The 220535-nt window shown below is 38.2% G+C and overlaps 1 protein-coding gene across 1 annotated transcript; it reads right to left on the bottom strand.

Annotated features, from left to right (window-relative positions):
• Positions 1-83402: 83402 nt before the first annotated feature.
• On the bottom strand, positions 83403-204523 carry ROR2 (ROR family WNT receptor 2). Its single transcript, XM_088129986.1, has 9 exons — positions 204225-204523; positions 123435-123512; positions 112970-113257; positions 110999-111029; positions 98686-98813; positions 93395-93709; positions 90059-90304; positions 87156-87358; positions 83403-86784 (listed from the first exon to the last, which is right to left on the bottom strand). The coding sequence occupies exons 1-9, from the start codon at positions 204292-204294 to the stop codon at positions 85342-85344; spliced, it is 2802 nt and encodes a 933-aa protein (XP_087986112.1). The 5' UTR covers positions 204295-204523; the 3' UTR covers positions 83403-85341.
• Positions 204524-220535: the final 16012 nt, after the last annotated feature.

Raw genomic sequence — 220535 nt, 5'->3', positions numbered from 1 at the left:
TTCAACTCCCAGAATTCTGGCCTACTTAGAAAGCCTGACTGAAAAACAGCAAGATCATCACTGTTTAAAATACATACACACAAAGAGAAAGAGTTTTATATTTAGGGTACAGTGGTACCTCGGGTCACGAACGCTTCTGTTCACGACCAGTTCGGGTCACGAACAGCTCCGTTCACAAAATTTTGCTTCCGTTCGCGAACGCCGGATCAGGTGACGAACAGGATCCACGGCCATTTTCCCTGCCGTGACACGTGGTCGTGGCTTCCTGTAGGGAGGGGGACTCTCCCTCCAAGCAATAACCGCCTCCCCACCCGCCTTCCTGTCCTCCACGCCAGAAGTCGCGTCGAGCAAGGTTAGCGTTCTCTCTCTTCGTACTGTATTTTGTTTCATATTTTTGCGGTTTTTTAAAAAAAATACATATGGTTCGAACGGATTAACCGTATTTACATTGAACCTTATGGGAAAATTTGATTCGGGTCGCGACCAATTCAGGTTGCGACCAGAGTCGCGGAATGAATTAAGTTCGTGAACCAAGGTACCACTGTACTTCTCACATTTTTTTTATGGGAAAAAACAAAAGCCCCAATAACCAAAGACTGTTCAGGCTCTGCACTGAGAAGAAACCTGAACTCTTTAGCCAAGATTACCCTTTGCTGCAAGAAAAAAAGAAAAAGAGCTGCACAGATGAATGCCTCACGCAAAGCTGTACTGTATATATGTACTTGTCTTGCGGACTTCTGCTAGTCGTAAGAAAGAAGAAGGAGATTTGTGGCACCTTGACACAGTAGAATTCCTTTCCAGCATTGCATTTGGTCCTGGCTTTGACGATTTTAGCGTGCTTCACTCAGCACGTTTACAACACACTCTTCTACTGGTCCATTCAGAAGTTCCACTGAACTTTTAAGATCTACATAGAAAGGTTAAGGGTTAGAAATGTTGTGAAAGGAAAGGCCACACTATCCAAATTTAAAAACTGAAATAATAAAAACAAAACAAGTAACCACCGAATCCTAATTTGCAGCTTCTTAATTAGTAATTTTTCTTTAAAAATACCTCATATATTTGGGATGATAGAAAATTTCAATTTTCACTATTAAATTACATAAATCCAGAAAGCTAAGAATTAATGAATCAAAAGGTGAAAAACAAATTCAAATAATCAATGTCTGTATTAGAAATGATAAACATATTTATCCTCCCCCCCACACACACCCCGCATACAAACATGCATTCTTAGGCCCCTGTGCACCTCTCACTTGTTTTCTATTTTCTGTTATATTTTTAAGAATGCAAATGTCAACTGCCTTTCCTATTAAGAAACTGCTAGCCCTCAGTCTGTAGGGGAACATGGGGGAAGGTGGGGAAGAGTCATGAGATTTGGACACCCAGGTACAGCATATATCACCTTACACTTTAGAGCTTATCTACTATCATTAATAAAAACTGACATACCAAGAACTGTATGTCCTTGAATCTCTGCTAAGTTTCAAGCGTGAGTATTGATTTGGATAAAACCTGACAGATGAATAACAAGGTAATTTCCTTTTTCATAGGAGTAAGTGAGAAGCTGTAGGGAATTGTAAGTTCTATTTTTGCCTTCATTGTCTTCATTTCACTCCCTCTCTCTGCCCTCTGCCCTGAGACCCTGTCCCCACCTGCACTTGACAACAGCGAACTAGGCCCTGACAATGCTAGCCTTCCCCCTTGACTCCACAACATTGTCCTCATCTCATCTACAGCCCATGAGTAAAGCAACCTTCAGTCATCGCTAAGTGTAGCAGTTTTAAAGTGGTACTTCTCTCCTTAAGCCAACACTCCCATTGTAACTTTAAGTGTGCAAAATCTGTAAAGCTTTGTCACTAGTCAACCTCCACCATAGGCATTCCTCCTAGAGTTTGTTCTTTCCATTGTTTCTGAGTTCCCTTCATATATGTCACCTCCCCATAACAAATCCAGAAAACACCATTTGACTTGGACTTGAAATGTGGTAAGGATTGGCAATGGGACCAGAAAATGCTGGCATTGTTTTGTGCTCACTTAAGGATGGGTGGATGCTATTTTAACTCAACATTCAGGAAAGGCCCTTTCAAAGTGTTGCAGTGCTACAGCAGCATCCTTTGCACTACCATGAGTTCAGCTTAGTGTCTTTACCCCTACAATCATCTACTACTCTTCTATTTTTCTACCCTCTCCTTTTCCCCAGCTGCCACATTATGAGTGCTATCCATTCCTTTTTCTCCAGAGACATAACCACAAATTCCCAACCTATGTGCCATTATTAATCACTGTTTTCAAGGAGCAGGGGAAAAAGGAGCACCCATAACACCTTTTTTCTCCAACAGAGGACAGACCGGAGATGCTCCTACTTTTGATACCCTGTACAGTTGGGTTCTTATATTTATAACAGGTTGGCAAAATTACAGATCTGGATGATTTGGGGGCAGGTGAACTATTTCACAGAGAAGTCATTTTTTTTCTGCCAATGGCAGCACTGAAGTTTGTCCAAGTTCTGAATAGATTGCCTGACAACTCATGAAATATCTTATGAACCCTCATCTGCCCAAGAGTCTCTAAGTTCATTATTCCAGTGTATGATGATGGAAGGAAAGCAGAGTCACAACTGAGCTGATTCAAACACTGAGAAGCTGAAGAGGTACAGCTCTCTCACAATAACTGATATATGTAGACTCAAAGCACACATATAGGCCTCAATGTATTGCATGTGTACTGTTTCTACCAGCAAAAAAAAAAAAAGCTTGAAAATTAGCTTTTGCTATGAGGTGGTAAGTTTGGACACAGAGCACACTATTTATATAGGAGGGTTTGGAAGCAAGTTGCTTTTCACTTTAATCCTGAAGTTGTACACACCCATAAATGACTCTATTATTTCAAAGAGTTGCTATTTCAATCTGCTATCATGCCATTACAGCATATGCTTCAAATGGCCTATAATTCCAAACCCCCCAAACTTTTAAATATAAACAATTCCTTATTTTTCCAGTTGTGTTTATTAACTGAGAATAAGTTAATAAATCTAGATCTCTCCAAGGAAGAAGTGGATGTTCCCTTATCCCTCCTGAACTTTCCCCAATTTCCAGGTCTCCTTTTGCTCCTCCATCCCTCCGGCTGGAACTTTACAGCAAAATGCCAGACAATGCAGACATGATGAGCCCAGAACTGAAATTTATTGTTTACAAGGAAGCCCCCTTCATTCATCCCTCTATTTAAAAAACAAAGCAAAACCAGATGGAGTCTCCCAAAATCAAGGCCAATCCTGTACGTTGGTTCCTAACTAGGTATTGGTTTAGTAAAGCTATATCAAGAAGGGTGCATGATTCTGTTCCTTAAAGATTTCAGCTGCTACTGTCCTCTTTCCCGATCTCTAGTTTTTTTCCCTGCCACATGGTTTTCATGAAACAGCTATCTGCTTCTCAAAGAAAAGCAAATATCCCAGCACTCAGCTTGCTGTCTATAAAAACAGGTCATGTCTGACAAATCAATACTAGGTATGTTTCTTCTACCTGAAGAATTTGCATGACAAATGAGAGGCTGTAGAGTACTTTCCATCTCCCAACCTTTCTGTACCCATTTTGAAAGCATACTCAAGGTGATCTATGGGAGACAAGGACAAAAGTTTGAAAAGCTTTTTTCCAAAGGGGGACCCTTCCTCTGTGGCAGAGGGGAAGGAAAAATTGCTTGGGAGCAGAAGGGAAAAGCAATTCAGGAGATGGCAGTCCTTGCCAATTTCAAACGTTTCTAGCAACTTCACTGGAAACGTTGCCTGTGCTTACATCCAACAGCATGGGACATAGTCTCCCTTCTTTCATATTCTCCCTATTGCTAATATCCCAGGCATTTTATAAATGAACTATATGTCCTGAACAAAACATCAGGTGGTGGACATCACTTTACTCTGTATGTTTTACCCTTGGGTGTTTTTCTCCCCTCCCCATCTGCTGCTTTGAAATGGCATTTCCCCACTCAAGAAAACAACTGGAATCTATCAGAACTGCTCACAATGGCAAGTCCTCAGTTACAACATCATCTAATCAAGAAGGGGTCATCTTGTCCTGAGACTGGGACTGAACATTGATCTAAGAATCCCCAAAAGTCTCTTGATGTGGGAAAAGTTGTTGACAATTTGCTTTGTGTCACAACAGCAAGACCCACATTAGTAAACTATGTCAAACAATATTATTCCTGTAAATATTTAATGTACAGCAAAATATTCTTCGCTTTCAGAATTTGCTGTTCTAGAAACATCTCTGTGCCTCTATGATAACTCTTAGTTTCATCAGCTAATACCATCATAAAAATTTCCAGTGATATACCTTGTAAAACAGTTATGGTTGCATTAGCTAAAGAACTTAATCATATGTATCACCTGCATTAGCAGAACCCATGACTCATTGTGATAAAGCTATCGCTTAGGTTTTGAAACTTGTTTTTAGCTCATGTGATTTACCACATTTTTTTCACTGTTTTATTGTTCTTAGAAGGAAAAGTTGAAATCAAGAAAGTACTAGTTCTAAAAGGTTGATCTACAGTACTCAAATAACAGATCTTTCTTGTTCTGATAACCTAACCATTTGTCTTGAACAGGTCAGAAGTTTCTTGATACCCCGGTCACTGATTCAATACCATCATAGAATCATACAAAGTTAAAATTCTTAAGAAGTGGTGGGAAAGCTATGGTGACCCAGCTGCCCACAGCCTCTGAATCTTCTTTTACAGCCATACCCACAGTCCCATCCAACTATACCCCAAATTTTATCAGTGACAGTGCCAAATATTGGTGATCCAATTTCCCATTTTGAGGCAGATAGCACATAAAAACTGCGGTGTATGCTTTTAGCAGGCTTAACATAATTTTAGAAAAACTTTCCAAATCAAATGAAAATCCTAACCCAGCCTGTGAATATGATGCAGTCCTGTCCACTTTTCATCACAGCATGCTCTGTACTTCTTGAAACCCCCAAACCATTAAGTATGGTACTTGGTTACCTAAAGGGTGCTAAATCCTTTCCTAGTGGGCAATGGTTGTGTTGTTATTGCTCCATGGGGCTACTCCCCCTTCCATGCCTGCCTAGTAACTACTACTTGTACAGACTGCCCCAGAGAAAGAGGTCGGAAGCATGGCTCAGAAGTATCTGATTTTCACTGGCAGTAGGAAGTCTACTTTAGCAGTATTTTCAGATGAAGAACAAGATTAAAACACTTCAGATAAATCAGGAAGTGATAACCTGCCCCCAAGGCTGCAGTAAGTAGAACTTACACCAGCTACTACTGAAGTTCTAGCAACAAAATACCATGTGCCCAATGAGGAAGGATGTTGGAAATTATAATTCAGAATAATTTGGAGAGTTATGCAGGTTCCCCTTCCCTGAAATAAACAAACATGCTTTATTTATGTATTGGAGCAAATATATGACTTGCCCTACTTTATTGTTGTGCCAGATTAAGTGCTTTGTATTCACTGTTCCTTTTAATCTTTGGTTTTCTATAGGAATACTGAGCTCAGTGCAAAGTTCCTACATTTTATGGTTTAAAAGAAAGATTTGAAACTAGTACTGAACAAGACGACTGGTGAGTGCAGTAGATGTTTTGCTTCCATGCAACAGCAGACTGAAGGGACAAGATTAGAGCATTGCCAGCAAACTATTTCCTGTGACTACAATTTCCAGGGCTGCTGACTGAGGAGACTATACAAAGAAGAAAAGTAATGTAAATGCCACAAGACAGAAAAAACATTCTACCACATGTGGTGGACATGTAAAAATAACCCCAAAATATTGGAAAGACATACACAGCACCATTCAGAGAATCTTAGAAATCAAATTTGAAATGAAACCACAATTCTTTTTACTACAGAACCTATCAGTAGAAAGTATCACAATTTACTAAGATACATGCTCACGGCTGCGAGGTCAAACTTTGCACAACATTGGAAAAAAGATACAGTACCAGCGATATCTGATTGGGAACTTAAACTTAGAGAATATGCAGCAATGGGGAAACTAACAGTATATATACATATTAGAAGTTTAACTAAGCAAGAATGGCTTCCAGATTGATGCAGCAAGGCAAATACAAATATTTAGATTATGGTTTCTGAAGTTTATATTTATAAACACTGTAAACCAGTTGGAGTACAAAGAAGGGGGAAATCAGAAACCAAATATTTATCTATACTATTTTTAGTAGTTTTTTTCCTGTCTCTACTTAATTTATTTTCTTCTTTTTTCTTCTTTTTTTTTAATATTTACAGATAACAATACAGCAGAGATTTTGGCAGTAAGCTCGAAAATTTGTATTCTTTTTCAAACCCATAAAAATAATTCTTATATATCTATATCTATATAGATAGATAGATATAGGTATATATAATTTTTATTAAAGATTTTTAAAAAGGAAGATAAAAACTAATACAAACTAATATAAAGGAGGAAGGAGGAAGGAAAAAGAAAGAAATCAAAGAGAAAGCTAAAAGTGCAAGAAAGAAAAAAAGGTAAAAGAAAAATAGAAAAGAAAGAAAAAAGATACAAAGTAGCTTCCTATCTTCTTTACAACAGTTATAAGTACAATTATAAATTTATCTCTTACTGTATGGTTACAACATAACTCTCTTCTTTCTATAAGCTATCTTGTCTGTTCATCAAAACCATAAATCATAAGTTCACTTTTTCTGTTTTATGCAAAAAGTCCATAAGGGATTTCCAGTCAGCAATAAATGTAGATGCTGTCAAAGAGGTTAATTTAGCCATCTCAGCAAGTTCCGTCAACTTCACCAACAATTCCTCCATCATGGGTAGTGCTGAATCTTTCCATATTTGTACATACAGTAATCTCACTGCTGTTATCACGTACAAAACCAAAGTTCCATGACTTTTTTCCAACTGTGTCCATCAATCCCAGAAGATAAACTTCCAGTCTCAATTGTATATTAATCTTTAAAACCTTCTGAATCAGTGTACATATTTGAATCAGAATGTTTTAGCTTTTTTACACATTCACCAAACATGATAAAATGTCCCTTCTTGTTGTTCACATTTCCAACATAAATTTGAAGTGCCTTTATACATTCTAGACAATTTCTCTGGGGACATACTGTATACCAATGGTACATCATTTTATAAAAATTCTCTTTAAGATTACAACGTAGTGTAAATGTCAGTCCTTTCAACCACATATTTTCCCATTGTTCCATCTGTATATTATAACCAAAACTTTTAGCCCACTTTATCATACCTTCTTTCACTTCTTCTGTTTCAAATTTCAATAAAAGTTTATACCTTTTAGCAATTACATGTTCATCATTTGTACACAATTCTATTTCAAACTCAGTCTTACAATGTTCAAAACCATAAACTTTTTTGTCTATCTTAAATCTTTCTAATAACTGTAAATAAAAGAACCATTGACAGCTATATCCCTCTGCCACCAGTTCTTCTCTTGATTTTATTTTACATTCTCCTTGACAAAATTCTAGTATCACACAATAAGTTAGCCATTTGTGTTTGCCTATTTTTTTTTTTTAGTCCATTCAATCATGTCCAATTCTTGAAGACTGCCTGGACAAGTCCCTGCAGTTTTCTTGGCAAGGTTTTTCAGAAGTGGTTTGCCATTGCCTCCTTCCTAGGGCTGAGAGAAAGTGACTGGCCCAAGGTCACCCAGCTGGCTTTGTGCCCAAGGCAGGACTAGAACTCACAGTCTCCCAGTTTCTAGCCTGATGCCTTAACCACTACACCAAACTGGCTCTCATTTTGCCTATTATTTCTCATCTATAAAATGCTTCTTGTGCTGAGAGCCACAAAAGTGTTTTCAGGCACAACCTGGGCTTGTATCTATTCCATATTCTCAATATGGCATGTCTAACATAACGATTTTTAAAATCCACATTAACCTTGACTTTGCCATACCACAAATATCCCTGCCACCCAAATCTCAGGTTGTGTCCTTCTAACTCCAAAAACCTTCTGCTTCTCAGCAGCACCCACTCTTTCATCCAAACCAAACAGAAAGCTGCAAAATACATTTTCAAATAGGTAGACCCAACCCTCCCCTTTCCTTTGCACCTTGTAACACCTTATATTTTACTTGTGGTTTTTTCCCCTGCCACACAAATTTATATATATCCTTCTGCCACTGTTTAAATGGTGCATCAGTTGTCAAAACAGGTATTGTCTGAAACAAAAACATTATTTGAGGCAAAATATTCATTTTTGTCACAGAAATATTCCACAGCAATGACAGTTGCAGTTTCTCCCATCTTAACATGTCCTTCTTAATTTCATTCCAAGTCTTAACAATTATTTTGAAATAACATACAATTCATATTTGTCATAGTGATACCCAGATATTTTACCTTCTTCTCAATCTTAAAACCCATTTTATTCATCAATTCTGTTTGATCTTCTATTTTCATACTTTTTGTTAACATCTTCGACTTCTGTTTATTAATCTTAAAACCTGCTAATGCACCAAATTCTTTTAATTTGCCCATTAATGTTTCAATTCCCTTTAAAGGATCTTCTAAAACCCACACCCAATCATGTGTGAAAGCCGTTAACTTATATGTTTCTTTTTTAACCTTTACTCCCACAATCCCCTCACCTTGTCTTATATCTCTATTCAGTATTTCAAGAAGCAAAATAAACAAGACAGGAGACAGCGGGCATCCCTGTCTTGTTCCTTTTTGTATCTCACAGGGTTTGGTTAGATCTCCATTAACAATTATCTGTGCTTTCTGTGAAGTGTAAATTGATCTTACCCAGTTCATAAAGTTCTCTCCAAAATTCATATCTTCCAAAATCTTGAACAAGAAAGCCCAGTTCAAATTGTCAAAGGCCTTCTCTGCGTCTAAGTAAACCAATGTGACTTGGTTTGTACGTTGCCCCAAATATTCCAAAATGTCCAACTTACTTCTAACATTGTCCTTTAACGGTCCTTTAACCCACATTGATCCTCATGAATAAATTCTTGCAAAATTATTTTCAGTCAACCAGCTAGAATCATTGTGAATAACTTGTAGTCATTGTTCAATAAAGACATCGGCCTACAGTTTCTTGTTAAAGTCAAACCTTGTCCCTCTTTAGGGATTAGTGCTGTATTGGCCTCTTTCCAACTCTCTGGCATCTCTCCTCCCTGTAAGATATAGAGTTCATCGTGTTTTGTAAGGGTTGTAAAAGTTCATCCTCCAAATATTTATAATAAGAACCTGATAATCCGTCTGGTCCATGTACCTTTTCTGATTTAATCTTTTTTATACCTTCAGAAACTTCCCTTATTGTTATAGGTCCATTCATAAATCTGTCTCTGATCCTCTGTAATCCTCAGTAACCATAAAAATAATTAAATGCACTTTGTCTTGTATGGTCAATCTTTTATTAATGTTATGCTGCACATTAATTGTATAATTTTAGTCATTTTTTGTCCACACTGATATTATATCTTTTGAAATGATCTCTTTGTTTTAAATAAATAAATAAATAACCAAAGTTTTCCCCTAAGACAAAAATCTAGATCTTGGGGATGGTTCCTCACCCCAAGTTCTGCAAAGGTTAGTTGCTGAAGGCTGGAGATGGAACTGCAGTAGGCAAACATTCAGTTTCCCAGTATTTGGAATGAGCTTTTCACTACCTAGGTGTTTATTATGACTCTCTGAAACATTTGATAGTCCGTGGTATTCCAAAATACAATACAATACAAGCTCACTAGTCCTGGTGTAAATCTCATGCCAGATTATCATTCTCAATAGCCTTTGTAGGTTCAAGTAATGCAGTTTTTTTGAGTTTTATTGTCCTTTCAGGTATTTTCAAAATGACAAATTCCTGTCTTGATTCATACCTATGTACCAACTGTGTAAATTGAGACTAGCACACAAATAACTGGTGTAAACCTGGCTATTATTTTATATGGAAACTAGCAGGCTTCATGCAGTACCAGTGAGAGGTGCTGGGGCAGCACAGTTCCACCTGAAAATCCTTAAAATTCAGCCTGCTTCCCTCGGGCGTGGGCTTTGATCCACTCCTTTTCTCTCTCTTCCTCTCCATCTCTCTCTTAAGAGCACTGAATAAACACTGATGCAATGCCTGCCTTCTGGCACAGTGCTGTTGTTGTTGGCATTGACTCAAGCGTTTGATGCTGAAATGCTCCCAGCATCTTCAGTGCCAGCCCTCTATCTGTAACTATGAACTGATAGTGATATTTTGTAAAAGCTACATGGATGCTTTTATATTTTATTTTGTGTTAGGGCTCACATACTGCACGAAGATGGGATTTGCTTCACCATGGCGTATTGAATAAATCATGATTGGCTGGATTTGCAGTACATTAAGCCATTAATCATAGTTAACAAACCACTCTACAGAATTTGTGCAATAGGTTAAGTCGCACCCAAACAAATTGTATTATAATCCATGAAGCAGTGCTGTGTGTACGTTTGTGAAATAAAGCAGCAGCTTTTTCGGACTTTGGTCTTAACTTTAACCACTCTCCATATTAGGGGATTTCACCTTAATTTTTCATAATTTATTTATGTAGAAGTGATATCCCAACCTGTCATAGGCCAAAATGTTTTATCTCAGTTACTGCTATCTTTGGGAAAACTCTTGTTTTCTTCCATGGTAGAACCCAGGATGAAAAGTACTGCATTTGATGCAAGTTTCTGGGACTAGATTTTTAGGTTTTGTAGCAAGTGTAAGAATTAGTTGGACAATATTGCTTATCTTTTTTATTTTTAATGCAACTTACTCAGAAACAGAGATAGAAACAGAGATCAAATATGCCTCCCTGCAGTTCCTTCATACTTTAAATCAAAAACTGACTATACACTTTGCCAAGCTACAAGATTATCTCATAAGTTTTAAAGAGAAAGATCATATAAATTTGTCCCTATCTTTTAGGTGGTTCTACAGAGAACTCCCAGATTGTGCATGAAATTTAGTGACCAATCTAACAATTTTGGACAGAGACTGTGAGTTCCAGTCCCACCTTGGACACAAAGCCAGCTGGGTGACCTTGGGCCAGTCACTCTCTCTCAGCCCTAGGAAGGAGGCAGTGGCAAACCACTTCTGAAAAACCTTGCCTAAAAAACTACAGGGACTTGTCCAGGCAGTCACCAAGAGTTAACACTGATTCAAAGGCATACACACACACACACACACACAAGGTAGAGAATAGATGCACTAAGCATCCTGGGGATTTTGCTGAGTCACCAGACATACTTCAAAGGCTCTGAGAAAATTAGAACACATAAAGTATCCCCCTGGCCAGAAAAGTTCCCCAATTTTGGATTCCCTGAGTCCACATTTTTAAAAGTGAATGTGCTGCTGTCGCTGTTCTAAACATCACAATGGAAATATTTCTAGCCCAAGGACAGCATTTAGTTTTGAGTGGTGTGCTTGGGGCTACAGTTCAAAATGTAATGGTTGAGGTCAGGATAAAAAGTAAATTTTATTTCATTGACATTTGTTAACTTTAAATATGGTTGGTGCATATCATATACGTTATAATTTTCCCCTTCAGTCACATTAAACATTTTTTTAAAGAAAAAAAGTTTATAGGAGGATTCTGGAGGTTATACAAACACTTCTAGGGGCTCCAGAAGATCCTGAGGCCTCAGGTGATGTTCCTGACTCTAGAGTAATTAACCCCAAAGTGCTTCTTTAGCCTACTGGTGCCTTTAACTTCTCTTGCATAGAGGAGCCATTCCTGCACCTTCAATTATGCAGACCAAAGACTGCAAATGGTCAGCCTAATTTCACAAAGTCTTTAAACAAACAGTTCAGACTTCTGGTAGGAGCAAATGAGAAAGTGGCGGGGGGGAGGGATGGTCAACAATGGCTGGCATAATTGAATTCAGGGTAGGGCCCTACCCTCTGCTTTCTTAAGTCATCCAACCATGACATCAGGTTACACTTCCTATATATGACTTCTAGAAGAATTGACCCATAAGAGAAAAAGATTACCTATCCTTAATATAGACCTTGTTCAGTGGTGTAACCAATCTAGCCGCCAGGGAGGGAGGGAGGGAGGAAGATACAAGAGTTCTAGAGAAGAATTTTTATTGCTGGATAAGAACAAGCGTTTTCATATAAGAAGCTCCCCAGAAGTACATCTACACTTAAAAATGAAGATTTTTACTATGAAAAAGCAAAATGCCCATTATTATTGACAGGAAGAACTATAGGCACTTCAAATCCAAATGTGTCTGTTAAAATGTGTCTGTTTTTGCAGAATCACCCAGAATTTTCTGTGAATCCATAAAAGCTTTGCTGGCTTCATTTCTTAACTGCCTTTTGGCTAGCTCTGGACAGGAAAATAGGCCTTTCTTGAATGCTTCCCTTGTTCTTTGAATGGACCACAGCTTGCTTATTTATCTAATTCAATTTGTACACCATCAGTCCCAACGACTCTGAGTGGTTCACAAGAAACATGAGAACTAAAAAAACAATAAAAATAACACAGCAATAAAAGAAGAATCAAAGATGGCAAAACCAGGCAGCAACAAGCACACACCCACTCCTTGAAGGAGGCTACACCCATCCTAACCAAAGGCCTGGGAGAAGAGCCAGGTCTTCAAGGCCCTCTGAGACACCAGTAGGGTGGGAACCTCCACTCAATAAATCACATACCTGTACATCTCTTCATCCTTAAATAGCTCAGGAAACAGTAGAGCGGATTCAAATATCTCTTCTCACCTGCTGTTTTCTTAGATTCCACAAATGGGTAATGAAAAATCACATGATAAAGCAGCAAATTGTTTCTGGATTAGTTGCATTTCAGAATCCAGGTGGTAGAGGAGTTCTCCTTATAAATGTATTCACTAAAAAGAAATAATACTTATGGGAGAGAAAAGTTACAACCTACCTTTCTTCCTGGCATGGTAATTTTCTGGGTGTATCTGGGAAAAAATGATGGAGGGTACCTTTGTAAACATGCCTTAGACTCCTGTATGTTTTTAGCAGTCTTAATTATTAATACTGTTTTTGTATTAATAATTAATGTTTTTGTAAAATGACAAATAATACAGGTTCCATTATTATTTGTCATTTTAATAATGGAACCTGTAACACCATATATCCCACAGTTGGCTTATAGTACCAATAATAAAATATTAATACAATATTAAAAGTACTAATAGTAAACTGCAATCTGATATTTATTTCAATATCAAAATGCAATACAATATTTAAAATGCAACATAACTAGTCCAAGGGTTTTTTAAATTACAAGTTGTATAAAAAAAGTTTTTGTGAATTAAAAAAAATCTTTGACCTGGAACTAGAAAGAAATTAGTAGATGAGATTCTGAAGTGTATCTAGCAAGCAGACCATCTTTCATGACTTTACTGCATGTGAGTAGTTAACCACAAGTGGTAATTTATTATTCATGTTGTGATGTGGTGGTTAAGGAGTTGAACTGGCACTGGGGAAAACCAGGTTCGAATCCAGCCTTAGCCATGGTGACTCAGTAGCTGATTTTGGGGCAATCGCCCAGTCCCAGCCCATATTATTCCATTGAGATGTTGTGGAGAGAAAATGAAGGGAAATTGCCATAAGGCCATATGTAATCTTATCCCACCCTCCCCCAAAAAACATTTCTGATTTTTATGCAGATGCATCAGGTCTACAAACAAGTGGTCTGTGTCAATGGATTATCAGCTTTTCACTGATACACGTTCACAGCACGATTTGGAGAGGGGATGGAGCGTTCAGGGCCCATTGCCTGCTGAGATAGAAGTCACTCAAGTCCTCATTCAACACTCTAACCATTATACCACACTGGTTTTCCAATGTGGACAAAGGGCAATATTAAGTCTGCAGATTTGCCCTGATTCAATTTGAACTACTGTAGAGTTTCAAGATTTAAAGAGCACTCCGCTCAGTTCAAGTCTGTGATTCAAGAGCAAACTGATTCAATGTGAGCTACTCTGAGCTTCAGTTCAAAAACAAGATTTGCCCATTGGTTATAATGAGAAGATATCAAACCACCTGCAGTTGCTTTGCTTTTTTGAGGATAGAAGGGAAATTGCTGAAACAATAGCTGCTCCAGAGGACATTAAGCCTGCCAAGGAATTCAGTGGATACTTTCAAGTGTTTCACTGTAATAAAACTTGAAAGTGCATCACATCTGAGATAAAGTTAGCAGGGATGAAGGAAAGGACAGTACAGCAGCCTCCAAATTGTCTAGCAAAGAGCATCTGTTGTCTGAATCACTGCAGAGAGCATCCTATACCAACTTAAACATAAGGACTTTCAAAAACTGTTTTAAAAGTAAGCTCTTAATTTTACACTTGCTTTTCTGAGGTGCCAGGTTTGGCATGAACAACTCTGAAATTGCCCTTGTAGGGTGTTGTGCTTTACTCCTTCTGATAACAGGTTTTCTGGGTGTCAGAAAGGTTTGCTCAGCTGATTGGCAAGTCTGGCCTTTCCTGGGAAGAAACTGCATTACTGGCACTGGTGGGGTATCAGACTGGGCAAAGTACATTGGCAAAACCTGGTCTCTTCTGAGCAGGACTTAGAAGAGTCATCTACTTTCCCTGGTGGGTTGGTATCTCTTCGCTGCCTGTAATCCCTGGCTTTCTGTGGCATCAAGAATATTGTCATGGAAAACCTGGCTCTCCTGGAAAGGCTTCACCTTATCACTAGCAAGACTCAGTTGTTTCAGACAATACTCTATGTTAGTAAATTAGTTAGCCGAAACAACAGATACAAATAGGCAGAAAGAGATACAGTGCTTCAGAGATAGGTATGCCACAGAGAAAGATGTTGGCACACAAAACATGGCATTTGTAGAATATACAGGATATATTAGGGGCAGACCTGTAGATCTACCCTGACAATAATCCTTGATTGTTGAGAGACTTAAAACTGCCCTAGTTGTACAGAATTTAAAAGTAGTTTTTGACCCAAGATATATAGGTATAGTCTTGGGTCTATACACAGAGACCCAAGAGCCAAGCTGAACCTCCAATTGTGAAGGCAGGACTAGCTTAGAAGTGTAACATTCCATTAGCACAAGAGAGAGAAAAGTTGTGGCTTGAAAAATTGAAATAGTTGAAAGCTAAAAAAAAAAAAAAATGAATGAACCCCAAAGTACCTCAAAAGACAAGTAGAGGGTTAGATGAAGAAATCCATCTTGTTGGCCATCTAGTTACACCAGTCAGAAGCAACAGAAATTCATTGACTTTCTGGAGTTACAAAGCATTGCACAGCCACCCAGAGAGGTTAGCTAGCTCATTCAATTTGTGAATTAGTTGTTAAATGCAAAATCTCCTGCCCTCCTTTTTTTTCTCTCATTCTATCCTTGTGTCCTTCTTTGCTCACATTCTCCAGCCTTTTCAGTTATGAAATCATGTGTAGGGCTGAAGCTATCCTGCAGGGAAGAGTGCAGGCTTGGATGCTACTTGCCTGGATTTGTGCCACGACAGTACCATGTAAGGGAGGTCCAAGGACAGGAGCAGGGGGGACTTCAACCTGCTCCTGCACTTCCCATAATCCCTCTTTCAAGGGTTTGCACAGCCCTAACAGAAACAAGGACAGATCTTGTCATCACCTGATGACATTTAAATTAACCACAGTATCCTTCTGGACTGATGGGACATTTTATGGTGGTCAATGTGAGTGAACAGTTCCAATCAGTAGTTGTAGGGGAAAAGCAGTCAAAATCATGGTTGCTCCAGTGTTGGGTACCGTAAGGCTCAGTCACCTCTTTCACATTATTTGAAACTGCTGGGAGAGTTCAGCTGTCAATTTAGGTGGGATACCACCAATACACGGAAGTTACTCAACTGTATTGTCACCCTGGGCTGGAGATACTATGGATGACTTGAGGTGGTATTTGGAAGCTGTTGGAGACTGGATGGGGAAAAACATGCTCAGAATAAATTTTAGCAAAGATAGAGCTGCTGTTCACTCATAAACATCTATGCTTCCTTGAAACTTCAGTTGCAGTTATGGCTCTGGATGTTTCATGCTCCCACATTACTACCTGTAAAGGCCAACCTGGTTCAGCATCAGGTTACCTTTTATTTATTTATTTATTTATTTATTGGATTTGTTTATTTACTTACTTATTTACTTACTTACAGGTCTTATAGGCTTGTCCAATCAACTGATTCTGCGGAGTGTACAACTTCCCAGTTCTGTAATTTGGGTTTAAGCAAATATATAATAGTCAAAAAGAAAGCCAAAAACATACAGTATAAACAATTATGTGCATCAGGAATCAAACAGTCAAAACCAAAAACCCATTTAAAAAGTTCCTCATACAGAGGAATCGTTATAACAGCTCTGTCTCCAGGGCTTAGGGAGTGCCTTGTCCCTGCCTGACCAGTTAGGGGAACCAAAGATGGCCTCCTTAATGTCCTGTCCAATGAGAAATCAGAAAGCCATGAACTAAAAGGCACACTTTTTCGGGGGTGATGCCCACTTTGTGGAATATGCTGCCCTGGAGACGCTTAACCCCCTTAATCCTGGTTTATAGGAATTCACTCAAAGCCTTCCTTTTTAAATGGGACTTTGATTATTTTGATGCCTATCTGTGGAGAATGGGGCATCTATCTTAATCATTTTTATGTTGGTAAATATATATATATATATATATATATATATATATATATATATATATAAAGAGATTGTATCATGTTGCATTATATCGAAGGTATACATAAATTCTAGTAATTGATCAATCAACCAATCAATCAACACCCCTGCAGCCATCTGATTCTATTCGCTGAGGGGGCTTCTGTTTCAGTCTGCAAATCTGCTTCATTTGGATTATTTGACTGAAGTTTTGTTTAATGGAAGCATTTAAAATTTTAGGAGTTTGACACAAATGCTTTAAATAGATAAATAAAGCATATAGCCTAAAACAGGTTTTCCACTCATTGTAAGAACTAGGGATATATTCTTGGGGCCTATGGAAAGCAGGTTCTGTGCACGCCTGAGCTTAATGCCACCACAAATTGTATGTTCAAGGTACCCACATCCCACTCCAAACACCCACTAACAGTTTCTAAGTACTGGACTGTCACAAGATGCAGGCTACTCTACTCAGCACAAAATGCAGCTGAACTAGTCCAAACATTTCTAGGCATAAACTGCTAATGTCTTTTCTTTTCTTTTCTTTTCTTTTCTTTTCTTTTCTTTTCTTTTCTTTTCTTTTCTTTTTTCTTTATAAACTTTACGCCACAGCATTAACTGATCCCATATAAACTTTACGTTCTTTGCTTACAACAAACCACAGAAAAGGTCATTTCTCTTCCTGATTTAAAACTGCCAATATTGTTCTGGCAAAATCAGGAAGACTGACTCATATCTTCCTTATACTATACCTGATCTGACCTTAGAAGGTGTTGGTGTTCAGATCTGCCAACATCTTACATCAGCAAATTCTTCAGGATTCCCTTAAAGAGCAGTCTTTAATTAAAATGGTGTTGAGAAAGCTGCAGCTAAGCAATGGACTGTTTTCAGTTCAAATTGTCTTACTTCTTAAGACAGATGAGGCTAAATCTATCACAAATACAGTCTCCTCAAATCCATCACAGGTTAATTGAAAATGATGGAGTTCAGTTTTTAGAATCTGCCCAAGATGATTTGCCTCCAACAGCCTCTTTTACTGGGCCATTCTGGTGAAGTCTCCCTCTGTCTTGTATCAGAGAAAATCTGTGCAATATTGTAAGAATGGAAACAGGCCGCATGCAGCAGTTTGAACAGAAGGGTGCCAACGGTGCCGATGATTTCTGTGAGCATGAAGCATAGGCACTCAGGGCAGCAGAATGCCTAGATAAAGACTGGACTGAGATAGAGCTCGGTAAAATGATGGCGAAGGCGGACAGCACATTTGGACCTTTCTGCTCAGTAAAGTGAAGGAATACAAAAGAGAGGTTGGACCTGAAAAGCTGTTTTTGTTTGTTTTTAAACCTATTCATTTCTGTACCCAAAATGGGAGGCATCTCTGTCTTGATTAGAAGAGATGGTGCTACCATTACACAGGATGAGGCAGCCATCCAGGGCACACACCGGAAAGGGGGTAGTCAAGATGGCAGCCATGACTGCACAATTGAAGCCGTGTGTATGCAATGCATGTAAAAAAGGGGCAGGGCTTTGATCATGTACTTGCAGCCATCATCCTGACTCCCGCACAGACAACCCTGCAGCCACCTCAAGTGGCAGAAGCTGAGGGCAGATGAGGAAGGCCGAGAACATGGGCGCCTTGCCCTCAGATGCTGCCACAACCTCACTACTGAAGGATGAAAGATATAATTGCTGGGGTACTCAGCTTTATTACAGGGCATTTGCCTGAGGAGGCCAAATACCTTGGGCTGCTGTTAAAACAGCATCAATTTCTCCAAAGAAACAACACCCTTTTGCAACTCCCATCCCATCTCCAGGCTATTTCTTACCAGCCAGTTGCAATCGCTGGCCTCCTTCTTCAGTCTGCTTCAGTAGGACTAACTGTCTCTTTCAGTTGATACTACACCCAAGCAGATGGGATGTGACCCAGATTCCACGCCACCAGCAAACCACCTTCAGCTTAGCTCAGTACAAAGCATGCTTATAAGCTGAACCCATACATCTGGAACTGGTATGCATACAACTGAAGCCTGGCGATACATTCTGTGTGTCTGATATTATGAAACAAGGGAAAACCTTTTAGAATATGTATCCATTCATATGCTAATACACATACAAATATACCTCTTCAGACATACTGACACAATACCTGCATTCCATTTGTCTAGCCTAGATTCAAATATCGTCCAAGCTGTAGTGTGCTTTCATCATGGTTTGTTGAATAAAGCAAAATTCACTCACACTGCTAGATTCATGCATCGCCATAAGCCAAAACCAATTCAGTTATTGACCCATGGTTTGTTTTAACCATTAATTGTTGAATAAAGTTGAATAAAAACTGGGTTGATAGGTCATGCAATGCCATAAATCACATTTTAGTGAGGTACAATATGTAAACTCAGTCCCTCTCTCTCCCTCTTCTTTCTTCCATCCTTCATAAATGTCCTATATAGAAATAATTTGCTTAGTCTCCTACTGGCCACTTGGTCAAGTTAATCAATTGCTCCCTGGGAAAGGGGCCCAGAAGGTCCACACAGCTCCTCTGAGACTGTGTTTGGGAGGGATTCAAGAGCTCCTGAAGGAAGCTGACACTTGAGACAGCCCAAGGAAGTGTCCTATGCAGGGGTATCTGCAGGATATGATTAAAAAAGTCAAGATGGCAGCCATGATAGCATAGTCAAAGCCACACCTATTTTCTTATGTGTGTCACACATAAAAAATAGATGGGGTTGCAATCACACCATTGTGGCCACCACCTTCACTTTCTTTACCACACCCTATGGACACTTCAATTCTGAATATTTTAGCAAGGAAGTTTTAGAGATATGAAACATCCATCCACGTGGCCAGAATGCTGCTGTTTTTCCTCCCCACTCAGCTCCTTGTTTATTTTGCCTTTTCCAAGACCAAACTGTTCTTTATGGGTCAAGCTGTCTTCTTGGATGAACTGAACATATCACCGTGTACCTGGAAGGGCTTATACAGCATGAAGAGTAACATGTACTGCAAGCCAGAGATAAGAGTATGGCCTCCAAAGTGGGGGCGGGGGGGGGGAGAAGGAGCCAAGGACCCATCTGAAGATTGTCTTGATTCTGTTAATGCTCCTTGTTCACTCTTAAGCAAAAAGAAAAAGCAATTTGCACTGATCTCTTAGAGACAAAAGAAGTTGGCTTGCTGCTAGAGTCCCTAAGAAGATTTACTATTCTCAGTGAAAACATACTTTCAGGTACACACCCCCAGGATGGCAGTCTAAACCCCCGTCCTCTTTTGCAATGCTTACGTCTCTGACAAGGAAGGTTAAAAGAAGTGCTGAGAAGTCTGTACAGTATGCTCAAACTAGTCTAGACTGTTTTTTCCCTCTGTGCTGTTCTCAGTACACAGTGTACCAAAGTCTCTATGACAAACCATTTATCAGTAGTCAAATCTTTTCTGATTTTCCTCCCTTGTTTGCTGAATAGAAATTCTGCCAAAGCCCAATAATTAGAAGACACTGATTAGTTATTGTGGTTATAAAGGAGCCATTACCTGCTCACTCTCTAGATTCATTACCCAATAGGGACCAAAACAAACAAACAAACAAAAATTAAACAGTAAACCCAGCTGACATCCTTTAGGCTATAATTCTAAGCATACTTGCTTGGAAGTGATCTCTATAGAAATCAGTGCAGTGTCTCTTCACACTGCACACTTTTAGGTGTAAATATTTGCATAAAAAATAAAATAAAAAAATAAAATAAAATAAAATAAAATAAAATAAAATAAAATAAAATAAAATAAATAAAAGACTTGGGTTTGGGGGAGGAGTCTGATACCAGAGTGCCACCCTCCCATACAGGATGCATGCTCGTTTTTAACCACAACAGAATAATCTGAGTTGATATGATGGTGAAGGAGATAACCAAGTGTCTGGAATCATAAGTATCAAGTAACAAGCTGCAGAGCAGAATGAAAAAAAAATGACTACAGGTAGCTCTTGTTTAGCTACTGCTTCATTTAGTGACCATTCAGAGTTATAATGGAGGAAAAAGTAACTTTGTGACCAATTCTCACATTTATGACCTTTGCAGGTCAGTAAAGCAAAGGAAAGCTGAAGTAAGACCATAAGCACAATCACAGTTTCACTTAGCGACTGCTTTGCTGAATGACCAACTTGTTGATCCCAATTGTGGTCGCTAAATGAGGACTACCTGTAAGGCTATTCTATCACTTCTGCTGAAAGATCAGCTGCCTTTGATCCCCTCTCACAGCTTTCCCAACAACCTGGGGTAGCCCAGCAGAGGAAGTGAAGAAGAGTGTCACTTCTGCTGAGCCACCAATTGCTGAGGGAACTCCCCACAGCTAGCAACCAGCCAGCAGCCATTCCATCATGGTAAGGCACTGTGCTAAGGAAAGACTCCCTCAAGGCCCTGCTGATGGCATGGACATGCCCATGTAGTTTTTGGGAAACATAATTAAAAGGCTTGCCGCTGCCCCCTTCTAGGATGTTCTCTTGAACTTTCCATTCAACCCACAACTCTGAGATTTCCTGGTGCTTGCCTGTCTAAGTATTAACCAGGGCTGATCCTGCTTAGCTTTTTTCAAGGTCAGCCTAGGTCAGCTAAGTGGTGCCACTAGCTCTCATCATAAGCCCCAAAAGTTTAAGAAAGTAGCGTCCTTGGGGTTCTCTGAGCTTGGTTCTTTTCTTGCAAACGTTTCATTACCCGACTAGGTAGCATCTTCAGTGCTGGAATGGGATGGGGTTTGCTCTCTGTTTATATACTGTGGCATGCCCTGCCAGTGTTGGTGGGGGTGGGGGTTTTGTTTTGTTCCTCTAGTAGTTCCTTGATTAGCTTATGTTGACTGCTTGATTGTGTGCCTTGTGGTAACCTTTGCTTATCTGGGTGATGATTGCTGGTGATTGATTGCTGGTGATTGATTGCTGGTGAGGCCATCTTCTGGTCTTTTGTCTCTTTTGAATAGTATGAATAATATGTAGATGCTGTTTATCTCTATGTGTCTTTTAATTGCTGCCTTGTCTGAATACCAGGCTTCCAAGAATTCTCTTGCATATTTGGATTTGGCTTGGTCGCCTCACCAGCATTCAATCACCAGCAATCATCACCCAGATAAGCAAAGGTCACCACCAGGCACACAATCAAGCAGTAAACATATGCTAATCAATGAACTACCAGAAGAGCAAAACAGAACCCCCACCCCACCAGCACTGGCAAAGCAGGCCACAGCATATAAATAGAGAGCAAACCCCATCCCATTTTAGCACTGAAGATGCTACCTAGCCGGGTAATGAAACTTTTGCAAGAAAAGAACCAAGCTCAGAGAACCCCAAGGACTCCACAGTTCAACCCCGAGCTACACATATTCACCTCCAGTTTAAGAAAGTGCTTGGCTTTGCTTTTTCCCCTTTCTTCTTTAACCTCTGTATCATGCCTTTTAGATTATAAGTCTGAGGACAGGGACTGCCTGATATGTGATATTTTTGAGCTGCTTTGGGAGTCTGTTTTGGCTAAGAAGTGGGCTAAAAAATACAAAAAGAACAAAGTATGTTTCTGGAGAGAGCTTTGTCACACATGCTATACTTCTGAGAAACCAATATGTTACAGTGACAAATGGCATATTCTCATCCTGATTGCATTTTCTCTGAAGGAAGACTTCTTGCTTCCTGATTATTTGGAACTCTAGAAAATCACATTGGGAAACCACACCAATGTTGTAGGGATGTCTCCTGCAACCGCTACCTCTCAGGAGAGGTGGATGATGGCGATGGGCCTAAAGGGCCATAGAATGAGGGTGGGTGTCCTTGCTTTCCCACAGGTGTGTTTACTATACCTACAGAGATGCTGAACAGGGCTGTTGGCTGAGACACATTGGGTGTTGCTTTTCCCTGTCCTGAAGATAGCAAGAGAAAGAAGTAAGGGGGGAAACAGTTTGGCCTTTCCCAGTTAAAAAGTTCTCATACTCTACTGGGCCATACAGCAAACAGATTGAACACGATCACATTATAACATTTAGGAGCAGGTTCATTACTTTCCTTACTCAACAGTAAGAGCAATCCGAGGACATAAAGTGGATAAAAATAGCATCAAAAATGATGCAGCTACCGTGATGGTTTTATATAATATTTCTCTGTCTAGAGCAGATATTCTGGCTGGGATAAAAACTTCTGGCAAGTCTACTTCAGCTTCAGAAGAGATGCTGCTTATTACCCTGAAGCAAGAGTATTGAGAACACCCTGCAAGTCACATGGAGCTTAAGCTGATGCACCGCCAAGAATGAAGGGCAAACTGCCAAGTTACAGTGGTGTGTTTTTCCCGCATTTAAAAAAAAAGGAGTAGAAGAGATTCATTACGCCTCCAGTATGTTTAACACAAATATTTTACTTAAAAAAAAAAAAGACTGCAAATTTCCATTTTTTCAAAAAGGGAGTAAAAGAATGCTGTCCTCTCTGTCTCCGGATAACACTGTGTCACTCCCATGCCCCATCTAACCACAAGCAGCCCCCTCCCAAAGAAGGAAAAAGAAATGTGCAACAGGTCTGCCTGCCGTTGCTCTAAAGCAGTGTTTCTCAAACTTGGGGACTTTAAGATGTGTGGACTTCAACTCCCAGAATTCCCCAGCCAGTATGGCTGGCTGGAGAATTCTGGGAGTTGAAGTCCATACATCTTAAGGTTCCCAAACTTGAGAAACACTGCTCTAAAGGAATTCTTTGGTCATACAAATAGCAGAGATAATTCAGATAACTAGAAGGAGAAGGATTGGTTCTGGTGGAAGGGAAAGGAATAGAGCCCATTCAGCAGCCATTTATCAGACTTTGCAAGTGGGACATTGTTACTTTCTGAACATAATGGTTGTATTACTGAACATGTTTTCTTTCTTGAGATTGAATTTCTTTTCCTTTCCAGGAAAATGGATTGTAATTTGAAGTGCCCTGCCATGGCAGGAGATGAAGTGCCAAATCTTTTGTTTTTCAGTTGACTCAATGTTCATTACACAAGTTTCTCATTTCACTTGAAAGACCTAGACTGGGATGTATCATATGCTTCTATTTATCACTGGATCTTTGACCTTATACATCAGCCACGACTTTCATGTAATGAAATATAAAATATTGATTCTGCTGATAAGGTCTGTCCAATCCAGACCATTCTTCCACCCAGTCTGGAAGAGAAAAGAAATGAACTATAGACTTTCATACCAAATTATGACAAAAGGGGAGGAGGGGAATCATGATTTCACTTATGTAGCATACAATTCCAGTGGGCTCAAAAGGGATCTCAACTTCAGTTTATTCAGGCCTGGAGTATTGAATGTCCCCAGTAGATGATCAAATCCACAGTCATGAAATTAGAATTGATAGCACAAGCTCAGGGGAAAAGTCCTCTCTTCATCAAGACATGGGAGTTAAACAGTATGAAGGGAAAAGTATGAATAATCTCTTCCCCTAGGTTCCTAGGTTTATGATGGACCCAACTTCCATGCAGTCAAGTATAACCACCACTGCAGGAGACGCTAATTTCTATTGAAATTGGGCAAGGTGCTAGCAATAAACCTGGGCAGATGCTTTGATATGCTCAATTAATTTGCATGAGAGTTAGGTGCAGACTTACTAGACTCATTCCAATATACACATTTTACTCATAACTTCTACACAGAGTCTACATTATATTGTTTTTCAGTTTTCCTCAATCTGGAGCCTTCCAGGTGCATTGGGAAAATAATTCCCAGAATTCACAGAGAGTACGCTGTCTGGAATTTCTGTGAATTCTCATTACAACACATCTGGTGGATACCAGATTGAGAAAGGTTGCTGTATTGCATAAGCTTTACATAGCAAGTATTATTCCAAACCCATACCTAATGAAATGCTTTAACATTTTAATAAATGCAAAGAGATTGGGCTGATAGGCATGCTCCTAAACCTGGTTGCTCCAAATGCTCACTGCACAACTAGTGTTGCAACTTCTCTCATTCCCAGCTGTCATCCTACGTTTACTTCCACACTCATAGCTTTCTGTATTGTTATAACACCACTAAAAGAAAAGAACATAGTGTCACATCTTGAGGTTCTTCTAGAGGAATAAAATTTAGGATGTCAAGAATAGGACATAGCTAGATATAGGTAGATTAATGAAGTGTCTGTCAGCAGCTGGAGTCCCCTTTGGAACTTAGGTGGAAGAACAAGACTGACTCTCTTTTAGGGGACATATCCTGACATATGATTTGTTCTGGCCTACTGAAATTCAAATAACTCTTGCAGTGTTCTTTCCCTCCTTTGCTCAGTCTTTGACTGGCATTCCAAAAGACTATGATCCATTGCAGCTCCATTATTCAGTGATAATACTGTCCAAATATTTCAGTTCTCAGGCTCTTGCTCCTATCTACTACACTGTTTTAACTTGGCATGGTTCACATCATCATTCAAGAAGGATTTACCTTGGTCTGCAATGTGGAGGTCAAAAAGAGGCTGCAATAGCAATATGCTTTTAGTTTTGCTGTAGATGTTATGAGAATGTTAATAAAACCACCAATTGTATTACATCAGTGGTTCTTAAATCCTATGGAAATTTTCCCAAACAGAGCTAAGCTGTTTTCCTCAAACATCTTATCTGTTTCTGTCATTGCACAAATCCCCCAACTATTTCGAACACTTCAGGGCTTGCTGAAATGTTAAATGTTGCCTAATAATAGGCTGAAGGAGGATTTACTGAACAGCCCAATACCAGATCATCAGTATGGCTATTAGATAATAGCACAGAAAATCTGAATTTCACATTCATTTTTCCAACATTATATCTCTTGTCAAGGATAATAGCTGGCCTGTTTGTATGCCTCCTTCAGCATGTTAATATTTCCACAAGCACGGCCTAAAAGCTGGCTAACAAAAGGATCTCATTTATTACTCTTTGACGCAGAAATATTTTCTGAGGTCAATACACTCTTGCACTTTCTGGAAAAGCCACATGACAATACAAAAGGCAAATTTCTGAAATCTTAAGTCTGAAGTTTGGAGGCATACACTAGATAATCTCTGAAAATTGTTTCGCTTGGGGTAACCTTGCTCATTCATCAAATTACTGCCATATTGGGCATGGCTGGACATAAAACAGTCATTTACTAGAAGGTAAACAGCGGTGGATATACTAACCTCACTGGATACTCCCATCCCAGCTTCCCCCTGTTATTTTCTACTCACCCACCCTCTTTTTAAAAAATGGGGCAGGTAAAATCTCCTTAAGACAAGCTTAACTCTTGAGACTACCTGGACACATCCATGTAGATTTCTTGACAGCAATATGGAAGCGACTTAAAATTGCCTTCTTCCAGAATACGTTTTTCATTGCACTTTCCAGCTATGTAGGTGACAAAGCTACTGCTTTGCTTTATCATCTGTATTCCAGATTATAATTAATTTTTATTTTTAATTAAAAGAAATTACAGTAAAAGCCCAGGGAGCAGGGAAGTTGGACATCAAGGAAAGATTCTGTAAGCAGACTGTTATATACCAATACGGTTGTTGGGGATCCCTAATTTAAGTCTTGCTTTATTACCTTTTTCTTATCACTATAGAACCAAAACATTTCTTCTATTTGAAAGAGCTACTGGTAAGGTCAAGAATTTTTCTTAATAACTGAAGCTTTTACAAAAAGTGTTCCAAACGTCAGAGAGATAACGGAGTTACATCAAACGTTTGCAAAATTCCACAAGGAAGGACATATAAAGGAACAATTACTTCCGCTACTTCAACAATTATATTTTTATGAAAGTCACTGGAGATTTAGCTATGATCCCACAAACCAACCATTCCTGTTGGTAACATCCAACTTCAAAGTGAGACCAGAAAAAGAATGATTATCCTCTCTTACTCCATAAGATTATTGTTTGCACTTTGTGGTATTGTACAATGGAATGCAACTATTCAGTTGCAAACTGCATGAGTGGCTTGTATGTAAAACCTCCCTTATCAGAAGGAGACAGAAGCATTCTATTTTCAGCATGAATCCTCAACTACTTTGCCACAGACTATGAGAGACAGCATAGAAATAGAGTCCACTGGGATCTGTGCACACCCAACCCCAGATTCTTTTGCTTCCTTTCTCCTCTTCCTTCCCCAGAAAAAAATGCCTAGAAAAAATTGTCTAGAAAAAAATCAGCATACATGTCAGTTCAGAAGCCTCACATACTTTTGATTCACTATGTTGAAGAACAGCAAGAAGTATCATAATGCCAGACTGGAGGATCCTTTTACTGCATAGGTCATTGCTACATACCATTACACACTCACACAATTGCATTTGTCTGCAATGGGAATAATCAAGTGATTAACCAAAATTACTATTTCTGGGCAGGTAATGGATGGGTTTGACACCCTTTCCCCAGTCACAAGCACTTGGACTCTGTCCCCCAACTTACTTGCAATATGCATGGATGTATTTAGCTAGCTAGCTGCTGAGGGCTGCAAGCAGCGTGCCTGGTGATATACTGACATCAGTCAAAGGGTAGAGCCAAAAATATATGATTAGTGTGGCAAGATTATTATAGGCACAGAGATGGACAGATTCAACACTACCCACTATGGAGGAATGGTTGGTGAAATTGAGAGATTTGATTAGAAAAAAGACACTATCTACATTTATTGGTGACTGGAAACCTCTTATGGACTTCTTGTGTAAAAATGAAAAAAATGAACTTGTGATTTATGGTTTTAATGATTAGACAGGATAGATTATAGAAAGAAGAGTAATATGATGTAACTTTAGACAGAGAGGTTAAAATATAATTGTACTTATAACTGCTGTGAAGACTATTGGAAGCCACTGCTTTGTATCTTTTTTCTTTCCTATTTTTCTTTAACTTTTTCTCCTTGCACTTTTTGCTTTCTCTTTGCTTGCTTCCTTTTTCTCTTTTCTTCCTTTCTTTATATTAGTTTGTATTAGTTTTTATCTCCTTTTTAAAAAGTTTTAATAAACATTATAAACAAACAAACAAAGAGTAGGGCCAAAAACAATTGTCCAGTTGTTGCTGTCATTTGGGGAATTTTATTTATTTCACAACCTTAGTATTCCACCCCAATCATTGACTGTAGGAAGCTCACAGCAATCCAATATAAACACAAATCATAAAAACATAAAACTTCAAGATAAAACCATGGGAGAGAAACACAGTCTCCAAACACTAAATATAGCAGCTATCATAACCAACCACCTACACTCCAAAACTCTGGCAGGAGGGGCTGTTCTTTATCTTTTTCCCGAAAAATAACTGGGAGGTGAGGTTAGAAAGTGATTCACAGGGCTGGGACAGCCATCAAAAGGCCAGGTCTTGCATCTCCATCCCTCTGATATCCTAGGGGAGAGGATCAGAAGCATTTCATCCCTCCAGATCAGTGTTTTTCAAACTTGGCAACTTTAAGATGTGAGGACTTCAATTCCTAGAATTGCTGGCTGGGGAATTCTGGGAGTTGAAGTCCACACATCTTAAAGTTGCCAAGTTTGAAAAACACTATTCCAGATGGTTAGAGGGTTTATGTTAAAGTGCGGTATAAATATATTAAGCCTCAGGGACATTTAGTAGGCCTATTTTGAGCTTTGGGGGGCCAAAGCAATCATACCACTGCAAATGAACTGTTGTGATTTTGGGTTTTTACCATGCAATTTGAGGTCCATTAGGGGCTGTGAAAATGGAACCAGAGACCTGTGGGTTCTGGGTTGCCCGCCTCGAATTTGAACCACTATAGGAAATCGCTGCAAATATGGTTGAAAATGCAGGAGAGGACTTACTGAATGCACGTTGGTCAGATATTCTCTCTGCCCACAAACGTTTGTTCTGGAGAAATGAACATGGCAAAAAGTGCACATCAAGCCGCTTTACACAACAGTTCTAGTATGTATTGCAATGGTGGAGAACATATGTTCCTTTGGAAGTTGATGAATTGGAGCTTACAGAGCCTCTGCCAACAGAGAGAGAAACTATGAACTTTAAAAAGTAAGACTTTCTCAAAGGTCCTTCCTCTTGGCCATGTTTAATAGGATGGCCTCCGGTTCTTGAGTCAGCAGAAAAATATGCCAACCTAAACTATGTTGCCCTGATGGCCAAGCCCTATTCCGCCTCAGTGATGGAGATGGAATTCTCATGGCTGGCTGGGGAATTCTGGGAGTTGAAGTCCACACATCTTCAAGTTGCCAAGGCTGAGAAACACTGGTTTAAAGTGTTAGTGCAGAACAAATTAAGGAAAGTGATTAGTGGGTTTCTCTGTTTTGTTTCCTCCCCGACCAATGGTCACCTGCCAGTAGGAACCACTCATCTCTCTCCTTAACAGGTGATTTGGTGGGTTTGGGCAAGAGAGAGTGGATATTTGGGAAGTATGGATTAGCCACTTTTCAACTAGTGCAAGTGACAGATTGTCACGGAAGTAGTGCTGTGTGCCACTTGGGCTATTTTTGAATATGGACATAGTGCTCTGCTGAAACAGCACCAAACCTGTCCTGAATGACGAGTGTGGGAAGGCGAAGGAGAGATCATTAGGATCAACATGGGTCTCCTCTGTGCTTAACTTGTCTGGCTGGCTGTTTTTGACTGTAATTCAATAGTTATCTTTCATTCATTCATTCATTCATTCATTCATTCATTCATTCATTCATTCATTCATTCATCATATTTATATGGCTGCCCATCTCACAAACAAGTGGCTCTGGTTGACATACAACAAAGCTAAAAACAATATATACAAACAAGTATCATCATCATCATCATCATCATCATCATCTTTAAAATTATAAAAGGCACAAAACTAAAAAATAAAAAATATTAGGCAAAGAGAAGGTGTTAATTAAACTGGAGCCATCTGAAGACTCCCCTGGGGTCCCCAGGCCTGATGACACAACCAGGTCTTGAGGGAGTTCTGGAAAGTTAAAAGGGATGAAGCCAGCCTCACTTTGGGAGAGGAGGAAGAATGTTCCATAAAGCAGGCGCCACAGCAGAAAAGGCCCACCATCTAGGACCTGCCAAGCGAAGCTCCCTAGCTGACAGGACCCCCAGCACACCTGCTCTGCTGGATCTGGAGGGACAGACAGATGTAATTGGGGAGAGGTGGTCTCTCAAATAACCTGGTCCCATGCCATGTAGGGATTTAAAGGTCAAAACCAATACCTTGAATTGGATCTGGAAACAGACTGGTAGCCAATGCAGCTAGCGGAGCAGAGGTGTAATGCAGGTTCTTCTAGAGACACACATAACTGCCCGTGCTGCTGCATTCTGTACCAGCTGATGCTTCTGGATACTCTTCAAGGACAGCCCCATGTAGAGCACATTGTAGTAATCCAACCAGGAGGTGACTAGGGCATGAGTGTCCATGAGTAGAGCCCCTCGATCTAGGAATGGGCACAACTGATGCACAATAGGAAGTTGACCAAAGGCCCTATTAGCCATGACTGCCACCCGCTCCTTGAGCAGGAATCATGAGTCTAGGAGAACCCCCAAATTGTGCATAGAGTCTGTTTGGGGCAATGCAACCCCATCCAGCACCAAAGATGGTGTAGTCCTAGAACTGATGGGCCCCCAAACCCACAGCCACTCAGTCTTGCCAGAGTTCAGCTGAAGCCTGTTGTTCCCCATCCAGACCCTCACAGCCTCCAGGCACCAGGATAAGAAGTCCCCAGCATTGCTTAATTCACCAGGGGCAGAGATGTACAGTTGGGTATCATCAGCATACTGATGATACCTCACCCAGCAGCCTCACCCAGTAACAGTAATGCATAAGTGTAACTGAATGTGTACAGTAACTGAAAGTCTCTGATTATTCTGTGGTTTCCTGTGAGTGGCAGGGAGCAGTGAGTAACCAAGAAGTCCAGTCCTGACCTCATGGCCAGTACCATACAAGAGTAGCCCACAGAATACGTAAAATGACATCCAAGTATGCAAAATGGCACTGTCCCCCCTCCCCCCATTAAAAAATCCTGTAAACGTTTTAACTGTGCAAACTCCTTTTTTAACAGAAGTAAGAGAAAACCTGTAATGTACTCATCTGGGACAGAGCCAGCTGGCAACCAGCTGGCAAAACCCATCTTTCTTTCCCCAGTTTAAATTGTCCTCTAGTGCTAAACTTGTGTATATCAGAAGCCCATGTAATGCATTACCAGTCATTCCTGAAGCGCTGCTCAGGCATTACAAGGGCAGAAGCCCCTTGCTCCTGCAGGCCAAGCCAAAATGGCACAGAGGACATTGCCCAGCAACTGGTCAGGAGGGGCTGCAGCTGCTGCTGCCTAAAGTGACTAATAGGAGCTGGGAAGATCTCAGTCCATGACAATGTCATCTACTACATTGCTGAGGGCAGTATCATATATCACGTCCATGACAAAAACTGTACCAGGAGAAGAGGGGAAGCATTATTTTAAAAATGGAATAAGTAAAAATGAATTTGAGCTGCCTCTGCTGTGGACTGGGGATGATACAAAAGCAGTGCCATAAGGATATGTCCTTAAAGTTAGCAGGGCATCTTCATGCTGTAGTCAGAGGAACGTGAAGATGAAACGGTGCCCGGTCGCAGTATCTATATAGTGTCCTTGGTAGGTTGTTTGTCATTGCCTTCTTCCAAGATTTTTTTTCTTTTCAATCTCGCTCATTGCCTGGAACTTGCACATGGTCTCCATCCAAATGCTAACCAGGGCCAATCCTGCTTAGTTTTAAGTTCAGCCAAGCACAGCCAGATATTTCTACTTGTGGAGTCTTCTATGAACTTTAGTTCAGCAATATGTAGGCCACAGAATCCCATCCCTGGTGCATTTAATGCTTTGGAGAAGAATCACAAAGGCTGATGCCATTCTCCAACCTCTACATTTTTATCCAAACCTGAGAACAGAGCCTACCATGTCCCTAAATTAAATATAACAGTTTGCAAAGCATTATCATCTTATTTTGCACTTCATATCTAAGTAGAATGTGCAAAACAAAAGTACAGAAGTCTGAGAAACCCAGGTACTTTAGCTTTTGCTTCTTGGAAAGAAGGAATTCTGCACAGTATTTTTAATAAACTAAATTTCCCGAGAGAAAATAAACAGAGGCAGAAATATGCTTCGGCTTCTCTTTACAGGGAACACAAAGGAAATGAGGATTTCACCCTTTTGACCTGTTTCAGCAAAAATATGCCCACCCCAGGCAGCTATATTTTAATTTGCTCCTGGCCTGACCTTAGCAGAGCAGCACAATCATGAAAGCTGCACTGTTCGGTTTTCCATTCCTTCCCTGTTAGCTCTGATTTTGATTCAAAAGAGTCAGAGAATGCATTAAAGTTCTTCAAATACTGTACAAGATGAAGCTATTTTCAGTTTTTGATCTCCTTCCATCTTAGAGTGCTGTGAACACAACAGCCTAATTAACATTCCTGGCAGGGTTTCTCATGCTAAGCAAACACATATGTCATGCATAGCATTTCCAAAAGCAGTGTGATGGTTTTTGAATTCACTCACTACTTATGTAGTATCAGCCTACTCTTAAGATTCAAGGCAGAAGAAAAAAAGAAAAGAAGGAAAAGAAAAGAAGAGAAAAAAGAAAAGGATAGTATATACCCCATTACCTGCTGTAACATTGGGAGCTTCGTTATCAATATTTATTACTAATTACTACAGTGGTAGTTGTTTCCTCTTCAAAATAGATTTTTCAACCCATTATAAGGTATATATTACCAAGAAATAAAATAACTGGATTCTGGGAGCTTTTTCTGCATGGTTCAATAATGCATAAAATTATCAGGTCTTGAGGAGGTATTACAATGCTACAGTACTATAAATAACTACCCTACTTTGCACACACAGAAACTAGAGTACCTGAAATTGCAAAAAACGTTAATCTCATTTCTTCAACTGGATCCATTCCACCATTAGGCACAATGAGAGGTCTGGCCTAACTGACTGATTTTAGTACCATGCAAGAGGTGAATCCTTGACTTGATACTAACCGATAAGGAAGATGTAGTCAAGACAGTACCTTGGGGGAAGCTGACCATTATTTTTTTTTTTTAATCTGCGCTCAGTCGTTACCGACTCTGCAGTGACTGCTTTGGACAAGTCCTTTGCAGTTTTCAAGGCAAGGTGTTTCGGAAGTGGTTTGCCAGAGCCTCCTTCCTAGAGCAGAGCCCAGCTGGCGAGCGCAGGAGGCGGGGTTTCCGTTGCTTTGCACCCTTTTTGGGCGCGCCCAGTTTTTCACGCTTACCAGCAACTGCTCCCAACTCCTTTTTGCAAGGCGCCGCCAGCATTTTTCCTCCCACCGGAGTGAGAGTACTCATTTATCTACTCACATGAGTTTTCGAACTGTTGGGTTGACAGGAACTGGGGAGGAAACAGGAGCTCACCCTGTTAACGCGAAGGCTGGACTTGAACCGCTGAAGCGTCGACCATTTCTGGCCGGCAACTTTCAGCATCATTAAGCCGCTGCGCCACCGCGTCCCCTAAGCTGACCATATAATAATAGAATTCTTGATTTTAAAGAGGACTAAAACTGAGTGTAGCCAGATGCATATATGGTCTTCAAGAAATCTGATTTTAATAAACTCAGAGCAAAGAAAAGAAGGATTGCATGGAAGCAGTAGCTAATAGGAAAAGGGGGTGGATGTAAAAGTTCGTAAAAGGGAATGTAACAATTAGAAACAAATCCAGTGATAAAAAGCAGAATACAAAACAACAGAAGAAACCAATGTGGCTGCACAAAAAGGGGAATTAATATCTAAAAACAAAAATAACCAATTATTTTCAACAAGCTTATTAATAACTACAAGAGACTGCTTGTCACATTTACAGATTACACAAAATTGTGTGAGATAGCTAATTCCATTTCGATCAAATTCGAAATGATCTTAGCAAAGATCATGTAGGAAATGATAGCAAAATGGGCTAATGGTAACATAATTAAATGCCAGATTAACCTCTTTTGGAATAGACTGAGGGAGTGCCATAGACATAAGGTATCCTGACCACAGGAAAGTATTCAGCAAAGTCTCTAATGATATCCTCATTAATAAAATGGTACCATGTGCAGAGCCAGTTTGGTACAGTGGTTAAGGCATCAGGTTAGAAACCGGGAGACCATGAGTTTTACTCCCACCTTAGGCATGAAGCCAGCTGGGTGACCTTGGGCCAGTCTCTCTCTCTCAGCCCTAGGAAGGAGGCGATGGCAAACCACTTCTGAAAAACCTTGCCAAGAAAACTGCAGGGACTAGTCCAGGCAGTTGCCGGGAGTCAATGCTGACTCAAAAGCACAAAAATGAACAAAACCATGTACACTAGATGATACAGCTATTAGATGAATTTATAATTAGCTGAATGATTGTATCAGGTGAGAAATAGTGTGCCCAGTTCTGGGCACCATTGTCTAAAAAACATCAGCAATCTGGAATAACTTCAGAGAAAGCTTATCAAGATGTTCAAGGAACTGGAAGCCAAGTCCTATGAGGAACAGTTAAACAGTTAAAGAAACCGGATATATCTAGCCTCAGAAGAGAACATGCTTCTTTTCTGAGATAACCATCTGTCTGAAATGGGTTAGCAGATCCTGCACTGAGCAGGACTGAGTTGGACTAGACGACCTCTGAGATAGCTATCAATTCTATGATTCCATTAATACATACCACATACCCATACACCATTTATTCTGGTCAGACCATACTTAATTATATAAGTGTTATGTTACAGATATTATTGATGATGCCCCATAGATTAGCATTCCCCAGCAAATTGTTTTGTTACTATATTATTGCTTGACAAACATCAATCATATTCAAAGCAAAGTCTTTAGAAGAAACAATGTCTAGAAAGCTAAGCAAGCAAATAAAGAGAATAATAGCATGCTTCTAAAGAGAAACGTATTTGAAAAGACTTTGAAATGAATGATTTTTTTCACTGTGCTCCTTGGCTTTCACTACTAAAGCTGGCAGATAATTTCCATTTTCACCTGTCAGAGTAGTGTCATTCACATAACACCAGTTATTGATGTTCTTTCCTCCAAATTTAAAACCATGCTCATTTTCTTCCAATCCAGTGACCCTCAATATATATTCAGCATATAGGTTAAATAAGTAAAAAGAGAGTTTGCAGCCTTGTCTCACTCCTTTGCTAACTTGCTTTACCAAAGTAAAGCAATCCAAACTGTAGCTTCTTCTTCTGCATATAAATTTTACATGGGGACCATGAGATGTTCTGGGATTCCCATTTTTCTAAGGACATTCCACAACTTGAAATGGTCAGCACATCTGCTAGTACTAGTTCTTGTAAATGATGAATATCTTCTAAGGAATATTGAATGATGACATCTCTACTGTACAGAATTTCAATGTACTCTTTCCATCTTTGTTTGATCTTCTTGAATCAGTTATTATCTATCCATTGGTGTTCTTTGGCATATCAATTTGAGCTTGAAACTACCTTCTCGGTTCTTTTGGAATACTTTTTTGTTTTTCTTATCTGTTTCCATGTTCAGTATCTTCATAGATGTCATATAATACTGTATTGCTTCTTGTCTCTTCCAACAGCCCTTTGAAATTCTTTGTTAAGTTCCTACCTGAGATCTTTGTCTTTCTTGGCTTTGGCTTCTCTTCTCTTCATGAGAGTTTCCACAATCTATTCTGACATCCAGTTTGGTTTCTTGGTCTTTGACAGTCTCTTTTCACATTCAACTTTAACTATTTCTTTGATTTCATTCTGCAATTTCTCTGATTCTCTATCAATGAGGTTCAAAGGGATTCCTAATGTTCTCCTTGAAAATGGTGGGTATATGCTAAATATATGCTATATGGAAACTGGTTGGTTTTGTTCTTCTACTTTAGCTTGACTTGGAACTTGCACATGAGCAGTTTATGATTTGTTCCAGAGTCAGCTTGTTATAACTGAACTTCCACCTCCTTGTACCAATAATATAGTTACAGTGGTACCTCGGGATACGAACTTAATCCGTTCCGTGACTCTGGACGTATCCCGAATTTGGTCGCAACCCGAGGCAATTTCCCCATAAGGTTCAATGTAAAGTACAGTCCGTTCTGAAACATATGCATTTTATTTTTACACCACAAAAACATGAAAAACAGTGCAACTGGCACAGCATGAAGAGGGAAAATGCTCTGCATTTTCTTTGGAGCCATGCTAACATGCACACCAAAAACCTTTGCAAAACACCGCAAAACACACCACAAGCCTCACCGAACGTCTCCTTGCTACCGCGACCTCGCCCACAGGAAGCCGCGACCGCGTGGCAGCAGGGAAAATGGCCGCGGATCCGGTTCGTAAGTCGAGGCGAGTTCGTAACCCGAGGTATCACTGTAATTTAATTTTTGTGTTCTAATTTGATTTCTGTGTTAATTTGACATCTAATGATGTCTATGTATATAGGTGTGTTTGTGATTGTCTGAAGGACATATAAGCAATGAAGAAATCATTGGATTGGCAGAAACTAATAAACTGTTATCCTGCTTCATTCTGTTTCCTAGGCCATACAATACAACTAGCTTTTGCTCCTTACTATTTCCATTTTTTTAATTTCAGACTCCAACCAAGCAGCATATTTACCTTTAATATTCTGTAGATTTCAGATTGAACTTGACCGTAAAACTTGCCCACCTCCTTCTACATCAGTGGCTGGATAAACTTGGATAAGCATTGTATTAAACAGTTGCCAGTGAAGTCTAAATGTTATTATTTAGTCACTATATCCTATATCCTTCCTGACCATGAAAGCAATGGCAGTCCTTCTTTGTTTTTGATGTCCTGAGCAGTAATCAATATGAACCTTTGACCAAATGTGTTTGCAGTGCATTTCCATTTGCTGATATCTATGATGTCAGTGTGTAGTTGATTCATTTAAACTTTCACCATGTTGAGCTTTCCCATATTTATGCTTCTTACATTTCATGTTCTCACTGTAATTTTGTCCTTGCAGCTTTGGATTTTCTTTTCCTGCATGGCAATATCAGCAACTAGATGTACTGAAAGTTTAAATCTAGCCATGCCATAAACACTATTAATACTCTGAAAGAACCTCAGCTCTTCTTCACTAGCATGCGGAGTGCCATGCAACCCGAGGGGCCCATCATCCAGCATCATATTATCAATAATTTTATTTTGTCTCTCCATGTGATTCTTGGTAAAATACAGGAGTGGTTTGCCACTGCTTTCTCCCATGCAGTATAAAATGATGCCTTTGCTCTTGTTGCTAAAGTGATAATTTGCCTTCAGGATCTTCCTATATCACTGCTGCTCAATGTAGGTGCCTGCTTGCTTTAGCTGCACAGTTGGGATGACCTTCATGCCTTGGGTGAGCTTGCTGGGAGAACATACTTGGCATTCTTCACTCATCTCTTCCAAGAGACCTCCCCCACCCCAGATGAAGCAGACTAGCACGACTTGGTGGAGGCACGTCCCAATAATTTACCACTGTGTATAAAAAGTAACACTTTCTGAATTAGATAAACAGTTACAGTGATAGAGGTAACCATAACAATTCAACTTAGGGAAGGTCCACTGAAATCAATGGTACTTACTGTTGAACAGACATACTCATACGTAGGAGGGCACTTATTAGATTGTTTTTACAGCTACAAAAGGTGAGATTTACACATACATTTACTTTCACCACAAAATTTTATGTCACTTGCACAGAGATTATAGAGGCACCATTATATGAAACCCCACATTATGCAAATTCATCCCACCTCTCATTTAGCTCAATGTCACCTTTTGTAAGTAATTTCATTCTATGAACACCTGATTACTGAAATACTCTGGATATCTTCCAGTCCAAATGAAACACTGCCACACGCCCTCACAACTAACTAAATCTCTTGGCACAATTTAAATCTGGGCAGCCAAAACAAACTACATATAGAGCAAAATATTGCTGTCAGCTTTAAAGCATGGAAAATCAAAATCTTTCCACCAGCCTCTGTGCTTGCTTCTAAATAGTTTGGCAAATGAATTGGAAAGATGTATAACGAACCTCTCAAATAACAAGCATCAAACAGATTCCTACTTTAAAATCCATGTAAGAGGAAACATAAAACAGGGCACAGATGCAATCTGTATGTGTGTACTCTCTCTCTCTCTCTCTCTCTCTCTCTCTCACACACACACACACACACACACACACACATATTTGCATCTGTAAATGGGATAGGAGCTTCATTCCAGATCACCCAGGATAGTATATTAAAACACAAAAAGGAATAAAGTTTTAAATTATTTTCATAACTGGATTTGTGCTATGTATAGTAATCAAGATACGTGATCTTTTTAAAATGGGGACCATATTACCTCCCTCCCAGTTTTGGAGGGAAAATATAACAAAATAAGAATTAAAGAGGTTTGTGTTACAGAAGACAAATATGTGGCTAAACTAGAAATCTCGCACCTCTGAACAAACAGCATATGCTATTGGAAGGGGGGAAGAGAAACCACCTTTTTTCAGCCCGTTGCTGAATTCCACGAAGCATCTTACCCACTCACCAACTGATCTGAGTATTCCCATTCTCAATCAAGTTCTCCATTTATTGAAGAATTCACTGGAGAGGGGTAATTGTCTCCTTTGCAGTAGCAGCATAGAAAACAAATGAAATACAAGTTCCCTGGGTGGCTATGGCCATCTTCACAGTCCAGCTAGAACTGTTCTACTCATATTTGCCTATATTAACCAGCTCCACTTTTGTTCCTTTTACATATGTTTGGACATCAGCTCCCAGAATTCCCAACTGCACAACCTAGGACTTGCAGTTTGATGCACTTGGAGGCCTTCAGGATGTAGAAACAAGGGCTATATGGTAGATTTGAGCTGCTCAGTTGTTGTGCTGTCCTGTATGAAGCAAGCTCTTGAACTTCCTCTGACTCCTGCTGCTTCTTGATTTCAGGCAAATTGATGGATCATTTCATGTGATCAGTGTACCCCTCCATTCCTTTAACTGTTTTCATTCTTTTGCCATTGGTCACTTATGAATGAATGAAAAAAAAAAAAGCTTTTCAAGGCTGGCCCATCCAGATGTGAAATAGGTATTCTAACAAATAATATTCACAGAAATATATCAAAATTTAGAATTTTTTTAAAAAATAATTTAAATAGAAATAAAGTACATTTTCTCTTCTTCAGTTTGCTGTCTAAGAACTGCTCAGTAGGTATGAGCAAAATGTTCCATCCTCCATGTTGGAAAGCTCTAGAGAACTTCAGAGTTTTCTGCTTTTCTTCCAGGCCATGTCAATCTAACTAATCTGGGAATGGTCCATCAGTAAAATCTTTCAGAGCAGGAAGTATTAAGCAACCTCCAGATGCAGATCAGGATGAGCACAATGGTCTTAATCCCGGACAGAGGCATGTGAAGAGTCATGGAACACTTCTGCCCAACAAGGAACCAGCTGAGACTGTCTGGCTTAATAAAGCCAATGACTGTTGTTTGACCAAAGCATCACTAAGGATGGAAATGTAAACAGCATCAATGAAACTCCTGTAAATCTTCCTGTAAATTAATCCCAGGTTCAGCCTATATTTTTTAAAAAAGAGGGAAAAACAATATAAGAAGTATAAACAAGACTTACCTTATATTCCATTTCAGCTTTAACATTGAGAGAAAGGATTTCAAAAACCTTAAAAGGTCCAGTTAAAAGTAAAAAATGGAGCAATGGATCTTAGAGATGCTTCAAAGGGCATTCTGATGCTGATAAGAAAACTAATGTTTAATTTAAACATAATAGAAAGTGTGCAAAATGTCATGTTGTTCTTTTGAGTAAAGGTCCCTTTTCAGAGACCACATACAGATTGAAAAGGCAAAAATGAATTTGAAAAGTTCCAGAGGCACCCTTCAAAAAAGGCAGTGAGGGCAATGATGACGTCTGCAACAATCATTACATGCATCTTTAAAATGAAGAACCAGGGTGAGATTTTCACTAAGGATAAACTGCACCGTATGTTAATATGTTGTATGCAACTAAACCTTGTCATTTTATTTTATGCTATAGAAAGCATATGTGGCCTGATCCATAGGGGTGGGGGTGGGGGGGTGGGGAGGGAAAGAGAACCTAAGCTATACATCTAGCATTTTTACAACATTCCTCACTCTACATAAATAACTCAGTGAAGAATAAAAATAAAGAAAAATCTGTTGGCATGGATAGAAGGTTTTGGGTTCTGAGTTTTTTGTTTTTTCTTTTTCTTTTTAAAATCCTCATTCACCATTCAGAGAAGAGGATAATTGTGGGTGGAAGAATACCCCTGCCAATATGATGATCTTTATTCAGTTCATCTCAGGCCACTCTATGCCTACTGTAGGATAATGACAAACTCAGCTGAATTTTATGTATTTAATATGGTGTTTCGACTTAAGAATGCTACTAGGTTGGCTTTTATCATGTAATTGTGGGGCAGAATTTTGCAGTTGGGCCAGAAAACTGGCAAATCCTTCTATTTGCTCCCCCCCCCCCCATTTGATCTCAAAACTCACAGAGTATATAGCCAGTGATGATATAACATTAATATTTGGGGAAGACAGTAAACATAGAAGGAACAGTTTGTATGGACACAAGCCAGCCCCTATACACACCCAACCCTGTAGAAACATGCAAATTTAACTCTACTTAAAATATGGAGTAATGAAATCTAGGTTGTAAATGATACCAGCAACAAGAACATGAACTGGAGAACATGAAAAGTGACACAACGCTTTCTGTAAAAACCTACTAATGTTCCACACCTAGCACCAGCCTTTTCCATTCCATTTATGAAAGGTGAATGGACTGATAATTGAATCTCACTTCAACACTGGGATCAGGAACACATCCTTTTTAGTCTGTCTGCTAAGAGAGAGGTACCATTAGAAACTCTAGCCATCTGCCACCAAATACATCTGTGTCATTCTTCTGAATGTTAGGGCTGGTCCCAGACATCATGGGCTACCCAAGCCTTCTGTTTTCTTCAGTCCCAGGCTGCCATCCACAGGTAGATTTGAGTCCTACCCTGATAGGTCATCATATATACCTGAAAGGGAGGTTAACATGATGGTTAACAATGGACAAAGCCTATAGAACACATTATTTATTTGTTTGTTTTTTAATTGCCAGTCACAATTGAAAGACTCTCTGCAGAGTTACAGTGGTAACAATAAAATGTCCATAGTACAATTACAATTACATAACAATAAACAATAAGTAGCCCCCCCCCCCCGAATTAAACCACAGATAAAACCCAAAAGCAAAAAAAATAGAGATAGTGCTATCTGCAGCTCTTTAAAAAGTCTGCTTTTAACTATTTCCTGCAAGGCAGGAGCTGGTCAGATTTCAAGAGGACAGAGAATTCCCTGTCAGTGCTACCACAGAGAAACATTTGTAGGCCTCCATCCCCTGAAAATGGGAGATTGCTAATAGATTTTCCTGGGAGCTTTATAGTGGGTGGGTTGAAACTGAGTGGAGGAAGGGTCTTGGAGAGGCCTCAAAGCCAAGCCATTAGATCTTTAACGTTCCAGACCAATACTTTGAATTGCATATGGTAGCTAATAGGAAGTCAATGCTGGGCCCAGAGCACAAGTGTAATGTGCTCATGTTGGTGGGTACGCACTAGAAAGAGGGCCGCTGCTTAAGCTTCCATGTGGTCTTCAAGGGCAGTCCATGTAGAGTGCATTACAGTAGTCCAACCAAGTGGAGATGAGGGCATGAGTAACTGTTGCAAGACCTAGCACAACTCTTTTAAAAGCAATAATTAACTGTTACAAGAAAGATAATAATGGGATGAATGGATGAATGAAGTTTGAATCCAAGAAACACATATGTGGGGTGTTTGTGTGAAAAGCAAAGAAGCAACCAGACCAGGTTGGATACCAGCTACCATAGATTTAAAAATTGCCATGAAGCAGAACACAAGCAAGCAATCCATCAAGATCAGATGAGGTTCAGAATAACAGTCACCAAAGACAAGAACTGCCATTATAGCAGGACATTTAATGGTCAATAAAAAACTGAGGTGATGTGGGAAGGAATCTGTGATGGATACTGCTGGCAAAGGATTAATGGGAAAGCTGTGAAGAACCTCATTTTGAGAGACTTCACAATTTGTACTCATTATCACCAGACTTTGATATCCTGTGTTTCCCAATGCCCATTATGAATTTAACCAATTCATACTTAAGAAAACATGAGTATGTGAATGCATGTCCACAAGTGTATGTGATGCTTAAGCAAACTGCTTCCAGTAAAAGCTTTGTAAGTTAACAGAGAGTTCCAATGTGCTTTGTGTTCTCCTGAGCATTTCATGACGGCAAAAGATCCTGATCTTCTGTACCTCCATTGAAAGTATGTGAGAGTAGCCACTAATAAATCTGTCCCTGCCTGCCCAAGGCTATGCACTACTAAGCCCCAAGTGAGTTACATCATGGGAGAAATGGTACCTGCACACATGGTACCTGCACACAAAGAATGTGAAAGAGGAAAAGAATGAATGAACTATAAACAGAGGAATTTGTCACGCAACATCTCTATAGAATTTTTCCCACTGAGTTTATTGCAAGTTGCAGCCCAACTGGCTATTTCCCATTTTCATCACTACTAGCTTCCATGACCATACCTCGTACTGCCCCTAATGCAAAATCCAACAGTTAGAGTACTAACACAGAGTTCGCCAGTCTCAAAAGTGTCACACTAGTTACTGGTTCATTTGCCAGGTTATGAATCAGCCTCCTAAGTCTATCATGGCTCAAGACATGGTGGGAAACCAGCAGTACTGTAGTTTCCTATAATTCTGAATAAGAAACAATTAAACATGGTAGTGTAAGTCTTAAAATAGATTGACATTCTTTTAAAACTATCCTAATGTTCCTTTAAAAAGGGGGAAATGAGCTGAAAACCTAGCCCTCCTTACAAATTTTAAATCATTACGTCACTCAGGGACATCTGTGGGAAGAATCTGTAGGCATCTGGGGAGGAATCAATAAAGTCAAGATGGCAAAGTCAACCACATGATTGAAGCTCTGACCTCTTTTAAGTCCAGGCATCAGATACATAAAAATAGTGCTTCAATTACACAGTTGCAGCTGCCATCTTGACTTTTTTGACCAACCCTGCATATGCCCTTGTTACCACCTGCTGCGTTCTTCTCCCAAAAGAATATTAAATGTGCCTCCTGGACATCAAAATGTTGACTACCTCAGGACACCTCCTAATTACATCTGCTGAGTAAGTCTGTCCAGGATAAGACTTTTCCTGATGTGGCCCCTTGACTTTGGAATATATTCCCAGGGATATTTGCCTAGCACAGAGTTTTCTTTTTGGAGTCAGAGAGGGAATTCTTTTTCAAAAGTCTCCCAGGCTGTCAGTACATTTTTAACTTCAGTCCAATAGTTTAATCTGTTCTTTGCAAATATTTTATCACAGCTGCTGCTGTTACCCTTTTTATAGCAAGCATTTGTATTGCTGTTTTTCAGTTTTAATACTCTTGAAATCCTTTGAGGATACTTTATACAGATAAGATTTTTGTATAAATGAACACATGCAAGAATTCCCCACACACTCAATCCTTTGCTCTGAATTGGAATAGGGGTCTACTTCAGCTGGATCCAAGATACCACCAGAGGAAAAGTTCTGGATATGGCCCCGTGACTCGGAGCCCTCTAGGAAGGGGCAGAAACTGGGAAACATTCAGCTTCAGCTTGTTGGAGCAAGTCATTTATCTGGCTGTCTTGGATCCACCTCCCTACTTCTGAGTGACTCTAAGCTTTTCCAGTTCATATAAATATATGGAGCAATTGGCTCCCTATATGTCCCCCAGCTGTTTGGAGCTGCTCCTTGCCAGCCTCTGCCTTCAAATTTTAGATCAGCTGAAACTGCTGTTCTGAACACACCTCCTCAAGACCAAGCCCACTTCATTTCAATAACCACACCCAGAACTGCAGAGTAATATGTGTCTTGTTCAACTTTCCCTAGTTTGGGCAATCTCTAGACTGTTCCAGCTATTGCAGCCATTGCTGAAAATTCCAGCAGCTGAAGTCCACAGACTTGGAAGGCAACCAGATTGGGAAGGGTTACTCTAGCTGAACATAAAACCAGGTAGTGTGGCTTGACTTCAGTTCTCTGCTGCCTCCATCTATTTACCACTGGCATTAGGGTAGTGATGGGCTGTTTGTGATCCTAGATGTGATCCTCTCAATCTTGTTTATTTTGTTGATTCCTGCCATTCTCACACAGAAACTAGGACCTTACACAGCTGTGTAACACTCAGCACAGCACTTTATACATCTGCCCACAGATACCATCTGCCCATTTTCAAAATCCTTGGGGACTGGAAGCCTGTCATTTCTACTACAGGTATTATGGTAAAAGCTTCTTTTGGAAGGTTGGTACAGCTCTAGTGGAAATGCCCTAAAACTGGAGTATGAACACTAGAAGAAGTTCAACATCATTGAAAAACTTGAGAATATCCTACTCCCAAAGTGGAAAAAAAGTAGAAAATTGAAGCCCCATGATGACATTTTGCATCTTCCCATCTTAGCCCTAAAGCACCCTAGTTGCACATATAATGTTTGCATTCTGGAGGGAGCTTCCATCTCCAGGTTGTGCTGGTCATTTGTTCTAAATCAAATGAGAATGTGCTTTAGTGCTGAACTTCTAGGAACTGCTTCACACATAAACAACTTTCCTGCTTGGATCAAATGTTGTGCAGGAGAAAAATCACATACGAATACCGCAGAAGAAATGTTAGCCGTAACATTTTACATCTAGTCATTTTAGATGAAGGAAGGTGTTCTTTTCTTCCTTTGGCTTTGAAAGTTTAAAAAATGTGTTTGGAAAACATAATGCATCCCTGTGTTTAATGGCCTCCATGCTTTGATTTATTCTATAAAATTATTTCATGTTTGAAGACAATCCAGTTTCATCTTTTGCTGCCAATTTATGACGTGAGCACCTTCATGTAGCAAAAGCTTCATCTCAGGAGGTTATAAAGATGCTTTTGATATGCTGAATTACCTCTGTCCACTTCAGATTCCCCTATTTGGAATCAAAGAGTTTCTACTTTCTGCCTGCTGAAGATATTCAAATATGCAGCAGGAGATGAGGGGAAAAAAGCAGAATTTTAATAAGTGAGTTATTCAGTCAAACAATTTTGGCATACATACTGTTTTGGGAACAATATGTTTCAGGAGGGAGGGCTTAAAAAGCTAACAAATTAGTGGTAAATGTTCCCGTTAGGCTCAGATTTAGGATGTCAGCTTGTGAATTTTCTGCTCTGTTTTCAAGCTGTCTGTTGAATAATGTGCTGTGATGGATAGCTTCTTCCATTGAATAAGTCAGCTGGAAGACTGAGGCATATACAAATCTGAGATTTATTTATTTATTTGGTTGCTTATTCATTAATTTATTTAAAGAATTTATAAGGCTGCCCATTTCAACCTAGTGACTCTGGGTGGTGAATAATATATACAAACATAAAATAGAACAAACACCCCAAGCGTCCTCTGAAACTCATCTGGCTCCACCAGACACCTGGAGTGGACTGATAGAATAGGCCAGTGTTTCTCAGCCTTGGCAACTTCAAGATACGTGGACTTCAACTCCCAGAATTCCCCAGCCAGCATGGAATTCTGGGAGTTGAAGTCCACTGGAATAGGCCCTTCCTCCTTATAGCGGGAAGCAACTCCAAGGTCAACAGGGAGTGATCTGTCCATGCCAAGGGACTGATGTAACTTCCCCTAGATCCATCAATTATAGGTGACCATACAATATATTATATATCAAGTGTATCCATCCCATTAGAACCCCAAATCATTGTTGTGTGATTCTGAGCTACATACAAGAAGCATACACACCTCAGAATTTCCAGTTTTAGTTTAAATTTTTTTTTTTTAACATTTGAATAAAAGTGCATAAAGTTGGCCCACAGACACCACCTGCCCATTTTCAAAATCCTTGAGGACTAGAAGCCTGCCATTTCTATTCCAGGTATATGTCAAACTGAAAGTCTGTATTAAGAGTAATATAGTAATTAATTATTAATTCATTAATAACAATAATAATTAATTATGTATTAAGAAAGCCAGTTTGGTCTAGTGATTAAGGTGCCAGGGTAGGAACCAGGAGACTGTGAGTTCTAGTCCCACCTTAGGCATGAAAGCCAGTTGGGTGACTTTGGGCCAGTCACTCTCTCTCAGCCCAACTCACCTCACAGGGTTGTTGTTGTGGGGAAAAATGGAAGAGGAAGGAATATTGGGTATGTTTGCCACCTTGAGTTATTTATAAAAATAATAAAGGCAGGATAAAAAACCAAACCAAAAAAAAAGATGAACACAGTTCTCTGTAGGAATACCAAAAATCAGTAGCCTTACTTACATATAACTTCATAGTGTAAGAAAATAGAGCTTGTAACCCCTACATGAGAATTTTCCAAAACAGGTTTAAAAGTAACATATTCTGCTTGGATTGATGAGCAGCACATTTGACTGGGGGGGTGGGGGGGTGGGGGATGGTAATAGAGTGGGCACCATGACTTGAGAAAGGCTGTTTCTCAGAACAAATAATGAGTCACTATATTATAGAAAGAATTAGTCATCCTCCAACGAAGCTACAAGAAGAATCTTTTCATAAGCTTTAAAAGAAGGCATGTGGTATACTCAAGGCCAGCATAAGACATTTTCCTGCCTGAAGGAAAGAAAAATGCCCCCCACCCCCACCTATTCCACGCATCTGAAGGAAGCAAGGTAGCTCGCAGGACGCAGTGTGCAGGACGTATCCAGATCTGCCCTCAGGAACTTCACTGCTGGTGTCCACCTCCCAGGATCTTCTCTATAAAGCTGCCACACCATTCTGCCTGACAATCAAACTGGGCATGTGCAGTTTGTGCACAGGAATGCCATTCTGAAAGAGAGATTGCTCCAGTTAATATATTCTGCACACAACAGCATCAAGCCAACCAGAGAAGGACAGAGATACCAAGAGGCCATAAAGGGTAAATGGGCAATCTAAACATAGAGGGTCAGTGGATAATCAGGACCTGGAGCTTCCTGCATCTCCTTTAGGGCAGCTCAAAACTCACTTTGAAAAAGCATCTATACAAAGCGATGAAACTGGAGTCACTTGTTGTGTGCATGCCAGGGAATGAAAGAGAAATTGTTTTGCTTCTGACTCTGAATGGCTTTATATTTCCAGCCCCAGCTTCTTTGTAGAACATGAATAGCAGGAACTATGTACAGTTGTTAGGAAAAGTATTCCTAACAACTGTGGTATGGAAACTAGAACAGAAAAAGACATGTGCCTTTGAAGTAAAGGGGCAGGAGTTACATATGCCTCCAGAACAGAGATCAGTGGAAGATGTTAGGATCTTGGAGCAAGTGTATTAGTGCAGGATGGTGTGAATTACACAAGAACAACAGTGTACATATGAGAAATGAGTCCCTTTTTGTGTATTTCAGCCTTCACCAACCTGGCATCTCCTAAATGTATTGGATTTCTACTTCCATAATTTCTAGCCACCATCAACTTGGTATCAACTTGCCTGATTTCCAGTAAGTGACAATGACACTTGGCTTTTCCCCAGAAAACAACAGTGGTACTGTATCTGGTTTTGTTTTGTTTTGCCCTTCTGTATTTATGAGCACTGTGCAAAACTCCACAAAGTCATCAGGGTCAAGTTTGACTCAAAGGACACTTTACCTTTACGTAATTTCAGTCTGGGTGAAAGTTTGTAAGAATGAAAGCATGAGTTTGATCATGTTTAACCAGCTATAGAATAAACATTACATCCTGTACTGCAAGCTCAGTGATCAGAGTAAAGAAACAAGAAGCACATAAACAATGAGCACATTTGTTATTTAATGACAGTTACACAGCCATCAGATCCCATGAGGGATCATCCCTTGTATTGTCTTAGTCTTGTGAACGCCTCAGGAATTTTGGAGCAGAGCATTTATGCACAGACTTTATTTTCTACACCAGTGGTGAACAACAAACCCACTCCACAATCTAATATTAACCTAGATGACACAGGTGTGCATCTGGGCACACACATCCATGAGTTCATGTATGTTTGCTTTGAATTCACTCAGCTGGGGAACAAGTTGCAAGAGCCACAACCAACCATACTAGCCAGAACTCTGGATCTGTCTTCTTTTCTGCAGTTAACAATTATACATTTTCATACATTCACAGTGGTGTCAATGTAAATATTTATTACATTGGAAGGTTTTTAAGTGGGAGGAGGGGAATGACTAAAACATAGCCATAATGACACATTTTTAAAGGAGAGAACAGAAGGTCCAAAATAACTCAAGCCATAGAAGATATCAATTATGCCTAAAAAAGCCGCAGCAGATGGTTCATCTCAAAAAAGGAAGCAAGGTTGGATTTGGTTAGTGTTGGGATGGAAGACTTTCAGAAAATTCCAGGGCTGTAGGGAGACAATATGTCCAAGGTGTTGGATTAAAACCAGAGAAATCCCGGTTCAGGTCCATGCTTAGCCTTGGAATCTCACTGGGTGATTTGGGGGCACTCTCTCTCTCTCAGCTTAAGTTATTTCACAGTCTATTGTTGTGGGGAAAAATTGATAGAGGGGGTGCTATGTATGCTACCTTGAGCTCTTAGAGAAAAGGTGGGATATAAATCTAACCAATATAAAAATAGCCTGGAAAGTTTTTTTAAAAATCTCAGAAAAAGCCAGTGGCAAATCACTTCCATATTATTGCCAAGAAAGCAACATGGGCATATCTATGAAGCCACTGGAAGTTGAGTTCAGCTCAAATGAGACTTTATGCAGTTGTACCATTCTTCATCCCATAATATGTACAGAAAGGGCAAATTCCTGCCTACAAAAAATGAACTCTTTATCATTTGATATTCCATGCTGTTTCTGTTTCTTCAGCCATGGACCATTTCCTCCCTAGTGATTCATGGCATCTTCACAGCAACACCCACCCATTGTTGAAGTAAAATGAAGCCTGTCCTAACCCTCCTTGCATTTATTTACTTCATTTTAAAATTTTATATATGTCATGCAATGCACCTTTAGGCAGGGCACAGAATTAAGCATGATATGACTAATGATCATGGATGCACACCTCAGACTTAACAAATACCAGCATACCATAGACAACCTCAAGGAGCAACTGGAACAAACCATGAACCCAGAGCATACAAATATACTGACAACCACCATCAAGACCACATCCCTAAGACGAGTTGAGAAAAGAAAAACAAAACTTCAAACTAAACTTCTCAAACTAAACCCCAGAAACAAAGAGGTACCTGAACCAGAATGGGTAATCAACATGTCCAGCTGACCACTATCATCTGCAGAACACAATATCTTCCAGAAAGGCCTCAACTATAACATGGACAATGCTAATTGGCTAGAATTCTGTACAGCCTTAGAAGCAGCATTTAAAACTACAGAGACCCAAGAAAACATAAGGCAGACAATCATACCACAGATCTGAAGAATACAGTATCAGCACCAACTCAAAGCAGAGGACAGAGCAGCCCTCGAAAGCCTAAGGAAGGACCAAACCATCATCATCCTCCCAGCAGAAAAAGGCCAAACCACAGTTATTATGGATAAATCACAATACTTGCAAAAAGCCAAAAAGTTATTAGAGGACAAAGAGACCTACATCCCAGTTAACACCAACCCAATACAGAAACTAGACAACCTAATCAAGAGAACCCTTAATGACCTAACCAAGAAAGGCCAGATTAAAAAAGAAGAACAGTGGCAGATGAAAGGCAGGCAGATGAAAAGCAGTGGACCCATCATCCCACGTTTCTATGGATGACCAAAAATACACAAGCCTGACATACCTCTTCGACCAATTGTATCTTTACCAGGGACTCCAACATACAACATAGCAAAAGAACTGATAAAAAAGCTTGGAAATCTCACAGAGAAGAGCGATTATTCTATCAACTCCTCACTACAGTGCCTCCAAAAAATCAAAGATGTACACATAGTTGAAGATGAAATTATGGTCTCATTTGATGTCACAGCACTCTTTACATCCATAAACCCAGAACTAGCGAAAGAATCCATATCAGCAGTACTACACAACACACCTGACCTAACCAAATACACCCAGATTGAAAAACCCAGAATCATGGACCTCATCAACCTCTGCCTCACTACCTATTTTCAGTTTGATGGACAAATATACCAACAAATCAGAGGCACACCCATGGGATCACCACTCTCAGGACTCATAGCAGAGATTGTAATTGTAATGCAACGCCACACATACAACCTAAAGTATGGATCCAGTATGTAGATGACACCTTTGTTATAATAAAAAAGGAGCAATTAGAGAAGACACATGAAACTATCAACATCTTCAAAGGAATAAAATTCACCAGAGAGGAAGAAAACAACAACACGCTACCCTTCCTGGATATCCTCATTAGAAGAGGTAACAACAGCACATTAGAAACCCAAGTCTATCGGAAGACAACCCACACTAATCAAGTACTCCATTACCAAAGTAACAACCCAACCTCCCACAAGAGGAGCTGTGTAAGAACATTATTCAAGCGAGCACAAACGCATTGCAGCAACTCAGAACAGCAGAAAAAGGAAACAGACCACCTATACAACATCTTCCAACAAAATGGATATCCACGCAACTTCATCAAAAAGTGCCTGGCCACTCAACCTACTACAACACAACCAACACAAGCTATGAAAAGGATAACACTGCCATACATCAGAAATGTCTCAGAAACTACCAACAGACTATTACAATCACATGGCATCTCCGTAGTACACAAACCAACTAGAGCCCTCCAAAACATCTTAAGCAAACCAAAAGACCCAGTAGCCCAAGAAGAAAAAACAGGAGTCATCTACAACATACAGTGTAAGGACTGCAGCAACCACTATGTAGGACAGACAGGCAGAAGGCTAGCAGAGCACATCCATGAACACCAACTAGCAGCCAGAAGACACAATGAAAACTCCTTAATCTCACAACACATGGATAGACTTTAACCATAGTTTCAACTGGAAAACTGTCAGTGTCTTAGACCAAGTTAATCCAAAAATGTAAGGGAATTCCTGGAAGCTTGGTATTCAGACAAGGCAGCCATCAACAGGCATATAGAGATAAACAATATCTATACACTATTCAAAAGAGACAATACAAAGGAAAACAAATGACCAGAACATCTCCTCACCAGCAATCATCACCCAGATAAGCAGAGATTAACACCAAGATTATCACCAGACATACAATCAGCAGTAAACAATACCCTAATCAAGGAACTACAGTGTGTGTGTGTGTGTGTGTGTGTGTGTGGAATAAAACAAAGCAAAGCAAAACAAAACAAAACCCACACCTCCACCAACACTGGCTTTCTTTCAGCAAGGAGTGTATTCAGGTATTCCAGAAAATGGCATTACAATTGAAAAGATCCATTTCTTTGGATGGCAATTGAATATTCACAGGAAGTGATACAATCAGAACAGTTTCTTTTAATGATCATAGAGTCAGGCAAACGAAGATAGGACAAGACATTCTCTTAACTGAACAGTTCAAATCCCAGGTTCTTTAGGGTTTTATAAGTTAATACCAAAACCTTAAACCCGCCCAGCAAGAAATTGGAAGCTAGTGCAATTCTTCCAATAATTACATTACATGGCGATGGCTAAATTCACCATAAAGTAACATGGTTGCACAGTTTTGTTCATCAGCCTCTGGATCACACACAAAATTAGCTCACATGGAGCAGCCAAGTAGTGAAGCTGTGTGAAATTAGGGACTTAGATTTACTGCTCAGTCCTGGTCCAGAAAGCCTGACAGTAGTTCAGTAGTAAATGTTTTTAATGAAAAAGGTCCCAGATTTGATCTCCAGGTAAACCTAGAAAACTCCTTTTTGACAATTCAGAGAACTTCTGCTAGCAACCAATTTCATAGCCTGTTGCTATGCATTACTATTAGAACAGCAGTAAACTGAGGTACCAACTTTTTGTGAAATTCAATTAATATAGTATGATACTTCAATATTTCTATGACAATTTGTTACAAATAAAATCCCAGTAGATAGATAGGTCTTTTATATTACACCCATTGCTGTAAACTAGGTAGAACTAATTATTCCTTTTCTTGAAACAGTTTTGGGGAAACCTAATCACATTTTTTGAAGTATCGAATTGCATATTGAAGTCAAAAGCTTCTAAAGCTAACTTAAACCAGGAAGCCCACCAGTTCAAATTAAAGGAAGCTAAAAGATATGACTAGATCTGATCACAATCAGAACAAAACATTTATATCTACAGCCAAATGCATTAACTACCACCACTCCACCCCATGCCTGAAATGCACTAAGCTGGCATTCTACAGCCTCCATTTTCTTAAAATAACTTCATGGGCATCTCTCTCATAATCCAACTACTAAATAACTCACAGCTGCACTAGTTTAGCTTTTTTTAAAAAAATACAGTGAGTGAAAAGTCAATATTTGACAAGCAGAACAGACTTGTTCTAGCAGAAGGTTTCCATGACCTAGTGAGTTAAACTGAGTGAACAGGACACTGAATGCTGGCTCTGTGAAAGGCTGATTCATTCAAGGGAAAGCCTGCTTTATTGCAGAAGGCCAAAACTCCCTGGCCCATGCCCAACCTCTTGCCTTTAGATGACTGGCTGGCTTCCTGGGCTGTGCCAAAGCTCCAGGAGGCCTCCTTCCTGCAACAGATGGTGATGGAGACAGAAATGAAGAAAGGAAAGGCCACAATTGATATCAGCCATCAATAAGTTTCAATTGAATTCCATCCACCAGTTGCATAATGAGGTATTAATTTTGAACAGAAGCTCTTTCTTCTGTTGTCATAAAGTTGTCTTTTTTATGAAGTGCTTCAAAACTGAAAGATGTAGTAAAAATATTGGTGTTAGAAAGTAAAATAATAATAATAATTAGTAATAGTAGTAGTAGTAGTAGTAGTAGTAAAAAAAAACCTGGCAATGGCTATGAGCAGGAAAGTTGAAGAAAGAGACAGGAGCTAATTCTGGCTGCACAAGACCAAGCCCTAAGAACAAATGCATACAAAGCCAGAATTGAGAAGACAGCAACAGACAGCAAATGCCGCCTCTGCAAAGAAGCTGAAGAAACAGTGGACCACCTAGTTAGCTGCTGCAAGAAGATCACACAGACTGACTACAAACAACAGCTTGACAAAGTAGCAACAATGGTGCATTGGAATATCTGCAAAAAATACCATTTGCCTGCAAGCAAGAACTGGTGGGACCACAAAACAGAGAAAGTAATAGAAAATGAAGAAGCTAAAGTGCTCTGGGACTTTAGAATTCAAACAGACAAGCACCTGCCACACAACACCCCAGACTTAACGATTGTTGATAAGAAAGACAAAAAATCTGGATAGAGGACATTCTAATACCTGGAGACAGCAGAAGAGAAGAGAAAGAACTGGAGAAAAGCACAAAATATAAAGACCTGCAAATAGAAGTAGAATGACTATGGCAAAAGAAAGCAAAGATAGTACCAATAGTAATAGGCGCCTTGGGTGCAATCCCAAAACATCTGGAGCACCACTTGAAGACCATCAGCATTGACAAAATCAACATCAGTCAATTGCAAAAGGCAGCTTTACTTGGAAAGTTTACATTCTGCAATGATACCTTTACACCATCACACCACAACATCTGCCTATCCCAGGTCCTTGGGAAGGACTCAATAGGTGGATAAAAATGCCAAATCCAGTCTAAACATCTGGCTGACTATGCAACCAACCATAATAATAATAAAATAATTTTGTTGCACTGAAGGCCTCATGTTGAGTTAAAATTGTAACAAGGGAATAAATAATGCATTTATTAGGAGGGTGTGTGTTAATTCTCCGGGCTGAAAACTCTTTGATGCACATTTTGAGGCCAGTAGGAATAAAGGAGGGTTCTGTTTCACAAAACCTCATTAAGAAGTATGGAGGCCCTCACGTGTGTTCCATCTATAGCTATTAACAAAGTTTCACTTCTCTTGAAGAAGCAGATGCACAATCTGGGGGTTCCCCAGATTTGCGGTTCCTGCTAGAATAATAGGTGGAGGCTGAGGCCAGGAGAGTCCACCTGTTTGGATTTTCTGGACTAGAAGGTGCTGAAGTCAATGATGCATGCTTTTGTCATCTCCTGGTGAGACTGCTGAAAGTCATTGTACTTGGACCTGACCCAGAAACCACAGCTGGCAGAGAATGTGGTTTCCAATGGGCTGACTGGTGCTAACTGATTAGCAGAGTACACCCATACTGTAGGAACTGCATTGTTTGCTGGTAGACTTCTCAGCTCAGTTCAAATTACTGGTCATTACCTATAAAGACCTTAGTACCTCTAAGTGGAATCTTTCTGCCTAATACATACCTGCCAGGTGGGAGCACTATAGAGATCTACTCCTGGGAAATCAGAGCACAGAGGTCCAGAAGATAGCCATTTCAGTGGTAGTCCCTCCCACTGGAATAGCTTGTTGCAAGATACCCCCTAACCTGTTAAGAAGCTATAGAAACAATGCTCTTCCACCTCAGGGCATTTGGTATGGAGAACCCCAATTCGGTGGACAGTAGTGGTAAGATTTTAGATAACTGATTATTGTTACAGGTAGTCCTCACTTAATGACTGCAATTGGGACTGGCAACTCTGTTACTAAGTGACACAGTCATTAAGTGAAACATGTGATCACACCTGACTTACAACATCAGTTCCTCTGCGGTCATTAAGCGAATCATGTGAGGTCGTTAAGCACGATCTCACATGACCGCAACTTGCAACTTCCTGCCCACTTCCCCATTGACTTTGCTTTTCGGAAACTGGCTGTGAAGGTTGCAAATGGCAATCATGTGACTGTGGGATACTGACAGTGTCATAAACATGTGCCAGTTGCTAAACACCCAAAGTGCAATCACATGACCACGGGGTTGCTCTGACAGCCATAAGTTCAAGGACTGGTTGTAAATCTACTTTTTCAGCACTGTCATAAGTTCAAATGGTTGCTGAATAAGGCAGTCATTAACCGAGGACTACCTGTACTATACTTTTATAACTGTAAGTCACCTGGAGTCTTGTGAGTAAGTGACATACAAATGAGTGTATAAATAAGAATAGCTACATAAATAAAATGAACTGTTAGGGAACAATTTCTGGGGCACTGTCAGCTATGTCCAATTTACTCAGCCAAATGTCTAATCACCAAACAATAAATTGCAGGTGAGTTAACTTTTACTGCATGTGGCAAAAGGCCTACGCAGGAAGGCATACAGAGCATGCTAACTGCTAAGAATACTGTGCTAATAAGCACAGCATATGATATGACCAACATATGATATAACCAAGTACATATGCTAGTGGTTTGACTGTGTGCCACTGCCTTCCTCATCCTGATGCCTCTACATGATTGGAATTATTGTTCCCAGAATTTCAAGATAGTGGAACCAATGGCCAGGTTAGCTAGGAATTCTGGGAATTGTAGTCTCAATAGATCTAGAGGTCATCAGACTGAGGATGCTAATACTGTATAGCAAATTATGACTGAACTTCTTTAAAATTCTTCTTTAAAAGTGAATATTGAAAGCCAGTTTGGTGAAGTGATTGCCAGCCTAGAAACTGGGAGACCATGAGTTCTAGTCCTGCCTTAGTCACCAGTTGAGTGACTTTGGGCCAGTCACTCTCTCTCAGTCCTAGGAAGGAGGCAATGGCAAACCACTTCTGAAAACCTTGCCGAGAAAACTGCAGGGTCTGGTGCAGGCAGTTGCCAGTAGTCAAGGCTGGCTTGAAGGCACAGACCTGACAAAGGGTGAACTTTCTGTTTGTATTTGGTATTACAATGGCACCCATGATTTTTTTAAAAAAATCTTTATTTATACACACAATCTTAAATCCATTTTAATGGATAATTATTTTTAGTAATGCGAAGAGAGATCTCTTTGGAGAAGACCCTGATGCTGGGAAAGATTGAAGGCAAAAGGAGAAGAGGACGGCAGAGGATGAGATGGTTAGATAGCATCACTGAAGCAATGAACATGAAACTGAGCAAACTCAGGGAGGCAGTGAAGGACAGGAAGGCCTGGCGCAATATGGTTCATGGGGTCACGAAGAGTCGGACACGACTTAACGACTAAACAACAACAAATTTTTAGTAAGGGAGTACCTTGATATTAAATATACATGAACAAACTTTGTGCCCTGATTACACACAGAAAAATGTGGACTTGTAAAATATGAAGGATAGAAAGCTCTGCCCTTGCCCTATGTTATGTTATAGCTTGTGAGAAGCAGCAATTCAACAATGTCAGTCTATGACAAAAATAGTTACAGTTATGTCTGTTTTCACAGATGTTTTTCCTTAGTTTGCACAAGTCCCTTGGGAAAGAATAACTTCAAACTGAAACAAAGATTAAACATTTAGATAAGGGATTTCAGAAACTTTACTATGAGTTGTAAAATTGATAGCCTTTATTAAAAGCATTTAATTTTAAATGTTAAGACATTCAACATAAGGAAAACAATCAAAACTTGAAGTGAGTCATTGGAACAACAAAGTTGAGGCTTTCCTAAATGGCTTATGGCTGTATTAAATGCAGCTAAGATTGCCCAGTATGTAAACTGCTTCTTTCATGTTCAATATGGCTGATAAACAGTTTTTCATTAAACACCACCAGAGGGGGGAACCTTTTGTCATGGACATCAGACAGGAATTCTGCAGGAGAAAGAATCATTCTAAACTATTGAAACCCCAATATTTAGGAAACCCAAATCATGTGAATGACTGCATTTCCTGGGAGAAAGAAGAGGAGAAGGGGAGAAAAGTAAGTATGATTGTTAAGAACATATGGTGGGAAAGAATATTTTGAATGCATGCATCTGTGGCTGAGGATGACTCAGTGAATGAGAGTTGAAACTACTTGAGACAGAAGTATTCAGCTAGGCCAATTTGGTAGCTTGGTTTGCTTATGGACTCTCAGGTTGTCTGCCAACCATCAACCCTCTGAATACTGAGCACAGTCTCTTTGGGCTTTGAGTTGTACCTTTCTTGCATTGATGCAGATGTCAGAACCAACTGTCTGCAAATTATCTCTGGGGGCCAAAGGCTATGACTAAACAGGCTACAGTTAAGATCTTTGGAAGAAGTAAGGTACTGAGGCTTACTTCTGGTTGCCTTTTAATAGAGAATTTTTAAAAAGCTTTATACTGTATATGATTTTCTTCTGACAAATGAAGTTTTTATTTCCTTTGCTTCCCTCTAGTTTTAGGGGGATGAGGGGGACAGGAGTTATACTTTTGAATTTTAATGTTTCTTGTTTTTAACAGGGCCCATATCTCTCTGTAAGAACACTGATATTGCCATGAATAGCAGTATGGTTATTTATTATTATTATGATAAATAAAAGTATTACTATACATTGTTACTTACTGATTTATTAAGACTGATATTTCCAGGGAAACTTCTGGTGAGGACACGGCAGACTGACATCCCTGGCAGAGAGTGATGAGATTACGGCTGAAAATGGCAGCCGGATGCTGGATCCAGACCACCAAAATCTCTCCGGAGAAAGGAGAGATCTTGAGATTGCCCATACATACTCCGGACAGCTGTTTTTCGTGAGCTGCTTTTTTGTGAGGCAGGAATGGAGGTTTTTGTGGTCAATTTGCCTATGGATGGGAGTTGCAGGATTCCATCAAGCTCATAGCCATCAGTGTAGCCTATATGGACTCAAGGTTCAACTGAGCCTCATCTCTTAATCAGTTTGGATTTTATTTATTTATTTATTTATTTTTACTGCTTTTTACAGATTGAGAACATTTGGAATGGCAAGTTTTATTGGATTCACTGGGTGAGTTTTCTTCAATCCTTTAAGAAAGAGGTTTTAACTATGAGTTTAAAGATTTGCCAAAAAAATAAATAAATTCTGGAATATACAGCATAAGGATGATTAGAGTGTTAATTTGAGAAAGCTTTAAATGGATTAAAGGTCTAGATGGACTTGAATTAAGATTTTGAAATTAACTATAAAAATCCTTCCCATGGAAAACTGTCCATCTTTATACATTTGGAAAAAAAAACCCTGATGACTTTGAAGGTTGGACACTAGAAGGCACCAGAAGAAAATAAATGCATCAATAGATCCATTGAGAGAGATTTACAAATATTGGGCTCAGAAATTAATGTTACAGTTATCTGCTATTATAGATAGACTAGATGATGACACAGAAGAGGAATGTGTTTCATTGGAAAAGACATGATTGATTTAAATGTAGATTTTAAAATGACAGGTTATAAGAAGGAAATGGAAAAAGGTAAAATATTAGATATACAAAAAGATAAAATACTGGATACCCAAACAAAAATGGCTGAAAAAGACATACAAATACTTAACCAGAAGAGCAACATGGATAACCTTTTTATACAGGATTTACAAAAGGGACTTGTTAAAGTGGTCAACAATTTTGTGAGAGGAGACAAAGAGAACATGAAAAGAAAGCAGATGGTAAGACATTATCTGAAAGGACTAAAGATTGTTGGGAAAAAAGAGAAAGAATATAATGTTGGTTTATTTGATCGAGGTTAGATGGGTTGCTGTCTCTGGTAATTCTTAATGGATTTTTGTTGACTAGGATCAGAGGATGATGTTTTAAAGGTTTTATTTATCTATAAGAGATGAGACATGGAAAAGAGAGTTCACTTGTTGCATTCTGAGTTCATTGGATTAAGACTAAAATGGTATTAAAATAATGCTGTTATTTCTGGTAATTTTTACTGAATTTTTACTGACTAGGTTTGAAAGATGAGGTTTGGGGGCTTTCTTTAAAGATAGAAAACAAGATATAAATGTAAAAAGAAGGATTTTAAGTGGGTTTATTAGATTTAGTTGGTAATAGATATGTTGTTATTTTTGATAACCCTTAATGGACTTTTGCTGATTTGGATGGGGTCATGAGGTTTTAAAGATCTTTTTATAGAGAATGGGGTGGGATATGGGATGAAGAGACAATCTGTTGTATTTTAAGAGATGGTGATAAGTTGTTAAAGTTATTTATACTTGCTGAGATGGAGAGGGAGGTTATCTTCTTTTCTTTCTTTTCTTTCTTTTCTTTTTCTGCACTTTTTAACAAATATTTTTATCTTTTGAAGTTTGTGTTAGTTTTATCTGTATAATGTAATTTCTAATAAAATTATTATAAAAAAAGACTGATATTTCCATCACTTTGTAAAAGCCAGGACAGTTCCCATTCTGCTATAAATATATTTCCTATACTGGTGCGTGTGTGTGTGTGTGTGTGTGTGTGAGTGAGTGAGTGAGTGAAGAGCACACTGGGCAATGTCTCTCCCATGGCACCCCACACCCCTCCATCAGGCATTCAGATTAAAAGGGAAAACAGACAAAACTCTTGTCAATTTCACCACGGCTCCACTATATCCTCATTTAATAAGCCCTGCCAGGGAATGGCCCTGCTGGGCACAAGTAACCACGAGCCTGTAGCACCCGGAAGTAGCCCATTGTGCAAATAAATAATGTAGGAGCAGACAAAATGGTTCTGCCCCACCAAAGTAGTAAAAATAGCCCAAGCTATAGCCAACTCCCACCCCCCCCCCCTTACCTTGTTGACGGAAACAGCAGAGACCCTGTAAAAATTTGGGAGAGAAGCAGCAGTACAAAGTTGGCAGAACCCACTTCTCCTTCCCAATTTAAAATGACCTTCTATGCAGCATAATACTAATGTTTAGGATTTAAAAAAAACAAAAACACAGGTCTAGGGGTTTTTAAAAAGTGGACTAAACTTAGGTTTAAAAAAAAACAAGTCTTGCACTCTTCCAGAAGAGCACAAAAGCCATTTATAAAGAATCTTGCATAATGCCCACTGAGCCATTAGACGAGCAGATGCATCTGTGGGAGCCAGGAGGCTAACATTTCTAATAGCCCAAGCAAAAAGGGCCATGGAGGGCCAATAAGAACTGGGTAAATCCTAGCCCTGGTTGCATTATAAACATTTCTAATAGCCCAAGCAAAAAGGGCCATGGAGGGCCAATAGGAACTGGGTAAATCCTAGCCCTGGTTGCATTATAACCAACATAATCAGTGAGGTATCATGGATTAGTCACACAGCAAGATTCATGTGGGAGAAGAAGGAAAACACTACTTTAAACCCGGAGCAACTTACCATATTTAAGCTACCTCAGTGTGAGCTGGGGATGAGACAAAGGCAACATCATAACGACATGTCAGCACAGCGTCTTCATGCCACAGTTAGCCAGACATGAAGATGAGATAAGAGTGTAATTCTCCTTTGCAGAAGCTCCATTGAAAGGAACAAAATGTAACTTACTAACATATAAGTAGTGGCTAATTACTAAAAAGCAAAAGAAGCTCCCTGTTCATTCATTTCATTCCCTGAAAACACAAAGCATCCCCTCCATTTAGCTTTGAAATACAGAGATTAGATTATCTGTTGCGTTATTTTCCAAATTCACATGGGATCTCAGGTAGGGCTATTGCACAATTGCCCTCATTTCACATGCTAGCAAGGTTATGCTCAAAATTCTACAAGTTAGGCTTCAGCAGTACATGAACCAGATGTACAAGTTGGGTTTCAAAGAGGCAGAGGAACTAGAGATCAAATTGCCAACATTCACTGGATCATGGAGAAAGCATAAGAGTTCCAGAAAAACATCTGCTTCTGCTTCATTGACTATGCAAAAGCCTTTGATTATGTGGATCACAACAAACTGTGGCAAATTTTTAAAGAGATGGGGGTACCAGGCCTCCTTACCTGTCTCCTGAGAAATCTGCATGCAGGCCAAGAAGCAACAGTTAGAACCGGTCATGGAACAACCGATTAGTTCAAATTAGGGAAAGGAGCACGACAAGGCTGTATACTGTCACCCTGCTTATTTAACTTATATGCAGAGTACATCATGAGAAATGCCAGGCTGGAAGAATCACAAGCTGGAATTAAGATTGGAGGGAGAAATATCAACAACCTCAGATATGCAGATGATACCACCCTAATGGCAGAAAGTGAAGAAGAACTAAAGAGCCTCTTGATGAGGGTGAAAGAGGAGAGTGCAAAAGCTGGCTTGAAACTCAACATTAAAAAAACTAAGGTCATGGCATCTGGACCCATTAATTCCTGGCAAATAGAAGGGGTAGAAATGGAAGCAGTAACACACTTCATTTATTTGGGTTCCAAGATCACCGCAGATGGAGACTGCAGCCATGAAATTAAAAGACGCTTGCTCCTTGGGAGGAAAGCTATGGCAAACCTAGACAACATATTAAAAAGCAGAGACATCACCATGCTGACAAAGATCCACATAATCAAAGCTATGTTTTTTCCAGTAGCAATGTATGGCTGTGAGAACTGGACCATAAGGAAGGCTGAGCGCCCAAGAATTGATGCCTTTGAACTGTGGTGCTGGAGAAGACTCTTAGGAGTCCCTTGGACTGCCAGAAGGTCAAACCAGTCAATCCTAAAGGAAATCAAGCCTGACTGCTCATTGGAAGGATTGATAATGAAGCTCAAGCTTAGATACTTTGGCCACCTAATCCAAAGAGAGGACTCTTTGGAAAAACCCTGATGCTGGGAAAGATTGAAGGCAAAAGGAGAAGGGGACTGCAGAGGATGAGATGGCTAGATAGCATCACTGAAGCAATGAGCATGAAACTGAGCAAACTCAGGGAGGCAGTGAAGGACAGGAAGGCCTGGCGCGATATGGTTCATGGGGTCACAAAGAGTCGGACATGACTTAACAACTGAACAGCAACTCGGGTAGGGCAGCATGCAAAGATCCTATTTGACTTTTGTGCTTTTATAGGAGATAGTTTTCAGATTGCCTTGAAACCTTTTTTGCCACAAAACAAGTCACCTTTTTAGAGCAGAGAACAAGCAAGCAAAACAACACAGATGCTGTGGCTAGGTTAAGCTGTAAGAAGACAGGTGGGTAGGGTGGGGGTCTGTTCTCCCAGGACATATGAGTTGATGCTTTCCAGCTTTTCATCTATTCAGGTATTCTTTACCTAAAAGCAGTGAAGTTACATAATACTGATCTTGGTTTATTAGTTGAATTTTGCTAGGCGCCATCACTGTGGATGGAGCCTAGCAAACAGCTAGTCCCCATGCTAGCCTTCAGCATAAGGCTTATAATGAACATCCACCCCCACACACACCATGTTTGATCCACTGAAATTGGGGGACTAGATGTCTTTTTTTTCAGGCCAGTGACCCAAGTGGATGTGCCTATGAAGCTCCAAAGAAGCAGAGAGTCTGTGCCTAGGACAGGGACAGGAAGCATTTATTCTATTCCTTGTGCTGGAGCTGGAGCTCTTACAACAACAGTATTTTGCATCATTGTGCTGTTCTGCTTGAACTTATTTCCCATGCAAAACATGACGCCAGTGTGCAGAATCAATTCTAGTCCTGACCCTAAGGATGTGATACTGATTAAGCAGGCTCGGTTTTTATTAACTCTGCCCACTTGCCCCTCTGGCCTTCTATCAACTGCACCATCAGCACTCACAGCCTTTCAGCTGTTACTGAATGACAACTTCTAGTAGGGCTGTGCAGTGCTTTGGATTTTACACACACACACACACACACACACACACACACGCTTTATTTTAATCTGCATTTCTTATAGAAACACCTTACCTGATAAGTAATGGTTTGCTTCTGGCAGAGCACTTAACGTTTCTTAATGAGATGTGCTTGAAATGTTGTTGATTTACTTGTTGCAACTGTATCAATAGTCCAAAGCTGCAAGACAGTTAAGCAAACAAAGATTAAAACAATTAAGCGTATTGTGGAAATATACTGTATTTCTGATACTTTTCCTTAATTTCTCCCTTCTCCCTACAATGCATCCCTTTCAGGTATGTCAATTTCGTTTCCTTTTTTTTTTTTTAACTGTTCCTGGATTAGTTTCAGTTTGTGGGTAATAATTTATTGCATGAATGGAAATGAGACAGAGACTAAAACTTAATCTATGTGGGGTAAAAATGCAGCTGGATGAATTCATACAGTTGATCTGCACCTGCATGGACTTACCCAATGGCTAAGGGCAGTGGTTTGCTTGAGCACTTTGGAAAGCAGGGCATAAAGGATATGGTAAATGCTAATGAAATGGCATCTCATTTAATATATCTTATCACTTCATAGATCATGATGGAAAATATTAAGCTTATATTATGACGACTTCATACACAATAGATATTGTAACTTAAGCCCAAAACTCCAGTATCTTAAAAACATATGCAGATGCCACCATCTTCTCCAGTGCTCCCATAGGATGTGGTAAAAAATGTTAAGATGGGGGCAACAATGATGTGATTGAAATTCCACCTGTTTTGCTATGTATTGCCTAAATTAAGTAATGATCTGGATTAGAGAGAACCCAAAGCATCTGCAGGAAGAATCAACATCTGAAATATTGTGGGCATGACATCATGATCCAAGCCTCACCTCTTTTATGTGTGTGTTCTGCATTGATGCTCCACAAAAGGGGAGGGGCTTGTATCACAAGAACATGTCTATCATCTTGCAGATTTTAACGCCTTTCCCAGTGAGGATACCCCTAGGGGAAATCCAGACAAGATGGAGGCACTTTTGTAAAGCAGACACTGAGGACTGAGTTCAGCCTGTTTTCAGTAGGGTTGCATTCCTCCTGAAAGAGCAGGTTCTTAGTCTAGGAATGCTCCTTGATCTTCAGCTATCATTAGATATGCAGGTGGTAACTGAGGCGAGGAAAGCTTTTGCAAACTATGTCAGGTATGCCAGCTCTGACCTTTCATGAGGCAGGTGGATTTGGTGATGGCTGTCCAAATCTTGATTACATCCCATCTTGACTATGGAAATACCCTCTACATGGAGATACCCTTCAAAAGAATTTGGACATTGTAATTAGTGCATTGAGTCACCGTCTGGGGGAGATGGGCAGCATACAAATTTAAGAAATAAAATAAATAAATACAGTGGTACCTCGGTTCACGAACTTAATTCGTTCCACAACTCTGGTCACGAACCGAATTGGTCGCGAACCGAATCAAATTTTCCCTTAAGGTTCAGTGTAAATACGGTTAATCCGTTCTGAACCATATGTTTTTTTTTTTTTAAACCACAAAAATTTGAAACAAAGTACAGTATAGTACAGTATGAAGAGAGAGAACACTAACCTTGCTTGACGCGATTTCTGACGTGGAGGACAGGAAGGCGGATGGGGAGGCGGTTATTGTTTGGAGGGAGAATCCCCCTCCCTACAGGAAGCCACGACCACGTGTCACAGCAGGGAAAATGGCCACCGATCCTGTTTGTCACCCGATGTGGAGTTCGCGAACGGAAGCAAAATTTTGCGAACGGTGCTGTTCGTGAACCGAATTGTTTGTGAACAGAAGCATTTGTGAACTGAGGTATTACTGTATATAAATACTATGGCAACTAGTCTGCTGACCAGTGCAAGTCCCAGGGATCATATGATACCTGTAATAAAAGATTTACAGTGACTGTCAATTGCCTACTAGGCACACTTTAAAGCATTGACAGGGTATAGTAGCTTTTAAAGCTCTAAACAGCTTAGGACCTGCTATTTAAGGGACAACCTCTCTTGTAATGAACTTGTCTGACTGTTAAGATTTGCTGGAGAGGCTCTTCTACCAGAGGCCCATCTTTCTGGAATGTAGGAAGGAGATCTTCTCCTGTGTAGGTTCCATGCTACGGAACATAGTCCCCTGGGAATCGTGTTTGACCTCATTGTCTTGGAGTTTAGATACAACCCCTTTGCCAAACTTTTTACTATTACTTGATGTTAGTATTAAATTTAGCATCAGTTTCACTTATCTTTTTAACTTCTTAGATTCCTCTTTTAAACATTTTCTTAGCCAGCTTAAGTATTGTCCTGACAAGGAAAAGTGTATAAATTGAATAAATAATTGCACTAGTAGTTTTCTCCAAATTGTATTTGTGTGCAATTTAATAAAATCTGCAAAATAATCACCTGCCTTTTTGTAATGAAATCTTGCTGTTCATAATCTAAAACAAAGAGTGGCTAAAAGAGGCAATTCACTTGAAGTTCAAGCATGAGTATACTCCTTCTTATATACAGTTTAGCATTTTATCATACTGTACAGCAAAACATATTTCTACAAATGGTTTTATAGTGAACCATGTCATCAGAGTCCATGCAGTCCAATACTCTTGACAGTGATTAGCAGCAACTGTTCAGAGTTTCATATAGGAATTTTTCCTGATAGTGGTGCCAAAGTCAACACCTGGGACCTTTTCCATGCAATGTGTGTGCTTTAGTCCTGAGCAATTTCCCCACCCCCAACCCCCCTTAGCAACTAGTATTTTTATTTTGGATGATCATAGAAAATAAATGAGTATTTTATTCCATGACATTGTGCTTCTATTGCTTAATTGTTGGACTCTATTTCCTTATAATAGGTATGTGCAATTAGATCCAAAATATAATATGTGAACCATTAGCCAGCAGTCCTGCTGCTACAAATATTATCTTTCCTATGATCTGTTGTCCTAATTTCGGACTGAATTTGATTAGCCTCTCTGTATTAGTTGCCACAAGAACAAAAGAATTTGAAATGTGTTCAAAGTGTTTTCATCATATAGATGGCTTAATTTATGTGAGTGTATTATTTGGAGCCAAATATTTCCAAAAACACAGATAGAGCACTATTTGATTAGTTTTTCTATTGTTACTATCCAATCCCAGTTTCAGTTATTTTTTTTATAGTGAAGTGACTTCTTTTAATGTTACAGACTTTAACACTTAAATGTTAAAAGAACTTTCTATAAGAATTTAAAGTTAGAGGTATAGACATCTTATTTATTTATTTGAGAGATTTATATGGCTGCCCATTTCACAACACTGACTCTAGTCAGCATACAAAGTTAAAACAACCCAAGATTAAAACAATAAACCCAAATCATAAAAGCAGCATTTCCAGCAGAGCTCGCCTAACCTCCTCAGCTGAATGCCTGGAGGGACAGCTAGGTCTTCAGAGTCTTATAAAAGGCTAACAAGGTTGGGACCATCTGGATTTCCAGAGAGAGTCTGTTCCACAGAGCAGGTGCTGCCAGAGAAAAGGCACAACTCCGGGGTTCAACAAGATGGCACTGTTGGATGGAAACAGTGGAGGAGGATGCCCTCCCTATTAGATCTGGTGCACCAAGGAGAAGCAATGGGAGACAGATGGTCCCCAAATGCCAGGTAGGGCTTTATTGGTGATAACCAGCATTGTGAATCACACTGGGAAGCCTACTGGGAGCTAGTACAGCTTGCAGAGCAACATTGTTTTAAGAAAGTAATGGGAAGTGCCAAAAATGGCCCATGCTGCTGCATTCTGGATCAATTTCAGCTTCCTAATATCTTCAAGGGCAGCCCCATGTACAGCATGTTATACTAATCCAAACAGAAAATAATTAAGGAATGAGTCGCCATGAGCAAAACCAGTGTGGCCTTAAAATCCACAGCCACTCAATCTTGCCAGGGTTTAGCCAAAGCTTGTTCTTCCCCATAGAAACCCCCACAGCTTCCACGCACTGGGAAAGAACCTCAGTGGCATCATCTGGTTGTCTCATAGTGGAGATGTACATACTGATGATACTGCACCCTGGGTTGACAGTTGTCCTCACCCAGAGACTTCATGTAGATATTAAATAGGAGCAAGGAGAAAGTAGAGCTCTGAGACACCCACAAGACAGGGCCCCCAGGATCAATCTCTTCCCCATTACCGATACCAACTGGAACCAATCCTAGCAAAAGGAAGACAACCATTGTAACATAGTGTCTCCCACTCCCAATCTCCTGAGATGGCCCAGAAGTATACCATGATTGATGGTATTGAAAGCCACTGAGAGATCAAGGAGAGTCAGGAGGAGTGCACTAGCCCCATCCTGAGCCCACCAGACCTCATTATCAAGCATGATCAATGTCATCTCAGTACTGTGATCAGGCTTGAATCTTGACTGAAAGAGGTCCAGATAATCCACTTCTTCCAGGGCACTCTTAAACTGTAAACCAACCACCTTTACAACAACCTCCCCTAAAAATTGTCCAGATCCATTGGGTCCAGCAATGGCTTCTTAAGGAATGGGGAGGCAACTGCCAGCAGAGAAGCATTTACCACAATGTGGACCTAAACACCTGTCACCTCCAGGAAGACCTTAATCAACCAGAAGGGACAGGGATCTAAAATACAGGTAGCTGAACTCAGTTTCAAGGATTCTGTCCACTTCATGAGAGCTAACAAGGCTAATTTAAATATGTTTGATAACTAAATAATCACTTTGACTATTTCATTTCAAAGACATTATGGATTTAAGTATATAGGATTAGATTAATTTAACTAGATTAAATACACTAAATTGGTGAGGGTTAAACTGACTATTTTCACCAACACAGCTGTATAATTTGTCTATGCAAAACTTTATAAAGCTTGGGAGAAGCTGGGAATGTTGGAAATAGCATCCTTATCTCAAACGTTGCTTTTATCCATGACTAAAACAGGACAGTTGCACCATTAAAAGTAATCTTGTATCTCACTGGAGGGAGCAGTATGGCAGAAGGCACAAGATAGTGGCTTCTTGACTGTGGCATCCTGACATTCTAAAGCAAAGCAGATCTTTCAAAGTGGCACAAAGTCATAGTGATGGGAGACTTAATTACCCAACATCTGTTGAGAGACAAGCTCTGTCAGGTATGATCTTTCCAAGAAATCCCTGACAACTTTCTCTTTCAGAAGTGGAGGATACAGAAGAATGGATTTAAGTCAGAGGAAGGCACATGGTGAATGTATGTTAGGAAAACAAAAACCTTTCCAAAAATAACAATTTGATAGTGGAACCAACTACCCATACAATGGGTAAATTCCCTTCACCGGTTGTGCTGAAGCAGAGGCTAAACAGTCATCTGTGTGGGATGCTTTGATTTGGGTTCCTGCATTAAGCAGGATGTTAGAACTGATGGCCTAAATGTCCCTTCCTACTCTATGAATCTTGGAGTTGATGCCTATTTATAGAATGCTGCCCTCTGGAGGTCAGGCTGTTTCAGTATTAAACAAAACCCCAGCTATTCATCCAAATTTGAATGAATAGTGATGGGAATTTGAGGTCATATTCCAGGTCACAAATTCCCATCACTTTCTAAGCAGCAGCCATTTTATTTGAATGGAGACATTTAAATTCAAACTTTGCCTTTACGTTCCACAATGGGTGCCCACTGCTTCTTGATTATATGAGTAGGCCTCCTGCAAGAGATAGGATTTAGAATAGTGAACCTTGCAGTTATATCAATGATTACAAACAACAAAATGGACATGGTCAACATATTAGGAAAATTAAGAAGGAAAAATCCTCTCTTACATGTTATAGAAATGCAATTAAATAATTTAAATAGATAATAAACAAAAGTCCTCAAACCTGTCATAATGACAACACTGAAGAATAAATGCCTATTTGGTTAATAAAGCTCTTTTTGGGGGGGCCCAGGAACAGACTTATCAGTAGACTTTAGGGGGGAAAAATTACAAGATTCCCCAGCTAAGCCTTAATTGTGAAAGTCAGAAAATAGAAAAATCATTTTCCCTAGACACAGACTAATCTCCTGCTTGTGACTATAAACTTTCATAAGAATGCCTCTAGGTTTTTATAGTAATTAATATATCTCAGATTGAAACTCTTCACCTTTGAAAGCTGACATTTCATGAATGCTTGAGCAATCAGGGTAACAAATGCAATGAAGTCATATGTAAGAGTTCTGTGAAATACAACTCACACAATTGCTGTAAGAGGAGAGAAAACAGGAGATAAAAGTACAGATAGATGTGAGAGAGAAAACAATCGTTTCAAATATGATTGCCGCCCTACATACTATATTCAAGAAATTAAATTTTGTTCAGTTCAGTTCATTTTGATTTTCAGAGTTGTAAAGTCAGCATTAAGAGCTTTAGTTCACTGATGAAATTGTATACATTTGTTTCTGAATAACTGACATCTTTGAAGAAAGAGATTCTGGAACATGTCCAAAAGATGCCTTGGCACATGAGCACGTCCAATCCCCCAAAATGTTTAAAAGACAGTAGGGAACACTCAATAAATAACCATCCTGTCTTCCCAAACATCTCAAAACCACTTTTCTCCTAAGAGAAGCTACATATGCTGTTATAGCACAGTGTATCTTATTGGGTGGCCTTCAGACAAATTAAAATCATCATTTCTGGAGAAGACAGTGCTAAATTCTCTTTGAATGGTTACAACAAGCAAAGGAAAATAGCATATGGTGATGATAGGGCTGGGGGGGAGGGAGTCTGGTGTTTTGCTCAGCTCACAATCATTCATTTTGCTCTCTGAATGACTAGATATATATGTGGTACTACTACATCATATAGTCTCTATAGTAGGTTTTGCGCAATTAAAAAGTACAATTTTAATCCCAGCCTTTTCAGTGTAGAGAGACAAAACGGTATTAAGACATGTTTGTAGGTCTACCTGGGGTGGGTCTGTAGAAGGGGTGGGTGTCAAAAAAGCCAAGAGAGCCCTCACAACTAGGTGATCAAAGCCCCACCTCTTTTTACATGTGTCACATATAAAAGGGGCAGTGCTTCAATTTTGTGTTCACAGATGCCATCTTAGCTTGTTTGACCCATCCTGCAGATGCCCCTGAATCTAGCCTTAATAAACAACCTCTCCTTAAATAATCTTAGTGTTCCTTTCTCTTCCAAAGTAGGAGTTAATTACTGAGTGCTTTTATCTTGGTTTTGTTTATTTTAGATTTCAATAATTTGTCAATAATTTTTTCAATAATTTTTTAATTTTGTTTTGTTATTTCAGTTGTATAAGAACATCATTTCATGATACAAATTGGAAAATAAATCAAATTTTCTCTTCCCAGGGTAACAGATATTATTTATTAATTTGTTAGATTCACATTTGTTAGATTCATATTTTGCATTTCCTCCAAGAACAATAGATGAATACACAGATCTCTTCCCTACCATTTTTTTTATACCAATCCTGTGAGGTTGGTTGCAATGGGAGACAGTAACTGGCCCAGTGAACTATCATTGAATCTCCCTTGAAACATTTAAATGAAGTGATTGATTGGGCAATTCATCAAACATTTCTCAGCCATTCTCAACAGGATCCAATAAAAGGTCCAAGTTCTTTAACTGGAACACATTTAACACTGTGACCTTTGCTGAAAGTCATTATAAAATCTATAGAAGAATCATGACCACACAGAAAGGATGCTGAATGATATAGGTGTATAGTCACTACATTAATTTCACTTCCACTTAATAATTGTCTGTCATTCATTACCATTGTGCCACACTTTCAGATATTTCATATCCATCCCTGTTTCTGTTTCTATGTTGCAATTTGTATTGTAAGCACTGAAAATCCTTTGCATTTAGCTGAATTTAAAACATCATCTTGCAATATCTTCCCAGTCACTGGCATTCCAAATATCTAGGAACATTTTAGTCTTAAAAGCAATAGGAAAATTATTGCTGACAAAGTTTAATCTCATTTTACATATCATGCTAAAGAGTCCAAAACACATTTAATAAAAAATCATACCGCCTAAATGACAAACAATGCAACGTATTGTAGAATGTGCTCAAACTTTGAGCAGAAAGAGCCACTGAAACCTTTGCATCAGCTATGTTATAAAAATACAAAATATTTCTGACCTATACACTAAAAAAAACCAGTTCATTTAGATTATTACCTATTATCAGAATGTCCACCCTTTCTTATTTAAGCAGCAGCAGTTGTTGTTTTTAAATAAGCAAGATAACATTTACAGGAAAATGAAATATTCAATGCTACTTTTAGACAGACAAGTCAGACAGGAAGGCACAAAGAGTAAAACTTCCATTCCTATGAAGTTTGGGGTTTTTTTTTAGCATTTTCACTGTAAAAAAAAAAAAAAATCATCCACCTGGCTAATTTTTCTGTGGGCACTGCCAGGCTGCCTAATTAACAATTAGTCAAGGACCACTTCTATGTACAACCAAAAATCTATGCAAAGATCAAATACAGACAAGGTTGCTTTGCCTGGGATTATACCTGGAAGGTAGACTGCAAAACAATAAAATAATAAAGTAAAATAAAATAAAGCTGCTGCTTAACATAATAACATTAACAATATAAAAACAAGACCCCAGAGTATACACAGAAGGATTCTGCATTGTTGGAAGAATCTAATAATCTATTCTTCAGTTAAGAACAACAAAATGAAACTTGTACCATTACAAATATAATCATAATACTTGGTGAGATCAGCAGCTTTCCATGATATCCTCTCTGCAGAAGGCATTTTTGCTTTAAGAAATGGTAAGACTGAACATGACAAAAATATGAGTGAATATGATGTCAATTCCTTTGTATCACTTTATGCTCCTGGGAAGTACCATCATCTCCTATTATTCAAATGTGGCATTTCTACCTTTCTGACCAGCTTTTCTTCTTCCAGGACTTCCAGAGTTGTTATCTATCCAGAGATAGTTTCCTTTCTATGGTGAAATTAAAGTGAGATTAATTGCTTGGTGTAATTAACAGGCACTCTTTTTGTTGTGCAGCTACTGGGAATCCTGAAGTTTCAGGACTACAGTGTGATAACAGGAAACCCTGGTCCTGCATAAAAGCAAAGGGAGGTAATAGGAGCCCAAAATTGGGTGGCAGTTGTTTTTGGTTAAAACTCTCTTGAGCAGGGCATATACTATACTTGCCAAAGTTATACAGGTAATCCTTGACTTACAACAATAATTGGGACCAGAACATCCATCGCTAAGTGAAGCAGTCATTAAGCGAGTCACATCTGGTTTTACAACCTTTTTTGCTGTGGTTGTTAAGCAAATCATTGCAGTCGTTAAGCAAATCCAGCTTCCTCCATTGACTTTGCATGTTGGAAGCCCCTGGGAAGGTCGCAAATGGCGATCATGACCCTGGGACGCTGCAACCATCATGAATACATGCCGGTTGCCAAGCACCCAAATTTTGATTACATGACTCTGGGGACACTGAGATGGTTGTAAGTGTGAAGAACGGTCATAAGTCACTTTTTCCAGCACCATTGTAACTTTGAACGGTCGTTAAATGAATAGTCATAAGTCAAGGACTATCGGTACATGGCTTTGATGATCTGACTGTGGAGAATGAGACAAATAATGCTGTGAATATATGTTTAATCATACAGTTATTTCTGAATCAAACTTTCAATGGAATAAACCTAAAATACAAGCTGTGAAAAACATTATTTCTTTAATGCCTTTTTCCAGTTTTTGTTTACAACATTTTATAGTAAGCCTCCATCTAAAAAAAATGCATTTCAATTATTCATCTTCTTATCATTTATTCATTATCCTTATAGTATTTCATAAATAAGCATGTGGTTTTCTTTCTCGGGTTTCCTTTAAGTATTCTTTGCAGGGATTATTTTACAAGTAGAAGCTGAAGAGACACGAATAGATCAACATTATGTTGTATATAAATAAAAGGCATGGAGTCACAGATCAGCTTTAGAGGAAGTCTAGGAGCTTATCTGCACTGTGCAGTTAAACTGGTGGAACAACTGAGTGGTCACCACTTAAAAAAAACCTCTTGTTTAATTCCAGACATTTTAATCAATCCATCTCCCCTGTTACTTGGAGTCTATTTCAAATGGTATGGACTAACTCCCAGAATTCTCTGTGATGGTCAGGCTTGCTAGGGAATTTTGGGAGTGGTCATCCAGAGGTCTTCTTTCAAAGGTCTTCCATACATCTGAAGACCTTTGAAAGATTTGGGAAGTTTGATATAATTCTCTGTCAAGCCAAAGCAATAGCACTGCACTGCCTCCTTTCAGGGACAACAGCATTGGTAACCAGTTGAGGCCATATGGAAAGAAAGTGGTCATATCTCGAGTCACTGGCCAGCAGGACATGCCTGCTATGCCATTGACCAGATACTGATTGTCAGTCTGAAAAGACTGGCACCCAACCTGTGATGTCAAGTATTTGATTAGCAAGGCACTATGAACACAGGATGAATGCCACAATCTGTACCATCAGATTAAATATGGTGGTTCTTTCTACCACACCATCAAACTAGGTTGATGCATTAAATCGTTAGTGGGGAAAGGCCTTAAGGTTACCTTACAGTCAAATATTCTCCAAAAATATAATGATAATAACAACCACCAACCACTACCACCATGGCCTTCAAGTTTATCACCCTATCTCCCCTCAACTGCTGGCTTTCACTGGGATACAAAAGCTTTAAATAGATTATTTGGCTTATGTAATTAATCTGCTTTCTGTGTGCCTCTGTTTTTTAATGATTTAATTCTAATTGTTTTCATTTTTATGTAATTTCACTTAATTTTTTTTTTAGATGGTTGTATAGTATCTTAATTTCTGAGAGCCAATTTGCTGTAGTGGTTAAGGCACCAGGCTAGAAACCAGGAGACCGGGCATTCTAGTCCTGCCTAAGGCATGAAGACAGGCTGGGTGACTTTGGGCCAATCACTCTTTCTCAGCCCTAGGAAGGAGGCAATAGGAAGCCACTTCCAAAATGTTGCCAAGAAAATTGCAGGGACTAGTCCAGGCAGTTGCCAGGAGTCAACACTGACTTGAAGGCAAAAAAGAAAAAAGAACCCTTAATTGCTAGATTCCTTTTTTTATGGTAAATTTTACCATTAGCTGGCTGGGTATGTATTTCATGACTGAATATTCAGTGAATGAACTCAGCATCTTTAACTTTACTGGACACTGATTGTACCAGCTTTCTCTAACTTGGTGCCCACCAAATACGTTGGGGCTATAATTCCTAGAATCCTCAGTCAGAATAAATATGAAAACCTATTATATCATCAAATATCACGCATCAGCAGTATTTGCCTTCATCCTAAAGCAGGGCTGGGCAATGTTTTGGTAGCCAATGGCTGCATTTCACAAATTGAAGGGGGAAGTGTTGCATTATATGCATGAGTGAGACCAAAATATTTTTTGTATTTTTGTTTTAAAACTGTTTTTAGGGATTGCACTATACTTTGTGTTCATTCCCTGCCTGTGAGAATCCTGCTGGCATTTGTCAACAGTTGTGATTGGAAGGAGCTCCTGGGGGTTCAAAAACAGATTCAGGAGATTCATGGCCCTTTGATTTACATTTTGCCCACCCCCTTCTAAAGCATTCACTAATAATATTTCCATTGGTATATTCCATAAGTGTCATGGTTCACTGAATATAAAAATGTAAGACCAACACCTCATCTGTTCATACTTTCAAATGAGCGTAAGTGCTGGATACAGTGCACTGATGCACCATATTATACAATCTAAATTTCAGATTTAGGGTAGGCTGGTCCAGTGGTTTCTGGATAGCCTTTAGCTGCATACGCTCTTCTCATTTTCTTCTATCAGCCATGTTCTTTGCGTACCATACAATTTTGCTTATCCCTTCTCTGATTTCCATTGGTTTTTGGGTCTCATTTTAGAATCCAGAAAAGGGCAGTGGAAGTTATCTGAAGCAGAAATAAGATGCTTTTGTCTTGATTTTCCCATATATCTTCTGCATGGGGTTCTTTTGTTTAAGATGTGGTTAACATCTTTGGTACTCACTGTATCTGAAACAAACCATCTTTATGCTTTCTTTCAGACATTAACAAGTAAGGTTAATTCAGTAACAAGCATTGTGTTAGATACATCATGGAGGCCACTGAAAGTGACCAGAGTACAGGTTATTTTAAAATGTTCCTTTCATTTAAAATAACCATCTGTCCATTTGCATAAAAATCTTGTCATGCTTAATACCTCTATGACTCCAGCAGGAACTGATTATGAAATTTAGCATTTCATCCGGATGAAGAGTTCTTCAATGTTTTGTGTTTTCCAATTGAGCAGCAAATGGCCAGTGTAGCAATAAGTCCCTCATGGTGTAACAGATGCCTTTGCAATTTAATTCATATGCAACCCATGAATATTCATGTATATTACTTGAAAAATCATTCAGCAAAGCAAACAATCCTATAGCCCCAAGTCAACAGACAGGAGGGTAATAGGCTTCCTTGCCAAATGTTTTATCTGTTATTAATGTACAACAACAAATGCCATTTCCTCAGCTGGGAACATTATTTTGTAATTGCTTTGCCGTTGCTCCGCTTACAAGAAGGCCCACCTGCCCATCAGAATCGGAAGGCAGAAAATCACACTGCGCAAGCAGGTTGCAACTATTGAGTGTCTACCCCATCTTGTGGGAAAGCACACTAACTGCAACCATCTGAACAGAGTTTCACAAGAAGGGCTTCCTGGAAAAACTAGGATTTGAATGAAGGATGACTGTATTCAGTTCTCAACAAATGTCAACATTTGTTTTGTGCTTACAAACCAACATAAATGGCATAGATTTAAATGGCAAAGAGATGCATCTCTGTCATCTTAAGCATAGGTTTAGACTTTAAGTGTAAGCCTATCCCTGTATCTTCTTTACTGAGAATGGCTCTCTGGTGCCTGGCATTAGAAAAGGCCTTCCTCTGGAAGAAATTGGGTGGATGATTTATTGGAAGTTCAACAACTGCTCAAGGATGGGACTCAGCCTTAGCTGCTTCTACTGTTCAAAAAAAAAAAAAAAAAAAGAGCAATGGGAGGAGTTTTCTCAGAAAAATAAGAAGGCAGGGAGTTTACAGACCACTGTGAAAAAGAGGACATTCACATATATACACCTTGGTCATCTAGTAATTAAATAAGTGCACCTCATTCTTCTTCTGGTATATATTCAACCCATTAGACTTTCTCCAAAATTATCTTTTTTCAAACTGAATGAAAACTGGAACTAAAAAATGCAGGGTTTCTGTTTGTTTGTTTGCCAGTCAATAACCTTTTCAATTGCCTTCTGAATTTTTTCTTCTCACATAAAAGAGGCCACTTCAGCATCAAAGATATTCGAGACTTTTTTTTTCCTATTCTGGCTTGAAAAATAATATTTTACAGTACAGTACACAGGAATCTGCCTTAGTCAGCATTAAAACTAGCCCATTTTTCTTAGGACTGGAGAAGCTATGGTTCTCCAGATGTCTGACATAAACTTCCACAATCTCAGGTTGGTTAATCAATAGTGAGGGATGATAGGAGTCGACTTCAGCAGTATTTCAACATCAGATATCTACGGGATGGTAATGGGTTCCTGAGACCTTTACCCAGGAGTCTGTGTGCAGGCTTCACATGTGTTTTTTTCCATTTAAATAGCATGTACAAAAATACATATATTGATGTATTTCAAAGAGGGAAACCTAAAGATGTATGCACTAAGAATGTACAAAATGTTCTAAATTGAAAATATTTCAAGATTAAATGGCAACTATTTGTGTTCAAAATGGGTAACTCCTACTTTTCTGGAAGTGTCTTGACCATAAGACAGTCCCATTTCAACCTTGAAAAAAATTTTTTTGAGCTTGAAACCATTCTGGAGCACTTGGAACTGTTTTGAATTTGAAACAACCCTTTCAAATTTGACATGGAATTTGAAATCTCTTATAATTAGGAATCTGTAATCTGAAATCTTTTTTTTTTTTTTTTAAGTTGTAGAACAGGTTGACTAAATGGTGCTCCTGGTCAACATGGACATGTACTTCAGGTTACTCTATCTAAAACCTCTTTGACAGCAAAATAGCCATCCAGAATTGTTTGAGTTGGAGCCCTGGAAATTTGACAAAGTACCTGCAGTCATGTAACTGGTTCTACATGACCAAGTGGACTACTAAGTACAAGTTCCTGAAATAGCAGTTCTTCATGGCAATGTGGCAATCTGTTTTTGAAAATACAACTTAAATAGCTATCTGCACGTAAACCTCTGACTCTCCATATCTTGTGCATTCTTTTCCACTTTTATAAAACCAACCCTTTGCCTTTCAACTTTTCATAACAGAACTATCTTTGCAAATGTAAGATCAGTCTGTGCCCTAGATAATGTTGCCACATTCTGGTACTCTGTAAACTTTGCTATAAAAATGCAGTAGACTGAAGTAGTATATGCATATCAGTGATGGAAGGTGACATTTCTCAAACTTAAAAATTGGAATGCAATTCTGTGCCATGCCTGTGGCAAACAGTGACTAAAAGCAATTCTGTAGATGACATTTACTGAAACTAACAATCTTCCCTGAATGATACAAAGTTTTTTTTTTAAATAAAGGAACTAGTTATCCAATGTATACCTTAAACAATATATAGTTCTATGAAAAAGTATTCACCCCTTTCAATTTTTTTGAAACTTTGCCACTCAGTGTTATTACAGCTTAATATGGGCTTACTGGTAAGGGAGTCCAAGTAAACAAATAACACCAATGTTTGGCATTTGACTCATTTATTTCATAAACAAAGTTAGCCAGCATGCCATGTGCCAATGTGAAAAAGTAATCAGTCCCAAGTTCAATCAATTCAATTATATAGAGAGCTAATATTATTAATAATTGGTTAAATAATCAGGTCAGATTTGAATCAGCCCCATCCCATGTAAATCTCACAAACTTTAGTTTCCTTCATCACAATGAAATTTCTCACAGCAGATTCTAGAGGAACAACATGCCTCATGTGAAAGAAATTTCTGAGTACTTCCATTAAAAAGTAATCAATGACTATTTCTTCAGGAAAAAGTTAATCTATGACTCAGTATAATTCCTCCCAGTTGTCATTTTCTTCCCTTTCAGTGCTTCATCCCTCCCTACAGGGCATGTTAAAGAAACTCCTATTACCCATCATGAGGAATCCAATTCCATTTATTAAGACATTTTATATATTGACTATTTTGGCAATTTATTCCCAGCTCATTAGTCAAATAACCCAATGCATTCTACTGCAGAGTATCAGATTGTCATCTTCAATCTATGTTTAATTTCAGAACCAATTTGAAATATAATCCAACCATACTAAGTGCTTTGGGCCTACTGAGAATTAAATCATTTTAAATGAACATAATTGTAAAACATATTCAACAATCAAATATATGTGGTAGTTGAAAAGTGGAAAGCAAAAATTAATCCACACGCACCATTTCAAGTGTTTCACTTCAGTAGAAATTTCATTTCAAAAGTCATTAAATTGAGAAAACGTCGCATATGTTTTCTGGTTTCTTCTCCACCACATTAGGAGGATGCACACTCCTGGAATTGCTAAGTATAAGATGATTACTTTAATCACTTACTTCTTCAGCCTTTCATGGCCCTAGCCCAGGTGGGTGGCAGCCCTTAGCTGGAATTGGCTGATCTAAAAAACAAAGCAGGCCCTGGTTAATATTGGATGATGGCCCATCTAGAAAGCACAGAGCTGTAGATTGGACTAGAAGAAAATAAAATAAAATCCTAGTAGACCATGGCAAACCACTTGTGTACAATGGCAGTAAACTACAGAGGTATAGCCATTATCTGTCAATTTTAATGAATCGTATCAGCTTACCCATCAAGATACCTAGTTCAGAAAAAGCTTGAGCTACATGTTTAGTATTTGTGGATTTCATAGATTCCACTGTTGAAGCCAATGACTACTGATGTTTCCATTTCTCACCTGGGAATGGAGAGTGCTTCTCCCACCAAGCTCATACAGATTCAGAGTGAAAAAAATGGGAATGCTCGCTATAGGAAACCAGAAGGCGGGCAGACCCAGAAAACAACTATCCAATAGAAACCAATTCACAAAAAGCGCAGCTATTTGTCAAACATGCACACTGCATGAAGCATGAGGTTCAACTAGTTCTTTATTAATACATATTATTTTATATGTTTATGCTTAATATGATTGTAGAGAGATTTTTTAAAGTCCCGGTCAGTTTCAATAAACTAGGCTACGTTAGGGCTTTTGTTTTTAAAGATTCCAAATTCCCTTGTAGGTATTTTGTTCATCGTTGTGCCACTCTAAACATATTTATGAATAGCCAGTGCATATTCCATCAGAAACTATGATGATTGAAATTGAACATGTGCCCCACCGAATCCCCTCACCTGCTTAGGAGCTATACCAGAAGCTGGGAGAAGTTTGCAGGGAACCTTGGAGCAAGACGGAGAGTACAAAGAACACAAGCTCTGCAGTGGAGAAATGATCCAGGGAAATTAGACATAAAGGTCTCCTTCAGGGCACTCTGTACTCCCCAAGATGCTTCATAAGATTGTTTTATGCAACAATGCCATTATTCATCTATGCCATAAATATTTAGCTTGTTGAATGTGACACTGTGAACCCCCCACCCCCGCCCCCTTGTAATTAGCTCTTTGGCATGAATTGGAATACACAGACATTTTACTCTTTGAATGGGCATTGGTCATCAAAAACAGACCCTGAGAAAAATCAGATACTATATTATGAAAAGTTTTTTACTCTGATTTTTCATTGGCACAGCTGAAAATTTCCATCTCCGTAAGTAAGTTGTAAGATGGAAGAATGTATGCATTGTTGACCAGGGCAAGGATGTTAAGGGTTGCACTACCCAGATGATTCAAATTTTCCCATGCTTTGAATGAGCCTATTGTGGCAAAAGCATAATTAAGTGGTTGCATAATATCCATGACTGACCTATTGGATCTTAGAGGGAGTACTAAAGGTATTTTCACCAGGCTTTCAAACAGGTAGGTCCAGAGTGGTAGGTAGAAGACTGGCACGTGCAGCTGTTCCGTGAGTCCAAAACTATTCAACGCAGGCACCCCACTTGTAAAACCATGTTGTTCAAAGGTGTGGAGTCTTGTTAGACATTCTGAGTTCCCATGGATTCAATAAAAAGTCAATTCCCTCAAAGTTCTACAATTTAAATTCTGTATTTCACTTAAATAGGTTTTCCCTGCCAAAAACCCAGGCTTTTTAAGAAAAATTGTTCCACTCCAAATGTAATTCAAGAACTTGCTTTGAAAAAATATGTACATTATCAAAATAAATCTAGCACAGTCTCAATACCCAATTACTTCTACAAAACTGCATAATCATGTTACTGAAAACTATTAAGGGGAAATACAATACATCTGTTGATTTTATATAATAGGATATATATTGACAGATGAAACATACTACTTTTTACAGAAAGTTTAGCATCTGTATCTGCATGTACGTTGGAAAATATTTCTTGAAACCAGGCCATTAAATATGTTTCAATAAGAAGATCACAACATACAGAGCATTCAGGGTTGGATAAAATGTATGCTTTGTAGCAAGGCTGTTTATGACTACAGAAAACATTTATTCTTCCCATTAGGACATTTGCTTTTTCATTAAAAAAATGACAATGGCAGGTGAAGGAACACATCTTATTGGCATTATTACTTTGCATAGAACAAGCCTCCCTGAGCAGTAACAAAGTAAAGGATCCTGGATGTTATTCCAAATCAGTTACTGTAAATGGGTGGATATGCTGTGGAATTCTACCTCTGTAAGGTTATCCTCAACGCTGTATGGGAGACTCCAATTCTATGTATGTCTATATTGAAAAAAAAATCTGACTGACCATAATGTCCTCCTCCCTGTTAGTGTTTTTAGGTCTGTGCAACTTGAAAATGCTTATTGAAATTAATAACAGTCAGAGAGGTCATTAAGTTCTCCATGCAGCTCTTGTATTCTTAAGACAGGGATGGGAAAATTCTGTGGATCTGCTCAATTCATGTTGTGTTACCTTTTTAAACAGGCAGGACTTTTTTTCCACTGCTGAACTGTGTAGCGAATATAAGCGACAATGTGGTTCAGGGGAGACGTGATGTTTGAATCTCACTATGGTTTCAGATGACAGGCAGAAAACAGAGGAACAACAGGGATGAAGAGTTTTTCTTTCCCCGTTAACAGTTTGCTATTAGTGTAAAACCCAGGTAAATGCGTTACTAAAGAGAGAAGTGTGACTGGCTGGAGGTCACCCAGCTGACTTTGCGCCTAAGGCAGGACTAGAACTCATGGTCTCCTGGTTTCTAACCTGCTGCCTTAACCATGACACCAAACTGGTTCTCCAAAGAATTAAGATAGGAATCGGGTAATGGGATTCCTTGTAAAATAGGTCCTGCCATAAGCAGTAACTGGGCCTTCCCCCATCACTGTCATCTTATATGACAAAAGGCATACGAAGACACACAAGAAGCAATTTAGAAGTGAAAAACAAGCTATTACTGAACTAGCAAAAGTAAGTATTATGCTCAAAAAAGTTCACAAGATAATAAACTGAAAATTGAGAGTATCTTTAAAGTGAAGTTCAGGAGACAGGGTAAGCAGACACCACAAAACAGGAGGCAGCAAATCTCAAGATGTGAGCAGTTTGGGATGCAGAAGATGGAGTGTGCAGATGTAGGAAAGCGTCTTTGGGATTTCAGAAAACAGGACCTAATGTACTTAAAATATTAGACTAACTTAACTACCAAACAAAATTCTAGGTCTAGATAAGAAGCAAAACATTGTGATTTCTGAACATTTATGGTGTAAATATCTATGTTTAAACACACTTTTAAAAGGGTCCCTCCTGCCCCAAATGTGCTATTTCATTCCAGAAGTTGATTAGGCTTTTCATCTTACAGAAACTGCAAAGGCAAGTTTTGTAGGAAACATTCTGTCTTGGATTTTAAATTGTAGGTATGCATGCTATGGGTGCTTGAAAGATGCACTGTAGAGATTTCTCTATATGTGTATAAGCAGAGAGCACAAAGCAGAATTATTACTCTCTTTCCAAAGGGGAAGTTGGGAAATCTTTTTTTAAAAGCATGATATACTATTGTAAATAACAGAAACAATTATAAGAACGCTTTCCATAAGCAAGTGCCCTCCTCCCACATGATTAATATGTGAACAAAGATAAATTGTAGGTTTTATTCTCTCCTTAGACATTCCATGCTAGGAATGTCAGCACAGTCAGAGATAATCCCATTGTTGCAGCATTTATATAGTTCCATCAACTACATGTGAAATAAATCTGGAATGGGGTGATTTGATATTCTGATACAATGTATCTAATTCCCTAAATCAGAGATATCTGGACTTCCTTTTGTTGGAACTAATCCAAGCTAATCGTTAGGACAACTTTAAGTATCAGGTTTAAGGGTTTTTTTTTTTTTTTTGAAACAGCATCTACAGTCATGACCAGTTGAAATTAAGGACTAAAGTGGTTTCTAAAGTAGCTGAGCTACATAAATTGGAGAATATAATGCTTATCTGGGCATGAATCCAGCTGTAAAAATAAAAGTATATTCTGGTATATTCTACAGAATGGCTATGTGAATGCCACAGGTAAAGCTACTCATGGATGGAGCTTTAGCCAATGTCAGTAAATACATTTCAAAAAAGAAATTTCCCCGTCCTTTCAGCATACAATAAAACAAATGAACAATGAAAGTCACCTGTATTATTTTTCGTTATGCCATAAGCAGCTGTGGAGTTATGAATGAAGATTGAAGCTGAATTTAATAGTCCTTATAAAGCTGTGTATAAGAATGTAAAGCTGAAGAGCTTGCAGACGACAGCTGGATGATTTGTAAGCACATAAACATGGAAGATGGATAAATGAAATAATTGCTAAGCATGGCTAGTGATGGCCCAAGCTCTTGGGCCAACATAATGAAGTTGTAACCAATCAACTATTTGGGGAGAAATGAAGAACTGGCTTAAATGAGTAATGGGATTCATTTAAACTCATACATGTATAAAGGAATGCTTCTTCGGGGAAACTCGGCTGTAAAATTATGGGGCATAAACCCCTTGGCTAGTATGGCTCAAATACGAATTACAGTCTTTCAGCTATCCACAAAGCTTATGCATTTGCTAGAGATTACATTTGAACTGAACGTTCTACATTTGGCTGAAGGTTTAATGTCACTGCAGGTATTGGGTAGAGAAAAAACAAAGCCAAGGAAATTCAAATGCCGAAAAGGGGCTTTTATCCAGAGGAGGACTTTCTCCATGTCTGCTCTTGGAGGCTGGCTGGAAACCAGTTACAAGTGAAAGAGACCCAGCCACCAGAAACAGGGCTGAACTTTGTAATTTGGACAGCAAGCTGAAAACAGCAAAGATAGTATGTTATAAATTTTGTTTTATTTTACAGGCAGAGACCTCTGCTGTATAAAATTCTTCAGGTATGTGTGTGAGAAAGGGAGAAAATTAACTTAGAGAGCAACTGAGTTCAACCTTTTTAGAAAGCAAATGTTCATTTCTTTTTCCCTTTTCTTTTTCATATTTCTGCTAAGGCTCTGACCTTGCTATATATAATGAAAATTCTACTTTTTATTGAATCGTTGTGGCCATTATAAAAAAAGGCTATAGCCTTTAGCAAATACTTTTCCTGCTCTCGGGTTATAGAGAACAGGAAGTTATCACTTATCTCCTCCTAAAGAATTCAGTGACAAGAAAAACTTTATCTGAGATAAAGTGGCTGGTGGCAGATACTATCTCATTCCCCCACAGGAACTGTGGGTAGGGAAAACAAGATTTGGGAGGAAGGTTTTGGAGGCACCTCACAGAAATTAGAGGGCCCAAGTTACCACATCTCAAACATGTGGACACGTACAGCTACATTACACCTTCAGAAACCATAGGAAATCAGAGGTCTTTGGTCAATTTCCTCTTCCTGCTTAGATATGTAGCTATAGTTCAACAACAAAAAAATGTTGACAACATGGATAAATGTAATGCATCAAAAGCTGTGATAATGCATAATTCTGGAACTGTTTTTATCTTTCTGTTCGCTACTGACAACCAGCTAGAATATATGTTCTGATTCTGGCTAACTTTCCCTTTGAGATAGCAAAATATATATATTCTGGCAAATTGAACAATATTTTAAACATGGATACTATTCCAACTCACTTAGAGAGTGAATAGTATTTATTCAACAGATATTCAGTCAAGAATTTTAAAAAATACAAATGATCTATGATGGTAATGCAATATAGAAGCAAGCACCAGGTCATATTTTCTGTTAAAGAGTCAAGATTACTTTGAGACAATACATTTCAGCACCAGGATCAAAGATTTATTTATACCATCCTTTTCTCCACTCATTATCTTCTCATTATCTTCTTCCTATTCATTGTTGTGCCCTTGTAGTAATATTATGATAGGGAATTTTAGAGATATAGAAATTGAGACTAGGGAATAAAGATGCACGGTATCTAAAAAATGCTGATGGCGCAGTCTCTCTTTACATTATAGGATTATTTATATGGACAGATAAACACTAATTTCATTTGTCCTCTGTTTCAAATTCCTTTAAGCAAGGCTTTTAAAAAAATCAAGGCCCCAAGTTCACTTGATTTTATAGTATCAAATTTCAACACAATTTAAAAAGTAAATTTCAATTTATTTAAATGATTTATTAATAGTCTCCAACTCACACTTATATTAACAAGCGAGAGAGTTTTTCATTGTTTAACTACCAGTGCATAGCCAAATTCAAAAGAAACTACAAATAAGAACAGCTCCTGTCACTACCATGGGCTTCAGATCACAATGATACACCTTAAGGAAATCCAAATGTTCTTAGGAAAAGTACAGTTTAACAAGTAAAATATAACAACAACAAAAAAGACTTTCCATTTTTACTTTTTTCTCTTTTTTTGCAACACGTTAAAATTAATCACCACTGATGTGTTGCTTGGTTAGTTAATGTACTGAATGTATAGCCTAAAACATTAATTTATATTTGGCTACAATATAATGTGATTCAGGGAGAATTCATGCTACAGAAATTTCTGTGAAATGTATGGACCAGTTTTATCAGCATACCAAAGTGTACAAAGTTCCAATCCCAATAAAATACTATTAATCATAATTATATAAGCATTTAAAAAACCAAATGTTGCAATTAGAAAAAAAAACATTAAATGTACGAAAACATAAATTACATTTCAAAATCTGTACATGATTCATCTCACAATAAGACATTAATAACATACAAATACACTCTGTACAAAATCACTTATTTCGGTTAAGAATCTACAATCACTATTCTTTAAAAATGAAGGACATATGTGCATTTGTCTAGTACCATCTTAACTAAAAGAAAATGAATTGACAATCCAGACTGATCACTGCGATCTCTAGCACCATCTTAAAGAAAAATAAAGTAAGAGTTGTAGTGATCAGTGAGATCAACGAAATATGGTGATCTATTTCTGAAACGTTTTATTAGAATTTGACTTTGGACAGGCAGAAGGGGTTGGCTTAAGTTAGTGCATAGCCTACACCTGTCATTTCTTTGGGGTAGCAAAATATACTTCCTGCTAAATCAGGTCAAACTTCAAACATAAAAATAATTATCTGATTTCTGTAGGAAAAGATTGGCCACTGAGAGAAATGTTTCTGTTGTTCTGCTCCTTACCTGTACCTTAACTATATATGAATAATTCCCTTGAAAGTTTATTGCATCAGTAAGATACGCGGGAGTTATTTGTTTTTTTGTTTTTGTTTTTACATTTTGGGCATCTTTTCACACGCAGAACAATCCCAAGTTAGCTCTATTTTTTTTGGTTACTGATTTAACCAGAATTCATTAAAAATACAATCAGAGTTCAAGATATACATGATGTGCAATGCATTTCTACTATATGTTGCACAGCAACAGTATATTATAAAAGCAGCCTCCCTGCAAGAGCTGTATTCAACCCTAGATTTAAAAATAACTATTCTATAACATGTATGAAAATTTCTCCTGGAAAAAAATCCATTAAAACGGTATATCAATATTACTGCATTTATGTAGCTTTTGGGTAGATAGGAGTCTGAAGAAAAACACTGATTGTATAAATTGGAAGAACTATAGTCTTCAAAAAACTAAAAAGAAGTCCAATATTGTCCCTGTGATAAGGCAACATCCTTAGGATTCTGACTGAAATTCTGTCTCATCCATCTGAAGAGTGTCATTATCACCCAACAATTCTGTTTCAGGCACAGAGCCCTCTTCTTCTTCCTCTTCCTGGACCAAACTCTGAGCAATATCTTCTGTCACATTATGTGCCTCTTCTACTCCTTCGGTCAGCAGAGCAGCCCTGTCAGCCATGGAAGCATTGGAGGGAGCAGTTGTTACATACCCTGTACTTGTAGAACCACTCCCACTATGGTGGGAGGCTGGCTTTGGAATCATCTGAGGAGCCATTTGTTGAGGAGCCATCTGCATTGGGATTTGGACAGGATAAAAATTTGGCAAATACGCTCCATAGGCTGGCATTGGTTGGTAACCATTGACAGGAATGTAAAGTTGAGGAGGTGGGACCATTGGTCTTATCTGTCCTTTCATTGGTATGAACTGTGGCTGAGAGAAAGCTTGAGTTTTCTGCTTTGGCCCAACATACCTGGCATTGCTTACATTACTAACAGGGCTTGTACTGAGGGAACTGGTTTGTGTAGTGTTGCTTGCACCAGAGGTTTGCGCAGAACTGTTGTAATTTGACAGGTTTCCCCATGTTCTCAGTCTGTTGTGGATATCTTTGAATCTTGGTCTTCTATTGGGAAATTCATTCCAACATTCTAACATCAGTGAGTACATCCATGCAGGACAGTCATCTGGGCATGGCAAAACCTGCCTATTTCTAATCATCTCAATGACATCTTGATTGGAATAGCCACAGTAAGGCTGCAAGCCATAGCTGAAGATCTCCCACAGCACTACTCCGTAAGACCAGATGTCAGAATCAATTGAAAATTTGCCATACATGATTGCTTCAGGGGACATCCATCGAATAGGAAGAGGATTATTTCCCATTAGTTTATAGTAATCAGCAGAATAAACTTCCCTGAAAAGACCTAAATCAGATATTTTCACACTGAGTTTATCAAAGACAAGTACATTTCTGGTGGCCAAATCTTTGTGGACCACATGGTGGCTTGAGAGATATTCCATTCCTGATGCTATCTGAGTTACAATGTGAAAAAAATCAGCTGGCTCTAATGTTGATTTCACTGTCTTATCATCATCAGTGCTACCAACATCAGAGTGGGGAGATCTTATAACAAGGAACTCATGGAGATCACTATGAGCACAATAGCTAAAAATCATACTGATGGGCTGTTCTTTGGTCACTATTCCCAGTAAACAAACTATATTGGGATGTTGTAATCTTGATCTCATCATTGCTTCATGTTTAAATTCTTCTCGGAGAGTTAAATCTGCTTTATCCTTGAGTGTTTTGATAGCAACTGTTTGTGTTTGCTCCCCTGGAGCTGTACCAAATAGGTGACCCTTATAAACTTTTCCAAACTTCTCTTCACCCAGCTCTTCCATAAATCTCACAGTTGAAAGGCTGATCTCTTTTAGTTTATTCTGAAAGTAAAAAGAGTCACAGGATAAGTTACTGGTCCTCTTTATTAGAAACCTTAGCAGCAAATAAATGATGAAAATCCAAGTTAAAATTAAAGGCTATGGTTACATTTATATTAAGCCGATTAAATGCACAGAATTTGTTTCAAGGACTTTTGCTACCTTGGCATCTTTCTGCACCTGGACTGAGGTCAAACAAATGAGAAATGAAGAAATGAAGAAGAACATACTGGAAGCTTTGATATGGTCAAGAAATTTCAAATTGAAATGTCCCAGCTGAAGATTCCAGAACAATATTAAATGTCATTATGTTTATGATGTAAAATAATGTGTGTGTGTGTGTGTGTGTGTGTGTGTGTGTTTGTATAAGTTACCTGTTTGTGCTGATTAATGAGCGGCATTTCCATATCCTGGCTGGGAGATGCCATCAACTGACGACGCTGTGGAGTAGTAGCAGATGCCTTCTGTTTGTTTCTACACATGCAGACCAAGAAGAAAAGGCAGGCGATAACTAGAGGGATGGCTATGCTTGGAACCAGGATGTAGAGGATGCCCATTTTGCTGTTGTCACGTGGGCCTGTTAGATTAAAAAGTATTGCATGTTTTCAGACTGAGTTCAAAAGCAATGCAAATAATTTTTTTACTGCAAGGACAGATAATGAATATAGCCAACAGCAGTATGTAATACAATCTTACACACTCCTCTGTAACATAAGCCACAGTGGACACAAAGGGCTGATCTCAAATAAAAAGCAGGGAATTGAGTGATTAGTATATATTTCAACACTACCTATATGGTCAGTTTTACCAAGGCATATCATTAAGCCTCAGACCCAGTGGTTTGTTATAACATTTTGATGCACACCTAATTTTTTGCCCACAGATTGCACAATGGAAAAGCATCCCAATTTTTTCCCTTGTTAAGTATCAAATCAAATCTTTATTACAGTCATAGACCAGCATAAGGAGGGGACGAGCATAAGGAGTATGGGATACAATCATTAAGATAGATTAAGAGTAAAAATAAAAAGCTAAAAAATCATAAAAAGCTAGAAGATATAAAATATATACATTAAAAACTAAAAGTACATATAAAAAATAAGAATCTAAAAGAATGGATAGGAGCATTAGATGGGTGTAGAACATAAAAGGTTAGTATGTGGAAGACTATATCTCTCAAGCTACAAAGCACTCTAATATGGCAAACTAGGCGCTCATTAAATCTAGTGTAGGAACTAAGGCCCAAACTTGGGGCTCAAGTAAATAGGATGCTGGAATCAAGAGAGCAGGAGTGGGGAAGTGAAGCTTGCTTATGAGCCAAACTGTCTTGCCCACTTAAAGGACTGGGTGACCCAGGGAGTGGAGTTCAAACCACTACCCTAGACTTTCCTCTATGTAAAATGAAGGCGCACTTGTTCTCTTCTTCTGCTCTCCAATTAGAACTCTTTCCCTTTCTGCACTGAAAAGGAAGTAACTGTTCCCTTTCACCATCATTCTATGAAACAGAAGGCACACTGTGCTTGGAGAAGAGAGGGACAATCTGAGATCTGTTCTCTACCATCCCATTGTGCAGAATGAAAACAGGTTTACGTTAAAACCAAGCGCATTTCAAATGAACGTTAGTCAAAACTTTCCAATGGTAAGAACTGGATGGATAGTGAAGCTCAATTATCTTGAGAACTGGTGAGATTCCCTTCACTGCATGGCTCGGACTTCCTGCACTGAGTTGGGAGTTGGATCTGATGATCTAAATGGCCTTTTTAAACTCTGATTTTATCTTGTTTTTCTTTGCACAGAGTACCTTTTCCCAAGCAGGGGGGCAGTGAGTAATTGTCCCTTGTCTTCTACTGCACAGTACCAGAGTGTGGAGAGGAAGCAGAAAGTAAAGAAAGGACAGAGAAGAATGGGTGGAAGCAAAAAGTGAATGGAAAGTATGGGAGTTTTTGGGAAGAACCCTGCTTATACTCAAGCAAAATTAAGTGGACTTTGGGCTAGAGTGAACCCAGCACTCAAATATATGTTTGGCACAGTAGTACAACCTTATTTGAGTCGCATCTAGTTTAATATTTATATCCTGTTCTTTTAGGAAAGAACAAACACGCCACAAAGGAGGACATAAAAAGGAAAATAAAATTAAAGCAAAGTTCAAACCAATAAATTGGTTTTAGTCATAATGAATATTAGTGAGGCATTATTCAAAGCCATGACCGGGTTCCCATTTTTATTATTATTCTCAAAGATCTGACACTTTAGCTCTGCATCAGAATGAACCAGTGGCACCTGAGGGGACTTTCCTATATACCATGCATTTGTATGATAACATTTGAGAACATACTACTAAATGTATATATTTTTTTTCACATTACACAAAGAATTGTTTAAAGCCACAGTACAAAGAATCATTCCTGATCTCATTTGGAAATAACATTAAATCACAGTTTAATGTCTCCCTAGTCCCACCCACCAGTACCCTTTGGGACACAGTGAAAAACCTGAAAGCAGCAAACGTTCAGCGTAAGAGGTTATTCCAATATATGTGTCTCTATAGCCTCATATCTTACCATTTCCATCTATTTTCATTTTAGGGCCAGCAACATATTCTAAGAAAAACTAGCAAAAATTTAAAAACATAAAATCCTACCACTGCCTGCACAAATTATATAGTGCTCTCATGCTGCAAGGCAACAGGCCAAAGCATGCCCATCCATACCATATATAAGCAAACCGTGCAAAGAGGTGTCTGGGTTCTGTATTTCTGAACTGAACAACTATATATTGAACCTCTTAATATTTTCTCTTAAGCATCTTAAAGGCATCATAGCCATGTCTACTCCTCACACTATTTTTTACTTTCTTTGTCCCTGGATTAGAATGCACTACTTGGATCAAATATCCTTCTTCACTGGACAGAAATCCAGCCAAACTTTTTCTGTCAACAACAGAATGCCAAGATTATACTTGGTACAGATGAACAACTGCTACATCACCCCAGAAGAATTATTAGACAAATCTGCTGCACCACATGACAAATTTGCATGATTTTTCCAAGTCTTCAGTCTCTACCTCCTTTAAACCAAAAAATAACAGGTGTGGTCCAGGCCAACTGGTTACCTGCCCTTAGGGTCAGTGTCAATCAATACATGATACCTTAATAGGAAACTAATTTTTGGATTAATTTCATTTATAAAAACAGTAACAAAAAAGATTTAACCATAATTCATGCTTGAATAATTTTTACTACAAATATTCTAGAAATGGTAAAAAAAAAAATACATACTACATGAAGGTACTTCACACAGTTCCATGCGTATGTTTTTGTTCTGAGTAAAACACCAAGGCCCTTCCATCTGGCTTCCAGGATTGCGGCAATAAGCATGCCCACCTCCAAGCTCAGGAAATTCTGTACTTGTCAAGTCATGGGAGTGAGGATGTTGGGAATCCCAGTACTGACAATTGTGGCCTGACTTTGTGACACTGACAGTTCCTCTGTAATCTGCACCAGAGCCATTGTAACACTGGTGATCTGCAAAAAAGTGAATTTAACAAGAGATACATGAACAATAAGAAATGCTCCCATTCCTTCTCTCTGCATAGTAAATCTGTTTCTTTGCTACGTATGTAAGATAGGATGATGCAACACAGAAATATATGTAACCAGCAGCCTTACATAGCACACTCTGTGTTTCTGCAGGAGTTTCCTTAATCCCTGGTTTGGGATTAAGATCAGCTGCTTGTTCTATAAGCAAAATATGTGGAAAAGAACTGAGCTTGCAGAAACAAGTTAGCTAAGAAGTATAAGTTTCCTATGAGCTTTATTCCTAAGGAAGCAATTCAGGAATTAACTAGAACATCAGTGCCAACAATACTGTGTCTCAACTGCTTCACTTGCTCAAAATGTATCCTACCAGAGTTACCATCTTTAAGATATCTCTATCCCCCCCCCAGCCCCCCATTTAGTTTCTTCCATCTCTTCTCTCTCCCATTTTTTCCCTCTTAGATCTTTCTCTTGCAAATGTATTACTACCAAGCACCATTTTTATTTGTATACTATATCTGACCTAGTTGCAAAAGATTATCTGTCTCTTTTTCCACCAAACTTATTTCACTGCAGTTTTAATGCTTTGAGCGCCTCACAACAGTGACAGATTGTACCCCCTCCACACTGTGTGCACATGGGATATTTCTGAAGCAAGCGCAACTTAAAGCAGGTAGCTTCAAGAAGGGCATCCTTTGCTTTCAGGGAGGTCTGGCAACTGGTCAGGTGCTTCAGGTAGCCTCTACATTCTTCTGACAATAATCCTTCACACTGTACAGATGAGAAGCAGAGAGAAAGTTTTCATCTGGGCTATTCCTCTTTCTCAAATCTGTATCCTCCCTCCAAGTCAGTTCCAAGCAGTCAAGAAAAGGCAAAAATTTCTTTTTTAAAAAAATAATAATAATTTTTATTAAAGTTTAAAAATACAGGCATAAAAATTAATACAAACTAAGAAAAATATAAAAAGAATAAAAAAGAATAAAAAATGCAAAGAGAAAAGAAGAAAAAAGGGGGAAGAAAAATATATATAAAGAAAAAAGAAAAAAAGAATATATAAAGAAATGACTTCCCCCTTCATCAAGATAAGCACAATTTCAGTAACTTATCACCTTCTCTAAAATTTCAACCATCTTCATTCTCTTCATCCCATATCTCATCGTTTATCTATTAGTAAATAATAAAATCTCATCATTCAATCTTAATCAGCAAAAGTCCATTAAGAGTTACCAGAAATAAATAAATAAATAAATAAATATCCATCCATCCATCCATCCATCCATCCATCCATCCATCCATCCATCCATCACATTAAACAAGTAAATCAATTTCATTTCATTTCCTTTATACAGTAACTTATTTTTTCTAAAAATACAACCAAGAAAATCTCTTCTTCCCATTTTTATTTTATATCTTTAATCAAACCTATAAAAGCTCATTGTTCAAACTTAATTTAAAAAATTCCATTACTAGAAAATCTTAATCTCTAAACTCTTCAAATAATATCCCACAAATTAATCATTTTCTCTTCATCTCCCGTCAGAAATTCCTTTGCAAATTTAACACTTTCTTTCAGTTTTAACATCATAACCCATCCCTTTCTCTAATCATACAACAAAAATCTCTTCTCTCCATATCTTATCAAATAGCAAACTTCTAAGATCTCATCATTCAGTCCTGGTAAAAAAAAAAATCCATTAAAAACTACTAGAAGAAAAGACATATATTTTAACCTTGATAGAACAAACCAACTTTATAAACCTTCTTTTTGGTTTTAAAAATCTTGATTTTTATTCCTTTTAAGTAAATGTCCCAAAAGCTGATTTCTTTTCATCCTCTCTTTATCTTTTCTCAGAAACTCCTTCATAAGGGTAACACATCTCTTCTGTAAATCCAAAATAAGTTGTCCAAGTCACTCTTCTGTGTTGAAATCCACACATCCAAGTCACTGTTCTGATTTATTATTCGTATGTCCCTTTTAGATATTAAAACACGAACCGGTTTCATTTGTAAGTCCTGTGTGGCATCTTTGTCCATAGCATTCTGGCATTCTATCGTTTTTAAATCCATATCCAAAACAGCCTGATTCTCAGTTGTATCTTCTTCTATCTCCTCTTTAAAACCCATTTTATAGTATCAGACAATCTTAAGAGAGAGCTCTGACTACATTGTTGCCAAATATCCTTGAAATCTTCCAGAGTTAAATTACTTTTCTCCATTCTGTATTAGTGGGTCTTCTCCTTTAATTGTAATCTTTAGTTCTTTCTGGTTCCCTCTAGTAACCAGGCATCAAGGTCTCCTTTTATCACATTTCTTTCTAATCCACACCATTTTCCCATGGAAAGATCTCTTAAACTTCACTTCAAGATCTTAATATATATTTTAATAGGATTTTAAACAACCCACAGGAAGGATTCTTATAGTTAATTTCAAAATCTTATTTCCAGTCAAACTAGCCCCTTAGTCTGTTTATAACTTTCCAAAATCAACATTCTAATCACCCTTTTGCTGCTTATTTCCAAATTAAAAAAAACAAACTTTAAGTTCTTAAACTTACATGAAACTTCTTTCATTAAGGATAGAAGGAAAATCACCCAGTAAAATAAAACTTGTCTTTCTGAAGATTCTTAGTGTCCAAAAATCAATTTACAAGCCATTTACAAAAGTGATTAAGAAAGGAAGTGGGCAAACCCAGTGTCTCTTTGAAGGCTCCAAACTGCGGCTTGGGCAAACTGACTCTCCCAGAGCTCTAAAAACACTGTTTTACGGTCTCGTTGCAGTGAGCCTCTCTAAGGAGTCTTATGGGCGATCCCAAGTCCTTTTCTTTGTCCGGGGAGGAATTTTGAAATGCTGATATGTTTGTCAGCTCCTTGTTCTGCCACGTCGTTGGCTCAGCTGAAAGCAAAGCCACCTTCAGTTCGCCATTGGTTCCCCAGAAGTCCAATAAAAGGCAAAAAATTCAAATGAGTTAAATTTTGGAAACACAAGCATACATTCGGAAATGGCATTCTGATAAAAAATCCATACTAATTTTGGATTAAACAAATAGAAAAGCAGAAAGAAAATGCAACCATAACTTACATCTATTGAGCCGTTCCACAGGAATTCCAATTTTTATACAGTTGGCAGCTTCCAAAGAATCAGGCAGTGGCAGGTCCTCACATTTAGGTGGCTGGAGCTGCATCAGAATGAGGGGGTTGGATCTAGCAATGTTGTACTCCTGCCGACAAAGATCATTCTCTAGAACTTCACACTCATCACGACATAGCTCTCTAGGCTTAGGTGTCCGGGAACGCTCATCACACAGTGGAAACACAAAGTGACAAAAAGATGGGATGGCAAACTGGGAACACTGATCAGATAAATGGGTGGATGTGCCGATCATGGTAAATGCAGCTGGAAAACAGACAGAAAAGCCAATAATTAAGATTCAGTTTATATAATAAATGAACACCAGTACAATATAATTGTTTTTATGTATTTGGAGTAACTTCAAGCCAAACTACTAAGGGCATTCATAAAAAGTAACTTATCTAGAACAGAGAGCAGATACACTGTCAAAGCCTTTATATATTTTGACACATAATGTTAACAAGATTCCAGGAAAATGCTATATTGAACTAACTGTGGAGATCCATTTTCTAGCGTGCTAAAAATCGATATAGCATCCAGCCAACCCAGTCAGTATTGAGATGGGAAAACATTTCAGGGCTCCATCTATAACTAGAGCATGTAGTTTTTTCACATATTTCTAATTTGTTAAGTGTTTTGTCTTTGATTTATTTTTCTGGCATCATTCTAGAACTAGGGAAGGGGCTAACCTCTCCCAGAAGAAGTAGAAATTCTAAGCCTTGCCTCCAGAGCAAATGGGAGGAGGACACTTACCATCAGATTACATGTCTCTGTTACAGAAATCTGACTTCCCAGAAAATCTATTATATTGGTTTTTCCATTCCAAAAATGTGGCAACTTACCAGGGCCCATGGATAGTTCACAAACCACTAACTGGAGAGTTCTGTTATATAGCTATTCATTGATTTGAATTACAAAAGAAGAGATTTATAATATTCTACTAGTTCCAGATAAAGAGGCTCAAACCTGCCTGAAAGTCACACGTGTGTATACATGTCTAATCCAAAATGTGTTGGAATGAACTGTGCTCATTGAGTCATAAGATAAAAGCACAATGCATTTGCTAAAAGCAGGCATTTCCATAGCCTTACTTCATATGTTTCACAGCTGAGTTCTTGCAAGTTCTAGGACTAAGCCATACTTAGCTCTAGCTAAAATTAAATTGTTTATTTTCATTGTTATACTGGATAAGTATCAAAGATGCATTTTCTACTCTTCAAACACAAATCCCCAAATCCCCAAATACTGGGTGGACACAAAGTTTTGTTAAGAATGGATGGGTATTAGTAAGCTCAATTATACTGTTAACATTAATACATATTTTAAAGCCAGAGTCTTAAATACCCACATGCTTTGCCGCCTCCTCTGCCTCAGAAACTACTGCATACCGAATACTGGCATTTATTACTTGAGTTTTCTTGAATATATACAGTGGTGCTTAAACATTTGTGAACCCTTTTGAATTTTCAATATTTCTGCATAAATACGACTTAAAACATTATCTGTTCTCCACACAAGTCCTAAAACTTTTGGGCAGGTTTCAAACAAATTAATAGTTGAATTAAACCGTTCCTAGATCTACTACTTGGGTAAAATAAAGGAGTTTGTTGTTAATATTTAGGTTGCTTTAGCATTCCCTGTTATGGCCTTTTTTAACTGCAAGAGTTACGGCCTTAATGAATTTTAAAAATGAGCATATAAAAAAGAAGTGGATGGTTGCTGATGACTTCTGTAATCTGAACTAAAGAGTGCAATGGGTTACTAAACTCACTTAATCAATGATGACACATTCTTGAGCAAAATAGCCTTTAAAAGAATGCAGATAAGCACAAAGCCAATACAGGTGAAAATAATGGCATCATGAAAAAAACCCACAGAATAAAAGTGTTAAAGGAGCTTTCATATTTGTTGTCAGACAAAGTGATTCCTGGGAAATAGTGCATCAATTCTGATTTTTTTTTTTTCTTTCTCAGGTGGAAGGAAATTGACATAAACAATGCTGTGACAATAAGTGCTGGGACTTACTGCCTTCACTCAGTCTCAATTATCATTGGTCATATGTAGGAATGTGTGTGTAATACATGTGCATAGCTAGTAGCAATTTCATGCTTCAGTCATGATGCTGCTACTGGCAGTTTTCCACATATCTACACAACTTCATAAAGAATGTGTATGCTTGAATTAGGATTTGGATATTTCCTCTCTACTTAATCTAAATTATAAAATGAGATATACTGGAAAGATGTATATATTTATTCCATAAGGATCTCTGAAAGTTGACCAGAAACTACTTAAGTACTTAGGACAGGGTGTGTGTGTGTGTGTGTTTGCAGAAATGAAAATGTTATGACAGTGGAACATAGAAATCCAGGAAAAAAAAAAAATTGAATGAGGGCCAGTTCCAAGGCTTAATTTCCTAAACCAGTGTTTCTCAACTTTGGCAACTTTAAGATGGGTGGACTTCAACTCCCAGAATTCTGGAATTCTGTACAATTTGAACTATATTTGTCTTGCCCCCCCAAAAATACATTAGAACTGCTTCACTCACCCACTAAAAAGTTTTAACATCATAACATTTAACACAATATCTTTCAGCTAAATTTCCTATTTGGACAGTAGATGTCACTAATTTCCATTCTCAGAGTTATGTATCTCACTGGCCTAACAAAGATAGAAATTAGTGGATGAAGTACATTCATTTTATAGTAACGATTTTTTCCCCTCACAGAAATTTTTTCTTGAGAAATTTCCCTGATTCCATTTTTGATGTTTTAAGTTTGGGACTCTTACATTTAATAAACTTTATCAGAAGCTACTCCCCCCAAAATACTAAGAAACATCTTTCCACAGGAGAGAGATTTTATATGTCCAAAGGGATATACAACATAAAATCAGATTTCTGTGCCCATCTAGCTCTAACTTTTTATTACAAAAGCTGTTCGCCTCTTTATCAGTGGAACCTGCAATGGCAATGACTTAAGAATTATCTCTGGTTTCTTTTATCACAGGCATATAGCTTCTTTAGATTACAGTATGCCCCTCCTGTATGCAATCTTCCTCTTACCTTTCACAGAACACAGCTATTCTAAATGTACAAACTTCTTCCTACATACAAAATACATTCCCTAAAGCCTGAATCCCCACTATGATAATCATGCGTGTCAATGCATTTAATAACATCTACCTTGGTACCTGCCAGATTCCATATGATTGCAAAGAAATTTAAATGAAACAAGCAGGCAAACAAACAAACAAAAAGGCTAGTGTACCACAAAGCAAGCTACAGTTCCAATTACTGTATTTATTTCCAAATAAAGTTTTGTGAGAGAGCATGCCTGCTACGGCAATCATTTCCTGTAACTGTCCATGTTATGTTCCCAAAATGTTCCCAAAAGATTAGGGATACCTCTATTAAAATTATTAAGATGAAACAGTTAACTCGAATCAAAATTTCCTTCCTGCAGGTTCTTTACATTCATGGCTTTTAATCCAAGAAGGAAATCCTCCTGGTGGAATGAAGGAATATCTAATTTTGTTGATTTCCCCCTCCTTTTTTCAGCTTTCTCTATCTCCTGAAAATTTATCTCAGAGGTGTGGAGGCTGACACTCAGAGTTGCATAAGAATGGAAATTTAGTGAAAACTGTCCTTTATCTGTTAGTAAACAGAACTTCACTTTGATGAAAAGTACCAAAATGTAGCTACAGTAAACATATTTACAAACCCATCCTAAAAATCGGGGAGGTGGGGAACAACAATAAGTATAAATATAACTGTTCCCTGAAAAATAATCAATAAATTATCTTATATTCTATAGTAAGCATCAAAGATATGCACAAATAACTGAAGTGCATGTAATCTTTGTCTGTGACTAGAAAAAGAAGCTCACATTATAATTATACTTAACTACAATTATAATTAAGAAAATGTAAAAAGCAAACTTTTATCCTGGTAGAAATAATTAAGTTGTGGCATCTTAAAGACTAAGAAAATTATCAGCACATGTTGTTTATGAATCACAGTCCACTTCATCCGATACTTGGAGCTCTGGCATTCACAGACTTTTATGAACAGCTGCAGTCACTTATGAAGCCTCAAGACTTATAACAAAATAACAGTCTTTAGGTCACTACCTACAACTTTACCTAGTTATAGTTGTGAGATTCCTTTTACTTTTTTGGAATTACATTACTTAATAGCTTTTCTAATGAAGAACTGCACAGTGATAACAACATACAGAATAAATTTATAGAGAACTGCTTGCAGAAAATGTGCATTACATAAAATTTTGTACTGTACATAAAATCCATAAATTAGAAGAGGTATACAATGATATTTATATTGTGGAGACAATGCCCCATCCTGCCTCAGAAAACAGATTCAAGACAAAGATGAAATGAACTTAAAGCTGGAAAAATTAGAAACTGAGGAAGGCCCAAATATCACATTCATTTATTCTGCTCAACATTCCCCCCTCCCCATGCACATTCATATAAATACATTCATATACAAAGCATTAAATGTAATATGATCACCGAAACACCTGAAGTGTAATCCACAGATTGCATATTGCAAATGCATGCCATAAGCGCTGAAGAGGAAATGAATATATCCCATTAACTTCCTTGCTTGAAATGTGCAACCCTAAAGATAGCAATCAATCAGAGCATGAACAAAAAATAAGAGAGTTAATTTGTTAATTTGCATATTGTTACTATTAAGGGTTACAGTTGCACTCCTAATGGCTAAGAGTGGAAACTAACAGGATCAGAAAAAACTCTTCTGTATATAAATTTAAGTATAAAGTCACTTGGTTCATATAACCAACAGATCACTCATAAATCTTCTGATGTTTGGTGGCACATTTTTCATATTTTTTCAGACAAAATAAAAGACCAGCTAGATGCTTTACCCATTTCCTCAATCAATTTTTTCCCCAAAGAATCTACATGTCTTATAATATCTCATGCAGCCATTACTTAAGTAAATACAATTTATTTATTTTGTGATAATAAATAAAAGTGCAACCCTAAGCTTCAAAAAAGTTTGCCCACTTCTTTCCAACTAATATCAAATTAGTGTTTACTGAAAGAGTTACTGCATAATAAAAAAACAACATTGTCTCAATTTCCTCTAAAAATTGCCTGGATTGATTTCCATTTATTATGGTGTTAAAATTGGATTTCAAGTTTCTGCATGAAATACAATATTCTCTGACATGAAGAGAGGTAGACTGACTTACCAGTAATCCGGTTTTCAATTTCCCCTTGCATTTGGAGTGAGTCCACATAAATAGTCCTGTTTCCAATGATTCGTGCACAGGCAATTCCCCTGTATGGCTGGCAAAACCCATCTTCATGGTAATCTTCCCTGCAAGAGACAAATTGGCAGCCTATAACTACATCTACAGATGTTTCTATGTCTCTACTGAATTTAAAGTATGCTTTTTAAGGGAAAGAGGTGGTAAATCTGACATTATTAATTCTTTCAGACATCGATTCTCATTTCAGTTTCACTTGACATTGTTTTGTCAATGGGGAAGACATCTGCAAAGTGAAAACAGTATTATCTTAAAAATACTATGCTAATGCAATGTGACAGATTATTCTATTAAAAAGATAGTAGTATGTGTCATGTTACACCCCATAATACATTACTAGTATCAAATGTCATGCTAAGCAATTAGACAAGCAGTTTTTTCCTTCTCTTACCTTATCCTGCAATTCTTCAATTCTTACAATGAACAGCAAAACAGATCTTGTCAAGATGTAATTAAAATATGGCATAATTCTGAACTACGGCTTAGGTAAATGGAATGAAATCAGTGCTTAAGTTCCTTCTCTCCCACTCTCTTTAAGTTGGACTAATGCCAAATTCTTTTTCCTTTACAGAACCTAAGTCAGATGTTGAGTTACTATCTTGGCTGAACTCTTTCCAACTTTCCAAAATGAGTTTAACACAGTTGACTTAAATTGAGTTGCTCCAGAACAGCACTGATTATAAGCCATTCTTCTCAATGCCATGGACGGGCAAATATTAAGAACCGGAAAGACGGGTGGCCCTGATACCTGGAAGTTAGTTCATATTATCATTTCATCCGGGGCATCCATTAAGTTGGATAGTATTTTTGCTTTAGGTTTAATCACTGCTATATTCTGACCCAAGGCACTTGAAATCAAAAATAGCATGTGAAAGATTTATTTTGGCGGGGAGGGGAGGAGAGGGGGTTGGATCTGGATAGTATTTTGTTCCAAGAAAGAACCCCATGTGGTCCTCCTATTAACAGTAAATGTTGTACTAATGATGATTTTGGATGTTGTACCTGGGCCATGCTAGGTGGTAACAGTTGAGGGCCTATTTCAAAATGTTAGGATAAAAAATAAATAATTTGTCTAAAAGATTTAAAAAGTTAATGGTCTAATAAGCTGAATGAGTCAGTTGCTTCTTGCTGTCAGGCTACTCCTGCTTGAACTCAGCTGAAGCTACCCAGACATTCAACAGGGCATTGTTAGATAAGAATCTTTATTGCACATTAGAACGAAGATGCTTAAGGCAGTTGATGGCCCACTGTCAACATAAAAGTGCACATACCTCCCTCCATTATACCCTCTGCAGTTTAAAGCCACAGAAACAGATGCTTCTTTTTCTCACATGCTCCACATCTTAACAGCTTGCTTTGAGATTTTCATGCTTAGTGCTAGGTGGCAGTTGTTGATAACATAATTGGCATTCCTGCCCAGGGAACCTCTAGAGCGCAATGTAACTCCTCCATCATATGTTCTAGTGAAATGTCTATAAAAGTGTTTTAAGTTGGATTACAACTTATTCAAAAAACAGTTTAAGTTAGAAAGTTTCCTGCTTAAACTTAGGTATCAAATATGTTCTTGTCACCAAGAAATTATTAGACTCCTCCAATATATGTATTTAGAGGTATCCTATGTTAATACAGTTAAGGTATTTTTAAGATGTATAAGTTACCAAGAAACTTTTTGTGGGAAGGACAAAAGGATTTCTCTTATCCAAATTATTATTAGGCTCTTTGGTTGCTGTCTAAACATGATTCTTTCCCAAGCATAGTTCTCACAGAGCTCTCTTTAGCAAGCTTTATTAAAATGAATAAACTGGAGTTACATGAATTACAGCAACTGAACAATTTTCCAGTTAGAAACCCTATTATCTCCATGCATATCAGGATGGGGACTTTCTGATCTTCTTTCTAACAGCTTTCCTGAGATTCTGCAGTGCAGGAACTTGCATCTGCTTGTTTATATAACATCCTGAATCTTTATCAGTGTAGAAACCAACTATTACAATCACACTTACCTTAAGATTACAAGGGTTCTAACTTCCCTGATTTTCAATTTTATTTTTGGGAATATTTTTACTTCTATTTCCTTGTGAAATTCAAGCAAGCAAGCTTCAAAAAGCACCATGAACACAATTAGAAACTAATTATGTGACATCTTTGGTATCATGTAGTTCTTTTTTAGGTCATAATCATATTGTGTTTCCAATATGAAGAGTCCCCGGAAGCTACAGCTGGCACAAAATGCAGCGGTGCAGACAGCTTTGAATGCCCCAGGGAGGCACATATAACACCTCTGCTATGTCTGGGTCCAATTCAAGGTGTTGGTTATTATCTTTAAAGCCCTTCATGACACAGGATCAGGTTATCTGAGGAGCCGTCTCGCCCCCATGATATCAGCCTGCCCCACTCGGTCTGGCAGAAGGGGCATGTTGTGGACCCCACCAGTCAAGGAATTTCAGCTGATGGGGTCTAGGAAGAGGGCCTTTTCTGCCGTGGCCCCCGCTCTGTGGAACAACTTACCACCTGAGGTGCGGTACGCCCCCACTCTCATGGCCTTCAAGAAGAATGTGAAATCTCGGCTATGCCAGATGGTCTGGGGGCCTGATGGGGGCTCGCATTGTTGAACTTGGCTTGTGGGGTAATTGATTCTGCCCCCCCCATCATCTTGAATTTTATAGCTTTTTTATGTACATAGTTTTTTATATAATATTATTTTTAGCTAATTTAATACAAATATTTATATTTTTACTATTTTTAATGTTTGTGAGCCACCCAGAGTCACCCTCTGGGGGAGATGGCTGGCATATAAATTTAATAAATAAATAAACAAACATAAAAGGTTGCAAGACATACTTGGAGGTTGCCGGGATTGAAGTATAAATTTGCATTCTACTCCATTCCAGAATTCTACTCTGGAAATAATAGGTAAATCTTTTTTCTTTTTTTCTTTTCACAGTCTAAAACATGTATAGTATATGACAGTTTACTGCCAATTATGTTTTTAATTCATCTGAGGTACTGCTAGAGAATTTGGATTGTCTAAAACTGTAGAATGATGGCATATTCAATTAAAACATCATTTAATTTCACAATTTGGTCCAGATTCAATAACAGCATCTAAAACTTGCTACTAGCATTGAAATACAGTTTGGATTATTCTAATGCTACAGTATTTTTAATATGACATTTAAGGAATATTACGAAGGTTGTGATTGGTTATTTGCATGAACCCCATATGAGCAAATCAACACAGGTAGTCCTCGAGTTACAATGGCAATTGGGACTGGAATTTCCATTGCTAAGCAATGCAATTGTAAAACACGTAAAAGACCTCCTCGCAACTTCCTCCTGGCTTCCCACAACCAAAGTCAGTGGGGAAGTCAGGAGGAAGTTGCAAGTCCCAGCTGGCTTGCAAGCAGGCCTGCAGGCAGGTAAGTGGCTGCTGCCGGGTAGGGGAGGGCATGCCCAGATGGCCAGACTGGCACAGTGCGAGTACAGTGAGGCTTGGGGTGGCTGCTGCCAGGTGGGAGAGGCACTGAGGGGGTGCATGGGAGGTCTGGCGAGGTTCAGGGAGGGAGTGCAGGGGTACATGGAAGGTGTAGCGAGGCTTAGGGAAGGTGCACGGAGGTGCATGAGGGTGCAAGGGAGGTGCAGTGAGGCTCAGGGAGGGTGCACAGAGGGGTGCAAGGGTGTGAAGGAGGTGTGGGGAGGGTGCACAGGGGTGTGCAAATGGCAGGGGAGGCTCAATGAGGGTGTGCATGGGTGTGCAAGTGTCCAGCATGGGATAAGCACAAAAAGACTGGGGGAGGGTATTGTCAGGTTCAGCCCAAGAATCACATGCGACAGTCCAGAAATCAGCTCAGCTTCTTTATTAGCCTGCACCTAAGAGACAGAATCTCGCCAGACTAACTCTAATCCCCCAACGACAGCAACCATTATGCCCTTAGGGAGGGGCCAGTCTCTTTCTCTTGACCTTCACACAATCCAGCTGGGGGCTGAGGAGGTGCTTTCCTTGGAATGTCTCTCCCCCCTCCCTGTAACCTTGAAGCTCCATTCCAGAATCCTCCTCACTCATGCCTTCCATCACAGGTGTGCAGGTGGGTGAGACTTACCCCAGCAACTTGTGACCTTCGCTGCCAGCTTCCCCATTCACTTTCTGGGGAAGCTGGCAGGGAAGGTCACAAATGGCGATCACATGATCGCAGGGTACTGCAACCAGTTGTAGGTGAGAGACAACAAGGTGATCACGTGACCATGAGCGTGCTGGGATGGCCAGAACTCTGAGGACCAGTCGTAACCATCATTTGTTCAGCACCTCCGTAACTTCAAACAGTCACTTAATGGATGGTCATAAGGTGAGGACTACCTGTACTTATAGGTTTTAAAGAATATTACATATTTTCTTATTATCTTAAAATGACACTAATTCGACAACTGAGAAATATTGTTTACTGGACACTACAAAAATGTTTAGAAAGGGCTGGGTGTCAACTTCATTATACTGGAAGTGTAAAGCAATGGGAGAGGGCTCCTTCACCTATAATATGGGTTTGACCCACTAGTGTCCTGTTTTAATTTAATATTATTAAGTTTGTTAATATGGTTTTGGGAAGAGGAATGGATTTTAAAGATGTGTTATTGAATTAAAAACTGAAAATGTGGAAGTTATTAATATACAAAGAACTCTAAATTCACTGAATATGGGGTGTAGTAAAAGAAGATTATTCTGTTACAATGGGGGGAAAAAGCACCACCCTGGACTTACAATCTTACACTGATGATTGGTGCTTGCTCTCTGGTTATGAACTTGCTCTTTATTAACATAATGAAAAGACTGACCAACAGTATTCTATGTGGACAAGGTTTAATGCTGCCTTTAAAAACTGAGTTATTTTCTGCATGTCAGAGAATGTTTTATTCTCTCTTTTTTCCTTTTTCTACTTCTTTTGAGGTCATTTTTTTTTTTTTGTTCTATTTCTGTTCATTAAAGTAAATTTAAAATTTAAATTTTTTAAATTTAAAAAATGCTGGAGAATTCAGAAGCAGACCAAGGAAGAAGTAATTGAGATATAAGACCTCACTGAATGTTCTTCTGAATACGTGAAAGTCTGAGAGTGGGTACAAGATAGTGTTTCACTTGTAAGCCCAACCCCTATTTTCTCTGAATTCACATACTCATTCAGAAGGACAGAAGAAGAGTTGTATTCAGTTTGCTTAAACCCAAGCCTAGTTGTTGCATGATCTAGAATCCTAGTAAGGCAGTTTCAGTGACCTAAAATGACTGCCTTTGCAGAGAAAATCAACAAGTTTCAGAAATGTACAGCTTATTACACCAAGGAACTACAGGTAGGACTAGGTGAACAATATTTCAGAACATTGTAAGTTTTAGATAAGTCATGTTAATCAGAAAACAACATAGAAACATAGCCATATCTAATTCTGAAGTACTATATGCAAGACTGCTTGTGTGTTTAATACTCTTTTTGAGTGCTCTTCCTCTGCTACAGGAACATTCAGAGAATTTTACAGAATTTTGCATGTCTTGTCTAAGACCACCTCTATGTCATATCCTTTTATAAGAAGCGCTAAAAAAATACTAAGAACACAGAGCATGCCTTCTGGAATTCTTTCCAACTCCTTTATCAACAGAGACCTATGTCTGTGTGGATGTGTGCACAGAGTCGGCTGCATACACTACTCTGGATCACATGACCAGGACAAAGTCACCCAGAGCTGAAACAGAAGGAAAGGAAACTCTTCTCAATCTTTCCAGACAAAATTATTTTTCATGTTGCCTTAATACTGATTCAGAATTCAACCCCAAACAGATTTTATGCCTTAACTGAATCAAGTCATTCAAGATTTGGCTAAACTTTGCACATGCAAGATAATTTTTATACTTGTATACGCTGACGCTTAAAGAATATTTATTGCATCATTAATTGCACAAACTTCTAACTGCATTTATCATGTGCTGAAATGTTTTAGTTACTTTCAATTTTTATTACACACACACACACACCATATGTTATCCATGGAACTTACTTCAAAGACGTTAGCACAAAGAATACTTTTAGTCTGAAATATGACTCTTTCAAGTGCTGTTAACATGAAATAGAAAACGAAAAAGAGCGATTAGATTCAGGAAATCCAGAAAGATTTAACAGCCCTTGTGGAAATGGCCTTGGCAGTTAATTCTACCGAGCTTCAGGCAGCTTCCAATGGTTTATTTTGTATACTGCACCATGTACTAAATAGTGAAGCACAACTAATCTAAGCATATTTACATGTACCAATGCAGTTCAAAATCTGCCTGTGGCAACTATATAGGTAGTCCTTGTTTAGCAACCACAACTGGGACCTGCAATTCGGTTGTTAAGTGAAGTGGTCACGACTATCCTTATGATCTTACTTCGGCTTTCCTATGCTTTACAGACCTGCGAAGGTTGTAAATGTGAGGATTGGTTGTAAAGTTACTTTTTCATCACCACTGTAACTGTGAACAGTCACTAAATGAGGCAATTACTAAACGAGGACTACCTGTACTTGCAGTTTTAAGTATACTCAAATATTTTACCATGCGAATAGAGTACATATCTAATTAAAAATAATAAAAATATATAACCCATGGAAGAATTCCTGCCTATGCAAAACCTCCTGGCAGCAGCAGTTCTATTTTCTCTAGTTAGCTTATGCTAGCTTCCTACAATCAGGATTTGAGAATGGTCCTGTAAAAATGGAATAGCAATCAAATATGTCCCCACCTCTGGTTTAAAAATGTGCTGCTAAGAAATCTGGGAACTGCAGTCTCAACAGGTCTGGAGGATACCAAATTGGCAAAGGCCTATGCCAAAAGGATCTGGGGATTAATGGAATTAAGCATGTGGGATACTAATTCTACCCAGACAAATCTGTCAAATATAATTGTTGTACGCCGCCCAGAGTCACCTTGTATGAGATGGGCAGCTATATAAATATGATAAATAAATAAACAAAATAAACTGCCTAACACATCTACTGTAACAGGGTGTCATGAATGAATCAGAGCGCATATGAATGCATTTATCTGTTGAAATCTACAATGAGAACATAAAGCTATGCTTTAAAGTCTTACAAGCTGCTTCTGCTTAGAAGTGGTTGATGTTTGTATAATGCAGAGAATTTAAATATCTGATGGTCTTCTAAAATAGTTTACATCTAAGCTACATCTAGTTTAAACTATATCCTCCTGGACTCATGGCTCCTGCTTACGGAGCAGGTGGCAGCCATGGCTGGGAGGGCATTTGCACAGCTTTGTGCCCATTCCTGGACCAGGAGGCCCTGCTCCCGGTCACTTATGTCCTAGTGACCTCCTGATTGGATTACTGCAACATACTCTACATGCAGCTGCCCTTGAAGAGTATTTGGAAGCTTCAGCTGGTGAAAAATGCAGCGGTGCAGTCAATTATTTGTGCCGGTTGTTTGGCACACGTGACGCCTCTGGTCCACAAGTTGCATTGGCTACCAGTATGCTTCTGGATGCAATTCAAAGTGCTGGTGGTTACCTTTAAAGCCTTTCAGGGCTTGGGGCCAAGTTACTTAGGGGACTGTCTTTCCCTAGTGGTGTCTACCCATCCTGTTAAATCTGGCAGAAGAGGCATGCTCCCAGTCCCATCCACTAGAGAGTTCCATCTGGCGGGAGCCACGAGGAGAGCATCTTCTGCCATGGTGCCCGCCCTCTGGAATATTATCCCCCTGAGATTAGGCTCACCCTGACCCTGCTGGCCTTTTGCAAGGCATTAAAACCTGGCTTTGCCATCTAGCTGGGGCCCTGGCAGTATGGGTGTATCAGCCCATTTTACGGCTGATTTGAATGTGGGACATTGTGAATGTTCTCAGCAGCTATTCTATGTTACTGATGTTGTTGTTTTTTAAAATTGTGGTTGTTTTATCCTGTTTTAATTTTCTTTTAATTGCTAGTTGCCAAGAGTCATGTATATGAGATGAGTAGCCATATTAAACAAACAAACAAACATCACTGCAGGCAAATAAAGCTGCTTCTGTTCCTCATTTCTGGTCAGTCTTGTTAGAGCCAACAAGCTTAGACAAGTTCTACTGACAAACATTACTAGCATAGCTCTTCCTAGTATCCTTCTCTTCTGTATTATATTTGTAAGGAAATGCTTCCTGCTGCTACTTCTTGCTCCCCATTCTAACACAAGCCTTCATTTTTCTTGGTAGATTTAAGAAGCAGGGAAGTCACTGGAAAGCTGTACGCTCTTTCTCTGAATCTCTCCAATCTCAGTTTACAACTGTATCTGCAGAACATAATTTGCAAGAGGAATCAACTTCAGAAAGAACAAAGAAGGCAAACAGCCTTATATGCAAGAAAGGCAATACCCAACTAAGCCTTGATTTAGCACAGTGTGGATCAGCCTCTGTGAATCTAAACAATGCCTCAGGCTCATATGCTCCCCTATTCTTCTTCCAACAGGGTTGGAAGGAAGGCTTAACCAGGATTTAGTTTCAGTTTTTATTATTCCTGGCTCATTGTTAGTTATGAATCATGATGGTGATTGAAAGGAAACTAGAGTTGGTACAGAAATCAATTACAAATCCTTGTTTGTATAGCTAGGTTGTTTAACAAACAAGAGTGTCTTAAAGTATAAAATTATTATTACTACTGCTTAGAGGTAAGTAACACAAATTATGAAGGATATGCACTAAAATCAAAGCTTGTATAATTTCTTCATAAAAACCTAATTTTTCAATCTTGGGGAGTTTTCTAATAACTATCCCCATAATATATTTGTAAGAAAATTTGCACGTACAAAGCAAAGGAAGTGCTTGATTGCTCTATGTTGCAATGAAATTCTAGTTATGATTCCTGTTGATTTAACAATTTTTGGGGTTGTGATAATATTTTATAATGCAAACTTCATTCCTGTGAAAGTCCTTAACTCAATTGGGCCATCTGAAACACTGAGTGTGGGACGCTGTGCACTGCAGTTGGATACAAGGCATACTATAATATTTCTTCACATAATCTTTTGCCCAAACTGGCATAGATACAGTCTTATGAATTCGCCCTGCATTAACTTGAAGAACATCCAAACATTGCACATGTTACTCATCTCCTTTGGCATGGCATTTAATTTTTTGGATAGTTCTTTATTCTTCCTAGTCTAACTCCCATCTCTGGAATGTTGCTTTTCCTATAGTACATGAAAATGCCTTAATGTCTTTTCATAGTAGTAAGACTTAATTAAAACCATTAGGTTTTGAAAACAGTAACATAATGCAACAAATTTCAGATCTTCTGTGAAGCATCCACATCAAATGCACTACTTTTAGTACTTTTTTTGCTATCAAGGAATAGCAAATCATTAAAAAAAAAAAAGCAGCCGCAGCTGCTATTAGCCTAAAAAATACGATAAAATTATTCCATTATTGAAAAAAATGCTATTTCTGGTCACTGAATTTGCTGAAGACATACAACCAGTCTATTGTGGAAATCCATGATGACAGCATGACAGTAATGGAAAACAAATATGGTTGTAGATTTTGATTTCTTACAAAGATAGATTAAACTATGGATCAATGTTGAGCTAATTTCTACTTGGAAATGTAACTGATATCACATAACAGGGTATTTGGAATAGGCTGTGCAAAAATTGTGATCATTAAGGTAAATACATTTGGAAAGAGAGCATTTAAAGTGAAAGAGGTATGCATAAACAGAAATTGGTTCATTAAAAAATTAACTTAAAGAAAATATAATCACTATAGAAATTCTGCAGTTTTTTTCTATTCTCCTCCCATGACTGATTAACATGCTCAATTTTATGGCTGTTTGTGTTTTTCCATATTTTTGGACTTTTTTCAAATCTTGAAGTTCCTCACATTTCTTGTACCTGGATGGTACCATTCTGGCCATGAGTATCCCTCAAGTTCTCTCCAAATATCTAGACTAAAGCATAAAAAAGGCAAATATTTGGCCATTATTTTACAATGAAACATGCAAGAAAATTATTCTCTTAATTAAATACTTAAGAGCGCCCTCCATGATATTATCATAATAATCTCAAGAAATAACAAAGAAAGAGGATACAATGGAGTTTAGTAGCAGTTAAATGATTCATTGCTGTTCTTACTACAATCACCACAGATATTTTCACATGGTTTCTCAAAGTGCTGAGTATAGTCAGCTAAGATAATCTTAAACTGCTTTTTCCAGGGCATGACAATAGCATCCATAGGAAAGCAATTTGTCCTTTACCTGCTTGTTTTCTGCTAGACTGGTACTTGAGATACAAGGCTAATTTCTTATATCAACTGAATGCTCACTTCTACTAGTAATTGTTCTTGCTGGAGTAATGAAATCACTATGCCCTACTCTCATTCATGAATTGGAAAAAAATGGAGATTGTTATTTTGTTGTCATATTATTCTACTCACTGAAAAAAATTGCTCATATGAGCTATTATATATGGAAAGAAGTGCCTGGTCATAGCCTAATTACTCTTTAACTAACTACCATCCCCCATTTTAAAAACAGGAACAACAAATTAATGAAATGATAAGGAAAGAGAGTTTGCTGCATACTTTGCAGTTAAAGATGGGTTATTAATGCATTGTAAAAATAATAGTTCCAAGTTCAGCCTCTCTTGTTCCCCACCCACACTGCACTCCTTAAAGTCTCTTTGCTGTTCTGGAACTTTTATTTTTGGGGCGATCTAATTCAATTAAAGTTTAATAAACCAGAAATACATGCTTACTCTTTAAAATGTGTTTAGGAATATTTACAACAATTTTGTTATAAAATATCACTACACATCAGCTTCAAAGTATATTTCCATTGCTCCTGCAAGGCCAGGTCCAAACACCCCCCAAATTATTTGGAGCAACTCATGTACAGTTGAAATGCTCAGTGTGATTTCTTTTATTAGCATAATATGATTTACTGGCTTGGATCCTGGAAGTGGAAAGGGCACTTCCTTTCATCCAAGGGGCTTACAGGGAATTTTTTTCCTAATATGTGGTTTTCTCTGCAGTCCCTAGCGTATCTTTTCCTAATCTGAGTAACCTTCTGAAGTTCAGAAGTTTGGACTTCAATTCTTAAAATTCCCCAGCCAATATGTCATTGTGCATAATTCTGGGAGGTGAAATCCACCTTCCAGGACAGTTTGCAGTTTGTGGAAGTCTGCCATAGCATTGCACCTTAGTATACAAAAAGAGGGTAAGGAAGTTTAAACTACACAAGTGTTCTTTCTTTATCTGGCAACAGGGCCATCTCATGAGTTGAGTTCCATTCATAACATTTCTGTTACTAGGTCTTCTCTTTTCTGGAAAAGAAGCTTTTGTTACAGTTAGGATTCATCACAATTTGTTTTGTATGAACTTGACAAACTGCTTAATCTTAACTATGATGAATTAATGAAACTGTCTTGTTAGGATTAGTAGTAATTTAAGTTTGGAACAAAACACTCAACTGCAGTGAATCAAAAGTGAAATAATTTAAACTACTTAATAGCTCTGCTGAAAAAGGACACGTGTGTGTGTATTCAAGTCCTATACCCACTATGAAGCAAGATATGATATCTGAATGCAGTAAATTGCACTCTTAGATGACTATCTGTATATTATGTCTTGCCCGTGTGTGCCTCCAGACAACTGTTGGTCTCACTCCATTATATCAATATTCTGTGTCCTAAAAACAATTTTGTCAGTAAGATCATGCTTACATCCCCAAATATTATTTCTGCACTTCACAAATATGCAGTTTTACTTTTAAGTAAGACTTTAAATAAATCATATAAATGACATAGCTGTACAGGACGTCCATATTAATTCCCAGCCAGTATAAAATTCAGATACAATTATAGCCAACACATCAGATTAAAGCTAAAAATACAACAAAAATAAAAAACCCAAGACCTTGGAATATAATCAATCATTTCAAATTTTGACTTTCAAGATTTCAGAGTTATTGTAGACTAAATCTGGTGAAAATTAAAACTACAGTGACTGAAGGCCATTCTCTGGTAAATCTGGTTTGGATATGATGACCACACAAAATGCTATCATCAACTTATACTGAACTGCTCTTCCAAAATAGCCTCTATTTATATGAGAAAAACAAACATAAGAAAGTATTACTGGTTCTAATATTCAGTATTTTCTATCAAAATCTTTCAGTTGCAATGAGCAAACAAACAACAAATAAATAAATAGGTTAAATAATAAGTAAGTCTCAAGCAATACTTACTGAAAATTATGATTTGGACTGTGTGTTGGACCTGTGAATAAATAAATAATAATTAAAGAAACCAGTTCCTACTAACTCCTTGAACATAATCATGCAGGCTTTTGACAAAAGTATGGAAGTAGTTTGCTACTGCCATATTCCTTCTCTGGGAATTGTTTTTCAGCTTTCCAATTTAGCCCACAGCATTGATATTCCCTAGAGGTCTCTAACTGACTACTAAGTATGGTCTAACCTTTCTTAACTTTCAAGCTCAGGCAAGATAGACCAAGTGGTACCACCTGGTAAGCTGCATTATTATTATTGCATGTCCTTACTGTATTTCTACAAACATAAACCTACTGTGTGCTGAAACAAATATCTAAACAAAGTTTTGTCAAGTGACAAAGTATATTAATCTTTATAGTATCCTACTTATAGTGTGGCTTTTGCTAAAATACAAAGTCTTGTGATTTAACACATTATCTAAACAGCAGTTATTATTATAATATTTATGTAGAATGCACACCATTATTCACATGTAATACCCAGAAATTCAAAATTAATCATTAATTAGTTATTCTATATACAATATAAAATTTTTACATTATTACTTTGATTAAGAGGCCAATATAGTGCTGGAGGCTGCGTGTATATGTATCTGTATGTATTCATCTATAAGACATTTTTTATTCATTTCAATAGGAAAATTCAATTTGAATGTAATTTTCTTTGCAAATACAGTTAAGTTCTATGTAATGAATGCAGAGAATTGTGGATCAAAGCACACAACTTATAAAGGTCCCTACAAATGTGTATAATGAGCAAGAAGGTTTCAGGATTACCATAATGAACACTACCCAACATTTCGCCATACAAACTTTTGGATAGCTCTTCCGTCATCTCCCAACCAGCACAGCCCAATGTCTATCAAACTATTGGCAAAATGCTTCTCAAACTACTGTCAGCTAAAGGACTGCATATATTTAGACACATTCTTACTGTGAAAACTATTCCTAGACCCATAGGATTGGAAACAATGCGTATTAATTGAATAAATATCTCCGGCAGAACACAACCCACTTTCCCCAATCTCCTTATGCATGCATATTAAATCTTTGAAGAACTCTCTAACATGCAGGAGAGAGTAAAGGGATGACCAACTTAAAGGACTCAGAAGGGAACTAAGTAATGACAGACCTCCTGCATGCTGCTTTGTCCAGAAAGAGGCAGAATCCGCTAGACAAGGAAAACTATCTATGAGCTTCTGCAGAACAGACAAATTGGTATAATCCAATTCAAAAATTGCCTTAATCCAGTTCTCTGTTCAGACTATCTATTCTGACTGAGAGCAGCTAATCAGCAGCTATCTGACTGACAAACTCAAAATGAGGTCTTTCTGATTATTTTAGATGTAAAGGATTAAACTAGCACTTTATTGGATGCAGCTCTCATGCCCATCACTGGGTCTGATGAAAGAGCATTGTGGCTGAATATGGTCCATGGACCCTACAATTCTGTCCAAGAGTGAATTACTTAGTTTTTTTAAGGTACTTAGCTTCTAGGTGTCATATACACCAAGGGATCAAAGTTTTAAGTACTAGATAGGAACTGCTACTTATTGGCCTTGGCACAAAAACATAATGATTTCAAATAATTCTACGAAATATGAAGTAATGAAAGACTATTTCTCTGTACCTTAGACTAAATCATCTTTCACATTTCTGCTGTTCTCTAAACTTCATATTTGCAAACCATTCCATCTGTATCTACTTTATTACTAATTTATAGTATCAAGTTCAGCACTGACATAATGTGCTGAAAAGGAAGCCCCAGGCAAAGACTTTATTGATTTTCTTTCATGTTACAATTCAATTTCTAAAGAAAACAAAACAGTAAATTAATTTTTCACTTTGTCATTGTGAAAACTAACAGCTAGTCTATAAAGCGATAAAGCTAGTTATAAAACTCACATTTTAAAATAAAGTGACTCACCTAGTCTTACAAAAAGAACTCCTGTTGCAGTTATTGTCTTCATCCCATTTGTGGCCACACATTGATAATAACCAGTATCAGTTGTGTCAAGATCTTGAATTCGTAATCGTGAGCCATAGTCTGTTTTTCTTATAATGATCCTTCTTGGCTCTTGAACCACTGGTGCATCATTTTTTAACCATCTAACATTTGGTAATGGATTTCCTGCTACTTTGCAGTGCAGAATTGCTGTCTGGCCCTGGACGATGGTGATATTATTTACTGGTTCCAAAAAGGTCAAAAAGTAACCTAAATGAAATTAAACAAAAATCAGAAGTGTTAAAAGCTGAGCTAACTATTTATGTGATTGCACTTAGTCTACTTTACTATTAGCAAAGCATAAATTCGACAATCTAGTTACAACCTGAGCAATAGGAAGAATTATTGAGCATCTTTATCAGCTGGAAGAAGCCGTACCAAAAAAATATTCTGTCTGTGCAGGAAATGAATTAAAATGAGGTATTAGTAGCTCATTACGAATATCTTGCTAAAATTACGCTGAACTAAAACATGAGACTGTAATTCAATACTCTTGTCCTCACAAGGGCAAAGCCTTTCTGCATAAGAGAAAAATTTACCCTCCAGCACAGCTGACAGCAAGGTATCCAATCACAATAGTATAAAAGCCCTATGAAATGTATTACTTGTAAGTTAATCAAGGTAGATTGGTCCTTTAAAATAAAATGAGCTATAATCCAGTTGTACTCATACTATGTTCAGTTTGTAATTCTACATCAATAATCCTATGTCTGAGAACTAACATAACCTCAGATGAAAATCCTAATTTTTGTCATTTTTCTATTTGCTGTTTCCAGGAAAAATAATATTTATCTGTTAGAAGGAAATGTCCCAGACCTTGAGGCTGAAAATTAACATTTAGTCAATATTTCAACTTATGTAATCATGCCCTTCCATTTTTATGAGCCCTGCCCAGAAAGAGTTTTGGGAACACATTTTACTACTTGATATAACTTTCTTAGAAAGTTGGTTTGTACTGTCTTTAGTTGATATCTAGTTTTGACTGAACTCAGTATAGGAGCTGTGACAATATTATGAAAGATATTGTTCCACTGTAAAATGTTCATGTTTTTATTGTTTTGTTTTTATGTTATGCTATCCAGAGTCACATTCATGAGATGGGCAGCTATATAAATTTGATAGATAAATAAGTTTTTAAAATTTCTCAAGTTTCTTTATTTACACCATTCTATGTTAAAAATATCAAATGACAAGGAGCAAAGCTTCACCTGGTGAATACACAAACTGAGAAGTGAAACTATTTGATTATGCTTGTTCATTAGACTAATAAAAAAGAGCTTTTAGATATTGCAATATATTTAGTATATATGCACTACAAAAAGCAAAACTAAATATACATTGTATGGAAAAAAAAAAAAAACAGCCCCAGGAAGGAAATATCCATTCTGATTCTGCTCTGGCCTTTCTGTAGTAGCTGCTGATCTATATCAGATTAATTGTGTTCATGAAATTAAAGTCACATTTAATTCATCCCAAAGAAATTGATGCCACAGGGGCTATCTTGATGTATATTCGCTTCTGAAAAATCAAAAAGATACAGAACACTGATATGTAACAATGTTACAATAACAAGAAATAGTATAAGAAATGTTGCATATTTAAATGAGTAAAGTAATAATTGATGCCAAAGTAATGATTAATGTGAATTGCATATATAACTCCAGTGATACTCTTCAAATAAATTTATGGTAGGTAAAGACTTCCCTGAGAGAGAGCATTTGGTTTAGTGGTTAAGACACCAGGCTAGAAATTGGGAGACTGTGAGTTCCACTCCTGTTTTAGGCATAAAGCCAGCTGAGTGACCTTGGGCCAGTCACTCTCTCTCAGCCATAGGAAGAAGGCAAGGGAAAAGCACTTCTGAAAATGTTAGTGTCCCATCCAAGTACTAACCAAACCCAGTACTGTTTAGTTTTCTTCAGGATTAGCCAAGATCACTATAATCAGTCTGAGTTATGTTTTTTACAAAATATGTGTAAACCAAATAGCATAATAGACATACTAACACAAAGCTCTCAGATCTAAATGCAAGTTTGTACTGACCCAAACAATTTGATCAGATAAGATTTGTCGTGTATCATCTTCTATAAAAAGCAACTCCTTACATTAATACTGCATTAAAGAAGCAAAATACTTGAGGAACATAATTGGTTAATTTTTCTAGTATTTGGATTATCTCAGGTAGGATGCTAAACAAATCAAGACAACTTAACAATGATCGGCCTTGCTATTACAGAATTTCTGATTTTGTACAATTTAATACAAAATTCATAGTAATTTCTGTAAGAAAGTAATTCAGAACATGAACAAAAAGACATAAGATAACTTTATTATTTTAAATATGTATACAGAGAAAAACGCATTAATTTAATACTTGAATTGTAGTAAGACTAAGTATTATTAAACATAACCTGTATTTCTGTAGAAAATTAACTTTTGGCCAGAAATAAGCTTGATAGCAACAAGTTTAGTTATGTTGCCTAAAGGGAATTGAATTACATCAGCTCTCACTTTGATTATGAACTTTCATTGGCTGAAATCCAAGGAGCCATTCTAGAAGCATCCCAAAGCTTGGATATGCAGCTTGCTATTTCTTTAACAGCAGACCCCATTCTCCATTTCCATATCTAAATGTATTTTGAATTTTCTTGAGCTTCAAAAGATCTGCCGTGTAGCATGGGAAAGGGGTGCCTTTTGTTTCCATCTGGGACATGTAGAACTAGTTATGCAGTTCTTAGAAAAAAGTTATTAAGTTGAATTAAATATTTGAATTGGCTTCATAAATCCTCTGACTAACAACATTCCTCTTCTTTACTAGTATAAAGTATATCTGACTATTCTTTATTACAGGTAGTCCTTGACTTATGACCACAATTGGGACCAGAACTTCTGTTCCTAAGTGATGCAGTCATTAAGTGAGTCACACCCGATTTTACAACCGTGGAGTCCTTGGGGTTCTCTGAGCTTGGTTGTTTTCTTGCAAACGTTTCATTACCCGGCTAGACGTTACCTAGCTGGGTAATGAAACGTTTGCAAGAAAACAACCAAGCTCAGAGAACCCCAAGGACTCCACAGTTCAACCCTAAGCTACACATATTCGCTTCTATTGATTTTACCACCTTTTTTGCCATGGTCATTAAGCAAATCGCTATGGTTGTTAAGTGAATCATGCAGTCGTTAAGTGAATCCAACCTCCCCCATTGACTTGGTTGTCAGAAGCCTCCTGGGAAGGTTGCAAATGGCGATCACATGACCCTGGGACACTGCAACTGTCGTAAATTCATGCTGGTTGCCAAGTGCCTGAATTTTGATCACGACTGTCGGGATGCTGCAATGGTTGTTAAGTGCAAGGACCAGTTGTAAGTCACTTTTTTCAGTGCCATCGTAACTTCAAATGTTAAACGAATGGCCATAAGACAAGGACTACCTGTATACAGGCTTATATAATCAATAATTAACTTGCCTGTATCAAGCCTTAGTTTTTTTTTTTCTTTCTCTGAAGTAGAATCCTGATTATGTGTCAGTATACTGCATATACCTCTGAGCTGGTGGGGTGCGGGCATCAATACATTGGTTTGTAAAGCAGTCTCTAGATGAGAGATCCTAGCTTGCACAAAGTAGCAGGGTGCAACTGGGCTTTCGTTGTACTTGTGGCATATTGGAGAAGCTGCCAAAACTCACCTGGTATGACTAGGTTGTTAACTTAATACATATTCATAGAGTTGGAGGTGATCATAGAGGTCATCTAGTCTAACCCTCTGTTCAGTGCAAGGCCCACCAGATAATTTTTGACAGATGGCCATTCATCCTCTGTTTGAAGATCTCTCTTATTTGAAGGATAACTCACCAGGTCATCTGGCGAATCTGCTCCACTGGCTGACAACCTGTATAGTCAGACAGCTCCTCCTGACATCTAGCTCGAACTTCCTTCCTTATGGTTTTAATCCACTGGTTGTGATCCTGTCCTCTGGGGCAATACAGAAGTCTACTCTCTCTTCTATGTGACAAATCATATCTTCCCTAAATCACATTTTCATATCTACCCTTAACCATATTTTCTTCCGTTAATCATATTTCACATCTGGATTCTTTAATTTAATTGCTCAGAGAGCTGGTTTTCAAATCCATCACTGTTAGTTGCTCCAATTTGTCACTGCAGTCTTTGAACTGTGCTACCTAGAACTGGACACAGTAGCCCAAATGGGGTCTGATCAGGGATTCTTAGAATAACTTCCAATGGAACAATTACTTCCTGTGATTTGTCAGAAGCATGGCTTCTCAGTAGCAGCACCTGCCTCTGGAGTGAGGCGCTCTCCAAGATTCGAACAGTGAGGTATTTTTATGAGCCCTAAAGATGTGCCTCTTTGCCTGGGCCTTTGGGAAGGACAACTGACACCCCTTTTCTTCCTTTTCCTTGTTCCCATCTGGGTTGGCTTTCTCTGCTGTCTCTGTTCTTTTGTTTTGTCTTGTTTTTGTGTTTTTGTATTGTTCCTTGTTCTTAAATGTTTTTAACAATTTGTAAACCACCCAGAGTCACTGGGATCCAGGCAGCATATTTATTTAATTTATACAGCTGCCCATCTCACTTCTGCGACTCTGCACAGCTTACAAAGTTGAACACATACCCCCAAAAATGCAAAACAACTTCCAAAATTATAACCGCAAAAGTCATTAAAACAAAAAAAGAAAACAATAAAAACTATGAAAACCATAAAAAACAGAATCTGTGGGAGAGCACCATTCATTTTCCTAACAGTACAACCACTTAGCAGGCTCTCCACCAACATCACTGGATCCCCAGGCCAGATGGCAAAGCCATGTCTCCAGACTCTCCTGAAGACCAACAAGGTCAGGCCAGTCTCACCTCAGGGAAGATGATGTTCCAAAGGGTGGACACTGTGGCAGAAAAGACTACCCTCCTGGGTTTGGTCAGATGACATTCCTTCATGGACAGGACTCACAACATGCCCTTTCTGACAGACCTGATGGGATGGGTAGGTATAATTGGGGAGAGGTGGTCTTTCAAATAACCTGGCCCCATGCCATGTAGAGTTTTATAGGTCATCACCAGCACTTTGAATTGAAGCTGAAAGCAAACCAGTAGCCAATGCAGCTCACAGATCAGAGATGTAACAACCACTGATCTCAGTGCACACATAACTGCCCATGCCTCCGCATTTTGCACCAGCTGAAGCCCTTTGCACCATTTTGCTCTTCAAGGCCAGCCCCATATAGAGTGCACTGCAGTAATTCATGCAGGAGGTGACCAAGGCATGAGTGACTGAGCATAGGGCCTCCCAGCCCAGGAAATGGGCATAACTGGCACACAACCCAAAGTTGTGCAAAACGACTCCTAGCCACAACTGCATATAAATTTAATCACCATCATCATCAGCCTTTTTAGCAGCAGCATCACACTTATGGCTCATGTTTAATTTGTGGCTGACAAGACACCCTGATCTCTTTAACATATAAAGTATGTTAACGTTAACATACTGTCAAGCCATGTGTACACCATCCTATACTAGTGCCATTCATTGTTCACTGTTCTTACCAGATGCATAACTTTGCACTTTTTCCTGTTAAACTCTGTCCTATTCCTTTCAGCTCATTGCTCAAACCTGTTTAGAACTTTATCAATTCATAGGAGTACAGTATCAGTTTGTTAATACTGCATGCTAGGAAGGTGTTTGGCAGAATTGTGATTGAAAGGGTACAAGAAGTGAAAATTAGCAAAAAAAATAGGGATGCACCATGCAGCTTCACAGGGGGCAGGGGTGTGCAGCCCAGATTTTTCACTTTAGGAGGTTACTGAGAAATGTATTAATGTGAGAAAAAGGTATGTCTGTTGACTTAAAGAAACTCTATGATGCAGGGAATAGGCTCGAATAATACAACATTCTGCATTAATGCGGAGATGAAGCTTCCTATGTGTGAATGTGATAAGAGTAGATGATAGAAGTAAAGCATGCCTGCAAACAATGTAATGCTCAGCAAAATGTTCAACACTGAGCAGAGAGTAAGACAAGGTTATGTGGTATTCCCTTGGTTGTTTGATAAATTTATCAATAAATGTACAAGGAATGCTTGTAGGCAAGTTAAAGATATAATAGTTGGGCACGTGAATGCATATGTATTACTGTATGAAAACAATACCATGTTGTTGTTGGAGAACAAGATGATTTGCAAAGAATGTTAGACCGTATGATGCAATGAGCATGGATCTGAAAATAAATGTATCAAAGTAGCTGTATTGGACAGGGAAAATGGAACAATTGCAAGTTATAAATAAACAGTAAAATCTAGGGTAAGTAGATGAATATGTGTCTTGGTAGTGTTTAAAGATGGGAAATTGGAGAAATTTTAAGATGTGAATGTCTATCTATGCTGGTAGAACTGTAGCAGGTAATGTAGTCTGATGCAAAGAATGAATTTGGTTTGTCAAAAAAGGTGAAAATGTCTGTGTGTAAGAGCATGCTTCTATCCACATTGTCACACAGAACTGGGTATGTCAGGAGAAACATCAAATAAGTTGAATGCAGTGGGAATCCAGTAAAGAAGTCTGTGAGGTAAAAGAAGAACAGAGGGGGTAAAGAATAAATAGGTGCTGAATTAATGTGAACTGAATATAAAACAGAGTTATATAGTACAAAAGACGTACACTGAGGTAATTAAGATATAGAAAGATTTAATGAGGATCAAATTGCAAAGCAAATATATGAAGAAAGAATAAATGGGTTGAGAGGAAGAAAAATGTGGCTGCATAGTGCTGAACGTCAAAAAGAGAAAAGTGAAAAGTTTAAAGAACATGCATGCATGAATCACTGTAAGGATTCATGGATGGGTAAGCAAAGATGGCGTGCAAAGATGAAAATACATTGATAGTATAGTGAATGGTGCTTGATTTAAATTTTTTTCTTGTATTTCCTTTTCTATTTCTTATCTCACATTTTTCTTATTCTACTATTTACATATTATTGCTTGCCCTGAAAGGGAATAATGTGACAAATACAGCATGTATATATGCTGAATAGGCACATGGCAACTGTTATGCCAACAGTTCACTTTATATCCAGCTGTATCCCAACAGTGGATAAAAAAAAAAAAAGAAGTTACATATGTTTTGAGTTATATAAGGTCCATGTCATACCTGCAGATGAAAAAGAAGAGAAGGCAAAATCTACTGACATTAACTATTCATCACATACTAATGTGTGATTTAAAAGATGAATTGTACAGTGCAGGCTTCCCCATTCTGGTCCTTTCAGAATGAATCAGGATTTCAGTTCCCAAAATTCCATCCAGAATTTTGGAACTTGCAATTCCAACATATTTGGAGGGCACCAAGATGAGAAAGGATGGTGCAGTGCTTGCTGAAATTCTAAACATCCTTATTATGATGTTCTGAACCCTACTTATCACATTAAATACTGAAGACAAGGGTGTGTCCTAATTACACAATGCCCATTAACTTTAAGCAGGCCTACATAAGTTGTAGCTTTCCATGCCAAATACAATCTGTCACCCAATTATGATAGCCTCTGAGAGAGATAAATTGCTTGTAACTTTTGTGGGATTGCCAAAAATTGCATAGCTAAGTAGACTGCATTCCACTTGATGGTTTCAAATTTTCCAAGTCTTACTATTCTAAATAGTAACTAAATGACACCAATTCATACTTTTTGACATACAGGTAGTCCTTGCTTAATGACTGCCCTGTTTAGAAGCTGTTCAAAGTTATGACATCATTGAAAAACTAATTTTATGACTGTTCCTCACACTTACGATTGTCACAGCATTCCATGGTTACATGATTGCTATTTACACGCTTCACAACCAGCTTCCGACAAGCAGAATCAATGGAGAAGCTGGCAGTAAAATTGGAAGTTACAGTCATGTCATGTGATGTCTCACTTAACAACTGTGGGTGATTCACTTAACAACCACAGCAAGAGTGATGTCATACATCTGGTACAGTCATGTGACATTTTGCTTAACAACTGAGTCATTTGGCAATGGAATTGTCAATCCCAATTGTGGACATTAAGCAAGGACTACCTGTACATTTTAGTTCTTTCATTCATCACCACCTTCACTTCTCTGCATGTATTAGTCAATTCCCCTAGACAAGATCAGACCACCTTCATTTAGTTGTATTATATCATTCCCCTTTCTATTTGGGTGTGTATGCCCATGTATATACACACTCAGACAGAACCGCACATAAAATTTAATTTCACAGTCTGCTGCATTTGGCTTCAGTTTTCTTCTTTTGTTGTTGTTCTTGTTACAAATTTGACATATTGTTCTTGTATTTACAGTTTGTTTACATATTTAATGACCTACCTAAAAGAAAGTAGACTATAAAACTCATGAAGGGGGTATAAATCACAGCAGGTACCCAAATGTGAATCTAATCTAACTCTCAGATTCAATACATGGAATACATTGAATTAACAGTTATGCATTGGAAGCAAACAAGTTTGCCAACAAAATACTGTATTCCCAAACAAGAGTTCTTTACCAGAATTTCTAAATAAATATTGAGGTACATGAATAATAACATAATAAATCATAAAATGATAAAATCAGTGCTTCAATATTTTAGATACATTACCCATTATCTGAAGTGTTCAGAAACTCAACAGGTCGATTTTAAACTGGGTCAGTGCATATTATGCTGTGAGAGGGCAAGCAGGCTGGCATATAGCCAAGCATAATTTCCATAGAACAACATTCCAAAGTGCAGTATCTGCTCAAAATAGCTTATAAAGAAAAGGCCTGAGTTATTTTAAAAAGAGGGTTTAGTTTTGAGATGCTAGAACAACTCCAATGCACATCAGTGATAGTGTAGGAACACAAAGTTCAAACTTTCAAACTCCAGATAATGGAAAATGAGCACATAGATACTACTGTAGATATTCTAGTATAATAATCTAAATTCACAGTGGAATGAACTGAACTCTATTTTAGTGTTATTTTATTCCTTCATGTGAAGTAACTGTAACACTAGTCAGAACATTTAAGTATAACTCACTGCCAAAAAACATAAATAGTTCCCAGAGTTTTTGATAGTGGCTGATTTGTAGAAAGACTGTCAACATATAGCGCATTTCTTGATTGGTGACATGGGAAAATTCCAGGGCCATATTTACACTGGAGTAACTGATCTGGGTGACCGAACAGAGTAAGAGATACTTTTCTTGAAAGACACAACACAAACTACACAAGCTGTAGTTTAACTAAAGCTGCTACCGTTCAGGAGACAGCCATGATAGATTATTGGTCAATTACAAACTACAGAAAACTCAGGAAAAGCAGCAAACACCAGAAGTCTTTTAGCAAGAAAAGTGCTACTTCCTGTTAATGGGGCCTCTTTATAAGATACCAGACTGGATGAAACAAACTAAGTTTGAAACATATTTAGAAGTAAAAGGCATACCTCATCACACCGTTCGTCCAAACTATAGCTAGAGCCAACATTATCCTAACAGATGAGTTATCTCGGATGCCATAAATCCATTCTCCCAGATAAAGAGTCTCCCTCTTTATCTATCTATCTATCTATCTATCTATCTATCTATCTATCTATCTATCTATCTATCTATCTATCTATCTATCAATCAATCAATCAATCATATATGGCCATCCAGCTCACAGATGTGACTCTGGGTGGCATACAATAAAACCAACAATTCAAACATTCTTCAAAAACCATTAAAAAAAGAACATTCCCCTCCATAAATTCACTGGGACCTAAAAACAAAAGAGGGGGAGTTTGCCTCCTTTCTTGCTGGCTTTGCCAAAAATCAAAAACCAAAAATCTCAGCCCCTGAAGTCCCCTGACATGCACCTCCTAGTGAAGGGGAGTACTTTGGTTTACTTTCTACAATACAGGTAACTGCTTCTCCCTTTCTGTATTATTTGGAAAGATGGGAAAGGCAAGAATATATAAAGAAAAAGAGAGCCTTAATCCTTCCCAGAGGAAGATGATGCATTTTGATTAACTGTATTTTGGAAAGGTAGGCCACAGAGAAACAAACCCCATTTAGGGCTTGGCCTAGGATGGGGTTTGAGCATTCATATTCAGTGACCAAATAGTAAGTCAAGCGGTATCTTGAAGGCTCCTGAAGACAACAGCTGCATTTGATATGCCATACTTTAATAAACAGCAATTTTCTGTTATAATAAATTGGTTATGCCATCAAGTTTCTGTTGACTGTTAGCGACCACATAAATAGATCTTCTCCAGGTGTATTATTTTTATAACAAATAGATCAAACAAACAAACAAACAAATAAATGTAATAGTAGATCATAAAAATAAAACATTCAAATGTTATACTTCGACAAAATTTACAGTACTAAAAAAATGAAATCATTGCTGATACCTTTGTGTGTTGGAACGGGTCTAACATGTCCATCCATTTGGCCTAAAGTATCATCAGGATCTGGCATCTCTACTTCACCTATGTAAACACAATGAAAACAATACAAGGCATTTAACATGAAACTGAGTTCAGATCAGAGATTGGATTTTCTGGAAAATTTGGATCCTGTGCTAATGATTATGATTTCAGTTAGCATATTTATTTCAAAATCTAATAATCTGCATAAGTATCTGGACATTATTTGGTGTAAAAAATATCTAGCCCATTTTATGAGGTTTGAACAGTACATTCAAAGTAACAAAAAACTTTTGTGGAAAAGAATTGTTTTTACTGGAATGTTGGAGGCAATAGAATAATATGCAACTGCAATGTACTTTTATAAATTCAGTTTTTAGAACTATTACTTAAACAGCAAACATCATGCAACTTTGAAACTGTAAAACTGTAAATTTTCTAGCCCACATCTCTGATACTCAGTCTATCTTCTTTTCTAAAAGCCACCTTTCTCCCCAGCATAACTTTGCATTTGCTCCCATTTTCTGCATTTAACTTTTAATATTGCCGTTGCAGTAAAATTTCTTGAATCATCTCAAGTCAGCCATTTGAAACCAATTATTGGCACAACCAGTGATATTTATGAATTCTTTGTTCCCCCCAAAATATTAGTTAAGTTCAGGACTAAACCAATTAAACTAATCTAATCAAACTCCAACCCGTTATCCCTCTAATAAGCATTCCAAACCTTAGTTTGGTAAGGATTGTGTTCAGTCCAAAACTATGGTAATTTTAGTTTATAGAAACACCCAATTCTATAATGATTTTCCCTCTTGTGAATTTTTTCTTTTAATAAAAAAAGGAATATAAAAAGCTTCTGAAAGAGAAAAAGCAAAACTACTCATTAGTGAAATGGGCAAGGCTCCAACCAGCAGTAATAAATAAGGATGATCGTCTGTTCCAGCATCTTATTTCTCATTCTTCAGATAAACCCAGATTAATCTCTTCGGAATCCTTGACCAAATATTTGGGCAACTTATTCAGTGCTCCTTTTGGTGATGATTCTCCCCCCACCTGTACCCCCTTTATCTGATCCACATCCTGACTGGCCCCTGGTTTCACAACTAGAAATCCAAAAACGAATTTCTCAGTTGAAAAGTAGCAAAGGCCCAAGTAAAGATATTAATTAATTAATTGAACTTATATGGCCACTTATCTCATATAATGATTTTATGCAGCTCACAATCTAGATTTTGCCAGAATTGCTGAAAATAAATCTTGATTGGTGGGTCCCTGTGTTAGTCCCCCTATTTACTGCCATTAAATCTTTATCATTCCTGAAAGAGTAGCTTGATTCTATCCCTTTCCCATTATACAGGTGCAGCCAAAAGTATTGGCACCCCTCCACTTTTTCCCAAAGAATCCCAATTTGCCATGAAGTAAATTGAAACTGACACAAGTAAATTGCATCCTCCATTATTCCATAGTCCAGAGAGGAGACACTTTGCTTTTGATTTATGACTTAACATATTCTTGTAAATATGAACTGTGGAGGGATGCCACAATCCATCTTAAGTACCTTTGGCCCCAGACCTACAACGCAGCCTTCTCATGCATCAGCAGGATCACAGTACGAAACGCCAAAGCAAGCAGGAGCAGAAGCTCTTTACCTCTTCACTGAAATAGCTATTATGAACATATCTACACATAATTTAGCAGACCAAAAAGCAGCACACAGTTGTTGATTTTATAAGAACTCCATGCAAGACAACCACCTGGATACAATGCAGGCATATTTCAGGTATGAAGCTATCGTTTCATGTTGTTTTGATCATCTTCTCATCTGTCCACTGTGAGGAAGAGGCCAGACTCCTGGCCTCCAAGGCTCTGTGGAACAGATATGCTGTTGAGGGCCAAGATCTCACAGTACAATATCTACAATGTTGGATTCTAGTGCTGCCTTAAAAGTCAAATTGTTGGATAACTCTTCCCCCCCCCCCAATGACTTTGGCATCATTTCCAAGATGCTCAATGTGAAGTGGAACAGGATCTCACCAGCCAGCAGGTGATCCTCAGGCCCCTGAAGGTTGGTCACTTCAATTTAACATCAACCACAATCATGTACCTGATACAGGAATGAGGCCAGGTGATGGTTGGCTTTACCAGTACCCCAGAGCAAGGATGGATTATGGTTCAACAACATAGCAAAAAGTTTTTGCCACACTTTGCTGTCACCTTGGATTACTGTAAATCACACAGCACAATAGTTTCAGGAATGAAATACTATCTTATGGTAGAGCTGGTGAATGTACTGTGTGAAAAGAATGGTAGGGAAATGACACACAAAAATCTGCAAAAACGATGTGGTCCCTTCAAAGGCTCAACAGCAGAAACAAAATTGCAAGTTTGAAATCTGGTCCCGTCCTTGGCTGAATGACACACAGTTGACCAGCATGAACTAAGCATCCACTTCCTAATCTAGATAGCTGAGATAAACCCTAACCCAAACAAATGATTCTGAGTGGTCCCAGCAGCTGAGCAACTTATTGTGTGCAGGCTGGACCTTTTCTGTCTCACTCAGTTTTATGTTTTCTCTAGCTCTGCTTAAAATTAAATTTTTAAAAATTGTTTCCTAACAGGCCAACATCCTATTCATTACTGTCCAGCAATGTCCCATTGACCAATTAACTTTCCTGATGTTTGTAATATGGTTATGAATTGCTATGCTTGTTTTTATATTCAGAAGCCTTTATTCTCCCAGTGGAGCAATCATGTTTAAATGTTGGCCCTGTGTACTCAGAACCACCATATTTCCAAAGCCAGGCACTAGGAAGGCCTATTTCTCCTCAATCTGTAAGTATAATAGGCTCCTGTCTCTCAGCCAATTGGGACTCACTTGCTATGGGCTGATGATGTAGGGAGTCCAAGGTTGCAGTCAGCGTGCTGACTACTCTAGTCCTTTTGACTCACTCACCAGTTGAGCAAGGTACAGGCAGTCCTCACTTACTGACCACAATAAGGACCAGCAACTCCATTGCTAAGCAGCAGGGTCATTAAGCAGGACATCATGTGACCGCACTGACTTACGACATCAATTCTGTCAGTTCCAGTTGCTAAACAAATCACCACGGGTTAAGTGTGACATCATGTGACCGTGACTTGCTACTTCCTGCTGGCTTCCCCATTGACTTTCCTTGTTGGAAGCTGGCTGTGAAGTCATAAACGGTGATCACATGACTGCAGGATGCTGTGACTGTCATAAATTTGCACTGGTTGCCAAGCACTCAAATTGTGATCACCGCAGGGACACTGCAACAGCCGCAATTTCAAGGATAGGTCATAAGTCTCTACTTTCAGCACCGTCATAAGTTTGAATGGTTGCTGAATGAGTGGTTAGTAAGCAAAGACTACCTGTATAAGCACTGAGCTCTCCCCTCTCTCTTACTAAAAGATCATTTTGGAAAACAAAAACAAAAGCACAACAGAAAAAAATAAAAATGGTATGTGTATGTGCATACAAGCACACACCCTCAGCATCCCAAAAGTACTTAACTTTTTATGTTATGGGAATTGTTTAGTTGGTATGGGAGTACAAAGAGTTGCTAGTTCCATCTGCATCCATCCAAACTTTACTGTCTAAATCTTAAAGTTGTTTGTCTTGATCTTCCTTTCTGCACATTGGCATTGGGGGAAAAAAAAATACTGATCCGAAATACTGATCCGAAAGATTGTGTTTAATGTATGTATGAACACACTCAATTCTGTCTTCCAATAGTTGCTGTAGATTCAAAACACAATGTGTGTTGATATGCAAATCTCTTACTTAACTTTCAAAACGTTGTTTTGTACCAGCAGTTTATTTTTTAGAATTCTTAGTAAACCCTTTAGCCAAAAATGGGGGGGGGACAGCTTAAACAGCGGTTTACAAGTTCAGTGATTGGATAGTACCCATGTTCATGTTTATACTTTAAAAGACATGATACACAAAGACACGTGACAATAGGAAAGAAGAAGCGGAAAAGTTACACAGTTGGCAAGTTTTGTTTCAAAATCTTGCAAGTTATATTTTTCTACATTCTGAGTCAAATTGCCTTGTACAAAGAGTACATGCCTGTCTGAAAAGTTCAGGATGACCAACTCTAATAGGTAGTAGAAGATACACAATGCTTCTAGCAGGATGGAACAAGGTGTTCTGTACCCTATATTAGCATCACATCATTCCTTCATTTATTTAGATACACAGCTATTATTTGTATTAATGTTAATGAGTTGTTATGTAAATGTAATACAACTGGCTAAAAGTGATTAAAATGTTTCAAAAGAGGACTATGGTTAGAAAATTAGCTCCATCAGTTGAAACTCACTAGTTCCATCAACCATTAGGTGCTCTCTGTCCTACAAGTCCCAATGGACATTAGCATCCACTGTTTAGGGGGAAAAGATATTGAACTATATTCAGGGATGGGGGGAGAGGTATTTTCGGCTTACTGCTTCTAAAATGTTTTTATAAAATAATTCTGGATTGGAGCTTCCTTCTATATGTCATCATCAAGATCTCAAAATGTTATTTGGCTTTTACTTTTTACATAAAAAAGAAAGCTCCAAAAACAGTTATGTCATGAAATCAACATCTGGGTATAAAAAAAATATATACATACTAATTGGAAGTTTGATGATACTTTTAGCCCTACCTTTAAAAGAAAAGGGGAAAAGATTGAATTCCCATTCCCAAGTGAGCACTAAATTAGGCTAAGAGTTGCTGTGCACTACAGACTGGAACCGTGTAAGAAACCCTGGCCAGTGGTCTTGAACTGTGCCAAATTCATTGCCTGGGGTACACAATTTATTTAAAGTATGATATGGAACTGAAGAAGTTTAATATTCCCAAAGCTTTAAATTCAGCTTTACATACATCCAGCTGTATCAAAACTCTTAAATGTAACTTGCAGTCAGTAAATTAAAACAAACAAGGTCATAAATATGTTTGCTGCTTAGAGAAAAAATACAACTTATAACTGGTATTTTCAGATGCTTTAGATGGCAAGTAAAATCCTAAACACAAATAAACAACAGAGGATTACACAAAAGGGCCAAATTTGTTTTTTGTGGATCTCTTTCTCCCTCTCACCCCACATTTCTAACTCCCTCAAATCAAGATGGAAAGAGATGCAAGCTTTTACATACTTAAGTAAAAATTGTTTAATAATATCTTTGTCCAATTCTTCCTTGTGTTCAGTTCATTTATTTCTGGCAAAAAGTAGCTGTATTCATACGTGACTCATCAATGGATAACTGTAAGTCATAGGTAGTACCAACAGCAAAACTATGTATGAATAAAATATTCATAACAATATTTATGAATAAACAATGTTAAATTTGAAATATCTTCTTCATATCTTGTAAATTATAGATCCAATAAAAGTATGCTTTTCAAACTTTTTTGATGTAAATTTACTTTTGATTCAGTTAATCAGTCAGCAGTTTTTATTCTGCTTACCACAGATCAAGACTTAACCTATCTATGCAAAATCACCAATAAATAGTCTTATTCAAGAAAGAAGCATTTCCTTTTATATCAGCAGTGCAACAAGTGAATGTCCTTAAAGCGCTTCAACTATTATCGATATGATCATTCCCTCCCCTCACATTCTGACTGGTCAGTTCTCATTCCATAAGGTTTTATAAGAGGTTTTCTGTGTCTCTTTGCTGTCATGTGGTGGTTATCAGGATTCCTGCAGCCCAGATACGGTAACCATATTCCAACTCTAATTTTAATCTGTCATCTCATTTACAATACCTATTTTAATAGGTACCTATTACAGAGCACCAGGAAAACTGCATGCAAGTACCACTGCTACATACAGATTGAACACAGGCCAATGTCTTGCCAAGAACCAACATAACAAGAAAGAATCACCATGGGCAACATAACCATGGAATTCTGCACATTCTGTATTTAGCCAAAATGCTGCCTGTTAAAATTCTTTAGTCATGAAAAGGAACAGCTATGATGCCAAAACAATTTGAACATTTGTATTATTCTATAAAAAGGAAAAAAATATATAAAATATCCCTTTTCTAGAAGGGGAAAATAATAGGACAGTAGCCTTCCCAGACTGTATGCCTTCCAGTTGTCCAATTATTCTCATTACCTCTCCAACAATGCAATGATTCACTCATTACTTTCTGTACAAGCAAATTGGAACACAACCAGACGTTGAAGAACTCTGTATATCTCACATACTTCATTGTATGTGTGATATACAAGCTACCTTATTAGTAACTGAAATCTAGCCTTAAATAATTACAAATGGCACAAACTGACTAGCATACTTGTTAATATGATGCCAAACTATTAAATATTATATAAATTGACTGGTATGCTATCATGAAAGAGTATATTCACAGCATTCAGCTGCACAAATGACTACAGCTACTATAGAACTTGGTATCCAGATGTCAATAAATCTCTTTGAAAACTGGTACAAAAAAGATTCCTCAAACCAAAAGGGTCGATACATTAAGCCATCAAAGTACCCCAAACACAATTGACTGATAATTTCTTTTTCAGAGCTTTATCTGAAAGATAGCACTGTGGGATAAGATCATTCTCTCCCTTCATTGGCTGATTTATACAATGGTCATAAAATCTACACACAGACAGGTATGCTAAGTGAACTCTTGACCTAAGCAACTGAAAAGAGTGTATGGCCAAATTCGACAAGGCTGTTATGTTTTAGCACTACAATCTTCATTGCTGGAGTTAGTTTAAACAAAACATACCTTATTTGCTTAAATGGATCTTCTAACATGTGAAGAAGCTAAAGTGGCTGTGTGAGCCAACATGCTTCTCTCTACTTTGTTGTGTGGAAGCAAGAGTTGGGTATGTTCAGGAAAAATATAAAAGAACATTGAATGCAGTGGGAATGGAGAAAAGAAGTGTTTGAAAATAAAACAAAAAGAGATGAGGGCAAGAATGAAAGGGTGCTGAATTAATGTGGATTGAATATATAAGTCAGTGATTAGTACAAAGGAGTACATAGTCATACAGAGAGAACGTAGACTGGATTGCAAAACAAATATATGAAGAAAGGAAGAACAGATCAAGAGCAGGACTGAGAAATGTTTCGTTGCATGGGGTTAATGAGATTATCAAAAAGAGAAAGGTGAGAAGTTTAAAGAACTAAAGGCAATGTAGGAAATGGTGTGTAGATGTTGAAGCGAGATGATTTACAAGGATAGAAAGGTTTGGGAGGTTTAGTGAATGATGTTGGTGTAGACTAATTTAGCTATATTTCTTTATCTTATCTCATGTCTTTGATTAATTTCCCTTATTAATTTGCATTCCTTTTCTGTCCTTTTGCATAATGTTGCTAATCTTGCAAGTAACAGCATGATGGGTATGTATGTATGAAAATCACAACAGTTGGAGCCAAATGATTCAGACCTGGCTAACAAGGTGACTTATGCAGGAATTTTGAACTTGGAAAATGGAACCTTTTGTAGCAAATGGACCAATCACTCACATTTCAGGCTTTTGAGGGCATAATTGGTTATCAGAGCTACAGAAAATAGCCCCAACATTTGTGCGTGCAGCACAACTGCCTGCAGGGAGAAGAGGACTGTTACCTGTATAACATGGCATATAAAGAATTTAAAGTGACCTGTAATGCAAGATTCCAGGCTATGCAGAAATCTTCAGGTGCTCCTTTTGATGGAAATACATTTGCTGTATTGGCTGTCTGATAAAATCACATTCACTTACTGAACTTAATTTTAAGTAAAACACAGAACAAGCCTTTTGACAAAAAGGTATTTGGTTAACAAATGCAATTCATTACTAAGTATTGCAGCCTCGCTAACAGAAGTTGAATTTATTGTTAAATTATCTCTATTAAAATAACAACTTTTAGAAATTGTTAGAAACAGCCCTTCAAAGGCAACATGGGGAAGCCACTGAAGCAGCCACACTGAGCCTTTGAGGGGACAGGGCACTTCAGGACTTCGCACGGAAGATAGTGCTTTATTCAATGTGCAAAACGCCCCTGCACACGCCGCTCCACATCCTAACTGAACTGTGCCTGCTATGCTTCTATGAAGTCCTGCCACACAATTTAACTTACCACAGGGGCCACAAAGAGCACACAAAGAGTGGGGTGCAGTGGTTAAGATGTGGAGTCCTTGGTGCTCTGTGAGCTTGGTTGCTTGCTTACAGAATTTCATTATCCAAGGAGGTAACATCACCAGTGCAACCAACCAAACAACCAGCGCAAACCAACCAATCAGTGCAAACAACCAAACTCAGAGAGCACCAAGGACTCCATAGTTCAACCCTGAGCTACATATATTCTCTTTTATTGGAGTGGTTAAGATGTTGGATAGGACTGAGAAGACCCAGATTCAAGTCCTCTCTTAGCTACAGAAGCTCACTGGGTAAGTTTACAAGTTGCAAGTCATACACTCTCAGTTCAGTTGCTGTTACAGGGGAAAAACAGAGAAGAGAGGGTTCTGTATGCTATCTTAAGCTGCTGGAGGAATATGGGATATAAATCTAATAAATACTAAAGGAATATCCAGGCCACCCTATCAATAATAAGATATTACTTCTGCTAAAACCTTGTAAGAGGAGCTTAGATATACTCCAACCATGGGACTCAATATGCACAGAAGTAAGCGTCATGATGGAAATTATAATACAAACCAAGCCACAGCCGCAGCTACTAAACCCCATGCTATTCAGAGTGCTGAACCAATTAGCTTCTTGGAAGGCTTGGCACAACGTTTCTCATTCTTCTGAGCACGTGTGTGCATCCACAGAAGATACATTCCCTGACTGCTGGTAAACTAAAGACTCAAAAGATGAGAACTCAAGTGGTTTGCAGAGCCCTAATATTCTGGCCTCTTCCAAAGAAAATCAGGGCTTGTTGAAATGATCTGAACAAAATGAGCTCTTCCCACAGTTTTGATCTCTTTTGACAAAGTGTTACAACTGATTTGGAGGAAGATGTTTAACAACTACTCTTCTGGACTTCTCCAAAACAGTTTTCTCTAACTGGAAAATAGCAGGTACTAGAAGGGTAAATGAATTATTTCTTACTGTCCTGCTGATTACAACCAAGTTTTCTTTCTTTCTTTTTTTTTAATAAATGATGGGGAAAGGGGATACATTGTTTATTTTTCCATAGAACACATCTCACTACTTTAAACAGAAATGATAATCTGGTAACAGTATAACACTGAGTCATTTCCAGGACAAAATTCTTGCAGTTTCAAGCCCTTATTTACTTTAGAAGTATTAAATACACTGTCTAGATAACAATTACACACATCTATTTGTAGACTCCACATCTGTTGTTAATCTTTTGTTTAGGAAAAAGATAGTTAAAATATGGAAGCTAATGAATGAGGATCAGCATTAAACTACACAGTGAAACACATACTTTCTTGACAACAGATGGTAAATGTCAGTAAAGCATTATACCAAATAAAAATGCTTCCTGAAAATGAGGAGACATTCCAAAACTATTTCACTGCCTGAGCTGTAAATATCACTGCCTAAATACATCCAATAATAGTACTGAACACACCTGCAAACTCAAGGTACACGCAGCAACACAATAATTATCCATGACATTATTGTGTGATTGATTATTTCACTGCTTCTGGCTGTGAAAGCAACACAACAAGCACACACATAAATCCAGTCTTTCAAAAAAGACTGAAAATAATCTTATTTATGGGCCTGACACTGCATAAATCAGGCAAGCAAATGGTTTTTAAAAAGGATTCCCTTCTCTTTTTAAGAAAGTAGAAATTAATAAAATCTAAGTAGCGTTTATGATTCCAAAGTGAAATGTTCACGGTTTTGCCCAGAAAGAATCAAATGAAGAACTTTTCCATGAAAGAAAAATTTCCACCTATTCAACTTTTTAAAATGTTTCTAAATGCCTTAACATGAACAAAATGCTAAAATATGTATTCATAGAGTATAATTTCTATGATGGCATATAAGTAGCAATGCTTAACCAAGCATACAGTATAATAAATACATGGCTGCTAATATATTACCGAGATCGCAAAGCCTTAACTTTTAATAAACTGCAGCTGATTTCTAGGAAAACAAGACTCAGCAAGAATAAATGAAAGCCATTTTTAAAAATGTTAATTTACTGAAAGCAGAGATGAAGAATAATTTCTGTCACCCTGTACAATACATTTTGATTAGAACTAAAAAATAGGGAAAGCTGATGTATTTACCAGGCAAACAATTTTGTTAATATAACATCTGAGAAATTGTAGAAACACTGTTGAACTGTATCCTTTTCTACAGAGCTTTGATAAAAATATTTCATCATTAAAATTACAGATTTTAGAAATTAAAATACAGAACTGGTTTTAGCTTGCAAACTGGTACAGTGTTTTCTTTCCCAAAATAAGGAAAAATTGAGCTTTTGTATACTTTCATTTTTTCTACAGAGTTAAGAACAATACACCATTCATTTTATACATATGCTATTTATCTATTTCTAATGCATTTCCATCCTGCCTTTCCATGACAATATTCAAAGCAATGTTAAAAGGAAAAAAGAAAAATGGGAGATTAAATAATCAAATAGAGATTAATTAAAATTTCCTATAAAAGCAGCAAGAGCCTTTATTTGATCTTTTTAAGATCAATACTGTATAGAAAAGAAAAATCCCCACTTAAATTATCTTCCACAAATTATAAACCCAGCTATTACTATCTTCTATAACCTTGACTCACTCCATACATGGAAATTTCAGCTTTCAGAAGTCTCAGCAGTTCTGTATTGGGTTGATTGGCAATTCTGAGACTGAAATCCCCATGTCTGGAAGACACCCACTTTAAGAAAGGCTGAGCTATGGAGGAGAGGTTATCTTTGAGGTATTATGATCTGCATAAGGATGATAGTACAAAGAGCCAGAGAAGGATCTCAGAACTGTACGTACATGTATGTATGGAATGAGGGAAAGCACTTATGTTTGCCTTATTTTGTCATTAATTATATAAAAAAAAAAACTCAACAGGTAGCAGTATTTCATCAGTCTTGCCCAGGTTCAGAAGCTAGGTAGGACTGGGCCTAGTTGGCATTTAGGAGACCTGCAGGAATTACCAGGGCAGTAGGTTAAACTGGGAAGTTGAGACAATATTCCAGAAGAAGGAGTAGCAAACAACTTCTCTACTGCTGCCAAGAAAACTACATGGACATGTCCTTGAAGTCATCAAGAAAGGGGGTGGGGGTAATGATGAAAGCAGCTCCTGCACTGTGATATAAGCTCTACTCCTTTTGTACATGTGTAGTGACATTGCATGAACATAAGAAAGGGGCAGAGCTTGCATTATGTCATCATGATGCTGCTTTCTATTTGTTGACCTAAGCTTCAATACTGCATAATTTTAGGTGCACTGCAGCCCAGTGATAAAATATGTATGCTGTATGCAGACATTCGCACATTAAATCCCCAGCATTTATAGACATCCTAGAGAAAACTCTGGAAATTGCAGGTTCTCCATATGTGGACATTTTTAAGAAGAGACTGGACAGCCATCTTTCATGGACAGTTTAATTGGTTTTCCTGCAAACTGCAAAGGGCCAGACTAGATGATCCTTGTGGTACCTTTCAACTCTACAATTCTATGATTCTAGCATGAAATGCTGTAAAACATTGCTAGACAACATTGGGAAATGGTTGCACAGCACGATACTGCACAGCAAAATATTGCTGGCCTTTTTGACCAACATTGTGTACTCCAGTAGTAGAACTGCAGCTGTAGAGTCCATCAACCTGCTGCAATGTCTGGGTATCATTTCCATTTCCGTGTGTGTGTGTGTGTGTGTGTGTGAGAGAGAGAGAGAGAGAGAGAGAGAGAGAGACAGGCAGACAGGCAGACCGACCGACCGACCGACCGACCGACCGACCGACCATTTGGGTCTGGATGGAGAGGAACAGATTTAGACAGAGCCTCAGCAAGATCAAGTCTCTCTGAGTTTGGAAGCCAACTAATTCCAGTAAAACTCCATCTTTGCACCTGGATGAGGTTGCACTCCTGTGCTAATCAGATCTACAGTCTGGGGATCTTCTTGGACCCACAGCTCCTGCTAGAACACCAGGTGAAGGCCATGGCTAGGAAAGCCTTTGCACAACTCCATCTAGTGTGCCAACTGCAGACATTCCTGGACTTGGATGCTCTGTTAATGGTTCCTTGTGCCTTTGTCACCTTATGGTTGGAATGCAACTTGTTATACCTGGGGCTGCCTTGGAACACCATTCAGAAGTTACAGATGATCAGGAATGTAGCAGAGTAGTAACAGCCTCCTTTAATTTGCCCTTGCTTCATTTCTACTTCAGGAGTGGCATGTCTCTACTTCGGGGTGCAATTCAAGCTCAGGAACTAGAGTATCTTCTACAAGTGGAATCTGCTATATGGTGAGATCTAGAAATAAATTTCATCACATGACCGCAGGGATGCTGCAACAATCGTAAGTGCGAGGACTGGTCGTGAGTCCATTTCTTTAGCAACATCGTAACTTTGAAGAGTCGCTGAATGAATGGACATAACCAGAGGACTACCTGTATTTATGGAAGTATTGCAAGCTGCTCAAAGTTGACTTGAATGGAGCATCATAGAAGCCCAAACAAGAAAGCAAGAATCCATCCAGATTTTTGTGACCTAGATCTGATAGGCCTAAATTTATAGTAGCCAAGAACAGATTTCCTTTTAACACTCTCACAGTGTAATCATTTTTCCTAAGTTTCAAAAGGAAAAACAGAGGTAGTTCTGAAAAAGAAAGAAGCCTAAAGCTACATCGAAATCAAGGACTGCATTTTATGGATCTTTCATCTTTGGTTATTTTTGGAACTCACTTCAAAAAAAATTATCTCCTTCATTGTCAGAATTTATTCCAATAAAGAACTCACTATTGATTTGCTGGTAGGATTGTAAAAAGGGTCAATGAGGCAGGAAAGAATGAACATGCTCTGGGAAACCTCAAAGTTTGCTGAAATCTATAGTGTGTGATCTTTTGCCCCTTATTTTTAAAAAAGGCAAAAACTATTTTTAAAAAATTAATACTGAAAAGAAAAAAACATAATGGAATGGTGTTTGGCACGGAATCCTCTATTACTAAATAGTTGGCCGCAATTCTGTAATTCAGCACTCCTAGGAAAGGGAATGAATACACTATAACATTTAGAACATTAAGAATTCAGAACTTTAAGGGACTATCAGTTTGGAAGTGAAATGGACTAATTTCAGTATAAGGCAAAGGCATCTACATATTAATAGAACTCCCCTAATTTGCAACTTAAAAATAAATACACATTCTCTTGGCCAGATCAGCAGTTCCCAGCTTTATAGAATATTGGTAGTAATTAGCAGGGATGGAGAATGTGCAGCCTTCACATTGGGGAAAATGTTGGACTTCTGCTCCCATCATCTATGTCTATAGGCCATGTCAGTTGGGAAACTCAGACATTAACAAGAAATCAGCTGGCAATCTCAACAACATCAACAAGAATCTGACTTAGATGCAATACAAACTTGCAAAATTTTGTCCAAGCAACATTTTAACCTTTCAGTTGCCATCAAGAATTTCAGAAGTACAGTGGTACCTCGGGATACCAACACCTCTACTAACGAACTTTTCGGGTTACGACCAGCTCCGGCCCCAAAAATTTACCTCGATGTGCGAACTCCACCTCGGGGTACGGTCATTTTTCCGCCCTGACACGTGGTCCGCAGCCATTTTTCCGCCCCTGGCACGTGGTCTGCGGCCGTTCTCCCGCCGCGCGGTGCCCGGCCGTTCTCCCGCCCCTGACGCATGGTCCGCGGACACCAGAACGGATGAACGGTAATTATATTGAACCTTATGGGAAAATTTGCTTCGGGGTGCGACCAAATTCAGAGGGTGGAACAGATTAACCAGATTTACATTGAACCCTATGGGGAAATTTGTGTCGGGTTACAACCAACTCGGGATACGCCCAGAGTCATGGAACGCATTAAGTTCGTATCCCGAGGTACCACTGTACACAGTATGTGATCTCAAAGTCTGGCATTTTCTTGTTACTTAGTATCCAGATGATTTGAGTAAACAGTGAACTGTTACATCTGCTAGTAAATATGCTACTAATTCTGTTTATGTATAAGCAAGCACAGAAAATCACACTTGTTACTGGAACTAAAGGTGTTTAATAACCCAAGAGTTTGCACTTGATTTAACACTTTTAACAGAGTCTGCTTCAAACTGGGCCAAATCTGAGGCTGCCCACTTTGAAATAATGCTGGATCTAAGATGGGTTTTGTGCCTTTTAGATGAGAAAAGTTACAGGATTAACTATTTCTTTATCAACAGAAGACTGAGGAATAACAGTAAAATAAGTATAGGATTTTCAGAAGCAGACTTCTTTAAATCATGCTCTTAAAAATCTGTGACTTCATTGTTTGGGGAGAATAGGAATGTGCCATTTGAAGTGTCATGTCCACACTGCCACATTCCTGGGAAGAATTCTGAAAGCTGAACCTACTTAGAAAGCATATCCGTCAGTCATTTGACTATACTACCTTTTGCAGGTACAATAAGTCATTTTTGCAGTTTTATAAAACACATATGTATCTTTCCAATCTAGTTTCAGTCACTTCATAAGGATTCTACTCTACCAGTTACAGCCATATACCCAGCCCAAAACAGCTCACTTCAACTTGTTATGTGGATAAATTTGACACATGCACCTACAAATCACAACCATAAGGTGTAATTATTTCAAATTATTTAAATGGAAATTCTTCCAATGTTCCATGATAATGTCTTCAAGGTAACGGGCAGATTTAACTTTTAATGTTTCCTGCAAAGTTTTTTAAAACTCGTAGAATCCTAATATTAAGAACCAGGTGCATATCTAGAATTGGAGTTAAAGCTTATAATACTGAAAACCTCAATTTATTCTATAGGGTACTAGCATAAGAACCAGGTGCATATCTAGAATTGGAGTTAAAGCTTATAATACTGAAAACCTCAATTTATTCTATAGGGTACTAGCATTCACTAATGTACCAGTTACAGCCATATACCCAGCCCAAAACAGCTCACTTCAACTTGTTATGTGGATAAATTTGACACATGCACCTACAAATCACAACCATAAGGTGTAATTATTTCAAATTATTTAAATGGAAATTCTTCCAATGTTCCATGATAATGTCTTCAAGGTAACGGGCAGATTTAACTTTTAATGTTTCCTGCAAAGTTTTTTAAAACTCGTAGAATCCTAATATTAAGAACCAGGTGCATATCTAGAATTGGAGTTAAAGCTTATAATACTGAAAACCTCAATTTATTCTATAGGGTACTAGCATTCACTAATGTAGTAGAGAAAGAGCAGGTCACTACAGTTGCTAGCAACCCCAGGTTTATGTTTTGCGGCTCTCAAAAACACTCCAGGTCTGTATGATCAAAATTTAGTGAAAAATTACCGATTTACACCAGCATGACTTCCTGCTTAAAAAAACAAAACAAAACAGTACAGTAGATGTGTTACGTCTCCAATAGGCTTAAGCAAGCCTACTTACTAAAGCTTCAATCCTCACTAAAGGGGGGGGGCAGGCAAAAATTAAATACGTACCCCTCTGATGATGCCACTGTGTCATCAAAACATTTTTTGTGTACTTGCATTTTTAAAAGTTCAGTCCTGCCTGACTGCCCAAAGGTCACTTTCTGTTATAGAGCACCTTACGAAAAATCTTCATACAAAAAAACATTTTGAGCATAAAACCTTCTCTCAAAAGCATTTCATTCATTCAAAAGGCAAACAAGCTTTACAGAAATTTCTTGGTGTTACCCAAATTTTCATTTTCTTTCTAACAGGAAAAAATCTCCCCCAGAGGGTGACTCTGGGTGGCTCACAATAAAGAACTAGAAGTTTCTATATTGCCTAGACAAGGGGATAATGTCTTAATTTCTATAACAAGAGTGTCAATGGACCTTAAACTATGACTTATACAACAAAAAATAATATTTAGAATTTACTGGACTTCATTACATTTGTATAGAGAAAGACTGTCAAAAACAGCATTTTGTTGGAGATGTAATAAGAACAATGCCTCTTTAAAACATGTTTTTACTTACTAAGTTTTGGGAGAAAGTTGTTGTTGTTTAGTCGTTAAGTCGTGTCCGACTCTTCGTGACCCCATGAACCATACTGCGCCAGGCCTTCCTGTCCTTCACTGCCTCCCTGAGTTTGCTCAGTTTCATGCTCATTGCTTCAGTGATGCTATCTAACCATCTCATCCTCTGCCGTCCTCTTCTCCTTTTGCCTTCAATCTTTCCCAGCATCAGGGTCTTCTCCAAAGAGATCTCTCTTCGCATTAGGTGGCCAAAATATCTGAGCTTGAGCTTCATTATCGATCCTTCCAATGAGCAATCAGGGTTGATTCTCTTTAAGATTGACTGGTTTGACCTCCTAGCAGTCCAGGGAACTCTTAAGAGTCTTCTCCAGCACCACAGTTCAAAGGCATCAATTCTTCGGCGCTCGGCCTTTTTTATGGTCCAGCTCTCACAGCCATACATTACTACTGGAAAAACCATAGCTTTGACTATGCGGATCTTTGTCGGCAAGGTGACGTCTCTGCTTTTTAATATGCTATCTAGGCTTGCCATAGCTTTCCTCCCAAGGAGCAAGCGTCTTTTAATTTCATGGCTGCAGTCTCCGTCTGCGGTGATCTTGGAGCCCAAATAAATGAAGTCTGTTACTGCTTCCATTTCTACCCCTTCTATCTGCCAGGAATTGATGGGTCCAGATGCCATGATCTTAGTTTTTTTAATGTTGAGTTTCAAGCCAGCTTTTGCACTCTCCTCTTTCACCCTCATCAAGAGGCTCTTTAGTTCTTCTTCACTTTCTGCCATTAGGGTGGTATCGTCCGCATATCTGAGGTTGTTGATGATTCTCCCTGCAATCTTAATTCCGGCTTGTGATTCTTCCAGCCTGGCATTTCTCATGATGTACTCTGCATATAGGTTAAATAAGCAGGGTGACAGTATACAGCCTTGTCGTACACCTTTCCCTATTTTGAACCAATCGGTTGTTCCATGACCGGTTCTAACTGTTGCTTCTTGGCCCGCATACAGATTTCTCAGGAGACAGGTAAGGTGGTCTGGTATTCCCATCTCTTTAAGAATTTGCCACAGTTTGTTGTGATCCACACAATCAAAGGCTTTTGCATAGTCAATGAAGCAGAAGTAGATATTTTTCTGGAACTCTCGTGCTTTCTCCATGATCCAGTGAATGTTGGCGATTTGATCTCTAGTTCCTCTGCCTCTTCGAAACCCAGCTTGTACATCCGGTAGTTCTCGGTTCATATATTGCTGAAGCCTAGCTTGTAGGATTTTGAGCATAACCTTGCTAGCATGTGAAATGAGTGCAATTGTGCGATAGTTTGAGCATTCTTTGGCATTGCCCTTCTTTGGAATTGGAACGTAAACTGACCTTTTCCAATCCCGTGGCCACTGTTGCGTTTTCCAAACTTGCTGGCATATTGAGTGCAGCACTTTAACACCATCATCTTTTAGTATTTTAAATAACTCAGCTGGAATCCTGTCATCTCCACTAGCTTTGTTGTTAGCAATGCTTCCTAAGGCCCACTTGACTTCACTCTCTAGGATGTCTGGCTCAAGGTCAGTGATCACACCAGCGTGGACATCAGGGACATTAAGATCTTTCTTGTATAGTTCTTCTGTGTATTCTTGCCACCTCTTCTTAATCTCTTCTGCTTCTGTTAGGTCCCTGCCTTTTTGTCCTTTATCATGCCCATCTTTGCACTAAACGTTCCTTTCATATCTCCAATTTTCTTGAAGAGATCTCTAGTCTTCCCCATTCTATTGTTTTCCTCAATTTCTTTGCATTGTTCATTTAAGAAGGCCTTCTTATCTCTCCTGGCTATTCTCTGGAAATCTGCATTCAGTTGCTTATATCTTTCCCTTTCACCCTTGCTTTTCGCATTCCTTCTTTCCACAGCTATTTGTAAAGCCTCATCAGACAGCCATTTTGCTTTCTTGCATTTCTTTTTCTTTGGGATGGTTTTAGTTGCTGCCTCCTGTACAATGTTACGGACCTCCGTCCATAGTTCTTCAGGCACTCTGTCTACCAAATCTAATCCTCTAAATCTATTCATCACCTTCACTGTGTACTCACAAGGAATATGATCTAAGTCATACCTGAGTGGTCTAGTGGTTTTCCCTACATTCTTCAATTTAAGCCTAAATTTTGCAGTAAGAAGCTCATGATCTGAGCCACAGTCAGCTCCTGGTCTTGTTTTTGCTGTCTGTATAGAGCTTCTCCATCTTTGGCTGCAAAGTATATAATCAATCTGGTTTCGGTATTGACCATCTGGTGATGTCCATGTATAGAGTCGTCTCTTGTGTTGTTGGAAAAGAGTGTTTGCTATGACTAGCTTGTTCTCTTGACAGAACTCTATTAGCCTTTGCCCTGCTTCATTTTGTACTCCAAGGCCAAATTTGCCTGTTATTCCGATTACTCCTTGACTTCCTACTTTAGCATTCCAATCCCCTATGATGAAAAGGACATCTTTTTGGTGCTAGTTCTAGAAGGTGTTGTAGGTCTTCATAGAAGCGGTCAACTTCAGCTTCTTCAGCATCAGTGGTTGGGGCATAGACTTGGATGACTGTGATATTGAATGGTTTGCCTTGGATACGCACTGAGATCATTCTGTCGTTTTTGAGGTTGTACCCCATTACTGCCTTTCCCACTCTCTTATTCACTATGAGTGCAACTTCATTTCTTCTAAGGGTTTCTTGCCCACAGTAGTAGATATAATGGTCACCCGAATTAAATTCACCCATTCCCGTCCATTTCAGTTCGCTGATTCCCAAGATGTCGACGTTCAATCTTGTCATCTCATGTTTGACCACATCCAGCTTGCCTTGGTTCATAGATCTTACATTCCAGGTACCTATACAATATTGTTCTTTACAGCATCGGACCTTCTTTTCGCTTCCAGATACATCCACAGCTGAACGTCCTTTCGGCTTTGGCCCAGCCGCTTCACTCTTTCTGGAGCTACTTGGAAATGCCCTCCGCTCTTCCCCAGTAGCATATTGGACACCTTCCGACCTGAGGGGCTCATCTTCGGGCGTCATATCTTTTAGCCTTTTAACATTGTCCATGGGGTTTTCTTGGCAAGGATACTGGAGTGGGTTGCCATTTCCTTCTCCAGTGGACCACATTTTGTCAGAACTCTCTGTCATGACCTGTCCGTCTTGGGTGGCCCTGCATGGTATAGCTCATGGCTTCACTGAGTTACGCAAGCCCCTTCGCCACGACAAGGCAGTGATCCATGAAGGGGTGGGAGAAAGTAGTGGACTATATAAACATGATTGTGCAACAAAAGCTAAAATTTTCAGAGGATAATATTCTTCTGAACTATATACCTAGTACATGGAATTTGATATCTGGACAAGATAAATGGATCGTCCGTGTCCTTACTATGGCCAAAAGACTGATATTGCAACATTGGAAAGATAAATGTATGGCTCCAGTCACTCAATGGATTGAAGACCTGATTGCACTTGCCACTTATGAGCAGACTGCTATAGACGTAGACTTTGTATGGACAAGTATAATGAAATATGGGACTTATGGGAAATATATTATACAAAATATAGTAGGTTAAAAAAAATGACAGTTGTATTGGAAATACTGTATATATGTATTTGCATAATATTTGCATTAGATAAATATATATAGATTTGTAACTATTTACTGTATAATAGTATACTATACTGTTTTTATATTTTTTTGTTCTTGTATTTTTGTCACTTTTTGTAGTGCCACCTTTTAATTTTTTCTTTCTTCTTCTCATGCATTATTATTATTATTGAGTTTTTCCCTTTTTGTTATTATTTAAAAAGCAGTAAAAAAAAGTATCAGCACACAGATTATACATACATACTAAATGATAGAATGCAGTAATGTAACAGGGCTCTGATCATACGTTACAAAACTAACATGCAAATAGTGGGCACAGACTCTAACCCTCTATAGTTCTGGCAGTACATATAATCTACAAAGGATCCACATACTTAGCTAGGAAGTCTATATTGAGGAGCTTTCATACACACAGTTCAACACAAAAGGAGCTCAAACTTCCTATTTTATTTTATTTTACCATATTTATGAACTGCCTTATCAACTGAGACTCTGGGCAGGGTACAGTAATAAAAAGCAACCATAAAAATCAAACAACTAAAACAATAATATAGTAATAGCTAACAATGTTTAGCACTATCAATCCAGGCCAAAGATATGGTGGAATAGGAATATCTTCATGGCCTCGCGGGCCATGAACAAGGAAGGACAGGGCCACACATATTTTTGAGGGGGGAAGATCTTCTATAGAATCAGGACCATTACTGAGATCTGCTATTCAGCCCACATTCCATGTACCTTAGTTTGGCTTCATGTTTTTTGTTATTTCTTTTTTATATGTAAGTATATATATACCTGGATAACATTTCACGAACCTAACAAAATGGGGTTTAGTCCAAAAATATTTATATCATAATAACCTACAAGTATTTTGCCCCTTAGTTCTATCTTATCAGCAAGTGACACTGTTAAGTTATTTATAAAGTCTCTTATTCATGAGTGTTGCCTTTCAATGAACAAAAATGGGTATCTTAAAAACCATTAGTTTATTATTAAATGCATCCTTATTCAAAAATTGGACACAGCAAAAGCAACATTAGCAAAGTCCTGATTTTTGGCAAAGTGACAACATATACATTCACTAAATGTTGGCTTCCACAGTTCATATCACTCACACCTCTCAGTCTGCAAGGACCTACAAATAACAGCTGTTGAAATTTTTGCATAACCTAAACTTTCAGCTCTAGAGAACTCTTACCTGTCTAGATTTATTTATGTTCTTGGTAATGGAGCGGTTCATTATTTATACTAGTTGTTTAAACAGTAATATGCCTGTGTTAAGGTTTGTACATTTGCATAGATGAGATTAAACCTGAACAGCTGCAATGGCAGAAAAGGAAAAAAAACCCTGTAACTCTGAATGTAGAAACGTTTTCAAATAAACTATACACAAGATCTTCCTTTGAATCTGTGGTGGTTGCAAATGAACAGCACAAACCATGACACTACATTAGCATTACATGAATGTCACCGAAAAGCCACGTTTTTAAGCTTTGGGGATTTAAAACAAACCAACAATTCTCCTTTGTACTGGCAGAGATGACTATACAGTAGTATTAAAGTATATTTCTTTCTTGTTTGGATTTACCCCTTCTGTTTTCTCTTACAGACAATGAATCCTAAAATTCCACCATAGGAAAAATAAGTCTATAACTAGTATTGCAAGCTATTATATTTACCTGGATGTAAAGGAAATCTTCTAAATTGACCCAGTGGTTTAAACATCCCAGAAGGCAAGATTTTATTGACTTGGCCTTAGTCTACCTAATACAGATACCACCAAATTCATAATTAAACTCAGTAGGGTGCACCACCCAGCATGGAGGTGTTTATGACCTTAGATGGGATGGGAATTCCTCTGAAAAGCCAAGATTTAACAGGCATGTTCTTAACTTTTAAACAGAAGTAGTCACTAGGAAAAATATTTGTCAAGGCAGAACAAAAAAAATCCAATTGGGTAGGAGTGAAAGAGATGATAAATTATTCACCTACAGCAACAAGATAATATAGGATCTTTCATAGGACTCAGTTTCTTAAGAAAGGAAAAAGACAAACCTCTGGTGCACCGAAATCCCACTTAAATTCAGCTGATTTTTACCTTACTTCCCTTTAAACACATCTTTTTAACTTGAAGTCCTATTTATATATTTTGGATAATAATTCTAAATTTTTCAGACAGCATAGTCAGAGATTCAAACTGGTTTAAGGTGTAGTTCAGTTTACCTAGAGGGGATCACCAAACATAAATACAGGTAGTCCCTGGGTTAAGAACGCACAAGTTACAGATGATCCATAGTTAAGAACAGAGCCTACTGTAGCAAAGTTTGAGTTAAATACATAATGATTTGAGTTAAATACAAAATGGTTTGAGTTAATTAAACAATACTACTAATACAGTATCATACAATAATACTGATCCGGCCTACATACAAATTCAACTTAAGGACAGACCTTTGGAATGGAACTTGTTCGTAAACTGGGGACTACCTGTACACTTAAGTATTACACTTAATAGAAAAAGGATAATTTTCTTGGAGCAAAAATTGTTAATACTAGCTTTAAAAAGCTATCATGTCCAACAGAGTAGCTGCAAGGTCCACTGTGAAAAAAGCCTGAATTTAAGACAATAATCACCTCAAAACATTTATTGTACAAAACTAGTGTAGTATATATGTGAAAATAAATTACAATTTCAGTAAAAATCAGTATTAGAACTGTCTCTTACACATATTTTATTAGGTCATAGATGTTATCTTCCTAGCAATATTTTATACAGCATTCCTTAGTTCATTAATATGATCTGTCATTTCAAAAAGTAAACTGAAGCCATTTGAAACAGAACACGATGCCACAAAGTAGTATTTGAGAAAGAACATTAAACATTTAAGGTAAAAGTGTATACATTTCCAATGTAGAATGAAGCATTAAATCAACTAAAGCTTGCTTCTGACAGACCAGTGATGAATTATGGGATTTTCACTAATCCCCAGATAAACAAACTGAACACTGTTGTTGAAGCAGAACTTGTCTGTTAAGTCATACAACAGCACAGATTTTGTTCTTCTTAGAAAGTGTGATATTGTCTTAATTATTAGGCAGGCTGAAGCACCAAGTTTTCTAGCTGTCCTCTGTACATAATGTTTAAAACATGCAGTAAAAGGTATAAATGCCTAAAGGATTAATTAGGCTTTAGGGGTACAACATTCATGGCTGACTGAAAAATGTGGATAAAGACAGAGAAAATGCATGAAATAAGAATGATTTTCTTTTAAACAATAATAAAAAAAACCCTTTCATTAATTCTACTCATTTATTGTGGCATAAGCTTTCATGAGCCAGAATCCAAATCCAAATGAATAAAATTATGCTTTAATTGAATAACTGTCCTCCAACATGAAATAATTCAATTATTTAGAATCATTAATCCAACTTTGGTTTATTTTCTTCCTTTTCCACTCACATATATCCTGCTTCTTGAATGTCAGCATTTAACTTTCTGCTTGCCTTAGAAATTCTGAGCTGGAAAGTGACCATTATGGTCTAGATTCAGGAAGAAGCTGAATCTCAACTTGAAAACGGTCCTGCTTACACGTGGAATAATCAGCAGACACCCTCTCCTTCCCTGGTGGTGCTGGTGGCATAAGTGAAGACACAGTTTCCATGCTCCAGAATGAATGACTGCAGTGGGGAACCTGTATAATCATGCTATAACTGTGAAGATTGTCTCCTCGTTTATATTACTATACCACTAGGAAAGGGGAGGGGCTGCACCACATTTGTTGGGATTGAACATGCAAAGATAACACCTGGACAGGGCTCTTGCATTCACACAGTACACCACAATAAAGTCAAATCTACAGACAATATGGCAGCCCTTGCTAATCACATTCATACCCCATTTTAATAACTCCACATATAGGAATTAACTAGGGGTGCACATGAAATGAAAAAATGTGCAAAGAACACACACAGAGCAGCTCGTAAGTTTGGCCAGATCATTCCAGAAAAATCATGAGCCAACCGAACAACTTCAGCACCTACTGAATATTTCAGGTTTCAGCTGAGGCAAATTCAGGAGGGAGGGGACTTGCTGGACAAGTAGGTCTGCACCTCACCCCTCTTTTCTTCCCTTTCTCACATTGTCTGATCTTCTTGCACCTTCCTTTTCCTCTCCTTCCCGTAGCTGTACACTACAACCACTGCTCCTTTTCCTTGCTTTCCCCATCCTAAAACACTTCTGTCCAAAATACACATGCTCTGGATCTAGTTTAAGACCAGATACACCTTTCAATTTGGGCACCACCATCATGGATTGTGTGTTCATAAATTGAATGTTTTGCACACCTCTAGAATTAACCTTTGCATGTATGTTTGGAAAGAAATTTGTCCTGAGACTGCTGGGATTTCACAATATGTCCAATATTCATTGCGTTATGACATGCTTTTCATAATAGATGAGAACTGATGACATCACAACAACCAATCTCCTAGTCCAAAGAATATGACCCAGTTTCTTTACAATAAGTAAAATGAAACAGCTCAAGGGTAGAATGTCATAGATTCCTGAACTTAATCCAGGGAACTTTTAGACAAGGCTGAGAAAAACTCTTGGCAAAGTCCAGAGAATCACTGCCAATCAGTATATAGTAAACAATATTGAGCTACATGGACTAGCACTATAACTCAGTATGAAGCAGCTTCCTTTCTAAGCAACTTTTTATATCCTAAAAATTCAGTAGACAACATTCTAAAACAAACTTATTTTTTTTTTACCCAACAGTATTAATTTAAAAAAAAAATTCTTAAAAGTAGAGAAGGGAATCTTTCAAGCGTTCATATCTGAGTATCCTTTTTCTTACAAAACAAAGGTTATCAGCCTTCATGAGCCTTTTAACAAAATGTCATGCATCTCTGTAAAATGATAAAGTGTCAAGCAACAACATGGGCAGTAGTGTCCATGGGGAGGGCAAGGGGGGACAGAATACAAAAGCAGCATCATGGCAAAATGATGCAAGCCCCGCTCTTTAAGTATGTACATTACAACACCATATGCATCTAAAAAAAGGGGCAGAGCATATAATGAGGCATTCGTTATTTTGACAAAAGCAACAAGAGCCTTGGATTTTGCGGAGGAGGAGACATTAAAGAAGGCTGCCATGTTCAATTTAAGTTAATTACATTGTTCAGTCGTTAAGTCGTGTCCGACTCTTCATGACCCCATGAACTATATTGCGCCAGGCCTTCCTGTCCTTCACTGCCTCCCTGAGTTTGCTCAGTTTCATGCTCATTGCTTCAGTGATGCTATCTAACCATCTCATCCTCTGCCGTCCCCTTCTCCTTTTGCCTTCAATCTTTCCCAGCTTCAGGGTCTTTTCCAAAGACTCCTCTCTTCGCATTAGGTGACCAAAGTATCTGAGCTTGAGCTTCATTATCAGTCCTTCCAATGAGCAATCAGGGTTGATTTCCTTTAAGATTGACTGGTTTGACCTCCTAGCAGTCCAGGGGACTCTTAAGAGTCTTCTCCGGCACCACAGTTCAAAAGTTAATTACATACATCAAAACAAATTGATGTATGAAGCCAAAATTGTAAAGAGGGGGATTTAGAGGAGTATCACAATAATTCTATGAACTGAATTGGTTTTGTTTTACAGATATGATCACTTAGATTCACTTCTTTTTGACTCCAATATGGGAATGAAATTTTCTTGGCAATATGCAAGAAACTGTTTTCTTTTTCTAGTGTTAATCTCAGAATTGAGCTCCTGAAGCAATGAAGAATACTATTTCCCTGCTTAACTACTGAATTTCTTTTAACTCATTATTCTGACCAAGGTGGGACTGAGGCTTTGACTACTGGAAGTAATAGATGCTGTTTGAGAGAAAGAAATGTATATTGTTCAACCAGATACAAGATAAATCAATTTCCAGATAAAAGAACCTCCCCAAATCCCTTGTATATTACCTTGGATGTCAGTATGGGGATATAACTAAAAATGCATGAGTAGAAATCATGTGCCCCTAAACTGCAGAATCTGTTGGATAAAGATCAATAAATATATTTTTGAAACTGCATTCAACAGAAAATAAATAAAGATAGCACTGCAGAGTCACTATTTTCAAATAATAGTTCTTTAAGCATAGCCTTTGTTTAAGTATTTTGACTATATTGGGGTCACACTGCACTCTCTTCAAACTTTTTGAAGGACCAGAACTAGCTGACATGTTACAATAAAAAAAAAAAAACCTGACATACATACTGGATCAGATTATAAGACCAGTTACTTTAGAAACCCTATTTTTCCTCTTATAATTACTCCCAGGTGTTCTCAATTAGGTACAGGGCTCCATCTGATTCAGAATGTTCTTCGTAGGTCATCTGCCTTATGAGATCTAATATGTGGAATCAGATTCTAGCCTTTTCAGATCTTAGTCTTTTCTTGGTAGAAATCTGAACTGCACAATGATATTTAGAAATAGCAGCAGCATATGTGGAGAATTTAAAATAAAGAATTTCACTGCTTGCAAAAATACTTCTACTCCTCCAGATTACTTGGATTACAACTCCCATTATCGACAACTGTCACATCACTTACGATTGGGAAACATGTTTAGAGATGCCATCAGGGGAATCCTAATGGAGTTGCAACCTCTTATACTTACATACCTTTTGCTGATCTATCTTTTCTAAAAAATTCCAGTTTTCCAACTTACAATATTTTTATAAATACTAATAGTTCAGTATAACAATGGTACATTGAACCATATTTGCAGAAATACTTTTGTGTCCATTTATACTAAATCTTTTCAAGGCCTTTTAATTTAAAATATATTTTCTTTTGTTCTTGTTCTCTTTTCAGCCATGCAAGAGATAGCAGATAAAAAGTATGCTAGTTTCCACAGAGGTAAAGTAACTTTTTCTATTTATAGGGAGGAGTGAAAAACATAGGATAAGAAATGAGATCTATAATTATATTTACTTTCAATATAATTAATCTTTATGGCAATATATATATATAAAATGGAAATTTTGAAAATTATATTATCAACAATTAAAAGGTACTTTTTTTCATTACAGAGCTAAATTTTTATAATAAAATTGCAATAAAGTTTTGCTACAAATTACAATGGAATAAACTGAAATATAAAAAATAAGACATATAGGGTTTATATGCCTGTCTTATTTGGGTTTGACAAACAACAGATGCTTTGAAATGCTTTTGGAAATAATTGCAGGGGACTAGGCAGCCATTCTATGACATTATTATTCCCTGCTCCAATATAAAGCAATAGCAACTTACACTCAATTAAAGGCTATTCTGTCTAAAAGCCAGCTCAGCTGTCAGTAAAGTGCTGACAAGCATAGCCCTAGAAAACAGTGGCTGTATAAATGGGTGCAATGAGGCAAATGTTTTTAACTACCAGTTGTCTTGATCACCAAAGGCAACATGGTACCACCAGGCCAGCTCTGGAGCAAAACCCATTTTCCCACTTAGCAGAAGCATGAGGAGAACCTCCAAATATAACAGATGAGCAAAATAGATCATAACTGCCATTAAAAGGAGACAGGGAGACACAGCCTAAAATTACCTAGCTGGCAATGGTCTGCTCTACATGGAGAAAATTAGCATCTAAAATATCCCTGGTCTCAAATACAGGATGCACTGCAGCTTCCTAGACTATAATTATATTAATTACATCAAGATTCATTCAACTTGTTGTCCAGCCAAAGAGAAGAGCTAGGCAAGTATCTCCTAATTGCTTATTCCAAAGGTTACAGGCTATTATTTTTAAAAAATATGATGATGTTAAGAATGCCCATCTAAATCTGACAGTAAATTAATGGAAAATTGCTGCCAATTTAGAATAAAATGGAACTTTAAAATCTTCACTGACACAGCAAGTGGCTCGGTTTGCTCCTTCTCTTACTGAGCAAAATGTTCCCTGGTGGTGTTTGGATAATGTTCTTGAAAAGCCCATTAAGCTCTTATTACTTCTGGTCTTTAGTTGAGATACTGTCCCCTCCTCCCCATCCAACAGCTAACTTGGTGCAATTAGTGCCAACTCATGCCACAATTGTAGATTAACAGGAGGTAGCGCACATTCCAGACACTTTTCCTCTCTTTTATAAAACAAAGAAGTCCTGCTTTTGAGAAGGGAAAAGAAAAACAGCAATTCCACAATTAAGAAATTAAGCCACAGCAACTGTCTCCTGTAAATGCAAATTAAATTTTAAGGAAGCATAATTGCAGGAACCTTAATGAAAGTAAAACTTTTGATGATAGACAGACATGCACATATTAAAACTTGTATATAAAAACTGTATTTTCCTATAATATTTTGAGTATTAACATTCCTATTAACTGAAACTTCCAGTTACTGAGACATCTATACCCACTTTCCATTAAACTCTTTATTACTTTATTTGATTTTTTAGATTTAATTGCTGTCTTTATTCCTGGAGCTCAGGGAGGCATATACCACATTCCCTCCTGTTTTTTCCCCAAAACATCAACCCTGTGAGATAAATTGGGTTGAGAGAGAGTGACTGGCCCAATAAACTTCTATGACTGAAAGTGGATGTGACTGTCAGTCACCTCAGTCCTTGTCCAATAACTTAATCATTATACCACAGTAGCTCTTTCAGAAATGTATGACTGGCCAACCTCTATAGCTGTGGAGACTCCAATTTATATCCAGTATAAATTAAACTGGATGATGATGATGATGATGATGATGATGATGATTTATTGGATTTCTCCCCCGCCCATCTCCCCCACAATAGGGGACTCTGGGCGACTTACAGAAAACATTAAAACTATAAATATATCTAAAACACGTAATACATCCAAAATTTAAAACAATACTAAAGAAAGGAAGATCCAAGCAGATGGCAAATCAAGCTGCGGAGAGCTGGCCACTATGGGGCTAGCCATCCCCCTGCTTGAAGTATTCCCTCCCCGCCCTAGGCCAAGGGGCAGAACCAGGTCTTCAAGGTCCTTCAGAAGGCCAGGAGTGAGGGGGCCAATCGCACCTCTGGGGGCAGAATGTTCTAAAGAGCGGGGGCTACTGCAGAGGAGGCCCGCCTTCTGGACCCCGCTAGATGGAGTTTTTACTGAGGGGGTCCGAAGCATGCCCTATCTGTGCGATCGGGTGGGACAGGTTGAAGAAATAGGGGAGAGGCGGTCCCTTAGGTAACCTGGCCCCATGCCATGTAGGGCTTTAAAGGTAATAACCAACACCTTGAATTGGACCGGGAAGCAAAATGGATATTGAATGCATTGCCATTACTGTCCTAGCCAATTACTAAGTCCTGCTATGTGAACTCCAAACTGTAAAGTATCATCTTGTAGGTAGTTACCTGTAAGAGAGCTTGCTCATTAGTGTCCTTTGCACTCTGTTATGCCCTCCTCACTGAAGTTTATGAGGCACCTATCATGACAAGTTTTAGATGTCTGCTGAAGACCTTTCTCTTTATCCCCATCTTCCCTTTATCAATGTTTTTATGTTGCTTTTGCTTTCTTCCCTTCACTCCATCTTTTAAATGGAACATTTTTATATTGTTTTAATTTATTATTTTACTTTTTTATTATAAACTTCTTAGAGATACAGTAATATGAGAAGCAGTATAGAAATACATTAATTGCATAATACAATCTCACATGTTTTTCTTATTCTACTACATGTGGATTATCATATATGAAGCATTAGTGAGGTTGTATTTCCTGTATTTGTAGGGTTGGGCTTTAAAAAATGCTCTTTTGGCAACCTCAGTTCTTTTTTTATTTATATATTTTTTTAATTAAAAGTTTTAAAAAGAAAGATTAAAAACTAACAGAAAGTAATACAGAATAAAGGTAAGAGAGAACCAAAAAAAAAAAAAAGACAAAGTGCAGAAAAAAGAAAAGAAAGAAAATATAAGGAAGTAGCTTCCGATTTTCTTTACAGCAGTCATAGATACAAATATAAATTTGCCTCTTATTCTATGGTTACAATGTAACTCACTTTTTTTCTATAATCTATTTTTTCTAATCATCAAAGCCATAAATCATATGTTCATACTTTTGTTTCATGCAAAAAGTCTATAAGGGGTTTCCAGTCAGCAATAAACACAGATAATGTCTTTTCGCAAATCAAAGAAGCCAATTTGGCCATCTCAGCAAATTCCATCATCTTCAGTTCTTAAGAAGATGGCACCTTATTACTACGCAGCAAGCTAATATTCTATGAACCACCTCCTATTCTGGATAATCCACATCCATAATTGCCTAATTACATATCAGTCAGATTCTAAAGGAAAAACAGAACCTTATGGCAGAAAAATAAAATATCCTGGAGCCAGATCATTCCAACATGGAATGTTTAACATGTCACTAATTATTTATGTACTTCTCTAGATGTTTAATTAAGTTGTTTACTTTACAGTATCTTGAATTTATAAGTTGAATTGTATTTCTTGTTTTAAAGTAAGGCATAGTCAACTCAACTGTTTTTTTATAGCTTCTCTTGGTTTCTCAAAGAAGTTTATCCATACCCATGTATCAAAACAATATAATTTTCAAATATCAACTGAAAAAATATTTGTTAGAAAACTGCTGTTACCGCTACCTAATAACTATGATGCTCAATGGACTTATCTGAATTCCAGATTTTTGGGTTGATCAGGGCAATTCAGAATTGACTGATGCTTTATATTGCTGACTCTAAACTTCCACAGTGCTCCAGAGGTATTTTTTTTCTGAAACTCTGGAGTACTGCAAAGAATAACATGTCAGCCAAAAACGCAAAAAGAGAACCTTTTTAATATATAAAATGGAGCAGTATGGCGGGGTATGAGATTTGGGGAAGGATACTGGATTTGACTCACAGGTCTGCCCACAAATTAGAGTGATTACTTTAAGTTTGCCTTTGGTTGTCAGAGTCACTGAATCATGGTCAGAAGAAATATTGATGGTGAGAGACTGACTACAGTTTGCCTCATTGCTCCCACTCTCTCTCTCTCACTCAGAGCAGGTCCTTTTTGTACACAAATAGCTAGCTGATCTAAATTAGTGACTTATTTGCTTTATGAAAAAGACCAAGGAATTAATTTTTTACATCAGCAACTTGCAGTCCCACCCTAATTTCTGCAGTCTTCAAAGTCACTCATCATTATGCAAATTATCAATTCTTAACACCAGTTTTTTGTATTTTTCATAGCAAAATAAACAGGTAACATGTCTTTCCTTTCATATAGAATGCTATGTGTTTGGTAGGATTAATACAATTATTCTGAGTCTTAAACCAAAACCAGACTTCAAAAACATGAGCTTCATTAAGTGATATCAGTACATCATTGCCAAGTCCTTTGTGGTCTTTGGAAGTCCTAAATGTAAAACAACAAGGAAGTGTGCCTCTATACCCTAAAAGATTGCCTACTCCTGGTTTATACATCTGCCTCAATAGCTTTCTCTACCACATTCAGGAAGAGTCATCATAATTTCTCCTTTACTTTATGCAAACCCAACTACACCTATTTGTCTGAAATTTGGTGTGCATATTCTCCAGGAAATACACTACTACTGCTGAAAATTTCATTAACTCTGTGTCAAGCTAAAAAACAACAACAACCTTATGAACTCCTTTTTGTATTTAAAGAAATGTAGCTACAAAAGAACCCCCAATGATTTCCAGTGAATTTTGCCACATTTCATCCTATTATAAATCTCTAGGTAATCTCCGCTGGAAAACAGAAATGTTAGAGCTCTGTGTTTTTTTTGTATAGTAGACTACTGTATATAATTGCAGATAAGCCCATATGCAGATAAGCCAACCTTCTAAATTTCAGCCAAAACACCATGAAAATGTGTTGCCTTGCGCATAAGCCGATCCTAGAATTTTTAACCGCAGTGACAGGCAGGAAACTTCAAACTGTTAGGTCATCATTTATAAAACCACATGATTTTAAGGCCATGATGGCCTTTAAAAAATCTGAGTTCTGATCTGCAGATAAGCTGAATCCAATTTTGGGGGTTTATTTTGGAACCTAAAATACTTGGCTTATCCACAAGTATGTACAGTATGAGAGAACAGAGCTCTGTTTTTTTATAATCTCACTTCAACACCAGGTATTGATCTTTTTTTTTGTCAATGTTCAGGTTGGCAAGGAAATGGGTACCAATATTTTACAAAGAAATTGCTACTTAAAAGGAATAAACTTTCCTCAGATCAGGTAGCTTTGTGACATAACAGGGAGAAAACAAGCAGCTAAAAAGCCATACTAAGAAATGTGCACACCAGATGTTTTATATGATCAAAATGTGCCATACTGCTTATGTTTTATAGGAGCCTTCCGCAATCTCCTTCAAAAATGTCAAGGCTCCTTCAAAAATTCAAGGCTCCTTGAATTCAGTTCTCCTTACTTTTTAGTAACAACATGAAGCTGCTGGGAGATATCATCCATTATTGATTATATCCAGCTTACATTGTTACTGCAACCTATGCAGTAACTGCAGAAGACACTATCAATGTCTTGACCCAGTATCTAGAGGCTGTGAGAATGGATGGGACAAAATAGGATGAATCTGAACCCAAGCAAGATGGAGTTACTGTTTATCCAATATTGGTTACTGACATCTCCAGTGTTATCACTTGATGAAGTAGCACTACTCCCTAAAGATCTGTGGTCCTCCTGGACTCACAGTTACTTCCAGATGGGCAGGTGGAGGATATGGACAACTGCAGTCTTACCTGGAACATGAGGACCTCACAATGACTCATGTCTTTATCACCACCATTACAATGAGCTCCACACTGGGGCTACCTTTGAAAACCAAGTTACCGTTGGAAGCTTCAACTAGTCCAGAATGCAGGAACCCATATGTTTAACCTCTCTACTATGGAATTCCGTCTCATCATTTTATTTTCTATGGCATTTTGAATTACCACCTTCCCTTTAATTAACCAAAACAATTTCTCTTCCATAACTGTTCCCTGTTTGTTTCCTGTTTGACTATCATTTGCAGTAATTCATCCCATCCACCATTGGAATCATTGGTCCTCACTGTTCATCCCTCTCAATTCCACCCTTATTTGATACTACACAATGTCTCCCCAATGCAAAGAGAGAGCTGGCTAACTTTTTCAACTCTAAATATATTACCTGCTCCTTTTTTCCTATTAACCTAATAAAACAACACTGTTCTTCTCTTTGATCCCTGCTGAAGTGAAGTGTCTCTTCTCTGCCTTTGATGCCCAGCTAAGGTTTATTCCTTCCATTCACCTTTGTTCAATATTCTGAACAATGATTCCATTTGTTCCAACTTCTCTAGCTAATTTTTCTTGTCTTCAGTATCCTCTCCAACACCTCCCCCTAAACAACCAAATTACCTTATTTCAGGTAACCTCTTGTCCCATGAGCCTACCCCAACTTTTGAATGCCATCTAACCTGCCTTTATCCACCCTTTCACTCTTTTATCATCCACCATCTCCTCTAGCCCCAAAGCATTTAAACATACCTCTGTTTTCCATATTTCAAAAAGAAGTCCTATCCTGCTTCTCCAATTTCTTCCAGTTTTGTTAGTCCTTCTCCAATGTTCTGGGGTCTGCTGCTTACTTTAGTTGTCTAAATTTCTAAGCCAACTGTTTTTGTCTTACTTCAATCTAAGTTTCACCTTTTGCATGCCACTGTAACCGTAACTACAAAAATCACTGATCATCTCCTTTACCAACAAATGTAAGGGGTAATCCCAATCCTTTTCAAAATATTCTGCCATACAGAAATATGCAGCAAGCTTATCTATTTGATCCTTTTTATACTCTAAGTCTTCATTTCTGCTTTCAGAACATGATTCTCTACTTACACTTGTGCCAGCACATAGAAATGTACAACTCTCAGAGTAGCACAAAACATAAAATATCCATGTGAATTACAAATATAAATACTAGTAAAATAAATAAAAATAAAATCCCCAATGCAAAGCAGCATCTAGCATTTATTGATTGATTTAACATTTTAAATGGCCTAATAGCTGAATTTCTTGGGCAGTTTATAATTAAACACAGTTAAAGCATACACAAAATTTAAAATGACACCATACAACCTAGGCAGTAGCCAGGTGATCATCAAAATCAAAAACAATACAAATTAAAATTGCAATTAAAATACAATTAAAAAGCCAAGAACAATAAAAAGCTTTTCATCTGGTGCCTAAATTATGCTAATCCGTGTCTTTTTAACCAGTCATGCCTTTCTGAGGAGAGTATTCCATAAATGAGGTGTCACCACAGAAAAGGTTCTCTCCCTTACAGAAACCCACCTCACTTCCTTTGGTGTGGTGGGGGAAACCTGGAAGAGGGCTTTTAAAGGTCAAAACCAGCACTTTGAACTGGACGCAGAAATGGATTGCCAGATAGTGTAGATGGTGAACTACTATCATAACAGACAACAAGATTAACATTAAAAAACAAAAACAGGGGCTCCATAAGGACCCTAACCCCAGACTTGGGAGCAGAGCCAGGTATTAAGGGTCTTCTGGAACATTTGAAAAATGGGAACCATATGTATCTCTGGGGGGATGCTATTCCAGAGGGTGGGGCTGTGACAGAGAAGGCACACTTCCTCGGTCCCATAAGATGACAGCATCTAACTGAGGGCACTTGGAGCATGCCTGTGGTGCCTGAACATACTGGGCGGACAGAAACAACAAACAATTACATGAAACAACAAACAATTACATCATTATGTAACTGATATAAATTGATGCATAACATCTTGATCATGTAACTACACAAGTAACATAAATTGACACAAATAACAAATTATATCGGTTGTTCGGACTGCTTTGGAGTCAACAGATTTGTCCAGCTATAAAAAACTGCCAATATTGGATTGGATGATGATGATGATGATGATGATGATGATGATGATGATGATTCACCATCAGTCAATTGCAAAAGGCAGCTTTACTTGGAACAGCTTATTTCCTGCAATGATACCTTTAACACCATCAAACAACATCTGCCTATCCCAGATCCTTGGGAAGGACTAGATAGGTGGATAAAAATGCCAAATCCAGTCTAAACGTCCGGCTGACTGTGCAACCAACCATCATCATCATCATCATCATCATCTTCTTCATCATCATCATCATCATCATCATCATCATCATCATCATCATAAAAAAAATTATATGCCACCCGATTCCCAGCAACTCCAGGCTGTTGGGCTACCTTTGAAAATCATTCACACATTTCAATGAATCAGCAGCCTGCTTCCAGGAATGTTATGACGACAGTATCTCTCACCAGTATTAACAGATTTTCATTGGCTTCCAATCAGTTTCCAAGCACAATTTAACTTTAAAACCCGTATGCCTTATGTCAAAATACCTGAAGCAGCACCTCCTTCTACAGCAATTTACCCATAATTCAGGCTGCCATCTACAAAAAGAGGAAAAATACTAAATTCCACTATTGCTGCCATCTATTCTGTGGACAGACTTAACTCTTTCAAAACCCAAATCTCATGGCTACCATCTTTTCACTCCTGACAATAAATACAGCATATACCATTTTCACAAGACAGAAAGACAGAATTTGTACAATTCAGACAGAATTACTAACTCTGTTGGTAATAAAACAATCACAGATGCAAATTCAAATGATGTTTATACAGGTAGCCTGTGAAGGAATGGAATTATGAAAGCCAAGCTCAGGCAGATAAACATTTTCTTAGCTCGCCAGAACCGCGTGGGAGGAACAAGAGGATGAGATTGGCACCTCCCTGAGGAATTCACACTGTTGTGGCTGGAGGACTTTGGGAGATGGGGTTTCAGTCTGGAAAGATTCTTGCTAGAGGTTGTAGCTAATAAACATAGCTGGATTGAATTGGCATTGTCTCTTGGAGTTCCTTAGGCTAGGCCTGACATCAATCAATGTTTATCTGCCTGAGCTTGGCCTTCATCATTCCATTCCTTCACATAGCCCTTGGTTAATGATAGTAATTAGGACCAGAATTTCCATTGCTAAATGATGCGGTCATAAAGCGTGATGTCACATGACTGCATTGCTTAGCAATGGCAATCCCAGCAGTCCCATTGCCATTATTAACCAAGTCTCACTGGTCATTAGGCAAAGACTCACCCTAATCCAAGCCACTCCTGGCCTGGTCCCTCCCAGCCCTGAGCCTCAGTAAGGTAAGAGACTGTCTCCTCTGCCTCCTCTTGAACTGTCCCCATCTGCCTTTCTGCCCCATCTCTGCCATTTTGGCTGCCCACCTACCCGCTGCCTCCGACTGCCCCCGCCACTGAGCCCTGCCTATCACCGTGCCCGCTGCATACTACTGTACCAGCCAGGGCCTTCTTTCGTGTTGCTGCAGCCGAAGCTTCTCTCGCATCCCACCCAGGGCCTGTGTTCACATGCCAGCCAGGGAAGGAGGATGCAGGGTTTGTGCATGCAAGTGCAGGGAGGCTGAGAGAAGGAGAGGGCGGGGTGCGTGCGTGCAAGCTCACTCCTGCCCTGACAAGGAGCAACAATCTCCTCTCCAATGCAGCCTTGTGGTAGCCTTTCATTTATTTGTGCGTAAGTGTGTGTATATATTACTACTGTCAGAGAAAATAGATGAAACAAAAGATACTAAACTACAGGTAAGGAAATACTGAGAAAGGTAAGATGAAATAGACTGTGAATAATTCAGTTTTCATTTAATGATTTCCCCTTCTCCCAAATCTGCCATTCTATAGCTTTTTAAGTCAGAACACCAGGAAATATTCCCAAACATACATACATACATTTATATTATATTATATTATATTATATTATATTATACTATATTAATATACATATGAATAATATATATATAATTTATATATATAATATTATATTATATTATTTATACATATATAAATTATATATATATTAAAGTATATATATAATTTATTATATTTATGTATACATATACAATATTTGTGTGTGTGTTTGTGTGTGTGTGTGTGTGTGTAAATAATATATATTAAATATAATATATTGACACATACCACCCACAGGGGTGAGAGGGGAATTTTAGATGATTCAAGAAAAGGGTATATATTGAAAGAGATGACACTGAACTTCATATGTCCTTTATTGCATCTAACAACTTTGCAAGGATTTTCAGCAAAATAAAACAATCGTCTAGATGCCAATTTCTTTATGCAGTCAAGGATCATTCTACTCCAAAACAGCACTGGGGGTGGATCATTTGATGACTTCTGCAGCTGTTTTCAGCTGCCAATAGAGGTGAATATGTGTAGCTCAGGGTTGAACTGTGGAGTCCTTGGGGTTCTCTGAGCTTGGTTCTTTTCTTGCAAATGTTTCATTACCCGGCTAGGTAACATCTTCAGTGCTAAAATGGGATGGGGTTTGCTCTCTATTTATATACTGTGGCATGCCTTGCCACTGCTGGTGGGGGTGGGGGATTTGTTTTGCTCCTTTGGTAGTTCCTTCATTAGCATATGTTTACTGTTTGATTGTGTGCCTGGTGGTAACCTTTGCTTATCTGAGTGATGATTGCTGGTGAGGCGATCTTCTGGTCTTTTGTCTCTTTTGAATAGTATGTAGATGCTGTTTATCTTTATGTGTCTGTTAAATGCTGCCTTGTCTGAATACCAAGCTTCCAAGAATTCTCTTGCATTTTTGGATTTAGCTTGGTCTAAAATGCTGACAGTTTCCCAGTTACAACTATGGTTAAGTCTTTCCATGTGTTGCGAGATTAAGGAGTTTTCATCATGTCTTCTGACTGCTAGTTGGTGCTCGTGGATGTACTCTGCTAGTCTTCTGCCTGTCTGTCCTACATAGTGTTTGTTAATCTTTACACTGTTCCCTAAGGCTTTTAGGAACAGGGGTAATTGCTTAGCTCTAGAAAAGACCATTACCCTGGAATGAGATCTTGACCAAGGGCAATGCCACTGTCATCATGAACACTGAGAACTATCAAAAGAAGATGCAGGATCTCTTAGACCAAACAACCTACAAAAAATTCAACTGTGATCTCACAACAAAAGTGCTTCAAAAAACTAACTGCCTTATCAAGACTTCATTACTCATACTCAATGGACAGAGAAATCTACACAGGACTGATGCTATATGGGCTTCCCAATATCTATAAGGAACAGGTTCCATTACATCCAATTGTTAGCACTGTCAACTCCCCCACATACCATGTTGCCAAATACCTGGCAACGTTCCTACAACCATATATTGGATAAACACGCACATATATCAGAGACCCATTTCACTGTGAAACTGAAAACACTCAGTCTTTGATCTGGTCCAAATGGTCCAGATTTGGTACACTGATCAGTTTTGATGTGTTGTCCCTCTTCACTAATGTGCCAATCAAGGAGATACTACTACATATTAAAGAAATCTTCCCTAAGGACATTACCAACCTGTTTCACCACTGCCTCACTACATGCTTCCAAAGGAATAACAATTTTTATGAACAAATTGAGGGAGTCACTATAGGAAGCCCCCTGAGTCCAGTCATAGCCAACTTGCTCATGGAAAAATTTGAACAACCGGCACTGGACACAGCACCCCTAAACCCACCATGATTCCAGTATGACACGTTTGTGATCTGGAGATTACCTTGCCTTGCCTCTGAAGATGTCAGCCCTACTTGCCAGAGAAACATCCGTAAATCTATTGTCTAGACCACAGTCACTAAACCCTGAAGCCCAACACTGCCCAACCTCTAAACTATTTTTGCCTTTATAAAAAGAAGGCATATGAAGACTTTGTGAGCAGAGCAATGCTTAAGATAAAACATGCTGTCAATACCACTGTAGCCATTCAGCAATACATATATGCCCAGTAGCAATGCGTAGGTGTCCACATTCCTTATATGTGGAATGGAATTATTTCCTCCAATGACATGCCTTGCAAGGGAGAGAGGGAATTTCTCTTGCTATGGGACAGCTGGAAGACACTGGAATCTACTCCCCACTAGTCCTATGCAGGGGAGAACAGAGTGTAGAGGAGAAATTGTATTTTTTTTAAAAAATTCTTCTTTATTTTCACCCCCACTGTCTTCCTCTTCTACTCTTCGTTTCACTGTCTGGCATTTTTCCCACTCCTCTGTTTTCTTTTCCTACGCATAGTCTTGCTGTTATTGTTGTCTTTTATCCATGCATGACAGAAAAAAAACAGAGGGAAGAAAGATACTCCAATATTTTATGATTACCCATAGCACTACAGCGGTGGTTCTTCTTTAAAAAATCATACATGCTTACAGGATCGAAAAGGTTAGGGGCCTGTGGCTCTTTTTTTCTTTCCCTGCCTCAACTTCAGGAGAAAAAGATATAGTGGTCATCTGTTCATTCTATGTACAAAATGTCTGAATGAGAGTCCCAATTCTTGCCTAACTTATATGACTAGGTCAAATTCCTGTTGAATCTCTCCAGCTTCTGAGATCAGCACAGCAGATCCAGAGGGAATAATGAGGTTACCCAGCACCAAATGGGTTGGGAGTGAAGGTTAAAGAAAAGTAGTCAGTTTCTTCATTTTGCTCTCTGGTATTCATGTATGAATGAGTAATTAATTATCATGAGAAGGGTTTGGTGCTCATAAGTTGACCAAAACAAGTACTGTCCTTTCAAAGGGTGCCTCTTTCTGAGAGCTGAGGTCTAGATAATAATATTGGATGAAAGAGGATGGGCTGGTCCCAAGAAGGCCCTTGCAAAATTCTGGTATAACATGTGTCTAAGTCAGAAAGACCATGATGAACTACAGCTTTCTCAATGTTTACAAGAGAAAATATTAAGAAATCTCTTCCCCTCTCATTTCTCTGTGCAAACTCACAGCCTCCTACAAGTGCTTTTGATTAGGGGGGAAAAAAGTGGAGGGGAAGGGGGCAAACTGATACATGCCTGACATGAAATATCTAGTTTTATCTCTAAATACTGGGAAGATATTGGGCCAAATCTCCCTGACCCTGATTATATATGATGTGCTACCTAATGTTTTTCTAAAAACCTCAAGGGATATGTAAGTTATAGACATAAACCTGTCTCCTATAACTGTTTCTTACACATTACATTTTCATATTATAACGGTTCATATGGAAATTCAGTTTAAGTGAATTTAATTTCTCCAGAGTTTACTTGTATGTACTCACACCCTTTCTGAAGGAAGAAGTACAGCTATAAAACAAAGAAATTAACTGAACATACAACATTAGCCTAGCTTACATGATTCATTTTTATAATTTAGAGCAGTTTTTCTCAACCTGGTGTCTTCAAAATATGTTGGACAACTCGCAGCGCCACCATGAGAAGGCAGTTTTAGCAGACCTTGCTCTCACTATATGAGGGTTTTTTTCCCCCTTTAAACATGGAATTCCTAAGCACATCTTTAAAGTTTCTCTGATTCTGCTTTTCAGCAATTTTAATTATTTTGTTAATTCTTGCAAATTAACTGTTTCGTATTTAACATCATGTGCTTACATTCTAAACCTCACGCTTATCTATTTCACTGTTTTTCATATATCTCAGCATTCCCCATTTTGATCTATTTCTCTGCCAACTAGGTAAAACTTGCACCCTCCATTCATTCCATGTTCTATTTGGACAGAACAGAAAGGTATGCATTCAAGAATAGAGATGACTGATCTGTATTTTTCAACCAGACTATATATTTAAAAATCATCACAAGCAAAGGATTTAACATGTCAAAAGATCTTTTAAAAAAGTATAAGAATTAGCTCAAAATGTAACGTAATAATTCATAATTAGACACAGCACCTTTTTACAACTGAAGCATTCATAAAAATAAATGGACTTTTCCTACTCTTAAGAAAATAGAGAAGAGAAGAAGAATATACAGTTATGCTACTTACAGTAAAACTTTAATTCACTGTAACTAAAAAGAAGGCTCCTTTGTGCATTCAGAAGGAAAAACTAGATTAATTTCTGTTCTAGCAAAGGGGAAAACCTAATAATCCAAACCTGGGCAGAGAGTCAAAAACGACATTAAAATAAAGACACAGAAAAAAAATACATAGTTTGGGATCCTGATACTTTTTATACTTAAATACTTTTTATAAGTGTGTAGGCAGGCATGCCCTAAAAGCCTTTAATGATCCAAATATGGAACAATAGCACTTTTAAAAAAACCCTAATAACGTAATAAAACATAAAGCATTTTTAAGAAAAAAAAGTAAAACCCTGCAACCGATTTCTGGCGCCACTGGTTTCAAAGAGAACCACAAGTACATTATATTTACAGCAACCTTTCAAATCAGACTACATGAGCCAGTAGCTGATGCAGGCAACTATGGTTTTATCCCTACCCACTTACAATCATACCCTATCAGAGTTATGTGAATTTAAGAATAAAGATGCCTGTTTCTGTTTATGTTAATTTGTACAGTATAAGCCTTTTCTCTCTTCAAAGTTCCTTAAACTGCACATAAAGCCTCTTTAAAAGGACACATAGCAAATTATGATAGACTCAGTGTTTCTTAATTTTTTCTCTCAGGACCCCTTCCCACTTTTAAAAATTATGGAGGACCCCAAAAGAGCTTTTATTTGTATGGGTTATATTTACCAATATTTACCATATTAAAAATTAAAATTGATGCATTTGCTACCACTACTGCTTCTCAGAATTGTTTTATGGGATTTTAATATTATATTATTTTTCAACATAGGATGGGAAATAATTTTGATTTCTCAGGGGTCCTCGAACCACATTTTGAGAAACACTGCTATGGATCATCTAATTCAACCATCTGCTTCATGCAGGAATCAATTACCTAAGTGTTTCTCAACCTCAGGAACTGTAAGATGGGTGGGCTTCAACTCCCAGAATTCCTGGCTGGGAGAATTCTGGGAGTTGAAGTCCACCCATTTTAAAGTTCCTGAGGTTGAGAAACACTGCATTACATCATGAATGATACTAAATCCTGAATAGCTACCAATCCAGCTTTAGTGGCTTTGTCTCAAAGTAACAAAAGATGTAATCATTAGTCTTGCTGAAAGGTTGAACAGACCGGCATAATAAACTAAAAGAAAGACAATGAAAGAAGTCTTAAAATTTACATTTGTCAATGTATTCTGCCTAGGTAACTGCAATGGCAGTTTCTTCTCTTTGTTTAATTTACCTTCATTGCCAAAAGTATACCTAGAATCTAGACAGAGGTCAGGGATGAGCCCAAACGACTATCCTCATATTCTATTTTCCATTTCAAAAAACAACAGCTCAGTTTTCATTTAGAGAAATCACTTACACCTTCCTAAATATCCATCCCCACAAACAAGCCTATTTGACTACATCTCAGGAGTTAAAACAAACAAAACTGCTCTTCAGGACTTATTTAAATTGTATATATTCAAGCAATTTGACTCCTAGTACTATTTGCCTCTTTGGCTGGTCGAAAGAACAGTATCATACTTATATAATCACTCACCACAACCGACACACGCATACACCAGCAGCCAGTAATTTAAGAGAGGGAGGGTAGAAGAGGACAGATCTCTTTTGGTTCCCCTTAGTCTGCCGTTAAAAAAACCACAAACTGGTTTGAAGTCAGCAGAAAGTGGTTTAGCAGTGATTGCATGTTTCCTAGCAACTTTCCAGCCCATAGTTGAGAGAGACAAAATGCCATCAAGTGTGTTTGGCACCTTTGATTTATACACTTTTGACAAAAATGCGAAAGCATTAAGCACCTTGTCAATCATACACTATAGTGGTTTTGTTAACCAAAAGGCATGGGAAATGTTCCCCAAAGAAAAATTAATCTACATTTGAAACTAATGGGTACTGAAAGCTAGTAATTACTACTCTGCTGCCTGCATTCTGATCTGCCTGCATGCTGAGTGCCACTCAATAATCATATTTTACTTTTTGCCTTTGCAGTTCTAAGTAGGTGACAGAGACCTAAAAGCCAAAGCAGAATTGCAAAGCTGAACAACCTCCTATTTAAGTCAATGATGTGGGTACACAATACTTTTGACTATTTACCCATGGCATCGCTTGGAAGAATGCTTACAGAAATATTTTATGACATTCATCTAATAATACACAAAGAAAGCTGTATTGTAAGATGGCTGTGGTTGGAGGGGTATCCCTCACATAAAAACAGTGAGATTTGAAAACTAACATAGAAAATGTGTCATTGTCTAGGAATAATATGTGAACACAAGGATTTGAGAAAAAGAGAATGTCACAGAGAAATTATCCTAACTAGGCTACATTTTATAGAATAACATGAAAGTTTTGTTGCTCATATGTTTATTAATGCTATTGAAACAGTATACACAAACAATGGTTTCTTTTGAATTCTTGGTACTTACGTGTGTGTTACTGCATGTATTATATTCATTCCATGTGGGATAAAAAGAAAAAAAATGAAATTTTTATGCACCATGCCAATGACATTATTAAAAGGACGACAGAATAAATTAATAAAACTTCAACATTATTTGATAAGTACAGTCAAATTACAACAAATTATTTATTTAAATGATTTATAAAGCCTCCTATCTCACAGCAGTGACTCTGGATGGTGTACAAAATTGAAACCACCATAATCCTATATAACCCATGATGCCCTGATTAAAACAACAACCCCCAAAACAAAAAGCCACATCATCAGCAGAGCTCACCTAAACTCCTGGCCCAAATGCCAGGGAGACAGCATCCTCAGAGCCTTGTGAAAGGCTAACAGGGTCATGGCCAACTGGATCTGTGGCTGGATGCTGTTTCATACAGAAAGCGCTGCCACAGGGAAGGCATGACCTCAGGGTCCAATAAGATGACACTGTTTGATAGAAGAGACCCATAGCATGCCCTTGCTGCTAGATCTGGTAGGCCGAGCAGAGATGGTGGGAAAGATACACTCCTACAAATAGCCAGGCCTGATGCCATGTAGGACTTTACAGGTGTGACCAGCATCTTGAATCACACCCAGAAGCCTACTGGGAGCCAGTGCAGCTTGCAGAGTAGTGGTGTTTTATAATTGTAATGAGAAATGCCAACAAATGCCCGTGCCACTGCATTCTGGACCAGCTGTAGCTTCCAAATGCTCTTCAAGTGCAGATCCACATAGACCACGTTATAGTAATCCAAATGAGATGTGAGTAAGACATGAGCAAGGCCTCTCGGGCAAAATTGGTGTCCAAGATAAATCTGTGTAAACCTCCTCATTGAGCAGGAGCCCTGAGTCCAAGAGGACCCCAAACTGTACACCAACTCTGACTGGGAAAAGAGGTCCCCAGACACAGTTAAAGATGGAAAAACTCTTGAAGCCGGGGCATCTTAAAACCCACAGCCAATCAGTCTTGTCGGTGATAAGCTGAAACTTGTTCTCTCCCATCCAGCCTACCACAGCCTGCTGGCATGGGAAATAAACCTCAAGATCATTGCTTGGTCAGCCCAGGGCATACTGATAATACCATGCCCCATGTCAACAAATGACCTCTCCCGAAGGCTTCATGCAGATGTTAAATAGAAGTGGAGAGAAAATCAAGCCCTGAGGTGCCCCTCAAAGCAGAGGCCTTCAGCTTAATCTCTTCCCCCATCCCCCACCAACACCCACTGGAACCAGGTCTGGAGAAAGGAGAAGAACCTCCATAATACAGTGCTTCCCATTCCTAATACCTTGAGTCAGCCCAGAAGGATACCATGATTGATGTTATAGAAGGCCACTGAGAGATCGGAGAGGGCCAGGATGGATGCATTACTTCCATCCTGGGCCTGCCAAAGGTCATCGACAAGCACCATCAAAGCTCTTTTAGTACTATGGCCAGGCCTGAATCCTGACTGAAAAGGGTCCAGATAATCCACTTCTTCCAGGGCTTTCTGTAAGCCAATCACCTTCTTACGCACCTTCCTCAGAAATGTATTCACCACCACCTGTACCCAACTTCAGGGATCTAAAACACAGGTGGCTGAACTCACTGCACTGAGGACCCTGTCTACTTCATCAGGACCAGCAGGTTCGAACTCCTCCCAGATACTAGGCAAGATTGTATCTTATCATTTGTCCTTGTCCTTAGCAAATAAACTTGACAAATCAGTCCTAAGGAGTACCATAAGTTCTGGCCTTTGGAGCAACAAGAAAGAAACCTGCTCTACTGCAGAACAATCCTTCAGATATTGGAAGACCATTATCTTGTTTCGCTTTCATCTTTCCTTCTCCAGCTGTTTCAGTCATTCTTATGGAACTTGGTCCATAAGACAAGCCTGGTCTAAAGTGGGACCACGACTGTGAGTCAAGTCCACAATAATCAGGGTCAGGTTCATTGCCATGGATGCCATGAACTCCCAAGCTGCCACTGAACCTCTGCCCAGGCAGAAGTCCTCCAGTACCATCAAGCTAGGGAATTTTGCTGCCCATCTAGGTACAGCATCAAGTGACTCAGATAGAAAATCAGCTATGTAGCAGGAAGCTGGTATGGAACAGCAATCTCATCTGATGCCTAGAGCCCAACTTTACCAACAGGTTCCCATAACCAATTACCTGTGGGACAGCACCTCTGAAACCCACCAAAGTCTCTTGGATGAATACAGCTACTTTACCATCCTTGTCCCGAGGTTGTAGCTGAGGCCCCACTTGAAAACCAAGTCATAGGGAACCACTCCTCTCTATGCCCAGGTCTTGATAATGTATGCCCATTTGGCCCTCTCATCCACTTTTAAATAATGGATGAGGGAAGCCTTATTACTTGTTGACCTGGCATTCAATAGCAGCAACCAAAAGTTGAACAGAGACAGAGCTAAAATGCATCCCTGTTTGACTCCCCTGTGTACAGCATTAGATGTGATACTAGGGCTCAGCCATACACATTGATGTCACCACCTGGATAAAAATAACAGCCAACCCCATCACATTTATCACTGAGGAAACTTCTTCAACTAAGCAGCAGCATTTGTAGCTCAGGAAAACATACCACTGGACAGATGACTGGTGCTGTTTCATCTGTGGATGCTCCACTGCCAGTTCACTGGCTATTGTCCAGATGGCCATGTAGCCCTCTCATCCAAAAGGCTACTCTGAAGGCTTCATTCTCCTCTGACTCTCATAGGGACCATTGACCTCTGCTATGCTGACTCATCATCCAAAGGGAGGCCAAAGATCCTCCAATTCATTTTCAGGAATTCACAACCTCAACAAACCAGCGCCAACATACTTTTTCCAACAACTCCTATGGCTCATCCCTAACATACACTTTTGACCCTGACACCATTATACATGCATGACCACACACAGTAAAGAAGAGTTGGCTTCCATGTAAAATTCAAATAATTATTTTTGACCTACAAAGACCTATATATTTTGGCACATGGGCACTTGCAGGAACTTCTGCTTCAAGTGGACCCTACCCGACCAGTGCACACATCATGAGTAAGAAGTTCAGAAGCAAACAAGAAATTCATGTTTTTGTATAGTGGCATCTAAAAAGAGAGTAAGTTTGATGTAGTGATTAATGCACCAGGCTAAAAACTGGGAGACTCCAAGTTCTAGTCCCGCCTTAGGCACAAAGCCAGCTGGGTAACCTTGGGCCAGTCATTATCTCTCAGCCCTAGAAAGGAAGCAATGGCAAACCACTTCTGAAAATCTTGCCAAGAAAAATTCAGGGACTAGTCCAGGTACTTGTCAAAAGCCAACACTGACTCTGAAGTGCATACACACACACACACACACACACACACACACATAGTGGCATCTAACCTTTGGGTGAATTGTTCAGTGAAACTAATAATTTTAACAAATTTATTGTTTTCTATTTCTTTTTCAGAGTTTATTTTTGTGATGATCATTTTTGTAACGATATACTGCCATGAGTCTTGTGGAGCGTGGCAATATAAAAATTTAGTAGATAAATAAATGCATCACTATACAATTTTCATATAATATACCAGTATTAGTGGGTAACTGTAGGTAATAGGAAACAACGGAACTGTGGAATTAAGTTTGAGAGAAGCACGTAAATTGTTCAAAACAAGAGACTCTGAGGCACCATATTAAAGATTTAACTCCAATCTAAACCAAGATGAATGTACACAAATGCAAGTCCATAAATGCAGCTGATATCAAGCAACTATTGGGGGCGGGGGGTAGAAACTGTAAAAAGAAGTTAACTTGTAATTAATATGGGTGTCATTTCAGCTTAATGATGCAGCATCTTTTCGGAGGAAAAGTATGTTCGTTCATTCTCTCTTTTTCTTCCTATTCTTAAAACATAGTTTATTCATTTTCACAGCAGATAAATCTTTCTGACTGGTCATTATTCAGGGAAAAGGAGGCAACATGTGTGACAGGGCACCTTTTGTTTCACTTCAGCTCTGACAATCTGTTTTTCATTGAGCAATGTTTTTAGTTCATTCTCCACAACATTTTTCTTTAATTATGATAAAAGACAGTAACTTAATCAAGCATAAATCCTACCCAACTGAACATAAGAAAACAAAGAGAAATATTCATGCAGGTGGCCTTTCTCTCTCTCAATTATTGACTATACACTACTACGAAGCATTCACAAAACTGATTTTTCTCTATCCCAAACCACTGCAGTTATAATAAAAGAATCAGTATTTTATCCCTCCCTTAAAAAAAAAAAGTGTTCTAAGAAAAATACAGTTGTTCATATAAATGAATAATTCTGACCTCTGCTATGGAAAAAACTAAAAAAAAAAAAAAAAGTTAAAAGCAAATTAGAAAGTTGGGCCTTCATATTACTATAATTATTGGGTTGCAATGATAAAGAATCACCTTTCTAAAAAGCCAAGGAGGTCTGTGCATATTTCAAGAACTACAAGCCAGTAGAATTGTTCCATGATAAAAATTCCAGCAATAAAAATTCCACAACTGCACTTCCTTACTCCTGACTAAAAGCTCCTTACCCCAAAGGTGTGGGGGGGGGGCACTTACTTTGAAATTTCTACTCTGAAATTAGAAACACTGATTTATTAATATCAGTTATTCCAATTCTGTTCCAACATTAATATAAATAACCAATAACACTATTAGGAATATTTGTTAAATATCTATAAAACCATTACTCTTAGATTATTTCAAATCATTTAAAAACTTAATTGGTAATAAGCTGAGCTATAACCCTCAAATATCCCCCAAAAGGATTTACCTGTGATTCTCAAATGTGGATTATCTCAGAATGTAGGTTTATCATGAAAATAATGGACAAAATTGTACTTTTCATCACATCATTTTCCAAATATATCATGTAGTCTTAATGCTGGAAACACAATATGATTATGAGAAATGAGAAATGAGAAAACCAACCCACTGCCATGGTACCAAAGGGTGACATAAACATTTCTAATTCTACCCATTATGATGTTGTTTTTTTAAATTTAATTACTTGAATTCCACAAGGAAATATAACTCAAAATGTGTGCCAAATGAAAAATCAGGGGTGTTAACCCCCTCATAATCATAATATAAATCCAAATTGGAGAAAGAAAATTCAGGGGATTCTCCTTAACAACATTAAAAAGTTGTTACAAACTGATAAATAAAAATAAATTATTTTTAAGCTTCTTAACATAGGAACATATAACATTTTAAAATGTTATCTGATATAAACAATTTAATATATTTGCATCTACAAATGAAGAAAGTTTCTTTGGAATGATCACACTGAGATATTTAAGAGAACTGAAAAAGACTTCATTTTTTATACATTTTACACATTTGCATAGATATACTAAAGTTATAGGAAGTATATGAGGCATGCTTCAATTAACTAAATAGCCTGATAATTTATTAAATTTATATATTTATTTATTTAAATGTATTGGCCACCCAACTCCAGTGGACTCTGGGTGGCATACAAAACAAGAAAATACAAAAAGAGCTAAAAACATTAAATCAAGCAGACAGCCCAGACTAAAATAATCTAATAGACAGCAAAATCAACAAAACAAAACAGGGGCCAACTGTTGTACTATGTCTACACATTTTAATATTAAGCATTCATAATTATGCATATGTATCATTAGCATACAGTAATCAAGTATATAAAAGATGGTTAAGAGTCTTAATGAAAAAGTATATTTCATATGACCTTAAGAATAATTCAGTATATTTTGTCATGTTTACTAGACACCTCGAATACTGTTTACATTTCATTATCCTGAAAGTGTAACATTATGAAGGTGATACTTACACATAAGATATGGGCTTGTCCTGCTATTGTCCATCTTGTTTATCTGTTTGTTAACATGGTTTTCAGAAGAGTAATATAGTTTAAAGATATGGATGTGATAACGGAAGTATATACCAAAAATTTGAATTTTTTTGCTATATGAGGAACTTTTGATTTATCAAGCAAGCAGTTGTTGTGATGGAAAGAAAGTGCAATCAAAGACTTACATTTTGAATAAAATGTGTTAAACTGGCTCTTTATGGACATGTTGGAAGAAATAACAAATGTTATACCATGTGGTCAGGATTTACGGTCTTTAAAAACTAAGCTCTTGTCTACATTTCTGATAACATTGTGGGGAGGCTTTTTGGCCTGTATTGTGCAATGTTTATTTGGTCTTTAGTTCTGTATAGTAGAGCAAATAAAAAATAGAATTGCAAGCACACAGAAATACATAAATGAACAGATATTTCTGGTGAGGAACAAAAAGACTAACCTCACTGTAGCACAAGAATATTCTTCTAATTCAGGATCTAGAGGCAAACTATGCCAAGTCTTAGTCGGAAGTAGACTGGTTGAATATTTCATTTATGTATGAAACTTATATTCTGCTTCGGTCATGATAAAGTCTAAGATGTGTACAGATATGCACAGTAATAAAAATATACAAACAATATAAACAATAAATATAGTAAATAAAACTTAACTAAAATATGGCACCACAATTTACTAAGATAATTCTATTCACCAAAGATCTTCCAGAACAGTTTTTAACAATCTTCCAGAAAATCATGGGAAAAAGATCACTCCTGCCTTTGGAGGCAAGCTATTTCAACCAAGGGGACCTTCTGCAGAGAATGCCTGTTTCAATGCCCAATGTTAGTAAGAGGGCACCCTCAACTGGTGCTCTGCTTGCACGCAATGGACAGATTCTATCCAGAACAGCGCCTGAAAGATACCCGATTAAAACCTTTCTGTCGGTATTCTCTCTTACTTTGGACTGGCTTTGGTCTGACTTCCTGTCTGAGGCCCCATCCTTAGGATACGTTATACTGTTTTCTAGAACCAAAATTATCAATATTTATTGTAGCAAAGTAGTATGACATGGACTATCAATATAGCCACAATTACAGGTTCATAAAAATCTTCTGGAACCCCCTTATGGACTTTTTGCATAAAACAGAAAAAGATGAACTTATGATTTATAGTTTTGATTAGACAGGATAGATTATAGAAACAAGAGAGTTATGTTGTAACCATAAAGTAAGAGGTAAATTTATGATTGTACTTATAGCTGCTGTAAAGAAGGTCAGAAGCTACTTTGTATTTTTTTTCCTTTCCTTTCCTTTCCCTTTCCTTTCCTTTCCTTTCCTTTCCTTTCCTTTCCTTTCCTTTCCTTTCCTTTCCTTTCCTTTCCTTTCCTTTCCTTTCCTTTCCTTTCCTTTCCTTTCCTTTCCTTTCCTTTCCTTTCCTTTCCTTTCCTTTCCTTTCCTTTCCTTTCCTTTCCTTTCCATTTTTCTTTTACTTTTTTCCCTTTCTTGCACTTTTAGCTTTCTTTTTGATTTCTTTCTTTTTTCTTTTTCTTACTTTATATTAGTTTGTATTAGCTTTTATTTTCCTTTTTAAAAAATCTTTAATAAAAATTATATAGAAAAAAAAATCTTAAAAGCACTCTGCTGATTGAGGTGCCACACCAGGCCAGCATAACTTGCAAAGGGCCACATTGATACATTAAAAATAATTGCAGCCACAAAGGAATAGCTGGCGCACTGATCAGCTGCAATGATGGATCTGGCAGGGTCAGTGAGGCTTGGAGATGTTTGGCAGTGTATCCTTAGTGGCAGAGGTGGCTGCAAAAAAGTAGTCAGTAACGGTGGATCCTACATGGTGGTGGTAATACGGTACATTTGTTGAGTTTTCAAAAAATGCCAGAGGGCCACACAAAACTGTTTGGCAGACCCATGGGATGTACATTGTGCAGGCTTGCTTTATATGAAAGTATTGCCAGTTATATTCTATACAAAAGCCTATGTACGGATATGATTTGTTTAATGCATGCCATGCTGTGGTCAGATACAGAGAGTTTCAAAAAGTCTATTGCTTGTGGAATAGGATGTGCTTCTGTCAAGATTTTCAGGGGTTTTCCCTGCAGCCCCCTGAGCCAATCAGCTCTATTTAGCATGGTCCCTCCAAACTCAATAAAGCACTGTGGAGGAACTGAAAGGGCTTATACAGAAACCCTACGTGGTGTAATGGTTAAGGTATTAGACTAGGGCTGGGGAGACCTGATTCAATCATGGAAGCTCACTGATGACTTTGGACCAGTCACTCTCTCTCAGCTGGAACTATCTCACAGGATTGTGACAAAGAAAAAATGGGAGGATGGAAATCTATGTTGTATGCTTCTTTCAATTCCTGATGAAACATAAGAGATGGATAGGTTAGGATAGTGAGAAGAGAAGACAAGGAGAAACGAGACGAGACGAGACGAGAAATCAGTTCCGCAAGTCTAAAAGAAAGAAGAACAAACTTCATGGATCTTATTTCAAAATAAACTTGTTTTAAGTTTGATACTTGAATAAATGTAATTGAAGGAACAATATGAAAATAAAAGGAAACATTTTGTCATTGATCTCAAATCTAGGTAAGGCATTAACATCCATTGATTTCAGGGGAACTAGAGTAACCAGCTTTGTCAATATCAGGCAAACCTTATGTTTTGACTTAGCTGATTCAGAGTTTTAACTGCTCTAAAGTTACATCCATCAGTTAATATTTTTCACCAAAATTCTGTAGAAATTCAGAATTATCACCTGCAATACCAAACCCTATATGTATTTAAAGTTTAGTTCAAATTACCTCTTATTAACCCATAATCTGAAGGAATCTGACATCTTATTTAATTCTGTTTTAGGTATTACAGAAAGATCTAATCAAATATCCAGAATATTCACTTTTAGTCAGATAAGTGAGGCCACTGTATATGTGCCAACACATTGTTTGGTTTCTCACTACATGAATTATTTACACTTTACAGCTGCATGTGTAAACTAATCCCACTGGAAAAAAAACATGCAATTGAAATTACTCATTCTGTGATGGTTCATCCACACAGCTAATTCATAAAATGTATAAAGTATCAATATTATTATACAGATGGGTATCAATTAAAAATTATAAAAAAGATTCCCAACAGAAAATAATACAGTATCAATTCAATCATGTTAAAGCAAACATATACAGAAAATTGCTTCACTACTAGCTTCAAATACAAGGAGACTTTTTTTCCAAATTTATCACTTATATTTTATTTTTATATAAACTTCTATACTTATGAGATATTTTTCTAGTGTGATAGTTTGTTCAAATAAAAAGCATTTTAGTGTTTACAGAACAGTCAAACCAAATATAAAATGTGGTTATCAAAAGAAAGAGAATTCTTTTTTATTTTATGTATCTGGAATGAATTATTTCAGGGAGCATGGAATTGCTTCTGGCTATAGTCATGGAATAGATTTTAAATGAAACCTGGTGTTCATGTGCATACATGTTTTTCCCAGGTGCACAAAATATTATCTAAAGAACATTCAGATATGTGGTCACCACACTTGTAGTTAGTTTTATTGTGGCCGGATGAGGAATCTCTTAATTACCTTCAGTTTTTCATTACAGCAATTTTCACTTCTATTTAATATTTATGATCCAAAACTATTAGTAACTACTTTTGTAAAAGCTGTATCCAGCCAATAAGCAACCATCTCAGACAGAGGTACAAGAAAGTACACTGTGGAGAATGAATACTTTGGGATACTGCAAACTACTTACATGGACTTCTACCAAGAAATAAAAAAGCCCTATAATTCCTAGCACCATGTACGGATCCCACCATTTTTTCCTGAAAGCCAACCCACAGTTTTCCAATTCTCATCACCCAGATGTTTTTTGGTTATAATCACACTGTACAGATGAATGTTTTGGATTTCATTAGCATTTACAAAGGTCCTTGGTCTCCATTTAGAATTTCAGTTCAAACCCCAGTCTTAAATGCTCAAGTAAAACTAAGCTTCAACTCATGTAAAGTGCCTCCAGAGAACTTTCAAAAATCATACCAGAGTCTACTCAAGTTTTTCTGATTTCACAGCCTACCAGATCCTCTGAGCTTGCATACAGCACTAGAAAGATTGTAAAGATCCATAATTAAGTATTCGGTTACATCCATTAACCTTCTGTTGATCTTAGAATGTCCAATATTCTGGATTCATTTGTGCAGTTAAATACCTTGCTATAAGTAATGAAACAAAGCCCAATGTTAGAGAGAACTGTCACACTAATAATGTGGCTAGCAACCATCACATAAACAAAACCCAAGGGCAGATTAGCTTGCTTTCTCAGATGACATTGTTGTCCTACCAATTATACCAAAAGCGAGGGAGGAAGAAAGCCAGAATCCAACAGCTTTACATTACTTATAAATAAGTCCACTTTTGAAAGCAATGTTACTTGCAGGAATCCTTGTGTTCGCACTTTCTTCCTAATAAATCTTATCAGAGCTCGCAGAGCTCCAGCACTGATTGCTGCTAGGGAGATCTGATAGTAAACCTCCGTGCTTTCTCTTACTGTCTCCATTATCTACAATATTTTATATTAGCTATCTCATCTCCCTCACCCCTTTCTGAAGCCTGCCTATTCATGATCTAAAGGTCTCTCCATGTATTTCTTTATTTTTTTTAAGTTCTTAACCAAATCTTTGGTTGCTGGGCAAATTATTGCAATGATTTGGTATATCTGTGCATTTTCTTCCATCTCCCCATACTTCACTATAAGTATATACAACAGCTTTTTCTGATCTTTGGGCCAGACCACACCATCTTACTACAGAGCTGTTCATACTTGATCTGTCTCTTCTCCTTCAGCTTTAAACAAACTAATGATATGTTGTACCTCAATTTTTAGATCCAATTTCTGGATATACTCTCTCCATTATCATCCTATAATCCAGTTTTCCTTTAATCTTATTTGCCTTTATAAGCTCTCTTCTTTATTACTATAGTCCTGCCTTAGATATAAATATTCCTGCGATTTTTGACCTTTTTAAAAAGATCTTGTATTCCTCTATTTTTTAATGAGTTCCTTTTCCTTTCTTGCTTGACACTGAATGTTTGTGTTCAGTAACCATTATTGTTGCTCAAGGCTTTCACACTGTCTTTCCCAAGTTATCATGATAGCTTGTTTTGAAAGCCAGTTAGAACTTCTTATCTTTGAAATTTCAGGGTTTTTTTCTGCTTTGGTGTTCACAATGTCTCTCTCTTATTTCTTTCCATAGTTCCTCAAAGTCATTTTTGCATAATTAAAACATACTAAAAATTTTCCTTGTACTGTTCTTGCATTCTGACTTTACGTTATCCAAGTCAAATCTTGCTGACCTGCTTACTATCTTTAATCCATATATTTTATTCCAATAATTTGTGGCTGTCCTACAGTCTGCACCTGGAAGTTTCCTGCTTGACTGCATTTAATTTCATCTTCTGTTTCGTATTCTGTACTCTGCTTACATAGCTATAATAGTAATAATGCTGCTATACCAAATAAAAACAATTAATATATTTGAATGTAACATTTCAGTACTCCTAGGAAAAATAAATCCCTTTTTCTGAAATGCTTTGCACTGTGTGACACTTCTCACAAATGGACAAAAATACTGTTTCAATTTACTTGAGTCTCCTGTGGTGGTGAACCATCCAATTGCTTCACCAAGTATCAAGAGCTCTGCTCCCCAATTTTGAAATGCGACCAACTAGTTAGTGGCCGTACACAAAGCTGTACTGGTATCCATATTGCTGAACATTTATCCCCATGTAAAAAGGTTACACCATGTGACTCATAACATCTAAATGCAGACAATCAGACATAAGTCTAATGTAAGAAATATTTTACATTACTAGAAAATTAGTTAGTGGGTGGTATATCAAAACAATAAATAATGATACCACATTTAAGATCCTCTGTAACATATTTTGTATATTAGAAACGGTAATAATTGCACTTTGCAATCACACTATTTTATTACTTTTGTTGGATGACAAATTAAACAAATGAATGTAGATAATTTCTTTGTTCAGATATAGCATTATACTTCTTGTCTTTCACTCATTCAGTATCTAAGTACAATTTGTTGTACATGAAAGGCCAGAACTTTGGTTGGGCTTAATCATAATTTGGGGGGAAAGCCTACTTCAAACTATGATCTCTGATCACAGATTGTTTCTTTAAAATACATTTAGTTCTATCCTCAGTTTATCTTAGTTCATCTCTTAGAAAAAACACAGCTCAAATACAAAAGCTCCATCTCCTTGTGAATGTGCCAGAGGAGGGAAAAATGTGAGTCAATGAATCCAAGGTTAATTCAGATCACATTAAAGTTAGCAGTAGAGCCATATGTAGTTGACAACAAGTATAGCAAATAAAGCATAGAGTTACTCTGGCTGGGTTGTAAGATTGAACTCAAGAAATGTACACAGTATATATGTAAGAATTTCATTCCGGGGCCTGAAGTTGTGTATCTGTTATAAACAAATGGAATATCAAATTAACAGCATAAAAGCTAAGGCCTTATTTTGCTCAAATAAAATAAGTCTGTGCAACTTTTAAGAAGTCCTGTACTGATTTGCTCACTGGGTTGCCAAAGAACACTCATCTAATTTTTAAAAGAGCATTTTTTTATTAATAAGATTAATCAGCATAGAAAGAAACTTGTGATTTATATTTACCAGTGGAAACAGTTGAAACCTCAATGGCAGCTATAGGCTGTGTAAGAAATATTTAAGAATTTTCAGAGACTGCAGGCTATATATTTCCTCCAACAAACTGACTTTCATCTGCTTTGTAAGATAACAAGAACAGAGACACTGATAAGCTTCTTTCTTCCCACTTTGTTCAGGTTTCATTATCATTAATTCTGCCTCCAAACTTCCCACTGTAACCTAAAACAATTTATGTCAATAAACAAACTGTAGCAGAGAGAAGCTATGTAACTGACATAACATTTAGTTCCAAGTACAAACTACACATAGTGCTCGAGTTACAACCATTCATTCAGTGACTGTTCGAAGTTACAGTGGCACTGAACAAATGGTACTTATGCCCAGTCCCCAAAATTATGGCCGTTGCAGTGTCCCCCACGGTCACGTGATCAAAATTCGGGCGCTTGGCAGCCTGCCCACACTTATGAACACAGAGGTACTTCAATTCACCCCCCATCCCCCTCCCCCCCCTCTTTTGGCCACCCTGCACAGTGGCACTCCTCAGTAGAGGCACTAGAGGTAAAGTAGAGGCCCAGGGCTTTCCAAAACAAGAACAGTCCACGCAATTTGGAGAATGGCAGGCGCAGCCTTCTCATGAGGTTTTAGACGGCCTCATACATCTTCTGAAGCACCATGAGAACTGCACACACTATTTGGAGAATAGCACGAGCAGCCATGGGAAGAAGGCCTGAATGAATTTGAGATGCTTATATTACTAAAATAAAGCTTTAAAAATCTACTGGTAGTCTCCTTGGGTGCTGTTCACTGACTTTGCTCTAGTGTTGCATTAAAAAATTCCTAACTCTATAGCCGTGGGCATTTATTTATTTTACTCAATTTTAACACTTCCCGACTCTCAACTACTCTGAGCAGTTCACAAAAAAACATGAAAATGATAAAAACAATACATCTGGTAACACCTTCCCTAAATAGGAAGGTTGGGGACTTGACAAAAAATTGACCCAAGACTTTTGGGTCCAGTGATCTCCTCTTGAAGAGGAGGTTTACCAGCACCTCCTTTAAGGCCAATGGAACCACCTACTCCCTCAAGAAAGCTGACACCATTATATAGACCCAACCACATCATCTCCCAAGAGCCTTAAGAAGCCAGGAGGGGCATGGATCTAATTAGGTGGTGGCTGACCTCACAGTCTGAAATACCCTGTCCACTTCTCAGGAGCAAACTGAGAAGCAAACTATGTTTCTTAGGAAGGTTTTTCTCTTCTTCAAAATGGAGGAACATCTTTCGGCTTCTGCAGTTGTCACTGTCTTATAATCTCTCTAAGTCTTACAAACTGTTGTTCTGGAAATACAGTGGTACCTCAGGTCACAAACTTAATTCGTTCCATGACTCTGGTCGCGACCCAAATTGGTAGCGACCCGAATCAAATTTTCCCATAAGGTTCAATCTAATTACGGTTAATCCGTTCTGACCCCTCCAAATTTGGTCGCCAACTGATTTTGGTCACGTCCCGAATCAAATTTTCCCATAAGGTTCAATGTAATTACGGTTAATCCGTTCTGAACCATATGTATTTTTTTTTTAAACCACAAAAATATGAAACAAAATACAGTACAGTGCAGTACGAAGAGAGAGAACGCTAACCTTGCTCGGGGCGACTTCTGGCATGGAGGATAGGAAGGCGGGTGGGGAGGCAGTTATTGCTTGGAGGGAGAGTCCCCCTCCCTACAGGAAGCCACGACCACGTGTCACGGCAGGGAAAATGGCCGCGGATCCTGTTCGTCACCCGATGCGGAGTTCGCGGACGGAAGCAAAATTTTGCGAACGGTGCTGTTCATGACCCGAATTGGTCGTGAACAGAAGCATTCGTGACCCGAGGTACCACTGTATTTAGTAGTGACACTTCAAAATCCTAGTTCTTTATAGAGCAGTGTCAGTTCAAAATGAAATCTTTCTTTGGCCACCAAAGGTTATGATGATATTGCCTCATGAAATGTCTGAACTTGGAAAAATTTGGTATATTTCTCAAAACTATCTCTTTGCACAAGTTTTGTATTCACCAAGCACTTGGTAAATGTAAACTTTTATGCAAAGTATACAAGAACAGTATCAAATTATTTCACATGCTACTTCCTTATCCCAGATCTTATTTAAATTAACCCTTGTTAAACTAGATTTTAGAATAAAATTCTCATTTCATGCATATGAAGTAAAACACCATTTTATGAAAAAAGAACACTAACATGGTTCTTAATTATTCTAGCATTAAGCTTATTGATGTTGTAAGGATGGATCAAGAATTTAAATAGAAAATCATGTATCTTCATTGAACAAAAAAATCTAAATCCACCATAAGGAAAAATCTTTATTAGGAAAGCTTGCCCACTATTATGAGATACAAGATAATCCCAATAAAGATATTGCCTAATATGAATGTTGAAAAATGGCTCAGCTAGCTTATAAGCAAAGAAGAGAACATGTTTATAACATTATTGAAATCTACAGGATTTATTTCTGAGGTACTGTGTCCAGAACTGAGGTATTTACAACTTATTTTATCTGGAATACTGACTTATTAATCAACCTATGTCAGTTGCATATGTGTATTTCAGTCTTTGAATGATTTATGCATGAAAGTAAACTAAAAACCATTTAACCATATGAGCAATTCAAGTTTTAGACTAAAAATTAAATTAAACTAAATTCCACTCCCCTCAATTTTACTACAGGCTAACTTTTGGCATCTTAAATAAAAAACATAATTTTGGTTCACATAAAATAGTTAGATGCCCCAATAATTTATAAAATGGATGCCTTCAAATGCCCAGCTGGCTTCAGCAATGCAAAGCTTACTTGTTTTTGGCTATAATGCTAAATACTCATTTGAATAGAATAAAACATGCCAGATGTACAAAAAACCTTTAGGACAAACATCAACGTTAGCCTCTTTTTAATACAGGTAGTCTTCGACTTACAACCATTCATTCTCATACATTCTCATACATCAATGGCCACCTGTTAAAATGTCACTTTTATTCAGCCTCCTTCATAAAGCAGCAGCAACATGAGGGCCTTTTCCCAAAGTAATATATCTTGAGTTTGGGGACAGCAACACTGCAACTGTAAGAATACAGGAAGGGCCAAATGTGAGTATATTTCCCCAGCCAACACAGGCAGCCTGCCAGGAAGGAGATCCAACTATAGTGATCATTCACACACTTTCCTAGACCATACCAAATTAATGTATGTGTGTTAGGACTGCCCCCACCCCCAGAAATGCTCTCTGTATGTTCCATTTTCAAGAACAGAGAGAATAATATCAATTTATTTTGGATGAAAACATGTTTAAAAATTAAATATGAATACATGTTAAACATCCAGAGGAAGTATTTTATCATGATTTGGAGATGATTAAAGCAAATTAATGCTTAGCCTAAACCTGTACTTCTTCTCATTACCCTTTTTTGATTCCACCACCATTAAACAAGGTGCTGTGCTCTTACAATGAACAGCTCATTAATCAGTTCTGACATGCTTCCATTTTCCACTTGGCCTGTCCCAGCATACATAGTTGTGCTCTACTACACTTCATTTCTTTCCATAACTTTCTCCTTCCCTTTGAGTAGTATTCCTCAATTCACATAGTTACAGCTTGCCACAGGATTCAACTAAAGAGGACACAGTTGGCTCAGGAGCAATGTTTTTCTTGGATTCACATGGTGTTTATTATCCAAAGGAAGAGATGCCCAGGCTCCATCCTTCCTTGAAAGTTATTCCTTTATGCCTAAATACATTACTCAAATGCTAGATGTGAAGAGTCTAGAAAGGCCCACTAAACAGTCTCAGAGGCACAGTATGTTTTATTATGTTCCATATAAAGTAACATGGAATGATAAACGTTCCATCATAGTTTTCCACAAAAAAATTTCCACTGCTAAAAAGGCACTGTTACAGCCTTATGAAATGAATTCATAGCAAAATAGAACCATTTCAGATTGGAAATGTTCGAAACTACAATTTATCATTAGATGTATATCCTGTCTTTCCTTCAAGAGCACAAGGCAGCATACATAATTCTCCTCCCACTTTCCCCACAATAATCATGTGAAATAGGTTGGACCAATAGCATGCGACTGGCCCAAAGTCACCCAGTGAATTTCCATGGCTGAGGGTGGACTTGAACCTGCGTCTCCCCAGTTCTAGTCCAATACTTTAGCCACTACATCATGCAGGCCATTGACTTTTTTTACACGAACAACCCTTGGAAGGCTAGCAAATTAGATATGACTCATATCCTTATTTATTTCAAAATTTAAAAAAAAGAAAATGTAATCTGAATATACTAAATCAGACCTCAATAGATTCATGGCATGAATTCCTAATATTTTTCCCTCCGGAAACATATCACTGTTTTAGTACAGAGTCATTACATAAGGATTTTCACAAATTCCTATGCTTAAACTCCCTCACTGAATATGTAACAGGGCATCAAGCAGTCAATATCTAAGCACTAATTTAGCTCTATATCGTTCTCACATTCCCACTGGTATGAAATGCTCATACCAGCAGGAATTCATGATATATGCAAGTGACCAGGAATTTTGGGACATCCTTCGCCATAACAAAATGGAGGAGGTACTCTATAACTTTGGTCCTTTTCAAATCACTGAGTAAGCCACCCCCACAAGCTGACCTTCACCCTCTTTTTCCTCCTGCTGCTGGGCCAGAATCCAGGTGCTGGGCGAAGGCATGGCCTCGGGGTGCGTGCACCAAGTGCGGCAGAGCCTCGTCTGCTGAAGGGAGCTTGCTGGGCCTGGCCAGGGAGGAGGCAGCAGGACAGAACTGGTGGAGGAGGCAAGGCGGCAGTGTGGGTGGAGGAGCCCCATCTTCTGCCACCAGCACAAGAAGCAATAGCCTGCAGATACCGGAGAGTGCAGCAGGACAGGCCGGAGAGATGTGGCATGCTCCGCTGCCAGGCAAGACAGGAAAGGTGGTGGTGGCTCCCCAGGCAAAGTTGGTGGCTGTGCAAAAGGAGCTATTCAGAGTGGCAGCAGAACTGGAGGAAGCAGAAGGATGAGGACTTCCCGTTAGGCACAGCGCATGCTCTGCAACTTATGTTGGAAGTGCTCCTGGAGAACCGGCCTGTGGCTTTCAGCGAGGCGTGGAGGTGAGCCCAGTGCCAATGGAGCCTACTCACAGGCCCTCTGCTCACTTGGCTCAGCTTTCCTTCTGAAAGGGCTCACAGCTTCTATTTCTTTCTCTTTTCTGTTCCCTGAATAATATTGCCTACCCTAAAAGAGCTGGGTGTGAAGGGTATACATATATACATACATACATACATATACATACATGTATGTATATAAATCTTTGTGAGGTTATATACTGAAGAATTGTGAAACATTACAGAGAACTCTAGCAGATAGCCATTCTTAAGTATTTTCAGTACTGCAGAGTTTTGTACAATTTATAATAGTAATCCGGCCAGTGAATATATTATTACAAGTACGTCATGTGCACTCCTAATAATAAACTTTTCAAGAATATCTAGAATGCTTCTAGCTTATCTCCTTGTCTGCCTTCAGGAAAAGATGGCCATCAGCTGCAAGACTGAGCTACCTACATAGAAATTTAGACAGGCAGACATATGATGGCAAGCTAGAAACGTATTTGCCATTTCAAAGGGACTCCAAAACATTTAATTGAAAAGAAAAACATGATGTTGTCAAAAAAGTAACAGCATGGCCAACTCTATATATGCACCCTAGAACACAAGTTGCCAAGAATATAAATGATGAAATGAAACATATTTATTTAGTAATAAATTCCAAGTGTGAAAATTATGTTCAATGAATCACAAGTTGTGAAGGAATGTAGACTTGACCTTGGGGAGAGAACTGCTAAGAAGGATGCCAGCCACTAAAGTGGGAGAAAAGATTACACAGTCCTGAGATAGAGGGAAGTATGAAAACAAAACTCGAAATAAACCTGCCTTAATCTGGTGATAAGATGGGACAGAGAAAAACTTGGACAGGCTTTCAAGATTCTGTTATTCTATCTTACAACAATAAGATGTCATGCCATGAGCCAGCCTACCTTAAAGGGCTGACACAAGGTAAATCAGCAGCACAGTATAAACTGCTTTCAAGCTTCCTTACCCCCTTGTAGTGAAAATTTAGATATCTAAATACCACCAAGTCAACAGCTCACTTAGAGAGAAAACTGTGGAAGAGGCTCATTTCTTCGCATATTTCCACATAAATGTACTTACAGCTACATTATTATTTCATCTGGCAGCAAAACAATTAAAATTATTAAATGTAGTCAAGAATATTTTCATGAAGCAGAACAATTATAAATGTGAGTTGTATCATTTGTTTAATTCTGAATAGAATAGTAAATCCAGAACATCTTTCTGGACTTGAAACAGTGGATATTACTTCTTGCTAGAGTTGTTACTGCATGTATGTATGTATGTATGTATGTATATATATATGTATGTATGTATGTATGTATATGTATGTATATGTGTGTACACACACGCACACACTCACAGCACACTGGGATTAGCCCCTTCAGTTTTCTGCAGCTGCATGGGAAAACATACTCCCATTTTCTGCATTAGCTGAGGTAGAAACAAGGCAGAACCAATTAATCACTATCTTGTGAATGAGAGAAATATATGCATTGGGGATTTTTGAAGCATTTTTACAAGTTGAGCTATACCTTATAAATATAGTTACACAAAGTGAAAGAGATATTTCAGCTGAATGCTCGTCCCAGTCAATATAGCGATTCCATTCAATTTACCAAAGGATGTGCAAAACCAACAAAGCAAAAGAAATTGGCTTCTACAGTCTGTTGCTTCTGTGAGAAAACATACAAGCAAACAGATTTTCAAAAATGAAGGTTGAACTGAGGGACAACTGTCTCTAACACTGCTGTCTAAAAATGTAAATAGGCAGCAAAGAGCATTATCTTTTTAAAATAACTTTTATTAAGAGTTTTTCCATACGTAAAAGACAAATCTAAAGAAGAAATAATAAGAAAGAGAAAGAAAAGAGAAAGAAAAAAAGAAAGTGCAAAAAGCAAAAAGGAGAAAGCAAGAAAACCAATTAAAGAAACAAGAATCAGAAAAAATAAGTGACTTCTGACCTTCTTTTCAACAGGTATAAACACACTCAATATCCCTCAACCCTCTTTGGTATTATAGAAATCCTTTCAGCCCCTTATTTAATCCCTTTTCAATCATCAAATCCACAAATCATCACTTCACTTTTTTCTATTTTCAGCAAAAAGTCCACAAAAGGTTTCCAGTCTTTTAAAAAGTACTTACTGTTTTGTCCCTGACCAAACAGGTCAGTTTTGCCATTTCTGCCATCCATTCCTCCATTGTGGGAATTTCAGTATTCCTTATTCGTTGTGCATATAATAATCTTGCTGCAATTGCCGTATATAAAATCAGCCTCCATGAGTATTTTCTAATTGGCTATCCATAAGTCCCATAAAAAATGTTCTGGCTTTTTCTCAATATTAGTCTTCAAAAATTTTCATATCACTGTAAGTATTTGTATCCAAAACTTGCTGGCTTTTTCACAAGTCCACCATGCATGATAAAATGCTCCTTCATGTTTTTCACATTTCCAATATTGGTTTGAAGTACCTTTATCCATCCTTTATAATTTATCTGGTGTCATATACCAATGGTACAACAGCAAAGATCATAATCAACAATTTTTAAACACAGTGTTAGCAGGTTTTATTGCTAAGAAAATACAAATTCAGTTTAGACTCATTTATCATTTACTTTCTATGTGGTCTGTTATTTAATTTCTATGGGGAAAAAGACACTCCCCCCAAAAAACTTTACATAGCTTTTTCTTGAGAAAGAAAGGAAGGAAGGAAGGAAGGAAGGAAGGAAGGAAGGAAGGAAGGAAGGAAGGAAGGAAGGAAGGAAGGAAGGAAGGAAGGAAGGAGGTAGATAGGTAGGTAGGTAGGTAGGTAGGTAGGTAGGTCAACCAGATAGGCTGCAGGAGCAGATACAACTACAGGTAGTCCTCAACTTACGACCACAATTGGGACTGGAATTTCCATCACTAAACAATGTGGTTGACAGGCAAGGACCCACCTGATCCAAACCACTCCTGGATTGATCTCTCCTAGCCCCAAGCCTCAGTAAGGTAAGGGACTGCCTCCAACTCCCTCCATCCATCTATCTCCCCCCATCTCTGCCCTTCTGGCCATCCTACACCTTGCTTTGCAGGGCAAGCAGCCCCAGTACTGCGCAGCTCTGGGGCTGCTTGCCACACTCCGGCAAGCACAGCCACCCCAGCCCAGTCCCAGCCGCCCTCACCACCCTGCACTTTTTGCAAAGGGGCATTTTGGAACACTGCTGCTCAGGGGCTGCTTTTGGCTGGGAGCACCTCATCAGCAGCAGGAGCAAGAAGATGGCGAAGGTCAGCTGGGGCAGCAGAACACAGGTCGGCAGGGGGACAAAAGGGGACAGATGAGAGGGAGATAGGTGGATGGGGGAGTTGAAACGCCCCTACAGCCATAAGTGCAGGCAGGCTGCCAAGTGCTCCCCTTGGGGGCACTGCAAAGGTTGTAACTTCAGGCACTGGTCTTAAGTCACTTTTTTCAGCATGTTCGTAACTTCAAATGGTCATTGAACAAATGGTCATAAGTCAAGGAATACCTGCAAGCAGGTAACCTTTTCTGTGACTTTTAATGAGGCCTTAACTAATATTAAAGTATGAAGTAATCCAATTTTTTAAACTTCAAAATGTTCTGTACTCTTCTGGAATAATAACACAGGAGCTACATTCCTGTCATTCTACTTTGTTTAAAGCTTCCAATAAAAATGAGTGAGAAATGCATGTTGGAGAAGACAGTATATCCCCAACATGCATTTTTCACTCATATTGTGATTAGAAACTACACACACGTTAGAATTCACTAATTTTCTTTAGCAAGTTTCAGAGCAAGGTAAATGTTCAGATCACATGTCTGACATATAAAATGTTACTTAAAAAAAAAAACATTTTACATCCTGAATGGAAGAGAAGCGGAAAGAAATCACATGCTAAGGAAGAAAAATCTAAATTCCAGAGTTACCAGAATGCATTCACATGAATCTTTTAACATGCAAAATGTTAAAAAGTTCTATCAAATATAACAGAAACTGTGTACCTGCTTTTCTGGGAACTGTATGAGCTCAGAATGCTAATCTGGCATGTGGATAACACAGCCCACAACCCAACTAAACCCAACCTCCATCAATAACCAGGGTTGGGCAAATTTGTAGGGTTGGAGTACCCATTTGGAATTTTGAGATTATACTATAAGCCTTACCCCAAAATGGCTTCCATAGTTTGAAACATCACAAGTTACTAAACACCATCAAACAAGAAACATTACTAACAGAGTAGCTATTTCCACCAGTAGCCCAGAATGATTTTAACCCTCTAGATTAATTTTGCTTTATTTCTGGACAGGTAGGCTCATTTCCAAATCAAGTACTAAGATGCAGTCAGGCTACATTTTAGTTTCTAAAAACATATATGAAATCTATATGGGGCCTAACTGTTCTTTTTAATGAAAACGTTCTAGAATCTGTCACATGGTATTTTTAAAAAAATAAAATATACTTTTAAAACAAAATTACAGTCCTGCAGATCAGGAAATCTAGCAGGAACCAAGGCAAGGATCCAGGTATCTACTCTTGAACTGGACAGAACAGGAAACCATTTGTGTGGTGAATGAAGCTTAAACAAGCCACCCTGGGGCACAGGAAAAAGCAATTCTTAAGCATCCACATTAACAAGACAAAAATGATAAAGGATGTAGGATATATAGTGCAGACTTTTTTTTTAAAATTTTATCAGGGCCATATAGCTATGGGACAACTGTAATACCTAGTTATACCTTAAGTGGCAGGGAAAATTGTATTAAAAGATGCCATAAAGAATGGATTTCACTTACAGAGAAGTAAATTGAGCCATAAGGGCAACAGCAATGCAAATACTGGGAATACATTGCTTGAGAGGCCAAGGGAATTTCTGTTTCAGTTTCTCAGAGCAGGTAGGAAAGCCATCTGGCAGGAATATTTTAGGGATAAGATATCCCCACTGATAGAAAAATCCCAAATGCCTGAAATGCATGCTTTTCTGTAGGCTAAATGATGTAATTTCCCAGCCTAGGAGTTTCAGTCTTGATAATTTATTGAGTCTTATCCAAAATGCTGATTATTGCATATTGGCGAAAGTATCAGACCAAAAGGGGCTGTCTTAACAAAGAATTACTAGATGACAAAGCTTGTAATTTCCTGTTGTCGGAATAAACACCGACTTAAATGAGGAATATCTGTTAAGATTGTAGGGGGAAAAAAAGGAAATTAGCCAGGAAAAAAAAAATCAATTCAAACTTTTGAAGACAGAATGGATTGGGGGGCGGGGGGGGGGGAGAAGATAGGAGGGAGGGAGGGAGATACAGGAAACAAATGTATTAACACTAAATCATCACTATATTTAAGTGGCAAGATAAATCAGTGAAGCATTGAAACCACATCCAAAACTGGCACAGGATTAACACAAAACAGTAGAGAAATACAACTGGTACAGTATTTATCTTGGTGTCTTTACAGAGGAACAACTTGAAAGACCTTTGGAGCCAGAAGTACAGTGGGGCAAAGAAGTATTTAGTCAGCCACCAATTGTGCAAGTTCTCCCACTTAAAAAGATGAGAGAGGCCTGTAATTTTCATCATAGGTATAGCTCAACTATGAGAGACAAAATGGGGGGGGGAAATCCAGAAAATCACATTGTCTGATTTTTAAAGAATTTATTTGCAAATCATGGTGGAAAATAAGTATTTGCTCAATATCAAAAGTTCATCTCAATACTTTGTTATATATCCTTTGTTGGCAATGACAGAGGTCAAACGTTTCCTGTAAGACTTCACAAGGTTTTCACACACTGTTGCTGGTATTTTGGCCCATTCCTCCATGCAGATCTCCTCTAGAGCAGTGATGTTTTGGGGCTGTCGCTGGGCAACACGGACTTTCAACTCCCTCCAAAGGTTTTCCATGGGGTTGAGATCTGGAGACTGGCTAGGCCACTCCAGGACCTTGAAATGCTTCTTACGAAGCCACTCCTTCATTGCCCGGGCAGTGTGTTTGGGATCATTGCCATGCTGAAAGACCCAGCCACGTTTCATCTTCAATGCCCTTGCTGATGGAAGGAGGTGTTCACTCAAAATCTCACCATACATGGCCCCATTCATTCTTTCCTTTACATGGATCAGTCGTCCTGGTCCCTTTGCAGAAAAACAGCCCCAAAGCATGATGTTTCCACCCCCATGCTTCACAGTAGGTATGGTGTTCTTTGGATGCAACTCAGCATTCTCTCTCCTCCAAACACAACGAGTTGAGTTTAGACCAAAACGTTCTACTTTGGTTTCATCTGACCATATGACATTCTCCCAATCCTCTTCTGGATCATCCAAATGCTCTCTAGCAAACTTCAGACAGGCCCAGACACGTACTGGCTTAAGCAAGGGGACACATCTGGCACTGCAGGATTTGAGTCCCTGGCGGCATAGTGTGTTACTGATGGTAGCCTTTGTTACTTTGGTCCCAGCTCTCTGCAGGTCATTCACTAGGTCCCCCCGTGTGGTTCTGGGATTTTTGCTCACGGTTCTTGTGATCATTTTGACCCCACAGGGTGAGATCTTGCATGGAGCCCCAGATCAAGGGAGATTATCAGTGGTCTTGTATGTCTTCCATTTTCTAATTATGGCTCCCACAGTTGATTTCTTCACACCAAGCTGCTTGCCTATTGCAGATTCAGTCTTCCCAGCCTGGTGCAGGTCTACAATTTTGTTTCTGGTGTCCTTCAACAGCTCTTTGATCTTGGCCATAGTGGAGTTTGGAGTGTGACTGTTTGAGGTTGTGGACAGGTGTCTTTTATACTGATAACAAGGTCAAACAGGTGCCATTACTACAGGTAACAAGTGGAGGACAGAGGAGCCTCTTAAAAAGTAGTTACAGGTCTGTGAGAGCCAGACATCTTGCTTGTTTGTAGGTGACCAAATACTTATTTTCCACCATGATTTACAAATAAATTCTTTAAAAATCAGACAATGTGATTTTCTGGATTTTTCCCCCCATTTTGTCTCTCATAGTTGAGGTATACCTATGATGAAAATTACAGGCCTCTCTCATCTTTTTAAGTGGGAGAACCTGCACAATTGGTGGCTGACTAAATACTTTTTTGCCCCACTGTATGTGGGGATCTATGACATTTCTTTTTTTTAATAGTTAGTACTTGCCATCTAGACTGAAACTTCCATAGAAATATATGCCATATACTTCTGCCAGTTCATCACCACAGTCTATCAGTAGAGACTAAACAAAGGAACACATTCAAGACAAACAAAAACAGAATACAGCACAATGACACTACATTAAAAAATACATGCCTTGACATATTTTGCTTCTGTCCAGATAGGACCCTGGCACTCCACAATGAACAAAAAAGTGAGATATAAATGTAACTAAAATGAAATAAACTCCCAGAAACCACTGGCATACTGGCTGTGATTTATGCAAAAGATTCAGATAGCATTAAATTGTTTATTGTGCATTAATGTGCATCAAAAGAACAGTTTTTATTTAGTTAAGTGAAAAACTATGAGAATATGTGGCAGAAAAGACACATGCAGTTATCACATATGTTCTGCATATACTGTTTTCCTCCTGCAATTATATCTGTGTAAGATATAAAACATGTGTGAACATGCCCTCATAAAATACTACCTTTGGATTTTTTTTTCTTAGATTAACACTACATAAAGCAAAACATGTCCAATTCATATGGATTTGTACAGACTTATATGCAAGATGACCCTAGATTGCTCATCTATAGTGTCTTTCCCCTATTGATCCCAAACTGCAGTAAGGAAAAAAATACTCTCATATTTCTTTGCAGGAGCAGACCACCCAAAAAGCACTTTATTGCACAGACTGAACTGTTTGGTTTCACTAGCAGTCGTATTTTTATCTCTCAGAATAGTCTATGAATACCAAAGGTTGACCCTCAAAATATGCATGCAAAATCTTAGCAGAACTCTAAACTTTAAAGAGTTTTGCAATTGATAATGGAGGAAACATGAGGTCAATACGAACTCAATTTTCCCCTAGCAGACCAAAAAATGAGGACACATGGGAACCTAAGTGATCCAGTTCTAAAGAAGATCAGAAATCCATTGCATTAAAAAAATCTATCTGCTTTCTTTAAACAGACCACATAAAAACAGAAATGGCATTAATCATTCATTTCAATCCAAATGGGATCTTTCTCCAATCTTTCATTTCTCTCACTCAGGTATATCACAGAAAAGCCTATCAGTAATAGCATGTGAAAATAAAATTAAAATCATGAACAATGAATACTGAGAAACTTAATAGTAAAATAAGAGCTAGGAAATGATCCCAAATTAAATTTAAAAAGCTCTACATTTCTGTTGCCAAATATGGCTAGAGCTACTGAAGAGACCTATGTATAAATCAAATCAACTATTTTTGTGGCCAAAAGTACTTATGTTAAAACTTGATGTTTTGAACCATGCTTCCCATGAATTTTTACCATTAGCCATGCTGGCTTAGGCATCTAGATGTAGTGGTCAAAAATTTCAGGAGTACATCATGCCTATCCCTAATTATGTTCTGACTATTGTTGAAGTGGTATATAATATTTCACATCCACAGTTCTTAAGGGGTACCTATTAAATGTCTAAATTATGAAAATAAAAGTAATGTTGCATTATCAGTGTAGTGAATAAACAGGGAAGGAGGACAGAGGGAAGATCCACTACTGAGGCAATGATGAGATAAACGAAACTTGAACCCAAGTCAAGAAAGAAGTTTGCAAAAATATCTCAGACAGCACCTCCACCCCCACTCCCAAGTCTCATGAAGGTAAAAGAGGGAAGAAAAGTAGCACATTCAGACTTGCAAGATTCTGTTACTATAGCTGTTCTAATAAAAGTAGCTTTAGATCTACACAATGTTTGTTTCTTAGCCTGGTCTACTTCATAGAGCTGTCAATCAGTTAGAAACTTACTAAAAGATAATTCTATGTAGTATCTACAGATCAAAATATTCAATTTTTCTCCATTGTAAAGATTAATTTACAGCCATTCAAATTCAATAATTCAGACAATTTCAACTTCAAAAATGTATTTTTTGTGTTTCATATTCATGTTGTAAATACTTTTTGTTAACAATTAAACTGCAATTGACCAAGGCACTTCAGCAAGAAACAGAATATTAAATCAATGGAATGTATATTTTTTTCTTGTTTTTTGGCTAGGCAAGGCAAATAACACTTTCAAAACAAAAAGCCATTGAGGGAGAATTGTAAATAAGCAGTACAAACAAAATTAAGACACCTTCCTGAGAGCCACAGCTCCATTGTGGAAATCATAGTTTTAAACTGAAGAGATTTAAATTGAAGAGATTTAAACTGAAGAGATTATTACACTATTATGCATCTTTAAAAAGATGCATGATAGTGTAATAATGCATTTATCTTTAAAATCATAGTTTTAAACTGAAGAGATTTAAATTGAAGAGATTTAAACTGAAGAGATTATTACACTATCATGCATCTTAGTACAATCTGGCAACTTTTATCAAACAGGACAGTCTAGCTCCTGACCTGAATAAGAGATAAAAGGCACACCACTCCTGATAGTTCAAAGAGAACTAGTGGACTTGCACATCGTTTTATGACAGTGGATCAGTAAAAATTTGGAATCTCCTATATTTAATAAATCCATTATTAATCTGGATTCATGAATATGCCACTTTATGTGATTCAGGATAGTGAAATTTTGAGAAGATTTTGAAGAGGCAGAGAAGACAATAATAACATTAAGAATGACTGCATAGCAGTGCACACTGGAATAAACAAATCCTTACTTTGCTCCATTTATTATAATTATTCTGACAAAGATCATAAAATGGCTGTTTTTGAAATGCAATGGCTCTCTGAGACAATCACAAAGCCTTCTTGCAACCACAGAAGGTGTAGAGAAAAAAAATGTAAGAAACAATATGCTATAACTTTGTTAAAGGCAGCTTCATGAAATTGATGACAGAAGGTCTTCGAAAGGATCTTACAGCCTGCCCGCTGACAGAAGAACCATAGCTCATTAAATGGAAAATATGGGCAAGCAGCCTAAGGCCACAGATGCCTATCTACACCTATAACTACCAACCTGGAGTGGGGCAGAGAGGGGGAATATAATTGTCAAGCAGCCCAGAGGTTAGCACTTAGAAGGTTAAGACCCCACTTCTCCCCCAAATGCCTTAATCACAACTATTACAATATAGTAGATAACAGAACCCATCAAACCTTAGCTATCACCTCTGCCCGCTATCCAAAATTGACACAAGAAAATGAAAAATCAACTACAGGAAGAAAAATCGCATCTGCCAGTGCTATTGATCAAGAAATAACCAACACCAGGTTTTTTGGTTTATTGGAGGGATAAGCCATCTTACTGTTATATTTTGGGAAATCAATATAATTACTGCATAGCTCCATCAACTGGCAAAGAGCAAGAGCCCATACTATGAAGAATAGAGTTTAGTATGTATAAATCAATCCTGAGTCCCAATTGCACCACCAAAAGAAAACAGCAGGACTACCGTCTACACCAGCACATGCTCTCTTTATGTGGTCTAGCAGGAAGAAAACTTCACTTTGGTCTGCTTAGCCTAATTTCATCAACAATCCAGAGAAAGCATGGTGGTGTGGCTAGACTAGAAGAAGTAAGACATCAAAGGGGGTTCATTCTAGAGTTAAAGGATTGCCACAATTTCCTCTTTCCATATGTTTACCCCTTTCAGATATCTGGACTCAAGGGAGAATCCAGTAAAAACTGGACAACTATATGTGATATTCACAATGACCAAAATTTTTTTTTTCTAAAATAGTTGTATGATTCAATTGGAAAATTATATTCGCCAATGTTGAAAAGTCAATTATCGTACTCAACCCCAAATCTAACCTACTACCGAATTATGAATTTTCTTGATACAGTATGCAAAGGCATCTAGTAAAATACACAAAAGTGCAGAAAAATGTCAAAATATTAAACTGGAAAAGGCAAGTAAATTCAGCCAGAGCAGCCACTTCATTGCAAAATCATATTTACCAGATGAACTGTTTCTGTATGACTCAAAACTATACTAGGGGAGCAAAAAGAATTAGCCTAAAATTGCTCAACAAAATGTTTAAGCTACAGCTGTTCAGACATTTCCAATATATCTACTGGTTCCATCCTTGAGAAAAAAAATGCAGCGATCATCTACTACTACTGACCATTTAAGGCAGAGAGTGTATTATTTCAGAACTACAAAATATACAGTAAAGTGCAGTAAACAACAGGCAAGCCAAAAACTATGTTCACCCAAAACATTAGGGCGCATTTCTTCAAAATCCTGGCTTAGCATTCACTTGTTCTTACTTGCAGAACAAGAACAGCTAAAAAGCCAAGAACATTTTAAGACAATAAAATAATGATACAATTTTAAACAATGTACAGTATTAGAACCTTAGGGCCAGATTCACCATTTTGCTCTTTTTGTTCTTTTCAGTTGGGTTTTTGTTGTATGTTTCTTCTTATATTGTTTTTATTCTGTTTACTGTAGGGAGCCACCCAGAGTCACTCTGGAGCCAGGTGATGCCAGATCAAAAATAAACAAAATCTGACTTTATTAGATTTTATAATCTGGAGGGGATGTCCAGATTACATCACCAGGGGTCTGAAAATATTGATTTATGCATCAATATATAAAGACCTGTTCAAAATATTGCTTTCCCCCATACATACACATTTACAATGAAACAAGATAGGGAAAATTTCTAGCATGAAGCCAAAGCAGGCACAATTTTATACCTGTCATAGGAAGTCCTGTAGAATATGTCTTCTTGATCTATTTGTACAGAAGTCACTTAACAGAGAGGTCTCATTATTCTGCACCAACAGAAGTACTAAATTTAGTAGATGTTATGTAAACAGCACCACTCTTTTCAGTGTATACATCATCTGACACCCTAAGATTTTGTTTATTACCACCACTCTTTGGATGTATAAAAGATTACCATGGGAGCTATCTTTCCATAGCTGTAACTTGGAACAACCCCCCCCCCCCATATTTTCAGTACTAGCCACGGGGAAGTACACACCAATAAACATATGCATCTCATTCTCATCAGTGCTTACTAGGGAACATGTAGCAAACAATGAATGGCACTCAAAATATTCTTGATGTGGTAATTTCCAAATATTACTGTTCATTTTAGGTGAGATATATCCTTGAACAATATAAAGTCTATATAATGAACTCAATGGGAATACAGAATATGGATATAACACAAGAATCTATGTTATCACTTCAAAATGACTGCAGCTTCCATACCCACTCCCAATTTAGCATCAGCAAAGAAAACTCCAGCAGAGTAAGTCTGCCAGAAGCACCATCTCCCCACACCATCATTCAAAGGATTAGATTTCATACGTAAAAAGTTGAAGTGAAATAGGAACACTGCCATTCCTACATTTTGCAAATCCTTAAGCCTCTCAAAAGAAGTGGGATGTGGTCTTTGGCAATTCTTTCACGCTGCCTTCAACTTTCTTGGTCCCCATGGAAAGTGAGAATAACAGCCCTGTTGCCAGTCTTGTGGTTTTTGAAAATCAAAGTCTCAACTTGCCACCCACTGAAGCTAGCAGGGAAATGGGAAGAGAAACAGCTACAGGGACAAAGACACCATATGGTAGAAGAGAAGGCAAAAGATTATACCTTGTGAGGTCATCAAAAGAGCTGAGGAGGAAGGCAGGCAGGCAGGCCAGACAAGACATAAACTGAGATTACAAAGAAGAGTACTGCGAAGAACATCAATCTGTCTTACGGAAAGACAGTACTTTTCCTTTTGCTAATAAACTGCTTAATAGCAAATAATAATGCTAATAATAATGTTATAAATAATATTATTTATATAAAATTATATAAATAAATAATTATGATGCTAATAAGCTGCTCGATAATAGCAAAATTATTAGCCAGTTGGGTGTAGTGGTTAAGGCGCTGGCCTAGAAAACAGGAGACTGTAAGTTCTAGTCCTGCCTTAAGCATGAAAGCCAGCTGGGTGACTTTGGGCCAGCCACTCTCTCTCAGCCCCACCCACCTCATAGGGTTGTTGTTGTGGGGAATAAAGGAGGAGGAAGGAGTATTATGTATGTTCACCGCCTTGAGTTAGTTATAAAGTAATAAAGGTGGGATTTAAAAAAAAGCTGGAGGAATCTATAACACAATATAGATCAAAACAATCAAATTGTTTAACAGTTTTAGAGTCTGCTGCCTCTTATTCACATATATAATATCAAACTCCTCCCTAGAAATCTCTTTTGTCAAAAGGCTTTGAAAAAACTGAACAAATAATGCATTTCCTCTCCAACCATCTTACTATTGCTTTAAAAAATCCTTCATTTGCATTTGTCATTTCAGCAAACCACATTTTTTAAAAACTTCATTTGTCATGAATGTACTTCCAGAAATGTAAATTAAGAGGTTTTTCTCACACAGTTGAAACATTTCTCAGTGAACGTGTAGCATTACAGTGGCAAGTTTACTGAATATATAAAATATAAGAGAACATGCAATAAGGCCCAAAACGTGATGCATTTTTGCTATCCACTTGCAAATTTCAAAACAATTAAAATAAGTAGCAAAAACTAAACTTTCCTTTTGAAAATATGAGTTTTGGTATGTTAGTTTCAAATGAAACATTGAAGAAAGAAACTCAACAACTTACATGCTTTTTTCAAACACATAGGAGATTAGGAGGGACTCCAAAAAGTAAGACTACTGCAGAAAAAATAAAGGCAAAGTAAGGAAGGGAAGAGAAAAATAAAGTTGACTTTAAATCTCTCACATGGTTCACTCAAGAAACAAAGGAAAGACAATCATTTACATCAAATTGCTGTTTGTCCCAAGTGGTTAGGGGGTATGTTACTGGAGCCAGCAGTCTAAATAACAATAAAAGACAGAATTAACAAACAATGCCTTTTCTTTCATTGCAGCAAAAGCCTCTCAGTTCTTTTCTTTGAAGCCTTAGCTGGTTTGTACCCACTGGATTAGAAAACTTGGGCACTTGCATACTTTCCAGACACGCTGAGCTTAAATGGCAGCTTCCTTTACAAAGAAATAGTCTCAGAGAAAAGAAATTATTTAAACTGCACCTTCTCCTTTACAAACCCCCCCCCGAATTTTATTCTTTTTAAATAATTGTTTTTATATAGAACATGGATAAACCAATATAAATATATTTTGAATAATACAACTATGTTGTTAGATATGAGTTTGTTATGCTTGGAATATATGACAACCTGGGCTTGTCATTCCAGCAGACTACAGAGATGTTAACTTTCTGACATTTAACTACACACTTCAGCTGCTACATATTACTAATATACAGTATTCATTGAACAAAAACTTAATTTAGTCATGCAAGATCCTCAATATAAAAAAAACCTTTTTTCCCTTGCATTTCAATATCCTAACTGCTCAGGGCTCAAAGGTTCATTTTGTAATTAGTAATGAAATTGCTTCCATACCAATGACAAATGTGGATGCTATTAACACCTTGCCCAAAGTGCAGCATATTAAGCAAGATCAGCTTTCTTGCAAACAGTGAAAAGCTCCTAAATAGGATTAATCCTTCAAGTTTGTCAATCTCCTTTCTTTCCAGAGTCACCCCCACCCCCACCCCCACCCCTTGCATTTCTATGCTTTCTGAAGAAGACAAGAGATTGAGATTGAGGCAAAGCATCTGTGACAGAAACTGTTATTTACAAAATCAGGGGTTTTCCCAAGAACAGAGTGAAGATAACTACCATTAGCTATTTAAATGTAAAACAAAGGGGACAGATTTTTTTTTTTAATGAAAGAAACCTTTTCATATTAAAGGCTGAAGGTTTTCAAAATGCATGTAACAATCCTGTGATACTTGCCATGAGTTGGTTAAATCTCATGGAGCTAGTCTAGGAATAAACCTGCCTAACAGAATGATACTTATTTCTCAGTCCACCAGCACGATAGTATCAAGAGTCTAATGCTAGCCATGTTTATTCAAAAGTAAAGTAAAGGTAAAGTCCCTATCAGCTGGATTCCTGGAGACATCATCCACACAATTTTCTTGGCAACCCCAAGAAACAGTTTGTCACTGCTTTCTTCTGGGAGGTTTTTCAACTTCCCAGTCTAGCCTATCCTCCTGATATTCCCCTGGAGGTTTCCCAAGGCGTCATCCTGCTGAGCTTCGGAGCCAAGACAAGGTCAGCCAGGCATTAACTCTCTCCATGTATACTCAAAAGTAAGACCATCATTTCTATTGGATCTTCTCTCAGTTATGAATAGGACAGCAGCACCAATCCTACCTTCTTCAAAATCAACAATTCTTGTTAAATTTTGGAAATCTCAATTTTTGAATAATGTCTTTTTAACTTCCCAATTTGGGCGCCTTCCACAGTAATACTTTTTTTAGAAGGAGCATTATATAAAGAATAAAAATGTAACATTAGTATGGTATGATATAGTCTCACTAAGTATGCATAGTAGAATAGCATTTACTTTAGAGGAATGGCAGTCAATCTTATCATCACTGAGCGTAAAAATAGAATTGTTTTTTCTTTTAATGTACCCTAGAAGCATCAATTAATTGAATTAGCTTTCAAAAGCATAGGTTTACTGTGATATACAGATATGTAGTAATGCACCATTAGGTTTCCTTCTTATAGACAGATTGGGTTCACAGGCAGCAAAGTCATATCAGAGTCTGTCAAGTTTTGGCTGAATATATTGTATGAAATAATTTTAGTTTGTTAACCATAGGTTATAGGTTAATGTGACCCTGGTCAACTATAGCTTACTTATCTATCATCAAGAAATGACTTGATATGATGTGTGAGACCGGTAACTCTTAAACACTACAGGATTATGGATACCTGTGAATGGGACTAATTAGATTGCCTGTCCCTATGGGTAAGTGACAGGCAATTTGATTACTTTTAGATATCTTGATTACATCTCACAATATACTGAGATCATGGGAATTGTAGTCTAAAATATTTGGAGAGCACCAGATTGCCTATACCCAAGTGCGTTCTAGCCTACTGGGATAGCAAATAGTTATTAGACCTAAAAGAAACCACATAACCAGACCCACCCAAGTAGTATGGCATGTGTATGAACACATATTGAAACTATCTGAAATTATACCACAAGGAAGCAACTTCCATGTGATTTTGGTATATGAATAAGGAAACGGCATACTTCTAAATAAATGTGTATAGAAACAGGATCAGAACGTTAATCAGCAATGTTAACAAGTAAATCCCATGGAAGTGAATGAAATGTGGTTTCAAAAAGCATATCAAGAATCAGTCTGACAAGTTTATCATCTATTCTCTAATGCTCCCATTATCACAGTCACTATAAGAACTGTCACTAAAACAACTGATTTAGAACACAATCTACACAATCTAAGCTCCTAAAAAATGGGATAGGAGATATCATTCAAACAGGTCTTAATATGATAGAACATACACAGAAGCTGTAAAAGATTATCTACATAGTAAACAGGAAGGTCTTGTGTTGATCTCCTCCTACCACGCTCCCACTGAAGTCTGTCCCATACAAATATGAATAGAAGTAATGCCCCATGGTTGGTGATAATATCCTTATTGCATCTACTCTCAGCAGAAATGCAAAGAGGCTGGTCAAAGTAAGATTCATTTTGTCATAGTAAACCACAAATATGTATGGATGTTTTCCATGCTACTCAAGTTTGGCTGGACTTTTTGTCCCTTGAAATACAAATGTTCAAGCATATCCCAGTAAAGACTATATAACAGGGAGAAGAAAGCAAATATTCTATCACTGACAATCTGTGCAAAACATATAGTCAAATTATGCAAAGCTACTCAGCTGGTACCAATTTCATGTACATTTATCCAAGAAAACCATTCACTGAACTCAATGGAGTTTACCTCTGAATAAGTGTGTATAAGAAGAGGCAGTGTGGTGTAGTGGTTAAGACACTTGCTTAGACGCAGGAAGACCCTAGTCCTCCCTAAGGCATGGAAGCTGGCTGGGTGACTTCGGGCCTGTCATTTTCTCTCAGCCCTAGACTGGGAAGGTTAAAAAAAACACTGATCTACCAATCCACACTGGATCAGTGTGGTAGATTACGGTCCATGATCTTCAATGAAAAGGCCTTCATCCTGCAGCGGACTAATTTGGCATGATAATGATAATAATAACAACCATAATGTATAGATTGCACTGTTGGAAAAATTCAAGTTTTCCACAGAAAGGAAAGACATGGGATTCTTAAGTATTGGGCACCTTAAGGAAAATAAAGGGGAAGGGCACAATTAACATATTTCTGGTTTTTTGCCAAGAGGTCACTCCTCTATTATTATTTCTTCTTCCTCTTATAAAAAAGAGAAACAAGCATTTTATTCATAATAGAAGAAGATCTGTAGAGTTATTAGAGCAAAGAGTAATTCTTATTAAAAGAGAACAAGGCTCCATTATGATACTGGAAGAAGTCAGAACTACTTTCTGTGCTTTTTACTACTAGCTTAAAACAAATCCAACAGTTGCAAGAAAATGGGTGTTGAGTTGGAAAGTTATCTCTTTGGGCTGAAACTCCTGCCAAGAGAGACTGCCATTCTCACTCAACCCTCTTTGTAATGGTTAAACATATAATCCCCAAACACCATACATTTTCTATCATTTTGCAACTATCTCCTAATCCTGAGGTTGTTCCAGTCGCATTTTCCCTTTGGGACAGAAGCCAGGGAAGCAGCAAAGGGTACATATAACTTGTTGGAAACTGATTCTGCAATCCTGCCCTCCAACCCCACTCCCCAGGCAGCCATAAGCTTCCCTCTCCCTCCCCCAAATAAACTCAGAAATGTTATCTCCCATCCCATAATAAAGCAACAAATGGCAAACCCTTGAAACCCCCAAGCCAAATAACAGAAAATCTAGGCATCTGTCACTTCCTGGGGTGAAGGAAATAGATTGAGTGGGTCAACAAAAGGAAGAAACATTATTTTAAGCCTTCAGCTGATTAACATTCCTTCTCTAATCTGTGCTATGCCCTGTTATTTCTCCACTAGGCTCAGATTCCCTCATTCTTCTTCAAGACAAGCCAAGTTAACCCATTTATTTATTTATTTATTAAATATGGATAATCGGCATACTATGGACCAAATTATCCCATTGCCAAATGAAGAAGCATGCCTCAAAAAGCTGGCATCTCCCCTTTCCATTACAGTACAAGGCAAATTAGGGTAGACCTGGAAGAGAGAAAAGGCAGCGGCTGCCAACAGAATGATTTACTCCAGGGATCAAAGGGTGGCCTAACAGCACCTTTTTTGCCTGCTTCATTTCATCAGGAAGACAAGGAGGATGCGAGAGAAACCAAATGCAAGACATGTTTAGTCCGCCTGAGAAACACCACTTTTTACAGTTGAACGCACAATGCAGGGTCAGGCAACTGCCTTTGCCCGCACTGTTAAGTCTTCCACAGGAGTCTCAAACACACTTCAGCTCCCCCAGTGTTCCCATAAATCTTACTGCTATTACGGGGAAAGAGAGAGAAAGAGATGCCAGATGAACTGGCCACAGCTCAGCCACAGCAGTCTGCCAGCCAGCCCGCCATGGCGCAAGGTCAGATGTTAATAGGGCCACTTGTATTCAGGCTCTCTGAACAATCGCAAAGCTTGTTGAACCGAGTCCTAATGTTTCCTGAGTTCGAAGGTTCTCCGCTTTTGGTTTGGGCCAGCCAGGGAATGCACAGGAAATGGGACTCTCCCCAAAAAACTAAGGGGGAAGGGGGGAAGCAACCAAGCAAGCCCCTTGGTGCAGTCACTCAACTCAGGCAGGTTTCCCTTGGTAGTTTCCTGGTTTGCCTCTGGCTTCATTCAACAGGGTAACCATACTCAGCTGGAAAGAAAGGCAGCAGAGGTGTTTATTGGAACAAAGAAGTAGACATTCTCCTCCTTTATGCGGGGAGCTGGTCATACACCCAGCTCCCATTGAGAAAGCACTGTGTAGTCAAAGGAGGAGTGTTCTTTGTACCTCTCCACCCCCCAGCAACAAAATATGGCAATCCATAGTAGCCATTTCACTTTGGGGTGGGGTGGGAGAAAGAAAACGGGTAACTTTTCCATCCCTCATGTTTGGTCTAAAGGGTAATAATCGCTTTCTATTTTCCATGCTGAGGCTTTTGGTTTATTTGAATTGTTAAGGAGAAGAGAGTGAGATGGTGATTTTATAGCTCAACATAGTTCCCAACACGACGGCATTGTGGGGAGCCTCCTGTCTCTGATAGGCACACACCGCTGAAGGGAAGGGGCAACTCTTCGTGGTCTATTCAGGTTAGTTTTCCTACTTGAAACCGCGGGAAAAGGACTATGTTGCAGAGGCCATTTAGCCCCGATCCCTTACGAGATCTACCAAGATTGCTGGTGAACCCCAAAACCGGTTTGGAAGGCCATTCTATGCACACAGCTCCGCAGAACTAGGGAGGGCTTACTTCCGAGTAAGCCTGCAAAGGCTAGAACTACTCCTGTAGAAAAGCTCTCGCGCTTCCGAGGCGTGCTAAGTCCCGAGCGAAGGCTGTGGCCAGGGAGTCGGCAGGGCAAGCCCACCGCCACGGGAGAGGACGGCATCTCTTGTCCCGGCGCAAGGCTGGCTTAGTAAGGGCGAATCCGGAGTAAACTTAATCTCACTCTCTGGGAGAAACTGATGGGGTTACGGCAAGGCTGCTCCCGAAGGCTTCCTCTCCATCTCAGTATAAACGAGGAGCGAGGAGGAACAGGCGGGGTCCCGCCACCTTATTACAACTGTTTGCTTTAAAGTGGGCTCAGCCCGGGGGGCTACTCGCGAGTCGGGCACAGGCGCCAGCAACCTCCGCTCCTGCAACCCCGCCTTCGAGGCGCTCCTCTGCAACCAGCAACAGCTGGCGGCTGAGAGACCGCTGCTCAGCCCTCGCCACCCCCGGGCCGTCGAGCTTCTTTCGGGCTTACCTGCCGCGACCAGAGGAAGAAGCCCGGACGCTGCCAGCAGGACTAAGAAGGCGGCGCTGGCTGCGCCCATGCTGGCGCTGGCCAAAAGCGAGGGATGAGGGGGCCGCGGCCGCCGGTGCACAAAGAGGTCTTTGTGGCCTCGCTCGCGTCTCCTCTGGGCTAGGCGGCGGCGGCGGAGTGGAGTTTCCCGAAGAGGTTGCCTGTCCGACCGGCCCCCGCTGGCTCCTAGCTGAGGGAGGAGCTGCCGCTCCGCCTTCTCCGAGCGGAATCCGCGCCCTGCAACTGGCCGCGGCGGAGACGGCGGGCGAGTGGAAGTGAGAGCTGAGGCCGCCTGGTGGGCGCGTACGTCCCTTCACGCTGACCAGCGCCCGCTCAGGCTAACCCGCAGCCCGCCGGCTGACCAAACGACCGACCGGCAGTCCCAAAGCGAAGGGAGAGCGAGCGGCGGGAGGCGCTCCCCTCCTTTGGCAGCCCGCGTCAGGGCGAAGGGAAGGACGGCAGAAAGCCTGGCCCGGCCCTGGGCGCACACCTCTGTGCAGGACCTCAGAAGGAGAAAGAGCGGATGCCTCCTGGGGGCAAATCACGTTGCTTTGTAGCGCCATTGGAAGGCCCAAATCGGAAGCAAAGCCCATCAACTTTAGTGGGTCTTACTCCCGAATAGGTAAGACAGCTGCTGCCTAGCAGTGTCAGCCGGATCTGGATTCTCAGAAGTGCTGCATCGCATCTAACTCGCGCTGAAGTAGGAACATTATTTCTGAGGAAAGTTGCATATGTAGAACGGGCCACAAATGGCTTTTTTTAGTTGTTAGTGCCTTTAAAAAAACCTCTCTGCAATAACTGTAGATGTATACAAACTTTACTTTTCAACAATAATACCCAAGTTCAGATAATGCAGAATATACTTGACCTTGCCAATTATGAACACATATTCAAATATTTGATTTCTGCTTTACAAACAAACAATATTTTCCCAATCTGGCCTTTATTTTAAATGCATATAGACAATTCAGAACTAACAGCACTAACCTCTTTTGCAGATAACTAAACCCATGACTCCTTGGCTTCTCACCATAACGAAGTCTACCTTTTCAGGATAAAGTTTCAGTCAGTTCACCCTTATTCCATACACAAGTTCCCATGAGCAGAAACATTGGAAAGCTCATTGCTACACCTGGATCTGATGAAAAAGAGAAATCTGAGTTGGGTGTTGTCAGCACTCTGGTGATGCTTCATCCCAAGTTCCTTAAGAACCTCTCCCTATTTCATATACTTGTTCAATAGCATGTGGGACAATTTCCAAAGTGGATTCATGGTGGACAACATAAAACAGCTGCTACGGCACTGAACAATAGTTTCCCAGCACCACCTTTAACAGCTAAGGTAATGTTAGAATCCTATAAGTAGCATTCACTCTGTAGCTTGCCCACAGATCAAAACTCCATGGCTAGTGGTATCCAAACTCTACTGAATGCCCCAATAGTACCAAGAGGGTCAAATTCTCTTTATTCATTCAGTGAAGACCATCCAGACACACCATAACAGTTTTGATCCAAATTCCCAGATGGGGGAATGTGACACTTGCCACTTATGCATTTGGTTAATATAGAACAGGCTACAAAAGAAAAAAAATGCATTTTCCCAATATTTTATATTAGTAGCATAGACCAGTTAAGCACAAATAAGTTACCATTTGTACCCATGTTTCATTTGTTGACACTGTGTGGAGCAAGAAGCAAGACTGTGTGAAACTAACTTGCCCCCATTGGCTATAGCCTCAAATCTTCACATGTTGATTTACAAGGCATACAGAGGGAGGAATCGTTTCTTTTCACTTATCTGAACACACAAGGGATACTATGGCACTTCTGCTTTCAGATTTCTCCATCCCCACTGGTAGGATTGTTCTCCCTGCTGAAAATTTAAACTAACTTACCTAAGACTTACAGAACTAAATAGTACTGAATAGATATACACAGCATTATGTAGTCAATTGTACATAGGAAAAAGCTGTGAGTCATTAAAGGCCTGATTAAAACTATCCATGCTTAAAACTGTTCACTGCAATTATTGACATGAACACAAGTGTATGAGGCCTGCTGAGAATGTAATAACATGCGGGTATTTGATCAGTTTTAGTCATAAATATTGCAAATATAACTCATAGCATTTGAAAGCAGTTTTAATTACTTATTTTGATTCTACTATTTATTACAGATGCTAGGACAAATAAACTCTTAAACAACCAGTTATGAAATAAATACAAGGAACAATCAAACAAAGATCCAACCATAATCATTACTGTGACCATCAACCGCTCATAAATACCCAGGTAAACAAGTTGTTCATATACGGGAACGAAAAGTTATTGATCTTTGCAGAGACCATTCCAAGACTGCCATCACTGAGAAGTTCCTGCACTGTGTCACCATTTGATATACAGTAATACTTCGGTTCACAAACGTTTCTGTTCATGAACAATTCGGTTCGCGAACAGCAATATTCACAAAATTTTGCTTCCGTTCGCAAACTCCGCATTGGGTGACGAACACGACCCGTGGCTATCTTCTCTGCTCTAAGATGTGGTCGTGGCTTCTTCTAGGCGAGATCGCGGTTGCAGACAGACATTTGCTGTGAAGCTTTTTGGTGTCACCTCAAGCAAGGTTAGTGTTTTCTCTCTTCATACTGTACTGTACTGTACTTCGTTTCATATTTTTGTGGTTAAAAAAAAGATACATATGGTTCAGAACGGATTAACCTTATTTACATTGAACCTTATGGGGAAATTTGATTCGGTTGGTGACCAATTCAGTTGGCGATCACATTCATAGGGGTCAGAATGGATTAACCTTATTTACATTGAACCTTATGGGGAAATTTGATTCGGTTGGCAACCAATTCGGTTGGTGACCAGAATCATGGAACGAATTAAGTTTGTGAACCGAGGTACCACTGTACTTTTCCTAATGATGGGACAGTGAGATGGCCCTTTCCCCACAAAATGCAAAGATACAAATATAGTATATTGTCAATAAATAAAAACAAATAAAAATATAAATTGTGATGGCATGACCATCAGGTAAGTCTGAGACTGCCAATATAGGGGGCATAAATATAATCTCAAAGGTAGAATGACAATGTCTAGGATATTTAATTGACAGTATGCAAACTGGAATGACATTGATGGAATGTCAGGCTTCTGGGGAAGTATCGCGAACTGAAGACAGCTCTGTGAAAGCAGAGCCAACAACCACAGCAAAGACCAAGGAACCAATGAATAGACTGATTCCTTGGAACCTCTCTGGATAAGGAAAGAATGGGAGATCATCCATATGTGTTCCGGATGACTACTCCTTGCAAGGAGACCTCAGGACGGTGGTTTTCCATGGGCTTGAGCACCAGGAGACAATGGGATTAACCAACTTGCTCACAACCACGGCAGAGATTTTTGAAGGACACTAAGTTCACAAACCTCACTTTCTAATCACTTTCAGAAATTGCTCATTAACTACTTCTAAGCTATTACAGACCTTCAGACCAACAAGTTTAAAAATGCCAGGTGAGTCTGCCTTCAATCCTAAATGAAAGAAAAGTTGAATCATAAGTTTAAGAATTTAAAGAATCTGAAATAAACACAAAAAGCTAAATAAGATTTTGATCTTAGAAAGTTATAAACAGGCTAAGGGTCCAGATAAAATTGGAATGTTGAAACTTTTACAAAAAGATTTTGGAATTAATTATAAAGAACAAACAGCTGCTTGTGAGAAATAGATTCTGTTTTGTTTTTTACAAGACAAAACAAAGATAAGCAATTTCATGATTTCAAAAAGTGGATGCTAGAGGTGACTAAAGTTTTTAGGTAGAGGAAAGATTTACAAGCCTTTAAAATGTTGCAAAACATTGTAACAATGAAAATACTGGAGGAGACTTTTGAAGAATAGAATCATAAAATAGTAGCCACAATATCAACAATGTCAGTAATGATGCCTGCTTCTGTGAATAGACTATGTCCAAAAGATGTTACTGAAAAAATGACAGATATAGAACAAGTTTTATCTTACAAAATAGAGATGGTATCAAAGGTGGATTTACAACAGACAAGCCAAGAAAAGGATGTTTCACTGGATCTACAAAAGAAACTGGCTGAGGTTTTAAAATTTAAAAGGGAAATCCAAATGACAAACCAAGAGAGTGACCTGGATAATTTTTTCCTACTGGATTTACAAAAACAGCTTGTTAAAGCCTTGAAGAACTCTGAATGAGACAAAGAAGAAATGAAGAGAAATCAAATCCTACAACAATATTTTTACTTGTAAGCCACCTGGAGTTACTTATACAGTGAGATGGGCAGTGTATAAGTTTGACTAATAAAATAAATAAATAAATAAATATTTGAATGAACTAAAGATTAAGACTGTTAGAAGTAAAAGGATGGAATGTAAAGTTGGTTTATGTGATCACAGTTAAAACAAGATAAGTTGTTACTTCTGGTGATCTTTTATGGACTTTCTGCTGACACCAGGACTGAAAAGATGATGTTTTATGGATTTGTTTATAGATAAGAGATGGGATATGGGATGAAGAGATAAATATTTGTAACCTTAGAGGGGGTGAAGAGTCACTAAATTTGTTTATACTTGTTGTGATAAAGGTTGGAAGTGACTTCTTTATATATTTCTTTTCTCTTTATTATATTTTTACTTTTCTCTTTCTTTCTTTTTTCCTTGCACGTTTTACTCCTTTCTATTCTTTTCTTTCTTCAAGCTTAGTTTGTAGTAGATTTTATTATAATAATAAAAATTCTGAATAAAATTATTTATGGCAAACTGAAATGATATCCACGTATAACAAAACTAAAAGATCACTTTTCCCTATAAACTATTTTGTTTTGGTTAGTTGTAGTCTAGTCAATCATTGCAGCTTTCTGGACACTGGCTCCAGATTTGTTAGAAAATCCTAACCAATAGAGAAGAAAGAATCAATACAGCTGAAGAGATCATTTGTTTCTATGGTCTCCTGGTGCAGTCAGAAATTCAGAAATATAAAACAAGATATATTGAAAAACAAATGAACTGTTACTGAAATCAGAGACAGAAGATGAACAAGTTAAGGACTGTATGATAAAATGGGCTAAAAACTTTGGTTATAATATACAGATAGAACAATGGGAGAATATGTGGTTGAAAGGGCTGAAATTTACATTGTGTTATAATCTTAAAGAGAATTTTTATAAAATGATGTATCATTGGTATTTGTCACCAGAAAAAATATCTAAAATGTATAAAGGCACTTCAAAACTATGTTAGAAATGTGAACCACAAGAAGGGACTTTTTATCATCTCTGGTAGGCTTGGAAAAAAATTGGAATCAGATATACATTTTAAATCAGAAGATTTTAAAGATCAACATACAATCAAAACCAGAGACTTTCCTTTTGGTTTGATGGACAAGCAGTTGGAAAAAAACTCATGTAACTTTGTTCTTATATATGATAACAGCAACAAGGCTTTTATATACAGAGAGGTGGAAAGATACGATATTATCTGCAATGGAAGAATGGATTGGTTGTGATGGCAAAATTGACAACTTTGATTCAAGAAAAGACATTGTGTAATTTTAATGTTAATTGGAAACCATTTTTGGACTTTTTGCAAGAAACAGAAAAAAATGAAATTATGTTGTATGGATCTGATCATTGAAATAATATGGGTTAATAGAAATAATGAAAGTTATGTTGTAAACTTAGAGCAAGAGTTTGATATATACCGCTACTTATTTCTGTTGTGAGGAGGCTCAGAAGTCAATTCTTTTTAATTCTTTGCTCTTTCTTTTCTTATTTTCTGCACTTTTGATCTTGACTCTCTTTCTTTCTAATCTTTCCTTCTTCTTTTTACTTTCTTTAATATTAGTTCTTGTTAGTTTTTATTGTTTCTGTTTTAAAATTTAATAAAGTTATAAAAGAAAAAAGAAAAACAAGTGAATAGTACTCCATAATACTTTGGATTGCATCCAGAGTTTCTCCACTATGAGTGGAATGATTTCTTCCATTATAATTCATTCTTCCCTGTAATGATTATCCTCCAGGGCAGATTATTACAAACCTGGGAAGCCAAACCTATTACAAATTCTCTATTACAAGCCTCTCAGTCAAAGAGTTTCTCTCCTCATTGGCTGATGTTCACCATCCAGTACTTTTCCAACACATTATCTATGGTGTACTCTCCAATCCAATCATTGGCCAGTTCTTTAATTGCCAATTTGAAAGTCATTCTGAAATCATGACTAACTGGCTTCAATCCTCTAATAGCATAGATTAAGTTTTAAGCAAGGTTTGGCTAATTCCTGGAGATAATACGTTGAAAGAGAAAATTATTTATGTACTAAGAGGGAAAGCTGGATACTGCAAGCATTGCAGTTCATCAAAAATAAATAAGAGAACTGTTTTTGTACTATAGCAAATCCTTTTGTAATTTCATTAGGTTCATGAGATTCAATGTTCTCATATAAAGTTGTTTTTTAACAGCCTTTATATTTCATTGCTTAACAAAAACTCTGGTTAACTATAGATAGTTGGATAAAAAGTGATAGGGCGTTTTAAGGATCAACAAGCTTTTAATATTTAGAATGAATGAGCCACTATGTTTAAGAGATTTGAAAGTTAATTATAGTAAAACCTCAATTTTACAGACATTTGGGCAGAAGGGATATCTACTGAAGCCAAAATGTCCATTAAATCTGGTAGAACAAAAGGCACACCTCTGCTTTGCAAGCTGCATTGGTTACCAGTTTCTTTCCAGGTCCAATTCAAGGTGCTGGGGTTGACCTTTAAAGCCCTTCATGGCATGGGTCCAGGTTACTTGTGGGACTGCCTCTCCCCAATTTCATCTGCCTGTTCTACCAGATCCAGCAGAGAGGGCATGTTACGGGTTCTGACACCTAGGAAGCTACATTTGACAGGCTCTAGCAGTTGGTCTTTCCTGCTGTGGTGCCCGTGCTGTGGAATTTTCTCCCCCCTGAGGTGAGGTTGGCCTCATCACTGTTAGGCTTCCGGAGATCCCTCAAGACCTGGTTGTGCCAGCAGGTTTGGGGAGCTCAGGGAACAGGTGATCTAGTGAGGTGGCTCCATTATTTTTGAATTCTCTTCACTTATTATTTTTTGTTTTAGTTTGGTTTTTTTTATATTTTTATACTTTTTAAATGTATTTATTTGTTGTTTTTTAACCCTGTTGTATGCTGCCCAGAGTTGCTTGGAAAAAGTGAGATGGATGGATAATGAATTGTGTAAATAAATAAATAAATCTAAATGTATGTGATGTATGTACATCTATCCACCAATTCCACTTCCCTAGCAGTCAATTCCTACAAAATATTATCATTTTCCATCAAAGAATATACATTTGAATCAGATTATATAACTTTTCCTAAATTATGTAAAATTTACATACAGACTCTAAATGTTACTTTTATAGGTCTGTAGAAAGAATAGTAAGGCAGAAATATTTTATTAACTATCTAAATATGCATAGAGAAATTGTACATTAGAATATGAATGTGCTTGAAAGCAAGGTCATACACATTGTGTAGCAAACAATACAGCAATTTTGGGGGGAAAGGACAAAATGTTTACAGGATCTTGTAATCCATGAATCTTGTATAGAGGAAAATATGTCCATTGGTATGTTTTTGTTAGTCTTAGCTGCAGCCTGAACATCTATGTCACTTTTAAGTAAAGTGATCAAAAACCAATTGCTCTTTCTAACAAACTGTCCAGATTCATTATAGAAGTAATACACAGTCTAAGATCAGACTGTCCCAGAGAACATGAGCCTTTCTTGAAAACACAGGGGATTACATTTCACTCAATTCAGTGTTAAAAGTAAATTGAGTAACGTTACCCAGTAAGGGACTAAAATTCTTTCTGATTGGCCTTTGAAATTTGCAAAACATTTCAAGAGTGATTTATTGCAGTTGTCAAAGTCATTTGGAAAAGAACTCAAACAGTATGTTGCCTTCTTATTTGGGTTATTCTGTCTTCTATGCATGTGAAGAAGTCTCGGGTCTGAAAGAATCATTCCATAAAACACAGAAACACTCTGAGTAGATTTTGTAAGGGGGCTGGGCTACAAACCTTTTTGCCACGAAGGATTGCTGTTCTCCAAATTTGCCTACCAGCTTGAAAAAAAACTTTTAATGTGTATTCTTTCTGTTACCTAAGAGCCATTTGCCCAGTGGACACCTTGCCTATATGTATGGTCCTTCACTTGTTCTGTATGTGATTACACTGCATGATGGAAACAAAGGAGCTTCTAGAAGCTACAGTGTGGCAAGGTGAGGGGAAACATCAAGGAGATTCTTTAGGAGCTTTTTCCTAGGTACTACCCAGCCTAACTCTGGTGACCTGAAAAATAAATCATGTATGATGATAAATCTGTCTAGCAACATCTGGAACAGTGTTTCACTAGGTTTCAGTATACATATCCTTGGATTCCTCTCCAGAATATTCCTGAGGAAATGAGGGTGGAGACAGTGTGTGCCTGTGCAGCCACTTGGCCTACATAGAAAGCAAATTACAGGTATGGTTTCCTTCTCCGTCCTCCTCCCATGTCACCACCCTCAATCCAGCTTTCTATATACTTTAAACACACCAGAATGGCTGCTGGGAGGCTAGGGAAATGATACCAGGAAAGCTCTGATCTGCCATTCAGGTATGAGTGGATTAACACCAAGATGAGGTGGGGTGCAAGGGAGAGAATGAGACCTTGGTGGATATATCTTGGGAGGTGGAGGTAGAAATTAAGGCATGGAAGGAAGTAGAAAGACACACTAAAGAAACAGAAGTGGAATGGTGGAGATACATGAAGGTCTGAGCAATAGGAAGGGGTTATGGGGAAAGCTGAATGCATCATCCAGGAACAGATAAAGAAGCACAGTGCAGGATGAATGAAGATACCACTGCATGAGAATTCAACATAATTACATTTAAAAAATAGCAATTACAGTGGTACCTCTACTTACGAACTTAATCCGTTCCGTGACTCTGATCGCAAGTTGAGTTGGTTGCAAGTCAAAGTAAATTTTCCCATAAGGTTCAATGTAATTACCGTTAATCCGTTCCAGTGTCCGCGGATCATGGGTCAGGGGCGGAAAAATGGCCGCTGACCACGCGGCAGGGCGGAAAAATGGCCGTGGACCACGTGGAACAGGCGGAAAATGGCCGCGGACCACGTGGAACGGGCAGAAAAATGGCCGCGGACCAAGTGGAACGGGCGGAAAAGGGCCACGGACCATGTGGCACGGGCGAAAACATGGCCGCGGACCACGTGGAACGGGCGGAAAAGGGCCGCGGACCACATGGCACGGGCGAAAACATGGCCGCGGACCACGTGGCACGGGCGGAAAAATGGCCGCGGACCACATGGAACGGGCAGAAAATGGCCGCGGACCACATGGAACGGGCGGAAAATGGCTGCGGATCCGGTTCGTAAGTCGAGGCGAGTTCGTAAGTAGAGGTAAATTTTTGGGGCTGGAGCTGATCGTATCTCGAAAAATTCGTAAGTAGGGGCGTTCGTAAGTAGAGGTACCACTGTACTGATGAGCAGGAAGACATGGAAGAGAAAAGTCCTGATTACAGTTTCTGAATGAGCAGGGCTGCCTCATGTGGTTGTATTAATGATGGATTAACAAAGCATTCCAAATGTTCATCAAACAGTGCAAGTTTCCTCACAGTGTGTGGGAGAGTGCAGGTCATCTCCTGGAAAGACTTTTTGCAGGGCACGCAGGGATTGATTGGTAGGAGGAAGGTAAGAAAAAGATCCATTGTGCACATTTACTTTCTAAAATAACTCCAAAATTACAATGGTACTTTTATGCAGATATATGGGGGGCCTCTTTCAAAAACCAACTCTTTTTGATTTGAGCACTAAACTCAGTCACCCCACACGCTGGACAAATTTTTATGAACATGTATGATCTACAAATGGCCACAATACAAAATGTGTGTTTTTTAAAAAATTGTCCTCATTGAACTGCACTTTGTAGTGAGGACAATAAAGAGATCATAATTTTCACTATTTTCCTGTATTTGAGAAATGAATGTGCAAAAGGAGAAGCAAAATTCTCCTCATCTTCTTAACAACAATTCCATTCCTGTAAGAATCTGGCAGAAAAATTGTGCTTATTAATGCAAACTTTGGTTGATTTCTGCATGTTTATGTGCAAATTTTCTGAATTAAAACATTTGAAAATAAAATCAGCAAGATATGTCTTGAGAATTATATCTCATGACAAGCAATCCCATTCTTCATTTAGTTCCAAGAAAGTTGTGTCAAAGCACAAGGAGAGCATTTTCACACAAATATAGGATACATATGATCACTTATCCTATTAAATCCTAAAAGCCCTGGGTTCAAGAACATTAAACCATTCCTTATGCAAGCATTGACTACTGCAATAAATAAATTGTCAGAGAAGAACTCTTCATTATGTTTCTCTTCTAGAATCTAAATAATAAATAACACATTAAAACATAATAAGCTTTCCATATGTTCCACCAAACATTTGCTGTTATTTTTTCAGTATTTTGGGATGGGGGAAACATGCTAGTTTCCTTCCCTGGTAGGTCTTTTCCTATTTGTGTCCACATTGCTGTTTTGGGCTACTTCCAAGCCACTCTTAAAACTCCTACCTATTAAACTCATAAAGGGAGGAGGAGGAGGAGGAGGAGAAGGAAGAAGAGGAAGAGGAAGAGGAGGAGACAAGTATATAATATACCCTCTTTTATCTACATTAAATTAACATAGTTTTTAATTTATTTAGCCCCATGTCCTTGAACAATTTTTCTTATCTGTTCACACAGAAAAACTGCATGGAGATTTTGTCCTTGTTTTTAAATATTCAAATCCCCCTTCCCATTGTAAGAACATAAGGCGTGCCCTACTGGATTGGACCCCTGGCCTATTTAGTCCAGCAGCCTGTCCTCACAGTGGTCAACCAAGTGCACGAGGAAGTCCACTCGTCTCCCAGAAGAAAGGTTTTCAATATAAAAAAAAACTTGCACTATTAACACAGCCTTCGACTCCTACCGCCAAGGCTAACTGAAATGAAAACTTACACTGCTTATAGAACGTGCTTAGACTTAGCCCTTGGCAAAACACCAGCAAAGATTTTTTTTTCCACATACAAAGAGATACACTGAGTACACCATTCTGCAAATCTGGCATAAGAGATACCATTGTTAAGAAATAACAACAGGCAAATCAATCATACTGTGTGTGTCTGTCTTTGCATGTGTGAAAAACTAGCTGCTCATAAGCAAAGAATTGTATTTTCATTTTTCTTTTCAAATTCTAAAAATCCTTTCTTGGTGCAGGAGGAAGACATTATATAGGGCAGCTGCAAGGTTGGCATATTTTCTCCAACTCTAGGTATATGTTGAGAGACTAGAAAGGCCATAGATTTTGCACTTCCAGGCCACCTCTTGATATAGCAAAACAACACACTTTTTTTTTTTTTTTGCCTTGCTTTGAACTTGGAGAAAGAAGGACCAATAGAAGTTTAGATGAAATCTTGGAGGCTTTTGAAAAATCAGATCTCCTCCACTGAGATCAGATCTTCCCCCTTCTGGACATCTCTACACCGCACTAGAGTTTTGTGGCACTTTAAAGACAAAGTTACTCATCTTGATGTAAGTTTTCCAAGGTCACAGTCAGTTTCTTTACATGAATAATGTTAAAAAATAGATCCCTACAAAAGGGGGTGGGGGTGGGCAAGGTGCCTGTCCCTATCTCTAGGTTTTGGTATTGTGTTTCCCTCTATATCAGTATTTCTCAACCTTGGCAACTTTAAGACGTGTGGACTTCAACTCCCAGAATTCCCCAGCCAGCCTTGCTGGTTGGGGAATTCTGGGAGTTGAAGTCCACACATCTTAAAGTTGCCAAGATTGAGAAATACTGCCCTATATTGAGGGGACATAATTCAGCAGTATCAAGCATATGAAAGACATATGATCTGTCTTTCATATAGCAGTTAATTCACAGTTTCCAAGTTGTTCACAGGTCTGAGAGAGATCTCTGTCTGAGAGCCAAGCACGTTGATTAAAAAATGCATGTACAGACCACCTTCCCTCGATGAATGGTGCATAGACGGGAGGGATGATGAACTTTTTTATTCCCCCAGTATTCCTCTACTTCAAACCAATCCTCAGTTCTCCATCCCAAGCATGGTCTTTTTCTGAAAAAAAAAATACTGTGTAGAAATATCATGAACTATACTTGTGTTTAAATGAAGTTAGGGATGAAACTTGGGGAGCTGCTGTTCATTATTAAATACATTTATATTAAGTCTTTTCTCCAGGAATTCAATGCTGTACACCAAGCACAGTCTCTTTTAATTTACTTCCATAATAACCCAGAGGGGTAAGTTGGGCTAAGAGATACAAAGTGATCCAAAATCACCTAGTCTGTTTCCATGGCCAAGGATGAATTTGACTCTAGGTGTATTCAGTCTTAGCTTAACACCTTAACCATTGCACGTGCAGACTAGAAGCATGACCCGACTTTGTACAAGGAAGCTTTGGATGTTCATGTGATGTTCATATTATGTGGAGCTATCACATTACTTCTCAAAATCCATGCTTTGTTATTACAGTGAGGAGCAAAGTATATACATTCCTGGGGGCTAGGGGAATATAATAGAGGCTTACAAAAGAACAAACAGCTTCTGGGCTGCCTAATCTATTCTTTAACATCTTTAGAATGCATGCTTAAGAGTTTTAAACATCTGGTCTCAAATTGTTTGCTTTCCATTTGATGAAAAAAGATCTATTCAAGGATCTGTTTGCAAGGCCATCTGGTAAAAAAATGTGCCTGGTACAAGGAGCCACAAGTGGTAGATACAAGTGTTGCTGAGCTCAGTGGGACTTATTTCCAAGCATTATGGCCAAATGCTTAAAACCATTGACCATCTATGGGCAGTTTTGTTTAAAACTATGTGCTATTTTGTATCAATAGGTTGACTCTTCTTTCAAAATGCTGTTGAGAGCTGGCATTGCTCAGGCTTTAGTTCATAAATTTTCAGTGGTCTCATAATTGTTTCTAGATTCCTGGAAATGTATTTTTCTTCCACACACTAAATCTATGACAAAATTAGCTGTTTCTTAAGGACCTGATCCTTCCAATAATGTTATGCAGGTACATGTGCTGATGTTCATCCTGAGACAATTAAAAGATCACAGTTGGAACAAGTGCCATAACTTTGCCCCTTCACTTTGCTGAATCTAAACTGCTTTGCTGGAGGTTGAAGAGTTTGTGTGTGCACTTGCACCTCTGTGAACTTCTAGAGGTGGTGGCTGCTTGAATGCTTTGAGGAGTGGCTTCATTCATATCAACACTCTGTATTAAAATATCTCTTCCCAATGGATTGCATAGACCTACTGGGTAATTATCACTGTTGTCTTCTCCTACTTTTCACATCCATCTGACCTCTCCTTTCACTATTCTCTCCTACAAGTGTGGGTGAGTACTTATGGTCGTTTCTCAGGATAATGGTCCATGCTTTGGATAAAGTAGACTGTAGGCTATTATTATCAGCCGTATCAGGTAGACCAGACCAAGAAACAAACACAGTCAGACCGAAAGCTACTTTTATTAGAACAGTTATACAGGCAGTCCTCCTTTAGCAACCACAACTGGGACAGACAACTTGGTCGGTAAGCGAAGTGGTCGCTAAGTGAAACATCTGACTTCAGCTTTCCTTTGCTTTACAGACCTGCAAAGGTCATAAATGCAAGGACTGGTTGGAAAGTTACTTTTCATCACTGTTGGTACTGAAAACAGTCACCAAATGAGGCAGTCACTAAACGATGGCTACCTGTAGTAACAGAATCTTGCAAGTCTGAAAATGCTACCTTTCTTCCCTCTTTTATCTTCATGAGAATTGGGGTGGGAGGAGGAGGGCTGTCTGATGCCTTTTGACAAACAACGGTTTTGGCCTGGGGTGAAGTTTTGTTTATCTGATTGTTGCCTTCGTAATGTATCTTTCTTCTGATCTTCAAGGCCATCCTTTTTATTTACTACAATTATATTGCAATAGATTGCCTTCAGTTGTCCTGAATGGCAAAAGTACTGTTCAGTACAGGAAATTCAGTTAAAGTCTTCCTTTTAAGGTGTTCTTTGTTATTGCAAATGGCAAATTTATGAGTACACAATTGCATTCAAGTCATAAGTTACAAAGCAATTCAGTCCTTCATTTCCAGTGCATTATTATTAAACTGAGAGCCAGTTTAGTGTAATGGTTACAGAGCTGGACTAGAAAAGGCTGTGAGTTCCAGTCTTTCCTTAGGCATGGAAGCCGGGTCGATGACTTTGGCTAGTCACTCTTTTTCAGCCCAACCCCACCCCACCCCCGCCCACAGGGTGGTGGTGGTGGTTGTGGGCAAAACAGGAGGAGGGAATATTACATACGCTTCCTTGAGTTGTACAAAATTAAAGATGAGATATTTATATAATAAGCAAAATAAACCCATTCTCAATGACCATGCATTTACAGTATTACCATAACTGTGCTGAAGACATGGCTAGAATATTTAGCTGTCCCCTAATATCCTACACACACACACACACACACACTTTGAAAGACCTGATACCAATTGTTGTATATTACTGGAGTAGGGTACACACTGTAAATACTGCACAAGACTTGTAAGGCATTGTGTAAACTTCAGTGGGAAGTGACCTTCTTCTTAAACTAAAAATGGAAACATCTTTTTTTACTGCTGACTTCAACTCAGCAAGTTGTGGTGAAATCAATCACGATGCGGAAAGCCAGGACATGGCACAGGACTCTCTTACGTTGCTATTAAAATCTCAAAATAGGACAGGGGTAAGGGATAGGCTTTCCACCCAGGAGTCTGTTTCATCCTTGATAATAAACTTTTTAGTCATAAACATAGGTATATATTTTTTTCAAAATAAAAACAAACAAAACAAAACAGGAGGTCATACAATATTTTATTTTATTTCATTTTTCTACAACTTAAGTTTGCAGCCCATGAACCACTTTACAAGACTATCCATGGAAGAAGCGGCTTAGATCTGGTCATAAAGCTCTATATTTGGTTAAGGAACGGGGAAATCTGGCAGAAGCAGAATATACCATTTTAAAAGTGCATCAGAAGAAAATTTAATCTAATCTGGTCTAGTCTGGTCTGGTCTAGGCTAATATCTCTCTCTACACACACATTTAGAAGTCAGTTCCACTGCATTAAGGGGAGCTTAATTACAACCAAGTTGCTTTTAATATTTCTGCAATTTAGGCTTCTGATTTATAAATTAGAATGCATCCTGTAATAATCAGCATGAATTAAATAGTTGGATATCAAACTTATGGAAGCCAATTAGCATTTTACTAAGTGAATTATGTTTGTTGTACATACACTAGTATGAGACTGAAGTTATGCAACTCCGTTGAGAGGCAAGATCAACACCCTATCTGATAAGATTTCACCTACAATCAAGACCTTTATTTTTGCATAGGTGTCTTACAAGGCAGTGTCAATTTTAGAAGATGCTATCCCCTGCCTTTGTCTGATTTAGAATTTTTTAGACAATTTTATAATCTCTTCTAGCTTTGAGTTTGTTTTTGATTAAATAAAATAAATCAAGTATTGATTTTAAACATTATAAACTGCCCTGAGTGATTAGATGAGCAGGATAAATTTTAAAAATACAAATAAATAAAAATAAAATAATCAAAGGATGTGACAGACAAAATGTGTGTTATTAAAACATTCAGTCATGTACTTGGAACACAGATCAGGCTGTGACTTCAGCCCTTTCCACAACTTTATGTGGAGACAACAAGGATACAATCATGCAGTCAGGAGCCTTCCTTCTGAAGTACCTATGTTGACTAGAAAATCTATGGAGAAAGTTTAAATAAGTTTGGGATACAAAACTCCAGGGGAGCATGAACTCTACTCTCTCAGGGATATTTGCAACTATCGCTTTCACTCTGTCATCAGATTTTCTCCATCAATGTGAGGAGTGGAAGGGGCCTTCACATATCACTCTTGGAGAGGGAGGAATTCCAGAAGAGTATTTATCTTGTAGAAATATAATTGCGCTTTTAAGGATAGGTATCTGGTTTCCATACTTTACATCAGATGCCCAAGCACTAGCACCCAACTTGGGTGTAGCTTCTGGAGGCCTTTCAAAAAGTTGCCATAAATGGTCATTCTTAATGTGAAACAAGAGGAAAAGACAAATAAATGCTTTCCTACGTATCAAATCTCTTTCTTAAGAGAAGTTATCTTCATGC

The sequence above is a fragment of the Python bivittatus genome, unplaced genomic scaffold (genome assembly GCF_059951505.1).
Source record: "Python bivittatus isolate LINGU-HERP-01145 unplaced genomic scaffold, Pbiv_v1 ctg000850_np1212, whole genome shotgun sequence".
NCBI classification, from domain to species: Eukaryota; Metazoa; Chordata; class Lepidosauria; order Squamata; family Pythonidae; genus Python; species Python bivittatus.
The sequence above is the reverse complement of the archived record's forward strand: the minus strand, read 5'-3'. Positions and strand labels throughout refer to the sequence as shown.

Excerpts from the sequence above, each read along its gene's own strand:
- ROR2 (XM_088129986.1), bottom strand. The coding sequence starts at position 204,294 with ATGGGCGCAGCCAGCGCCGCCTTCTTAGTCCTGCTGGCAGCGTCCGGG. Across the intron at positions 113,258-123,434 it reads ACCCGTTCCAACACACAAAG|GTTACTTTTTGACCTTTTTG; the intron begins GTATCAGCAATG and ends AATTTCATTTAG. Across the intron at positions 111,030-112,969 it reads AGTTCTTTTTGTAAGACTAG|GTCCAACACACAGTCCAAAT; the intron begins GTGAGTCACTTT and ends ATTTATTCACAG.